This window comes from Cibotium barometz, chromosome 30 (assembly GCF_041138505.1).
Source record: "Cibotium barometz isolate CiBa-2024 chromosome 30, ASM4113850v1, whole genome shotgun sequence".
Classification (NCBI taxonomy): Eukaryota; Viridiplantae; Streptophyta; class Polypodiopsida; order Cyatheales; family Cibotiaceae; genus Cibotium; species Cibotium barometz.
The window spans coordinates 20,462,764-20,751,121 of record NC_141075.1 but is presented as its reverse complement, the minus strand read 5'-3'; the positions used below and the strand labels follow the sequence as shown (position 1 = coordinate 20,751,121).

Here is a 288,358-nt window from a genome sequence, read left to right as displayed (position 1 = left end):
GAAATAAGTGATGAGATAGAAAAAGATATGATTAGATGAGAATGGAAATGCTTATGAAATGAGGTGGATTGATGTGTGGATAATGTAGATTGATGTGCATGGATGTTTAGATGATGTGGATTGACGTGTGGATTGATGCGGATGGATGTATGGAAGATATGGATGGATGTCTGGATAATGTGGATTGATGTGGATTAGTGTGTGTATGATGAGTGAATGATGTGGATGATGTGGATGGATGTATGGATAAGGTGGATAATGTGGATTAACGTGCATGGATGTTTGAATGATGTGGATTGACGTGTGGATTGATGTGGATGGATGTATGGATGATGTGGATTGATGTGTGGATGATGCGATTGGATATGATTTGATGTAGGAATTGTGTGATGTGATAGGGATCGATGATGAAAAAAATTGTGGTAAGATGAAAAAAAGATGGGGTCTAATGTGAAAGGATGCGGAGTAATGAGAAAAGATGGAAATATTGTTGGAACTGTATTTGTTTGTGAAATCTGTTTTTAAATGATTGTTTTATGTCAAGAATGCTGGGGAAGCATTTTGACCGTCTTGTGAATGAGGTCGTGGAGACCTATCTGTTAAAGTCGCAAGTTAAAGTCGCAACTACTGACGGAGAGTCATCGGAGGACGTCTCGTGTAGCAAGGTCGGCCGAGGTCTTGACCAGCCTCGGTTTGATTAAATGGTGAGCTTTCGGTACATTGGATGAGGGACCAAGGAAGCGGCCTATGAGTGAAGCGCTAGGTGACCTACAAAGGATCCTAGAGGGTGCTGGACCATACGGTGCTCGGGCTCTGGGTCGCCGAAGATACCCACGAGTACGTCGGGGAAGATATTGGAACAAGGAGTAAGAGTTGTTTTCTGAATTCGGGCATGGATCTGGTTGATTGACCTTGCTGGTCCTCAACGGATGAGTCCATGGCTCTTTTATATGGATCTGTTGGTTGATCTTGCTGATCTTCAACGGAGATTCCATCTGGATATTTTTATGTGATTATATTGTCGGGTACTATAAGCTAGGAACTATTGAAAAAGGCCCCTGAGTGAATAGGTGGTGAGCGTTCTGGTTGCCAATGATGCCATAGGTACACCGATGAAGGAAGGAATTGGAAATTAGGATTCAACTGGATAATTAGAGGATTATGATCAGTAACACTATGGTTTCATTAAATGATTGTTTTAAAGATTATTGAATCTGTGAAAAAGGCAAGTTCATATTGGGTGTATAAGTGGTGTGACTAGTTTTATGTTTGCATGAATATCCGGTTAGGGGACCTGGGAACTTTTTTTTCCCTGGTACCTGGGACAAAACCTAACCAAATTCCTAATTGGATCCCATCACTATAGTGGTTGGGCGGTTAGCTAACCCATGGGACTGGATGGGGTTAGGCTGGACTGATGGATCCGTAAATCGAGACTCAATTTCTATATAGTACGATAGATGAGGTAAATCCTGGATAAAAATTGTTCTATGGAAAAGAATCAACTGTTGTGCCTCTCAATGAGGAAAAAAGCGTTGGTCTCTATGATCCAAGTACAATCTTTTCCCTGATCTGATTATGGGACTTACGAGTTCGGTCAGATCACTTCAGTTAGTTTAGGCCTTTGACTACATTAGAGAAAGGTTATCCTGGAGGAATCGCCCGTGCTTTCTAGGCAAGGGAAGTTTTTCCGAGTTCGGTTTTGGAAGAACCCATGGATTAGTCTCTTGTCTAGATATCCGTGGGCGAGGCCTCGAGTGTGAAACCCTACCCCGTGCAAGAAGTGCTACTTCCGCTGCTAGCACCTCCAAATTCATTGCATAGTGGGGTCAGGGATCTTACACTTGTGTTTAAAATACATTCTCAAAATATACCCTCTTACTTGAGTTTAAAATTGCAAGTTTGTTGAAAAGAATAGAGGATCTTAGGAAAGACATGAGAATATTTCTCAAGAACCCATCTGATATCTTCATGAGGACGATTTTTAAAAGTCAACAAATATTTAACATATTTATTGTTAGTACGGGTCGATGTAATCTACTAGTCAATGATAGCATGTGGAATCAAAACTTCTTCTGCTCTGCAGTCAATAAGAGGTGGATCCTCATATTATATAGAGAGGGTGAGTGGAAAGCGATCCACTGAAGAGTTTAAGTAGAGAAACATGAAATGAATTATGAATCTGCGAATGAGAAGTTAATTCTAATCTATATGCAACATCATTAATTTTGTGAATCACCTTAAAAGGTCCATAAAATCTTTGTACAAGTTTGATAGCTGGGAATTTCTTAACACTCTTAAGTCTCATGAATATCACATGATTTGGGCCAAGTAACAATGTGTTCGATCTTTTTAGGGTCCGCACAAATATCATCAGTATACTATTGGTGTTCTAAGTATTCAATTTCTTCTTGAAAGAAACTTCTCTTACCAAGATTGACATAGAGTTGATTCTCTCGAAGAAGTTAGAACACTTGTTCAGAATTTTGTTCGTGCTCTTGATGATTCTTATTGAAAATTAAGATATCATCGAAAAACACAACAAAATTTTGATACTTCAAGAATATTCTATTAATCATCTTGCTGAAAGTAGTCGGAGCATTAGTCAAACCAAATGACATAACTAAAAACTCTTAGTGACTGATTTTCAATAAGAATCACGCTCTTGAGTGACGATTCTTACTGAAAACTAAGATATCATCGAAAAACACAACAAAATTATGATACTTCAAGAATATTCTATTCATCATCCTATTGAAAGTAGCTAGAGCATTAGTCAAACCAAATGGCATAACTAAAAACTCATAGTGGACTAGTTTGGATTCTAAAGACAATCTTGAAAATATCTCTTTCATCCATACAGATTTGATAGTAACAATACTTGAGTTTTACTACTTCTCATACAAGGAGCCTTACGAAATAGAACACATCCGTCACCTACAACAACAACATGAGGATGGAGCATTGGGAAAATGCTTTTCCAATAGTAACATCTTTAACAATATTAATAAATTTTTTACTCATAATCACAAATCATGTGTTGAACATATCGTTTTGAGTTTTTATTCATCAAAGTAAACAATGCTCATGATAAACTTTTTAACTCCCTTTGAGGTTTTTACCACCCTTTACAATAGTTTGTTCATGAAATGTGAGACTAAACTTGATGTTAACTCTAAGGGCCTTAATATAGACAATATGGTTGACATGTGCATAAAAAATCCATGACACCCCACTTAGAATGTGCACATAAATAAGCTCGACAATGAACACACTTAGTGTAAGAGAATAATAAAAATATATCTCGTACACTTTGATGGTATTATAAATAATCTTCATAAAACAATATTCTCTTACTCATGCAATCCATATTGTACTATGTACACTTACAAGTAGTGCATGAAGCCAACTATTTTATGATAACTCAAGGCCACAAAAGTATTTAAATAGATTATAAACAATGTTGTTTTTCAAGTCAAAGGCAACAAGGTTTGCGCTACAGTCTGTCATACCATACTTGGACAACATGTCCAAGCCATACTGCCTCTGCAATAGCAAAATGTCATGAGGTGATCTCACCACCTCTATGCTCAAGAAATACTACAGCTAACCCAAATCCTTCATCGCAAAATTTTGCTTCAAAAGCATCCTGACATCATGGTCTGCATCACTATCACCAGTGATAGTGATATAATAAAGTCATCCACATAGATGACTACTAGCATGATCCCTCTATCTGTCTTTTTCACATATAGTGAAAAATATACATTGGATATCTGAAATCCAATGGTAACAAGATACTCCTCGATCTTGCTTGACCATGCTCTAGGTACCTGCTTCAAGCCATACAAGGCTATGCGTAACCTACACACAAAATCTAGATGTGCATCACTCTCATAACCTGGTGGCTGCATCATGTACACTTCTTCTTGCAAATCACCATGCAAGAAATCATTCTTTACATCCATTTGATTTAAATACCAACCCTTCACTGCAACCATAGCAATGACAGCTCTCACGATTGCCATTCTTGCAACCGAGCTGAATGTCTCCTCATAGTCTATGCCATAAGTCTACGCATAGCCCTTGGCAACCAATCTTGCCTTGTACCTACTCACTAAACCATCAGCATTGTGCTTGACTTTATAAACCCACTTACGTCCAATTGCCTTATTTTCCTTAGGCAAAGGCACTAAATCCCATGTTTCATTTGCATCCAATGCTACCATCTCCTCATCCATGGCATCTTCCCATTTCTTATTTTCAATTACCTGCTCAAAGCAAGTGGGCTCAACCTCCTGTATTGCTTTTACCATGTAAGCATAATGATGGGTTGTATATCCATCATATCTCAACCTATCTTAACCTGTCAATAGGATATCTAACCCTCGTAGACATGCGTACCCCTAGATCACTGCCAGGTGTCCTCAAAAACAGCCCTGGTTCTCCTTACACACCAAGAGTAACCACAGACGGAATGCCAAGCTCCTCATCATCAAGCTCTGCTTAGAGCCACTAGAGTCATCATCCACATATGAGTGACCTGCTAACAAATCAGGCACAAAAGGTTGATCTACCTTTTCCTTTCCTTTCTGTGATACATGTGTACCTACATCATTCCTCAACCTGCCTGACCATGGGCTGACCATGGGCTAACATTGGATCCACTCCTCGAGGACCCAGGTTCACTCAGCACCTGTGATTGCTGCTCTACATGTGATGCAACATCAGCACTTCTTACATCTACACCTTCTGTTGCCTTCACTACTGGTGCATACCAGCTACTCATCTCATCAACAAAGGCAACATCTATGCTTACTCACATCTCGTGAGTGGTAGGGTTATAGCATCTATAACCTTTTTGCTCCATAGCATAACCAATGAAGATGCATTTCTCTGCCTTTGGATCCAACTTTGTTCTCACTTCATCAGGAACATGTACATATGCAATACACCCAAACACTTTCAAGTGAGACACATCCGGTCTTATGCCTGTAAACTTATGTTCAGGAGTCATACCATGAACGGCTGTAGTGAGTGTCATGTTCATAATGTACACAGCAATTGCTACTACTACTTCTATCCAAAAGTAATGTGGCATATTCTTTTCAGCCATCAAGGCACGTGCCACTTTTGCAATGTGCCTATTTTTCCTTTCTGCAACACCATTCTATTGTGGAGTGCACCTGCACGTAAATGCCTCTTGATTCCCTACTTTCTTAGGAAGTCACTGAACTCATTGGAGAAATATTCTCCCTCACCATTTGATCTTAGGCATTTTATTTGCATGCCTTTTTCCTTCTCGACCAAGGCAATTTTAAATCTCTGAAAGTGAGCAAACACTTCACTTTTCTCCTTCATGAAATAAACCCACACTTTCCTAGTGTGGTCGCATCAATGAATGTAACATAGTACCTACAACCTACAATTGTTACAGTCTTGGTTGGTCCCCATACATCTGAATGTATGACATCCAATGGCCTTGCACTGACATGCTATGCTTTTCATATAGGAAAGCATGTTTGGCCTGTTTACCAAGTTGGCATGCTTCACATACCTTATACATACCGTCAACCTTAAACTTTGGCAAACCCAACAATATTTTGAGCCTGCATAGACTTCAGTCACTATACATTCACATGACCAATGCGTTTGTGCCATATGTCAATATCTGCAATGACACATGTTCCATATGCAAACATGGCTGCCTTTATCTCAGGCATGTTCCATGCACAAACATGGCTGCCTTTATCTCAGGCATGTTCACATCCAAAGTAAACATCCTGCCATTTCTGTTACCTTTGCAACCAAGCAACACTTATTTTTGAAGTCTTCCACAAAACACCCTTAAGGATTAAACCTCACTTGCAAACCCTGCTCAACCATCTACCCAACAGAAACCACGTTCTTTTTAATATTCGAAACATGAAGTACATCAGCCAAGTACTTCATTTTGTCATCCTGCATAGACAATGGAACTTTACCAACATGCACAATGGGATGCGCAGTATCTTCACCTATTTCTACATAACTTGGTTTTTCCATTTTTTGCATATCTCTAAACCACTCATGACTAGTCGTATGGTTAGAGGCGCCAGAATCCACATACCATATATCTTGAGATCCTAACACATCCCTTGTTATGGAACTAAGCATGTGCTACATCACAAACAACTACTCATCACAAACAACTACTCATCACCTCTATGTTTGCCAGATGATGCATAGTTGTCTTGCTGCAACTTCCCACTTTTAATGTCATTTTGTTTTTTGTAGCAGTCTTTTGCCTCTAGACTAGCCTCTTCCACCTGTGTATGATTGCTGTTTGTGAATCATTGGACTGTTGTTGTTTAGAGTTCTGATTTCCTTGTCGGCCACCACCTTGGTCTCAACCACGGCCTCTACCTCTACCTCTACTTGAATTATAGTACAAGGCCTATTCCGATGTGTTCTTGCTTTGTGAAAAAGAATCCTCACCTAAAGCATTTTCTTCTATGATCAGCATAGATATCAAGTCCCGAAAGTTGGGAATATTCTCCTTAACTGCAATGGAGGTCTTAAATGGCTTGTAAACTTCCATTCAAACAAACACTCACCAAATCATCATCATCCTCCACTGATACATTGATAGACCCAAGGGATTCAACAATGGCCCTTAATCTTTAAGGCATATTCATTGATGGACATGCTTTTCTTTTTCCACAGTATTATGCAACTCTTGCTTTAACTGCAACTTCCAACAAGACAGTATACCTGCCCTCCTGTAGCTCCGCTCCCGCGAAGACAGCTCCTCAATCAAAGATGTGTAGCTCCCAGAGATACTGAGGGGGGTGTTGTACCTAAACTAAGAAGGGGAAAGAGATGATGGTGCTCTTACCCCTGTAGTATCGCTTGCTTGTGCTTGCCTTCTTAGCTCTCACACGAACCAAGCTCTGATACCATAAAGAGAATGTGGGGGGAGAGGGAGAGCTTCAAAACCTAGCAAGCAAACACACACACACAAGAGAGAGCAACACACACAAGAGAGAGATGGATAGCTGAATTTTCTTCTATCTTCTTCTTCTCTAAACCAACATAACATAAAGATAAGAGTACACACTATATGGGTTAGTACTCAACTACTACAACATACAAGGGTCGGTCCATAATGTGAACCCGACTAAATGAGATGGCGCTATAACTATGCCAGTCTCTAGTAATCCAAAATGGCCATCATCCCACTGGCCACATATCACCCATAATCTCACTAACCATGCCGGTGGTGTAGATGCGGAAGCTATCACCCAGGCGGGTCATCAATGTCCGCCATAGCACCAGTTGCGCTCAATATCTCAATAAGATTACATCGACCCATACTAACAATAAATATGTTAAATAATTGTTGACTTTCAAAAATCATCCTTGAAGATATCAGATGGGTTCCTAAGAAATATTCTCATGCCTTCCCTAAGATCCTTTATTATTTTCAACAAACCCGTAATTTTAAACTCAAGTAAGAGGGAATTTTATGAGAATGTATTTTAAAGTCAAGCAAGAGGGAATGCTATGAAAATATAATATTATTCTACCCTCTTCGGATAATTTGGGGACACTTGAGCATGATGGTGTTAGTGCGTGCATGAAGCATGCTTTACAGCATCATTAGCTTTGATGTAGAGAGGTTTAGAGATTCACAATAGGTGGCGGAGTGGTGTACAGGGCACTTGAGTGTGGTAGTGCGACCTCTTCTTATCCCTCACGTGATGCGAGGGTGGTTAGAAGATATTTTTGATATGTGGATGGTAGCACTACTGATCACTCAATGTAATTCGATAGTTCGAGAGGCACTTTGGGCCATTAGCATTATTTTGGACTCAATTTTGGGTCTTTCTTCTCTAGAGAGAGAAAGGGCTTGAACCAATAGAAAGAAAGCCACTATATTACAAAACTTTTTCTACTTAGATATATTTCATATATTCTTTATAAGGATTTATTATTAATAAAGAAATATGAATTGCTTAATAAAATCCTTAGACCAAACTGTATATTGTTAGTTTGTTAATTCGTATGAAAGCTATGGTTACTGTTAGCTCATTTGTTTTTGCACGTTTTGGAGGTTATCTTTTTTCCTCTCCTTTTTTCATATCAGATTGGCTCTCCTCTTGGATTCTCTTATCCTTTTCCATGGCAACCACACGACCTAGGTGTCCAAGCTCCACTATTAGAGCTATTACAATATACAATAGTTTTGATGTGGATAATCAAAGGTGTATTCATACCACCATCTCTTATTGGCAGTTGGGTTATGTTATAGATGAGGAAGAGAAAAAGGATAAAAAAATGAGTTCATCGGGGCACATACAAAGGCTGAGTTAAAGATTTCAAGTTCTCCGACACACATAGAAGCATCAAAGAAGTCCTTATACAACATGCTTACATGCACTCAGAGTTACATTTGTAACGTTTACGTAATGGCATCCTACTCCATAGACCAAACTATAAGTGGGTGTTTTTTTGAATGATTTTACTTTATGTCTACGTAATGAGTTTATTTTATGTATTATCAATTGTCTTGTATTTGTATGTACATATGTATATCCTTTAAACCTGATAGATTGGCAACCAATAGATAGTATAGTAGGAATATTTGATGCGTTTCATGCTTCTATTGGTGAGCAATAATACAAAGGAAGATCAAGTAGGTGTTTAGCAAAGATAGTATTTTTCTCTTTATGACAATGATAGCATGTGGAATCAAAACTTCTCCGTAGTCTCAATAAGACGTGGATCCTCATACTGTTTAGAGAGGGTGAGTGGGATCCACTAAAGAGTTTAAGCATAGAAACATGAAATGAATTATAAATCTGCCACAGTGAGAAGGTAATTGTAATCCATATGCAACATCATTAATTTTGTGATACACCTTAAAAGGTCCATAAAATCTCTGTACAAGTTTGATAGCTGGGGATTTCTCAACACTCTGAAGTCTACATTTCTCAATTCTCAAAAATACATAATCACCTTTTTCAAAAGATATAGCTTTACATTTTTTTACTTTCTTAATATATTATTCTTGAGTTTTTACAATAGAGTGTTGTACCTCACTCAAAATACGAGTAAATTTTGCACTGAATTGATCAACAGCTTTAATTTTATGGGAAAGTCTCCTAGCTGGAATAGGCATAGCTTTGCAATACACAAGCTCAAAAAGTGCACGACTAGTAGACGAATGAGGGGTATTGTTGTAAAAAAACTAAAGTAAATAAATGTACATATCCTACAAACCAAGATGCTAGGGAGAACATAGGCTATAAGTAGATCCAAGATAGTGCTATTACTAACTTTAATTTTTTCATTTGTTTTCGGATATGGAAAGATATAGAAAAGTCTAACTTAGTGTGACTAAGTTTGAGAAAAGAGAAATCCAAAAATTTTTGCAGAATCTAGAATCTCTATATAAAACATTTGATATGTTGATCAAAAATCAAGGGTAGGGTCAACAAATGTCAAATTCTCTATTGGTCAGTTTTGATTAGAAATTTAGATCCCATTAAGTAATGTTTCCAAAGTCTCAGAGAACGTGTAGTAGTAGCAGCTAATTCCTTATCATATGTGTAAGATTCCTCCCTCCGGCTTTTGAGGTGTGTAGGTGTAAGAACCTCCCCTTCTGATCTTATAATTATTCCCCTCTCTGAAATAAAAGAAAGATCATGTTTTACCTTGTTTTGGCTGCCTAGAGAGAGAAAATGTTCTAAAGAGAGGTTATTCAATTTTTAGATATTTTTGGATGGAAAAATATTTTTATTTCAAAAGAGTTATTCTCATCAATTTTGATTTTATGCATAAAAAGATGCATAAAGAATTTATTTTTTATTTCAAAAGAGTTATTCTCATCAATTTTGATTTTATGCATAGAAAGATTCATAAAGAATTTATTTTTTTTATTTCAAAAGAGTTATTCTCATCAATTTTGATTTTATGCATAGAAAGATGCATAAGAATTTATTTTTATTTCAAAAGAGTTATTCTCATCAATTTTGATTTTATGCATAAAAAGATGCATAAAGAATTTATTTTTTATTTCAAAAGAGTTATTCTCATCAATTTTGATTTTATGCATAGAAAGATGTATAAAGAATTTATTTATTTTATTTCAAAAGATATATTCTTACAATTTTGATTTTATGCATAGAAAGGTGGATAAAGAATTTATTTTTATTTCATAAGAGTTATTCTCATCAATTTTGATTTTATGCATAAAAAGATGCATAAAGAATTTTTTTTTAATCTTAAAAGAGTTATTCTCATTAATTTTGATTTTATGCATAGAAAGATGCATAAAGGAATTTATTTTTATTTTATTTCGAAAGTGTTAGTTTCCTTAAAATTGAATTTATGCATAAATAGATGTATAAAGGGATTTTTATAAAAATGTTATTCCCACAGAAGTTGATTTTTATAAATGTGAATGAATGGATGGATAGATGTGATGTGAATCAGATCAATGTGAATGAATGGATGGATAGATGTGATGTGAATCAGATAAATGTGAATGAATCGATGGATAAATGTGATGTGAATCAGATAAATGTGAATGAAGGGATGGATGGATGTGGATGTATGTGAAGAATAGAAGTGGATGTATGTGAAGAGTAGAAGTGGATCTATATGAAGAGTAGAAGTGGATGTATGTGAAAGTATGGATGTGGATGTATGTGAAAGGATAGATGTGGATGTGTATGTGATAAGTATGAATGTGGATGTATGTGAAAGGATAGATGTGGATGTATATGTGATAGGTATGGATGTGGATGTATGTGGGAGAATACATGTGGATGTAAATGTGATGGGTACGAACGAGAATTGAGGCGATGAGATGTGATGTAAATTGGATAGATATGAATGATACGGGATGTGAATGAATGATATAGGATGTGAATGAATGTGTTAGCATGTGAATCGGGATGTGAATGAATGATATAGGATGTGAATGAATGTGTTAGTATGTGAATCGGGATGTGAATGATAAGGGATGTGAATGGATGTGATGTGATGTGAATCGAGATGTGAAGGAACGATAAGTGATGAAGTAATGAGATGTATGGGTAGATGCAAGTGGATGAGATTTGATGAGGATAAATGAGGAAATAAGTGATAAGATAGAAAAAGATGTGATTAGATGAGAATGGGAATGCTTATGAAATGAATGTGGATGGATGTGTGGATAATGTGGATTGATGTGGATTGATGTATATGCAATGTGTGGATTGATGTGGATGGATGTATGAAAAATGTGGATGGATGTTTGGATGATGTGGATTGATGTGGATGGATGTATGAAAGATGTGGATGGATGTTTAGAGAATGTGGATTGATGTGAATGGATGTATGGATGATGTGGATTGATGTGGGATGGATGTTTGGATGATGTGGATTAACGTGTGAATTGATGTGGATGGATGTATGGAAGATGTGGATGGATGTTTGGATAATGTGGAGTGATGTGGATGGATGTATGGATGACGTGGATTGATGTGGATGGATGTATGGATGATGTGGATTGATGTGGATGATCTAGATGGATGTATGGACGATGTGGATTGATGTGGATGATCTGGATGGATGTATGGACGATGTGGATTGATGTGTGGATGATGCGATTGGATGTGATTTGATGTGGGAATGATGTGATGTGATAGGGATCGATGAAGAAAATAAAATTGTGGTAAGATGAGAAATGATGGGGTCTAATGTGAAAGGATGCGGAGTAATGAGAAATGATGGGGTCTCATGTGAAAGGATGCGGAGTAATGAGAAAAGATGGAAATATTGTTGGAACTGTATTGTATGTGAAATCTGTTTTTAAATGACTGTTTTATGTCAAGAATGCTGGGAAAGCATTTTGACCGTCTTGTGAATGAGGTCATGGAGACCTATCTGTTAAAGTTGCAACAACTACTGACGAAGAGTCATCGGAGGCTGTCTCGCGTAGCTAGGTCAGCCGAGGTCTTGACCAACCTCGGTTTGATTTAAATGGTGAGCTTCCGGTACAGTGGATGAGGGACCAAGGAAGTGGCCTATGAGTGAAGCACTAGGTGACCTGCGAAGGATCCTAGAGGGTGCTAACCATACAGTGCTCGGGCTCTGGGTCGAAGATATCCACAAGTATGTCGGGGAAGATATTGGAGCAAGGAGTAAGAGTTGTTTTTTGAATTCGGGCATGGATCTAGTTGATTGACCTTGCTGGTCCTCAATGGATGAGGACCAGCACTAGGTGACCTGCGAAGGATCCTAGAGGGTGCTAACCATACAGTGCTCGGGCTCTGGGTCGAAGATATCCACAAGTATGTCGGGGAAGATATTGGAGCAAGGAGTAAGAGTTGTTTTTTGAATTCGGGCATGGATCTAGTTGATTGACCTTGCTGGTCCTCAATGGATGAGTCCATGGCTCTTTTATATGGATCTGTTGGTTGATATTGCTGATCTTTAACGGAGATTCCATCTGGTTATTTTTATGTGATTATATTGTCGGGTACTATGAGCTAGGAACTATTGAAAAGGTCCCTGAGGAGTGAACAGGTAGTGAGCGTTCTGGTTGCCAATGATGCCATAGGTACACCGATGAAGGAATGAATTGGAAATTAGGATTGAACTGGATAAATAGAGGATTATGATCAGTAACACTATGGTTTCATTAAATGATTGTTTTAAAGATTGTTGAATATGTGAAAAAGGCAAGTTCATATTGGGTGTGTAAGTGGTGTGACTAGTTTTATGTTTGCATGAATATCCGGCTAGGGGACCTAGTACCCGGGACAAAACCTAACCAAATTCCTAATTAGATCCCATCACTACAGTGGTTGGGCGGTTGGCTAACCCATGGGACTGGATGGGGTTAGGCTGGACTGATGGATGCGTAAATCGAGACTCAATTTCTGTTTAGTACAATAGATGAGGTAAATCCTGGCTAAAAATTGTTCTATGGAAACGAATCAATGGCTGTGTCTCTCAATGAGGAAAAAAGCGTTGGTCTCTATGATCCAAGTACAATCTTTTCCCTGATCTGACTATGGTACTTACGGGTTCGGTAAGATCAGTTCAGTTAGTTCAGGCTTTTGATTACGTTAGAGAAAAGTTATTTCAGAGGAATCGCCCATGCTTTCCGGGAAAGGGAAGTTTTTTTGAGTTCGGTTTTGGAAGAACCGATGGATTAGTCTCTTGTCTGGATATCCGTGGGGTGAGCCCCGAGCGTGGGACCCTACCCCACGCAAGAAGTGCTAGTTCCACTGCTAGCACCACAAATTTGTTGCGCAGTGGGGTCAAAGATCTTAGAGCTGGTATTAGAGCAAATTGGCTAATGAGGATCGATCGAGAAGCCAAAATATCAAAAATTTATGTAGAAGCAGTAAAGGGTTGTAATTGTGTGATGAAATTCATACAAATTGATATTCAAACTGAAATTCGTAAATTGGTAATAGGGTCTTCAGATGGAAGTACCGCCATTGTATGGAATCCCTGACTTGGTTGAGGCCTAGATATGATGGAATTTACCTTATAGTTCCAAGGACCGTATGACTACCCGTATATACCGAGGGTATAACTGCAGCTCTTTACTGGCAGTATATACGAGTAAATCTAAGACTTGAAATTATAAGCATAATACTATGTAGATGATGAATTCGAATGTGGTTGATATGATTTTAAATTCTGATTGAGAACTGATGAGTTGATTTGGATTCTGATTGAAAAATTAAGATTCCTAAATTTTGGTTGAAATGTAATAAACTAAGCAAAACAACAACAATGAGGATGAATGGGACGAGTCCCTATGATGATGTTCGTAGCTGGAATGACGTTAATGACATCAACAAATCACTATGAGATTAGTGGATTGTGCTCGTGGCAGATTGCTGCTGTTAACCCTTAACCCAGTGGATCAAGTTAAGGGGTGTCAAAGTAAAAATTTGTAAAATTAAAAATTTCCACGAAGGACTATTCAGATAGAAATTTCGGTCTCATGGACCATGAATGTTACGATCTGAGTGAATTATTATCTGATGATGAGTTTTATATAATAGATCTTTATCCCAGGATTCTGCTGGGTTCACCAGACTATAAGGAACCCCAGAATCAGTTGGATCTTAAGGAAATGAATTGTCCTCTAATGTTGTGAGATGAGGACATCTCGCGTTCTTTAAGTGGGGTAGGATGTAAGATTCCTCCCTCTGGCTTTTGAGGTGTGCAGGTGTAAGAACCTCCCCTTCTGACCTTATAATTATTCCCCTCTCTGAAATAAAAGAAAGATCCTGTTTTGGCCTAGAGAGAGAAAATATTCTAGAGAGAGATTATTCAATTTTTAGATATTTTTAGATGGAAAAATATCTCTTCTTAATAAATTCCCTCGAAACAGAAGTTCAAAAAGATTTTCAGAAGGTGCATTGGAAATCAATTATAATCTGTTCAAAAGGCCTTATCCTAAGGATCCATATTTTCGAAAAATTTTAGATTAAGGTTCTGAGAGGCCAATTAGATTAATTCAAATTTAGGGAGGAGATAAATTGAAGAAACAAAGAAAATCCCCCAAAAAATGAGTAAATACTCACATAAGATAAAGAGTTGACTAAGGACAAGGATATTAGTTAAAAAAGAAGAGATATTTAGAGAAATGATGAATTTTTGACACCTCAGTGTGGGGGAATTCCCATCATGAAGGAGGCGCTTATTTCACATGTGTGGTTGAATTTTAAACTCACAAACAATGAGATATTTTCATCTCTCTTGCTTCAACTAGATCCAAAAACTAAGCTAAACTAACCTACAAATGGTCAAAAATTGACCAAACTGATCTGGAAAATTCTAGAATCAGTTTGCTTGGTTAGAGGCTCACTTTTTCCGATAAATGAAGCCTCCCCCTTTGTAAATGGTTAATAGTATTTTATGCACTGTTACTCTACTCCTCCCCAGAGCTAAAAACTGTGAATTTCTTAATAATTCATTAGTTTTTGACCATTCCCTCTTCTAAAGAATTGGTGGCCACTCTTGTTGCAAACAAGAGTAGATCCCTCAAACCATCAAGCCAAAGGAAAGCTCCCAGAATTTCATGTAAGTTAGAAATCCTACTTTTTCTTATTCTTTTAATGGTTTTCTAATTTTTTGTTATCTTTAAAATGATAATCTGATGCTATGCCTTGTTGGAAAGGCTTTCCCCCTCTCTCATTATTAAATTCAGCCCTTCTTTATCCTAGTTAAGTAATCAAATTGTTTGAATTAAACTTTTCATATTGTTTCTCCTTTTAAAAGTGGAATTGGATTAGTTTAGAATGCTTTAAAAAAATTGGGGATAATTTTCAAGTAAATTCAGAAGAAAAATTAAAAAATATTCAACCATACAAAGGAGGTTATGGTGAAATTTTCTTAAATTTTATGAAATAAGTATTACCTTTTATTATTTAAAAAGAATAATCCCCATCGTTTGTATATTCTAAAAGTGTTGTTTTCATTCCATGCATAGGAAAATGCATAGTAGAAATATTTTTATTACAAAAGTGTTATTTCTATTAGATTTAAATTATATGCATAGAAAGATGCATATTGATTATTTTTTTATTATAAAAGAGTGATTTACATTAGATTTAAATTTTATACGTAGAAAGATGTATATTAGATAAAATTTTTATTATAAAAGCGTTACTTTCATCAATATTGATTTTATGCATAGAAAGATGCATAAAGAATTTATTTTTTATTTCAAAAGAGTTATTCTCATCAATTTTGATTTTATGCATAGAAAGATGCATAAAGAATTTATTTTTATTTCAAAAGAGTTACTCTCATCAATTTTGATTTTGGGCATAAAAAGATGTATAAATTTTTTTTTAAATTTCAAAAGAGTTATTCTCATCAATTTCGATTTTATGCATAGAAAGATGCATAAAGAATTTATTTTTTTATTTTCAAAAGAGTTATTCTTATCAATTTTGATTTTATGCATAGAAAGATGCATAAATAATTTATTTATTTTTATTTCAAAAGAGTTATTCTCATCAATTTTGATTTTATGCATAAAAAGATGCATAAAGAATTTATTTTTTATTTCAAAAGAGTAATTCTTATCAATTTGGATTTTATGCATAGAAAGATGCATAAAGAATTTATTTATTTTTATTTCAAAAGAGTTATTCTCATCAATTTTGATTTTATGCATAGAAAGATGCATAAAGAATTTACTTTTATTTCAAAAGAGTTATTCTCATCAATTTTGATTTTATGCATAAAAAGATGCATAAAGAATTTATTTTTTTATTTCAAAAGAGTTATTCTCATCAATTTTTATTTTATGCATAGAAAGATGCATAAAGAATTTATTTATTTTTATTTCAAAAGATTTATTCTTACAATTTTGATTTTATGCATAGAAAGATGCATAAAGAATTTATTTTTATTTCAAAAGAGTTATTCTCATCAATTTTGATTTTATGCATAAAGATTTTATTTTTTTATTTCAAAAGAATAATTCTCATCAATTTCGATTTTATCATAGAAAGATGCATAAAGAATTTATTTTTTATTTGAAAAGAGTTATTCTCATCAATTTTGATTTTATGCATAGAAAGATGCATAAAGGAATTTATTTTTATTTTATTTCAAAAGTGTTATTTTTCCTAAAATTGAATTTATGCATAAATAGATGTATAAAGGGATTTTTATAAAAGTGAAGTTGATTTTTATAAATATAAATGAATGGATGGATAGATGTGATGTGAATCAGATAAATGTAAATGAATGGATGGATAGATGTGATGTGAATCAGATCAATGTGAATGAATGGATGGATAGATGTGATGTGAATCAGATAAATGTGAATGAATGGATGGATAAATGTGATGTGAATCAGATAAATGTGAATGAAGGGATGGATGAATGTGGATGTATGTGAAGAATAGTAGTGGATGTATGTGAAGAGTAGAAGTGGATGTATATGAAGAGTAGAAGTGGATGTATGTGAGTATGGATGTGGATGTATGTGAAAGGATAGATGTGGATGTGTATGTGATAAGTATGGATGTGGCTGTATGTGAAAGGATAGATGTGGATGTATATGTGATAGGTATGGATGTGGATGTATGTGGGAGAATACATGTGGATGTAAATGTGATGGATACGAACGAGAATTGAGGCGATGAGATGTGATGTAAATTGGATAGATATGAATGATACGGGATGTGAATGAATGATATAGGATGTGAATGAATGTGTTAGCATGTGAATCGAGATGTGAATGAATGATATAGGATGTGAATGAATGTGTTAGTATGTGAATCGGGATGTGAATGAATGATAAGGGATGTGAATGGATGTGATGTGATGTGATGTGAATTGGGATGTGAAGGAACGATAAGTGATGAAGTGATGAGATGTATGGGCAGATGCAAGTGAATGAGATCTGAGGATAAATGAGAAAATAAGTGATGAGATAGAAAAAGATGTGATTAGATGAGAATGGGAATGCTTATGAAATGAATGTGGATGGATGTGTGGATAATGTGGATTGATGTATGAATGATGTGGATTGATGTGGATGATGTGGATTGATGAGAGTGGATGATATAAATTGATGTGGATTGATGTGGATGGATGTTTGGATGATGTGGATTAATGTGTGGATTGATGTGGATGGATGTATGGAAGATGTGGATAAATGTTTGGATGATGTGGATTGACGTGCGGATTGTGGATGTATGGAAGATGTGGATGGATGTTTGGATAATGTGGATTGATGTGGATGGATGTATGGATGATGTGGATTGATGTGGATGGATGTTTGGATGATGTGGATTGACGTGTGGATGGATGTGAATGGATGTATGGAAGATGTGGATGGATGTTTGGATAATGTGGAGTGATGTGGATGGATGTATGGATGATGTGGATTGATGTGGATGATATAGATGGATGTATGCATGATGTGGATTGATGTGTGGATGATGCGATTGGATGTGATTTGATGTGGGAATTATGTGATGTGATAGGGATCGATGAAGAAAATAAAATTGTGGTAAGATGGGAAATGATGGGGTCTAATGTGAAAGTATGCGGAGTAATGAGAAAAGATGGAAATATTGTTGGAACTGTATTATATGTGAAATCTATTTTTAAATGACTGTTTTATGTCAAGAATTTTGGGGAAGCAATTTGACTGTCTTGTGAATGAGGTCGTGGAGACCTATCTGTTAAAGTTGCAACTGTTGTGACGGAGAGTCATCGAAGGACATCTCGCGTAGCAAGGTCGACCGAGGTCTTGACTAGCCTCGGTTTGATTTAAATGGTGAGCTTCCGATACAGTGAATGAGAGACCAAGGAAGCAGCCTATGAGTGAAGCACACAGGTGACGTGCGAAGGATCCTAGAGGGTGTTGACCATACAGTGCTTGGGCATTGGGTCCGCCGAAGATACCCACAAGTACGTCGGGGAAGATATTGGAGCAAGGAGTAAGAGTTATTTTTTAAATTTGAGCATGGATCTGGTTGATTGACCTTGCTGGTCCTCAACGAATGAGTCCATGGCTTTTTTATATGGATCTGTTGGTTGATCTTGCTGATCTTCAACAGAGATTCCATCTGGTTATTTTTATGTGATTATATTGTCGGGTACTATGAGATAGGAACTATTGAAAAGGCCCCTGAGGAGTGAACAGGTGGTGAGCGTTCTGGTTGCCAATGATGCCATAGGTACACCGATGAAGGAATGAATTGGAAATTAGGATTCATCTGGATAAATAGAGGATTATGATCAGTAACACTATGGTTTCATTAAATGATTGTTTTAAAGATTGTTGAATTTGTGAAAAAGGCAAGTTCATATTGGGTGTGTAAGTGGTGTGACTAGTTTTATGTTTGCATGAATATCTGGCTAGGGGACTTGGGAACTCTTTTCCCTGGTACCCGGAACAAAACCTAACCAAATTCCTAATTGTATTCCATCACTACAGTGGTTGGGCGGTTGGCTAACTCATGGGACTGGATGGGGTTAGGTTGGACTGATGGATTCGTAAATCGAGACTCAATTTCTGTTTAGTACGATAGATGAGGTAAATCTTGGATAAAAATTGTTCTATGGAAACGAATCAACAGCTGTGTCTCTCAATGAGGAAAAAAGCATTGGTCTCTATGATCCAAGTACAATCTTTTCCCTGATCTGACTATGGGACTTACGGGTTCAGTCAGATCAGTTCTGTTAGTTCAGGCTTTTGATTACGTTAGAGAAAAGTTATTTCGGAGGAATCGCCCGTGTTTTTTGTACAAAGGAAGTTTTTTCGAGTTCGGTTTTGGAAGAACCGATGGATTAGTCTCTTGTCTGGATATCTGTGGGCGAGGCCCTGAGCGTGGGACCTTGGCCCGCGCAAGAAGTGCGACTTCCACTGCTAGCACCCCAAATTCATTGCGCAATGGGGTCAGGGATCTTACAATATGTACCATATTTTTTCTCTTCTGGTTTAAGCCTATGACTCTCGTAGACAATGGGATGACCATTAGGCATGAGAACAACACCAAAACCTTGCCTACTTACATCAATAACTACCACAAAGAATGGTCGTTGAAACTCATGCACTAGCCTAAGAATTGTTGCATGAGTTAAAGCCTTCTTGAGCTCATAAAATGAATGGTCTTGTCTACTAGTCTAATCAAAGCATCTAGCTTTCTCAAGAAGTTCGGTAAATGGATGAACAACGTATGCAAAGTTTCTAACAAACTTCTTATAGTAATACACAAACCAAGAAAGGATGAAAGTTCGTGAATATCACGTGGTTTGGACCAAGTAACAATGTGTTTGATCTTTTTAGGGTCCACATGAATACCATGAGCTCTTGTTCTTATTAAAAATTAAGATATTATCGAGAAACACAACAACAAAAATTTGATACTTCAAGAATATTCTATTAATCATCCCACTGAAAGTAGTTGGAGCATTAGTCAAACCAAATGACATAACTAAAAACTCTTAGTGACTGATTTTCAGTAAGAATCACGCTCTTGACTCAAAAAATACAACAAAATCATGATACTTCAAGAATATTATATTCATCATCCTGTTAAAAGTAGCTAGAGCATTAGTCAAGCCAAATGGCATAACTAAAAACTCATAGTGGGCTCGTTTGGATTCTAAAGGCAATCTTGAAAATGTCTCTTTTATCCATACGGATTTGATGGTAACCATACTTGAGTTTTGCTACTTCTCATATAAGGAGCCTTACAAAATAAAACACATCCATCACCTACAATAACAACATGAAGGTGGAGCATTGGAAAAATGCTTTTCCAATAGTAACTTCTTTAACACTATTAATAAATTTTTAGCTCATAATCACAAATCATGTGTTGAACATATCGATTTGAGTTTTTATTCATCAAAGTAAACAATGCTCATGATAAACTTTTTAACACCCTTTGAGGTTTTTACCACCCTTTATAATAGTTGGTCCATGAAATGTGAGACTAAGCTTGATGTTAACTCTAAGGGCCTTAATATAGACAATATGCTTGACATGTGCATAAAAAATCCATAACACCCCACTTAGAGTATGCACATATACAAGCTCGACAATTAACACACTTAGTGTAAGAGAATAATAAAAATATATCTCCTATACTTTGTCCATATTATAAATAATCCTCATAAAACAACACTCTCTTACTCATGCAATCCATATTGTACTGTGTACACTTACAACTAGTGCATGAAACCAACTATTTTATGATAACTCAAGGCCACAAAAAGTATTTAAATAGATTATAAACAATGTTGTTTGGAAGTCAAAGGCAACAAAGTTTGGGTTAGCTTGGGCAAAATGTACACGCTCTTTCCTTAGTATAACTTGCAAAAAATGCAATTTGCTATGTATAACTTTACTAGAGCAACACCAAAAGTTTATTAAATTGTATGGAACACATGTAACCATTGCGAATGAAGTGAGTGGATTTTTTTGCAAAATTTCCATAACTTGTTATGGGTAGGGACTAGCACCTTTGAAGCTCATAACTTATAATTTACAATCATACTCCTTCTAAGCTAAAAAATAAGTAGAGGGGGAAACTAGAGCTTTGAGGGAACAGGGTACATTAAGTTATCTTTATGTTGGACACTACCTTGTATGATAGGTCTATCCATGTATGGGTGAGGACCGCTGTAGTGAGACACGGGCGGCGAGTGTGAAAGCACCCTACCGCAAGTGGGATTTTTGGAAGCATGTCCAAAGGCCATCCCCGCACATGTATGATAGGTCTATCCATGTATGGGTGAGGACGCCCGTAGTGAGAACGGGCGATGAGTGTGAAAGCACCCTACCCGAAGGAGGTACGGAGTGAGCTACCTTGGTCCTGAGAGCTCAATATTTTCTTGGAATGAAGACGTATCAGATGGGCTTGAAGATGGCCTAGAAGTGAGTATGCCGCTTCTGTACACCTTGGTTGTAGGAACCTGCACATAAATGGCCATGGGCCTACACACAGGCAGCTCAGGCAACTCAACATCCCTCCTTAAGGTTTGCAGCACTTGTATTGTTGGGAGCCTTAACTTGGGGTCTGGATGAGTACATAGTAGCCCTACATGGATCATACATCTCATCTCATCCACATCAAACTGCCCTTGCAGACGCCCGTCTGCCACATGCATCAGCTGCCCCTCCTCATGCTTCCTGCACACATGGTCCACAAGCGACTCGCCGGCATTCAGGTTTGGGAATGGGCGTTGCCCACAGGCAATCTCCAATGCCAGAACCCCAAAACTGAAGATGTCTGACTCCATGGTAACCCTTCCTGACATGGCATATTCAGGTGCCATGTAACCCCATGTCCCTGCCACACCAGTGGCTGAAGACTCAGTGCAATATTGATCATGATCAAAATACCTTGCGAGGCCGAAATCACCAAGCCGTGCATTTAGGTTGGAGTCCAGCATCACATTGCTGGCTTTGATGTCTCTATGTATGATCCTCTTCTCCCAATCCACATGCAAATAGACCAGAGCAGCAGCCACTCCTCTGAGGATATTGAACCTCATGGACCAGCTCAAAACATCGGCACCACTAGGATATAGAAGCTTATCCAAGCTCCCATTTGGCATGAATTGATACACAAGCAGGAGCTCCCCCTTTTCAATGCACCAACCATACAAGTGTACTAGGTTCCTATGCCTCAGCCTCCCTATAGTCAAAACCTCTGTTTTGAACTCTTTCTCCCCATGCTTTGAAGCCTTTGAAATCTTCTTCACAGCCACATGCTCAACGCCTGCATTGCTGGTGTTAATCACTCCTTTGTACACTTTGCCAGACCCTCCCTGCCCCAGTATCTCCTTGAAGTCTCCTGTTGCCATTCTGAGCTCCCTGTATGTGAATCTTCGTGGAGCAGTCATCAGATCCACATCGAGGCGGAGACCTGTCGGCGTCAATCTCTTCTTTACAGTGAAGAGAATAGCAACAAGAAGAACTGAACCCAAACTTATGGTTAGAACCACCACAAGCAGTTTTTTCTTAGTGGCTGATGAAGAGGGTGAGGGTGAGGGTGAGGGTGGAATGGGGATGGACACCATTCTGCTTGAGAAATTCCAGGCATAGACTGTGTGTCTTTCTTGAAAAATTCCAGTGGATGCAGTGAAACCAACATAAGACCTGCTAAGCACATAATCCCATAGGCTCAGTTTGGAATAAGACAGAACCTTCCTTGCAGATGTCTTCTGTGCCGGGGCGAGCGCGAGATACACATCAAGCTGCTGTTGCAGGGCATCATAGTCTATCCAAGTGATGAGGCGGCGGCTGAAATTGGTGGTTTTCAGAACCAGCTCTGAAGGCAAGCTTTGAGCTTCAATGGAGGTAACTGAGTCAATGTCCAAGCCAACATGATGGTCATCAGGGTCATGATTCTCAAGGTTTAAGAATGTATCATATTCCACAGCCACAAAATGGAGAAGGGATGCATTGGATGTCTTGTAAAGGTCCTCATCATAGGTCCCCAAAACCCCTGCAGTGGCGGAGCGGGTATGCGGCATGAGGTTATTGGGGGCAATGATGAATGTTAAGCCATCGCCGGAGATGTCGGTTTCATTGGCAGCAATGGAGAAGGTGAAGGAGGTTGAGAAGGAGGCGGCAAGGCCATGGGTGAGGTTGTGCAGAAGGATGGGAGAGCTGTGGAGCACTCTGGATATGAAGTAAGGGCCAGTTGCTCCAGTGCTGTTGTAGGTCATGTCCAGGGAGCCATCTGTGCCCACCACTGTATTCCCAAGGACGAGCAGGTTATTGCTAGAAGAGAAGTTTGTGATGGCGAAGCTCACATTCTGGGTGTACACCATGCGAGCAAGGGTCAGAGTGGTGAGCACAAAGAGGGCTACTGGTTTGGCCATCTCTAGAGCATTCATTTTGCTTGCTGCTGCTTTCTGAACCCTCCTCTCTTCAGACTTCGACCTCGTTTCGCAAACAAAAGCTTCACATTCAAACGTCTAAAAGCCGCCACCACGTGCTACCACACAGTCTTTTGATGTTGTGCGTCACGTTATTATTATCACTAGTCCACGTTACATGCGAAGCTGCTCGAGCGTTTTTTTTTTTTTCGAGACTAGTCAACCGATTGCTCCAAATTCCAGTATTTCTCTTTCTTTTTTTTTCCCCTAAAGTTGTCCATCGTTAATATGTAATAAATAACTTCTATGAATTAACCTTCAATTTTTGTGAATCTTAAAACTTTGGGTATTGTTTTTTTAAGCGAAAGGAAAAAAATGGGAGTTTTTTTTTCACTATTTCTGCGTGCCAATTTTTAAAAAAAGGCATTCTTTAAGGCTTTTTAACTTCTTCAGTATGTGAAAAGAATTTATATTTTTTAAAAATTCTGTCAAAAAACTTGAAATTATTCATGTAGAAGGTTTTTGTTTTTGTTGTCAAAATTGTTTTTCACGAACATAGACATCTATTTTTATCAATATAAATTCTATTTTGGCTTTGTGTTTGTTCGATTTTTCTATGTGTTTGGTCAACAATTTTTTCAACTTTATCGGTGTCGTAAAAAAATGATTATCTCCATTACCCCGAATTTAAAGGGAAAACCCAAAATTTATTTTGAAGGACTCATATGAAATCTCCATTTCCATGTAAAGGAGTTGGAAAGATACACCAAAAACAATGTTTTTTTTTTTGTAAGGATAACTTTTTTGCCTTCTTCCTAATATCAACCTTCAAATTCTAGACCTTAGGGCCTCTCTCTCTCTCTCTCTCTCTCTCTCTCTCTCTCTCTCTCTCTCTCTCTCTCTCTCTCTCGTGTGTGTGTGTGTGTGTGTGTGTGTGTGAGAGAGAGAGAGAGAGAGAGAGAGAGCCACGAGTACTAGAGAAAAAAACCACACCTAACTTGTGACCCAAGCTTTTCAATGCCACTAACAAGTGCTAGAGAAAAAACCACACCTTTCCCAATCAATCATAATAAGAGAGGTCTTGACGTTTTTGTAGTTAAGGGGGAAAAACGGAGCTCCCTTTTTCATTTCACATTGAAAGGATGCAAAAAGTTTCTTTTGTTTTATATACAGTATTTGTACTTTTTAATTGTAAGTTCTCTGACTTAAATATAGGGCGCTAGGGAGTGGGCACGCCACATGACAATGAATGAGAATTTATTGTAATTGAGTACTATTGAGTTTCTTTTCTCTTTACCTTGAATGCTTAAATTTTTCTTATTTTTATGTGTTGAAAAGTTTTTAAAAGCACTCTTAAATTACAATTAAAGGTTTTTTAACTTCTTAGTATGTGGAAAGTGAATTATGTAGAAGGTTTTTGTATATGTTGTGAAATTTTGTTTTTAAGAACATAGACATCTATTTTTCTCAATTTAGATATTCTTGTCTTTTTCTGTGTAGAAGGTTTTTGGCGTGCTCTAGTCCAAGCTTTGTGTTTGTTCGATTTTTCTTTGTGGTAGCCAACACATTTATGCCCACTAAGTACATTGTGCAATCAATTATTTTATGTTGTCACGTATGAGAATAATTAAAAGAACAAGAAAGCTCCATTATGAGACATTTAAGAAAGATGAATATATAAAGAGCGGTAGATTTTTGAGATATTGAAAGGAATATAAATTAAACGAGAGAGATAAAGACAAGAAAGAACACAAAGCCTACACAATGTGTACTGTTTATGGGCATATCCGTACGATAGAATAGGCCAATGGCAACTTGATGAGTATTTCATTTATTTTGAGCTATTCATAGTTTAAGTGTTTGTATAAAAATCTCTAAAGTTTTTTTAAAATCTTGTAAAAACTCTAAACTAAAAGCTTAAAAAATAATCACTCGGCGATGGCCACCATCGATGTGAGATTCCTCTTCAAATAATCAATAAAGAGAATGTAGCCTTATTTATTCACATGTTTTTAGCATAGGTAAATTAATTATGTGATTTGCTTTTGCAAATGAAAAGATGTTTTAACTGCACATTCAATGCAAGTTTGAATTTGGTTGGTATCACCTTCTCTGTCTGCAGATACAAAAGCCATGGGTATGTTCTTTACTAAATTTTAATTTTTTGAGGTCTGGCTCTTTATTACATTGAGTAATTATTTTATGTATGTCCATGCTTTCATTTTTTGGGGTCTGGCTCTTTATTTGATTGAGTAATTGTTTTATGTATGCCCATGTTGTGTAGAACAATTGTCAAGCACAGAGGATGTCGAATACCAAATATATTAAATCTTAGATGAATTGGTAGGTGGAAAATGCTCAGAGACAAATCAAAGACATTTTTCTTTTGTCAATTATACGACATTTTAACCAGATGACGTGCAACCTTGACTTATCCACAAAGGCAATTGTTTTGGGTAAGATTTTGGCTCATCATCATAACATGAAACATATTTTGGAAGTATCTATAGTTCCCAAACAAGGGATATCGTTGCAATAGTTGAGAATCTACCATGTCTCTTAATGAAGTAAAAGGAGTGCACACTACCGAGCAATTGGCTGCAAAGCGGTGTTTGATGCAAATGATTATCCATACCGGAACTACTAACAATGCTATGGGAATTAGTGATAAGAAACTGGCAGATGCTCTCAGCATACACCCATGAAACTTCAAGCAGCACTATGTAGACATTCATCACAACATACAATTCAAGTGGGTGTTTGGTGGTAGAAAGTGTAGGAACAATTGCTTGAGTGCGGAGGTGATTGATTATGTGGTGCAATTTAGGAGCGATAATACTCAAGTGTCACCAAAAAAGAAGGACATTTGCAAGAAAAGGATTGGCAGGAAACAAAATGTTTACATAGTACAATACACATAATCCAGTTACTTCATGTCTCTTACACAAGTGTGGAATATCATGGCCAATAGTATACTACTATAAGTAAATATTACTGTACAGTATACCACTCATTGTAAAAAGTTTAAATAGTATAGTACACATTCTACCACATAGTACATCTTGCACACCATAAGTGGGTGTGTGTTATGAAAAGTAATTGTTGTACTTTGTGTGGAATATAGCATGGCTAATAGTATAGTATTATTAGTGCACAGTACTATACACATTAGTAATTACAACACACATTAGAAAATGTTTCATAGGTAATAAATTAATATAGTATTCAGAGTAGTACTGATAGTCATGCTGAGTAGTACTGACAGTACTCACAATAGTACTGAGTAGTTTTGATAGTAGTACTAATTAGTACTGACAGTAAACATGATTTTAGACAATACAAGACACATTAGATAATGTTTCATAGGAAATAGTATAATGGTTTCCCATGTCCAAATTGGATCTAATCTTATTTCTAACCTTGATTTACATGAATAATTCTTTTGGAGCTGTAAGGGCGTACAGTGACTGACTCAACCACTTGTCCAAGAGATAAAAATATAAAGAGAGAGAGGGGAGAGAGAAAAGGGAATGGGGATCTTGCACAGTACACCACATTGAGTGGGGAATAGGCCCTGCCCCCTTTTAGGAATTTATTCAAGAACAATCCACGGGCATGCTGACCAGGATCAATACAATCAATGAATACAAAACAAACAAATATGCCGATGTAGGATATCCAAGTCGATGTCGATGTCGACGCACAAGATCTTTGATGCGTGCCAAGCACACCATGGGGATGACCCACAAGTATCTCTCACCAGGCTAGTACTAGATCCAATATCCAAATCCAATGGATCCCAAGTCCAATGAATCCAAATCCAAGTCCCAGTCCAAGTCCAAGTCCAAATCCATGTCTAAGCTTTAAGTTCCATGTTCATGTCCAGGCTTCATGCCCAAACTCTATGTCCAAGTTCTTCATGTCTATGCTCAAGTTCAAGCTTCCATGTCCAAGCTCTATGCCCAAGTTCCATGTCCAATCTATAAATCCACTCGCTCATCCCATGAATAATCTCCACAATTCCTATAGCCTTGTCGATGATGAAAACCCTAGAGAAGCTCTTTTCGAGGCAAGAAAACTGATATTGTAAGATTCCTCCTCAGCCTGAATAATGAATAAGATTTTACCTCAATCCCTTGTAATCATTCCCTATTTCTGAATACAAGAAAATATTATTTTTCCTTGTTTTTGCCTAGAGAGAAGAAAAATTCTAGAGAGAGGTAATTTAATATTGAGATATTTTTAGATATAAAAATTCTCCTAATATTTAAAATATATTTCCTTGAAACAAAAGTTTAAAATAAATTCTCCAATGTGCATTAGGAATCAATTAAAAATGATATAAGGGACCTTAGTCTAAGGGTCTAGATTTTCAAAAATTTTCAGATTATGGTCCAATTAAGGTTCCTATGGGCCAATAGGATTAATCCAAGTGTTGGGATGAGATAAATCTAATGAATAAAAGAAAATATCCAAAAAATGAGTAAATGCTCACATAAGATGAAGGGTTGATTGAGTACAAGGTTTATTAGTTAAAAATTAAGAGATATTACTAAAAAAATGAGATATTTTGGAGAAATGATGAATTTTTGACACCTTGGTAAGGAGGGGGGACCTTTGAGGTAGGCGCCTCCTTCACATGTGTGGAAGGGTTTTTTAATTCAAAAAAAGTGTGATATTTTTATCTCTCCTCTCTCCTGGATCAAACTGGATCAAAAGGGGAGCCAAACTGGTCCAAATCTTGTCCAAATTCAGTCAAACTGAAGCTAGAAAATTCTAGAAACCATGTGATATTTTTATCTCTCCTCTCTCCTGGATCAAAAGGGGAGCCAAACTGGTCCAAATCTTGTCCAAATTCAGTAAAACTGAAGCTAGAAAATTCTAGAACCCAGTTGACCCTCATTCTTTTGTATTCTCATATGTGAGCTATACCATGCCAGTATTACATTAAAATAATCATATTTTCTATCATCCCTTAAAAATCCTCTACTTTTGGGGAGCTTGGATCTTCTCTCTCTCTTCAACAAATCTTGGAGCTCTCTTCTCCACTTGCTAAACCAATTGATTGGTTGGGGGCTTCACTTCTAGAAAAAGAAGCAAGCTAATGAGGTAAGAATGAATTTTCTGGTTTTTTGTTAATATTCTCAAATGACTTCTCTTCTCAACCCCTCTCAAGCTTGAGAAGTTTCTAATTGGTTGTTTTAAATTCAAATCAAGCTTTCCCTAAGAACTTTAATGTGTAATGAAGAAAAAGTTAATCTTTATGCTTAATTAGAATGCTTTCTTATGTATATCTCTCTCAAAAAGAATAGTCATCCCTATGGCTAATTCTTTAGCAAAAGAATGCTTCTCATTGATAAATTCTTAATTCAAAATCAAACTCTAAGCTTGTTTTCTCATTGATAAATTCTTAATTCAAAATCAAACTCTAAGCTAGAGAATAAGAAAATGGTATTTTTATGCTTTTATGTTAACAAAATAATGGATAATTATTTTAGATTATTTGTAAGTAGTTAAAAACTACTTTAATTGATTCTAAATGGGAAAGAGATAATCCTATCAATTTGGGAAAAGAGGAATAATGGAAATAGCTTAATCTAGTAGAATAATCATAATTAAGTTTATGATTATAGTTAAAATTATGATTTAAATTCATAGTTTGCATTTAAGAATTATGATTTAAATTCATAGTTTGCATTTAAGTTTAAGAATAGATCTTCTATCATATTTGCATTACAATGTTTTATTCTTTGAAGAAAAATTAAAAATTATCAGTAATAGCAGCGAATCTATGGCATAATTTTTAGAAAATAATACATATCTTATTTTATACATAATGCTAAAAGAGGACTTCCTACCATATTCTAGGATTGGACATCCTATGCAAAAAGAATGATTTTCATCATATTCATGGAAAATAAATTTTTAGTATTTGTGCATAAATATTTAATTAAAAGAAAAGAGAAATTTTTGGTAAAAATTTTTTATGCAAAAGTATAGTTGAATTCAGTTAAATGATGGGTAGATTACCCTAATAAGAGATCAATGATTCTCATTAAGAAAATCTGAATCAAGGGAAAAGGGTTTTGTGGAACCAATCTCGAACCGGGAATTCTACTCATTAAGAAAATCTGAATCAAGGGAAAAGGGTTTTGTGGAACCAATCTCGAACCGGGAATTCTACTTGCATAGAACCTCTATTTTCTTTTAAAGGACTATTTTACACCAGAATGCTGGAGGAAGCATTTGGTATGTGTTTAACTAAGGAGAGACTCGTTTTGAGGCCTTGACCAGCCTCGATATGGTTAAAATGGTGCGCTTCCAATACGATGGGCGAGGACAGACGAAGTGGTCCTTGAGTGAAGTGCTAGGACACCTATATAGGATCCTAAAGGGTTCTGACTAGGTGATGCATGGGCTCGCGGTTGCTAGGACACCCATGTGTATATCAAGGAAGATACAGATGAACTGAAAAGAATGACTTTTGCAAACTGAATTTTGATATTGGATCTCGTTGGTTGACCAGCTGGTCTTCAACGGAGAGTCCGGATGATATATTTTGTAAAACAATGGACTCAATATTTTGGAGGATTATGATCAGTAGTACTATGATTTCATTGAAAGACTATTTTAAAGATAGCCGAATCTGTTAAAATGGCAATTTCATATTGGGTGTGTAAGTGGTATGACTACCTTGAATTTTGCTTGAAGCGCCGGCTAGGGGGCCTAGGAACTCTTTTCCTCGGTACCCGGGCAAAACATAACCAAATTGTTATAAAGAAATCTCACCAATACAGTGGTTAACCCATGGGCCAGTTGAGATACAATTACTTATGATTAAGTTATGTTAGTTGAAGGCCCTTGTTCTGTGGGAGAGAATCAGCGGGGCTGTGCCTCGCTAAAGTAAGAAAAAAGCGATGATTCTATGGACCAAGTGCAAGTCTCTTCTTTGATCTGACCATGTGACTTTCGGGTTTGGTTGGATCAGTTTGGTTAGTTAAGACTTTGACTCGTTAGATCAATTCTCCTGTTAGATGATTTTCCTGGCAGAATTGCATGTGCCTTCCGGGCGAGGGAAGTTTTTTCGAGTTTGGTTTCTAAGGAACCACCAAGCTAGTCTCTTGTCCGGATATCCGTGGGTGAGGCCCCGAGTGTGGATCCCTGACCTGCGCGAGAGGCTAACACTGCTTCCACCATCAGGGCCCTCGAAGGGGGCATCGCGGAGGGGCGGGGGTCTCACAGATATAAAACTTGTTTTAATGGTTTTCGGGCGATAAAAACCTCCCAAAAATAGTTTTTGGATTTTTTAGGGTTTTTGAAAATTTCTGCCTGTGCAGTCCATACAGTTGTACGGATGCATATAGTCACACGAAAAGATGGTGACATGGCACTTCAGTTGCTGGAGACGCTCTGAAATCGGGTGGTCAGATGAAAAACTCCATGATTTGATTCATAGATGATGAAGAAGATAATCTCCACGCTTGAACAAAGATGGCAACGCGATGAAGAGGTTCTTCTTCAACTTGATGCTTAAGAGAGGCTCATGCTTCTTTTATACTTGGGGATGCCTTGCTTTTTGCCAAAAAGTAATGCTTTTGCTTTGCTTTTGTCTTTTTATAAAATATTATTAATAATAGCCAAAGTTCTTGATTTGCGCTTTTACAACTTCAGGGCCTTGCTTTTGGCCCTAGAGTTGCTTTTTGGGAAAGCGATTTTTAGCTTTTTGGTCCGGCTTAGTCTCCTCTTTCCAATGGTGCCCTTGACTTATGGTCAAGTATGTTTGACTTTTTGCTTTTTCTTGCTTTTTGACCAAGAATGGTGCTTTTTCTTAATCAATCCTTATGGACCCTGTCCCCATGTCTTCTCACCTATCTGGTGTTCGAGCATGGATTTCATTATGTGAAATAGAGCTAGGAGGGCCAAATAGTTACATTCCCTTTCTCTCACATCACAGTTGTCCTCAACTGCGGAGACTGCAAGTGTTCCAAGCACATCCATATGTTCCATGTATATCCGTGTGTTCCAAGTACATGAAGTACTTCCATATGTTTGAAGGTACTTGAAAGATCCCTGTCCCCACCGCGCAACGAATCCTAGGATGCTAGTAGTGGAAGTAGCACCTCTTACGCCGCAGGGCAGGGTCCTTCACTCGGGGCCTCGCCCACGAATATCCAGACAAGAGACTAATCCATCGGTTATCCAAAACCGAACCCAGAAAAACTTCTCTTGCTCGGAACGCACGAGCGATTCCTCTAGGATATTTTTACTCTAACGTAGTCAAGAGCCTTAACTAACTGAACTGATCTGACAACCGAACCCGTAAGTATCATAGTCAGATCAAGGAAAAGACTTGCACTTGGATCATAGAGACCAACGCTTTTTTTCTCATTGAGAGACACATCCGTTGATTCTTTTCCATAGAACAATTTTTATCCGGGATTTACTTCATCTATAGTACCATAACAAAATTGAGTCTCATTTTAGGGATCCATCACTCCAGCCTAGTCCCGTGGGTTAGCCAACCACCCAACCACTGTAGTGATGGGATCCATTTAAGAATTTAGTTAGATTTTGACTCGAGTACCAGGGAAAAGAGTCCCCAAGCCCCTTGGCCAGATATTCATGCAAACTTAAAACTAGTCACACCACTTACACACCTAATATGAAATTACCTTTTTCATAGATTCAGTTGTCTTTAAAATAATCATTTAATGAAACTATAGTATCACAGATCATAGTCCTCCAAAATTAATCCGATTGAATCCTAACTTCCAACAATTTTTCCATCGGTGTACTTATGGCATCATTGGCAACCAGAACGCTCACCACCTGTCCACTCACAGGGACCTTTTTGATAGTTCCTAGCTCATAGTACCTGATAATATATTCACTTATAAAAATCAGAATGGAAACTCCGTTGAAGATCAACAAGATCAACCAACAGATCCATATAAAAGAGCCATGGACTCATCTGTTGAGGAGAACTAGCAGGGTCAATCAATGAGATCCATGTTCGAATTTAGAAAACAACTCTTACTCCTTGTTCCAATATCTTCCACGACGTACGTGTGGGTACATTCGGTGACTCAGAGCCCGAGCACCGTATGGTCAGCACCCTCTAGGATCCTTCGTAGGTCACCTAGCGCTTCACTCATAGGCCGCTTCCTTAGTCCCTCATCCACCGTACACCGGAAGCTCACCATTTAAATAAACTGAGGCTGGTCAAGACCTCGACCAACCTTGCTACGTGAGTCGTCCTCCGTTGACTCTCCGTCAGCTGTTACAACTTTATCAGATAGGTCTCCACGACCTCAATCACAAGATGGTCAAAATGCTTCCCCAGCATTTTTGACATAAAACAGTCATTTAAAAACAAGTCATAAATACAGTTTCTATAACGAACTCTCATCTTTCCACATTGTTCCACATCAATCCTCATTTATTTCATATGTATTCCCATTCTCATCACATCATTTTCCATCTCATCACATCTTTCCTCACATCTTTCCTCATTTATCCGCATCAGATCTCATCCACTCGCATCTACCCATATCCACATCTCATCACATCATATTCATTCACATCACATATCACATCTATCCCAATTTACATCGTATCTCATTGACTCAAATCCCGATTCACATGACATCACATCTCATTCATTCACATCCCGATCACATCACATCTATTCACATCCATCACATCTATTCACATCCATCACATTCATTAACATCACATCCATTTACATCCATCACATCACATTCATTCATATCCATCACATTTATTCATTCATATCCACCACATTCATTCTCATAACCATCCCATCACATACATTCTATCCCCATCATATCACATCACTTCTATCCACATCATATCTCATTCATACACATCTCATCTCATTCATCCATATCCATCCAATCATATCATATCTCATTCATACACATCCATCCAATCATATCGTATCTCATTCATACACATCATATCTCATTCATCCACATCCATCCAATCGTTCACATGTACGACTACTCACATCTATCCATACATTCATATCTATCACTTCACATCCACATATATTCATGTCACATCACATCACATTCTTTCACATACACATCCACATCCATTCTTTCACATACATTCTTTCACATACATCCACATCCATTCTTTCACCTCCATTTCTCACATACACATCCACATCCATTTTCGTCACATACACATCTACATCCATCTGTTCATTCACATCTATTTGGTTCACATCACATCCCATCCATCCATTCATTCACATCTATCTGATTCACATGACATCTCATCACATCTATTCACATTACATCTCATCACATCTATTCACCTCACATCTCATTTCTATGCAAGTTTTCAGTTTGATTTTCTTTTGAATACAATAAGTATTTCTTGAATCTGTATCCCCAAAACTTCTTGATCGGAATTCTGAATTTCATACCAAAATTCCTCGAATTCTATAACCTTGATCCAAAGATCAATTTGAAGGGTCTCAAACTTAGTTTCAGATTTGGCAAGAGATTTGAGTGTATTTTTCTAAACTGGTCACACCTTCTTTCCTCGAAACTAACGAAAGAGTTTGGTCTTGGTCATAGTCTGATTCAAGGTTCGAGTCGGATAAGATTTTTTCCGATCTTTCTTTCTCGAAAAGGTTTGATAATTCAAATACTATTTTACTGACTTTCTTTCTTTGAATATTCACTTAACTGATTTCTAAATTAGTTACGAATTCCAATAAGGAATAGATTAATCATTTATCTCAATATTTTAATCTCGATAAATTTCCTAAACTCTCTTTTTACAATCCGTGGTGTGAATATAAAACGATAGAAATTTCTCTCTTAGAGTATTTAATTATTCATTTATCAATTACTCATAGAATTTAAACATAGAATTTAAGAGAATTCTAATTTTGATCTAAAAATTCTTGATGCATCTATTTATGCATAAAAATCAACTTTAGTGGGAATAACACTTTTATTAAAAAAATCATTTTATACATCTGTTTATGCATAAAAATCAAGTTCAATGGGAATAACAATTTTATAAAAAATATCCTTTTATGTATCTATTTATGCATAAAAATTAACTTTAATAGGAATAACACTTTTAAAATAAAAAGAATTTCTTTATGCATCTTTCTATCCATAAAAATCAATTTTTATAAGAAAAACTATTTTATAATAATAAAAAATTCCTTTATGCATCTTTCTAAAAATCAATTTTAATAAGAATAACACTTTTGTATTAAAAAATTTTCCTTTATGCATCTTTCTTTGCATAGAAATTAAATTTAATAAGAATAACACTTTTGTATAATAAAAAAAATATTCCTTTATGCATCTTTCTATGCATAGAAATCAAATTTAATAAGAATAACACTTTTGTAATAAAAAATTTCCTTTATGCATCTTTCTATGCATAGAAATCAAATTTAATAAGAATAACACTTTTGTAATAAAAAAATCCATTATGCATCTTTTGATGCATAAAAATTAAATTTAATAAGAATAAAAGTTTTATAATTAAAAAAATTCCATTATGCATCTTTCTATGCAGAGAAATCAAATTTAAAAAGAATAACACTTTTATAAAAATAAAAGAATTCCTTTATGCATCTTTCTATGCATGAAATCAAATTTAATAAGAACAACACTTTTGTAATTTAAAAAAATCCTTTATGCATCTTTCTATGCATAGAAAATAAATTTAATAAGAATAACACTTTTATAATAATAAAAATTCCATCCTACATCTTTCTATGCATAGAAATCAAATTTAATAAGATTAATAGTTTTATAATAAAAAAATCCATTATGCATCTTTCTATGCATAGAAATCAAATTTAATAAGAATAACACTTTTATAATAAAAGAAATTCCATTATACATCTTTCTATGCATAGAAATCAAATTTAATAAGAAGAACACTTTTGTAATTAAAATTTTTTTCCTTTTGGCATCTTTCTATGCATAAAATCAAATTTAATAAGAATATCAGTGATATCCATGCATATTCATAGGTGAATATGTACATGTAGTAATTAGAATATTTCTTTTAGATGCAAAAATGGTGAGAATTACTCTTTTGGAATAACAAAAAAATAAACTTTCTTTCTACAAAATTTTAGAAAATTTTGCCATAACCTCCTTTGTATGGCTGATCATTTCTTAATTTTTATCATTCTTTATTTAACTTAAATTAACCCAAATTAGATTTAACTTAAATTAACCTAAATTAGATTTATAGAACTCTAATCTACACAATTTTCTAAATTCAAGAGAGTAAACAATAAGAAGAGTTTAATTAATCCCTTAGTTAATCTTTCTAGGATTGAGAAAGGTTGGAATGTAAAGAGGAGAAGGGGGTGGCCTTTTTTATCAAAGGCATAGCATTTGAATTTAATTCAACATTTTCAAAACATAAAAATTAAGAAAACCATAGATTTTTCATTAAACAAGTAAGAAAATTAGGTTACATGGACCTTGTAAGCTCTCCTTTACCTTGAGGGATCGAGGGTTCTACTCTTTTTTGAAGCAAGAGTGGCCACCAATTCACTTTGGGAGAGGATTAGGCCAAAAACAATTGAATTATTAAAAAATTCAATGTAGATGGCTGAGGAAAGGAGCAGAGTAACAGTGCATAAACATCATTAAGCTTTTACAAACTGAGAGGCTTCTATTTATAGGAAAAAGTGAGTCTCTAACCAAGCAAACCAATTCTAGAATTTTCGAGATCAGTTTGGTCAATTTTGACCATTTTTGGGTCTGTTCAGCTTACTTTTTGGATCTAGTTTTGAAACAAGAGAGAGGATGTTAAATTTGCAGCAATGTAATGAGCTATGGTGGATAAAATGCTAGAATAAACATCATTAACAAAGAGATTAGATGATAATTAATGACCGAACCCGTAAGTATCATAGTTAGATCAAGGAAAAAACTTGCACTTGGATCATAGAGACCAGTGCTTTTTTCCTCATTGAGAGGCACATCTGTTGATTCTTTTCCATAGAATAATTTTTATCCGGGATTTACTTCATCTATCATACCATAACAGAATTGAGTCTCATTTTAGAGATCCATCAATCCAGTCTAACCCCATCCAGTCCCGTGGGTTAGCCAACCGCCCAACCACTGTAGTGATGGGATCCATTTAATGATTTGGTTGAGTTTTGTCCCGAGTACCAAGGAAAAGAGTTTCCAGGTCCCCTAGCCGGATATTCATGCAAACTTAAAACTAGTCACACCACTCACACACCCAATATGAAATTGCCTTTTTCATAGATTCAGCTTTCTTTAAGACAATCATTTAATGAAACTATAGTATCATTAATCATAATCCTCCACCGGTTGAATCCTAATTTCTAATTTTTCCTTCATCGGTGTACTTATGGCATCATTGGCAACCAGAATGCTCACCACCTGTCCACTCAGGGGCCTTTTCAATAGTTCCTAGCTCATAGTACCCGATAATATATTCACTTATAAAAATCAAAATGGAATCTCCATTGAAGATCAGCAAGATCAACCAACAGATCTATATAAAAGAGCCATGGACTCATCCGTTGAGGACCAGCAAGGTCAATCAACGAGATCCATGCCCAAATTCAGAAAACAACTCTTACTCCTTGTTCCAATATCTTCCACAATGTACGTGTGGGTATCTTTGGTGACTCAGAGCCCGAGCACCGTATGGTCAGCACCCTCTAGGATCCTTCGCAAGTCACTTAGCGCTTCACTCATAGGCCGCTTCCTTAGTCCGTCATCCACCGTATCGGAAGCTCACTATTTAAATCGAACCAAGGCTGGTCAAAACCTCGACCGACCTTGCTACACGAGACGTCCTCCGTTGACTCTCTATCAGATGTTGCAACTTTATCAGATAGATCTCCACAACCTCAATCACAAGATGGTCAAAATGCTTCCCTAGCACTTTTGACATAAAACAGTCATTTAAAAACAGGTCATAAATACAGTTTCTATAAAAAACTCTCGTCTTTCCACATTGTTCCACATCAATCCTCATTTATTTCATATGTATTCCCATTCTCATCACATCATTTTCCATCTCATCACATCTTTCCTCATTTATCCGCATCAGATCTCATCCACTCGTATCTACCCATATCCATATCTCATCACATCATATTCATTCACATCACATATCACATCTATCCCAATTTACATCGCATCTCATTCACTCGCATCTAGATTTACATGACATCACATCTAATTCATTCACATCACATCTATTCACGTCCATCATATTCATTTACATCACATCCATCACATTCATTTACATCACATCCATCACATATCACATCTATCCCAATTTACATTGCATCTCGATTCACATGACATCACATCTCATTCATTCACATCACATCTATTCACGTCCATCACATTCATTTACATCACATCACATCACATCACATCTATTCACGTCCATCACATTCATTTACATCACATCCATCACATCACATTCATTCATATCCATCACATTCATTCATTCATATCCACCGCATTCATTCTCATAACCATCCCATCACATACATTCTATCCACATTATATCACATCACTTCTATCCACATCATATCTCATTCATACACATCTCATCTCATTCATCACATCACATACATTCTATCCACATTATATTACATCACTTCTATCCACATCATATCTCATTCATACACATCTCATCTCATTCATCCACAACCATCCAATCGTTCACAGGTACGACTACTCCCATCTATCCATACATTCATATCTATCACTTCTTATCCACATATATTTATATCTATCCATACATTCACATCTATCCATACATTCATATCTATCACTTCTTATCCACATATATTCATGTCACATCACATCTCTTTACATCACATCACATTCTTTCACATACACATCCACATCCATTCTTTCACATACATCCACATCCATTGTTTCACATACATCCACATCCATTCTTCACATACACACCCACATCTATTCTTCACATACACATCGACATCCATTCTTCACATATACATCCATATCCATTCTTCACATACACATCCACATCCATTCTTCACATACACATCCACATCCATTCTTCACATACACATTCACATCCATTATTCACATATACATCCACATCCATTTTCATCACATACACATCCACATCCATCCATTCATTCACATCTATCTGATTCACATCACACCATCCATCCATTCATTCACATCTATCTAATTCACATGACATCTCATCACATCTATTCACATTACATCTCATCACATCTATTCACATTACATCTCATTTCTATGCAAGTTTTCAGTTTGATTTTCTTTTGAATACAATGAGTATTTCTTGAATCAGTATCCCCAAAACTTCTTGATCGAAATTTTGAATTTCATTCCAGAATTCCTCGAATTCTATAACCTTGATTCACAGATCAATTTGAAGGGTCTCAAACTTAGTTTCAGATTTGACGGGAGTTTTGAGTTTATTTTTCTAAACTGGTCACACCTTCTTCCTCGAAACTGACGAAAGAGTTTGGTCTTGGTCATAGTCTTATTCAAGGTTCGAGTCGGATAAGATTTTTCCTGATCTATCTTTCTCAAAAACGTTTGATAATTCAGTTACTATTTTACTGAATTTATTTCTTTGAATATTCACTTACCTGATTTCTAAATTAGTTTTTACGAATTCCAATAAGGAATAGATTTATCATTTATCTGAATATTTGGATCTCAATAAATTTCTTGAATTCTCTTTTTACAATCCGTGTGAATATAAAACGATAGAAATTTCTCTCTTAGAGTATTTTAACCATAGATATTAAGAGAATTCTAATTTTGATATAAAAATTGTTTATGCATCTATTTATGCATAAAAATCAACTTTAATAGAAATAACACTTTTAAAATAAAAAGAATTTCTTTATGCATCTATTTATGCATAAAAATCAATTTTATAGGAATAATGCTTTTATAATAAAAAAAATTCTTTATGCATCTTTCTATGCATAGAAATCAATTTTAATAAGAATAACACTTTTGTAATAAAAAATTTTCTTTATGCATCTTTCTATGCATAGAAATCAAATTTAATAAGAATAACACTTTTGTAATAAAAAAATTCCTTTATGCATCTTTCTGTGCCTAGAAATCAAATTTAATAAGAATAACACTTTGGTAATAAAAAAATTCCTTTATGCATCTTGCTATGCATAGAAATCAAATTCAATAAGAATAACACTTTTATATAATAAAAATTCCATTATGCATCTTTCTATGCATAGAAATCAAATTTAATCAGAATTACACTTTTACAATAAAAAAATTTCCATTATGCATCTTTCTATGCATAGAAATCAAATTTAAAAAGAATAACTTTTTTGTAATAAAAAAATTCCTTGATGCATCTTTCTATGCATAAAATCAAATTTAATAAGAATAACACTTTTGTAATTAAGAAAATTATTTATGCATCTTTCTATGCATAGAAATTAAATTTATTAAGAATAACACTTTTATAATTAAAAAATTCTATTATGCATCTTTCTATGCATAGAAATCAAATTTAATAAGAATAACACTTTTATAATAATAAAAAATCCATTATGCATCTTTCTATGTGCATAGAAATTAAAATTAATAAGAATAACACTTTTATAATTTAAAAAATTCCATTATACATCTTTCTATGCATAGAAATTAAATTTAATAAGAATAACACTTTTGTAATTTAAAAAAATTCCTTTATGCATCTTTCTATGCATAAAATCAAATTTAATAAGAATATAAGTGATATCCATGTATATTCATAGGTGAATATGTACATGGAGTAATTAGAATATTTTTTTTAGATGCAAAAATGGTGGGAATTACTCTTTTGGAATAATATAAAAACAAACTTTCTGTTCCATAAAATTCTGGAAAATTTTACCATAACCTCCTTTGTATGGCTGACCATTTCTTAATTTTTATCATTTTTTATTTAACTTAAATTAACCCAAATTAGATTTATAGAACTCTAATCTACACAATTTTCTAAATTCAAGAGAGTAAACAATAAGAATAGTTTAATTAATCCCTTAGTTAATCTTTCTAGGATTGAGAAAGGTTGGAATGTAAAGAGGAGAAGGGGGTAGTCTTTTTTATCAAAGGCATAGCATTTGAATTTAATTCAACATTTGCAAAACATAAAAATTAAGATAACCATAGATTTTTCATTAAACAAGTAAGAAAATTAGGTTACATGGACCTTGTAAGCTCTCCTTTGGCTTGAGGGATTGAGGGTTCTACTCTTGTTTGAAGCAAGAGTGGCCACCAACTCACTTTGGAGAGGATTAGGCCAAAAACAATTGAATTATTAAAAAATTCAATGTAGATGGCTCAGGACAGGAGCAGAGTAACAGTGCATAAACACCATTAAGCTTTTACAAAGAGGGAGGCTTCTATTTATAGGAAAAAGTGAGCCTCTAACCAAGCAAACTGATTCTAGAATTTTCCATATCAGTTTGGTCAATTTTTGACCATTTTTGGGTCAGTTCACCTTACTTTTTGGATCTATTTTTGAAACAGGAGAGAGGAGAGATGAAAATATCTCATTTTATTGATTAAAAATTAAGGGTAATGATGAGAAAAAGGTGCCTACTTCATGAGGGGAGATCCCCACACTGAGGTGTCAAAATTCAGTTTTTTATTTCTTTTCTTCGGTCCTTAGTCCACTCTTCATCTTATGTGAGCATTTACTCATTTTTTTGGGGGAAGGGTTTATTTTTCAATTTATCTCCTCCCTACACTTGGATTAATCTTATTGGTCCATAGAAACCTTAATTGCACCATAATCCAAAAATTTCTAAAAATCTAGACCCTTAGGCTAGGTCCTTTATACCTATTTTTAATTAATTCCAATTGCACATTGAAAAGTTCTTTTTGAATTTCTGTTTTAGGGAAAACCATTTTAGATTTAACTAAAATATCAATACTTATTTTTTTAATAAACTTGAAATCCTTCTTTTTCTCATTTCAATTAAATAAATGGGATTTCCTCTTTTCCATAAATTAAATCTATTAAAATTCTTCTTAAAATTATATAAAAATAACCATTAATTCCTTTAAGCTAAAAATTTCACTTTTTTTATCTAAACATTTGAATTCCAATATAGTGGAAATTCCTCTTTTATCATTTAAACTTATCTATGCAAAAAGATAAATTTAACTAAATTTTTCTCTTAAAATTTAAATAAAAATCTCCATTAATAACTCTTTTATCATTTAAACTTATCTATGCAAAAAGATAAATTTAACTAAATTTTTCTCTTAAAATTTAAATAAAAATCTCCATTAATTTCTTTGCACTAGGAATTACACTTTCTTCATTTAATTAATTGGATTCCAATATGGTGGGAATTCCTCTTTCATCATAAAAATTTATCTATACAAAAAGATAAATTTAATTATATTTTTTCTTAAAAATTAAATAAAAATCTTTATTAATTCCTTTACACTAGGAATTATACTTTCCTTATTTAAATATTTGAATTTCAATATGGTGAAAATTCCTCTTTCATCATAAAAATTTATCTATACAAAAAGATAAATTTAACTAAAATCTTTCATAAAATGTACATTATTTTAGCATTCTAATTTTTTTTCTCTAAATCATTGGAATACATGGATTTCCAATGTCATGGGGATTACTCTTTTAACATAAAAATAAATTACTAAAAACTTCTCTTTTTCTTAATTTACTAATTATGCATAAACATAAAAATCAATTTCTCCATGATTACAATGAGAATCATTCAATTAATCTAGGATGATAATTCCTATAATATGGTAGGAAGTCCTCTTTTCATATTATGAATGAAAATATTTTATGTGTTTATTTTACAAAAATTTTGCCATAGCTCCGCTGTTATACTGATAATTCTCAATTTAATTGAAAGAAAGAAGTTTAATATTATTGATATGATTAGAATGATCACTAATTGGATCATTATCCAATTATGGATTGATTCATAATTTCTCTACGAAATAAATATTATAAAAGCATTAAAAAGTCATTATTTTGACCTCTAATTAGACAAGCATGGAAATTACTTTTGGATTAGAGAATTGCTTCATGAGAAGCTTCATTTGGATTGAGAATAGGTCATAGGAATGACCTTTCTTTGGGAGGGGAAGAGAGAAATGCTTAAAAACTATTAAAATTAAGCATAAATAGAAATTTATGTGTTTTTTTATTACAATTCATAAAAGAACTTCAATAGGAATCAAAAAGCCATTCAAATTAAAGCTTCTCACGCTTGAGAGGAGCTGAGAAGAGAAACATTTGGAGTTTTAATAAGAAAAAGATAATAATCCACACTTTACCTTCTAATTTACTTGATTCTTTGATCACAGTAGAGGCCCCAAACCAATCAATTGGTTTGGTATGTTGTAGGAGTCACTAAGAAAGATTGAAGAGAGAGAGAGAAGCTCCAATCTCTTTAATTTTGTAGAGGTTTTTAGAGGATAATAGAAATTAAGCCTAGTTTAGAGTAATACTGATACAGTTTAGTTCACAGATAATAATACAAAGAAATGAGGGTCTATTTATAGGAGAGAGAGGCCACTAACTAAGTCCAACTGAGTTTTAGAATTTTTTAGCTTCAGTTTGACTGAATTTGGACAAGATTTGGACCAGTTTGGCTCCCTTTTTGATTTGGTTTGATTATTTAGGAGAGAGGAGAGATTTGGTTTTGATTATTTAGGAGAGAGGAGAGATAAAAATATCCTATTATTTTTGAGTTTTAAACTCATCCAAGCATGTGAAGTAGGTGCCTCCTTGAAGGTCTCCCTTTTCCTTACACGTGTCAAAAATGAATGATTACTCCAAAATATCTCATTTTTTTATTAATACTTCATAATTTTTAACTAATAAACCTAGTACTTGGTCAACTCTTCATCTTATGTGGAAATTTACTCATTTTTGGGTATTTTCTTTTATTCTTTGGACTTATCTTGTCCCAACACTTGGATTAATCTTATTGGTCCATAGGAACCTTAATTGGACCATAATAAAAAAAATTTCAAAAATCTGGACCCTTAGGCTAAGGTCTTCTAAATCAATTTTAATTAATTCCAATCACACCTTGGAAAATATATTTTGATTTTATGTTTCATGGAAATATTTTTTTGATATTTGTAGAATTTATTTATCCAAAAATATCCCAATTTTAATTTACCACTCTTTAGAAATTTTTATCTCACTAGGCAAAACAAGGAAAAATGATATTTTCTTGTATTCAGAAACATAGAATGATTACAAGGGATTGAAGTAGAGGCTTATTTGATATTCAGGCTGAGGAGGAATCTTACACTTCTCTTAGCAGAGGCTTATTTGATATTCAGGCTAAGGAAGAATCTTACACTTCTCTTAGTAGCAGGTACTTGGTGTATACTTGCTCTTGTGACTTCTCAGTCACGGTCTTGGATTGTTGATAGTGGTGCTACTGCTCATATGACACCCCATCGATTAGTTTGAAGACTTCACTGCCAGATCAGGCGAGATCACTCTGGGTGATTCTTCTTCTGTGCCAGTGCATGGTCATGGCACTATCCCCATCTTCCGTTCTGATGACGAGGACAAGAGGTACTTCTCTAACGTTCTGTATATTCCAGATTTGGCTTTTAACCATTTGTCAGTGAGTGCTCTTACAGCTCAAGGTGTGGAGGTGATCTTTTCTCATTATGAGATTACCATTCGTGATAAGGCGACTGGTAGCATCTTGGCTCAGGGAGTCCAAGATAGTGGTCTCTACAAGTTGACCTCTCTGCTTTCTTCTGGTGCTTCTTCTGCTCTTTGGCATGCTCGGTTTGGCCATTTGAGCTATCAGCTTCTGCAGAGCGAGCTTCGATGGATGGGTTGGTTGAGGGATTACTGACCATCAAGGCTCCATCTTCTGCCTGTTCCTCTTGTTTATAGGGGAAGCAGCACTGAGATGCCTTTTTGAAGGAGGCGACGCACAGATCTTTGACATCACTTGCTCTCATTCATGCAGTTGTACATGCTCGTGATGGTGGATGATTTTTCCAGATATACTTGGGTTTTCTTTCTGAAGACCAAGGATGAGACTTTTCACACTTCTGTGATTGGAAAGCTGAGGTGGAAAAAGAGACCGGTCACTTGGTCAAGGCTCTCACGACCGATGGAGGGGGTGAGTTCACATCCCAGGAGTTTCAACAATATTGCAAGACACATGGCATTCGGAGATAGCTTACTACATCATATACTCCATCACAGAATGGAGTTGCCGAGAGGAAGAATAGGACCATTATGGAGATGGCCCGTGCTATGCTTGAGCATTACCTCGACGTTTCTGGGCTGAGGCGGCTTCCACTGCTGTCTACATTCAGAATAGGTCTCCTACTGCTGCTCTTCCTATGACAAAACTCCATATGAGGCTTTCCATGGTTCATTTTTGGATATTTGGGTGTACGATGTATGTTCATGTGCCTAAGGAGCACCGCTCCAAGTTGGACTCAAAGTCTTAGCGCATGACTTTTCTCAGATACAGCACTGTGTCCAAGGCATATCGTCTTTATGATCCTCAGGCCGGTAAAGTTGTTGTGAGCCGTGATGTGGTGTTCGATGAGACTCCTACATCTTTAGAGGGGGGTGGTGAGCTTATTCTTCCTTCACCTTTGTCTCCACATCCTTCTCCTACTCTCGCTGTTTCTGTTACACCTCCAGCTGAGGATACTCAGTCAGATGATGATGACCTTGCTCCTCCTCCGGCGAGTTCCAGCACCTCGTTATATTTTCGTGTTCTGGGTTACGTGAGCTTCCTTCTGCTCCTCTGCCTGATTCTCTTCGGCGGTCTTCCAGAGTTGCAGGGAAACAAATTCATGGAGGGCAACATGTTTGTTAATTATGCTCTTATGTCTAGTATCATTAATGGTCCTTCTGATCGAGGCTCTTTCACATGAGCCTTGGCATCGTGCTATGCAGGCACAACTAGATGCTATCGAATGGAATGGCACTTGGATTTTGGTACCTTGGCCTCTGCAACGTAAGGTGATTGGTGTGCGTTGGATTTTCAAATCAAAGTTCCGAGCTGATGGCAGCTTGGACAAGCACAAGGCAAGGTTGGTTGCCAAGGGTTATGCTTAGCGCCCGTGTCAACTTCGATGAGACCTTTGCTCCGACGGCCCGGATGACTACCACTGTTCTTGCAAGACATTATAGATGGCCCGTTTTCCAGATGGACGTCAAGTTGGCTTTTCTGAATGGAGAGCTTACACAGGAGGTTTATATTGATCAACTGCCAGGATTTGTTGTTCCGAGCAAACATGATCATGTGTACCAGCTGAAGAAGGCTTTATATGGTCTAAAAAGCAGGCTCTGCGGGCTTGACCAGTGGATTGATGAGTTCTTTCAAAAGCTCGGCCTACGCCGTTCTCACGTAGATTCGAACCTTTATATCCTCCTTGAGAGGGGTTGATTATTATCATTGTGGTCTCATCTTTCCAGGTTCTTATTCTATGTTGATGACCTCATCTTTCCAGGTTCTTATTCTATGTGGATTTGTTTTGTTATGGATGCTTTGGAGACAGAGTTTGAGATGACGAATCTTGGCCTCTTGCATTATTTTCTTGGCTTTGAGATTTGGCAAACCTCTAAGGGCATTTTCTTCTCTCAGTAGAAGTACACTCGGGAGATTCTCGACAGATTTCAGATGACTGGGTGCAAACCAGTATCTTCTCCTATGGATATTGGTGAGAAGCTTTCTTCACTTGATGCTTCTCCAAGGACTGATCATGGACAGTATCGGGCTCTCGTCGGTTGTTTGGTATGGTTGACTGGACATATGCTTCGCAGTCAGTTTATTGAGTTCCTTCTCATCCAAACCCCGTTAACAGCATTGGCAGTGTGCTCTCAGAGTTCTTCGATACTTGCATGATGGCACTCTGGATTTTGGCATCTTTTATGGCCAAGGACGCACTTTTGTTGGATGGTCTGAGCTGGAGATCCAGATACATGGCATTCGACCACTGGTTGTGTTTTTTCACTTGGGTCTGGAGCCATTTCTTGGAGCAGTAAAAGCAGCCTACTGTGGTGCTTTCCTCTACTGAGGCGGAGTATCGTGCAGTTTGTTATGCTGCATGTGAGGCGATATGGTTGCAGAGATTATTAGAGGAGCTCAGCTGTCCTCCTACACCAGATCTACTCTTCTTTGGTATGACAATTAGATTTGCATTGCCATTGCCAAGAACCCTGTGTTTCATGCTCATACAAAACACATTGAGATTCAATATCACTATGTTCGTGAACGGGTTCTTGCTGGAGATTTGCATTTGGAGTATTGTCCTTCTGCGGAGAATGCTGCAGATTTGTTCACCAAGCCGGTTTCTCAAGCTTCCTTGGCTCCTCATCTTTGGATTCTCGGAGTTTGTTCAGCATCTGGTGCTAAGAGGGAGTGTTAGCATATTCATCCCAAGATTCTGCTCTTTTATGGTGCCCATTTGGTCCCTTTTGCAAGGCCCTTGTTTGTGGGCTGGCCACCCCTTTTTCTTCTATTTTTTGGGGATTTTTCCCAGCCTTTCTGGCATTTACCAGTCGGCCATGTCCAGTAGCTCCAGTCGGCCTATTTTGCAACTCCAGTCGGCCAGCATTCCCCTCAGGTATTGTAGCACCCTTGTCACCAGAGCTTGCACCACTCCGGACGGCAGCCCTCTCTACTCTTCATCACCATTCAGGTACCGTAGCACCCTTGTCACTTGAGTTTGCATCATCATCACTTCATTTTTTGTTGCCCACTACCACCTCGGAGTGCCTTTGCATCCACCGACCACCTCATGGAGTGCCTTTGCCTCACATCGACGTAAGCCTTCGTGATTGACCATGCTTCAACTCTGACATCATCTCTGCTTCTGCACTGGTCTTCTACTCAGAGTCTCCTCACATTAGAGGACCTCTTGTACATATTTTCACTCACCATCATATATACACTCACTCACCCATTTCATGTTGTGTTGTTTTGCTCTAATCTCTAGTACATCTGGTCCTTTCGTCCTTTTGCCCTCACATTGTCCTCTCTTGTAACTATCTTAGAGGTCCCATACCCCCAAAGTTGGGAAAGCTCACTAACCTCATAGATCTTCTTATGAATGACAACAATCTAATAGCCACCATTCCCCCCACACTTGGAAATTGCTCCAGTCTTTGTGCCCTCTACCTTGACAACAATCTAATAGCCACCATTCCCCCCACACTTGGAAATTGCTCCAGTCTCTGTGCCCTCTACCTTGATCAAAATAAGCTGGAAGGCCATATCCCCTTGGAAATTGGGAACTTGAAACTTCTCACCGATCTAAGGCTCTTCTTGAACTCTCTAATTGGCCCCATTCCCACCTCCTTGTAAACCCGACCTTGTGACACTACAGCTTCAAGTGAATTAGCTTTCTGGCACCTTGTTGCCGGAGATCAGAGTATTCAAGGGCCTGGATTATTTTTCTGCTTTCAAAAACCACCTAAGTGGAAGAATTCCCACTGAGATTGGAGCTTGCAAAAGCCTTCAATCCCTATACTTACAGCAAAACAACTTGACTGGCACTATACCAAGCACCTTGTTTGGGCTCATTGACCTTGTTGCAAGCGGCAGATCTAGGGGAAAATGCACTCAATGGGGCCTTGCCCGACACTGTAGCTAGGCTCAATAACCTGACTTGGCTATCTTTGCCACTCAACAACCTTGATGGTGATATTACATCCTAAATCACAACTTTGTCTAAGTTATAATACCTTAATCTAGGTCATAAAATCAATTCGTAGGTAGGATACCTGAAGGCATCAGCAACTGCAAGGCTCTAATATTTCTCCGCCTTAGTCAAAAACTTACCAAAACTGTACCTTTAGAGAGAAGATTTTGGCTGGTGACATCTTGCTAGTCTTTTGTTCGATGGAGGACAATGCGGTGGACCTCTTCACGAAGCCTCTACCTCAGCAAATGCTCCGTTCTCACTTAAACTCACTGGGATTGGTTCCACATCCAGGAGCTAAGAGGGGGTGTTAGCAGTCATCTCCTATCTGTACATATTACTCAATAGGGAGCGAGGGCCATTGTTATGAGTGTGCTCGCCTATGTCGGAGTTTCTCCATTTTTTCCTTATTGTCCATTTTTTTCCAATTTGGTTCCACGTGGGGGTGCTATAGTTTTTTCCTTGGTTGGCTATAGTAGCTTGCTAGCAAGAGGAGGGCCTAATTTTTTATGGCCGACCAGTAGTCATGGCGGTGCTGGTTGTGGGCCACCAACCGACTGGATATTATCCAGTCGTGGGCCATTCAAGGGCTGTCGACCCAATCCGTACTGGCTAACTAGTTGCTCCTACATGTATATATAGCATGCCATCCCCCCACACCTATTTTGTACTAGATATACAATGTATGTAGTAGTTTATACAACATTTCTCTCTCGTCACTTATGCATTTCATTTCTCTCAGGTGTTTCTCATTTTTTGCTGCCCATTTCAACACCTACAGGGTGCTTAAGGGCTACGCGATTAAGGTATGAAGACTTCCACTATGTCACGTTGGTATCAAAGCAGCAAGTGTGGCCACATGACAAGCATTGCATGTCCCTTAAAGCATGTATCAGAAAATGTGAAGTTCCCAGATACCTCGAACTAGTAGCCCTATAAGGACTAGTAGCCATAACATCCACCCTACTTCATCGCGTGTGAGGATCAACCTCCACCCTAGGGGAATCATACTTACACCACAAGGGAATTGAAGCAAGGTAAATACAAGAATTTAGGAAGCATTAGGAAGGTCAGGCATGCATTATGTGAATCCTCAGCATTTAGCCCATGGAAGTTAGGTCCTCAAAGGAATACCTTAGTGGCTTCTTAGGAGTAGGAGGTGCACCTTCGCGAGGTGCACCTTCAATCAGGTGCCTTGATCAACCTCAGTAAGAAGTCATCATTGTGTTAAGGGAGAGGGTATGCATCAAGGGGACAACATTTGAACAAGATGCTCATTTTCAATGCCACTCATGGAGAAGATGTAGAGCTATGACAAGGATTTCAGTTAAGTTGCTAAAGAAGTATGACAAGTTGGAGTCCATCACAGTCAAGGGATGATGACAATCATCCAAAGTCAAGAGACAATGAAAGTTGGATTCCCCTCATCAAGATTAGTAGGAGAGGATGTCTATATTTAGTAACAACATACTTGGATAGATGAAGCAGTTGGGGGTGTGAATGGGCAGAGAAGCGGTGGCAGCGGTGATGGCTTGGCGATCATCTGGACTTAATGGGGCAGAGGGAAGCGATGTAAACAAAGGAGATGGCTCCTGTGAATTTGCGAGAGCCACCTATTTAAGGTTTTTTTTAATAAAAATTCCCAAACTGTCGTCGTGTAAGTGACAACTCTATAAATGATGTCACTTACATGACGCAATGCAGTTTGCTAGCATCGCTTACGACATTGTTTATACCAAGCATTATTGTTGCTTATGCAACCCTTATTTTGCGAGATAGGCTTTGAGACACCGTTTTCTCACATTTAAATGCGTCGCTCAAGGGACATTTGTCATTGCTTGACACATTTGAAAAAATGTGTCATTTTGGGCCCGCTAAGGGGGGTTTTGCTGTAGTGTTTACCGGACTTTGAAGGTTATTCCTAAAGAATTTTGTGCATGAGGGAGCTTTGTAGAATGTGGCTTCATAGTTACACAAGGCTGAGAGAGAAGAAGATGATTGAATGAGAGATTTTATTAGTTGTCTCAAGTATTTGAACTCTCATTATTCTCTAAATGAGCATTTTTTTAACTACTTAATCGATTTATCCATGGGCATAATGGTTTGGTCATTAGAGGTATCACCACCTGGGAGGACATCACAACTAATGCTATCCAACTTTAGGATAACTTGATGATAAGGGGAGTTTGAGATTCAGACTCTAAGTCTATTATGGTAGTAGCCAGTGGTCGTAGCACCACCACTGTAAAACCTATATTTAAAGGTAATACCATAATGGAAATGAATTAGACTGACTTCTTAAAATCTCTCCATGAGGAAATGAAGGCTAATAAAGCTTCGGATAATGTGCACATGTACCCAAGGGGAGAGCTTCATTGGTGTTCCATTTTCCATCAAGGATATACCACTAGTGAATGTCTAATTTTAAGAGCTCATTATAATGGTAACTGTAGCTTTTGTGGGTGCTATGGTCAAGAAGCTCAAGATCGTTAAACATGCCTATAGGCTATTGCCAACACAACAAGACCACAAATAGCCTTGCTAGCATCGTAAAATAAACACTAGCCCTTGATCTTGTAATAAATGAAACAATGATTGACCATCCCACACAACAACTCATGTCAAAGGGCATACACAATGTACCCAATGTGCCATTACTTCCACTAGTCTTAGGACCCCAACAACCACCTCCACCTAGGGTGATACCTCTTAATCAAGTAAGCTTTGAGGTGCCTAATGATTACCAAAAATATGAGGTGGATGTTGAACCCACCCCACACCTCTTTAAGGACCCCACAGAGCTTCATCCGGACTTTTATGTAGTGGATGAGAGAGGGGGAGTCAAGCTAGTTTACCAACTTGTTGCAATGGAAAGGGGCTAGGACATTAATGCAATAGAAAGGATAATGTCTCTTTAGTGTTACCACTGTCAAGGTCCCTATCAAGTTTCGAAATTCCCTATAAACTTTCCTCAACTTAACCAAGTTGTTCCCTCAAACATACCACCAACTACTTGTAACTAATGTGGCATAGACCATTGGATTAAGGACTGCCCCAATAAGATTGTGGTGATGATGATAACTCCACAGACAGGACCCATCATCACCCCCTAGAAATGATTGGGGTGAGCAATCAAACCCAAAGGCAGATCTTGAAGAGTATAGATCCCACACCTTTGAATGCTATTACCTAGCTACAAGCCCATAACCAACATGTTCTCAAACACATTGATCTATGGCCTCGGTAGCAAAGTCTAAGAAGAAGAAGGGCCATAGGAGAAAAAAGTCGATTAAGAATGGGAAAACAAAGGAGACAAAAAAGACAAATCTAGGAATACCTCAAGAGCCAGTCTTCAATCGAGACATGGATGAGGACTTAGACTCCTTGGACATAAAGGCGATTCTAAACTTGGCATGGAGATACCACCCAAAACCAAGAGCATGGGGAAGGAGACCGACGGGAACCTGTAATTTCTGAAACTAAAGCACACATGATGAAACTTGGCTCTTATCCTAATCCTCAGAAAAGAGATTGAAAAAGTCCAAGAATTTAGTGATTTAGTAATAAAAACACTAGAGGAACTTGAACCAAAGCCCAAGCAAGTGAGAGTCTTAGATACTATACACCTTAGTACCTTAACATCTACTTCTAACATTCACAAACTTCTAAATGTGCTGAGTGTCTTCAAATGATGGAAGAGACTGAGGCCTCCACTATTCATAGTTTGATCCCTGATTGGTTCAAGGGATAAGCACCATATGGAAACCCTAAGTCCATCTCGAAGATGGATTTTTTCAGTCTCACCAACACTGTTTATGGGAAGGAGGTCATGAGTTTGCCATTTAACATCCCCAAATTGTTGGATTTCAAGGCCTCATAAATAAGTACAACTATAACCGCCTGATTGAGTGGAGATCCTAAATTGTTTGAAGCAATGAGAGCTCTCCTTAAGTACAACTATAACCGCCTGATTGAGTGGAGATCCTAAATTGTTTGAAGTAATGAGAGCTCTCCTTAAGTACAACTATAACCGCCTGATTGAGTGGAGATCCTAAATTGTTTGAAGCAATGAGAGCTCTCCTTAATGGAGAACACAATGTCAGATTACCACCATTTGATGACATGCATAAGGCATGTCCCCAATATACAATGGAGACACCTCAAGTTATGCCCAAATTAACAGTCCCAGTGGAAGAAGAAAATACCGAATCTATGGTTATAATTCCACTTAATAAACTGGGACAATACTTTGAAGGTGATGAGTCCAATGCATTACTACTAGTCATCACCATCAAGAAATGGGAGTCCTAGTAGATGGTGGTGTGGGAGTGAGCATAATTACTAAGAAATACTGAGAGAATATGGCCAAGTTGCATCTAGAAGTCTCGGACATTATTGTCAATATGGCTGACTAAACTGTCACCAAACCTATTGGGATGTTATAAGATCTAAAGATCAAGGTTTTTAAACATCAGGTTAAACATACCTTCCTTGTTATGTACTTTTCCAAACAACCCGAATCATATGAAATAATCTTAGGATGCTTGTTCATAAGAGAGGAAAAGATGGTACATAACTAGTCTAAGAACCATGTCTACCTCCAATTCGATGATTCCATCATCAGGGTTGATCTTGTGACTAGCCGCGTACATCCTATGGGTAGTGGAGGACTTTTTGAAAATCATTTAGAAACCACCACTCATTCAGTCCCATTGCAATACTGCTATACTTCTAGAGAAGAGAATGATGTAGGGAAGGACCCAACTTATAAGGATGTTGACAAACAAGCCATCAAGCCTGAAGATGATCTAAACTGGATACATATGATGGCTACAATTGATAGCTAGGGAACTAGAGGATCTACATGGGTTACACTTAATGGGGAGGAGCTCCCCAAGGTTGTGCCATTAAGAATGATTTGTGCTCTACCTTTTGATATTGAGGGAAATGGTTATAGTGAACTTAATTCCACATGGGATGACACAGACACAAGCACCAATGGTAATGATGAGTCATCTGAAATAGAGACCAAAAGCGACATCAACTCCTTAGTTACCACCACAAGAGAAACAGAGCTGACAAACATCAAAAGAAATTACAAGGAGTAGCTCTTAATTGGATACGAATTTCCAATCTAAAGAAAGGGATGAAGTTCTTTGAAACACTAAGTAGGGTCTTTGAAAATTACAAAGATGTAAATGCTATGCAACCGATCATTATAGAAGGCTACAAGAGAGAACAACTACCACCCACCACCAATAGCTGCAATATGTTGGTGCATTTGATGCACATCACAAGTTTATTGACAAATGGGGAGAGGAATTACAAAAAGTTATGTATTGTAACCCTCCTCCCACTGCGTTGATAGCCAAAATTGATGTCGTGGATGAACCAAAACTTAATCGTTCCATAAGGCATAAGAAGAATAAAGAATTGGCCCAGAAAGAGAGGGAAGTGGACAACACAGCTGAAGAAAATTAGGAGCCAACATCTAACTTGTGCCCTACCCCACAACATTATAAATCTTTTACAATTTGAGATCACAAGTTAGAGTTTGATAATGCCACACAAAAACCAACAAGTGAGGCAAGAGGAGTTTATGATGGTCCTGCTGAAGTAAAAGAAGTAGAATTGGCTATACCTGGGGGGAAAGACCCTAAGCGAGTCTTTATAGAAAAAGACCTCACTCCAATCACGAAGCTAAACTTATTGATTCCTCAAGGAATATAAGGATTGCTTCACATGGACTTACCATGATATGAAGGGAGTACCTGCTGAGGTTGTGCAACACACAATCCCCACAGTACCAAATGCTAACCTGTCCCCATCAGCGGCCTTATCCAATGAATCCAGAGTATGCTAACATTGTTAAAGAAGAGATAGATAAGCTCATCAAATGTGGATTCATCTATGAAATTAAACATTTATACTGGGTGTTACCCATTGCTAACATTGTTAAAGAAGAGATAGATAAGCTCATCGAATGTGGATTCATCTATGAAATTAAACATTTATAATGGGTGTTACCCATTGTGGTTGTGCTTAAAAAGAATGGAAAATTGCGAGTATGTGTCGATCTCAAAAAAAGTTAATGCAGTAACAAGATAAGTCATTAACCCTTTTCGTATTCAGAACATGTACTTGAACGAGTGGCTAGCAAGGAAACATATAGCTTCTTAGATGGGTATTCAGTATATAATCAAATTCCCACTGCTTCGGCGGAGGATCAAGCGAAAACTGCTTTTGTTATAGAACATGGGTTTATGCTTATAGAGTCCTGCCATTTGTCCTAACAAATGCACCAGTCACATTCTAATTCTGGTTTCTAAGGATGTTTCTTGAAGCTTTCTTAGATGATTTATGCATTTATTCATCATGGAAGGAGATTTTATCCTGTTTATTACAAAAGGTATTTGAATGATGCAAACTTTATCGCTTATCTCTAAGCCCATTCAAATGTAATTATGGGTTTAACATGAAGTCATCTTAGGATAGATAGTGTCTAAAAATTAGATTTCTACAAATGAAAGCAAAATCAAAATGATCTTAGAATTACCCCCACCAACAAATTACAAGGGAGTCCAAAGGCTTATGGGACATATCGGCTACTACAGGTGATTCATCCTCTTCTATGCTAAGATTGCATGCCCCTGGTCAAGCTTCTCATTATATTTGAGTGGACATAAGAATGCCAAGAAGCCTATGACACATTGAAGCAAGATTTGTACATCATAGCAGCATTGACATTAGAGAAATTGGAAAATATTGTAATAATTAATGCATAGCCTAGCCCCACGAGTAAACTTGAATTCATTGGAGCTTATTCGAAATTAGGGCTGCATTCGAAATTGGAATCAAAAAAGAAATCGAGACAAAAATTTAACATGCACATCACAAAATTGAAATTGGGCTAACTTACTCCTTCTCGGTGGCATGGAGAGCTGGAAGTTCCTGGTCTGCAGCAACAACTGTCCTTTATCTCCTCAATATTTGCATTTGCATGTTGATGTTGGCAGTTTAAGAGTGGAATGGTTGAGATTTGTTTGGTTCTTCTTCTTTTCTTTCTCTGTCTATATAAAAAAAAATCAATAATGCCTCACTGTGTCACAATATATGGACTACCTACCAGAGAACAAGACTTGTCCTTTCCTCTCATCATCGATATTGTAAGGTATCCATTTTCGAACCTGCAAGATCATTTTGAACTGGGAGAAATACAGACATTCTCAATGCATTAATTGACACAAGGTGGCGAGAAAGTAAAGATTGAGGTGAAAACTCTAAAGTCCTCATCAGAAGAAGGCTACGTTCTTGATACAGATATGCATTCTGTTTTTTGTGGATGATGATGTGGCGATGGAAGAACAAAAACCAATGAGCAATGAGGAGAGGAGAAAATTTACAAGTGTGTTTGCCTCTAGCTTCCCCATTAACACAAATCACATGTAACCTTGCTTATGATTGCCAAAAACAAAGTGATCAAATAACCCCCAAAAACACATGCTCACATAAATATAAAACTGTGATCATTCGTAAAAACCCCACAAACCCGCCCGTTAGGATTTTCCAAAAAACCAATAACCTTTTCATTTACTAACTAGCCCTTCTTATTCCTTTTCGGAGGAACAAAACACCATTGAACGTCAATCAACATCAAAGCCATCTACAAGCATGTCAATTCTCCCCACACAAAGGTCTTCAACATACGATCGCCATTAGGGAGGGGGGAATGTTAACCCATTTCTAGGGTTAACAAATGCTACTACCATTATCTTATATTAAGGAGTCAAGGTAGATACACCAAAAGGTCATACATTCAAGATTTGAAGCAATGGTGTCCAAATCTACAACTTGGATGAGTGCCTGTAATGGTTTGATGGAATACTTATGGCAATTCCTATTTCCAAAGCGTGTGGTAGTAAGTTAGGATGAAGTCCTAAGTGATGTACTTCATGGATATATTATGAGAGTAGTCATTGTAATAGCATTTAGGCCTCGTATGAGCCTAAAGTGCTTGGCTGGCCACAATTTAAGTAAGTGTGAACACTTATGGCCATGTATATAAGTGAATTTCTCTCATAATACAATATACTCTCACATTGTGCAATACAGTCTTGATCTTGCTAATCTCTCTCCCTAATGTGGGGCTAGTGAGTATGTGTGAGTGAAGTGAGGTGAGAGGAGGGACGAGTACCCGTAGTGCAACGTGGCGATGTGACAACGCTCGTGGGAGGCACGATGGAATTGTAGAGTTTAGAAACCTCAAGGGTTATGAGCTCGGCCATTGGAAAGATCCTTTAGGACAGTTGCAGTTCACAAGTAATCTCTTGTTGGGTTAGGGTGAGCCATTTAATAGCTGCATTTAAATGATCACAGCAAATTTATACGTCATATTTTACACAAATATTCAAATGAATCATATGGATTCAATTTAATATCAATGTACAAATTTCTCTACATCAATGTATTTACAAATGCTCGTTGGAGGTGTCTTAGCATGCATTAATACTGCTTGTGATGCTTAGATTGGTTTGAGTTGAAGTTGAATAAACTATTTTAAAAATCAATACTAAACCAAAACTATCATAAATTGACAAAACATGGAGGTTATGTCCTCTGGTTTCAGTGACTAATCTAGACGTAAAGAGTACATGTAGTGGGATATGAGTCTACCTAGCCTTAAAGTATTCCTATCCCTACAATCTCTTAGGCTCTGGTGAGTACGGGAGGCATTCCTATGAATAACCATAAATGGTCTTCACTTGTTGACTTGTTGAAAGTCGTATTTCAATAAGTCAACAAGTGATTGATTTCCAAGCTAGGGTTTCTCTTAGTGCCCAACAATGGACTACACCACAGGTATTGTCATCAACCTACATAAACACAACAATAAATGGTCATCATTAATCTAGGGGAGTTGAAAGTCCTCGTCCTTTTTCAATAAGTGCATGATGATTAGGGGAACAACAATGGAATACACCACATGTAGTGTCATAAACCTCGCTTATGTATTATTCGTTCACTCCAAAACTATATTCTAGGGAGAGGAAGGAAAGGAAGCTAGGGTATTTGAAAGCTTAGCTAAGCAAGGGGGACTCTCACACTACTATAATGTAGGATTCATAAGGAAAGGGAGCTATAGTTGATAAAGTATTTACAAGCTTAGCTAATCAAGTGTAGGGTTCTCACTCTACTAAAATCTAGTATTCATAAGAACATCAGTTAGCAATAGTCATGATATTTCTTAGAGGTTGAGCCTTTTCTTAAAGAAAAATATTGTGCTCCATAGGACCTAGGTAGTCTTTAAGGATTCATCCATGTGATGAGACTATAGAACTTCCACTATTTGCTAACTTTTTAGTTGGGGTGGACTATGGGGTGGGAGGATAACTAAGGCCTTTCGATTAAAATACTTACAACTAGCCTAGAATCAAGCATGTAATAGACTATTGATTACAAAAAAATATACTAGGAATTATGACTTATCATTACAAGACAATTGAGGCCTTTCGATTATAAGACTTACAACTAGCCTAGAATCAAGCATGGAATAGACTATTGATTCCAAAAAAAAAGTACTAGGAATTATGACTAATCATTACAAGACACTCCTTTAATATACATGCACATTTATGAAAAGATAAGGATAATCATAGGACTATGTAGAATGATGGAAATGTAAAGCGTAGGATGATTTATTGTTATTTCAATTGATTACAAATTATTAGACTTTTATAATTACCTTTAAATACTTGGGTTACTTTGTAAAATGTGGAATGATAATTATACACACTAATCATTTCATTGTTTATGGTTCTCCACATCTCATATGAATCAAAGTGTGTGCAATTGAAATATGGTCTACTTTGGCCAGTGGGAATCATGCCTTCTCAACACTTTTTGCCTAGATAAATAGTTGCGTGTTATACATGCCAAGGCTTCTTACAAAATATGACTTGGCTACTATAATATGACTTGCTTGTTTTGTCACTGTTATTTTACACCTTTATCACTTCAGGTTGATGTTGCTTCTTTTGACTAGCATTATCTAGACACAAGTTTGCTACTATGCCCTTGTTGCTTTGTCCTTACTATGACCATTGTGCTTTAGCACTTATTACTAGTATCATCTCTACTACTTTACACTTATTGCTTGTCCTTATAAATGTATTTGGTGCTTTAACAGTTACTATTGCTTTAGCTAGATTACATCTCTTAGGATTTTTTCCCACTGTTATGGACTACCACACCTCCAAGAAGGAACTCTGCTTTGGAAAGAGCGATAGAACACAACTGTCGTAGGGCACTTACCAATGTTTTGAGCTTGTGTCCCTTGAGGTCTCCAAGCTCACTTGAGAAGCTCCACCTCTACACTGTCACTGTAGAGTTGCTCACACCACCACACAAGGCAATCACTCTCTCTCACTCCTCCATACAAGCATACAACATACAAGTATAGAGAAGGCACATGTGCTAGAATACTCTCTCTCAATCTCTCTCTCAAGACAAAAGCAAGCTTGCTTTCATTGACGTAACCCTCCATTTATAAGCCCTCAATTGTTTCAATTCTAACCAACCCTTGAGGTGTGATCTCAGACACTCGGAAAGGTCCTAACCCTTTGTACTTGAGTTTCTTTTTTATGGTGCTCCCTACACCATAAATGAGGACAAGGCCCCCTGTTTCGAGTTCGTTTTGTTTTAATTTTTGTCAAATAAATGTTTTCTTCGTAATTTTTTGACCATAAGTCCATGTGATGCAATTAGTCTGGTTTCATCAAGTTTCTCTAGATCTATTAGCCTTTCAGGTAATGCATTCTTAGTCAAACATTCTTGCACTACAATTCTCAAGTTTGGAACTAGGTACTCTATAGGCATTACCACTTCAACACCATAAGCTAGACGGAAGGGAGTATATCCCACCGCTACCTGTACGATGTTTGATATGCCCATAAAGTTGCCATTAGCTTATTCCAATGCTTTTGTCAAGATAGTACACAAAATCTTGTTTGTACTTTCTACTTGACCATTAGCCTGTGGGTAATAAGGTGATGACTTCTGGTGGACTACAAGGAATCCATCAAGTAAGTGATCAATCACCTCATTAATGAAGTGTGAACCGCAATCACTGACTAATTCTAATGGGCAGCCGAATCTCAAAATGATTTGCTCATAGCTATTGTTCGTGCATCAGCTCGCTTAGAGGCTTTGGCTTCTGCCCATTTCATGAAATAGTCCGTGGCCCCACGATCACATACCGGGCTTGTGATGGATGTGCAACTAGACTAATAGGTCCAACAAAATCAATTCCCCATTTGTCTTACAATAACAGGGGTAAGTGGCATCCTGTCCCTATGTTGCGGGATAGCAAATCGCTGACACTCTTCACACCTTTTGACAAACTCTATGGCATCCCCGAACAATGTAGGCTACCATAGTCTTGCTTGAAGCACCTTGCGAGCTATAATCTCTCTAGCAAAATATCCCCCTCATCCAATATTGTGAACTTGTCTTCCCTCACGCATCTCCTTAAGACATTGTCCTTACCCAGCTTGTATAGTTCTCCAGTAATTAATTGATAAGGTGCAGCTAGCTTCACAAGCCACCCTGCAGTTTATCTTTGTTCAAGGGTCGTTCTTGCAGAAAACCATAAGCTAGATAATATGATATCTCTTCGCTCCATTCAGGCACCATGTCCAGTTTGAACAAACAAGCATCAGGGAGGTCATCATCAACACCCGTTGCCAGTTCCCCATTTGGAATCCTTGACATATGATCAGCCAACAAATGCTGTGTTTCCTTTCTCACTATAACCGTGAAGTTCAATTCTAATAGTAATAACAACCAGCGTGTGTGATTCTTCCCGTGGTGCAAGGCTTGTTCACCAAGTATAATAAAGCCTGATGGTCCACAAAGAATATAAATTTGTTGGCCAATAGGTAATGTCAATACTTCTTGATTGCATAAACCATGGCCAACCCTTCTCGTTCTATACTGGTATAATTCACCTCTACATCATTCAATTAGCGACTAGTGAAGACTGGGTAGTCCAATTTAAACTCACCAAGCTGTGCTAATACACATCCAATAGCAAATTTTGATACATCAATGTGCTAATACGCATCCAATAGCAAATTTCGATGCATCAATGTGCACATGAAATATAAGGTCCCAATTAGGTGGTCTTAGAATTAGCATGCTGGCCAGTGCTTGCTTCAATCTATCATATGCTTCCTGGCATTCTTCAGTCCATTCAAAGACAATGAGTAGCTTATATAATAGTCTGGCAATTTCAACATAAAATATTATGAAGCGGCGGTAATACCCAACATGGCCCATAAATCTTTGCACACTCTTCTAATTAGTGGGTGGGGGAAATTCCAAGATCAACCTAACCTTGTTGTCATTAATGGATATACCATTCTTAGAGACAATGTGTCTTAATATCACATCGTGTTTAACCTAAAATTGACATTTTAAAGGGTTTAAGGATATACGATACAATCGACATCGCTCAAACACATTTCTCAAGCAAGTCAAATGGTATGTCCATCGAGAGTATGCACACAGATCATCAATAAATACCTCCAACCACTTTTGCAAGTAATCTCTGAAGGCTATGCACATTAATCGTTTGAATGTTGCTGGGGCATTAATGAGACCGAAAGGCATGACTTTGTAGGCAAACATCCCCCATATTATATTAAAGGTTGTCACATGCTGGTCTTTGGGCGTAATAGACACCTGATTGTAGCCTGAAAATTCGTCTAAGAAGCTGTAAGCTTCTTCACCAGCTACTCTCTCCAAAACATGTTCCATATAACGTAATGGGTAATGGTCCTTCCTAGTAGCTGCATTGACCTTTTTGAGATCGACACATACCCTAAGTTTCCCATTCTTCTTTGGCACTATTACGATTGGTGATGACAAACAATCAGTATGTTCTATCTCGTAGATGAAATCCGCAGCAATGAGTTTATCAATTTCCTCCTTTACAATTACCGCATACTTAGGATTCATCTGGTATGGTTTTTGCCTAGTTGGTCTTGATCCATCCACGATTGGGATCATATGTTGCACCATTTTAGGTGGTACACCCTTCATCTCTTTTTGTAGTTCCAGGCAAAACAATCCTTAATCTCTTTAAGGAGAGCAACAAGTTCATTTTCTTCAATCGGAGTCAAGTCCTTTAGCGATATAAATAGGTTTGGTTTTCTTAACTTCAGTTGGGCCATCGTATGATGTGGATAACCCATCTTCCTTAACTCTTTTTTCCGTCAGTCAGACCACCTTGTCAATTGTGTAAGTTTTGAAATGGTCTGGTACTGAAAGCCGGTCTGGTTTATCCTCATTCTCAATTTTTGTTTTAGCCATAACTTTCTTAGCCTCTCACTTAGCTTCTACCAAAGCTTTGTTTCATTTCAGTGCCCAGCTTTCCTAAGCTTAGGCATTTTCAGTTCTCAAAGGATGACTTCCTCCCTCCGTTTCCCTTAAAGGGATATCTTACTCAATTCCTCACCCCAATCCTTAGAAAACTCATCATGTACCTTAGTAGCTTCGAGGTATCTCAGCCCCACTGGGCATCTGTGGGTTTTCTTTGTAGTAGGGCATTTCATCGAGCGATATATCGTTTCTGCTTTCGCCATCTTCTAAGTGTTGGGCACTAGTAAGGCCTTGTGATCCACTCCCTTCTATGCTAGAAACTTTCTCCTCTGATTTCTCATCAATGGTTTGCTAATTGACCATACAGACAGAGGTAGTGGGAACAGTCCCAAATTCTACATATTGGGTTCCTCGGGGTTGCATCACATCTATGGTAGCTAGCACATGCATCCAGTTTTCACTGAGATCTGGGGGAGGAAGTGATGCATACATTTTTGTTTCCTCTTCCTCTTTGGAAATTTCCACCGCGGGCTAGCATATTTGTATGGATGTGGTTTGCTTGGTTGTGACTAAATCATTACCAAACAGTTTCCCTTCCATGGGGTGTGCTCTCCATGTTCTCAAATCTATCTTTAGAATTTGTGAATCCCTGCGAACATACACATGGTCTAATGCCCAATCGTGCACCAATTTGGATTCCCTCATGAAGGGCCTCCCCAATATTATGTCATATGAGTTTGGTTGGCACGCAGAAAGTCCATTACTACAAATGTATGATGGTAGCAAAACGTAAAGATCTTGAGTCGCACATTCTCTAAAAGCCCAATGGGCCTTGAATATGTTCTGCCTGCCATTTTAACGATAAGAGCTGCTCTTTCTAGATCGGGTTTTCCCAACATCCTTTTGTAATGATACTAACCCCCGCCCCACCATCTAGGATAGCCAGTGCCTAGTATATCCGTTATGATGAATTGGGATCGTAGCATTAGTGTCGTCACTTTCGTAATAATGCCCCAATTGATTAACCAGTATCTTTACAACTCTGGTTGTTCTTTCCCTTGTGTGTTTTAAGGTTCTTTCAACTAGAGGTGACTGAACATCCTTTGTAGTATCAACTGGCCTTATTCCACCCTCTACCCATTCTTTTATGTCTACCCACAATGTTGGTAAACTGCGTAGCAGTTGCCCCAATGGCATTTGCACTGAAGTGGACAGTACAGCTGTGAGACTGCCTATGTCTCTGGGTTCACTGGCAATTGAGAGTTCCTTCCATGTGTGCGTCTCGTATCCATCCCTAGGGAATGAATGGATGGACTCATCCTGCGAATCTTCCTCAAACATTCTTGACATCATGTTTCCTTGAGATCCCTCTTCTGACTCCTTTGGAATTGGAGTAGGTACATCTAATTCCCTTTCCCTTGTTGGTTCGTTTCTTGGATATATTGTACCCCTGACTTGATTAGCTCGTAACTTGGCTTTGTGAAGTCGTTGACACTCTTCTACTAGGGTCCTAGCGTCTTTAAGCTTCCTTATCTCCTCTTCAGCATTTGGGTATTCATCGACTCCTTTAGGAGTTGATGGTCTTTCCCCTTGCATTTCTTGGTCAAGCTCATTTGGTTTGAGTACTTGATCCCTCTCTTCTCTTGATTGAGTGGATCCGATGCCGATCATATCTTCTTCATATCCATCTGGAATTATGACTCTGGTGTCACCCTTACCCACTTTTTTCACCCTCCTCCTCCTGCCAATTCTAGAAGTGGTTGTATCTGTTGGGTTCTTCCCTTTGTCCCCTAAGTGGGCTTGGGCTCACGTCAGGACATTGAGTGGCATGATGTTTCTAGGTTGCACACATGGTCCGGACGGAGGCCTGGTTAGGAGTGAAAGTCGAACAACTTTGTGCAGTATGGACAATATTTGATCAAATGATCAATCCCACATTTAGTACAAGTGAGTACTAGTATGTCATTGGGTACAAGTGAGTACTAGTATGTCATTGGGTGGCACAATCAATTGTTGAGGTTGATGCATATAAACCACATTCTTGTTCAGACATTCTCAACGATTTGATGAGGTCCATTGCAACCAAAACATTGTAGTGGTCCTCTCCTCATATTTGCGTTTATGTCCTTACCCTTCCACTGTGCTGTGGTTTGTGTACTGGCGTGTTATTCTATAAGACATAAAATTCTGGTGCAATCTCTGCAACTTCCTCATAGTATTCACCACTGATTTCTACTTCATGCACCATATCCATATCCTCTGATGGCTCTTTGATTTCAATACTTGTTTGATTTTAGCCTGTGGTGGTAGAATAGGTGGCGATAGAGGTGAAGTGTCATGTACCCGAAACATCCCCCTATGTCAATAGGAAGGGTTTTGTTGTCCTGCAGCTACAGTGATTTGCACAGGTGGTGCTAGTAAGGGCAGTGGAGCTCTAGGTGCTAGCAGCTGTGCTACGGTTTGGAACCTTGGATATCTGCACATGGAGGTGTCATGATTTCTAATTTTACACATTGCACACAATATAGTTATGGCCTTGATCTTAACTATGGGCATTCAGTGGTAGTGTGATTCAATCTACATATAGAACACCATCCCAATTCTCTACGAGGGTAAATATGGGTATGCCCTTGCCTAGATGTTTCTCTTCCATCCTTTACCTTCAATTTTTCCAGTATTGTATTACTGAGTTCATCGACAATCGTGTTCCCAATACAACCGGAATCTTATTCTAGGATAAATTGTGGAAGAGTAGAGAATTCACAAGAATTAATCCAACCATAAAAACCATTGCTTTGCAAGCTTCAACTAAATCAAACCAATTGAAATTTAAACACTTAACAAAATTAAAATACTTAGCTCAATAGACCATATTAGGTGCAATCTTCCCCCCTCTTGTGCGTGGCCTCTCCCCACACAAGAGTATTTCTTTATTAGCTTTCTCTTCCACCAAAATTAGGCCATAGCCCCCAAAATATACAAGATGTGCTTTTTTTGAGAGCACGGCACTTTTCTTTAACAAAAATAGAGTGTCAAATATTGGGACTAGGGTAAAGCCATAGGCTTTAATAAATTCCACATAATAAATGTATCTTTCCTAAAGTTCAAAAATGGAAAAATCATTTGCTAAGGTTGCAAGCTACTATGCTTGCCAAAAATGAAATGTGATGAACCAAGACATTTCTTCCAAAGTAAACTCTTAATTCCCATAGTCTTCATCACCTGAAAATATAAGCCCAATTAATTATTAAATTAATCCCACAAATATTAAACAGGCACAAATCATCACCAACTCATGACTACCAGGCGTAAGTACCCCAGGAATCACCCTGCCATACAAACCTAACTGAAATAATCATTCTTGGCCTCAAACATACGTCATATACCGCACGTATTAATATTTATAGTGGTATCACCCACGATATTAACCTAGCCAGCATGACGCAAGAGTAATCTAGGCATCTCCAAATTACTCAAGAGGGGATAAATAATATTTTTCTAGAGGACTTAAAATATATTCTCATGACATCCCTCTTACTTGAGTTTGCAATTGTCCTCAATTGCGGATTTGCTGGGTTTGAAAAGAATGAAGAATTTCAGGGTAAACTCGGAAAAATTTCTCAGGCATCCATTTAGCATCTTCTTGTGGATGATTCTTGAAAGTCAAAAGATACTTGAAGTATTGATTACCTGTTCTTGTTGTTGTTATCTCTTGGTCAATGATAGCATCAGGAACTAGTACTTCTTCCTCTCCTTCAATAAGAGGTGGTTCCTCATATGTTGGGTGAGTAGGAAGTGTTCCTCGAAAAGGTTTCAAGAGATGGATATGAAAAGAATTGTGGATATTCCAATTAGATGGAAGCTCTAGTCTATAGGCTACATCATTAATCTTTTGAAGTATTTTAAAGGGCCCATAATATCTAGGCACTAGCTTCACTGTAGGGAATTTTTCCACACTCTTTAATCGCCGTTTTTCAATTCTCAAAAGTACATAATCACCTTCTTGAAATGAAAAATCTTTACGCTTCCTATTTGCTTGAGATGTATACTTCTCTTGAGCTCTTGCAATACAATCACGCACTTCAGATAAAATGCGATCAAAGTCTCTAACATATTGGTCGGCAGCTTCAATCTTATGAGAGAGTCTAGTAGCCGGAATAGGCAAAGCCCCCAAAAGTGACTATAAAATTTAGAATCTCTATCAGAAACTATCACTTTGGGTAGTCCATGATGAACAAAAATTTGCTTAACAAATATGTTCGCGGCTTGCTGAGAAGTTAGTGTCTTTTTACATGGAATGAAATAGGCTTGCTTACTAAATCTGTCCACTATTGTCCAAATCATGTCATGGTGACTGGAAGTAGTAGGAAAGCCAGTAATGAAATCCATAGACACTTGTTCCCATGGTCTATTAGGAATAGGTAGAGGCATAAGCAATCCCAAAGCTTTACCTTTGTAGCTTTTAATTGTTTGGCAAATGTTACATTCACCTACAAATTTAGCTACATCATTCTTCAAATGAGGCCAAAAGAATTCTCGAGAAACTACTTGAAGTGTTGCGGAAACTCCTCTATGTCCCACAAATGGTGGTTGGTGCATCTCTTCCAAGATAAGCTGTCTATAAGGTTGAGTAACACACAATCTTTTCTCAAAGAAAAGATAGCCATCATTATAAGAATAACTTCCTTGAGGTATCCAATTGTTTTCACGTAATTCGATCCATATTTCAGAAAAATCTGGATCAACTTCATAAGTTTCTTTCATAAGTACAAATGGTTCACTTTTAATAATGGAAATGTTGTTGATATTTGGTCTTCTACTCAAAGCATCGGCAACAACATTTTTTTTTCCAGGTTGGTATTGAGTCATAGGTTGGAAACTTTGAATGAAAGATGCCCATTTGATGTGCCTATCTGAAATAAGAGGTTGCGTAAGCAAATGCCTAATGTTTTGTTGATCCGTCTTGATAAGAAATTCAGAGCCCATTAGGTAATGCTTCCAGATTTTCAAAGCATGCACTACTGCTGCTAATTCCTTGTCATATGTGCTATAATTTTGCTCTGCAAGCTTAAGCTTTCTACTTTGATAAGCAATAGGATGGTTGTCTTGCATAAGAACAGCTCCAAATCCTTTGCCACTAGCATCAGTCACTACTATAAAGAATGGTCTTTGAAAATCAAGTAGTGTAAGAACTGGTGCTTGTGTTAAAGCATTCTTAAGTGTTGCAAAAGATTTATCTTGCTTTTCAGTCCAATTGAAATGTGTAGGTTTCTTAAGGAGTTCAGTCAAAGGATGAGCAATACAAGCAAAATTCTTGACGAACTTCCTATAATAACTACATAGGCCAAGAAAAGATCTAAGATCATGTATGTTTCTAGGCGTAGGCCAAGAAGCTATACACTCAATTTTCTTAGGATCTACACGAATCCCTTCAGCCGACACTATATGACCTAAGTATTCAATCTCTTCTTGAAAGAAATAACTCTTTTCAGGATTAACATACAGTTCATTTTCTCTCAAAAGGTTGAACACTTGTTCCAAGTGTTGTTCATGCTCTTGTCGATCCTTGCTGAAAACAAGAATGTCATCAAAGAACACTATAACAAAACTTTGATACTTAAGGAATATGCGATTCATCATACGGCTGAAAGTAGCTGGAGCATTGGTCAAACCAAATGGCATAACCAAAAACTCATAGTGACCAGTTTGGGTTCTAAAAGCTGTCTTGAAAATGTCAGATTGAGTCATACGAACTTGATGATACCCAGACTTTAGGTCAATCTTGCTAAAGATCTTTGATCCTCTAAGCTTGTCAAGAAGATCATCTACCCTAGGAATAGGATATCTGTTCTTGACAGTAATCTTATTCAATGCACGGTAGTCTACACGCATAATAGTCTACCACCTCTAGTCATGCATAATAGTTCCACGTGCTACTAATGAGAAATATGCATGCCTTGTCCACTAGCATGGCTGATGATGTAGGCCTTGTTTCTTCTTAACAATTTTGGAGATTTGGACCCATCACATGGAAACATGCAAATCAACGCATGCAAATCAATGTGTCAATGAGCTTATTTATTTGAAGCATGCCCACACTTAAATCTCTTGGTGGATAATCTTGCCACATACCTTAGCTCTTATGGCTTGGCCTCCTCCTAAACAAGTGGAAAAATGGAGGTGAACCATCTTGACATGTGCCTTAGCTCTCATAGCTTGGCCTCTCCCAACAAGAGGAAAAATGGATCCAAGAAAGTTTGAATTTATGAAGACGCAAGTTATTAAGAAGAAGCAATCACATCGTGGTGGTTACAGGGTCCAATGAAAGGTTGTCGCACATCACCTCCATGGACATAAAAAAGAAAGGCGAAAGCGAGTTCTTTGAGGCTAAGAAGGAGGAGGGGAAAGCTAAGAAAGACAAGGGGAAGTTTCGAGAGCCAAAAAGGTAGTGCCAACTCTTGTGAAGATAGGCCAGGGGGAAAATATCACTACCCCTTATCCCATTATTCATAGAGTAGCCTCTAGGGAGCTGGTCATTTCTTTTTCTATGGAACAAAAGTTATAAAGACTTCACCTTATACTATGTTGCTTATACTTTTAGGAAAAGCTTCTTTTGATAAGGAGTATAAATATACAAAACTTTAAGACTTCTTATTGTCTTTGGTTTTCAAAGTATAATTTTTAGCATGTGGTGCTTACTTTCAGTAACATAATGCTTTTGACCTTATTTTGAAGCTTTAAATCTTAGCTTTTGGACTTTTTGTTGGCATTGAAACCTTGTTCATTACTCGACAACAATGGAAGCTTCTTGTGGATGACTCCGTCTCGGTCCTAGTGAACTCGAAGACAACCGCCACCACATACACTATGGTTGGGGGAGAAGGGAGCGTGGATCCTCTCTCAGGGAAGTATACCCACCAAGGATGAGTCGACCTCACTGGCTAGACATGCAAGACCTAGGCTCTCACTGTCTACCGTGCTCTCCGACCACCACCTAGCACTGTAGTACCCCTACAGGCCTCTCACTCACCTAGCTCACACAAAGAGATAGACAAAACACAAATAGAGCACAACACTACCATCACAATACCAAAAAGGAGTGATACAAGGGAGACTCCGCTTTGATAGAAGGACTGTGCTAGAACTCCAAGTGATACATGAGAGAGTGTCCTCTTCTATGAGAGTATGTCTCACACTGTCTGTATGTTGCCGAGAGAGTGCTCCCCTTAACTCCTCCTTGGGTGTCCTCCTCCTCGGGTGTCCTCCTCCTCGGGTGGTGCTCAAGAGGATCTCTCCCTGCCTTGGGAAAGGGAGAGGGGTGTTGCATGAGTGCCATCGGAGTTGGCCATGCACATATGAGATGTCGAAGGGGACCAGCGGGGTCGAAGAGCACTAGTGGTCAGAGGGCACCGGCGGTCAGCGATTGGAGTCATCGGAGGGCACCGACGGTCAGAGCCATCGGGGGTCGGAGTGGTCAGAGCACACCGGCGGTCGGAGTGGTCGGAGCAGTCAGAGGGCACCGACAGTCAGAGTGGTTGGAGCACACCGACAGTGGTGGCGGTCCAAGCGGTCGGAGTAGTCGGAGGTTACCGGCGGTCGGAGCGATCGGAGTGGTCGGAGCACACCGGCGATGACGATGGTTAGAGTCATCGTGCAGGGCATCGGCGGTGACGGCGGTTAAAGTCATTGGAGGGCACCGGCGGTGATGGCGGTCGGTGGAGTGTGGAGGAACTGGTTTCCCATCCACAGGTCACCCACTACTACTCAATTCATCGTCCCGATGAATGCTAAGAAAACACAGGTGAGTCTCCGGGAAAAACATCCATAGGTCACCCACTACTACTCAATTCATCGTCTCGATGAATGCTAAGAAAACACAGGTGAGTCTCCGGGAAAAACATCCGGCAAGCAGGCTGCCAGGCATACCTCATACAATGATCCTTCTAGGCAAACCTTCTGGAGAGATACAAAATAAATAAAAATGAATCAACTAGGCTCCTGGGCAACTTCATCCAACGAGTTGTTAAAAAAAATGATTGAACAAGGAGCTCCTAGGCACTTCATCGAGGAAGCTATTTCTTAGAGCTCTTGGGCACTTCATCCAGCAAGCTATCACTAATTGTATTACCATTATCCCTTGGGCAAAGCATCCGGCAGAAGGTTACCTCAACAAAAGCACAAAAACCAATCTAAACAATAATAATCACTAGCCACTTTGTCTGGGCAAAACTTTCGGCATGAAGTCCAGGCATACAAGATACAAAATGAAATTTGGCCATGGCCAGTACATAAAATATTCCACCTCATTAACATAGAAATATTCACTTCTCCCAAGCATAAGTAGCATGTGCCAAGGTAGCCTCCCACAGAACTTTTGCTTCAGTGTCAAGACTGCTCATAAACTACCACACGGAGATAACCATACCAAGGGCTTTGCAGTCCAAGGGTGGCTGTGAGAAGAGCTGCACATGCACTTGTTGTGTTATGGTATTGTAGAGCGATGAAGAAGGGGTGTGCCCTTCAGAGTTTCTCTGCAACCTAGCTGCACCCCATGCCAAGAGCTCTGTAACACATTTAGATGGTCCTCTATGTGCTGCAAAATGTTGTAGAATGGCTGGACTGGGCTACCAAGTGTAGAGGTGTAACCCTCTATGTGCTATAAAATGTTGTAGAATGGCTGGACTAGGCTACCAAGTGTAGAGGTGTAGCTCCACATGTTTGTGCCACTATGGGCATCTGGACAACATCCAAAACTTGTTGGACATAATCAAAGTGGCCACTCTTTACTGCATAATGGAGGCATGTCCTCCCATTGGGAGCATCAAACATAAGGATATAACTCCCCATGCCACAAGCCACTCACTCAGATTGGCCATGTGACGTAGCATAATGCAAAGGTGAGAGGTGGCGATTGCGAGAGAGGGTGCCGATGGGGTGAGTGACGGGAGGGGGGTGGTAATGCATGGAGGGAAGTGAGGGCAGCGAGAGAGGGGGAGGGGGGTCAGGTGAGTTGACGAAACGGGTGAGGTGAGAGAGGGGGAGGGGGTGGGGGTGGGTCGGTGAGGGGCAAGGGGTGGGCACCGTTGGTAAGTGTTTTGGTCGGTGGGGTTGGGAGGAAAAGGGGGGGAGGGGGGAAGGGGGGTGGTTGGTCGGTGAGGGGTGAAGTAAGAGGGGGAGCAACCTTTTGGTTTGTTTGTTTTTTATATATAAATATTATTATTATACTTGGTTTTTTTTTGAGGTGGGGAATGGGGTAGTGGGGCATGGCAGGAAGGTCTGCAATGCCACGAGCTCCATCAATGGTGCACAGCCGCGAAAGAGAGGAGGACGGAGGGCATGATTGCTGCGCAAGAGGGGACGCTGGTGGGGGGGGGTCGACGCACAAGAGAGGGGGTGGGTGAGGCGGAGAAGGAGACGAGGGAGTAGGGAACGGTGAGTGCCGCGAAGGGCTGGGGTTTGCACCCGAGAGAGAGAGGACGGGTGAGGGGGCTAGCACACCAACAGAGGGAGGGGGAGGTGAGGGAGTGAGGGTCCGAGGGGGGCGGTGAGTGAGAAAGGGGGCTGGTCCGCTGCGTAGGGTGAGAGGGTGGGGTCGAGTGAGGTAATGGGGGGGGTTGGTGGTGAGAGAGTTGCGGGCGAGAAGGGAGAGGGTTGGGTGGTGAGAGAGGGGGGTTGGTGGTGAGGGGAGAGAGGGGCACACAAGGGAAAACAAAGGGGGGGGGGCCTGCTGTGCACCCAAAAACAAGTGAGGGGGGTGGCTGGTTGTGAGGTGAGAGAGGGGGGGTTGGTCGATGCGAGAGGGGGGGGATGAGTGAGAGGGGGATTGGGGCCGGGGAGTTGCGGGTGAGGGTGATGCGAGGGGGGGTGAGGAGCGGGATGGTGGTCGCCGGTGAGGGGGGTTGGGTCGAGAAGAGAGGGGGAGAATGGGTGAAAGGAGGAGTGGGGCCAGGGAGCTGCGAGTGAGGGTGAGGGTGATGCGAGTGGGGGGTGAGGAGAGGGATGGTGGTCGGTGAGGGGGGTTGGGTCGCGGACTGGGGGTTGGTCAGTGAGAGGGGGAGAACGGATGAAAGGAGGAGTGGGGCCGGGGATCTGAGGGTGAGGGTGAGGGTGATGTAAGGGGGGGTGAGGAGAGGGATGGTGGTCGGTGAGGTGTGAAGGGAGAGGGAGAGGAGGTTGGTCGGCGGGTTGAGGGAGTGTCGGTGGGGTGAGCAAGAGGGAGAGACCGAGGGGGTGTGATGGTTGCTGGGTTGAGGGAGTGTCGGTGGGGTGAGGGAGAGGAAGAGACCAAGAGAGGGGGATGGTCGGTGGGTTGAGGGAGTGTCGGTGGGTTGAGGGAGTGTCTGTCGGTGGGGTGAGCGAGAGGGAGAGTCCGAGAGGGTGTGATGGTCGGTGGGTTGAGGGAGTGTCGATGGGGTGAGTGAGAGGGGAGACCCGGTGGGGTGAGCGAGAGGGAGAGTCCGAGGGGGGGTGATGATCGGTGGGGTGAGCGAGAGGGGAGACCGAGAGAGGGGGATGGTCGGTGGGTGAGAGTGATGAAGAGACCGAGAGAGGGGGATGGTTGGTGGGTTGAGGGAGTGTCTGTCGGTGGGGTGAGCGAGAGGGAGAGACCGAGGGGGTGTGATGGTTGGTGGGTTGAGGGAGTGTCAGTGGGGTGAGCAAGAGGGGAGACCGAGAGAGGGGGATGGTCGGGGTGGGTGAGGGAGAGGAAGAGACCGAGAGAGGGGGATGGTCGGTGGGGTGAGGGAGTGTATGTCGGTGGGGTGAGCGAGAGAGGGGAATGGTCGGTGGGTGGAAGAGACCGAGAGAGGGGGATGGTTGATGGGTTGAGGGAGTGTTGGTGGGGTGAGCGAGAGGGAGAGAAAGAGAGAGGGGGATGGTCGGTGGGTGCAAAGGGAGAGGGAGATGAGGTTGGTCGGTGGGGTGAGCAAGAGGGAGAGAAAGAGACAAAAGGGGGATGGTCAGTCGGTGGGGTGAGGTGGGGAGATTTATTTATTTTTATTTTTTTGAAAGGGTCGACGAGAGGGGGAGCATGGGTGAGCAACCAAAAAAGGGGGGTGAGGTGGTGAAGGTCGGTGGGGTGAGGAAAGGGGGGGGTCGGGCTGGGCACGAGGGAGGTGGGTCGGGTGAGAGGGAGCCGAGAGAGAGAGAGTGAGAGAGGGGCTAGGGGGGTGAGAAAACGAGAGAGAGGGGGGTGACGGGGTGGGGTTTTTTTGAAGGGTCGACGAGAGGGGGAGCACGGGTGAGCAACCAAAAAAGGGGGGTGAGGTGGTGAAGGTCGGTGGGGTGAGGAAAGGGGGGGTCGGGCTGGGCACGAGGGAGGTGGGTCGGGTGAGAGGGAGCCGAGAGAGAGAGAGTGAGAGAGGGGCTAGGGGGGTGAGAAAACGAGAGAGAGGGGGGTGACAGGGTGGGGTTCTTTGGGTTTTTTTTTTAAAGAGAGAGAGAGTGAGGGGGCAGGGGGTGAGAGAGTGGCGAGGGTGCGGGGTCATGGAACACCCCTTGAATGGGGTCTAGGTCTAACTCCATTATGTCCATCCTATTGCACTGGAACCCCTCATAGGACTTTAACTAATTCCATAGAGGTTATGCCACCTCTCCCTCTGAACTGAATGGATCCCAGGCCTCATCCACTCGTAAGCCTTGCCATTCCTCCTGTTCTTCCTCGTCATTGGGTCCTTCCTCTCGAATGGGAATCATGTCATGTAGGGCAGTACCCCGAGCACTCTCATCGGGGCCTTTTTCCAAGGGCAAGGTCACTCCCCTCTGGGTTGGGGATATGCAAGTTGTCCCGATCCCAATCATAGATCACTTGAGCTGCAAGGCCTTCCAATGAGTAGGCAGTAGGACCCTTGAGATGGTGGGAGGTCTAACACCACAAAAGTCATTTCACATACTAATCCTTCAAAACTGATCGAAACTTGCCTGACTAGTCCCACGGGCATCACTTCTCTCTGGTTTGCCACTCGGACGGCGAAGGGAGCTGGCTCAGTAATTCGGAGACCCAAGACTTTCCTAGTAGCTTCGGGCATGATGTTAACACCATAACCACCATCCACAATGGCTCCTGTAATTTGAGTTCCTCCCACGGAGACTGTCACCCTTGGGCTTCGGTGATCGGCCACTCCTGGGACAGTGAGGCATGCCCTTGCTTGCTGCCTCCTGGTGGGTAGTCGCCCACTACTACTAGATGTGGCTTCACCCCAAGTTACCTTCGGATCCATCCAATATTGGACCAAGCCTAACAGTTGCTCTCCTATTTCCTGGCTCAAACCACATAACTGAGGAAGGGTGATTTCCACCTTTACTCCTGCCAACTTTTCCTCCCAACTTAAATTACTAACCTTGGGTTGGGTAGACTTTGAAGGTGTGGTGGTTGGGGGAATGACCAAGGTAGGTGCCGCTTCCTTCTCCATGGGTGGTGTTTGAATGAATTCCTCCACGGCCTCCTTATAAGCTTGGTTCATAATGGATGGGTAGATTGCACCATCAAGGAGAGGAGTTGGTGTCTTTGGGGCTCCTTGGGACCAGGTGACAGCCGCCCCACTATTGGAGTGCCAGCAGTGGGAGTTGGCACCACTTCCACTATTGGAGTGTCAACCTTGGGAGATGGCACCACAGCTTCCACCATGTTAACCAATGGGGATCTAGGACAATCTCGGGTGTAGTGGTCTCGGCTCTCCGGGAAATGGAGGCATGGGGGCGAGCCCTTTGGGGTACAATGCATTGAGGTTGCATGTGGCCGCTCCCCCCACAACGGTAGCATATGAGGTCGGGTGGGGTTGTTGGGAGGACGGTGATTGGGGAACCTTTGGTTAGGCCGAGCCCCATAAGTGTTGTTAGCGGCGGCCAGAGGTACTGGAGGGGTTGCCGCATAGACCACCAGAGGTGGGTTTTGATAGACTTGAGGTGTTTGTGGGACCGGGAGGACGGGTGGGAGGTACTGCTGATAGGTTGGGAGAGTGCTTGCTTGATATGGAATTCGCTAGGCAGGGGGTTTTATGTTAGGATTGCTCCGGAATGAGGGGTATTGGTGTATGCTACCATGGCTACTTGAGCTCCTTGCTGATATGAAGTGGCCTGGGGCGGGGGAGGGGTTTGTACAAAAGTAGCCATGGGGGAGGGAAGGGTATGTGGGGTAGCTAAGTAGGAGGGACCAGTGGGGGCACGGTTAATATAAGCTTGGGATTGGGGGACTGATTGAGGGTTCAAGAAGGGTGTTGGTTTTGGTTGGTGGTTGGGAGCCTGGGAAGAAGTTGAAGCACTACTGGTTAGGGTCACCATGTAGTCTTCCGCAAAGGGATTAAGCGAGGAGGCACCTTGCTTAAGTTGTTGTTGCGTAAGGTGAAGTCCCTTGAGGTAGTAACACTCCTTGTCCTCATGGCCTGCGCCTTTGAGAAAAATGAGCAATATTTCTTGGAGGGACAATCATTTGGAAGATGGCCTTGCGAGCTACAGACTGGGCACCATGGACTCGTCTTGGGATCTTTGAGCTTGAGCTGCTTGATCTCCTTCCTGATGAGCTTTGCCACGGCCGCGTCCTCTTGTTGTTTGTGACCTTTTGAAATCTTCAAGCTCCTTCTTGAGCTTGGCTAACTCATCCATGGAAGCGGATGTAGAAGCTACCGTTGGGGCTAGAGGAATGATTGGAGGAGCTAAAGACATGCCGAGGATAACTGGGGACCAAGAGGTACTGCGCTCCGCCATGAGGCGAGCATTCTCCAGTTGTGTAGCTCTGTCTTGGAAGTCTTGCAGGGTGCCTTGGGGTGGAAAAGTCTCTCTCATCTTCATTGCTGTTTGTTGTCGGGAACAAGACCAAGCATGCATCATCTCGGTTGAGACCTCTTGAGTCACACATAGTGAGGAACCGCCGCCCATGGTCTTTCGCATCTTCAGTGATGGTACCTTTGAAGGTTGGTAGCTTAACTTGCACGCGATTAAGGAAAGTAGCCAACGGCTTTGGCCCTAGAGCTGCCATAGGGTTAGAAGAGGAAGATGCTGAGGGAAGAGTAAGGGAACGAGGAAGAACCCTACAATTAGTTCAAAGAGGAGAATGAAGGGGTGAATCACCTCCAGAAGCTCTAGTCTTCGGGGGCATGCACAATACTCCTCTAACCACCACGATCAAAAATCACCAAAAAAGAAAAAAGAAAAAAAAGAGACTATAATTGACCTCTAGGAGAGCCCCATCGTGATCGCCAAATTTTGTCTAAGCTATAGATGACTCCGCCGGTCCTTGCTAGCTAGGGAACTCGAAGACAACTACCATAAACACTATGGTTGGGGGAGAAGGGAGCGTGGATCCTCTCTCAGGGAAGTATACCCGCCAAGGATGAGTCGACCTCAGTGGCTAGACATGCAAGACCTAGGCTCTACATTGTCTACCGTGCTCTTTGACCACCACCTAACACCACAGTATCCCTACAGGCCTCTCACACACCACACACACCACTCACACCTCACTCACCTTGCTCACACAAAGAGAAAGACAAAACACCAAACAGAGCACAAGAGTACCATCACAATACCAAAAAGGATTGATACAAGGGAGACTCCGCTTCAATAGAAGGACTGTGCTAGAACTCCAGGTGATACACGAGAGAGTGTCCTCTTCTATGAGAGTATGTCCCAGAATGTCTGTATGCTGCCGAGAGAGTGCTCCCCTTAACTCCTCCTTGGGTGTCCTCCTCCTCGCGTGGTGCTCAAGAGGATCTCTCCTTGCCTTGGGAAAGGGAGAGGGGAAAGGAAGATGGTGCTCAAGATCTCGAACAGGATCTCTCCCTGCCTTGCTTGGGATGAGCGCCATCGGAGTTAGCCATTCACGTATGAGATCTCGAAGGGGACCAGTGGTCATAGGGGACCAGTGGTCATAGGGGACGAGTGGTCATAGGGGTCGAAGAGCACTGGCGGTCAGAGGGCACCAGCGGTGACGGTGATCGGAGGCATCGGAGGGCACCGACGGTCGAAGCCATCGGAGGGCACGACAGTCGGAGTGGCGGAGCACACTGGCAGTCGGAGTGGTCAAAGCTGTCGGAGGGCACCGACGGTCGGAGTGGTCGGAGACACCGGCGGTGATGGTGGTCGGAGCGGTCGGAGTAGTCAAAGGGCACCGGTGGTCGGAGTGGTCGGAGCACACCAGCGGTGACGGCGGATAGAGTCATCGGAGGGCACCGGTGGTGACGGCGGTCAGAGTCATTGGAGGGCACTGGCGGTGACGGTGGTGGAGCGGACGATGGAGTGTGGAGGAACTAGGTTCCCGTCCACACTCCTCTACTTGGGAAATGTGCTCAATTCCTGAAACATTGAGGTATTTGAACCTACACATGCTCACATTAACACCTATCTTCATTTGATATTGAGATATTTAGGATCCACATAGTTAATTACTTTAAGTCATGCTTTAAGCTAAGTAATTATAGTTGTATTGTTCAAGGTGAGAAATACATTTGCATTTTTGAATCATATAGCTTCTATTCTCTGATTTAATAGAATGAAAGGCTTGGCTTATATTGGTTATTTCAAATATTCATAGGCTTTTGCAACAATTAATATTATTGGAAGTAATGTTAGAATGAATGTTGCTACCATGTCACATGTTACACATGTGTTGTTTGGAATGGGTAGTAGGAGTTAATCTTCTCTAAATCATCTTCCAACCAAGATAAGAACCAACACAAGTTTACCTTGAGCTACAAAGGAATAGATTACATAGCTAAGGTCACCATGTGGGACAATTGATGTAGTACTTGCTCTCATTTGTCTTTTGGAATGGGTAGGAGTCAATCTCTAAATCATTTTCCAACCAAGACAAGAACCAACACGAGCTCCCTTGAGCAATAAGAATAGATGGCATAGCTAAGGTCACCATGTGAGACAATTAATGTATTACTTTTCATACCACACTAAATCCCCTTGAAGGGTCTTGCTTGCATGGCCCATTAATAGTAAACCTTTCCAAACATTATGTTGTACTACTAAGAGTATTGAAAGTGACTTGTTAAATGTGCACCCTGTTTTATGTGTAGTATTAAATGGTCCATTGATAGGAGTAAACTTTCCTAAACATCATGTTGTTGTACTTAGAGTATTGAAAGCAGCTTGTTAAATGCACACCCTTGAATTTACTCATTCTTTATTTCATTGAAGACTCGATCACAATCAAGTTAATTTGATTGTTCACCCTATCAAAAACATTCAAAATGGAAGAATGCTAGTACTTGTGGGGGAAACTTAAAAAGAGTATTCTCTTGTTATGCTTAGCAACATGAAAAGTGAGTGATGAGAGAGATTTATTAACAATTTCTAAAGTATGCCAATTAATTTTGACCCTGGTGTTCAAAGGTCTGACCACCCTCATTTTTCGATGCCGCTGCCTCCTCCTGCTCCTTCTCTATCTCACCCATCGTCTTCCCCTCTCGTGCCCCTCCTTGCCCTTTCTAGCCCCTCATGCAACCCCCTATTTTACTCTCTCTCCCTCCTGCTTCAAGCTCCATAGGATTTACACCCTTCTTCTAGCCTTTCTCCCCTCTCAACCCCCTCCTCTAGCATGTGAGACATGACAAATGTGCCCCCTTGTTGTTGCTCGCATAATGAGAGAGAGAGAGAGAGAGAGAGAGAGAGAGAGAGAGAGAGAGAGAATTATGGATGCTTTGTTGCCACATAGAGGCTGCTTATTGTCTTTTTTTAAAAATCCATCAATATTTTTGGGTTCCACGTGGATATGTATAGTTATGGGAGAAGGTGAGGACAGGACTTACATCGTTTGGTGATATTCCTCAGTTGGAGGATCATCAACCTGGTTAGTTGGGCATTTCGAAAGCCTCAGGACATTGTCCAACGTACAATAAATCAAGTGTAACATATGATGGTGGAAGATAAGCGCTCGATCACTGAGAAGGCTAATAGAGGATGGAACATCAAGAAAAGTAGGGCCTGGTGAAAGGAAGTAATCTTACAAGGCTGGTGTTCTAAGATTTGATATCAAGGGAATGGCGCATGCTACTTGGAGGCCCACCATTGGGGGACCAGTTACAAAAGTGATAGATTACTTATGGTAATTGTGTGTTTTGTACTACATGCTTGGAAACATGCCCGCATCTTTTCATTTCATGTCCGGTGGCAAAGAAGGTGTGGGATTTCCTTTCTCGCGTATGGATTCCATTGTGACAGATAGGCATGTAAAGGTTAAAGACTGGATTTTTAGCAAAATTCCGAATGGGCCTAATAACCTAGAACATTCAGTTTTCTTTCATTTTTTTCAAGTTTGTGGCATATCTAGTTAACTAGGAATGCCTTCATATTTGATGCAAAAGTTGGTATTACAGCTCACATAGGTTATATAAAAGGGCTACTATTGTGGCAAGTCTCTTCCTTGCGATTAGCTCATTTGGTGGAGAATGACATGGCTATATATTGGATGAGGGTACTCCGAGCTACACCTGTGGTTCAGAGTAATTAGTGAGGGAAAGCTAGTACATCACCTGGCGACCATGTGGCCATTTGTAAAGTAATTTTGGTAATATATTTTTTATTACGAAAAGAGAGAGAGAGAGAGAGAGAGAGAGAGAGAGAGAGAGAGAGAGAGAGAGAGGTATTAACGTCGGTAGAATGCAACACAAGAGAGAGAAAGAGAGAGAGAGAGAGAGAGAGGATTGCACCATGTACGTGGAAACATGCATGACATGAATTCTTCATTTGTCCAAGTTACTAAATAAAGAGATTGTATTTGATCTTAAGCTATAAACAATTTTTGATTAAACCCAAGGAAAAACCATAGTTTGTAGTCCACACCAACGATTGATGTGCACCCCTCAAGTCCGTATGTGAGGCGGCTTCAGTGTAGTTGCCACGTCACCAAGGCAAATGGCGTGTTGCAAAAAACACCGATCGAGCTGAGCACAGGCATTGGTTTTTCCTCCTGGCTGGGGACGCTCCCCTTTACAGTTTTTCTTCGCCATGGCCGCTGCGCCAAGCGCCAGCACTCCAGCTTCTCCCAGAGCAGGTCGGGTTTTTGGAGTTTTTCGTTTTTTGTTTTGTTTTGTTTTGTTTTTTTCCTTGCTTTTGGATTTTTCATGTATCATTTCCTTTGTCACAAAGAGATCGAATTTAATTGAATTTGCACCCATCGCAGGCGTGATACGTGTGCTTGTGGGAGCTCTAGCCGATGATTCTGTTGATGTCCGAGAAGCTGCATCTTCCGCATTGCAGGAAAATGCACGCTGGTACATTGTTGTCCTCTGTTTATTTTATCATGTAAAGACTATGGTAGAGAGACCGCAAATGGGTTTTGATAAAGAGTAGAACTGGGAAGGCAAGTAACGTGGACGTGAACGCTACATCAATGTGGCAGTATGTCAAGATTTGCATCACAACAAGATGATAGTGCGTCATGGAACCGCACGGAACAACAAATTTAAGAGTCTGGTGGGCACAAGCGGTCCGTGGCACATACTGATACATCCAAACGATTGCATCAGGTGTGGTGTGTCAGATCTTTGGTGTCTATCTTAGTGATGGCAACATTCTCCGGGGTCAGTGGATGTGGTGTAGTGGTGGAAATGATTCCAAGGGGCGCACTTGTAGACTATCATGGGATACCTTAGGACTCATCCATTGCTCAAAGCTAGAAGGTTCCACAATCCGATTCTTTGTAGCCAAGTAGAAAGAGGTAAGGAGGCTATGTGACTGTCCGGTTGTCTCTTTAGCGCTTTCTAGACTGTCCCTGTGTTTTCTCATCTAGAAAGAGGCCCAGGCAATGCTGATTAGTGTATCGAATAAAACTTAAGAGAAGCTCAGAACCCTCTCAAAGAAGGCAATGGAACATACTATGGGTCTCGTAACAGATAGGACATCTGAAAAGTTAGGGCTCCTCCGTCTCAATCTCCTTGATGTCATACAAGGGACAAATGCTGTGAGCCTCTCTTGACTGAATCTCCCCAGAAAGCCCCATCTCACGTGGCAAGTAATGTGATCTAAGTGTGACCAATGGCTGTAGGTACCTTGGCCTTTGCAGGAATATGCAAGAAATGATCCCGATAGAAACCCATCTTTGGGGAGATTTGGCGGCAAAGATATGCAGCTGGAGGATGTTCGTCTCAATGGTCTGGTTGAGCTTATGTCTAGTAAGGTTGAGGTTGAGTGCATGAAGACTATATTGAAAAGGGTGTTAGTCCCTAGAGAGTTGCCAACTAGTAGTTGTGTAAAACCATCCAGTCTCATTGCTAGCTGTATTTATGAAGTCAAGGCAGTCTTTGGAAGGTGGTTAGGTGCAAGACGACCATGATTGGATCTTCTCTCTCTTGGTTGCTAACAAAAAGGCTTGTAGAAGATGTGTAGAAAAAGGGAGAGGGATCTTATCTATACAAAAAATAGGCCAACTAAATCTGTCAATCCTAGTTTATGAACTTTGTGTTAGTTTGTATATTGCATTAATTGCATTCACACTTGATTTGGAGCTCACAACATCGAGTGATACTATACAAACCCTAACTCCAACCCTAACCTTTGATAAAGTTACACAATGAGGAAGCAAAACATAGGAGAGAGGGAGAGTGGCAAAGAGAGAGAGACATCGTCCTAGGATTGAGAGGAGGTACTACAGACCGTAGTGCTTCAACCTCTTGCCATAAGCATCTGGCTGGGTGTAGAGTTGGTTCAAGCACGTCCTCGAGGAGGGTTTTCAAAGTTTCGGTTATGGAATGATAAAGCCAAGTCCCTTTCGTCTAGTGGTTAGGACATTGTCTTCTCATGTCGAAGAAACGGGTTCGATTCCGGAGACAATGAACATCATATTATCTAGCAAGAGGCTTTTACAATGGCAATACCAGCGAGCAAAGGGTGTAGAACAAGTGCGTGTGAATAGGTTAGATGATGAACAAGTGAGAAGCGAAGGGGACCATATAGGGAGGCCTACGGTGGCTGGCCGACAGCAGCCCACGACCAACATAAATCCATGACCAGCATAAATGTGAGAAATACACGAGTGCCAATAAAAGGTCCGGTCCCTCACAACACACTGAGATGCACAATTTCTGACACCCCCTATGCAGCTCATAGTGTGCAGAAGTCTGAAGAAGATAAGCTGATGAAGGTGCAACCATGGACACTCCAATATTACGCAATACCGGATACACCTTGGAAAGAGCCCTTGCCAGCCTGACTCCTCGAAATAAAATGCCACCCTAAACAACAAAGAAATCTGCCTGGCTCCGAATTCCCACACCAGTGTGCAGTGAACTCCAAGAATAGAATGATGATATGCTGGACACACCGCGTCCATTATGCCCCAACAATGGACTGTGAACCCATCACGTCCCAAAACCTTGAACAATGAACTTGGAACTCATCCAGTCCATAATCTCTGCCACACCAAGCTATAGACGTGGAACACATCTAGTCCATAGCTCCAAAAAAAATGATATTGTCTCGTCAGATATTTTACCTACTTGGAACTCCGACACACTGGTCCCATGCACCAAAATTTAGGGCTTGTGACAGTTCCCTGTCCCGCCCACGAGCCTCCTCTGGCTGGAAGCACATGGGGGAAAGCTATCTTTATGACTATAGAAGTTGACCATCCAGGTCCTCATTGGCTTTTGCAGCCTTGGGGACACTAGAAGTATTAGAGTCAATGACAATGTCGTGTTTGCACTGTAGCAAGTGGTTGATCCTGTCCACTAGGAGGGAACCTTACCTGCTCCGTAGAAACAAGGATAGATTCCTCCTCCGAGAGGGAACCCATATCCACGGCAATAGCACACCTCTGCAAGCAAGCCTTTGTGCCACCGATGATCTCAGTACTCCACCACCAATCTCCAGCACTTCTCCAATGGAACAAGTCACGAGGATCAAGCAGCCTCCATTCAAAACTGTGAGAGAAAGGGGCTGGACAGCAGCAAACAGTCCACCAAAGCGCACCGGCAAGCATCCTCCGGAAGGGGAAAGAAGCCTCGGAAGGAGAGGATGTGTCCAAGCCACTTATCTGGATGCACCATATGCAAACACACCACCTCCAGTTGCTGACCTGACTGTAAAACAGCCCACACTCCTTGCAAAAGCTGTTGCAAATGCAAAAAATGCAGCACCTCCAACACAGCACCTTTGCACCCAGCAGGAGAAAACGCAAGGGCTAGGAGCATGGCAGGAAGAAGACACGGATGAAAGAGAGGCACAGAAGAAAAAACACAGGTTTAGCAAAAAATGCATCCCACCAATCACCAATGAAGCCCCTCCAGATTGTACCTGGATTTCGTGAGGAAACGTAGGGCAGGAGTAGTTGGAGATGAAAATGCTTATCAAGAAGGGAGAGTAAGAGAAGAAAACGCAGCCACTATAGAAAAATGGAGCAATGTCTTCGTCTGCCAAAAAAAACGTAGAAGAGGGAGCAAAACGCAGAAGTGGGCAGCAGGGACCTGGTCGTCCGATATCATGATAAAGTTGCACAATGCGGAAGCAAAACATAGGAGAAAGGGAGAGTGGCAAAGAGAGAGACATTAGACAATGAACATCATATTATGTAGCAAGAGGCTTTTACAATGGTAATACCAGCCAACAGATGGTGTAGAACAAGTGCCTGTGAATAGGTTAGATGATGAACAAGTGAGAAGCGAAGGAAACCTTACATAGGGAGGCATGTGGCTGGCCGACTGCCCCCATGGAGCTGGCTGACAGCAGCCCACAACCAACATAAATCCATGACCAGCATAAATGTGAGAAATACATATGAGTGCCAATAAAAGGTCCGGTCCCTCACAACACATTGAGATGCACAATTTCTAACAACCCTAACTAGTAGATCAACCCTAGCCTATGATGTGCATGCACATGTACATGCTGATCCCGGGGCTATTTCCTGAAAGGTAGTAGATAAAGAACCAGTGAAACCGGCCTTCAAAAATCTGACGAGCGGTGGAACAAACACTCGCACACAAAACACTTCATCACCCATGAGAATGTGAGAAAGGAAAACAAACGGGGGAGCTAGAATGCTCCTGCAAATAGTACAAGGACACCGATTGGCCCCAAAATGCAGTGGCGCCCCTTGCGGTATTTCTTTACTTGATCAAATATGAGTACAAAGTACAACTTGTCGAATCCTTTACCAATAGGATCCCTTTTAGCTTTTCACCCAGGACTTTCCAAATAAGAACTCTTGTTACTACAGCAAGGCATTCCATAGAGAAGGCACACCTGTACAACACCTCCCTGCTTGAAAAGGTCTTCTCCATCTCAACCATGGATCTCACGAACCCTTTCCCAGACAGCAGTAGGGCTGCACCAAACCATGTCCTTCCTATAGTCACAGCTTGCGTGTAACCTCGAGAAAACTATAACCTGTTCACATGAATCCAAAGACATGCTTTCCACACGAAACCAGAGACCTGTATCTGATAAACCTTAGACCTGTAGCCATAAACCATAGGCCTGTATCCTCGATACCAAAGTCCTGTTTCTTCTCAAAAGACCAATGTCCTGTTTCCATGACAGATAAATCCACATGTGCACCATCAATCACGATGCCAAAAACCCATAGACCCGCTTCTATCATGCTGGTCTAAGCTTGTCCAGTCTGGCTGTGGAGATGCCTCAGCGATGCGGTCTGCTCCATGATGCAAGAAAACCCGCCTGGCTGTCACATACAAGTAACCTGCTCCACGTCCACCAGTACTTGGCCAGATTCACTACTGTGTGTCCATCCTCTGCATCGCTTTCCCACACTTGGCGTCCACCTGACTGTCCAATTGACTGTTCGACTGGCTGATGTTTGCCTGGCTGTCCATCTGTCTGGTTGATGGTTGCTGGCAGCCTGTTTGGTGTCCTGTTGCGCTGGCAGCAACCCATCTGGCGCCTAGAGCTACTCACAGCCTGCCGACAGCGCCCAGCAGCAACCGACGGCAGTAGCAGCAACATCACCCTGTGGTGGCAGCAGCAGCAGGAGGCAGCAGCGGCCAACTGCAGTGACAGCAGCGGCAATAGCGGCGACAGCAGCATACCTGGCGGTCAGCAGCAGCATATGGCGGCAGCGGCAGCGGCAGCGGCAGCGGCAGCAGCAGCTCCTGCTGGCGGCGGCAACAGCAGCAGTCGCCTGTGGCTCCTACGCAACAGCTTCACCCGCCACCTGGTGGCCATATGTGCAGCAACGGCAGCGCCCATGCGTAGCAGCGCTCAGTGGCAGCTGCACTCCAGGGATGCGCCCATGAAGACCATCCGGTGACCAACACACGACCACCTCCCCTTCAACTCGCCACCCTTCGATTTAAATAGAAGCGATGCGGTTTTTTTTCTCAAAAACGCCAAAAGCAAGGGTTAAAAAGAAAAACGCATGCTTTTCAAGAAATAAATAATAATACTGTTAAATCATCAAAGGTTTAAAAACCTTATAACTTAAAAAATCCTTTTTCTCTCCTTTTACACTTGGGCTGGCCACCACTTATGAGTTTCCTTTTCATATCCAAACTTGATTCATGTTCACACTTGTCCATCCTGTGCTCGTGCCCGTGCTCACCTGCTTGTTGTCCAGAGGGAAAAACACAGGGTCGTAACATACCCCCCTCTTGAAAAATAGCAAGCGTCCTCGATTGCACTCAATAACACAGTAAGCATCCAATGAAGAAAGAGTCCCCATATGACCAAAGAAATGCCCCTCCAGTGCATCTGGGTGATGAAACAATCATCCTGAACAATAAGGTCAAACCGTCACATCAAATTGACAAACAACTCTTGCTTGTTCTTTCAGAACCTGCAACAAAAGTCTAAAACCAAGTGGAAACACGTAATCCTGTGCTAGCCAAAAATAAAACCATGCATCATTCTACATATGACAAACATATGCATGATAGATATATGCATTCGCAAACAATATGCTCCTCAAGATCCGTACCAGTAAGGTCGAGTCTAGTGGTCTGAATCGAAGTCACTTGTCCCTTTAAAGCATCGGCCACTGGATTGGCCTTTCTTGGAAGGTACTCAATCATACCACCAAATTGCTGGAATATCGGGCTCCAACGGTGTTGTCAGTCGCTCCACTGTGCACTTGGCATTGTCTGAATCCAGCGTAATGCCTGATGGTCAGTGCGAACCTCAAAGTCACGGCCATAAAGAAAATGTTTTCAATGTTTCAAGGCCTATATAACTGCAAGGAGTTCACGATCGTAGACTGAGTAATTCTTCTTTGCGGGCAGTAACCTACGAGACAGGTAAGCTATTGGATGACCATTCTGTTGTAATACACCGCCAATTGCGATGTTACTCGTATCGGTGATCACGTGAAATGGCTCGTCTCACGAGGCAAGTGCTAAACGAGGCGCTTTTGATAAAGCCACCTTGAGGTTCTTGAATGCCTCCAACGCTCGTGGAGTCATTCGAATCTGTTGCCTTCTTATCTTGACACCCTTTAGCAGATTGGTGAGATCCGCCGAGAGGTCATAAAACTTGTCTATGTGGGTGGAGTATGCCTGGCATATACCCACAAAGGATCTAATGTCATAAGCTATCTGAGGTACTTCCCAATTGACAATCTTGGCCACCTTAGCTGGATCAAGTCGAATGCCTTTTGCACTAATTATGTATCCAAGGTAATGAACCTGGAACAAATAAAATTCCGACTTCTTCTCATTGACGTAGAGCTTGTTGCTTTCCAGCAACTTAAAGACTTTCTCCACATCAATGTCATGCTGCTCAATCGTAGCTGAAAATACCAGAATGTCGTCTAGAAATATGAACACACACTTTTCAATTAATTTCCAAAAAACACGCATCATCATGCGGTTGAATGTAGCTGGGGCGTTCGTCAAGCCAAAAGTTATGACCACAAATTCATAGTGGGCCTGTTCCGTACGGAAGGCTGTCTTGGGGATGTCCCCCCTCCACAATCCGCACTTGGTGGTACCCACTCTTTAAATCGAGTTTCGAGAACACCTTAGCTCCATTCAGCCTCTTGAGAATGTAATCTATTGGAGGCATCGGGAATCTACTCTTGATAGTCAGCTTATTGAGTGCACAATAATCGACACACAAATGAGAAGACCCATCTTTTTTCTTGACAAACAGGATTGGTGTTGCAAATGGCGACACACTGGGGCGGATGAAGCCAGATTGCAACAATTCTTGAATTGGCGGTCCAACTCCAATTCCATTTCCTTGGAAAGGCGATATGGAAACTTGCTCGGGGGTTCCGAGCATGGGAGGAGATCAATCTTGTGGTCCTCCGGTTTGGACGGGGGGTGCTGGGGAGGGAGATTGTCCTGAAGAAAAATCTTCTGGAACTTTTCATGGAGAGCCAAATACTTCTCAGAAGCATTGGCCACCGTCTAGGCAGTGTGGATGCATCTCCGAAGGCTTGACAGAAACTCCGTACGAAGGGCTTTTTGTGAATATATGCTCTTATGTGTGTGTGTGTGTGTGTGTGTGTGTGAGTGCGTGTGTGAGAGCATATCTTGATACAGAGCTCTACACCCACTATTGGACATTGATGACGTTAGTGGGGATGTCGTAGTATCTAGTCCATACTATGCATAATGGAATTGATAGTTATATAGTCTTGTGGGTTGACTACCATGAGTATATAACATGCACGTTCCTAAAAGGTGAATTTGGGCATGTTCTTAGATTCATCTAGGTATATGTATATCATCGCACAATGTGCGCCTTTCCTGATTGCTCGCTTAGCTTGCAAGTGGCTTATGAGCGGAAAGTTCGGAATTCCTGGCTCACACTTAATGGTCATTGGGGCGTTTGACACATTCCGATTAATCTGGAAAGTGTGCTTGTCCCACTTGACATCAGGAAGGAACTTGTGAAACCACTGAATGCCCAATATTATGTCTGCTCCTACGAGAGGGGCAACCATAAAATCACCCGCAAACTCTATGTCCTGAATAACTAATTTAGCACCTAGAGCTTCATACTTGACGCTCGTTGTCATGCCTGTGCTAAACCCCTCAACTTGCTTGTCCACCGAAGTCAAGATGAAACGGGCATGCCGAGCGGCCTGTTCTGTGACCACGTCCTTCGTGCTGCCGTTGAATTTCTGACACCATTTCCTTAAAAAACTCACTGTTTGCCACCTTTTTTTTTTTTCTAGAAAGAGACTTCTATCAAGTATGAGAAAAACATACAACAATCACAGCTATAAGCCGGAAAAGAATAGAATCACCCCAATATGTAAGGTGATTTCAACCACTGAGGAGCATCATGATGCCATGTAAGACCTGTGGTACTAAAGGAAAAGAAGACCTGTGGTACTAAAGGTGATTTCAACCACTGAGGAGCATCATGATGCCATGGTCCCATTCCCGCATAAATATCACACGCTTCGCCTGCGCAGAACGAGAGGGCCCCTGAATGCGAGCCCAAGTAGCCATAAGAGTATGGATGATATCACCCCATATAGTACTAATGCACTGAGACCCAAAAATCTGGACACCCTCAATAGCCTCCGTGCATCTAGCTTTCCAGATCTGCCATGCTGTAATGTTAAATTTGCAGCAATGTGATGAGCTATGGTGGATCAAATGCTAGAATCAACATCATTAACAAAGAGATTAGACGATAATTAAGACGTGATTAGTGAGCAATTAACTGATAGCTTAATGTAGGCATGGATAATCAAAAACCAGCAAATTCTCATTAGGCCAATGCCTCAATTTATAGAGTTTACATCCAAGCATCCAATCCCACTGATTTCTTCTTGATTCACTCCACCTCTCCCAGAATATCTCCACACCTCCTAAATCTCCTCATTCTACCCTTTATTCTCTCCTAGTAGATACTTCTCACCTTTTCACAGGTTCTCTTATATTTGCAGATTCTCTTTTACAGCCTCTTGCCAAGGGCTTGTTCCCGCACACCCCCTATTCACTTGTATATTTCAACCTCTCCCCTCAAGTGAATACTCCTAGCACACCTGGACCCTATACCAAGTTTCCCTCTTACTTGATAGTCCGCGACCAGTGCCTCAAGTCCCTAAACTCATAGTCCTTGACACTCTCTCTCTCTATGTGTCCAAGGCTACTACAAGTGTCTGTGACCTTGACTAAAGTGCTCACACATACATCTACCACATGGCCTACATCATCGGTGGCTTAGAGGTGGTTTTACTCTGTTGGGGCAGGTTACATTGGGTTGTGGGGTTTCTCTCTCTCTCTCTCTCTCTCTCTCTCTCTCTCTCTCTCTCTCTCAGAAAAGATGATCTGACTCCACTTCCTTAGGAGTCTCCATGAAGTTTGCCGATGTCGTTCCTTCTCCACTGGGTTTGCTGTAGCAGTCTCTTGCCATGTATCTTGGCTTTCCACAGTTGTGGCAAGTGAAGGTCCTTCCTCCTACTCTGCCTCTTTCTCGTCCTCGTCCTCGTCCTCGAGAGAATCCTCCTCGGGTGAAGAATGCTTTTTCTTCTCTTGCTGTTGAGTCCAGTCATTTCTTCTCTTTGCCTCTAGTCTCTTGCTCTAGTAGAGCTCCTTCTATCTCGTGTAGCGTCAATTCAGGTACATTCTTTAGTGTTGCTACAATGTTTTCATATTCACCTTTGTCCACACTCTTCAGAAGCACTGCTAGTGCCTCATCATCTTCTACCTTTTTGCCAATAGCTGCCAGTTGTTGCTTAATGCTTTTATATTTGTTCAAGTGTGTGATTAAAAGTTCACTTTCCTTCATATCTAATTTGTAGAATTGCATTAACAGATTTATCTTTGAATTTTTTACTTGTGTGCCAAATAATTTATTGAGTTTATCCCATGCATCTTTTGCCCACTGTAGCCCTGTGATGTGATGAATGATTTCATCATTTAATTGAGTGCGATAAGTCCCAATGCTTTCTCATTTCTGCTCTTCCACTCATTTTCCCCTCTCACCTCTGGGCATTCATCTCTTCCCTCAACTAGCCCCCACAGATTTTTCCTCATGAGCAGATACATGGTTTTTGTCTGCCATGTGTAAAACTGCTCCCCATTAAATTTGGCTATCTCTTGTGTCGTACTCATAATGATGTGAAGGGGGTCTTACCTTTTGATCCAATTTCAAGATTCAAGGGCAGTGTCTACTCTTTTACAAGTCAATCTGGTGTTTAGGTGATGATTACAACAGATTTATCAGCACAATTTTACCAGAAATTACATTAAACCAAGGGCAACAAATCTGTACGGAATGGTTGGAGTATCAAACCATCTCCGAATTGCAATATGAAGTTATAGGGATCTGTATCAGATACCTAATGGTTAATTTGAACTCTCAATTGCACCAAAATACAGTGATTAGTATTGAATAATCACTGATTAGCAAATTAATCCTCTGTTTTGTGTGTAGAAAACAGAGTATGCGGGGAGTCCAGATCTGAGGCCTTAGAGTTCAAATGAGCTTAAATCCTTTCAAGGCCATCAATAGCAATTAGTCTAGTAGAGGATTAAGCCAAGAAACACAAGATTTGACCAAACATTGAATGCTTAATCTGTGTTTTACCAAAGTTACCTGCAGATTGGATGAAGAGCTTGGATCTCACTATAGACTTGATCAAATCAAAATCTGTCTTCACCAGCTTGTAGAGCACCCTTGAAAACCCCTAGGGCCAAGAGGAATTAGACCCATTGTATTTGTGGAAGACAAGATCTCCATTTTCTTCAGAAAAAGAGGCATTGGAAAAAATGCAAAATTCTGCTGCTTGCGTTGGCGGTTTGATGTTTTATTTGAATGGACTGAAGCACAATGGTTATGGCTATGTGTGGCTAAGAGCTTGAAGACTATTGTTACTGGAGGGAGATCAAGCCCCTCCACTAGCTGGGGGTGCAGAGAACTTGTTGAAAAAGAGGTAAAAAACTTAATTATCTACTAATCCTAATTAGCTAGGTGATTAGCAAGATAATGGGCTCATAAATTGATGGATTCTAGGCTAGGTTTTGATACCATGTTAAATTTATAGCAATGTGATGAGCTATGGTGGATCAAATGCTAGAATCAACATCATTAACAAAGAGATTAGACGATAATTAAGACGTGATTAGTGAGCAATTAACTGATAGCTTAATGTAGGCATGGATAATAAAAAACCAGCAAATTCTCATTAGGCCAATGCCTCAATTTATAGAGTTTACATCCAAGCATCCAATCCCACTGATTTCTCCTTGATTCACTCCACCTCTTTTGCATGATTCTCTCTACCTCTCCCATAATATCTCCACACCTCCTAAATCTCCTCATGCTACCCTTTATTCTCTCCCAGTAGATACTTCTCACCTTTTCACAGGTTCTCTCACATTTACAGATTCTCTTTTACAGCCTCTTGCCAAGGGCTTGTTCCCGCACACACCCTATTCACTTGTATATTTCAACATGTAATACTGGCAATAATCTCCCAATTGGTGTCAATCCTCTGTCTAGGGGGTGTATAATTAGAGTGAGGAACATCCTGCAATAAACCATGCTGGGCAATACCTCTACGAATGAAAATAGCAGAATCTATATCACTGTCCTCATAAAAAAGCTGCGGACCGGACTAGGAGAGCTAAGTAAGTGCCCCCCAAGTCACATGCATGGCTCGGCCACTCAATTTGCCCATAAGTTGGGCTACAAGACCCCAAATCTGCTGTGCAGTGCTGCATCTCCATAAACAATGTTGTACGGTCTCAGAATCTGCCGCACACCTAGGACAGGAAGGTGCTACACCGAAAACTGATCTCCATTGATTGGTGGGGAGACCACCATGTAAGAATAACCAAAAGAAATGCGAGATCCGGCTCCTTCTGTATAAGTGCCAAAGTCTATGCCAATATCTGCGCTGTATCATTGGAGAAATATCATAGCTCTCCCAATGAGGCCTGAGAGTAGGGATCCTATGCATCTGTCGAGTGAGGAGAAGCCTGGCATTCCGGACAGTGAAACTGAAAAAAGGAAGGCTTTTCAAAGGATCGAAGGCATCAATCCACTCCCACTCTCTTGGATCCCACTGAAGATATCTGATAGGACTACCACCGTATAACCACAAACACCAAGAGACATGAGTCACTATCTGAGGAGAAGGGTCAATGAACCAGTGCTTCCTCGAGCGACCAACAATCCTCACTGGACTAAGCTTAGGATGATCTCCTCCATACTACATCTCCTCAATCTCCCACCAGGCATGATAGAATAAATGAGGCAATGTGTATCCTCCTGGCTAGGGAGAGCAATGACCTGCAAAGGTATGCCTATCCTCGAAAAAACTCCCAGCCAACTCAGATGATAGTCTCTGTGAAAGGTCCCAGAAAGCCACTCATGCGGAATAGCTGCATCAATCTGATCAATACGAATGCGAGAGCCCCTAAGATGCTGAATGGATGCAACTCTCTCATCCTCCGGAAGACTGTTAAAGGTCTTCCAAGCAAGAACTGTGTATGCGCATCTCTCCCATATTGTCGGTCAGCCTCGTCCAAAGACCTGGAAAGCCTTTGTCGCAAAAAATATCTCATGCTTCTCCATGCTCTGACAATGGCTGCAATACGAGGGGAAGATGGTGTCCTAATATCAGCTTCTGTGAACAAAAAACGTGTGCCGGGCATCCAGTCTCTTCCGACCCCGGGTGTACATCCGCTGGAAATCTGAGACAAGAAAAAATCCTTCCAAGGCTCAGTGCCTGGTAGGAAACCTTTGACCACAAGTTTGCAAAGCAACGCCCTGCATTGAACATCCGGATCGATAATATTCAAGCCCCCCTCTCTTTTGGGTTGAAGAACTGTGAGCCAAGCTACCCTGGCACGAGTGTATGAGGTGCCATCCAAACCCGACCAGAGAAAATTGCGGATCAATCTCTGCAATTGGCCAATGCACGCACGAGAGAAGCACCAACAAGAGGCAATAAACCAAGCTGAGGCAAGCAAAACCTGATTAGCCACCAAAGCTCTGGAGGCTAAATCTAATCTCCTGGAACTCCAGTGGAGGAGCTTCTTCCGGATACTCATAAGTACCGGAGCAAACTGATGTGCAGTAGAAATATCAATCCCAACTTGGCATCCCAAATATCTAGCAGTGCATCCTCTGCTGATCCAAGTAAAACCAAGCTCTGTACCCCAATCAACTCTCGGTGAATCACTAACCCAAAAACCAACAGATTTGTGCCAATTAATGAGTGCCCCTGCTGCCAAACAGAAATCCTCTAGTGCTACCCGGAAGGAACATAAGCATATATGTGAAGCCTCCAAAAACAGGGCTGTGTCATCAGCTAACTCAGAGTCAACCAATTCCTCTTGACTACGAAGAGGCAACCTCAATCCCGAAATACCAGTAGTGGAGCGAAGAAAGATGCTCATGGCCTCTGTAACTATGATATATAATAATGGGGCTAAAGGGCAGCCCTGTCGTACTGAGTGAGAAATCTGAAACCGCTCTCCTCTATCACCACAAGCAAGAACTCTACTGTGGGCATCACGATACATGCATGAAACTCCCTTGATCCATCTCTGAGAGAAGCCCATATGGCTGAAGAGTACCCTCAAGGAAGTCCCAATCCACTCTATCATAGGCCTTCTCAAAATCCAAGAGCAGTATGGCTAAGGGCTGATTGCTCGCTTTAGCCCATTCGACGGCCTCCCAAAACGAGAAAATGTTATCAAAGATCCTCCTGCCGTGTAAGAATCCATTCTGAGTATCATGAATAACATCCTGCAAAATTGGCTGCAATCTGATGCTCATTGCCTTAGCAAGAATTATGGGCAGTCCCAAGTAAGGTGATAGGTCTCCACTGGCCAATCAATGTCTTATCCCGCTCTTAGGAATAAGATAAATAAGCCCCTCAATGAGAGAAGAAGGCATAGAACCTGTGTCCCACATCTCCTGCAAAGCCGATGTGATCTCAGCCCCGATCTCATCCCAAAAAGTAATGAAAAAAACAGGGGAGAGGCCATCCTCCCCTGGACACTTACCATGAGGTAAGGCATGAAGAGCATGACTGAACTCTTGCATAGAAAAAGGGGCATCCAGAGCGGCACACATCTCCTCAGTGATCAAATGTGGCAATGCATTCCAAACCTTCCTTTGTGCCCTGTGTCTCAAATCAGAATGCGGCTCAGCACTAAGAAGCTGGCAATAGAAATCAGTGGCAATCTGTCTAACCATAAGAGGATCTGAGTGAAGAGTGCGATGTGAATCTTGCAACTGCCTGACACTATCTCTGGCATGAGATGGGCCGTAAGAAGCAAAAAAATGTTTGTTATATCTACCACCCATCTGCGTCCAAAAGGATTCTTGGGCATGGAAACGGTACTCCGCGCGCTGCTCAAGAGAGTGATGAAGTTCTGCCCTAACAGTACATAAAGAATTTGCAACCCATTGAGCATGAGGATGTTTCTTGTGCTCTTTCAGCAAGGCAGCCAATCTACGTCTAATAGCCCTTTCTAAGTCCAAGGCCTCTTGCCTCTTAGACAGGGCACATGTGTTATAAAAGTCACTAATATCATAGAGAGCAGAGGCCAGGCTTTGAGAGGCCTATAAGAAGTCATGAGATCTCCAAATATCAAGCATACGACGCGATAGCTCTGCATCTGAAGACAAATGATCAGGGATGCGTACATGGGGTGCTGATCCATGGCAATTCGGATCTCTAATACATAAAACCACTGGGCAATGATCCGATTTGGAGGTGCCTGTAGCAATAAAAGTATGTCCACCTCTGTCAAGCACCCAATCATCCACATAAAATTTGTCTAACCGTGCATAGATACATCCTGCATCTCTTCTCCTGTTAGACCATGAATAAAGAAGAGTGGATGGACTCCTCAAAATGTCATCCTCATGCCAACAATCTCTACCATGAATGGAGAGTATAAACCTCTCCCAAGACGCTCTTTCAAGAGGATGCACCAAGCCCTCATGTCCACCTCTTTTATCTGTTGGCATCTCAACCAGGTTAAAATCCCCACCAGTGAGAGATTTCCAAAAGGCAATCCTCTCACCTCTATGGTTAGGGGCATAGAGGTTGAGAATACCAATGCGTGTAGTACCCTACATAAGAAGGATGCACTGCGCTCTCGCAGGCAAAATGACACCATGTCCAATGATGCAGTCGAAGCTGAAACAGAGATACAAACACCACCCTTGGTACCAACAGCCGGTGACCTAAAGGTGTCCCGAGAGAAGCTTGCCTGATCTCCCACACTGACTAGCATCTAGTTTATGCTCTTGCAAGAGCAATATATCCATAGGTCCACCTGTGACTGCACAATGAAGCTGGGTTTTTACAATTTGTTTTCGTCGACGCGGAAAAAAACCCCCAAGACCCTGAATGTTCCAAGAGACAATCCTCATAAGGACTCAGAGTAGGAATGACCAGATCTCGTGGTCGACGAAGGACCCCCTTTAGAGGCGAAAGTACGTCTCGCATAGGTAAGGGAGGGAAAATCTGACGATGTAAACCTTACCTCTCTCTCCCACTCTGGGGAAAAGCCAGGGCTAGTCCTCAGAACTGGAGAGGTACCATGACAATGCGAATGCGCACGTCATCCTCAAGGGTACAATCATCCGGTAACTGTGATGCAGCATCCTCCTGTGAGGGATCCAGATCATGTGCCTGCAAGGTCTCATCCTCCAAAGAAGGATCAACATCCTGTGAGGCAAGAGCTGCATAGGGGTTGGGATGCTCCACAAGAGGTGTGGGTGAAGGGGCAGGTACGCGGGTCCAACCCTGTGTGGTCTATTGTGGCAAAGGAGCAGCTGGAGTCTCGTCATCTGCAGAAGGCCTCAGATGGGCAGGACCACGCCGCCTCCTAGCATGGCCCCTCAATCTGGGACAATCTCTAGCAATGTGACCTTGTCGATGACAAATCCAACACTGGTCAGGTCTACCTGCATTCTCCATCCTCTGGCGGAAATGAGATCCGTTACGTCTCTGAACCATAACATGATCATCAGTAATCGATGGATCAGGAACAAGCACAAGGACCCAGGGTACACCATCAAGAGTGGCGGTAACGGCCACGGAAGTTGAGGCGGGAGAGCTCGGGAGGATTGGTACCTCTAGAACCTGGCCAAAGGATGCCCCTATGGAATCTAAAAGCTTCCAATAGGACCGAGGAAGAGCAGGGAACCGTAGTGAGACTGGGGTAAGGCGCTGATCCTCCACCATTGGATCAAAGCCCAGCAGCTGGTACTGAAAGAAAAAAATCTTCCTAGGACCAAGAGGAAAGGGGCTGCCAGCCAAAGCCTGAGAAGTAGCTTCTGAAGAATGAAAGTCCACCTGGAAGAAGCCTTGACCAAGCAAACGAGTATCTTGAAAGTGCACAATCAGCTCCGAAGGGAGAGCTGCTAGAAGCCATTCACGGGCCTGCGAACTAGAGGGGTGGGAACCATAAACTCTCGCAACAAGGGTGGTCTGGACCTCAAGGTCAATGTCGTGTTGAAGAGAGGTGAGCTCGTCTTGTGAAAAATTGATGATTCTCCCGGCTAGTGGGGGTGACGAGAGATTGGCTGCGGCAAAAGAAGCCATAAGACCAATCAAGAAAAGTGGGCGGCCGACTTGAATCCAGATAAAATTGCTGCTGAAAAAAGGTGGGAGCAGAGGAAGGGGGGCAGAGGCGGGAGCTGGAGGGCGGGAGCAGCTGGGGAAGCAAGGGCAATGGGGTAGGCGGGGGCAGCAGAGGGGCAGGCGGGGCCTGTAGATGGGCAGGGGGGCAGGCAGCAGGGGGCAGCAGATGGGGAGGCGGGGCAGCAAAAGGGGCTGGGGGGGCTGAAGAGAGGCAGGTGAAGGCAGGTGGGGGGCAGCAGAGGGGCTGGCGGGGGCTGAAGAAAGGCAGGCGGGGGGATGCAGATGGGCAGGCGAGGGCAGCAAATGGGCAGGCGGAGGCAACAGAGGGCAGGCGGGAGCAGCAGAGGAGCAGGCGGGAGCAGAAGAGGGACAGGCAGGGCCAGCAGCGCAAGTTCACCTTCAGCACGCTCAGTCTGACACATTGAAAGATATGCTGCAGGAGTAAAAGAATTGAGCGAATGCTGCATCGACCTGAGCCTTTCTTTGTGGATGCCAAGATGTGTGCAATGTCTGCTGCTTTCCCTTTGCTGAATGCTGAGAGAGTAGAAATGGCGGGGGGAAGACGTTGCACTAACTCCACTTCCTGCAGATGAAGTTCTTGGCATAGAAAATAGAGAGCGAGTTGCACTAGTGGGAGGAGTACCTGCTGCAGCACTAATAGAAGAGCCACAACTTATGGTTTTTCGCTTAGAAGGAAGAGGTAAACCAGCAGCCTCCCGCTCCATCCTAGGAATCTTAGGGCACTTGACAATACCGAACCTTCTAACCCAAGAAGGTGAGCTTTGACATGATCAGGGGCTCCACCTCTTTCAACTCCACAATAGCAACACTTGAACTTTCTCGCACCACCTCTTTTGCTGTTGTAACACGCGGAAGCTCTGGGGGTCTTCTTTCAGCCCTAAACACCACTGGAAACATGCTGATGCAAAACGCAGACAGAAGAGAGAGTAGAGAGGGAGAGATATGGCTGGAAGTTCAGTATATTCATATGGTACAAAAAGGTACCTCTACTACAGCCATAGGCTACCTTATACAAAAGGTGATAAACACCAAGATCTGTCCCTAACTAGGACCCATTCCCTAAAGGAATGAATGAATCATTGAGGAGCACCCCTTGTCTATTTATAGTCTTCTTGAATATTGGAGGAGCTGGCCGACTGCTGTCGGACCAGCCGACTTGGCCTGAACTCCATAAATGCTGTCCGACTGCCCGCAGCCCGACTTTGATCTGGTACAGCCGACAGCTTCTGGTCTCTGCCGACTGTCCTTCCTTGCATCTAACGCAGCTGGCAGGACATCCTTCCACGCCTTCCATCTATTTCCAAGTCCACACTGCCAATAGCACTTTGTGCTCCATGTCCTGGCTCTAATGATGTTTTTCTTGGCTGCCCCTTTTGGATTAGCCCTGAGAATGTACATGGGAAAGCATGCACATGACATCCCCCTCTGCTAAACTTGATGACGGGATTCCAACCTTTTCCTTGGATGACTGTCATCATCCCAATCTTTTCCCGAAGTCCCTCTATCATCCATCCATCCATGGCAACCCTTTTCTCTGAAAGCCCGGCCCCGTCTCCAAAACCACTCTGACTCTGAATAAGATCTATGCATCTGTTCCCTCCAGTCCCCAATCCATTCTTGCCCTGACTCTGAACAGTGTCTTGGTCTTCATTCCTGAGAAATGAGTCTAGCACTCTCACATCACCCCTTGGAGGATAATCCTCCCTAGGGACCGTTGCCCGAGAACCTATCTGGCTCACAGGACTGCCATCCCTTTTGGCTTTGTGGAACACCACCAACAAACCTCCTGGGAGCTCTTTCTGATTTAGTGTTCCTCGCCTTGGGCTTCATATCTGTGTACTTTCCTGTACCTTGGACCTGTACACCATCATATGGGGTTGAATCAGTGTTTAGCTTTGCTGAGCTTGATGCTCTGATACCAATGTAACACGCGGAAGCTCTAGGGGTCTTCTTTCAGCCCTAAACACCACTGGATACATGCTGATGCAAAACGCAGACTGAAGAGAGAGTAGAGAGGGAGAGAGATGGCTGGAAGTTCAGTATATTCATATGGTACAAAAAGGTACCTCTACTACAGCCATAGGCTGCCTTATACAAAAGGTGATAAACACCAAGATCTTTCCCTAACTAGGACCCATTCCCTAAAGGAATGAATGAATCATTGAGGAGCACCCCTTGTCTATTTATAGTCTTCTTGAATATTGGAGGAGCTGGCCGACTGCTGTCAGACCAGCCGACTTGGCCTGAACTCCATAAATGCTGTCTGACTAAATCTGACATGAGGCGCCTACACCCCGACTGTGATCTGGTACAGCCGATAGCTTCTGGTCTCAGCCGACTGTCCTTCCTTGCATCTAACGCAGGTGGCAGGACATCCTTCCACGCCTTCCATCTATTTCCAAGTCCACATTGCCAATAGCACTCTGTGGTCCATGTCCTGGCTCTAATGATGTTTTTCTTGGCTGCCCCTTCTGGATTAGCCCTGAGAATGTACATGGGCAAGCATGCACATGACATCCCCCTCTGCGAAACTTGATGACGGGATTCCAACCTTTTCCTTGGATGATTGTCATCATCCCAATCTTTTCCCGAAGTCCCTCTGTCATCGATCCATCCCTGGCAACCCTTTTCTCTGAAAGCCCGACCCCGTCTCCAAAACCACTGTGACTCTGAATAAGATCTATGCATTTGTTCCCTCCAGTCCCCAATCCATTCCTGCCCTGACTTTGAACACTGTCTTGGTTTTCATTCCTGAGAAATGAGTCTGGCACTCTCACATCACCCCTTGGGGGATAATCCTCCCTAGGGACCGTTGCCCGAGAACCTATCTGGCTCACAGGACTGCCATCCCTTTTGGCTTTGTGGAACACCACCAACAAACCTCCTGGGAGCTCTTCCCGATTCTGTGTTCCTTGCCTTGGGTTTCGTATCCGTGTACTTTCCTGTACCTTGGACCTATACACCATCATATGGGACTGAATCAGTGTTTAGCGTTGCTGAGCCTGATGCTCTGATACCAATGTAACATGCGGAAGCTTTGGGGATTCTTTCAGCCCTAAACACCACTGGAAACATGCTGATGCAAAACGCAGACAGAAGAGAGAGTAGAGAGGGAGAGATATGGCTGGAAGTTCCATATATTCATATGGTACAAAAAGGTACCTCCACTACAGCCATAGGCTGCCTTATACAAAAGGTGATAAACACATAGATCTGTCCCTAACTAGGACCCATTCCCTAAAGGAATGAATGAATCATTGAGGAGCATCCCTTGCCTATTTATAGTCTTCTTGAATATTGGAGGAGCTGGCCGACCGCTGTCGGACCAACCGACTTGGTCTGAACTCCATAAATGCTGTCCGATTGAATCTGACATGAGGCGCCTGCAGCCCGACTCTGATCTGGTACAGCCGACAGCTTTTGGTCTTAGCCGATTGTCCTTCCTTGCATCTAACGCAGCTGGCAGGACATCCTTCCATGCCTTCCATCTATTTCCAAGTCCACATGGCCAATAGCACACTGTGCTCCATGTCCTGGCTCTAATGATGTTTTTCTTGGCTGCCCCTTCTGGATTAGCCTTGAGAATGTACATGGGCAAGCATGCACATGACATTGTACTTGCTGCCACCAGTAGTCGGTCTAAGTAAACTCCTTTTCTTTCTCTGGCTCAAGTACAACTGAGGAGCTTGCCATAGCTGAAAATCAATTCTAGTATTAGTTTAATTCATTAGAAGTTATGGAAATTGTACCTGTGTGTGTGTGTGTGAGAGAGAGAGAGAGAGAGAGAGAGAGAGAGAAATGAAACGATATATTAACGTCTCTAAGAGGCCGTAGTGGTGTCTCATCAAAGAGAACAACTAAATGAGACTAAAAAGTACAATAAACCGATTGTCCTACAGTTATAAGAACGCTAGGTGGGTGATAAAATCATCCGGTGAGACGTGTAGAAAATGGCTGTTGTAATGAGCCATTTTCGTGCCCAAGGGCTCAAGCGGGCTAGTCCATGTCCTCTCTGTGTCCACTCTAATGATATCCATCCTGATCACGCGGTTTTGCTCTGAGCGGGTGAGTTCCAAAAATGGACAATCCAGACTGTACTGAAAGGGTGGTAGTGCCTCTATCCGCAAACCATGTAGGTCAAACCATGATCTCATCTGAGCGTACCAACAATGAGTATCTCCATCCTTTGCCAACTGTATGGATGAGGTCAATGCCAATCGGGAGTACCTCTGCTGAGGGAGCTCCCATAGCCGCTGTAAAAAGGTAACTGCTTGGAATAGGGCCTCGGTTACTACTGGTGGGGCACCCAGCTCAGCCCGAATAATCTCATGTGGTACTGATGATTTGCTCTGAATCATGCGGGCAATCATCATAATCAGTGGTCTCTCCATTTGCCTCCATCCCTCATCTGTCCCTCTCTGAGATCTGTGATGTATACTGGGCCCCCAAATTGGAGCTCCGTACAGGAGGGTCGGTGTGACAAGCGTATCAAATAGCCACAATTTGGTGCGTGGCTCCTGAAACTGTATGTGTGCACACTACCTCTCAAGTGCCCCCATCGAGCTAATCTAGCTGTTGCTGCCTCCTTCAGGGAGAAACGCGGTCCTGTGAAAGTAACTCCCAAGTAGACACATGACCTGACGTACTCTACCGGCTCCCCTCAGAAAGTGAACTAAGGCTCTGATCTCGTCACCCATGCCTGTGGTGTTAAACACCATAACCTTGGTTTTCCCAAGGTTCACTGTCAGATCTCTATCCGCACAGAAAGCCTGTAATGCATCCAAGTGTCTCTGTAATCCCTCCGGAGAGTCTGAGATTAGAACAATATCATCAGCATATAACAAGATGGGTATCAACACCCTTGCTAGGCATGCCCCTGGGCCTCCCAATCTGTCTACATAATCAGAGACCGCATCAATGTACAGTCCAAAGAGGGTGGGCGATAGCGGGCATCCCTGCTTCACCCCTATCGTGTTGGTCACCCTATCAGATAGTCCGCCTGGAGCTTGGACTTAGCCTGTCGCAGACTCATACAAAGCGTATATCCCCCACTGCATATCCTCGGGTACCTCAATGTCATGCAATCTATGCATAAGCCTGGCACGTGGTACGGTATCGAAGGCTTTGCGGAAGTCCACAAAGCAGCAATATATCCTTCTCTTTTGTGCCTTGCCCTCTTCAATAAGTGCCCGAAGTGTCAGTATGTGATCCAAGGTAGTAAATCCTCTCCTGAAGCCAGCCTGTCCGTGTGCTCGATGACCATGCCTCTCTGCCCATCGGCTTAGCTCCGACTCCAATATAGAGCCATATAATTTGGCCAAGTAATGACCAATCATGATCGTCCTGTAGTTGCCTGGTACCATGGGGTCCCCGCTCTTAAAGAGTGGTACAATGATATGCTCTGTCCAGCTTGTCGGGAAACCCTCACAAATGGCACGATTAAACACATGTACGATGAGCGGACCCGCCTAAAGAGTGGTACAATGATATGCTCTGTCCAGCTTGTCGGGAAACCCTCACAAATGGCACGATTAAACACATGTACGATGAGCGGACCCGCCTAAAGAGTGGTACAATGATATGCTCTGTCCAGCTTGTTGGGAAACCCTCACAAATGGCACGATTAAACACATGTACGATGAGCGGAGCCAAAGTGTCTCTTGCATATGAGAAGTGCTCTCCAACTAGCCCATCATGATCTTGTGCCTTTCCATTCTGTAACCTGTCTATCGCATCTAGCACCATCCGCATAGTAAAAAAGGTGCTACTAGCCGGTCTAGCTCCCAGTGGAGGGGGGGTGGGGGGCAGTCCTGGTGCATCATATAGCTCTCTAGCATAAGTATGCCATGCCTCAGGTGCAGTAATCGGAGTACCAGGCTGTCTCTCCTAAAACATCTTCCATGCCCTCTTGTTGTCCTTTCCCAGGAAGAGTTGGTAGATCTCCTTCTCTAGCTTAGCCAGATAGGCTCGTTTCTTCCTCCGCACAAGGCACCGAAAGATCATCCTGGCCTGTCTATGCGTGTGAGACCCAATGGCAATCTCACGCTGTAGCTGTGCTCGTGTCTCACGACACTCATCATCATACCAAGTGTTCTGTGGGGCAGTGCTGCGGGGGTGGGTGGAAGGGATCATAGTGTAGGGAAACGCATATGAGGCGGATGCATGTAGTACACCTGCCAATCCTCTCGTGATCTCGTCCAGAGGGCTATGCGGGTCTAAAGCGAACAAGCCATCAGATACTGCATCTCGATAAACCCCGACTATCTCACGTGTAAACTGATATCTCGGGTACCTAGGTAATGAGTGGCTGGCCCATCTCTCGGGGATCTACCTACTAGTGTGAAACTCAGGTATGCATCGGCTGCTATGCCAATGGGCCTACTGGAAATCGTGAAACCCCGCACATCAGGTATCAATGAAGGAGATCCCATCAAGTAGTCCACTGTGCTCGCTCCCCCTTTAGAGTTCCAGTGTGTGAGATCATCTGATCCTTGCCATCTCGATAAGCTTTTTTATATGACCAACCCATGTGCACTCCCGAGTGTGAGAAAATGCTTGCCATAATCTGTAATCTCCCCCTCATCCTGTGCTGATCTCTGCAACCCTACATCTTCTGCTGTGATCTCCTGGGACATAGCCTCTTGAGTATCGTACAACTGTGTCTGTGTTGGGGTAAAGGCATTATGCCCACCCTTGTAGTGTGTACAAGCCCATAAGTTTTATAGTACATAGTACACTTAGTACTTTTAATGTACTAAGTGCACTATGTGTACTAGAGCAAATATACATGTGTGATAGGGGAGTCACACACTCATACTGTGAGTTGACTTATCCCCACATGTCTCTCTCTCTCTCTCCCTTCTTCGCTGTGTGTGTCTCCCACATGAAACCCTAACACTCTACAGCTGAGCTCTTCAGAGCTCCTTCAACTTGTATCAGAGCTCTGGTTTTAGGGTTACATTTTTTTAAAGGGTTTTTATCTCAGCAGTACAGCTGCTTTACTAGGGCGGCCTGCTTCTGGTTGGGAGAGCTTGCTGTCGTATAGCTGTGGGTGAAGTGAAGGCTTTTACGACTTGCAGATCACACGAGCCGGCAAGGATGGTGCGGTGAGCGTGGATGGAGAACCAAAGGCGTCCGCTGAAAAAGCTTTCCGAGGGCGCCTTCGACACGGCTGAGGGCGCCGCCCTCCTTCGCCGCCTCCTCTGCTGCTCCTTTTTCTGGGATGCAGGCGAGCACCCGTGGGTGACATTGGTCACATTCCGGGTCAATTGGCAGAAAATTGGATGTTAACATTTGGGGCTTTTGATGTAATTGTGCCATTGGGCATTCATACATGCTGTATGATGTGAGCAATCTCACATTCGGGGCAAAATTGCAGGAAATTGGAGTGCAAATCAAAGGGCTTTTGTGCCAATTGGGTTGATTTGCATGCAGGCACTGGCATTTGATGCTTTGGGCAATGTGTTTGTCAAGCACTCAATGTGCCAGTAAATCAAGGGGCTTTTATGTATTAGATGTATATGTGGCCAGGGGGGAAGCATTGTGAAGACTCTGGATGCCTTCATGTGCATTAATGTACCATTCATGATCAGAAATTGATCTTGAATCAAGGGGCTTTTGCTCAAGTTCTGTCCGGGACTGTTGTATGCAGTGGTGAGGACTGTCAAGGTCTGATTTTCACTCATTTGGACAGCCAGGAGAGCATTTATTGCTACTGTACTTGCTGGTACAGATTTGGTACAACTTTGTACAAGTTTTGGCATGGCTGTACATTGATTTGAGTGAGGAAAAGGCTCATTTTCAGCTGCTGTACTTGCCGGTACAGGTTTGGTACATCATTGGTGAGCACTTAAAACTGTTGTACAGTATTTTGGAAGGGGAACAGAGCACATCTAAGGTGCTGTCATAAATCTGCAGCAACCAGATTTTGGTGATTTTATCACATTCAGTGAGAGGAGAGTTGCATTTGTGCTTCCGCAGTGGGAGATAAATTTTGGGAGAACAACTGTGAGCACTTTGTGTGCTTTGGTGCAGTGTTTGCACATCTTGCAGGGAGTCAGGCATTGACTGTGTCAAAGGTTGCATATTGCTATGGCAACCACAGGTGAGAGCTCTTCATTGCTTCACATCAAAAAGCTTGAAGGCTCACATAATTATGACATTTGGCAAACCCAGTGCTATAATGTGTTGCTCCAGAAGAAGTAGCACAAGCCCATCAAAGAAAGGGGTGTAATGCCCGCTTCTCTTACTGCTGAAGAATGGGGAGATATGGATGAGCTAGCAAGATCCACTATCATGTTGTCTGTGTTAGACACTTCACTTTTCAGCATACGTGAAGAGAAGACAGCTTGGGGAATGTGGCAAAGATTGCAGGACTTGTATGCCCAGCAAAGTGCCTCAAGCAAAGTGTATTGGTTGAAGAAACTCATAGGTCTTCAAATGAAGGAAGGGGCGTCTATGACAGCCCATCTAAATGAGTTTAATGGTGTTGTCAGCCAGGTCATCAATCAAAAGTTGGCAATGGACAGGTCATCAATCAAAAGTTGGCAATGGACGATGAGTTCAAAGCCACCTTTCTCTTATGCACTTTGCCAGAGAGTTGGGACACATTCAGGACAGCCACTAGCAATTCAAATGCTATGCTGTCATATGCAGATGTGGAGGGAGTCCAATGCAATGAATGCACGTGGGAGATCCCAGCAAAGGGGTAAAAGCCAAGAAAGGGGAAGGAGCAAGTCCCGCTCCAAAAAGGACTTGGAATGCCATTATTGTGGCAAGAAGGGACATCTCAAAAAGCAATGCTACAAATGGAAGAATGATCAAAAGGAAAAGGGCAAAGGCAAAGACAAAGACAAAGATGAAGCCAAAGATACAAAGCCAAAGGGCAAAAGTGGAGTCAAGATTGAAGAAGTCAATGTGTCACATGCAGGTGACAGTGAGGATGAAGTCCTATTCACGTCTTCACTTGATGCCCATTCACTCCTTGCAGGAGATGGTCATGGTATGCACTCATGGATCATTGATTCAGGTGCCTCCTTTCATGTCACAGGTTGCAGAGACTTGTTTGTCAGGTATACTGCTGGCAATGAAGGAGTAGTTTATTTGGGTGACAACCATGCATGCCAGATTCTTGGCAGAGGTGATGTGAGGCTTGTGTTTTCAGATGGCTCACAGCTTATGCTCCATGATGTCAGGCATGTGCCTGAGATCAAGAAGAACCTGTTTTCTACTGGACAACTTGATGATGCTGGTTATGTTACCACATTTGGTGGTGGAAAGTGGAAGATTAGTAAGGACTCACTGGTTGTTGCCAGAGGCTCTAAGGTGGACACTCTTTACTTCATGCATGCTGGTGTTTGTCACCATGTTAATGTAAATGCAACCGAGCTGCCGGAAATCTCTATGTGGCATAGCCGGTTGGGACACATGAGTGTCAAAGGAATGGAGCAATTGTCTCGTTTTGGTTACTTGCCTTCTCTAAAGTTCTCAAGTTTTTAGTTTTGTGAGCATTGTATATATGGCAGGCAACTCCAGTGCCCCCACAAGAAAGCTCTTGGACAGAAAGATGCTCAGTTAGAGCTTGTGCATACAGATGAATGTGAGATGCCTCAGCTTTCTTTGGGAGGGGCAAAATATTTTGTCTTTTATTGATGATGCCACACGCAAGGTGTGGGTTTATCCTCTTCGTTTGAAGAGTGATACATTCTTAGTGTTTGAGAAGTTTGTTGCTCATGTTGAGAATCAAACTGGCAAAACACTGAAAGGCTTTGCGTTCCGACAATGGTGGAGAGTATATGTCCAAACAGTTTCACGACTTTTGTGATGCTAAAGGCATCAAGAGGGAGCTCTCTACTCCTTATGATCCTCCACAAAACGGGACAGCAGAGAGGATGAACAGGACCATTCAGGAGAAGGTCCGTTCTATGTTGTCACATGCTGCGTTACCTCATGGTTTTTGGGCTGAAGCTGTTATGACAGCCGTTCATCTTATAAACAGGGACCATTCAGGAGAAGGTCCGTTCTATGTTGTCACATGCTGCGTTACCTCATGGTTTTTGGGCTGAAGCTGTTATGACAACCGTTCATCTTATAAACAGGTCACCTAACACAAGGCTTGGTGGGAAAGTGCCAGAGGAAGTATGGACAGGGAAGCCTCCGTCCTACAAGCACTTGAGAGTGTTTGGTTGTGTTGCGTACGTGCACATACGTAGGGAAATACGCACCAAACTTGATCCTAAGTCTCACAAATGCATATTCCTAGGATATGGTGACAGAGGTGAAATGGGGTATAGACTTTGGGATCCAGTGAATAGAAAGATTATACGCAGCAATGATGTCATTTTTGATGAAACATGCATGTATAAGGAGCTTGCAAGGCAACAGGAGCCTGGCAGAGTCATCTTTGATGATGATGGACATCATGGACAACAACCAAGGGCTGTAAATCAGCCATTACAGCAACAAAACCAGCCCTTAAATGGTGCTGAAAACGGTCCAAATGGACAGCCAGAGATGGCAGAAGATATCCCTATGGATATCCCACAGTTAGAGGAGATACCGGGCATGATCTTTCAACCTTATGGCATGGAACAGGAGCCACCAATAGGTGATATGCAGGCTGGACAGCAACCTGCAAATGATGGTCATTGGGTACGGAGGTCCACAAGACCCTCCAGACCCCCTGACAGGTTTGTTCCAGGGGTTGACTACTTGATGCTCACTGACTGTGGGGAGCCCTCATGTTATAAGGAGGCTTTACAGAGGGCAGACAAGGCTCTTTTGGAGCGTGCTATGAAGTCAGAGATGGATTCTCTGCACAAAAATGGAACATGGAAGTTGGTGCATTTGCCTACAGGCAAGAAGGTTTTGCCATGCAAGTGGGTTTACAGGCTCAAAGTTGCACCTGATGCAAAGCCAAGATACAAAGCCAGGTTAGTGGCTAAGGGCTTCAAGCAGGAATATGGTGTGGACTTTGATGAGATCTTCTCTCCAGTGGTCAAAATGACCACACTTAGAGCTGTATTAGCTTTGGTTGCTCATGATGATCTGGATTTGATTCAGATGGATGTGAAGATTGCCTTTCTTCACGGTGATCTCCATGAGGAGATATATATGCAACAGCCAGAGGGTTATGCAGTGAATGGAAAGGAGAAGCTTGTATGCAAGCTGAAAAAGAGTCTTTATGGGCTCAAACAGGCACCAAGGGAATGGTATCATAAATTTGATACATTCATGAAATCCCAGGATTTCAAGAGGAGTGACATAGATCACTGCTTATACACCAAGAAAGCTTTGGATGGCAGTCTATTGATCCTCATCTTGTATGTTGATGATATGTTGATTGCCGAGAAATCTCGTAAAGAGATGGATGCCTTGAAGAAGAGGCTGCATCAGACCTTTGATATGAAGGATTTGGGTGATGCAAATCACATTTTGGGTATGCGGATACTTCGGGACAGAAATCAGCATGTGTTGTATTTGTCTCAAAAGGAATACATTGGCAAAGTTTTGCAGAGGTTCAATATGGATGGGGGGAAGAAGACTAGTACTCCTTTGCCTCCATATGTGAAACTCAGTGCTAGGGACAGCCCACAGTCGGATAGTGACAGGGCTGATATGGCCAAGATTCCGTATGCTTCAGCTTGTGGCAGTCTCATGTATGCCATGGTTGCTACCAGGCCGGACATTGCATTTGCAGTGGGAGTGGTTACTAGATACATGGCCAAACCTGGCAAGAAGCATTGGGAAGCAGTGAAAGGTGTCATGAGATACCTGAAGGGCACACAGCATATGTGCATCTGCTTTGGCAAACAGGATGCATTAGCGCATGGTTACACGGATTCGGATTATGCCAGTCATCCAGATAACCGGAAGTCTACTACAGGTTATGTGTTTACATTCACAGGAGGTGTTGTGTCATGGATATCCAGGATGCAGAAGTGCACTGCCTTATCTACTACAGAGACCGAGTATATTGTAGCCACAGAGGCTTGCAAGGAGGCATTATGGCTATCTCGGTTAGTGGTTGATTTGGGTTATACAGGGGATATTCCATTGTTGCATTGTGACAGTCAGAGTGCCATCCAGTTGGCAAAGAACCCTGTCTTTCACTCAAAGATGAAGCATGTGGATGTAAAGTATCACTTCATCAGAGAGGTGATAGAGAACAAGCTGATTCAGCTTGTCAAGATTCATACGGATGACAACCCGGCTGATCTGTTGACAAAGAGTTTGCCTCCAGAGCGGTTTGCTCATTGTAGACACTTGATGGGCATTGGATGAGGCCAGTTTCAGCCTTGATATGGCCTTGTATATTATCATGTACATGCTGATTTTTCTTTTCCTTCATTTAAGGGCACTTTGCCTTTAAGTGGGAGGTTGTTGGGGTAAAGGCATTATGCCCACCCTTGTAGTGTGTACAAGCCCATAAGTTTTATAGTACATAGTACACTTAGTACTTTTAATGTACTAAGTGCACTATGTGTACTAGAGCAAATATACATGTGTGATAGGGGAGTCACACACTCATACTGTGAGTTGACTTATCCCCACATGTCTCTCTCTCTCTCTCCCTTCTTCTCTGTGTATATGTCTCCCACATGAAACCCTAACTCTCTCCCTTCAGTCTGCTCTGTGCCTGTACGTGCATTAAAGTCTCCCAATAGTAATATGTCTCCCATGCTGGCAAACCTCATGATATCATCATATAGTGGTATATAGGGCGACTCTCCTGATGGTGCAAACCTGGAGTGGGCTGGGGGAAAGTAGCATACCGCCACATATAGCTCGCGGAGCCCCTCTCTGCATATTCGGACCCACATGTACCTCGCATCTGCATCTCTATGAACCACATGTATTTTGTCACGAAGCTCCTCCTTGTAAAGTATTGCCACTCCTCCAGATCCTCTGGTACCTCCCACTGTGCGTGGCTGAGGGCCGTGGCTGAGGGCAAAAAACCGATTCCCATCTATAACCCCGGACATCAGGAAGCCTCTTGTTTGTGCACTGATGGGTCTCCGTATACATAGCAATATCACTGTGTCTGAAAGTATCCTCAAAGTATCCTGCATCTGTTCTAAGGGCTCTGTTGCAATTCCACACCATGAATCGCAAGGTCCCATAGGCCGCGCACCGTCAAGCGGGCCTCCTTTCCGTAATGATGACTCGGCCATCTCTGTATACCGCCCATTTCCCCTCTTTCCTTGCCTCAAGCACACGCGGCATGTGTTCCTTCTGGTGTGCTATCTGTGCCGGTGTAAGGTCCTCATCCAAATAAATCTTTTCCCCCTTAAGGGCCATCCTTTTGGAGAGGAAGGCCTTCTTCTTCTCCAAGTCACCAAACCTGATGATCAATATCTTCGCCCTGGTTTCATCTCTGCCTACTCGCCATGCTCCGGTAATGGGTACATCAGGGGCTCCAATTTTTGTTGCAAGAGCTTTTGCATCCTCTTGGGGATTTCCCTTATCTTCCCACCCAACTACACGTACATGTAATGCACGTGCCCGTCTCTTGGCTTCCTCTTCCAATGTAGCATTCATCACCTCTACTTTATTGACTGGTGTATCCTTCTGTTTTTTTACTGCTTCAATCCATGGGTTGACTTCCTCAAGTTGTTTCTTTGTGGCACTGGCAATTTCAGCCCATGAATGCATTTCCTTCTCACTTGCAGCCACTTTTGCCTTACATGATTCCAAAGTGTTTCGCATTTCTGTGATGTCTTTTTCGTGGTTAGCATACATGTCTTGAAAGTGCCTTCGTACTATGCAACTGTTGTGCCAATCTCTCGGAGCATGTCATCCTTCCATTTCTGCATCTCTTTTTTCATTTCCGTGTGCATCAAGGCTTGGGCTAATTCCATCTCAACCTGTACTTGGGCTTGCATTTCTCCCTTCAATTGGACATATATCTCTTCCTTCAACGTTTCGTATATCACTTTCCTTTGGGCATGCATCTGCTCGGTCCATTCCTTTTCAAGCTCCTGTCGCATGGTGTTCATCTCTGTCCTTATGTGAAGCTGTAGCTCCTCATAAAGGGCCTCATCTCGTTGGGCCATCTTCGTAATCTTTCGTGAGCCAGGGGACATGATTCCTTCCCTTAGTCTTCTGCGGTAGGCATTTGGTGCCTTCGTGGGGGTGTGAAAGGTTGTCTCACCATCCTGTTCCCCCTCCAGGGGTTAAGACATGTTTTCCCCTACTAGTTGCTGCCTTGGGGGCCTGAGCAAGGGTGGATGGGAAAAGGAGGCAGAGAGAGAGAGGCTCGTCGTTGGATCCTGTGCGTGGAACCTCTTCATCCCTGCTCGCGAAGGCATTTTTAGGGTTTCTGACCCCATCTGTTCGCCCGCGAGCAAAGAGAGAAAGAAAGAAAGAAAGAAAGAAAGCAAGCTGTATTAACGTTTGCTAGAGGCCGAACTCGACCTATGAGACAAATGAATGTACAACTGTCAATGTCTTTTGGATGTCGAGAAAAAAAAAGGACAAAATGAACATGAAATAAACTATGAAAGTACTGAGCTAGTGGGTGGGTGTGATGGATGGAGCACTACTGCTAGAGGCTCAGTATGCAACCTATATGCGCAGGGTATACAAGAATGCAATGCAGATCTGTCTAGCTCCAACCAGTACCATAATGGGGGTGTAATCTGTGATACATAGCGATGGCGAGGCAAAAATACCTCGAAGCATGATCTCCGGATGTGAGCGTAAGTGAGCTAGCCACTCCTGGATATGGTGTTGATGTCGAGCCCGTATCTCTGTGATCTCCCTCTGATGTAGTCTGGGAGTCTTGTAGCCTGGTGCTCTCGGTCTTCATCTGGCTCGGAGGTCCGTAGCGCGCTGAAGTGTAGCCCCCTCCTGTGTCAGAATAGGCACTGGGATAGATCTCTGGAAGAAATCAGTGAGCTGGAGCTGTCGCCCACATCTCCCTGTGGTATGAGTCCGTAGCAGTGTCTCTCTGTGGCGCTGTGTCTCTAGCAAGAACGGGCCAAATCTGCACTGGTCTACAGACTCCATGATCTGGCGGAGTGAGGGATGTCCACCGAAGATGGTGGTGTATCTCTCTCTAATGACACTATATGCTCTGCACCTGCATACATAATGTTCCTCACTCTCAACCTCCTCTTGGCATAGTCTGCATATCCTCTCTGCTCTGGGGATTCGTGCTGCCCTACCTGCCTCAATCTCAAGCTGGTGTGATGACACTCTGAGCTGGCCAATCACCATCCAAGTATCTTGAGTGTATCGCTGCCATATATATATATACATATATATATATATACATACATATATATATATATATATATATATATATATATATATATAGAGAGAGAGAGAGAGAGAGAGAGAGAGAGAGAGAGAGAGGGGCTCGTTGTTGGATCCTGTGCGTGGAACCTCTTCATCTCTGCTTGCGAAGGCATTTTTAGGGTTTGTGGACCCCATCTGCTGGACCGCGATCAGTCTGATTCCTCTCTTGGTCCCTTCTCGTGGGTTCTTGATCTGCACCCTCTACGCTTATCTCCCGTTGTCCGCTCGACCAGCTTGACTGCCTTTTTTCCATGTCCTCTGCGTGCGTGCGTGCGTGGTGCGCGCGCGCGTGTGTGAGGCGTCCTGTGACCTGCTCGTCTCTGCTTGCCTGCGACTTGCTCGACTACTTGCTTGCGACCTGCTCAATACTGCTCGTCTGCTCGCCTGCGACCTGCTTGACTCTGTTCGCCCCCTCCTAAGACCTGCATGTCTTGCTTCTTGCGACCTACACGTCTTCTTCTTCAGACCTGTGATTTCTGTCCTGCACGTCTACTTCTTGCAAACCCTTTGATTTTTGCCTTTCCTTTCTCTTCTCTGTACATCCCCTTCTGAGTGTGTGAGTGTGTGTGTGTGTGTGTGTGTGTGTGAGGGAGAGAGGGTCTGTGTAGCCAGCCTGTGTATAGCTGTGTGTGTGTGTTTGCTGGTTAGGGCTTTCTTCATGGAGCCTGTAAAGACTTTTCAAAGAGGCGACCTTAAGCGTGGCCAGGTTTTGGTTGATGATGCGCTTGCTCGCTGCGTGAATGCGGAATTACAGCCTTTTGCTGACACCTTACAAGAAGGCTTTTGTAAAATTAAGCAAGCTTGGGATGAGCCATAGCCGGCTTCTCGTGTTTCTATCCCGGGACAGGTCTTGTATGGTCCAGTAATGAGTTTGGCACAGAAAGCGGTTGTGCTGTTCTTTCCAAGCCACATGCCTGATGTGGGGGATGTTGCAGAGTGGATTAAGTCTTTGCTTAAAGGATGCTTTGTTGCAGGCTGTTACAAAGCTGCCCGTGGTTTTTATGAGGTTATTTTTATTGGGCCACGGAATAAGCAAATGCTTTTGGAGAAATCTCCCTTGTTTTATGGTCGCTAGTTGGTGCATGTTTTTCCTTGGATGCCAGCGAAGGATTATCAAAATCTTATCAAGAACAAATGCCCGGTTTGGGTGGAGGTGTTGGACTTGCCTTTGTATTGCAGACCTGCATTAGCGTTCTTAGCTGAAGCACTGGGGAAAGTTGTATGTCCACCTCGTTCGAATGGCAATGTCAATTGTTTTTGCGTGCTGTGGGACACAGATAAACCCACTCCTCCCCATGTGGCATTTCAGATTGATATGGCTAGTATGCCCTCTCAGGAGGTCTTTTGAAACTCAAATGGGGAAATTTTGCAGGCTCCTACTTTGAGTGTGGAAAGTTTGGTCACATGCAATCTGATTGTACCCAAGTTTTGTTAAAGCCTCCACCCGCTAACGTCTAGCCGGTAGACCGTCCTCTTTTTGGGCCTTCTCCTACACCTAAGTCTCGTCCCTCGGGTTCCTCGCCACCCACAACAACTGAGAAAGGGAAAGCTAAAGTGTCTACCTCGCTAGTCAAGACTTGGGACAAGGGGAATGGTGCAGTTAATGCTGCTGCTTCGTTGGATTGGCAACTGCCAAAGAAACCACTTAAAGCCAGGCTAGTGGTCAACAGGAATTGGACCGAAACTACTTCTACTTCCTCGGAGTCTATGCTTGATGATGGATTTGGGGTACTTCCGACCTTCCGGAGCTTGCTAATTTTGATGAGCAGTCAGTCATGGCCCAGCCTAGTGCAGCCATGCAGGTTGAGAGTTGAGTGGTGGGACTTTCTTGCAGTTTGTACATATGTATATCCCGCTCAAATGCATTACGTACAATGCTTAGGGCCTCTGCCATGTAAATAAATGGAGGCTAGTGTGGGACTACATTAATAGCAGTAAGCCGCATATAGTGTGTTTGCAGGAGCACAATCAACACTCCTTGGTGGGCGGTGAAGGATATTTTGCTGGGTTTCAGATTTTCTATGCTAGTTCTTCTGCTTTCTCAAGTGTTGCTATGCTTGTACATCATGAGTTGCAGCCACATGTTGCGTACAATGATCCGCAGGGCCGTTTCCTTGTCGTTCAATGTATGCTTAATGGGAGATTTATGAGTTTGCCTCAGTTTATGCCTCGCAAGCTTCTGCTACGCGAGCTGAAATGTGGCACCATTTGACAGCCTACCCTTGGATGGGACGTGCTTTTCTTTGCGGGGATTTTAATAATGCACCGATCCGGGGGACAATAGTACATATCGGTCTCATATGCTCTAAAGGGAACGTCACGCTTGGGGTCGTATGCTTGGTTCCTTGCACCTTGTGATTTATGGCTGTATCTTATGTCGGGTCGTACTGGCTATACTTTCCATCACAAGAGAAGAAGTTTACTAGCAAGAAACCTGATTTGTCTCACTTGAAAGTTTTTGGATGTATTGCATATGTGCATGTGCCAGATGAGTTACGTACCAAGCTAGATCCAAAAGCAGAAAAATGTGTGTTTATTGGGTATTCCCTTGAGCAAAAGGGATATAGATGTTATAATCCTGTTAAATGTGAATTGAGAGTAAGCAGTGATGTTGTATTTGATGAGATGAGTAGCTAGTATGCTGCTGAAAAAGATGTTGTTGGGGCTGATGTAAGTGGAAATGTGGTTGCACAGAATGTAAGTCACCAACAATCACAATCATTGAGTGGACCTGGAGAGTCCTCATCCAACGGTCCTATTGATAGACCATGGAGTGGCAGGTTGCGTCATAATACCAGTCTTGAAAATGTAGTTGGTACATCACATAAAGGCAAAAAGAGAAAGTGGTTGAGCCCCTTGGTATGCCTGATATTTCTATAGGGCATTCTCTTGTTGGACAATCCAAAGGCGAACATGAAGTGGCCAAGTGGAAAGTTTCCAGTAGTCCAGCTTATAGTAAAGCTTTTGAAGCACCCATTGTCTCTCCGTCTCTCCTGTGCCAAGGAAATGTGCCAACCAATAGGGTACCCCAAATGCCGCACCACATGATCAAGAGGGAGCAAGAGGCCCGGCCACAAGAAACGATGCCAGTCACGCTCATGCAAAGGCACGAGTTTTGATTTTGCAAAGTCAGCTTTTAACCCCGCTGCCAAACCATATAGATCAAGGGCTTGCATAAGCTGCTGAAGATCTAACTCAAAATTGCGCAAGAAGAAAAAGGAGTCATCAAAATAAGCCTGGCTAACAAAAGGCGTCCCCCCATGAATAGCAATGCCATGCAAGCATTGCTCCAAAACCAAAGCATCTATATATAGCAGTAACGGATGAGTGGCGATAGCATATAGCAAGGCACTGAGAGGACAGCCTTGCTGGACAGAGCAGCCCAATGACCAAGACGAAGAGAGAGCATCAACCAACACGCAACGGCATCAAGCTATTGCTTATTGTCAATCCAAGTCCCATCATGGCGTTGCACTCCATGAAGGAAATGCATACGTCGGGAAGTGCGGAGGCTTTTGAAAAAAGCCTTAGAGGAGCAGCCCTTATCCTGCAATGCTTTAGAACGGACTTGCCATTTGTGGAGTTTACGTTTATCATTGTCTGCCAGGCAATGATGTGCGGATTGAAGGCGGGATTGTTCAGCAGGCAGAAAGGGCACGTTGCTAACTAAGATCTGTAAGCTGCTATAGTTGAGACTTAGCATTGGCCACCTGAGTTCGTAAGCCTCCCATGTAGCATTTTCCATAGTCTCGGATAATATCCTACATGCCATGGGAAAACGATCCCATGCCTAGTCGGCATCAGCAGAAACATGCAAAACAAGGCGATCAATGAGTCCATGTACCATGAACTGGAAGCACTGATGCTTGAGATAACTATTATTAACCAACAAGAGCCTGTTGCAAGGCAGTGGCACATCTTGCGGTGGGAGACCAAAATGCAACTTCATACAGACTAGGAAATGATGCGACAAGCGCATCGAGAAATCCAAGCTAATTGCGCAAGTAAAAGCATCAAATTGCATTGCATTCAACATGTACCATCGGTCCAATCGAGCCCAATAGCTAGTGAGGCTTATGTGCAATTTCATATGCCGCTCATTTCTTGGTCCTCTTCGGACATTCAGCAGTTTATGTCCAGACTCCAGAGTGATAGAATGTCTTTGGCATACCAAAACTGACCGTAAGGCGGTGTGTCTTCTCAAATGCAGTTATGTTTGCACGCCAAAGATGCATGGGGGCTTGAACATCCTCAACATACATGTTCATGTGCTTGCTCACAAGGCCATGCTCTTGCCTGCTTTCTTGGAACAACGTGAGCCCTTGACACTCATGCTTTCTCACTTGTTTGCCTCTCTTAGGACAACAACATTTGGGCACTGGACACCAGCTATCCCGGATGTTATTTTCGGGCATTTTCAAGGCCGCATTCTTGGCTGTCCCTTTTCTACCCGTTTGATTTCCGATTGTCAGCTGCTTTTGGCACATTTATCTTGGTCTGGTCGCCCTCCGGATCCATGCAACTCGCTTTGTCAGTAGAGTCTACGCTGGAGTCGGGTCTTCGATTCCCATTTGGCACTTTTTCAGCAAAGAAAGGCTTATTTTCTGCATTGCTTGGGCATTTCTATGGTGGAGGATGTAGTGGATGACAGTGGCTGCACACACTCTTTTCCACAAGCTGGACACGGATTCATCTGGGATGCATCACCGGCCTATATGGCATGCTATCGTTGAATTGCTACAGCCTTTCCAGCCGGTGCCTCGCGTGTTTTCTTCTCTTCCGCTGCTTGATTGGAAGTTTGATTGGGGTTTACTAGGTTATTCCACTTTCTCTTTTGTCGATTTGTTTGCCAAAAAAGCCTACCGTCTTCTTCTTTCGCAACCATGGATTCAGGAGCATGGCAATCGTTTCTGGCATTTGGATAGGCCGCTTGGGCGGTGGAAAACATGTCTTCATCGTATATGGAAAAGTAAGCTTCTCCTCAAGCGGCGGGTCTTTCTGTGGCGATGTCTGGTGGGGGCCCTTCCAGTGGGAAAAGACAAGGTGCAGCAGGATGGGTGGCAAACGGCAAACAAATTGGCACATGCTTCCATGAGGCCTCAATTATCGAGAGCATGGGATGAGTGTGAGGTTGCTTCGGGTCAATTTGTAGCGCTCTGTGATGTAAATGTTGTTGGTGCCCTATGGACGGACATTGTAAAAAGGAAGTCAAATGTAGATGTTTCTAGTCACCCTGGCTCTAATATGATGGTGGATAGCATGGATTATCTGGCTGTCATGTGCATCCCGCACTTGGATGCCACGTGGACATATCTGAACAAGAAGGTGCAGGACCTGGAGTGGAAAACTGGTCCCATGTGAGCCTAGTCGGGACGAGTCAGCCAGGGTTCCACTCCATGCGTCCGAGGTCAGGTGTGCATTGTCCTGCACATGCGTCCAAGGTCAGGTGTGCATTGTCGTGCACATGAAGCAATGCCAGTCCGCGCTGTGAGTCTCCCTCTGGAATGATGTCAGTTGCTCTGTGTTTGGTTTGCAACCATATGCCAGACAGCTGTGTAGATCATGTAGGTTTTGCATGTAGTAAAAGGGGCCAGCCCAAAGAGGCTACCCCAGGTCAGAACTTAGAGCTCTAGATGGTGGGCAAGGGGCAGCTTAGAGCCACCCCAAGGGGCCAGGAAGGCCCCATGCTGAGCCCACCAGCCCTAGTGTGGGCTGGGCAGGCTGTCGGCCAGCCCTAGGGGGCCTGGCCATACAGCTGACAGGCCTCTGGGCCCCGCCCAGTCAAGCAGCCAAGCTATAGTGGCTGTCCCACAGCCAAGCACAGGCTGGACAGCAGTGGCCGGGCTGGTCCAGTGTTAAGCGAATTAAATATTCAAGATATTTTGGCTATTTGCTAGTTGTGAGCATGTTTTATGCTGGCTGACTTCAGTAAACTGGCCGACCAGCAACCCTAGGGGGTATATAAAGCCCAGCCATAAATTCAGGTCATTCATCTCATATCTCACAAAGTGCTGCAGCTACTCCAGGGCCCGGACAGCCAAGGGAGAAGCTAACGCAAGGGTGAAGGTTGAAAGTCAAGGGCAGAGATTCATCTCAGCCAAAACAGGTCAAGTCAGTCTTTTATTTTCAGATTTTGCATCATTCTAATAAAAGCAAATACATCATTCGTGGTGGGGGCCCTACATAGGGCATTCGGGACCCAACACTGTGTCCTCTTCTCCCAATACCGAGATTGATGCAGATGACTACATCCCTGATACGGACATTTGGAAGAGGAGAATCAGCAGGGTTCTCTCCTCCATCGACATAGGCAATCCATATCTCATTACCCCAAAAGGGGGACAGGCCATCCTATGCTATTAAACCAAGAAGGACAAGATCAAGGTTTTGCGACAATCCAAGAACTTGCTAAAGTTCGAGAAGCCTGCCAAGTTGGAAAGTGGGCTGTCTACTGCGAAGGAAGAGCAATAATTGAAGACTTCCGGAAGCCTAAACCCCACTAACTAGCTCTCTCCTACGTACCACAAGCATTCATATTACACATGGTAGTTGACCCTTAGCTTTTTATTTTTATTTTCAATGCTCGCGCTTATGCACACTTGCGCCCTAAGTGCACCCCGAAGTGGATTGTAATGATTGTGATGTCATGTCTTTTGGTCCCATATGCCTTCAAGGCATTCCGCGGACGTTAATATGACTATCTTTCTTTCTTTCTCTCTCTCTCTATTTTTCTGCACATCTACTTTCAGTTTTGTGCGTTCACGATTGCTGATTTCTGAGGATTGAAGTTACCGATTTATCTCGAAGCTTCTGCATGTCACAGTGGTATCAAAGCCTACTTCAAGTGTAAAGATTTAGCAAGAAACTAGAAAGAATTTATTTTCTCGCTCGTGTGGTTGGTTTTCAGACTCCGGTGGACCACCCCTTTCGGAATGACTCCCGTCCCTCGAAGGACGGTTGGTTTCAGCCTCCGTAAGTCTCCCACACACATAGTGGATGGTCAAATTGCGCCCCGGAAAGGTAGTGCATTTTCTTGCTATGGCGAGCTACAACGACGAGAGAGAACAAGAATCTTGGGACCGAAGTGCACAAGGTAGTCCATATAGGGCATTAGCCATGAGTGTACAAGAGATGTTCCAAAAGATGACGCGAGCAATCGCAGAACAGAGTACCAAATTGGAAGAGCAGAAGGCGTAGATACTGGCTCTGGAAGAGCCCACCCGTTCTCTAGCTCCGCGTTTTCCGTCTCCTCCTCCCTCTTCTTCCGTTTCCCAGATTCCAAATCCTCTACAAAGGGACCCTTTCAAAGGGTCACGACTGCAGCCGAGTTTGATGCTTGAGTTGTAGATGCGTGCAATGGAGATTCGACAACGTGAAGACGGCGCCATGCGACGTGTGGAACATGAACGATACCTTCTGGCTTTGGATGCAAGACTGACACCAGCGGCTTCCTCAAGTCATTTTCTCAAGAAAATGAACTTCAGTAAAGTATAATGGTAAACTCGACCCCACAACTCTTTATTCATGGTTGCATCAATTTGAAGCTTACTTTGCTACGGTTCGAAAAAGTGTTGTGTGTTGATTATCGTGCACTCAATAAGCTGACTGTCAAAAGTAGATTCCCGATGCCTCAAATAGACTATATTCTTGAGAGGCTGAATGGGCCCCAATACTGTGTCATCTTCTACGTTCTCATTCTCTTCTCCCTCTCTCTATTCTCTGAATTGGATTCTAAAGATTCTCACCACATAAAGGTATAAAGAAGGTCGTGTTGTGGGTTATCACGATCAAGCTTAGTGCATGAAACATGTATTGCGGATTTGCACTAAGTCATCAGAAATGTTATTTTTTTGTAAAGTAAGCAAGGAGGCTATTCTAGGGTTATCAACGAGACTGAAAGAGGACTGAAGCTTGAGCAAGGAGGGATCTGATTTAGGATTTCAATTTTCAAATAAATTCAAAAGCTTGGGCAAACAAGGGGCTTGATTTAGGGTTTCAAATCAGCTCAAGGTTAGAGTTGAAGCTTGGGGGTTGAGCAAGGAAGTGGTTGGGCTAACTATGGCTAGGAATGTCCATGAGAATAAGGATTCCACTCGTTTATAGTAAGATGGAGAATTGTTTCTTTACAATGATTGATTTATGGAAAAACCCTAGCCCATTGGCTGGACTGTCATGAATCTAGCCAATATGATTGCTTGAAATTTTTAGTTCTTTTGATACTTGACCGCCCTTACTACATTTTTACGACAAGATAGGACTACAACTTAAATTAATATACAAGCAAGGGGTTTTTCCTCATTTGGGGTGGTTCCTAGTAAATCAATTGCTCTCTTGACAAACATGACTCTTCGGGCACACCATCTCGAGAGTTGAGCACCTCTTGGGTGCTCTCTTGTGATGTGTAGATGATGTGGGAAATTGTTTCGCCGGTGCACCACATTGTTCTTGGGTATAAATTAATATCCCATGGTCATGAATGACGCTTGGTTGCATCCATAAGCTTGTATCCTGCCATGGCAACATAGGAAACTTGCAAGTACACGTGTTGCTTGATATAAACATTAAGGATATGTGTCCAACTTAAGGGGCTACTGATGTTGAGCAAATTGCTCAATGTACAAACGTGCAAAAGTGAGTGCAGGTGGAAATTTGGAAAGAACTAAAGAAAATTGCTGATGAACCAACCCCACTTCAATTTCTAAACTTGTCTCAGCGCTGAACTCTGGCTGGACTGGAGAGAAGGTTTAGCTCTTGATGCGCTATTGTTTGCTGCATTTCCAAGCTGCCCAATAAGGGGGAAAAGTTGTGGGCTGTAAGTGGTCGGGCAGGTTTCTTACAGGCGCATGATTGCATAGACGGTCAAGCTGCTCACGACATGCTTTTGCTCAGCAGGTTCGGCAGCAGATTCTCCCGATTATCACGATGGACAGGACCTCGACCTGTATCATTTCATGGGGCACTGTCCCTTGGGCCATAGAGGTTATCATGGCTTATGAGGAGGAAGGTTGGGGGCTAGCCTTTCAGGTCTCTCACCTTCGCATTTCGGCAGTACAAGTCCCAGTCCCATCTACTGATCATTGGAGTCCGGGCTCGTGCTAGAGATGGGAGATTTGTAGTACCATTGCAGCTTTGCACATATGGAGATCTAGATGCATCGAAGCCATCGAGGTACCCACACTCTGCCTGCGGAGTCCATCAAGAGCATTTGGCTCGACATCATTCATACCCTCCGCGGATAGTGGGGGAAGTCGCAGGGTGGCTGTGACTGCATGTGGAAGCGGCGGGAAGCTTTCTTGAGGCTTTGGCGGCCTGCCCCCTTTCTCACAGATAGAGGTGGTGATCCCACTTGGCATTACAGACCATGTGTGTGGTTATATCCCCCTCCCCCTCCCTTTCCTTTGTATGAGATAGGCTTCTCCTCATAGAATGGCCAGCCGGAGGAGAAGTGCGTCTTTCTCCACCTTTGATTTCTTTGATCACCGCCCCGCACATGGAGGCGAGATTGTATGTAGCCCTTCGTGGCTGTTTTTTCATTAACTAATAGAAGGATCTTTTTCCCGGAAAAAAAAGGGGCTACTGATGTTGAGCAAATTGCTCAATGTACAAACGTGCAAAAGTGAGTACAGGTGGAAATTTGGAAAGAACTAAAGAAAATTGCTGATGAACCAACCCCACTTCAATTTCTAAACCTCTGTCTCAGTGCTGAACTCTGGCTGGACTGGAGAGAAGGTTTAGCTCCTGATGTGCTATTGTTTGCTGCATTTCCAAGCTGCCCAATAAGGGGGAGAAGGTGTGGGCTGTAGCACAAAGTACTAGGATGGGGGGAGCCTTTCCTCAGTGGAGGCTTGCCCTTTGTATGGGACCAAATGCATGCACTTCATTGAATCGAACCATCTGTGAGAGTTATGTCACAATTCTTAACCTCATTAACAAACTAAGTTAGGCATATAACGCTTTAGCCCATCTAAGTTGTGTTGCTGACTTAAAAGTCGCTCAATAATCAAAGTGTGATGAATAATAACACACCTTACATATTCACACAGCACATCAAACGAAAGTACAGAATGCTATGCACAATCTGTGACTTGTGAATGCGCTGTAGCTTCCCTTTTCTTGATCAGAAACATCTGCAAGTCTTGTCATCCTTACACTTACCCTGTACATAGTATTCTTGGCTCTGCCATGGAGGCTCTATTCTCTTTCTACACAATGCCCTTGCAGTTGAAGGTTCTACAAATGGACAAGTAAAGCTGATATAGATGCCATTGGCAACTCTCAGCTAGCTTCAGCGTAGATCCTAATTACTTCTCACAGGCATACAATATGGCTTGAGTTGCGCTGCACAATTTATGATTTGGATGTTGATTTCAATGTGAGAGAAGTGATATGGCAGGCTATTGTGCATATCGGATGTGTTATTTTGTGCCTGTTGTGTGCATGCCTGATTTTCACGCTATTGCACGTGTTGTGTGCATGCCTGATTTGTATCTGTGCAGTTGTGGAAAAACTTTGTTGTACTTAAAGTTGTTTCAAAAAGTGATAGTATTTAAGAAATCAACCTCATTTCTTTCAGGCAGTTCTATGCAATCGAATAGACATTGAAGGCATTTCAATTGTTTGTTTGGAATTTCAGGAACTCAAGAACAGTTTTGGACTGCTGTATGACAAGCCTACGTACAGTTAGGAGGGTAAAGAAAACCATTTTTTTTTCTTGTTTTATTGACTTGCTTATGCAGCATTGTTTAGTTTTTACATGAAGGAGAACACACCCACTTCAGAGTCTTTTGTGGAATCAATACTCACAGTGTTTTGTGCTGCCTTTGTTTGATGTATAAAGCGAGCTGGCCAACAATTCAGCCATCATGCCTGCGTGTTTCGCGTGATGGCCCACACTGTGCGAGTGATGGATGAACAAGAGCTGGATGTTGGTGTCATGAGGAAAATCGCAAAGCTTGCATTGATGGAAATGACAAGTAACAAGGTGCAAATAATCTCATGAAGCAACTTTGTGACCATCCTGCGAAACGTTTCTACCGCAAAACGTCCGCAAAACGTTTTTGAGACCTTATGAAACTTCCAAAATAAACTCACCCAAAATTTTTTGGGTCATTTTTTTTTTGGCCTTGTTTGGCTTATCACCCTGTCTTTTTTCACGTTGTTTTAGCCTGTTTCAGCTCCTTGTTTCAGCCTGTGACCTGCCATAGCCCATCTCCTGTCTCCTCCCTTCTTCTTACTCTTTTCTCTTGTTCCTCTTCTCCTCCTTTCTTCTTACTCTTTTCTCTTGTTCCTCTTCTCCTCCTTTCTTCTAGCTCCGACTCGTTTCTTCTTCTTCCTTTTTTCCCTTTTCTTTCTGTTTCTCTTCCTTTTCTTCATCATTCTTCAATTTTCTCAAATTTTCCCCTCTCCCTTGTCGCATCTCTCCAATCTCTCTCTAATGTTCCCAATTTCTTATAGTGTTTTGGAAAAAGCCAAATAATTCTATCGGCATCTTAGAGTCTAGAACTTTTTGCTTCAAAGTTCCTTTTTTTCAAGCTTCAAAGTTTAATATCTTTTTCTTTGTTTCTTGGTCATTTATGTATATAATGGTTTCTAAATTCTTTATATTGAATTTGAAAATTATTTTTTGAAACGTGTTGGTCTTTTTTCGAAGGGGCAAAGACGTTGCTATTGTGTGACTGCATCATAAGGTGCAACAACATGCATGGTTAATAAGGAAAATGCCAACTATGCATCACACATTTTTTAAAAGAACATAATTTTCCACATGGGCCAAAAAGACTGGCACATGATTGAATCCTGGACAATGTTCCTTTGTGTTATTAACATAGTAAATGTACATTTGTGCTGTAATCAATTCAAAGGAATCTTCATTTTGCAAGCAGGATGTCAATGCTTTCTGGCAGAGGGCTGCCTCTGGACTTCTTGTTGCAATAGGGTCACGTTTGCCAGATTTGGTACTCCCAGTGTTATGTTCTGCTTTTGTATTCCATGCTCTGTAATATTTTGTTTGTAGAGCATCTATCTCACTCTAATGCGAGTTGCAATCATCTGATTTGCAGATGATGGATGAGATATTTCTACAGCTGACAGGAAGTGTTGTTTCCGCTTCAGCTGTAGTTCAAACTCTTGCTGAATTTGCTTCTTCAGAAGGTATATGCCCATCTGAAAGGACCTTAAATTGGCATCAAAGTGTGTGTTGGTTTTAAAAATGAAAAGTTGTATCGGAAATTTGTTTGCACCAAAGTAGGAGTCACATGCTTGCATGCATGCACACTGTTACCTTCCATCACCACGCTTGATTTTACATTTTTTATTGAAAAGATTTATTTTTGTATGAAGTTAATTTTATACTAAGAGAATTTACTACAATATACTACTTTATTATAATAGTTTCGATATTCATACATTGATAGTTTTACGTACAGAAATATTCAATTAATTTGTAATATAAGCAAACAACAGAAAATTCTGTGTGCAATGAAGGAAATGATTCCAAACTTTTTCTTCACTCCATCTTCCTCACTTGAAATGTCGTACTTGAATCGGCAAATACAGTAAAATATCATATCTCAAGCGTTCACCATAGGCTTATATTAAAACAAGGCTATGGTGATACTTTCATTTGCTCTGACTGTTGTTGGCGCATTAGCTGAGTTAAGCTATCTTATATGCACAATGGCACCCTCAGTTTGGAGAATCATGTAACCTTACATGCCACCACATGATCAAGTAAGTTTTTTAATTGTATTGTTATACCACTGACATTGATTTTTTCTGCTTCTGGATTGAGCAAAGCTTCTCAGTTCACTCCGCGAGTCAAAGGGGTTTTCTCCCGTGTGCTACCTCTCCTTGGTTGCGTGAAGGATAGCCAGAGAGTAGTTTTTGCGACTGGTATGCTTTTTATAATTATAGCTGCTGTGTTACTTCTTTTTCCGGTGGTGTTTTAGTTCATTTCTTTGTTTTAGTTTGAGGCCGCCGGAGGGCGCGCACGGGGGGTGGGGGGTGTGTGGTGGGGTTTATATGTCTCAGACTCTCATGTGCAAGCAATTGATGTTTTTGATCTGATGATGGGATTTCAGCATTTAAGCACTGGTGTTGGGCAATATCGCAGTATTATGATGATTTTCCAACAGCACCGCCTCTCGATGGTGATACAATGTGAGTGCACAGCTTTTTGTGCACAACATGCACCCATGCCAAGTTTGAAAACTACGATCTATGCTCACTTCTTTATCTGCACGCACGTACGCACAATTTGAAAACTACGATCTATGCTCACTTCTTTGTCTGTTTTTATTCAGAGCTTTTCTTCATTCCGCATTTGAGTTGTTTCTTGGATCTTGGGTTACGGCACGCGAAACCAAGGTGTGCACGTACTCTCGCAACTGGAATGGGTTCCTTATTGAAGGATACTTTGGTATCCCTATAAAGGGTTAATCATGTGTTCTGATGGTATAGAAGTTTTTTTTTTGGTATGACGCTTCCATATTTGGCTCATGTTAGAAAAAAAAGATTTAAAACCTTCTATGTTTTTGTTGACTAGGTTCGTCTTGCAACAGTTGAGGCATTAGGAGAGCTGGTACCCCTTGTCAGTGAGTTACAACGTAAAGCAGCATTGCCAAGATTGCTTCCTGTTATTCTCAGCATGTAAGAAACTTTTTTGGTGTGTTTATGACTGATTGTTTTAACATTTTCTATTTTCTGTTCTGAAAATTCCAAACCTCTGTTCCTGTGTGTTTGGCAGGTACAAGAAGGAAAAGGATAATCATCTGCCAGTGACCAGAAGTCTACATGTATTGCTTGATGCAGTTTTAAAGCCTCATGCTGGCATACTGTTCCTAGATTTTCAGGTATGTATAATCATGGGGTTCTTTTGCAATGACTTAGCCTACACCTTCTGAACGCCCATAACTAAATATATACTCTCGCACACACTCTCTCTAAAAAGTACAATTTTTTTCCATCTAATGTTATTATTGGAATTCAATCATATTGTTAATAATGAGATGATTCATAATATTACTATTTGTGTAATTGCACACTGAAAGTTTGGGCTGCTCACAGGGTTCATACATAAAGGATTGGGCTTTGTACTTAATATAGACATAAGATGAGTTTATGCTCTTTTTTGTAGTTGGGGTATTCACACAGTATGTAGACATAGACTCTTTTGAAATCTTTGTATAAATGTTGACATGATGATTGGTCTATGCAGGGCCTTGTTGTGGTGTTGAATACTTTGCTTCCAATGGCTTCGGCGTATTCAAAATCCAAGGCGTGTGGTGAGAGTAGTATGGTTCTCAGGGTAAACTTCAACTAGCTCTTTCTCTGTTCAAGTATATAACATGATGTATTTATGCTTAAGTGCCTACTCTTGACACATCTGGTTTACGTGTAGCTAGGGGGATGAGGTCAATGGGCTGTGACGACTGTGGCAGAGGGCTGTTATACAGCCTGCATACAGTATGTTAGGCTGATCTGTGGGCGGTAGAGGGTTTCGAAGCGTGGAAAGCAGAGATGCTGGCCTCCTACAAGACACCAATAGTCTTGGCGATGTGCATCAGAGAAGTGGGGAGGCTAGTACCAGGGCGGCCAGCATGTAGGGCTTTTGGATCATCCACAAGAGTGCACATGTACATGAGCACGTGGGTTGAAGATCGCTGTCTGAACAGGCCGCCAAAAGAGAGGAAAGCATGCATATCGCTATTGTAGGTGGGATTTCTAAAAAAAATCCGGGTCTATGTATTTTTGGGGTCTAAGTAAAGGGGCGGCTGTTTTTTTAAAAAAGAAAAGCAGTGAGCATTTTTTAAAAACAAAAAAAGCATGGACCATATTATAAGCTCACATCTTATACGTTGAAGACCATAAAACAAAGACTCTTCTCAATGTTCAATGTGGGACAAAACAGTGGGGAACAGATTTCGAACCTCTCTTCTTGTACACACAGGGCACGAGGAAGATTTAGGGAAGTGGTTTACGCGATGATCTCAGATTTTTCCTACAGTTTATATAGTTTTCCCCTTGCTTTTCTGAAAGTTCCGAATCAGCACATATCAATCCTTTTCTTTTTGCAGCAACAGAGTTAAAACCCTTGCTTCTTTTTTCTCTTTTCCATCTCTCTTACCATGGTGACACCCTAGCCCCTCTCCTTCACCGATGATTTGTGAGGTCATGAGCAAGAACGGATAGAAACAGGGGAATCTGCTCATGCTCATGCTCATGCTTATGGGCAGCATACAAAAGTGGTGGAAGAGGAGATAGATGGGGTTGAGAAAACTTCTTTGATGGTGAGATTGAGAAGTTCCGAGCAGAGATTTCTACCCCAAAGAAGCAGGGCAGTGAGATGGCCAATCTCCGGAAGGAGAATACTCTCTTGTATCAATAGATCACTATACTACAGAAGGTGGTTGCGACTACTCCCACACCTGCAGGGAAAATTTTAATAGCTCCTTTCTTCACCCTGGAGGTTTTTGCAGGGGAAAGGAAGGAGAGAACACAGGAAGTAGTTGATGCATAGCTTAACATGTGGAATGTTCACTTCGAATTCCATCCTCTCTAGGATGCTTGCAAGATTCAGATGGTGCAGGGCCTCTTGAAAGAGAGAGCCTTGTTATGGTGGAGAGCTTCAGAACAAGTCTACAGCTTGGTTGGTTTTTCTTATAACCGTCAAGTCTTCATGAGAGGCCATTGATACAACAACATATGTCCTTCTTGAAAGTGCATCGGTAACTAAGTTTTTCTTTCCAGGTGTATGCACAATTTGAAAATGAAACATGGATAAGGAATTTGGGAAAGCTTGGGTTGTGATAGAAAATATCTTCAACTTTGATGATTAGTTTTAACAGTGAATTCAGCCCCTAAAGGTAGTGTTTCACATTGTAAGGGCATGAATCACGGCTAGAAGCTCTTTCTCATAGATGCCCAAGAGTCTTTGTGCATCATGCAACTTGCAGCTTTCAAATGCAACCACATGTTTCTCTTGATTTGGGACAGCCCCTATGCAGTCCCCACTTACATCGCATTCCACGGAGAAAGGCCTCTCCAAGTCGGGCACTATAAGTACGGGCCCAAAAATGATAACACTCTTCAAACTATGAAAAGCATCATTTTCAGGTATGCTTCATTTATACGCAACCTTCTTCTTGGTCAAAGCATGTAATGGAAGTGCAACATGAGCAAAGTGCCATAAAAGTGTCAATAATACGAGCACAGGCCCAAGCACCTCCATATTTTTGGCCAATCCTTGATTGCTTGCACTTTGGTGAAATCCATCTCAACCCCTTCCTTGGAAACAATGACCCAAGTATTGGATTTTTGATAAGATAAATTCACTTTTCTTGCCATCGATGTAGAGCTTATGCTTGCGTAGCTCATAAAAAACAATGGCTAAGTGCTTCTTATGCTCCTCCTCATCCTTGGAGAAGACAGAATATCATCAAAGAAAGTCCGTGCAAACTTTCTACACTCTCGGAAAATCATGTCCATCATCTTGATAAAAGTAGTGGGTGCATTTGAAAGACCAAATGGCATCACAAGATACTCATAAAGCCCAAAACCGAATGCCGTCTTATGGACATCTTGTGGTGCCATCCGCACTTGGTGATAGCCACTTTTCAAATCAATCTTGCTAAAAATTGCTGCCCCATGTAGCTTACTAATGATATCATCTATACGAGGGATGTGAAATTCACTACTTGGACCAAATAGTGTCCAAGGAAGGGGTCAAGATGGATCCAGACAAGGTCAAGGGCCAAATCTATTATGGAATGGTCAAAGTTGACTAGTGTGCATGCAGTTCGAAGTCTCCTTGGCTTATGCTCTTATTACAGGAAGTTCATCAAGTGGTTTGAACTTTGCAGTGATAGCCAGTCCATTGCATGACTCGACAAAGAAAGCCGTGGGATTTCGGTGGACCAAAGCTGAAAAAGAATCCTTTGAAGCATTGAAATTTTATGCTAGCAAAGGACCGGTGTTGATTATTCCAGATTTGTCAAAGCTTTTATGGTTGAATGTGATGCCTCAAGAGATTGCATTGGAGCAGTCTTGAACCAAGAGGGCCATGCTGTGGCCTATGAAAGTCGGAGACTTCAAGGAGCCGAAAAGACTGCACCCATGTATGAGAAAGAGTTGATGGCTATCATTCATGGGTGTTGAGTTTGTTATCAAGACGGATCATGGAAGTCTTAGGTACTTCATGTCTCAACCTAAGATATCCGAAAAGCATATAAGATGGGCTAGTTATTTGGTCCAATTTCATTTCCAAATTATGCATACTCATGGAAAAGACAACAAGGTAGCAGATGCATTATCTAGGAGACCCATGAGCCATGCAGTTTCTATTGGATATCACATGGATTTTACTTTGATGAAAGATCTTTATGCTACCGATGAGGATTTCAAGGATATTTGAAACCAATTGCATAATTGAGATTTGGTCACTTCTTATGTCATCAAGGAGGGTTTTCTTATGATGCAAACCCTATTATGTGTGACAAAGGATTTGAGGCCAAAAGTGATGGAGGAATGCCATGCTCCACTCAAGCTTTGGAGAGCTACTTCTATTGGCCTAGCATGAGAAAGGACATTGAGTTATATGTTCGAGAATGTTTGGTTTGTCAGAAGGTCAAGTTTGATCGACAAAAGCCTGCAAGATTATTGCAACCATTGTTGATTCCGAATGTTTCATGGGAGAGTATTGCTATGGATTTTATCTTTAGATTGCCAAAGTCAGGATATGGGAATGATGGTATATGGACTATTATTGATAGATTTAGTAAGCAAGCCTACTTCATTCTAGTAAAGAAGACCATTCGCACATAGCATATGGCGAGATTGTTTATTCAACAGATTTTCAAGCACCATGGATTGCCTAAGTCCATTGTGGGGGATAGAGATCCTCGAACTGCTAGTTTCTTTTCGAGAGCTCTTTTCGACAATATGGAGACAAAGCTGAATTTCTCTTCGGCTTATCATCTTGAAACCGATGGACAAAGTGAGATTGGAGACCTCACTATCTTGGATATACTAAAGTGTTATGCTCTCGAAAAAGCGAAGGATCAATGGGAGAAGTATTTGCCTTTGGTTGAGTATGCTTATAATAATACCGTTGATTCATCGATAGACAAAGCTCCTTTTGAGATTATTTGTGGCAAACCATTGTTGTTGCCCGTGCTTAGAACCAAGGAAGAGATCTTCCATGCGGATGAGTTTGTTCGAGACTTGGATACAGCTTTTGCACAGGTTCGAAAGGCTATTGAGACATTTGAAGCCAAGCAAAAGAAAGCTGCAGATAAGCATTGAAGGAAGGTTTGATTTGAAGAAGGGAATTGGGTCTTGTTGAGATTTGAGAAAGCAAGACTTTGGAAGTCTAAAGCCAAGGAGCACAAGGACCCAAAGCTTGGTTCTACGTATTATGGACCTTTTCAGGTTACCAAGAAGATTAACGATGGTTGGACCTTCCAAAATATTGAAGGATACATAATGCCTTCCATGTCACTTTATTGAAACCATATACGGGACCTCTCCCATAGGACCCTATGTAGGATGATCCACCAGATGTGGAAGAGCAAGAACAAATTTTGCAACCAGAATAGACTGTGTTTCATTTTGTGAGGAAAAGAGGAAAGACAGTGGTCATAAAATTCCTCTTGAAATTCAAGAATTATTCGCCATTGGATGCGAAATGAATGCCAGAAGAGTACTTCAAGGACTATCTAGAGATACTTCGAGCTTATGAGGAACTGGTTGGTCCAGATGTATTTGAAGTACAGACATAGGCGTCTTGTGAACAAGACAGATTCAAAAGGGAGGGATTGTACCTCTAGCCCTCTTCATTGTATAAATATTGGAATGTAATTGATTATTATTTTTCTTATGTAATGGTTAATTGGACATGCTCTAGTTTGGGTCGGTTGCATACTAGATGATCCAAGGAGCGAGATTTGTATTTGGGTGGCAACAATGCTAGATGACCCATTGGGTGGCCTTTGTGCTAGATGCCTTGGATTTCATAGTTGGATGGTCAATGCGACCAGATAGCCTAGATGACTATTGATGAACAGTCGGGCGGTCATAAGTGATGAGATGGTCGAGATGACTGTATCGGATTTCATAGTCGCGCGGTCTGTGCGACGAGATGGCCCAAATGACTATTGATGAACACTCGGGCGGTCATAGTGTCCAGATGGCCCTGATGATTTACCGAATGGTTTTCGTTAAGAGCCAGATAGCTCAGAACCGGTTTCCGATGAGACCAGACAGGACAATCGATGAACAAGAGAATCTTTACATGTGCATTGCATATTGATGTATGTTTGAATTTCTTTGACTTTGTGTGCTGTTTTTGATGTGTGGATAATGCTTGGATTTATGGCATGTGATAGTCCACTGGGCTCCAAACTACCTGGCCAAGACTTGAAATACCTAGAAGACGCGAATGATGCATACCTGTTTGTTGACTAGATTTTGTCTAGTTTTTGCAAGAGGTAAGTATGGATTTCTTTTATCTAATAGATGTCTTAGGTCATGAAGAAGAACCATCAAAGACAAAGCCATTGGTCAAAGATAAGGAATTGAGATTAAATGACACCACAGCTATGGGGATGACTAAATCCACAAGCTCACCAGATAGGGCTAGTACTTGGAACATATGGATATGCTTGGAACACTTGTATCCCGCAGTTGAGGACAAATACGATACAAGAGGGAGGGAATGTAACTATTTCGCCCTCCTAGCTCTATTCACACGATGGAACCCTTGCTCGGACATTGGACAGGTAGAAGAAGGCATGGGGACAAGGACCATAAGGTTTGCTCATTAATAAAGCACTAGATTTGGTTAAAAAGCAGAGAAAAGCAAAAATTCAAATTGAGTTGACTGTAAACCAAGAGCACAACGGGCAAGAGGGGATTGAGCAAGATAGAAAAGCAAAAAGCTGCTTTTTCAAAAAGCAGCTCTAGGGCCAAAAAGCAAGGTCTTAAAGCCAGAAAAGCACAACACAAGAACTTGGATAAAAGCTGGACTTTTTTGAGTAATATTTTATTATTAAAAGTAAAAGAGGAAAGCAAAGTGAAAAAGACAAAGCAAAAGCTTGGCTAGCTTTTTTGGCAAAAAGCAGACCCCCCCTCTAGTATAAAACTAGGAGGAGCCTCTCTTGATCATCATCATTGAAGAGTGAAGTTCATCATCGCCTTCATCAACATTGAGGCGTGGGCATCATCAATCAAAGGTTGGAGTTTACCGTTGCCGTGCTGTTGTATGGAATTGCTGCTGTTGTATGGAATTGCTGCTGTTGTTGATTGTCGCATGCCGCCGTTGCCGCCTCTATAGAGAGCCGCTTGCAGTACACCTACCGCCACGTGTTGTTGCTGCCCGTGCGCCTTGTTGCTTGCACCAGCCAGCGTTGCAGCCGGCGTTGTGACCTACGTTAGCCAGTGCCGTTGTCTGCCGTGTGAACTGCCAAGACATGCTACCGTTGCCTGTTGACTAGCGCCTGAACTGCCGCCGCCGCCACTAGCACCTGAACAACGCCACTTGTCCATCACCTATTTACTGCTGTTTCTGAATGCTGGCACAGATTGAACTGGGTGCCGCCTACTGATCTGTACAGTACAGCTTCCGTTCTGCCACGTGTAACTGCTCCGGTTCATACTCATATGTGCGGCCTCTTCGTGTGGATTGTTTTCTACTTTGGTGTGGGCACTAAACCTACATCTGAACATTATAAGCTTCATCATCTACACCTCTCTCTTGTGAACCTCGTGTACAAGCTAAGGGAACATTGGATTTGGTACTAGCCTGGTGAGAGATCTTGTGGGCCATCCCGTGGTGTGCTCGGCATTAGGATCTCGTGCCTCGACATCGACTTCGACTTGGGTTTCTACATCGGCATATTTGTTTGCTTTTGTATTCATTGATGTATTGATCCTGGCTTGCGAGCTCGTGGATTGTTCCTGAATAAATTCCTGACAGGGAGCGGGGCCTGTTCCCCGCTTAGTGTGACTACTGGTCTACCTCTTATGGCTAGCCAAGTGCCAACCGCGAGGCTTCGATGTGCCTAAAAATCTGTTGCCTCTGGCTCCCTGGAAGAGAACCTGGCTGTGTTGTGAAGTCGAGTAGAGCCCAGAAACACCTCGGATCACTCCTTAGGGAATCCCATCCGGCACATCGCCCCTCCAAAAAGCGCTAGTCTAGCCCGTTATAGGCTCTTTCAAAATCCCGAAGGAGAACAATAAGATCCTGTTGCCTGAACTCGGCCGAAGCGGTCACCTCCCAAAAAGTAAAGATGTTGTCCAGGATGCTCCGATCCTGGAGGAAACGCGTCTGCGTGCCATGGATCAAATTAGGGAGGAAAAGTTGGCTGATGGCCTTGGCTAGAATTTTGTAGGCTGTCCCTAGGAGGGCGATGGGCCTCCACTGTACAATCTCTAATCTGTCACCACTCTCCTTGGGAATCAAATGGATCAATCCCTTTGACAACCTCTCCGGCATGGCTTCCGTGATCATAATCTCATTGAAGGCAGCTTTGAAGCCGCCTTCCATGAGATCACAGTGTTGGAAAAATAAGAAACCAGAAGCCCGTCTTCTCCTGGGCATATGCCCCTATGGAGTTTCATTAGACTCTGCAAGCTCTTGTGTAGTAAAGGGTGTCAACAGGAAAGTCCGAGAGTGGGAGCAACCACATCTCTTGTTTGCCACCAGAACCGGTCACACTTATCAATCACATGAGAGGATAAGGGGGCACACGTGAGGAGAGTGGAAGAAATTTGTGGCAATGGCTCGCACATGGGGGGGGGGGGGGATCTGCAACTGTGGATCCATCCCGGCCTCGCAACATGCGGATACCATCCCTTCGGCTTGTGTGGGCATGCTATCTCAAAGATATCTCCAATGGCCCTGTCTCCTGCTTGGGTCCAAAAGGAGGCTCTGGCATGGTATCTATACTCCACCCTCCGCTTCTCAATGGAATTGGGCTGTAGCCAACTGGGCCTTAATCCACGGGATGTCAGGGGTACTCTCCTGAAGCCGCTGCAAGGGAGCTAGGCTCTGACGGATTCTCCTTTCCTGCTCTCGGAAGCCAACCAATCTGCTTTGTGTTGCCTCTTGTAATAAACTTCTGATCTCTCGAAGGCTTGCGTCCAAGGCTCTTGCGGCTGAAGCAGAGCGAAAAATCCAAACTCTCTCGGATCTCTGTCCTGTTGCATATGTTGGGGTCCTGAATGAGGCTATCTCGGATCTGGGTGCGCAAGTGTCTGTACTGCCAGAATGACAGGTGCATGATCAGAGAAAGTATTGCCTGCCAGAATACCATTCATGCTAGCATGTCCAAAGAAGGCCCTAGGGATGTGGATATAAGGTTAGCTGAGGTCGGCTAAAGGGTTTACAAAGGAAGATTAGGTATTCTGTCAACATCTGATCATTCTTTGGCAGCGAAGAGTATTTCTGGTCAGTTAGTAGTCAGCTGAGGTCGGCTAAAAGGGTTACAAGGGAAGATCAGGGCCATTAGAAATCAGAGCTGACCTGGGAGGATGTCTAGAAGAGGCAGCTATACAGTTTGAGGAGTTTAGAGTGTGCTCAAGTGTCCTCCTGTATCAGCAAGAGTCTAGGGGACGTCAGCTGAGTGTACTGGTGCCTTGATTTGGTGTTGTGGTGTTGGTGGTAGTTCGCTCCTCACAGTGGTGTGTTTCGGATGGGCTATAGAGGCAGGTCTCCTTGACACATCATTGTTTTGGTGCTCCCACTGAGGAGGGCTTTGAAGCACACTTTAGGTTGTTTGTAGGTCTGAGAGTTGTTAGTAGAGCAGATGGCAGCCATGATGACATATCCGGTGTTCCATGAGCATGCTGGAGAGGATCCATAGGGATTTTTGGCGGGGATGGAGTTGGCAGCATTTACCTTTGGGAAGGATAGAGATGAGGATAAGTTAACATTGTTGTCAATGTAATTAAAGGGAGATGCCAAAAGGTGGTTGTAGACATGGAGAGTTCAGCTGAATCAGGGTCAGGCTTATGAAGAACCCATCATGAGTCTCTGGTTTTGGATCTTAAAAAGAACCCATCATGCACTAGAAGTTTGCTGGAATGCTTGCAATCAGACAGAACATGGCTTTCTTTCGAGGAAACATAATGTAAAACAACTTACAAAACAACGTAAGGGTTGTAGGCTGTGGAGAACCTTGATGATTGTTTTGTGTTCAGCACTGCACATTTTGGCTTTTTGTGAACATACCTGCTGCCTGTGCTGACTCAAATTATTCTAGGTTTTGGCACCAAAAGGCACTCATTCAACACACCCTTTACAGATACATCTAACTGTTTTGTTGTTTATGTGGCAACACCAGAGGTCAAATAAGGTACTGCACTGCTTCTTGACAATCGGGACTGCCTTCAGTGATGAACTTTTTACATTTTTAATATCAGTAAGTACATTTTGTCAATTCAAGACATGTTCCGCCCTAGTCAGCTAGGAGAAAGTTCAAACGTTAATGCTTGATGATCTGTTTTGTTTTTTGACATAAGCGAGTGAGTAACAAAGATGACTCAGTTCGTCTCGGAACAGTTTCAGTTTTTCAGCATCTCTTACCCCGGTAATGCTTGCTTCATTTTCCTGCTGGAAAGTCCGTTAAAATGTCACAAAATCTTTGTTTAGGGGGTTTACACAAATATGATTGCGTATGCTCCTTGGCTAGGGAGCTCCCTGTCGAAATCGTGCCTCGTGGGTGGGCGGGGCTTTGTTTGTAATGAGCCTTATTTCTGTTTTGATTATTACTAGGCTTCATGAAGCTTGGGATGGCCGACGGTCTCAACTTCTTGATGTTGTTAAACCGGCACTTTCCGAGCAGGATCTCTATCTTCGCAAGGCTCTAGTAGAGGTAATGAATACTCGGGAGACTCTGTGTTGATCAGTAGTGGGTCTTTAAGTTGTGCTATTTTTTCATGCATTGATATAAGAGTAAAGTTTTTTGACTGCAGTTGATTGTGTCCATGGCTTCAAGTGGATGGGTGGAAAAAGGCTCTGGGGAGCTGTTTGTTGAGTTCCTTGCTAGACAATGTGCTTTAAGTGAAGATGCAGGCAAGTACAAAGTTGAAGCAGCATCTTCCAAGAAAGAAATTGGCACGAAACCTGGTGACTTATTCAAAACAGAGGTTAGGTTTTATATTCAAAGTTATGTGTTGCAAAACTGGCATCCATTCACTACTCTTAACACCATTTTTTGTATCAGCTGAAGGTGGGTTCAGTATCTCCTTCAGAATTGCGGACTATATGTGATAAGGCCATGCTCCTGCTAGCAGGGACCATGCCTGAGATGGAGGTGTGTAAGTGATCATCAATAATATATATCACCTGATTTTAGATGTTCTTTCTTTAGTACATTTATCTTGGCTTCTGAAAAGCACCACTGTCAATTGGCTCTCTGGGAGGTATTTCACGATGCAAAGCAGAACAGTGTTTTGAGGGGGTTTCTTAAACAATGTCTAAAGGATATGCACTCCTTGCATGAAGGCACAATTCTAATTTGAATTTACGCACCAGATTCAGCTGAAATCATGAAGAGGCACAGGTAGTTATCTTGTCAGGAGGCTGTCGCTGATTTTAGAACATCTACTATGTTGGGCATGCATTTGGATACAGTATACAACCTCTTATTGGTGCTTTTTAGTTCGTTTTATCCATTGACGCCTTTTCAGGGAATTTAACATTTGAAATGCTTAAAAAAAATTTTGTGAAATGGGCAAGTGGAAGTTCTATTTGTGCTGATTTTGTATCCATTTTATGTGCTCTATGTAGTATGATGACACATCTCCTCTTTACAGCTTGTACTGTGGCCATATCTTCTGAAGTTGATAATTGCAGCAGACTACACAGGTGCTGTGTCAACGGTAAGGATGGAGCAATACTCATGTTCTTTTGTGTTATGGTGTAATAAGAATATGATGAAATGTATGCAGATTAAGTGCTTTAATGAAACTTTCCATCCACAGCTTGGAGGAGCTCTTGGACGAGCATGTGGACATTATAGGAGTTTACCTCTCTGATCCATAGGGAAACCTACAGTGCTCTGCGGCTGCGATCTAGGATTTTGTCTCATCTCTGGGCAAAGAATCAATTGGCACAAATCTTGCGGCATATGGGTGGGATCCTCAGCTGCCCCTTCTTGGAGACCAATGGAGGCCTTTCAATGAATCCCCAAGGGCACCTTAGTGCACTACTGAGGGGGCCAGGTTGGCATTATTATGATCCCACAGGAGCCGATAGCCCCCCTCATGAGCATGCGTTGGTAGCTTTTGCAGCAGAGCACAGCTTGACTTTTCCTGGCAAGACCAGTTGTGGTGGCCAACCAGGTTCTTCTGGCCACCATGTGGAACATCATGCCATGCTGGTCCTCACGTTCTTGCATAGGGCATATATTTGCTCCTAAACCAAATTCCTATGGGTAGGGAGCAATGACCACATAGCTTGGCCAAGGTGGCCTCGAATGAGATCATTCAGGCTGCCCAATAAGGGCAGGCTAGGCATCAGTAATCCAGCAATTTGCAGGGCGATTTTGAGCAAACTCATGGTCTGCGGCCTCCCACCCAAGGAGAGCCATGGAAGGATTTTGTGCATTGTCAATTGCACTTTCACCTGTGGCGGTGCTTGGCTCCCCAGTATTCACTGGATCTGAACTGAGGACCCTCTTTGCAAGCCCGACGTAACTTTCAAGAACGAATTTGCAACCAGCCTTTTTTTTTTTTTGCTTGGGCTATGCTTTAGATGGTGTTCCACAAGCGCCCCCCCCCAGTGGATGATGAGCGCATGTGGCAATCTTAAGTCTTGAACGCCGTGATGACATCCTTTTGGTTCCAACATCCACATTATCTGGGGCTGCCCACGATATGGACTGGCATAGTCCCTAGGCACTTCGCTTCACTTCTCAAAGCAGCCAGGTATGGTTGTTTGCTAGTCAAAAATGCAGAAACTCCATTTTTGTTTTCGTCTTGATTTCCCTGTTTCCTTATCTCCTCAATCCCGACATAACTTTCAAGAACGAATTTGCAACCAGCCTTTTTTTTTGCTTGGGCTATGCTTCAGATGGTGTTCCCCCCCCCCCTCTCCCGGTGGATGAAGAGCGCATGTGGCAATCTTAAGTCTTGAACGCCGTGATGACACCCTTTTGGTTCCAACATCCACATTATCTGGGGCTGCCCACGATCTGGACTGGCATAGTCCTTAGGCACTTGGCTTCACTTCTCAAAGCAGCCAGGTATGGTTGTTTGCTAGTCAAAAATGCAGAAACTCCATTTTTGTTTTCGTCTTGATTTCCCTGTTTCCTCATCTCCTCTTAAGATTTCCCTCACAAATTTTTCCTTTTCAGTTTTGATTCCTCCCAAATTTTCTTGCTATCTCCTCCAAATTATGATTCACCCCACATTTCTCCTCTATTTCTCTCAACCTCTTCCCACATTTTTATTAACTTTTGAAAAATTTACCTTTGTATTTATGTAATGTTTTAGACTCGCCATTTCCTAGCTGTTTCGGCTTCCTAGCCTCAAGCTGTTTCCATTGCATAGACATCAGCTGTGTCTATTTCCATTTCATGCAACTATGTCTCTCTCTCTCTCTCTCTCTCCCCCCCCCCCACCCCGGCTGCTGCAACTCCACATGGTTAGATTGCTGTATTTTTGGTTTCGTGAGGGGGATGGTGTGGGGAGAACATCATCTTTGATATGCACTCGACCAATTTCCCAAAGTGGTGGACTCTGATTGATTCACCCTTATCTTCAGTATAGGCTGAGAGGATTTCACCAGCTCTTGTAACTTCTCCACTATACAGAGTTCTTGGGCATGCGCATGTGTACTGATGGATCCTTTCCGAACCAGATGACTGGAAAGATTGTCTCCGAGGGATACGGATGATGGGTTTACTTGTCTCTGAGGATACAGATGACAGGAATGCTTATCTCTGAAGGTGCAAATGACGGAATGCTGTCTTGAATGCATATACTTATGATATCATTAAGGGTTAGCGTATTTTGTGCACATGGAACTCATCTGATGGATCATGGTTAGCGTATTTTGTGCACTTGGAACTCATCTGATGGATCATGGTTTTTGAGCTAGATGACGGGTGCAGGGTTTAGCTACCCCTGGCACATTTAAATACTGTGCCAGGTGTAGTAGGAATTGGAATAGATGATTTATCATTTGGAACATGCATTCATTCATGCTTGGCTGAATTTCTTTTATTTGCGCGCACACGTTTTTAATGCTTGCATGTATGTGCTTTTATGGCTTGTTTGTATCTGAGTGTGGGGGACACCCGGGAAAGCCCAAGGACACGAGTGCTGCATTAATTTAACGTTAATGGGGGACTTTTATGAGTTTTGTAGGCTTTGAATCACATGGCTTAAAGCCATAAGTGTTTGTATGTATTTATAAGTGGAGCCACACAGGGACAGACAAAAGGGGCCAACCTTTATTAGAAAGGGCGGGACATCATTCATAAAGTGGGTGGAAGGGAAAGCAGGATATCAAATTCTTATAAGAGTTTTTATCAAAAAGCACATTAAAGAAAAGCAACTTGACCGAGATAAATAAGCGGTATGGGTTATTGTGGAATCGTCAAGAGCAAGGAGCTCTCCACACGCGGTTGTTGTACGGATCGCTTCATCCACCTACATCATCATCTGTACGACCATCTGTGCCATTGTTGTTTGGATGCTGGTTGTGTGACGTCATCGTTATATTGTATGGCTGCCTGCATCATCATCGTCGGATGACAGCAGGTCGTCTATATTGTATTAAAGTTCCCTGATCTATTTGGACCAGTACTTAGGCCACTTCCACTCTTACTTCATTGGGCAAGGATACTTTTGCCAGTTGGTGCTCACGGAAATCTTGTTGCGTTGAGAAGACCTATGAGACACATAGTTGGATAGTTGCTGGGGAATGGTTGATTGGATAGGATCCTTGATGACAGGCCTTTGGGTGAGTCAAAGTAGGCAAGAGACCGCAAGGGCTTTTGGATCCTACGGGTCACGAGATCATTTACTATCTTTGGAAAGCTTTGGGGAAAATTGGAATCTTCTACTCAGAAAGGAATCACTCCTCCTTGATTGTATTTGGTATTAATAAATCCTTGAGGGGGGGGGGGGGGGGTTTCGGGGGGTCAGCCCATAACATTATTTCAGCCCCTAGTATTGTGTCTTGTCTGTTTGTGTTGGTATTTGTTTGTTAATTCCTGTGTTAAGTGAGTTTGGTTAAATACATGCCTCCCGTTGTAGAGTGGTATCAGAGCGTGGCTCATCTTTTTTTCTAGAGAAAGGGTGGTATGAGGCATGAAACAGGGATTGACAACATGGGCAACCATGGAGGAACAAAGTGGTGACATGGGGGAGAGACCATCAGGAATTTGCTTGTCCATAAAAGGATTTTCAATCCCTTCAAAGGTGACTCGAGAAGATGCCCAGAATCAAAGCGATCCTTGAGGAGGAAGAGACCATGGAAAAGATTCCTTTCCATGACTATGAGAGGCACATGAAGGATATTGTCATCAAGGATCCACTTTCTCATTGTCAACGCTATTTGAAAGAATTTGGTTTCTCTATCAAAGAAACTTTGGGCACTCATATCCCTCATGGAGAGTCCCATGCTACTCATCCTACCCGTTATGATCCCCGTTCACCCTCGGTTGACATAGCCTCACACTGAACTCGCCCAATCATTCAATGGGAATTTGAGTATAGCTCCCATGAGAGGAAAGGAAACGTTCTTCATCCCAAGATCGGGATAGGGAACAAGTGAAGGATGGAATCTGTGAGATGAACGAGACAAAGAGGGCATCCATTTCAAGGAGGGTGCAAAGAATGTGAAGTTTGCCAACTTCATTGGCAAGATGGGAGACACTGACAAAGCTTTGGCGTTCATTTGTCAGTTTGAGATTTCCCTTGGGTCTGAGAACGTTAGCATGTATCTTACTGACATTGCTAATGCTTGGTGGAGTGCACAGATGTTGCAGGGGATCCAAGCAAGGACTTGGGATGCTTTTAAGAAACAGTCCTACGAGCAATTCGTACCGAAGCACTTTGAAGACAATTTTGTTATAGTATCGGAGCAGCTTTCCCAAAAGGAAAATGAGTCGCTTTACTTCCTTATATCCGGGATTATTTGCAGGTGTGCCCTACAGAGACTATACAGGATGTTATGACTTCTGCTTTTGTGGGAGAACATATGAACATGAAGAATGCCGCATTATCTTCAAAGTTTACACCAAACATATTTGCAGGTGTGCCCTACTGAGCCTATACAGGATGCTATGACTTCCGCTTTTGTGGGAGAACAAAAGCGGGAGAACATATGAACATGAAGAATGCCCCATGATCTTCAAAGTTTACACCAAACTCGAAGAAGGATAGATCTATGCATAAAATCAAATTTAAAAAGAATAACACTTTTGTAATAAAAAAATTCCTTTATGCATCTTTCTATGCATAAAATCAATTTTAATAAGAATAACACTTTTGTAATAAAAAAAATTCCTTTATGCATCTTTCTATGCATAAAATCAATTTTAATAAGAATAACACTTTTGTAATAAAAAAATTCCTTTTCCATCACCCTCACCCTTTGTATGGTGCAGCCAGGGACGTCATCCAGAGGGGGCTCTGATCTCTCTAATTTTGCCATGGGGTCCAATAGAAAAAGTGAGCAAAGCATAGCTCTCATCCACGCCATGGACTGCCAAGAGAATATCATGCCTAATAAACATGCCTAGCCACTGTGGGGGGGTCGGGTCTGGGATAGGGGGTCAGCCACTCCTTGGGAATAGCAAAGTCGATGTCGAGGCTGAGTCTGTCTCTACCCTAGATCCTACCTAGGCCTCTCTCTTGAGCCTCCGAGGGAAGCGGACTAAATGCAATTCAATCTCCAAGGAACCTTGCAGGTCCTATGATCAACACTCCCCATGATACATGAGGTCGGCCCCCAACATGTGGCCATTGGGTAAATGGACCAAGGGCGCCAAAGACGCTCCTCCGAGGCTACTGCAAATGACTGCTGAAGGGCGGATCTGAGGTGATCCAAGCTTGGAGTAGGCTGGCTGCAAATCTCTCCTGAAAAGCTGGGCTAAAGCTGCGGGCCCTCATCTCTTGGAAGATCTATTTGGTGCTTTGCGGCCAGCAGCTCCCTAGACTTGGAGTACAGGCTGAAATCCGGGCCAAGAGGAAGCCCTTCCAAGCTCACCACATGGAAGAAGTCCTCTTAACAATCAACTTGCCCAGCAGGGCGTGACTCTGAATGGTGGGATCAAAGACGCCTAGGCCTCCTCTGCGTTGCGGCTGAATGATCACTCTCCAGGCCACCTTGGCCCAGGTAGGCCTCCCATCACAACTGGCCCACAAGAAGTTCCGGATCAACCACTGTACCTGACCAATGCATGCTCGGGAGAAGCCCCAACCAGAAGTAATGTACCACATGATGGCAACAAGGACCTGGTTAGCCACCACCACTCGGCCGGCTAAGGAGAGCGTCGCAAAAACCTAGTACAAAAGCTTCTTCCGAATGCTTAGAAGAAGAGGGGCGAGTTGCTGCTCTGGGGAGATATTGATGCCCACTGGCATCCTAGATAGCAGACTGGAGTGCCCATGGGGATCCACCGGAAAGCCTCAACTGGATGCCAAGTTGGGGTGGGTGTGGAGCCAACCCAAAAACCACACGACTTGTGCCAGTTGGTCTACGCTCTTGATGCACAACAAAAGATCTCAATCGCCTCTTTGAATCTCTGGAGATTCACCACATCTCCAGATAAGTATGTTGTTGTGTCATCTGCAAACTCTGAGTCCAACAGCTCCTCGTGAGTACGGATGGGGAGACAATTCCTGGAGCCTTGTCTTCTGAGCTGAGAGAAAACTGCTCATGGCCTCGGTAACAAATAGGAAGAGGTATGGTGCCAGTGTACAGTCCTTCCGGATTGAGTGAGAAAGGGGAAATTTGTCACCTTGGGCTCTCTGAATGAGAACTTGATTATGAGAGGCTGAGTAGAGGCGTGAAACACTGCGGATCCACTCCACTGGAACCCCATCCAATACATCGTGCCCTCCAGAAAGCTCTAGTCAACTCTATCATAAGGCTTCTCAAAGTCTAGGAGCACAATGAGGTCCTTCTGCCGCATCTTGGCCGAAGTTGTCGCCTCCCAGAAAGTGAAGATGTCCAGAATGCTCTGATCTTGAACAAAACCTTCATGAGTGTCATGGATCAAGTCAGAGAGGAAAGGCTGAAGCCTCCGGTTGATGGCCTTGGCCAATATCTTTTAGGCGCTCCCAAGGAGGGTGATGGGTCCGTTGTCAAATCTCCAATCCGTCACCACCCTCCTTAGGAATCAAGTGAATCAAACCCTCTGAAAGCCTCTCTAGCATGGCACCTGTAGTCATAATCTCATTGAAGGTTGCTCGAAGGTCGCCTTCCATGAGATGCCAGTGGTGAAGAAAGAAGGAAACTGGAAGCCCGTCGGCCCCCGAGCATTTTTCCCTAGGAAGAGTCGTCAATGCCTTTGCTAGCTCCTCTACCGTGCAGGGAGTCAATAAGAACGTCCGAAGAGAGCAGGGGGAACTACCTCTCTTCTGTGTCGCGGCCCGCCAGACCCTCTCATGCATCCATCACCTGTAAGGATATTGGGGCACTCGTGAGGAGGTATTTGTTGAAAAAATCGGTGGCAATGGCTCTCACATGGGGGGGTCTAAAACGATAGCTCCATCCTGGCTACGCAACCTGCGAATACCATCTCTTCGCCTATGGGGGCTTGCAATCTCAAAGAAGTCCCCAGTGACTCCATCTCCAGCCTAGGTCCAAGAGGAAGCTCTCCCATGGTTTTTGTACTCCACCCTCCTCTCCTCGATGGATCTGATCTCTGTACTGGTGACAACTGACTTCTCAATCCACGGGCTGCACCAAAAGTTAGCTTGGGGAAGGGACTGACAGATTGTACTCTTGAAGGTGGCTCTTCCTATTGCGACATTCGCGGATCCTGTCCTCCATGTGTCGCCACTCTGTTTGAGCGTAGGAGCAGGCGTACTCTGAACTCCATCGATCACAATGAAGTTATCTGTAAGAGGGGGGGAGGGGTACTGCAACTGAGATATGAAGAAACACAAAAAGCAACACCTCTAGGCTGGAGGACACCACCTCCCTGTCCTGATCTCTGTGGCGTGAGCCTCCTAGCTGTATCCGAGCCAGGGGCCAGAGATGGGTGAGCACGTCGGTGATGCGCGGATCATGAAGATGGTGTGAGAGCTCTATTGCTTGCCCCTTGATGGCAGTAGTCATTGACTTCGAATCCCACTCCATTCCTGGAGTTGCACTCAAGGGAAAGGAGAAGATCATCGTGCCCCTTTCTAGTGTGGATGGCTTGGAATGATGAAACACCACACAGATCTGAATGGGAGCCACTATCTCCTCAAAAGTATCAGGTCCTTCCATCGGAAGACATCGGTAGAAACTGTAATCCATTGGCAGCCCGAGGATCCTAGGGGAGCCACGTGGCGACTATGGCGGGAGAGCCCTGACTGGGGAGGTAGTGATGGTCATCTCTACTGGCTCCGAGAATCGATGAATCAAATGGTGGACGAAGCTCACCGGCTGCCTCATTTTGGAATCGGGGGCTGCTAGAGGGTGGTAGGAATGCTCGAGAGAGGTGGAGGGAGGGGGGACTGCAGGTTCAGAAGAATAGGACGGGGCAGGGGGGGGCTGTTGCGGGAAGAGTCGGAGGTGAGGATGGAGAGGGGGGGGGGGCAGGGGATGGAAGAGGGAGATGGAAGCTGCTGGGAGTGATCCACCGGAGAGGGAGGGTGCAAGAAGGGGCTCACCGGCGGCTCAATGGGGCCAGTTGGCATCACTGGAATCTGAGAACCCGAGGAGTCGTCTCGGCGGGGTAATGGCTGCCAGTCCGGAGGGGCCGGAGGTGGGACCCTTGTAGTGACTTGGGGGGGGGGGGGATCGCTGATGGGTGGGTGCTCCGATAAATGCTTGAAACGATTCTCTAATAGAACCGAATCCTCTTGTACTCTACCAGCTTGGCGCGCACGACGACGTTGCTCAGCTCTGGAAGTCGGTTGGCGGCCCTGGCGCAAGCCAACGGTTTGCCACTCTTAGACAACAGAGTCGTCGGTGGTCGGGTCCTGGTGCTCGGCTGCCTGAGGGCCTGCATCTCTCCCTACCCCTTGATGAGCTGTGATCGGGGGGGGGGGGGGGGGGGGGGGGGTCCATTGGAGGCGGTCTCCTAAACTGGCACCAATGGCAGGCTTTGGTTAGGTGTCCCGTCTGCCTGCAAATGAAGCATTGGCTTGGGAGGCTTGAGTACTCCACTCTCTGCAAGATGGGGTCTCCTCGGAGGCAAGGAAGGGATATGATGTAGGGCACTATCTCCGGTGACACAATACAGATGTGAAGGGATGGAATCCCGGCTGCCCATGCGAGAGATGAAGCGACAGTGCGGGGGGGGGGGGGGGGGGGGGTGGTTCCATCACTCTCCCGATGGCTCCACCAATCACCGGGAGAAGAGGAAGGTATTCCTTCTTGAGGCTTGGGAAGTAGGTTGTCACGAGAATGCTTGAAATGCTAGCCAGCGGGTCAGATGTGGGGTCCAAGCCTCATTGCCACCTCGCAAAGAAGGCCTGGGCCGTACGCAATGTGTCGGGGCACAACCGGATGACTGTATTTGACGCCGCTGGCGAGTCGAACTCAACCTGGTAGGAGGTGGGTCCCTTGCTCATGCCGGACAACAGCGGGCATTACAGTCCTCTAGTGTGGCTTTTGCCCCCTGTAGTCTTTCTGCTACAGCGGCCAGTCTTGGCCGCCACCACCCCCCTCCCCCCCTTTCTTCCTCTTTCCCCCCTTTTCTGGTTCCCCCTGCCTAAGCATTACATCATGGTATGGTTCACTTGGGTAGGTGATCAATTATTTCTCTACCCCCACCTCCAGGTTATGTGTGATGCCTTTACCTGCAGGTTGTGTCTGCAAGAAACTCTCCTTTCCTGTATTCAGCCAATTGACGATACCTGTTAGGTTGGTTGTATATCCTAGGGATTTCCACATCTGTTTCTATCCTGGAAGAAGAGTGAGGGGTGTGGGGGTTGTGGGATCCATTGATACATGGCTGCTTGTGGTATCTTCTCCTTTGTCCTGGTCAGTTCTCATGAGGGAGCTGAGGTTAATCTCATCATCCCCACCCACCCTAGCATTTCTACTTCCTTGGAGGATTCTAATCTGCTTCGAGGAAGAAGTCTCTTTTTACTAATTGGAGGATCTTTTCTTGGAAATAAAACGAACGCCATTAGTTCCATAATAGCTATTTGCTAAACTAAGTGTTTAAGCGCTATGCATGGCTGACAAGTCAAAAAATCTGGCCTTTTAGCAATCTTTAAAGGCAACCAGCCCAAATAGTGTAGATTAAGTTGGCGTCAGATCAAGTATCTTTCTTTTGCATTTTAATAAAGCACTGCAAAAGGAAAAGTACGTGATTTTTGTTGAAATGACGATCTAGGGAGGATCAAAGATAAACACAACCATTATGATGTAATTAATTTAATTACAAGTTAATTAAAATCACTATAAAGAGGACATAAGATAGACACAAAACCGCCTTCATTCTCATTATCTTGAGGCTCTTAAATAGCCATGAAATGATACATCAAATGTGACTAGGTTCATCCCATAATCATCTCCTTCATTCACTCCACCTTTTCCATGAATATCTCCACATTCCTTGATTCTCTCAATCATCCCGTGTGGCTTATCTTGCCTACATCATCACTTACATCAAGATGGGAATCTACCCTTTGACTTTGGCATTCATCCTTTTACGCCTTCTTACATTTACGCTCACAATAACCTTTGAGATTGAACTCGACCAAGAGGATGTTCATGTGTGCATGTGATGGAGCATATCCAACAATTTTGCAGTGAGTGTTTTTATAACTTTAGCCTTTCTGTTGTATAGATTTGCAAGTGTATTTCTGACATTGCAAGAAGAAAATTGGCAAGTGGATCCAGCCTGGAAGCTTATCCCTCATTTCCTAATGATATACCTAAGCCCGAGGTTGGTTTTCTAACAAGTTCTAATGCTTTAAAGGTGTGCTGTAAAAGAACATAAAAAACAACTGTTTTTTTATGTCTGAGCAATTGAAATTGTCAGTTTTTCCAAACGGCTTTTTCTCTCTGATGTCAAGTATGTTTTTGTGTTCTGCAGGAGATTTTAGCACGCTTGCTAGTACTTTTGCAAAATCCTCTGGGAAGAGAGCAGCTTGCTTTTCAAATTTTGACGGTTTGTTTACTTCTCTATCCGTTTTGGAAGACAAGCATGTAATTGTGTTATTGTTTTTTTTGTGAGTCTCTATGACATGTTCAGCAAATGAATGCTGCTTTCTGTGACATGTTGAGCTAATATTAACCGCTGCAATTTTTTGAAATATAGACTAAAATTTCTATTAGTGATTGAATGCTGAGAAGATATATAGTTATATTTAGGAGGTAATATCTACGAGGTACCCCTTACTCATACACACACCCTCAATCTCTAGTGGCCCTATGCTTATCTGTAACGGTGTTTTCACACCCTATCCTCGACACACCTGATGACATAGTTTGCTTTGTTTTTATGTATGATGTAACAGCAGTTCTGTTTTTTCTTTCATGTTACACACCATTGCACATGACCATTATGTACAGTGTGGGACTACCATTGTCTCATAGATTCTTGTGGTCTTTTTTTTTTCCTGGAGAAAAGATCCTTCTATTAGTTACGACAAACAGGCTCTGTAGTGCCAAATGATCCCTGATCGGAAAGAAAGGGTCCCTGGTGCCATATGTGTAAGAAAGCCTCTCGTCGCCTACACATGTGAGATGAACCTCCCTGGAGCTTTCCCCACTGGCCGCGGAGGGTTTGAATGATAATCCGTCCTAACTGGACTCAGCTTGGGGGGGGGGGGGGGGTGTGCGCGGGGCGCACTGGAATGGGCCCTCCACATATGCCATGCAGCGGTGCTGGTGATGATCTCCCACCTCTGATGCGTGCCTGGGGGCCATGCTTCAGACGACAGGTCAGGAGTGTGAACAGTGTAAATCCTGCAGTGCGATAGTGGAGAGCCTGGACTCTGCCCTCCTGTTGCCTCCTCATTGTGGAGGGTGGGACCGGTAATTGTCACCGAGGGAACAATTCCATGTGATGATACTCGGTGAGGAACTCATAGTGGAGGGCAGGATCGGTCACTGTCACCCAGGCAATAGCTCCCCATGTGATGATATTCGGTGAGGAACTCCTGGTCCTGTAGAGACGAAGAATCCTCTGCCATATTTGTGCTGCTTTGGGGCAATCCCAAAGGCAGTGCCGCCTGCAACTCTAGGGGGTGGCTGCACCGCACACAATGTGCTGGCCAACCGCCAATAGCCAACCAAGTGCTGACAACGAGGCTATGGTGGGCTAACTGCCAGAGGAAGAGTGTGAACTTTCTTGGCCGAAAGCTCTCGCACAATCGCTTCCAAAAATCTCCTAGGAAATAGGGTGAAGTGAGGCCCAATGGTCTATTGCTGCCGGGGTGCCATCTGTCTCATGCATCTGGATCATGTGACCCATGGTCACTGTGTAACGGAAGAAAGGGGTGGCTGGGCTCTCCAGGCTGAAGGGGTCCTGCCACTCGCACTCGCCTGGGTCCTACTAAACACACATCAATGGTTGGCTTTCCCAAAGCCAACGCCGTCAAGAACTCATTTGGGCCATCTTGGTGAGGTGTGGGTTGATGTGCCATTGATGAGCATGGAAACTAAGAATCCTCACCTACCGAAGCGAGCCATGGCTGAAATCCTCTATGGGGTGAAAGGGTCAACCAGCCCTGAGGTGACCCCAAGCTTGGAGTACACTGGCTACAAATCTGTCCTCAAAGATAGGGCAAAATCCGCGGGCTCGCATCTCTGTGAAGATCCATCGGGTACTCAGCGGCCAAGGGCCCCCTAGACTCGGGGTGCGGGCTGAAATCTGGGCCAAGAGGAAGTCCTTCCAAGGCTCATCATTGGGAAGGAGTCCTCTAACAATGATCGGGTGCGGCTCTGAACAGCAGGGTCAATGCTGCCTAGGCCCCCTCTACGTCATGGCTGAATGATCACTCTCCATGCCACCTTGGCCTTGGCGGGCCTCCCATCACTGCCAGCCTATAAGAAGTTCCGGATTAACCGGTGTACCCGGCCAATACATGCTCGGGAGAAGGCCCAACAAGAAGTAATGTACCACATGGTGGCAAGAAGGACTTGGTTCGCCACCACCACTCTACCAGCTAGGGGAGAGCCTTGTAGAACTATAGTACAAAATCTTCTTCCGAATGCTCAGAAGAAGAGGGGCGAGCTGCTCCTATGGAGAAATAGGCCCACTTGAGATCCAAGATAGCGAACCCGATGCCCCTCGAGTTCCATTGGAAAGCCTCAATTGGGCGCCAAATTCGGGTGGGTGCAGAGCCCACCCAGAAACCACATGACTTGTGTCAGTTGAACTGCGTTCTTGATGCGCAACAAAAGATCTCGACCGCCTCAGTGAATCTCTAGAGATTCCCCACATCTCTTGATAGGTAAGATGTTGTGTTATCTGCAAACTCTGAGTCCAGTAACTCCTTCTGAGTACGGAGGGGGAGACGCAATCCTTGGAGCCTGGTCTCCTGAGCTGAGAGAAAACTGCTCATGGCCTTGACGACGAATAAGAAAAGTTAAGGTGCCAAAGGAAAACCTTGCCGGACCGAGCGGGAGAAGGGGAATTTGTCTCCACGGGCTCCCTGAATGAGAACCTGATTGTGAGAGGTTGAGTAAAGTCCTAAAACACCATGGATCCACTCCATGGGGAACCCCATGTGGCTCATCGTGCCCTCTAGAAAGCTCCAATCATCCCTATCATAAGCTTTCTCAAAGTCTAGGAGTAGCACTATGAGGTCATGTTGCTGCATCCTACCCGAAGGTGTCGTCTCCCAGAAGGTGAAGATGTTGTCCAGAATGCTCCGATCCTAAACAAAACCTGCCTGAGTGTCATGGATCAAGTCAGGGAGCAAAGGCTGAAGTATCCTACTGATGGCATTGGCCAAAATCTTGTAGGCGGTCCCAAGAAGGGTGATGGGTTTCCACTGCCGGATCTCCAATCTGTCACCACCCTCCTTAGGAATCAAGTGTGTCAAACCCTCTCTAAAAGCCTCTCTGGCATGGCACCTATGATCATAATCTCATTTAAGGTAGCTCGAAGGCTGCCTTCCATGAGGCCCCAGTGTCAAAGAAAGAAAGAAACCGAAAGCCCGGCCGCCCTTGGGCATTTTCCCCTAGGAAGAGCTGTCAATGCCTGCCCCACCTCCTCTGCAGTGAATCACTTGTGGGGATAATAGGACACCCATGAGGAGAGATCTGAAAAAATCCGTGGCGATGGCTCTCACATGGGGGGGGATCAAAAACAATAGCTCCATCCTGGCCACGCAACCTACGAATACCATCTCTCCCACCTGCGCATCTCCTGATAGAGAAAGCTCTCCTGAAGCCTGCCTGCCCTGATGAGCGTAAACCTGCTCGCTCAACATATAAGCTAAGCTCTTGCTCCAACACTGCACCATAGAGTTTGGCCAACACGTGGCCAACCATAATTATGGTTGGCCAACACGTGGCCAACCATAATTATCTTGTAGTTGCTCGGATCGAGCATATCCCCTGCTTTGTGGATCGGCACAATGGTGTGCATCGTCCACTCCGCAGGCAAACCCTCTGCTAGTGCCCTATTAAACAGGTGTGCAAGAAAAGGAGCCAAAGAATCTACTGCATATATGAGATGCTCACCCTGTAGGACCATATGGTCGGTGGCCCGTCCATGCTGTAGGCGGCAGATAGCTTCCTTTACCATGAAGTGGGTAAAGAAGCTAGCTGTGGCAGGTTGAGGCTCCCGTGGCTGAGGTATAGGTGGCTGCTGTGGGGCGTGGTATAGGCCCTCTGCATATATGTGCCATGTCTGTGGGTCTGCAATGGGTGCCGGTGTCCGGGGCTTTCTGAAGTGCCGCCATGAGATAGGGCTATCTCTACTCATGATGAAGAAATGGAAGATCTCTAGCTCCTGTATCTCTGCGAAGGCCCGCCTTTTGCGGCGAGTAAGTCTCCTCATCTCTCTCCTCGACTCCTGCTCTATGATGGCTCCCGAGGCTCTCTGTATGCAGAGCCGTGAGTATAGGGCTCTGCACTCGTTATCATACCATCTGTTCTGGGGCATAGTCCCAGATCTCGCAGGCTCTCGTGAGTGGACACGATGTGGGAAGCTCTGTAATGCAGCCGTGTGTAGGAGTGATGCCAGCTGGGCTGTAATGGTATCCATAGGTGCCAGGGGATCCATGAGTAGGAGCCCATCCTCTACTCTGCCACTTGCCACTGTATATGTCTGCCATGTCATGTGTGAAGTAGATGGTAGTGTGTGGCGTCGGTATGTGGGGGGCCGGTGATACTGGTGATCCGGCTAGTGAAAATGCCAAGTATGTATGATCTGCCCCAATAGGACGAGGTGGGATGGAGAATGAGGTGACAAGCTGTGATGCCTCCAAAGACCCCATAATGTAGTCTACCACCGTGCCTCCGGTCCGTGTATGACCCCCATGTGGGAAGCATGTTAGCCCTCCTGATCCCGGCCATTGTAGCATCCCGTTATAAATAACGAGACGATGTCTGGCTCCCAACTCTAGTAAGTGGTCCCCATAATGTCCTCTGTCTGGTCCAGTGTCCTCTGATGCCCGACTAGCCCCTATCTCCTCTGGATCCACAAGGTGGAGGATCTCCATGTCATCATAGTCATACATCTCACACTGTCTGCTCTGTGTGTGGGCATTGAAGTCACCTGTAAGAAATACCTCACCTAGTGTAGAATAATGCATAACATGCTCCAGTCGTCCAGGCTGCACCCATAGTGAACCATTACAGTTCCATACTGCCATGTGTAGCTCTGTTAGTGGCCTGGTCTGTGTCCCATAGGCCCCAAACCGCTAATCCATGGGCCGGCCATCAATGATGACCCGACCATCTCGATAGAAGGCCTTCTTGCCTTCTCTCCTCGCGTGTAAGACTCGTGGCATGCAAGCTCTCCTATGCTCTAGCTGCATCCTCGTGAGATCATCATCCAAGAAAATAGGAGCTCCCTCTAAGCCTTGTAGTATGACCCTCTTCCTCAATCATGAAGATGGTGCGTGCCTTCACATCCCGAAACTGTATGATGAGAGCTCTCTTCATTGTCATGTCTTTCCCGGCCCTCCAAGCTTTGAGGGGGGGGGGGGGGGGGGGGGGCGGCGGGGGTCCCTCATGTGAGTATCCATTGTCCAAGTTGTGTGCATAGTGTCCGCCCATCCCCCTCGGGGGTAGAGTCGGCTACCTCGGGAATCCCCGTGACTCTCACATTGAGTCTACGAGCATGTCGCATCCGCTCCTCCTCAAAGGTGGTGTTGACGATTTGGAGCCCTTCTTTTTGGGCATCCTCTTTCACTTCCTTTTTGATGTTCCTCTTCACCACTTCTACCCAACCCTCCCTTGTTGCCTCCATCTTACCTTCTTGCCTTGGTGAGTTCCTCTTTGATGGCCTCTTTGTCAACTTCCACAATCTCCTCCTCCTCCCGTGGTGGTCGGTCCCGTAGAGAGATCACCTCCGCTTTGAGGATGTCGATTTCCTCCTTCATAGTGTCCCATTCCTTCTTCCATCCCTCTTTCTCCTCTTTCCATACTTCTTTCTCCTTCTTCCCTCCTTCCTTCTCTTTCTCCCTCTGCTTCTCCCAAGTCTCCTTCTCCCTTTTCCAAGCTTCCTTCTCTTTTTGTAAAGCTTCGATCTCCTTCTCGACTTTGGAAAGTCGGTTGATGATGTTGTTGATGGCGGAGTCCCCCGTCTTCTTGTTTTCTCTGATGGAGATGTTTAGCTTATCTTCCATTTTGACTATCTCCTCTTTGCTTGCACCCTTGGCCATGTCGATGTACCTCGGAGAGATAGAACCCTAACACTTATGTTGCTGCCTTGGAGGCTTGGGCAAGGGTGGATGAGGAAAGGGTAGCGAACATAACCTGGATTGGGCTGGGGCTTCACATGGCGGCAGCAGCAGCAGCACAGGCGGTGACCAAAACGAAGCGGCGAGGAGAGAGAAAGCACAGGCGACGGGGAGAGAAAGAGAGGTGACGGGGAGAGAGAGAGGCGACGGGGAGAGAGATGCGAAGGCGATGGGAGAGAGAGAGAGAGAAAGAGAGGTGGGCAGCGGGGAGAGAGAGAGGTGGGAGGGGATGCGTAGGTGGGAGAGAGAGAGAGAGAGAGAGAAATGAAATGAAATGTTCATCCCCTCCCACCTCTCTCTCTTACGCTCATCAGGGCAGGCAAGCTTCAGGAGAGCTTTCTCTACCACTGACCATGTATTCACTTTGAGATGTATGATTGATCAGGCTAGAGTGAGGAAGAGAAAGCTCTATTGGTGCTTTGTGGATCTCCGCAAGGCATTTGACACAGTACCACGAGAGAGGCTCTTTCAGCGCCTGCAGTCTCTTGGCATACCATGAGCAGGTTTTTGGGCGAGTTAGATGCCCGGGAGGTATGTCCAAGACTATTGCTAGCACCATTGGTGTGAAGCAAGGATGCCCACTTTCCCCCACGCTATTTGGGTATACATTGATGAGGTGGTTGACTTCATTACACGAGGAGGCAGAGATGGAGTTGATCTAGCAGGTACCTCAGTACATATTATGCTTTATGCTGATGATATTGTATTAGTGTCTGAGTCTCCAGGAGGTCTACAGCAGCATCTACATGCACTCGATGATTTCTGCACACAGAGGGGTCTTACTGTGAACCTTGGGAAAACCAAGGTTATGGTCTTTCAGACATCGAGACAGGGCAGGAGTCAACTGACATTCACTCTAGCTGGACGCTAGGTGGAGGTGGTGACATCATACGTGTACCTAGGGGTTACCTTCTCTGCAGCAGCCACGCGCTTCACCATGGGTTCAGCAACTAGAGCTAGATTGACACGGGGATATGCAGTATTGGCTATGCTAGAGAGAGAGTGCCACCAGGTGCATTTTCAGGAGCCTCGGACGAAGGGGTGGCTATTTGACACATTAGTCACACCGGCACTGATGTATGGAGCAGCGGTATGGGCACCAGGCCTTGCTACCCATTGGTGGACACAGCTAGAGAGACCACAGGTCCTCATGATGGCATGCATGATACGCAGCAAGCGGTCAGTACCTCATGACATTATCCGAGCAGAGTTTGCTGCGCCTCCTATGATGGTAGAGGCCATATTCCAGACTATATGCTTGCTAGACAGATTCTGAGAGATGCCGTAGGACAGATTGTCATACAGAGCTTTTGAGGCATCTAGACAACTGGCTGAGGCAGGAGACAGAGGATCATGGTATGCACAGGTCACACATTGGTTCTCACAGCATGGCCTAGACATGGATCATCTACCACCATTCCAGTATGACAGGGATGCACCACATATCCGTCTCTCTCATTGTGAGAGGAATAGAGTATTGAGATAGGACCTATGGCAGCTCTATACATGAGAGACATGGATATCGCCTACACAGCCTCTTCCACCGAAGATGCTGTACTACAGAGATCACTTCATGAGTATCACTGATGATGGATTTATAGAGAGGCCTAGATACATGGAGGGTTTTTTACCACACGGCTTCCGAGTAGCTATTGGTCAGCTTAGAGTCTCATCACATCGATTGGAGATCAAGGCTGGCAGGGCTGCACGGATCCCCTGAGAGGAGAGGGTATGCAGATTGTGCACAGAGGAGGTGGAGAGTGAGGAGCATTATGTATGCAGATGTAGAGCATATACAGCCATCAAGGAGAGATATCCCATTTTATTCAGAGAGCCACATTCCCTACACCAGCTCTTTGAGGCAGCAGACCAGCGCATACTGGGGAGATTCATTCTAGACATACAGTGTCACAGAGAGACATCATTACAAGCTGAGACAGCTCCAGAGGGGGGATGACAGACATAGATTACTACATTTTTTCAGAGATCCACCCCACTCCCAGCCCCTACACAGTAGGGAATTACTCTCCAGAGAGCAGAGACACTAAGAGCCCGCAAGAGACAGAGGACACCTGGCTTTCGGACACCACGCCTCTACCAGAGAGATATGACAGAGAACAGAGCTCAGTTTCATAGAGAGGGTGCGGAGTGATTGGCTTGCTTCAGAGCAGACCCTGGCATGCTCTTTAGGGAGCTGTGGACACCCCCTTCATTGATGTATACCATTTTATACCCCCAGTATGGTACAAGATGGAGCTAGCTAGGTTGCATATCATGATTGTATACTCCATGCATATAGCTTTGCATTCTCCTAGTAGTAGAGCTCCATCCCCTCCCCCACTCATTGTACTTATTGCACACCCAGATTCAGCTTTTTAGTTCAGTATTTTTTCATTTTGTTGGGATGACAGAGGATACCCCACACAGGTACACTGATTTGTTTCATAGGCCGAGTTCGGTCTTTTGGAAGACGTTAGTAAAATCTTTCTTTCTTTCTTTCCTTCTGTGGGGGCCGGCTATCTCAAAGAAGTCCCCCGTGACTCTATCACCGACTTGGGTCCAAAAGGAAGCTCTGGCATGGTACCTGTACTCCACTCTCCTCTCCTCGATGGATTTGATCTCCGTGCGGGCGGCATCAAGTTGACTCTCAATCCAAGGGCTATTGGGGGAACTCCCTTTAAGCCGCTAAAGAGAAGCAAGACCCCTCCTTAGACGCCTCTCCTGCTCACGAAATCCCTCCAATCTGCTTTGGGCTGCCTCTTGCAAAAAGCTACTGATCTCACCAAGGCCTGTATCCAAGGTGCATGCGGCAGAGCCTGAAATAAAATCCAGTCCCGCCCATATCTGCTCTATCCTGTTGCAAATCTAGGGGGTCCTGTATCAGGCTGTTTGGAATCCTAGAGCTCGTGTGCCTGTCCTGCCTCTAGGGGTACTCCAAGGACATAATAGCCGGAGCGTGATATGAAAAAGTAGTACCCGCCAAGATACCAATCATGCTGCCACGGTCGCAAGCCCACTCATCCACATATAACCTGTCAAGTCTAGAGAGGTTCGGGCCGGTGCGCCTCCTATCAAACCGCGGGAAGCACATGCTCCCAGTGCTAAGCCCAAACTCTGCAAGATGCCAAGGATCCTGTCCCTCGAGTGCTAGAGAAATTGACGTGATTGAAGCTTGCAACAGCCGGAAAAATTAGTGCTTTTTGTAGAAATCAGCCGTGAGCGTCGACATTGAAGCCCCTACAACAACATTATGGCTCTATCAACCACGTCAATCGATAGGTTCTCTAGTGGTGGGTCTCCTACCTGGCAGACCGAGATGGAGCTTCTCTTGATGAGGGAGGGTGTTTGGAGCATAATCTCTGGAGTTGACGAATACCCAGGAGCCAACAAGCCAGAAAAGCAAACGAAACAACATAGCTATTGCACTAATTGGCCTCAGTTTGGCAGACACTCTTGTTCATCACATAGACTTCACGCAAACTACCAAGCAAATTTGGGACAAATTGGACTCTTTTTGGTAACAAAATCACTAATTCTAAGGTTTTCTTGAAGTTGAAGTTCTATGATTCAAAAATGCTAGATAATGAAGAATTAAGTGATTACCTTGCCAAGTTCTACTCACTAGTTCAAAAGCTGACTAGCCTTAAATTTGATCTTGATGATGAGGACAAGGTGGCAGTTCTCACCAAAAGTATGCAAGATGTTACTTGGTTCCAACAAACCATCAAAGTCATGCACATAGCTTCAAGATCATAACTGTAATGAGGGCTGGAAGAAAATCTGGGAGAAACGCCCACCCACACCAATCACATCTCCATCCATATGGCACACATGTGCACGATCCCTATACGCAGTACCAGATCAGCCCCCCATCCCACCACCATCACTATTATGATTGGCCACACATTGGCCAAACTTTATGGGTCAGTACTTGAGATGAAACTCATCATACTAGCAAAGAGACATGGGCACAGAGCATCAAGGCATGCAGGCTTCCACAGGTCATTCTCCACTTTGGAGCACATCTTCACCCTCCGAGCCATCATAGAAGAGGCCAGAGCGTGACACCGATGGGTTTACTGTTGCTTTGTGGATTTCCGCAAAGCATTTGATACGGTGCCTCGAGCCAGACTACTGCAGAGACTCAAGGATTTGGGGGTACCATCAGACATGATTTGGGGGATCATGGCATTATATGAGTCGGTCATAGGGTGGGTGAGATGACTAGGAGGATTATCAGAGGAGATCTCTAGTACCATTGGAGTGAAGCAAGGATGCCCATTGTCTCCCACTTTCTTTGAGCTCTACATCGACGAGATTTTGACCTTCACTGATTGAGGAGGGGGAGGAGTTGTATCATTAGCAAGCATCCTTGTTTCCATACTACTTTATGCTGATGACATTGTGCTTAATAGTAGATTCTCCAAAGACTCTCCAAAGGCATCTTGACACATTACAAGACTTCTGCGCATAGCGGGATCTCAGAGTAAACCTTGGGAAAATACAGGATATGGTCTTCAACACATCCCCTCTTTTCACATCTCGACTGAGTTTCACCTACATGGGCAGCCCAGTGGAGATTGCACACTCATATGTGTACTTGGGAGCCACTGTTTCTGGACCGGTCTTCTTGATGAGCCATGCTGCAGAGGCTAGACTGATGTGAGTGTATGCTTCTCTCCCTCTCATGGAGAGACAGTGCTTCTAGGAGGAGCGGGGGACCAAGATGTGGCTATTTGACACCTTGGTCACTCTGGCATTGATGTATGGAGCACCCTTTTGGGCACTTGATCTTACAGTGGCGAAATGGCCGAAGATAGAGAGGCCTTTGGTCATGATGCTCTCCTGTATGATATGCAGCAAACCATCGGTCCCACATGATATTATGCTCGCAAAGTTTGCTGCAGAACCCAGTAGAGGCACTCTTCTAGATAGTCACGTACATTCACATGATCAGTGCCATGGCGCCTTGGAGACTCCTGAGGCTTGCCTTACAGTATGCACCTGGTTCATGAGGCAAGGACTGAGGATGGATTGTCTCCCCCCTCTCCAATATGACCTGGATTCCCCATTCATCAAGCTCTCTCAGGATGACAGGAACCGGACTATCATATATGATTTATTGGGACTATACATACAGGATACTTGGATGACAACACATGAGCCACTCTCACACAAACGGCAATACTACATGGATACTTTCATGAGGCTTACAGTGGATGGTTTCATACTCAGGGCCAGATAGCTTGACATGTACATGTCATATGCCATGCGGATTGCAGTGGGCCAGTTGCAAAGACATGCCTGAGGATAGAGACAGGGAGAGCTATGTAGATACCTCAGGAGGAGAGGATATGCACTATGTGCTAGCGTGAGGTTCAGTTAGAGGAGCACTTCATATGCAGGTGTACTGTATATTATGAGATTCGAGGGAGGCTCTACGGTCTCTTCATGGATTACCCAAGATCATGGATTACCCAGATCAACGGTTCCTAGGCGCTCTTCCTACTAGAGCTTCATCGCCATAGAGACTCACTAACTAGGGTGTCGAGACCCCGTGGGAGACATCCACCTTGGCCCGAGGTGATTGTCACTTAGTTCTTCCAAGCACGAGAGAATGCCACACCGGCCATGGATGACATACCCACATCTTCATCGAGCCACACATTCTGGAGTGCCCGACCCCCCACCAGACCCCACCTGGTGTGACTCTAGACTGGGCCATGACACCACTACGAGTCCAACGTTCCAGTCTCCCTGGACGTGGCTACCAACACAGACATCAGCCCCAGCTTTAGGAGATCTTGGAGAGGTAGAAAGAAAGAAAGAAAGAAAGAAAGTTATATAAACGTCCACGGGAGGCCGAATCTGACCTATGGGACAGATCAGGTACATCCATTTACATTCCACTCTGGGTATCGATGCCAAAGACGCATAAAACTGAAAAAAAATAACTCAAAATGAACTCTTAAGACTCTTAAGAGTTTAAGTTACAATGGGTTCTATTGCATCTAGTTCAAAATTGAGGTTCAAAATAAAAATAGCTATATTTCATCCATGGATGGATTTGCTCTTGAGGGGGGTGGGGTACGGAATTCTTTAATGATTGCTTGTCCTCCTCTGTATATTGCCCATTTGCCATTCTTTCTTGCTTCTTTAACTTTATTCAGCTCTGCCGATTTGTTCTTGAGTTGTAGCGGGGTGAGTTCATCAGCTATCCATACCTTTGTCCCTTGGAGAGACCTTGTTTGCTTCATCATTGCTATTTTCTCATTGTTGTCCATATAGGAGACTTTTGCCTGTGTACCCTTTACTATAATAGAGATAGGGTCTCCTAAGTCCACGAAGGGGACTTCTTTGCTCAATTGTGCTGTAAGTACATCTGTATCTAATATGTAGTCTTCTCGAAGCTCTTGAGCTATGTCTGCCCTATCCCAGCCTCGAGGAAGATCACCGACTCTGATTACCTTTTTGTTACTTTCCATTCGTTCCTTTTCTTTGACCGTTGATATGACTTCTTTAACAAAATCTTGTGAGTTAACTGAATTTACCTTTGCAACATGGTTTCTCGTTTCTGTTTGTAGTGTTGTAGGTATGGGTCCTTCTTGTGCTTCCTCTTGCTTCGTTCGTCTTCATGGTTTGCACTTGCACTTTCAGTTCGTTGATTTGTTCATCGTAGAGAGCCACCTTCAGATGCCCGACGGATTTGCAGAGCCTTCTACAGGCTAACCGCATGCTTGATATCCTTGATGGCCCCCTGCCCCTGAGGGGGGGGGGGGTGGGGCTCCATAGGTTGTAATAATATGTATGATGATGATGGTATCATATGGCTCGGACTTGACATTCCCAATTCATAGCTGTAGTCTTTATTTTCTTTGTACCATGATGAGATTACATGATGTACACTTTTGTATCGCTTTTGGTCTCATAGACCCACTGGGTCTTTTGAAGACGTCTACTATAACTTCCTTTCTTTCTTCTTTCTTTCTCTCTCTCAGATCTGTTCCGCCTTATTGTTTGCACAACACCACTAGTTGTGACCAGCATGCATAACAAACATGGTATCAAAGCTATGACGTGGCGCACTTTGAACAGGCTTTAGCCTACCATCGCCGCTCTGCCCAACTGGCGCTACTAGTGCCCAGACGACCGCCTCTACGTGATCCGCTCCGCCTCTAGTGGACAGTCTCCTGTGCTGTGTGGTTTGCTCTCTACCCAGTCCGCGTCTCTAGTGGGTAGCCTCTTGTCTCCACTTGGTTTGCTCCACCTAGCCGACGTCTCTAGTGGGTAGCCTCTTGTCTCCACCTGGTTTGCTCCACCTAGCCAGCGTCTCTAGTGGGCAGGTACCACCACCCAACTGTTGGCATTTGCCTACCTAGCCTATCCTCTACAAGTCGTGTGGTGTTGGGTTGGCTCATGGCCCGCCTCAACTGGGCGTTCAATTGAGACTTTTCAAACGAGGGGCACTCTAGTTCATTATCTAGGATGCTAGGTTGGCATTGATATCTCCCCTAACAGTTAGCCCCTTTTCTTCTGAGCATTTGGAAGAAGGTGCTATATTGGAGCTTTGCCAAGCTTTCCTTAGCGGGCCGGGTTGTGGTGGCGAACCAGGTTCTTCTCGTCACCATGTGGTACATCACCTCGCTTGTCTTTCTACGGAGTTTGTATTGGTCAGGTGCAACGTTTGATCTGCAACTTTCTGTGGGTTGGCAGTGACGAGAGGTCCGCCTGGGCCAAGGTGGCCTGCAAAGTGATCATTCGTAGGGGGGGCCTAGGCATCACCGACCCCTCTATTCAGAGCCGCGCCCTTTTGGGCAAATTGATTGCTCAAGGTCTTCTTCTGGGTGGTGAGTCTTGGAAGGACTTCCTCCTGGTTAGGATCTCCGCTTGCACTCCAGCCCTATGAGGCCCTTGGCCTCAGAGCACGAGATGGATTTTCACAGAGATGTGGGCATGTGGCTTTAGCGTAGCATTTGAGGATAGTTTTGCAGCCAGTCTCATGCGTGCAGGGGGGGTACACACACACACACACACACACATGCTGGGACACATACAACGGTTAGTTTACATATATGAGGCTCCAAATACCCAACAAACTCTCCCTTGGAGCAAATAGGGAGTGATGGCTTTCGGACTGCACTGCCAACACCCGGACTTGAAGTCAACAAGGCATGATAAAGGAGCTCCACTGCAACCATAGTCACAAGGAATGGGCATTTTTAGGCTTGGGAATGTTGGGGATGGCAACATCTTCCCGTTCCCATTCCCGTCCCATGTCACTCTATAGTCACAGGGAATGGCCATTCTCAATCTTTTCCGTCCCCGTTCCCCGTCCCCATTTCGCGTCCCATGTGACTATTTTATGACTGCAACTACAAGCTCTAAAAACTCCCCCCATCCTCGGAACTTGCCAGGTGCAATAGTTTGCACTCATGCAAGAGGTGAGGGAAATGTCATGGGAATGAAACCGTTTATATGATCAAGGCCCCTGTTAGAGAGGTCGGAAAACTAACACACGTGACACAATTATTACATCTCATGTTGGGGGACAACCCAGGCAGAGAACCCTTGACCCATACATAAATGTTTAGAAAGCCTAGTCATAGTCTCTCTCATCAAGAGAGAGACCATATACCTTTGTGGTGGTGGCTACTATCTCCTGCTTCACCTGTCCTTATTCTTCATTTTCTTCAGGTGCCAGGTGTGCATGATGCTTCTCCTATTCCTGTTCCGTCTTCTTGAACCATTGAGGTTTCCTTGTACCCAAGTCCTTTGCAGTAATGGCACATGATCTTGCTTCTTTTCTTGTGTTTCCATTTACTTAGCATAGCTCTGTCAAGATCAATGCTGGTGTCCCTCTACTCTTCTTCAATGAGCATTGCCACTATGTCTTCATAAGATGTATCTTTGGCTTACTGGAGAACCGTTAAGATTTGGGAAAAGTGTGACATCTTTTGTATGCTCTTGGGGAGCAGCACAACTTTGTCATCATCTTCAACCACAACCCCGAAACTGGAGAGTTGTTGAGTGACATACCCAATCTTGCCTAAATGTTCACCGAGGTCATCACTTTCATTCATCTTTAAACCAAATAATTCTTGCTTTAAGAATACTTTTGAATTCACAATTTGATTTCCAAATAAGCTTTTCATTTTTTCCCATACCTCATATGTAGACTATTTTAGATCAAGATGATGTATAAGACTGTCGGCAAGGCTCAGCCCAATGAGAGTAGTTGCCCGGTCATTTCGTTCCTCCGAGAGACGAATCTTTTCAGCACCTTCCTTGGGTCTGGGGCTTCTTGTCCACTCCCTTGACGATGTTCCATAGCTGGTGCCTAATAGGCGGTAGTTGCATCTTTGTCGGCCATGTTTGGAAGCAAGTGCTGCTGAATTTGGCCATATTGTAGGGACTGGATGAACCAGGTTGGTCCATTTTAAGAACTGTGTATCAAAGGCTTTGTAGATCAGTTGAGTATCAATGAAACGGCGGCGCAGTGAGAAAGAGAGCCATGCTAAAAAAGGGGGGATGGTGGCTGCAGTGGATGGTGGCAATGGGCATCACCTAACGGCACCATGGTAGAAACTAGAGGCCGAGGCAGCAAGGAGATGCACTAGAGGCAGAGGAGGCGAGGAGACACCCCAGTAAAAGAACGCGTGAGTACAGGGTGGAGCCATTTCCGCCTGGTGGCTTAGGTGGGCTCTTTGCGCCCCCCCCCCCCCCCCCCCCCCCCCCCCCGCGGCGGTTTGCCCGCCCGGCTGAATGACCCACTCAGCTCAGCTATGCCGGTGGGGCTATCATGAGCACTGCCACTAAAGGTGCCAGAATGGTGGCAAGTTGGCAGACCAATGGGCGGCGGCGTCGCTGTGAGAGTTGCAAACATGAGGTAGAGAAACAGAATAGTTGTCAAAACTAGCTGGCACGACGTTGGCAAGCAAAGGCAAGATTGTGGCTCTGAAACTAATTGTGGCAAGATCTGGGGGATCTAAGGAGGATGGAAGACGCCCATTGTGCCAAACTGAGTGTGTACAGTCAATGAGAGAGAAAGAAAGAAAGAAAGAAAGCTGTAGTCACGTCTACTAGAGGCCCAACTCGACCTATGAGACAAATCAATGTACAACTGTCAATGTCTTCTGGATGGAGAGAGAGAGAGAGAGAGAGAGAGAGAGAGAGAGAGAGAGAGAGATGAAATGTTATATTAACGTCTTCAAAAGGCCAAAGTGACCTATGAGGCCAAAGTTACAACCATGTGACATCTGATACATTGTCTGGAAAAGAAAAGAAAGAACTGAAGGTAAGTATCTAGCCCCACAATACATCAGTAGGGGGCATCCGGAAGCAGCAACTAGGGAGAGTGGGAAGCTAATGCTACTAGTCAAAATGGGGTACATGAGTACATGGATACATGAATACATGAATATGGGGGAGTACAAAAGTGACAGTGAGTACAACAGTATATGGCTGGAGTCGTAATCATCCTAGGAGCTCTAGCATGGGTCTCTGCCGGATGGCCTAGATATTTGCCATAGTGAGATGCCTGGTCGGACGAGCCCGATGCCTCGCAATGATGCTATGAATCCTCCGGTGTAGGCACTGTCTCTGATGTGAGGATCCGCGAACCCTCGGGCGTCTAGATCTGCCCAACTGGATAGCTCTCTCAACTAGAGTCCCACGGGGTGCCCACTGCTGGGCTGTCGGCTGTGTCCCCTCCCGGGTAGTCCCTCTAGAGAAGTCAGTAATCTGTCTCGGTGTGGACTCCCTGCCAGTCGGGCTTCTGCTCCTGATAATGGACTCTCTGAGCCTGCGGATCTCCAGGAGATAAAAACCCAAGCATCGCTGATCACACAAGTCCACGACTCTAGCCAGTGGTCCAAATCCCTCTCTGAAAAGGCAATGGTAGTGCCCTCGAATCTCATAATATGCTGTGCAGCGACAGATGTAGTGCTCCTCCGTCTCTGGCTCTATCCAACAAATCTGACAAATCCTGTCCCTTGGAGGTATGCCTCTAAATCTGCCTGTCTCTATCTCTAACTGATGTGAAGAGGTGCGGATCTGCCCAATGGCGCACCTCAATCCATGAGACAGATGGGTATCCATGTAGCTCGGTCTAAGTATAAAGCCATCCTCAGTGGTGCGGAGAAGATGGTCTCTATAGAAAGCCATCTTCGTCCCCAACTCCTGTGAGGGCTCTAGCCATGTCCTCCTAGTGTCCAACTGAATGAGTTCTTGTTTGATGACTCTACTAATCTCAGAATGTGTCAAGGTGAGAGAGGGTGCCTCCAGAGAGTACTGGAAGGGTGGAAGTCTGTCTAAACTGAACCCGTGGAGCTCAAACCAGGATGCTATCCGCGCATACTAACATGAAGTGTCTCCCTCCATGGCTAGTTGATGAGAGGACTCTAAAGCAAGTCGTGCATACCGGTGTCGGGGAAGCTCCCAGGTGCTATGAATGAAGAACACTGATTTGGCAAGAGCCTCGACTACGATCGGTGGTGCTCCCATCTCGGCTCTAATAATCTCATGGGATAACGAGGCCTTAGCCCGAATCATCCTGGAGATCATGGACACAAGTGGTCTCTCCATCGATCTCCATCCATCGTATGTGCATCCTGATCAACTGTGACGATCTAGGCTAGGCCCCCAGATCTGTACTCCATATAGCATAGCCGATGTGACGAGCGTGTCAAAAAGCCACAGCTTAGTGCGTGGCTCCTGAAACTGTACCTGTGAGCACATCCTCTCTAGACCTCCTAGTGCTGCATATCCTCTAGTCAATTTGGCCTCTGCTGCCCCCCTCATGGAAAATGTGGGCCCAGTGAACACCACTCCAAGATATGTGTATTAGTCAACATACTCCACTGTCTCCTGCCCATATGTGAAAATAGGCGCTGATCTGCAAACCCACTGAGCTGTAGTGTTACCATAACCTTGGTCAAGGTTAACTGAGAGCCCACTGTCCTGTGCATAAGCATGTAAAGTATCCAAGTGCCTCTGCATACCCTCTTGTGAGTCTGCTATAAGCACAATATCATCAGCATATAAGAGCAGAGGTATCCAAGTGCCAGCCAACTGGGCTCCTCTGTCCCCTCGTGTCCCAATATAATCAGAGATCTCATCAATGTATAGTCCAAATAGAGTCGGAGAGAGCGGGCAGCCCTGTTTCACCCCTATAGTGGAGTGTACTGGCTGGGAGAGACCCTCTGAAGTCCGCACCTGCCCAACTACTGTCTCATAAAGTGCCATAATACCCCAAATGAGCTCACATGGAACTCCCAAGTCTTGCAGCTTGCGCATCAGTCTAGCTCTGGGCACTGTGTCAAAGGCCTTGCGGAAATCCACAAAGCCACAGTAGATCCTCCTCCCATGTGCTCTGCCCTCCTCAATGATAGCCCTGAGGGTAAAGATATGATCCAAAGTAGAGAATCTCCTCCTGAAACCGGCCTGTCCCTGAGGTTGGACCCCTTGTCTCTGTGCCCATCTGCTCAACTCCTGCTCAAGAATAGAGGCATATAGCTTGGCCAACGAGTGACCAATCATAATTGTGCGGTAGTTAGTCGGCAGGCTCGGATCTCCAAACTTGAGTACCGGCACAATCGTGGAAGTACTCCAAGTCCCAGGAAACCCCTCACACATGGCTCTATTAAACATGAGAGCTAGCAAGTCTACAATCATATCTCTAGCATGTATGAAATGCTCGGCTACAATGCCCTCATGATCCTGTGCCCTCCCTGTATGCAATCTGTTGATGGCCCTCCTCACCATCTCTGCTGTGAAGAAGGTAGAAGTGGGTGGACAAGGCTCTGGAGGGTTCAGTAGTGGTGGCTGCTTTGGTATTGTGTAGAGGGAGGCTGCATACTCGCCCCATGTATCTGGAGAGGTAATGGCCGGAGGTGGGGGGTGCTCTCTAAGCAATCTCCAGGCCTCCCCAGAATCGTGACTCAAAAACAACTGATAGATGTCTCTCTCCAGCCGAGCTAAGAATGCTCTCTTCTTTCGCCGAATGAGGGATCGGAAGATGATGCGTGACTGTCTATATGTAGTAACACCTGTGGCCACCTCTCTCTGTAGCCGGGCTCTGAGTGTTGGGGTAAAGGCGTTATGCCCACCCTTATAGTGTGTACAAGCCCATAAGTTATAGTACATAGTACACTTAGTACTTTTAATGTACTAAGTGCACTATGTGTACTAGTGCAATATACATGTGTGATAGGGGAGTCACACACTCATGCTATTGATGAGTTGACTCATCCCCACAACTCTCTCTCTCTCTCTCTCCCTTGTTTCTCTATGTATGTCTCCCACATGAATTAACCGAACCCTAATTCCATCTCTCCCACACAACTGGTATCAGAGCCCTGGTTTAGGGTTTGTTCTCGAGTGCTGAAACACTGGCTCGTAGGGGTTTCTTCTTCTATCAGCATCTGTAATTAATTAAGAGCAGCTTGCATCAGGGTTGCAGCAGCCAAGCGAACCACAAGGCAGCAGCTCCGCAGGCAGGTGGGCGAAAGGAGAATGTGGCGGGCAGCCACTTCTGGGCGTTCAATCATTCGCAGCCAGGCGAAAGCGAAGAAGTAGCGAACACAAGCGCACAGCAAGCGGGACACCCAAGAACACGCGTAAGGCTGTAAGTGCGCTAGGCGAAGGCAGGCGGTCGTAGGCTGACTGCTGGACGTGAGCGAAGGCGAGCTTTGGTCGACGGCTGGCTATGTGATCGAGTACCCGTAGCGAACCGTTAGTGCGAAAGGAAGGGCAGCATTAAGTACGCGCTATCCATCCGCCGGGCAGCCCCAGCTCTGTATCGCTTCACGCGCTCTTTCGCCTCCGTGGGAACCCAAGTCGACATGGATGCCACCATTCACATCCAGAAGGCCCGCACGTGGGAGAAAAGCTCCACCACTCCTCTGCGTGAGATTTTTTGAGAGCTTTTCAGCAAAATTCTGCATTTGCCCATTGCCAACCCCACAGTGAGAAACAAGGCGAAAGAGGGATTCAGGTCTTCCTTCCTCTTCCACCATCAACACACGTGCAGCACCCTTTCTACAGCAGCAGCATCATCACCCCTTTTTCCTGCAACAACAAAATTCAGCCTGCAAATCAGAGAAAAATCAAAAAATTACAAGGTATTTTCCTCAATTTTTTTTTTGGGATTTGCAATTGAGCAAGTACAATCAACAATTGAGCTGATACAGGTGTCGAATTGCTCAATTTTGAGCAAAATTGGGTGACATTGGTCACAATCAGGATCAATTTGCAGGACATTGGTCACAATCAGGATCAATTGGCAGGAAATTGGATGTCGAAATTTGGGCTTTTGATGTAATTGTGCAATTAAGCACTCATACATGCTGTATGATGTGAAAAATCGCACATTTGGACAAATTGTAGCAAATTGCAGCAAATTGCAGTGCAAATCAAGGGGCTTTTGTGCCGATTTGGTTGATTTGCATGTAGGGAATCGCATTTGATGCTGTGGATAATGTGTTGATGCCTTACAAGCACTCAATGTGCCTGTAAATCAAGGGGGTTTCATGTATTTGATGTATATGTGGCCAGGGGAAGCATCGTGAACACTCTGGATGCCTTCATGTGCGTCAATGTACCATGTATGATCAGAAATTGATCTTAAATCAAGGGGCTTTTCAAGTTTGTATGCTTGTTGAGCTTGGCAAAGCAGCAGGCAAGACATTTATGCCTTGAATCCTCAAAAATCAGCTTGCAGTCAAGGGGCTTTTGCCCAATTTTTGTTCGGGACTGTTGTATGCAATGTACGGGACTGTAAAAGTCTGATTTTCACTCATTTGGACAGCCAGGAGAGCATTTATTGCTACTGTACTTGCTGGTACAGATTTGGCACAGCTTTGTGCAAGTTTTGGCATGGCTGTACACTGTTTTGAGTGACCAAAAGGTTCAATTTCAGCTGCTGTACTTGCCGGTACAGGTTTGGTACATCATTGGTGAGCACTTGGTACTGCTGTACAGTACTTTGGAAGGGCAACAGAGCACATTTAAGGTGCTGTCCAAAATCTGCAGCAACCAGATTTTGGTGATTTCATGACATAAAGTGGGAGAAAAGTTGCATTTGTGCTTCCGCAGTGGGAGATAAAGCTTGGGAGAAAAACTGTGAGCACTTTGTGTGCTTTTGGTGCAGTGATTGCACATTTTGCAGGGAGTCAGGCATTGACAGGTTGCATTTTGCTATGGCAACCACAGGTGAGAGCTCTTCATTGCTTCACATCAAGAAGCTTGAAGGCTCGCATAATTATGATATTTGGCAAACCCAGTGCTACAATGTGTTGCTCCAGAAAAAGCAGCACAAGCCTATCAAAGAAAGGGGTGTGATACCCGCTTCTCTTACTGCTGAAGAGTGGGAAGATATGGATGAGCTGGCAAGATCTACTATCATGTTGTCTGTGTCAGACTCATTACTTTTCAGCATTCGTGAAGAGAAGACAGCTTGGGGAATGTGGCAGAGATTGCAGGACTTGTATGCCCAGCAAAGTGCCTCAAGCAAAGTGTATTGGTTGAAGAAACTCATAGATCTTCAGATGAAGGAAGGGACGTCTATGACAGCCCATCTAAATGAGTTTAATGGTATTGTCAGCCAGGTCATCAATCAAAAGTTGGCAATGGACGATGAGTTCAAAGCCACTTTTTTGTTATGCACTTTGCCAGAGAGTTGGGACACATTCAGGACAGCCACTAGCAATTCGCATGCTATGCTGTCATATGCAGATGTTGAGGGTGCTCTTCTTCAAGAAGAGATGAACAGGAAAAACAACTCTATTGGAAAGTCCAATGCAATGAATGCACGTGGGAGATCCCAGCAAAGGGGAAAAAGCCAAGAACGGGGAAGGAGCAAGTCTCGCTCCAAAAAGGATTTGGAATGCCATTATTGTGGCAAGAAGGGACACATTAAAAAGCAATGCTACAAATGGAAAAATGATCAAAAGGAAAAGGGAAAAGGCAAAGACAAAGAGAAAGATGAAGTCAAAGATGTAAAGCCAAAGGGCAAAAGTGGAGTCAAAATCGAAGAAATCAATGTGTCACATGCAGGTGGCAGTGAGGATGAGGTCCTATTTACGTCTTCACTTGATGCCCATTCACTTCTTACAGGTGGTCATGGTATGCACTCATGGATCATTGATTGAGGTGCCTCCTTTCATGTCACAGGTTGCAGAGACTTGTTTGTCAGGTATACTGCTGGCAATGAAGGAGTGGTTTATTTGGGTGATAACCATGCATGCAAGATTCTTGGCAGAGGTGATGTGAGGCTTGTGTTTTCAGATGGCTCACAGCTTATGCTCCATGATGTCAGGCATGTGCCTGAAATCAAGAAGAATCTGCTTTCTACTGGACAGCTTGATGATGGTGATTATGTTACCACATTTGGTCGTGGAAAGTGGAAGATTTGTAAGGGCTCACTGGTTGTTGCCAGAGGCTCTAAGGTGGACACTCTTTACTTTATGCATGCAGGAGTTTGTCACCATGCTAATGTAAATGCAACCGAGCTGCCGGAAATCTCTATGTGGCATAGCCGGTTGGGACACATGAGTGTCAAAGGAATGGAGCAATTGTCTCGTTTGGGTTACTTGCCTTCTCTAAAGTTTTCAAGTTTTCAGTTTTGTGAGCATTGTATATATGGCAGGCAACTGTAGTGCCCTCACAAGAAAGCTCTTGGACAGAAAGATGCTCATTTAGAGCTTGTGCATACAGATGTATGTGAGATGCCTCAGCTTTCTTTGGGAGGGGCAAAATATTGTGTGTCTTTTATAGATGATGCCACACGCAAGGTGTGGGTTTATCCTCTTCGTTTGAAGAGTGATACATTCTCAGTGTTTGAGAAGTTTGTTGCTCTTGTTGAGAATCAAACTGGCAAAACATTGAAAGTTTTGCGTTCCGACAATGGTGGAGAGTACATGTCCAAACAGTTTCAGGACTCTTGTGATGCTAAAGGCATCAAGAGGGAGCTCTCTACGCCTTATGATCCTCCACAAAACGGGACAGCAGAGAGGATGAACAGGACTATTCAGGAGAAGGTCCGTTCTATGTTGTCACATGCTGCATTACCTCATGGTTTTTGGGCTGAAGCTGTTATGACAGCCGTTCACCTTATAAACAGGTCACCTAACACGAGGCTTGGTGGAAAAGTGCCAGAGGAAGTATGGACAGGGAAGCCTCCGTCATACAAGCACTTGAGAGTGTTTGGTTGCGTTGCGTACGTGCACATACGCAGGGAAATGCGCACCAAACTTGATCCTAAGTCTCACAAATGCATATTCCTAGGATATGGTGACAGAGGTGAAATGGGGTATAGACTTTGGGATCCCGTGAATAGAAAGATTATACGCAGCAATGATGTCATTTCTGATGAAACATGCATGTATAAAGAGCCTGCAAGGCAACAGGAGCCTGGCAGAGTCATCTTTGATGATGATGGACATCATGGACAACAACCAAGTGCTGTAAATCAGCCATTACAGCAGCAAAACCAGCCCTTAAATGGTGCTGAAAATGGTCCAAATGGAGAGCCAGAGATGGCAGAAGATATCCCTATGGATATACCACAGTTAGAGGAGATACCGGGCATGAATTTTCAGCCTTATGGCATGGAACAGGAGCCACCAATGGGTGATATGCAGGCTGGACAGCAACCTGCAAATGATGGTCATTGGGTACGGAGGTCCACTAGACCCTCCAGAGCCCCTGACAGGTTTGTTCCAGGGGTTGACTACTTGATGCTCACTGACTGTGGGGAGCCCTCATGCTATAAGGAGGCTTTACAGAGGGCAGACAAGGCTCTTTGGGAGCGTGCCATGAAGTCAGAGATGGATTCTCTGCATAAAAATGGAACTTGGAAGTTGGTGCATTTGCCTGCAGGCAAGAAGGTTTTGCCATGAGTTTACAGGCTCAAAGTTGCACCAGATGCAAAGCCAAGATACAAAGCCAGGTTAGTGGCTAAGGGCTTCAAGCAGGAATATGGTGTGGACTTTGAGATCTTCTCTCAGTGGTCAAAATGACCACACTTAGAGGTGTGTTGGCTTTGGTTGCGCATGATGATCTGGACTTGATTCAGATGGATTTGAAGACTGCTTTTCTTCACGGTGATCTCCATGAGGAGATATATATGCAGTAGCCAGAGGGTTATGCAGTGAGTGGAAAGGAGAAGCTTGTATGCAAGCTGAAAAAGAGTCTTTATGGGCTCAAACAGGCACCAAGGGAATGGTATCATAAATTTGATACATTCATGAAATCCCAGAAAATCAGGAGAAGTGACATAGATCAATGCTTGTACACCAAGAAAGCTTTGGATGGCAGTCTATTGATCCTCATCTTGTATGTTGATGATATGTTGATTGCCGGAAAATCTCGTAAGGAGATGGATACTTTGAAGCAGAGGCTGCATCAAACCTTTGATATGAAGGATTTGGGTGATGCAAATCACATTTTGGGTATGCGGGTACTTCGGGACAGAAATCAGCATGTGTTGTATTTGTCTCAGAAGGAATACATTGGCAAAGTCTTGCAGAGGTTCAATATGGACGGGGGGAAGAAGACTAGTACTCCTTTGCCTCCATATGTGAAACTCAGTGCTATGGACAGCCCACAGTCAGATAGAGACAGGGCTGATATGGTCAAGATTCCGTATGCTTCAGCTTGTGGCAGTCTCATGTATGCCATGGTTGCTACTAGGCCGGACATTGCATTTGCAGTGGGAGTGGTTTCTAGATACATGGCCAACCCTGGCAAGAAGCATTGGGAAGCAGTGAAAGGTGTCATGAGATACCTGAAGGGCACACAGGATATGTGCATATGTTTTGGCAAACAGGATGCATTAGTGCATGGTTACACGGATTCGGATTATGCCGGTCATCCAGATAACCGGAAGTCTACTACCGGTTATGTGTTTACATTCACAGGAGGTGTTGTGTCATGGATATCCAGGATGCAGAAGTGCACAGCCTTATCTACTACAGAGGCCGAGTATATTGCAGCCACAGAGGCTTGCAAGGAGGCATTATGGCTATCTCGGTTAGTGGTTGATTTGGGCTATACAGGGGATATTCCATTGTTGCATTGTGACAGTCAGAGTGCCATCCAGTTGGCAAAGAACCCTGTCTTTCATGCAAAGACGAAGCATGTGGATGTGAAGTATCACTTCATGAGAGAGGTGATAGAGAACAAGCAAATTCAGCTTGTTAAGATTCATACGGATGACAACCCGGCTGATCTGTTGACAAAGAGTTTGCCTCCGGAGCGGTTTGCTCATTGCAGACAGTTGATGGGCATTGGATGAGGCCAGTTTCAGCCTTGATATGGCCTTGTATATTATCATGTACATGCTGATTTTTCTTTTCCTTTACTTAAGGGCACTTTGCCTTTAAGTGGGAGGTTGTTGGGGTAAAGGCGTTACGCCCACCCTTATAGTGTGTACAAGCCCATAAGTTATAGTACATAGTACACTTAGTACTTTTAATGTACTAAGTGCACTATGTGTACTAGTGCAATATACATGTGTGATAGGGGAGTCACACACTCATGCTATCGATGAGTTGACTTATCCCCACAACTCTCTCTCTCTCTCTCCCTTGTTTGTCTGTGTATGTCTCCCACATGAATTAACCTAACCCTAATTCCATCTCTCCCACACACTGAGCTCCCTACAGTCATCATCATACCAACTATTCTGGGGCATGCTCCCAGGACGTGGTCGTTCTGTGGGCTGCGTGTGTGGGAAGGCCGTCGCTGCAGCTGTATGTAAAGCCTCTGTCAGGATCTATGTGAGCTGTGCTAATGGCCTCTGTGGATCCTTTGCACTCAACAAGCTGTAGATCTCTGCGGTGTATACTCCATCAGTCTCTCTACAGAAGGTATATCTCGGGTGATAGGACTGCCCAACCTGGCGGATACTGTAGTGGAAATCCACCGTAAAGGAGAGAAGAGCATGATCCACCGTAACTCTGATGGGCCTGGGGCCAATCGCAAAATCCTGGATACTCGGGATGAAGGTTGGCGAGGCTAGAACATAATCCACTGTGCTGGCCCCATGTCTGTGTGGAAAGCAAGTAAAGCCAGTGGCAAGTGGATACCTCTCTAGGCCATTTAAAATGGTCAGCCCATGTGCAGTCCCCATCTCCAAGAGGTATCTCCCATACTCAGTACACTCCACCTCATCCTGTGATCTCTGGGTCAAACACATCTCCTCCACATCTATCTCTCTCAACATCTCCTCCGAAGTGTCAAAGAAGGAGGTCTGGTACTGAGCCGTTCGAGCATTAAAGTCCCCAAGTATGATAACATCTCCCTCCCTGGAGAACTCCCATATGTCCTCATCTAGAATCATATATGGAGATTTCCCCTTGGGCGCTGCATAATGAGATGTGTTGGGTGGAAAGTAACATATAGCAATGTATAGGGGTCTACCCTCATCTGCCCTCACTGTGACCCACATGTACCTCGTGCTCTCATCACGGCGCATAACATGGATGAGTGGCTAAAGCTCCTCTCTAAAAAGAACTGCAACTCCTCCAGATCCGCGACCACCATGCTTCGAACGGGCCTCCTGTCTACAAGTCGTCTCCCATCTGTATCCCGCCACTCTCGGTAATGTGCTGCCTGGGGCCTGATGTGTCTTTGAGTAGAAGATGATGTCCCTATCTCTGAAGCTGTCCTCGAAGGCCCCTACATCCAATCTCAATGCTCCGCTGCAGTTCCATACTGCGAGTCTCAGACTGGTCCCATAGGTCTCGCACCGTTAGGTGGTGCGTCTCTCTAGTATCACCACTCTGCCTCCTCTGTAAAATGCTAGCTTCCCTTTTTCTCTGGCTGCCCTAATCTCCGGCATGCACTCCCTCATATGTGCTAGCTGTGCCAAGGTGAGGTCATCTCCTAAAAAGATGCCCGTTTTCTTAAGGGCGGAGCGCTTGGCCAAGAAATCCTTCTTGGCCTCCAAGGTGGGAAAGCGTAAAATGAGAGCTCTCTCCTCCATTCTTCTCTTTCTTGCCCACTCTCCAAATCCCGTGTGTGTAGGCCTCGAAATGCCCATGCGTGTGTATAAATCTTTGGCTTCCTCCTCTACATTGTCACCGTCCTTAAGCCCCGTGATCCGCACATGAAGTTCCCTTGTCTTTCTTCTTTGTTCCTCCTCAATGGCTAGGTTGATAATCTTCGAGGTAGATGTGCTTTCGGCCTCCTTGTTCTTACCTTTCTTGACCACTTCTATCCATTTCTCTGTTTCATCTACTTGCTTTTGCGTCTTCGTGAGCACCTCCACCCACGAGGAGGTCTCCCGGGCCTTCTTTTCTTCTCCCTCTTGAAGTGTTCTCACTTGGGCCTTGATGGTGTTCAGCTCCTCCATCATGACGGGCTGAATTTCACGTTCCTCGAGCTTATGTTGAGCACGTGCTTCTTCTATCTCTATCTTGAGATTTGCGATCTCTGCATCTTGGGCTGCTATCCACGCTTCAAGTTTCTTGACTTTGTCAAGAAGGCTCCGGTGGACCGGTTGACCATATTAATTGCATTGTCCGTCTCTTTCTTATGTCGTTGGATGGCTGCCTTGATCAAGTCTTCAATGTCGATCCTCTCCATCTTGTCTTGGGCTGAAAAAGTCTGGTTTCGGGTTAAAAATTAACTAACCCTTGGCCATAGGAAGAGCTCTGTGCGTGTCTGCAGCACTTCCCACAGAGAGAGAGAGAGGTATCCACTTGAAATACCTCATAGGCCTATTGGGTCTTTAGTAGAAGCTTAATCTCTCTCTCTCTCTCTCTCTCTCTCTCTCTCTCTCTCTCTTCTCCTGGGGGACTTCAATGCCAGGACCGCCCATAACCAGACAGTATTTTATGATACTCTGGGCGGTCCTGGCATTGAAGTCCCCCAGGAGAAGAGAGAGAGAGAGAGAGAGAGAGAGAGAGAGAGAGAGAGAGAGATTAAGCTTCTACTAAAGACCCAATAGGCCTATGACACCAAAGTGATACAATAATGTCCACGGCATATCTCGAAAGAAAGTTGTATTAACGTCTTCAAAAGGCCAAAATGATCTATGAGACCAAAAGGTTACATCATATCCATGAGGTACATCATCCTGGGTACAAAATAGTAATAAAGAAAGATAACAAAAATCTAGAGCTATAAAATCTGATCTAGGTACATGAGCAGAGAGCTCTCATATCACCCTAACACATTCCTCATGGGCCGCTGTGACATGGTGCTCAAGGTGGTAAAATTGAGCTGGCACGAGTAGGTCCTGCTGCAATGATGGCCCGGATCCTCCTGTGGTGGCGTGGCCATGGGTGAGGGCCATGGGGTCTGGGGCGTCGAGCTCTGCATAACTCAGTGGCTCTGTCGAGTATCACACCTCTCGGCTGAGCTCTTGCACTAGCCTGTGGTCCGGGTATGATGGGTGGATCGGTGTGCTGGCATGGAAGAAGTCGGTGAGAGGTCCTCGAGCACGTACAACTGATCTGGATCTCACTCAGGACTCCTTGTGCCTGCGGAGCTTTAGAAGAAAAAGTCCCAGGCATCTCTGATCCGGGAAGTCCATGATCATGGAAAGTGGTTGGAACCCAGCTCGGAAGAGGCAGTGGACCCATCCCCCCCCCCGAATCTCATAGTATAAAGGGCGTCGGCATATGTAATGATCCTCTGTCTCGGGCTCTGTGTGACAGACCTGGCATATCCTGTCCTCTGGTGCAGCCGTCGTGGGTCCATATCTGGTAGTCTCCACTCTCAGCTAGTGGGATGAGATGCGGATCTGGCTGATCGCACATCTCACCCCAAAAGATAGGTGTGTGTCTATGTAGCGTGGGCGGACGATGAAACCATCCTCTGTCAGGCACAGGAGGTGATCTCTGTAGAAGGCCATCTTCGTCCCCAGTGGACGACTAGGTGAACTCCATGTCCTTTGAGTATCCAGTCTGACAATGTCCTTCCTGATAACCCTGTTCCGCTCTGTGCTACTGAGAGCAAATGACGGGGTCTCTATGCTGTACTGGAACGGGGGGAGCGCCTCCATCTGCATACCGTGCATGCCAAACCAAGTGCCTACCTGTGCATGCCAGGACTATGTATCTTCCTCGAGTGTCAGGTGTCTTGAGAACTCTAGGGCTAGCCGGGGGTATCTATCTAGTGGAATCTCCCATAGCTTGTGCCAGTATGTCTATGTCTGGAATAGAGCCTCTGTCACTATCGGTGCAGCCCCCATCTCTGCGTGTACAATCTCATGAACATGGCCGAACACACTCCATAGCTGCTCAATCGGAGAGGAGCTTGCACCTTGAGACAAGATCCTTATTGCCAATGATTGAAGCTGTGGTGTATGAGCCCCATAATCCTCCCACCATAAAGCAGCCCCTATCTTAAACCTCTCTCTCTGAGCATCAGCCGATCCAAACCTTCCCAACTTGCTGCGATAAAATCCAAGTTGGTCTTTCACCAACCTTCGTTTATCTGCATCACGAACCTGCCTAGAAAGCACAGTCTCCCAACCATCCATCACCTCATCATCGGCCTCTTGTCCACATCCTTGGAACTTGGGATCCAAGACATACGCTGCAGCATGCATAGGAGAATGATAACCATTCCATCGTGCTTCACATAATTCTCGAACCTCTGCATATTTCTCATCAGACAAGCCCATTTCTCCTATTTTCTCGATCATTCGGTCAGCCCCCTCATAAACCTTGCCAATGCATGGCTCCCGTCCATCTGCAATCCGCATCAAGCGCATGATCGGCTTCATCATAGCATTGATAGTATTGACTTCATCCCAAAATGTGAAGTCTTGTATGGTTCTTGCAACCTCTATGCCGGCTCTTGAGCGAGAAAGTGCCCATCCCATCCACTCATTGCATACAACCAACTGCTTCAAAGGCAATTGCACTTTGGATAACCTCTTCATCATGAGAAAGTTATAACCAAAGCGTGTCTCTGAGTACTTCAAGAGATCCTTTTTGGCCGATCTCTTGCGGAATTCATTCAAAATAAACTGATGGTTTTGAATGAAGCTTATTATCTCCTTGCCTTTTTGAATGTGTGGATCAACCCATGGCAAGCTGCCAACATCCTTCAATAAGTTGCTCAAACAATGAGCAAAGCATGGACTGAATGCGATATGCGGATACCTGTCTTCAAGATTAAGACCAGCTGCTCTATTTGTTGCCTCACCATCAGCTAAGAACTGAATAACATTCTCTGGTCCAACCTTCTCAATACCTTCGGCCCACTCTTCCACAAGCTGATCTGCAGTTTTTCTAGTCCCAGAAGCATCATGTGAGGAAATGAATTGCATTCTTCCTCGAGAATAAGCAACCATGCCATGAATGGACCTTTTTCGAGTGTCACTCCAACCATCTGCAATAAGTGACACACCATTCTTTGCCCAACTTTCATGCATAGACTCTAAAGCACATTCAATCGCAGCTTTCTCCTTTTGCAACAAGGTGGTGCGTATGGTCTCATATGAAGGAGGCTTGTATGTTGGGCCATACCGTGCAATCTCCTGGACCATTTCAATGAAATATGGAGACCTGGCAACATTGAATGCTACATGATCATGATAAAAGAACCTTGCAACAGCTGCATCTACCCTCTCTTTCTTGCGGGGATCCCAAGCTGCTCCCAAGGTTTGCTGCTTGCCGGAACTTGCACCCATAGACTGCGAATCTTGGGAAATGCAAAGCTCCCAAGTCCTCCATACTGTTGTCCATCTCCCAAGTGTACATCTTCCCCTTGTCTACTGAAGTAAGATGCATCAATTGCCGGTTTCTTTCGTGCACATGCTTTCTCCTCTTCACTTGGGTACTTTGCCAAAAGCTCTCTACGCATTTCAGGTGTTGTCCCTGGGCATTTGTTCACTTGTGCTTTTTCATTGTTCACATGGCATAGATGTGCTCTCACACGGTTTGCTCCTCCTGACTTCTCTTTGTTACATTGCTTGCATTTCCATCGTGTTGCACCTCCCTTAGATGAATACCTTTCTAGCCTTTCAACCTCGTCCCACCAAGTAGCATTCGAAGCTGATCGCTTTGAACCCGAGTAAGCCATGATGTCTGCAAATTCGGGCAAAAAGTTGAATAGGCTTTCAAAGTTAACCATTCCAGAGAAATGAGTCCTTTTTTTTCTTCTGTTTAATGGGGAGAGACTGTGCACTGTCCAGTGTGCAGTCCAGATTGTGATTCACCATAGGTAATTTTTAAAACACCAAAAGTTCAAAGTTCAAACAAAAAAAGAGAGAGAGAAGAAAGAGAAAAGCTTCTTGCTGCCTTGCCTTTTAGATGAATGTAGTCTGCACAGTGCAAGGGCTGGGGGCCTGGCTGCCAGTGGCTGGGGCGACTGTACTATGCAGTACAGAATGTCAGGACTCAGAACAGCTGCTGTACGGGCAGGACAGTACGGGCGCTGTACTCGTGGAGTCGTGGACAGCAACGGCGGGTACAGGCGTGAACTCCGAAAAGCGACGGGCGGCGAAAGGCGTACGGACTGGTGCGAATTTCCGAAAAGCGCCTCGCGCAAGGCTTACGGGCTTCATTTTTTTTAAAAAAAATCCACGTCATCTGCACGTTCCCACGTGGGGGAACGGCAGGCTAGCGTTCCCTGGCCCGTTCCACCTACCGTTCGACCAACGTTCCCTGTCGTTCCACCTTTTTTCGACCACCTCCACGTTCCACCATTCGTTTCCGGCGTTCCACTGGTCCACGCGATGGGGGAACGCGTTCCACCGTTCCCAATGGGGGGAAACGGGGTTCCCCTACTACTATGGAGCCAAGGGCTGCATATCCCCTCATCAATCTAGCTTCGGCCGCCTTCCGCATCAAGAACTGAGGTCCAACAAAAGTGATCCCAAGGTATACATATGAGGTAACATACTCCACAGGCTCTCCACTGTTTGTAAACTGTACTGCAAATTTACTTATCCACTGTGAGGAGGTATTAAAGATCATGACCTTGGTGTTTCCAAGGTTCACACTGAGGTCCCGGTCCTCGCAAAAGGCCCGTAATGCATCCAAATGCCTCTGCAGCCCCTCTTGTGAATCAGAAATAAGAACAATATCATCTACATACAAGAAGATCGGTATGAGGACTCTTGCTAAATGTGCTCCGGGTCCTCCTTGTCTGTCAATGTAATTCGAGATCTCTTCAATGTATAGACCAAATAGAGTAGGAGACAAGGGGCAGCCCTGCTTCACCCCGACAGTGATGTGTATGATCTCTGAGTTACCTCGTGGAGCCCGTACTCTTCCTGTGACTGACTCATAGAGTGTAATGATCCCCCAAAGCATCTCTGCTGGCACTGTCATATCCTGCAGTTTCCTCATCAGTCTGGCCCGCGGGACGGTATCAAAAGCTTTGTAGAAATCCACAAAGCAGCAGTATATCCAATGCCTGTAGTGTAAAGATATGATCTAGTGTGGAGTGTCCTCTCCTGAAGCGTGCCTGCCCCAGTGCTCTGAGTCTCTTCTCCTCGGACCATCTACTAAGCTCATGCTCCAAAATGGAACCATAAATCTTGGCCAAGGTGTGACCAACCATGAGTCCTGTAGTTGTTGGGGTCCATATGGTCACTTGTTTTCAAGGTAGGTACAATAGTATTCGATGACCAGCTGGTGGGGAAGTCCTCACATAGAGCCCTGTTAAACATGCGAACTAGTTAAGGGGCTAGCATGTCCGTAGCATGAGAGAAATGCTCGGTGAGGAGTCCATCATGATGTTGTGCTCTCCCAGTCTGCATCCTGTCAATAGCATCTCTCACCATGCTCAGGTGAAAGAAGGAAGAATGTGGTGGACGAGGTTTGGGTGGATGGGGGAGAGGTGGCTGCTCGGGGGCATGGTAGAGAGAGGTGGCATAGGTGTGCTAGGTACTGAGTGAAGTAATCGGAGTCGGCAGGCGATGATCCTAGAAGATCCTCCAGGCCTCCTTGCAGTTCCTCCCAAGAAATAGCATGTATAGCTCTTGCTCAAGCGTGGCTAGGTAGGCTCTCTTCTTCCTCCGTGTAAGACGTCGGAAGATCACTCGCGCCTGTTGCTGAGTGGTGGATCCTAGCGCCACCTCCCGCTATAGACGGGCTTGGGTTTCACGACATTCCTCGTCATACTAGCTATTATGTGGGACAATCCCTCCTGGTGATGTAGGGTAGGCTTTGGACCGCGGGAAGGCGGCTGCAGCGCACGTATGGATGGTGGCTGCGAGTTGTGTGGTAAGCTCATCAAGTGGGATGTGGGGGTCGAGGTCGGAGTGGATGCAGTATACATGATTAGAATAGATGGAAGAGGTCTTTCTGGTGAAGTGGTATCTCTAGCGGTGATGGGGCAAAGCAGGTCTCTCTTGTGAAGTGGTATCTCGGACGTGATCAGAATAGATGGAAGAGGTCTCTCTTGTGAAGTGGTATCTCGGACGTTGATGGGGCAAAGCAAGTGGTTGGCTAGTGTATGGACATGGGAGGGAGAACGCCAGGTATGCATGGTCGGCCCCAACATCGATGGGACGAGGTGAGATTGTAAACTCCGGAATGAGTGGGATCAGAGAGATTGATTCCATTAGATAGTCCACTGTACTCGCTCCATGTCCGAAGGGGTAGGAGGTCAAGGAGTTGGATCCAAGCCATCTGGCTAGGCCATTATAAATGGCTAGCCTATGAGCCCTGCCGGAGGGTAAGAGATACTCTCCATATTCTGTGTGGGCTGTTGTATCCTGTGATGTCTGCTCCAGATTCGTACCCACTGTGGCAATCTCCTGGTACATAGGATCATCTGTCTCAAAGAAGGGTACGTGTGCACATGGGGTGCGGGCATTGAAGTCTCCAACCAGGAGGATGTCCCCTAGACTGCAAAACTTCATAATGTCATCATAAAGGGGCAGGTATGGGGACTCTCCATGGGTGGCATATTTAGAAGTGGAGGGTGGAAAGTAGCACACTTCTAGGTAGATGGCCCGGGCCCTCTCTGTTTGGATCCTCACCCACATAAACCATGCAGCCTCATCCCGCCCGACCACCTGTATCAGATGCTGAAGCTCCTCCATGTATAGTAAAGCCACCCCTCCTGATCCCCGGGTACCCCCTGCTAAGCGTGGGCGGTGAACCGCCTCCCATTTGTATCCTCTCACCTCTGGAAGCCGACTCCCCTGGCACTGATGTGTCTTTGTGTATAAGACCAAGTCTCTCCCTCTAAATGTCTACTCGAACAGACTTGCATCTGTCCTCAAGGTGCCATTGGAGTTCCAAACTGCAATCTCTAGCTTGGTTTCATCGGTCTCGCACCTTCATTGGGCACATCGCTCGGTAATGATCACGTTCCCATCTTTGTACACTGCCCATTTCCCTGCCTTCCGTGCAACCAAGATGCGTGGCATGCACTTCCTCGTGTGTGCCACCTGTGCTAGTGTGAGATTGTCTTCGAGGTAAGTCTTTTCTCCTTTTAGTGGAGAGAGAGAGAGAGAGAGAGAGAGAGAGAGATGATAAAGCTCTGAATGTTGCACGACTCAATGATGCGATGTTGTATCTCTTCAATCAAGTACAATATCTTTATAGGTATAAAGCTCATGACATCATTGCTTATTGCTTATGTCAAACACACATAAAATATCTAGATATTATGCTTACCACTCTTAAGAGTGGGTTCACACACATGCACACATAACCACATAAGTGAGTGTTCGCACCCCTTTAGGAGCTGTTCACACACACACACACACACACACACACACACACATGCATCCATGCACACACGCGTACACACACACACACACACACACACACACACACACACAAAGACACATTAACAGGGGTACACACACAATACGGGACATGTACAAGGGCTGGTTCACATACATGAGGCTCCGAATACCCAACAATATTTTTGTGCAGTGTGTATGTGCACATACTCAAGTTGTTGCATGTGGAAGCCTTGCTGTACTTAATCCAGCCCTGAGCCTACTGATTAGGAACATGCAATGAATAGATAGAGAGAGAATATAGAGGTTAACTGTATTTTCAGTATATTGATATGGTACAATACGATGTCTTTATCTGTACAACTATTGTGGCCTTTGGTCTTTCCAAAAGGACTGACCAAAAGACTGCCAAATGTCTGACAATGATGAGCCCCCAACTGGGGATTTGATGGTCTAATGATCGATTATGACTTGGTATTTTAGGCTCCTAGGAAAAACCTGTTACCCTGCAGCAAACAGTCTGGTGTTGGTCAGCAGAAACAAGCACAAAAATTATATGATATCATTTAGATGTTGCCGACTTTGTTTGTTTGGTGCTTATGACCTGGCCGACTGGTGGGCTGCCTCTGGGACTTCTTCCTTAACTTCTCTTTGAGCAGAGCTGCAAAGCTGTGGTCATATGGGAATGAGGAGGCCTTGGTAGAAAAGATCCCAAGGCACTCATCCATCCTCAATTTGCACGCCTTCTCTAAGTTGTGCAAGAACCACAGAGCTTAGTGGGCTAAGCTCAAACTCGGGCAAGCGGGCTTCTCCAGCCTCTGCAATGTCTAGGGCTTGTGATGGCCCCGCACGGTCGTGCCTCAAAGAGGATACCACATCCTCAGCACCCTCAAGTCTGGTTTGAAAACTGTGTATCTGTTCCACTCTGTCCCCATGCTTGCAGTGCCTTTCCCTGAACGTAGCTATGATTTCCTGCTGAGAATGATCATGTGTGATGCTTCACCTTTGGAACCAATCTAAGAGCCACTGGTATGCTCCTTTGAGCACACAACTTCCAGGGATTTCTTTTCTCTGGCTTCGACCACCTCATGAATGCTACCCTGACTGTATTCTTCCATGGATTTGTGCACCTTTCTTGGGACAACTTAATGCTTAGATGGCTGAGCCTGAATGCTCTACCAATGTTGCATGCGGAAGCCTTGCTGTACTTGATCCAGCCCTAGGTCTATTTATTAGAAACATGCAATGAATAGATAGAGAGAGAAGAGGGAGATGAACTGTATTTTCAGTATATTGACATGGTACAAAAAGATGTCTTTATCTGTAAAACTGTTGTGGCCTTTGGCCTTCCCAAAAGGACTGAATTCTTGACCAACAGACTGCCTAATGATTGACTATGGCCTGCCTCCAACTGGGAATCAGATGGTCTAGCGACTGACTATGACTTGCTATTTATAAGATCCTAGAAAAAACTCTCTAGCAAATCGACCGCTGTTGGCCAGCAGAAACAATCACAAAAAATCATATAGTACCATTTAAATTTTGCTGACTTTGTCTGTTTGCTGGTTATGACCTGTCACCTGTCCGACTGGTGGGCTGCCTTTGGGACTTCTTCTTTATCTGCCAGAGCCTGTTATTTACCCTAAAACTGCTGCCTAATCAGGGATTACATATCAGACTAACAATGCCCATGTGACACAAGTATAGTTGATGCTTTCAAGATTAAATGATGTACTTTTAACTAATCAGGGCCCAGGCTGAGTCAAGGAGATAATATAATATTCATAGCTGGCAGATTTTTGTGTTTTGAACCAGTGCACCTTCTATTTAATCTGACCGACTATTTATTATGGTCTCTAATTCACTCATCTCCTCTAGGAGTGCAACAAGCTGTTTTTGGTTGAAAGCCTGTCAGTTCTGCCTTTGTGTTGGTGGAGACTTGCTGGTAAATAGGGTGATCTTGTTGCGGTCTTGACTTAGCTCCAAGTTTTTTTATATCTGTTGCAGGTTTTGTATTATCTGGGAAATCTCTTCCCCAAATCAGTGGCTTTGTTGTGGGAGGATGAGGTATGCTCATAACACTTCAAGGCAATGTGTTGGATCTTTTGAGTTGACAAAATGGATTATAGAATTATAGACTCCGACATGGCATTACGATTGTCCTCTTTTGTTCTTGTTAATATGCAATAACACAGCTCTGGGAGAAGATGCATACCAGATATACGATTTATATGCAATTCGCCTTCTTTGCAGTTCATAGAAAGGGAATGGTTCAACTGAAGCTATAACAATAAGTAAAAGGAGCTGCAACAATTTGTCTCTTTAGCTACTAGATGCTTGTGTCTCATATTCTAGTCCAGGCGATATTAATGTAGAGACAATTCTATCTCTCTTCAGCCAGCACCCTATGCAAGCCTTGCTACCTTCTCTTAGGGAAGACGTAGGTGATATGAAACATAATCTTACTGCGATCCATGTTTGTGTAGACTGTCTGGTTTGTCTACAGATGATGCTGTGTTTTGCATGCTCCATTGGATGGTTGAGTTTGGTTGCAATTCGTTTAAAATTTGAAACCTGAGCAAACCCATGTACCAAAGCCGCATAAATTAGTTGCTCGCTACTTTTTAATTGCTGCACATCTCGAGTATTGCATGTCTTTAAAACCAGTGAGATAAATAATAAGGTATTTACTTGAAATTGAAAAATGGGCTATGATATACTGGATAGAAGTATTGGATATTATCTTTTCTGAGCTGTGGATTCCCATATGATTAATGTCTTTGTGAAAGCTCTAGATTCCGAAGCTAAAAACCTACATTGATGATCCTGAGGACCTCAAAACAGAGTCATGGCAACAAACTACTTGGGACGACATGATAATACATGTAAACCAGCTGTCTCTGTTATGTGTCAGTATGCACAACATTTGATTTTGTCTTGAAATCTGAAACCAATATTCATCCAAATAGGACTTTTATTTCTGCCAATTTACTCTGCAGTTGTTAGCAGAATCACTTGATGTCATTCAGAGCACGGAGTGGACATTGTCCCTTGGGAATGCATTCTCTGACCAGTATGATCTTTATGCTGGGGATCATGCTCACTCTGCATTGTTACACAGGTATATCATTATAGCAAGACTCCGTTTGAATGAAGTGGGGTTTTACTTTGCTTATAGATGTAATGCACATATTGTGCACCACCAGGCTCTGCCCCAAATCTCCCCTTCCCATTCTTGCCAAGGATTATGTCTATGTTGCTGTCAGGTTTTTTAAGAACTGTTATGTCTAAAGATTTAGTGGTTTTCCATGTCAATAGATGTCTTGGTGTGCTACTCCAAAGGGTTGATAATCGATATTATGTTCGAGAAAAACTGGAGGTCATGTTTAAGAATGCGGTTGTTAGTGATGTTTCAAACAGATTGGGGCTTGCCATGGGATTTGGTCTGGTGCGTTGAATCTATGTTATAAATTCAGAGGCACGTTGATAAGGTTAGTTGTAAAATTCCCTTATTAGAGAATAGCATTTTAACAAGCCAGTTCATTTTGAAGGTGGCAGCAGCACACCTTGACACAGTCTTAGAGAAATTGAAGAGAATACTTGAGACACAAAGTCGGAACACGTTCCAGAGGTTTGTAGTTTGCTTTGCAAAAAAAACTTCATCCCATCTCCAAATGCGTGACAAAATTGATATATTGAGGCTGCAGTCGTTTTAATGAAAAATTGTACGGTAGTTTTGCAAAATAATGACTAGGTATATTGAGCCATGTTTTCTGCAACTGATATATATTAGCAATAGATTTCATTGTACGGAAGGTTTTCCCTGAGAAGATTAAGCTGATAAAGAATGTGTGCAGATTTTTCTTGTTTTTTACGGATCAGAAAAACAAGACAACTGTGGACGATGTGTATGCTGCTTTAGCTTTGATGTATGGATATGCGGCATCTTATGCACCTTCATCTGTCATAGAAGCGAGGATCGATGCACTAGTGGTACATAATTGGCTCTCTTTATGCTCTTTGATATACTTTCAAGGTCAATCTGTGTTGTGCTGCTATGAGACACTTTTTGTATTTCATAATGGGAATTGCCAAAATCATGGATTATGAACCTTGATGATTTCATGCTAGCATTGGTTTGGCTTGAGGTCTGCTTGCAAATAATCTGCGAAACTCTATCTTTGACACCACCTCGGTTTTGTTTTTCCCTCTATTGCTAGGTGAGGCCGCCTGAGGGCGGTATTGGAACAACTGCACCACCCCCCCCCCCCCCCCCCTCGGCAAAAAAAAAAAAAAAGGGCGGTGTGTTCCCTCACTCCAAGGCATCTTTTGGGTGCGCCAGTTAGGTCATGATCTTGTGAACTCCGTCCAGAGTCATGCACCACCACTGCTGGGATACAATGCCATCGGCTTGACACTACCTCCTTTATCAAATACATGCTGAAATCTTTGTGAAGGTTGATCAAGACATTTCACCAATTGTGCCACATGAGCTAGCTGATTTATCTGAGGATCGTTTTCGGTGGCAGATTTGAAAGCTGATCTTGTACTTAGTTTCAACCATTTACTTTTCTGCCTTTTGTATGCTGCATGCTGCCCTCTTGTTCTGTGCACCTCCTGGCACATTATCCTTCTTTAGTATTCTAATCTTAGTTTCCTGCTGTTTTTACTATTATCCACTTGTGCTTGGGAGAGAGGAGCATGGATGGCTGCCAGAGGCAGATGCTGGAGACAGAAATGGGTAATCTATATTGGCAAGTGTGGTACGATCTTGTTGTCTCGTTTGAAATGAGCGTATGGAATGTTGTGAGTCATGTCCGTAAGTGCAGTGTTGACCTGTAATATGCAGTTCCATAATCCGCTTGGGACAGCATTTTAGCCAATTGTTGTCATGCATGTCTTGTGGAATGATGCTTGTGGGATTTTGAGGACACCCCAATTTTTTTTAAAGGCAATGAGACACGTATGGTGGGGTATAGTGTGAAACATGTAGGTAGTAGGACAGCAGGCTTTAGCATGAGGAAGAGCTGGGTTTGGGGGGGGAGGGGGTGTGGTGCTAAAACAGTGCAGCAGCTGAGTGGGCAGGCAACATGCAGCAGCAAAGAGGCAATAAATAGGGGTGTGGCAGCTGAATGGGCAGGTAGCATGCAGAAGCACAAAGGAGGAACTGAATTTGGGAGAAGGGGGAGGATAGGAATGTGCACAGTTTGTATGTGTAGCTGGCCAGTGCGTAGGGAGGAGGTACAGGCATAATGTGATTGTAAATGTTTAGGTGCCATCAGTAGATGCCCACACTTAAATATCACAAATAATCCCCTGGGGGCTGATCCTCTCAAGGCAAGTCATTTTTCACTTGTTCTTGAGCAAAGGAAATAGTAAGGGCTCACGTTATCAATGTGTATAAGGGATATCTACATGCTATGTTGTTTAAATAAACAACTCTAAACGTACATGGGCATGACATGTCCTTTTAGTAGATACCTTGGAGAGACAGCTATCTTTTGCAACTTTACTTCCTCCTACACGAGTGAGAAATGGTGGGTTAAGAGGGCATAATTTGCATGATTGTTGGCACCACCAGATTAAACTGTCTTTCTATTTTAGAGCAAAGATCTGGTTTTCTTTTTTGTATGACTGATTTGTATCATAGCCATTGCATTCTAGGCCTTGTGATAAATTTTCCTTGTTGAAAGATATTTAATACTCAAGAAGATGCATATATAAGTATTATTCCTAACCCTCTCATTCCTTTGTGCAGGGAACAAATATGCTCTCTGGTTTGTTGGATGTCCGAACAGCCACAGCCAGGCAGGCCGTCATCACTGCAATAGACTTATTAGGTGTGACTTAAATTAAAATCCTTTAAATGATGTATTTAAATTGTGATAAAGGAGGCTTACATCGAATGGGATTCTCCTTCAATCCAATACTGTAGACTTGGACGTGAAAAACCTTCCATTAAGAACATCTGGTTTAGAAAGTGTTTTTTCAACTATCTGTAGATTAGCCATCGTATGTATGTAAATTGGTTGCATCCAGGCCATAAGGTTTGCTGTTATGTAACATCTGACTTTGTTGATAAATTAGACATAGAATCAAAGAGTCGTCGTGTCTTTTCCACTGAGCTGCTTCCTATAATCTGCAACTTGTGCCTCCTCACAAGTCACCAAGCAGTAGGAAGGAGCCCTCAAGGTCTGGCAACTTATATTTCAGGCTGTGCTTAAGCACATGAGATTTATAGGCTTGCCATGTTTTGGATTCCTAAAATTATTTCACAACAATGCCCAAGGGTGTTAATTGCTGTGAGTATTTGAGGATAGAGATATTATGCATGGGTGTATGCAGCAAGGATCGGGAGTGCTCGACCAAAGTAACAATTCGCAAGGATATGGAGGTCCTATGGCAATTGCATAGACAGGCTGTAAGGAGGTGTTTTGATGCAGGGATAACGTTGGAGATAGGACGAAACATGACATGACTCTCTCTGATAGGTTGTAGCCACACGTTTCCATGAAGTATATCCCTCCTATTATGAGAATCTATTCAAAGAGTGAGAACTCCAACATTAATATGGCCAATAAAAGTTAATTACTATGCACACTTTATCTATGTGTACTTTAACTGATATATCGAAACATTTTGTTCATTTTCAAAATGCTTTAAGAGACCGTGAACTTCTTGAACATTTAATAACCTTGGGGATGCCTTTGGGGTTCTTTTCATCATGAAGAAGCTTTAACGAATAAGACAATATCAATCACCAGGCATATGCCCATGGCTAGGCGGTAGAACCTGCTAATTGACATACTTTGCTTACAAACCATTTCCTGCTAGATGACATGCTTTGTTCACAAAACGTCTCCTACTAGTTGACATACTTTGTTTACAAAATGTTTCGTTTGGACAGAACTACCTCTCCACAAGACGAAATCTCCTTCTCCCTGAAAGTTTTCTAGACCCTTTAAACTGTGGACATTGCTGTTCCCAATAGCCTCTGCTCTTTGAAATAAATTGTATATATAGTCATGCATAACCTTTTTAATGGCGATAGGAACATTCGAGACTTGTTCCGCATGTGTCTGTCCGATGTTTTCTGTATGCACAGAATCACATGCAATAGACATAGCAACACATAAGAGCCACGAGTAATTGATGCTGCCAATCAGCTCCCCAAACTGTCTGAACTAGAAATGTGTGTGTATTGTGATGCGGGAGCTGAGGCGAAAGGGAACAGGTGGAATTTCACCCCTTTCAGAACTGTGTCCCAATTGTGCCACACAAGTGATTTCTCCCCAAGTGATGTTATATCTGAAATTCAGCACATGCCTGAGAGCATTCAAAAATAGTGTTAACCTCCCTGTGGCATCATACGCAAAAGGGCAAGATCCCTGTGACTCCTCGCCGACCTCTGCCGCCCAGGTGGTCACTGCCTCGGTGGACGTGGTTCCAAGGGTTATGGTGCGTGCTTGTGACAATGAGCTTTTTGAGGACTTTGTGCTGGTTCCGGGACCTAATGGTCTATTGAAGCAACGTATGGAGATTGCAGGTAGGCGTGACCAATGCGGGGTTTGTCACCAGATGGGCCACTTCGCTAGGAATTGCCCTAGGGCTAGGGGTTGTAGGAGACGGCGCAAATGCATCTCTCGGGTGACACAGCCTAAGGCTCCGTCTTGACTAGCATCCCGCCAGGAGTGGCGTGTTCTCTCACGGCCACCCTTGTGGTTAGAATCTTGGGACAGAGGCTCATGCTTCACTCACACATAATGTATTGCAGGATGATGATGTTGTCATGAGAATATATTTTAAGTCCTCTAGAAAAATATTATTTATCCCCTCTTGAGTAATTTGGGGACGCCTAGATTACTCTTGCGTCATGCCGGCTAGGTTAATATCGTGGGTGACACCACTATAAATATTAATACGTGCGGTATATGACGTATGTTTGAGGCCACCTATGATTATTTCAGTTAGGTTTGTATGGCAGGGTGATTCCTGGGGTACTTACGCCTGGTAGTCATGAGTTGGTGATGATTTGTGCTTGTTTAATATTTGTGGGATTAATTTAATAATTAATTGGGCTTATATTTTCAGGTGATGAAGACTATGGGAATTGAAGAGTTTACTTTGGAAGAAATGTCTTGGATCATCACATTTCATTTTTGGCAAGCATAGTAGCTTGTAATCTTATTAAATGATTTTTCCATTTTGAACTTTAGGAAAGATACATTTATTTTTGTGGAATTTATTAAAGCTTATGGCTTTACCCTAGTCCCAATTTGACACTCTATTTTTGTTAAAGAAGAGTGCCGTGCTCTCTAAAAAGCACATCTTGTATTTTGGGGGCTATGGCCTAATTTTGGTGAAAAGGAAAGCTAATAAAGAAATACTCTTGTGTGGGGAGAGGCCACGCACAAGAGGGGGGAAGATTGCACCCAATATGGTCTTTTTGGAGCTAAGTATTTTTGTTTAAGTGTTTAATTTTTCAATTGCTTTGATTTAGTTGAAGCTTACAAGCAATGGTTTTTATGATTGAATTAATTCTCTATCTTTCCACAATCAATTCCTAGAATAAGATTCCGGTTGCAGTGGTATCAGAGCTTGGGCTAGGAGATTTGTGGAGAAGGTAGGAAAGGGCTTCAACTTCTCAAAAATCAAGAAAGTGCAGGAATTTATCCAGTGGACAGAAGGGTGTTTTGCAGGTCTTTATCCAAAGGTCAAAGATTCAAAACTAGATCTACTCTCAAACCCACTCACCACCCTGCAAAACCATCCCTCTTTATCAAAAAGCGGTTTTCCCAAATTCTCAGTGAAATCAGAATCTGACCGTATGGATGAAATCCTCATAGCCAAAAACCTCACGGGTAACTCTCAGAAATCAGAAAGCTTCAAGGTTGAGCAAATCTATAGTGGACGGGGGAGATAAATCCATGCAAAAGCCATCTCAAAACTCTCCATAAACTTTTGGAACAAGAGGCGTAAGTGTTTAATTTTTCAATTGCTTTGATTTAGTTGAAGCTTACAAGCAATGGTTTTTATGATTGAATTAATTCTCTATCTTTCCACAATCAATTCCTAGAATAAGATTCCGGTTGCAATGGTATCAGAGCTTGGGCTAGGAGATTTGTGGAGAAGGTAGGAAAGGGCTTCAACTTCTCAAAAATCAAGAAAGTGCAGGAATTTATCCAGTGGACAGAAGGGTGTTTTGCAGGTCTTTATCCAAAGGTCAAAGATTCAAAACTAGATCTACTCTCAAACCCACTCACCACCCTGCAAAACCATCCCTCTTTATCAAAAAGCGGTTTTCCCAAATTCTCAGTGAAATCAGAATCTGACCGTATGGATGAAATCCTCATAGCCAAAAACCTCACGGGTAACTCTCAGAAATCAGAAAGCTTCAAGGTTGAGCAAATCTATAGTGGACGGGGGAGATAAATCCATGCAAAAGCCATCTCAAAACTCTCCATAAACTTTTGGAATAAGAGGCGCCCGGCGGCAGCCTGCCGGCGCAAAACGCGTGGAGAAGAAGAAATTTAAAAAAAAAACTTCATAAGCTAATCAAGCTTAAACCCATAATCTAATCTCTCTCTAATCTACTCTTACTTTTCCCAATCCCCATGCAAGTCACATCACTCCTTTTTCAACCTCTACTTTTCTCAATTTCCAAATTTGAGGAGAAATTCAAAGGTTTTACAATTCTGAAAATTTCTGGGTGCAGAAAAGTCATTTACAGGTTTTAAAAAGCTTGGAAATTGCCTAGAAAAGGCTAGAAAATTCCGGAATCGCTTCTGAAAAATTCTGAAAATTTCAGAAAAATATTACAGAGTTTGGGCAAGGTTTACAGGACTGTTTCAGCAGGTTTCAAAGTGCAGAAAAATTATTTCATCAACAATTCGACTAGCCCAAGACTCTTGAATCACGCGGAATCGTTCGGGATTTGTTTGAGGCGACGAGAATTCAATTCAGCCATTGAACAACGTCTTGTTCAGCTTCAACCAAGATCGAATTGCGGGAGAAAAATAAGATAAGTACTCATTTTTTTGCTTTATTTATTTACATCAAATAAAGTAAAATTTTATTTATCTACATCATTTGCACAAGCACTATGGCCGATTTGCCTATCTCGCCATCAATTCAAGAGCAACTCCTTTCTTTACAACATCAAATTGTAGAAGAAAGAGAGAAGCGTATTGAATTGGAGAGACAGCTCTCAAATCGTAGACGCAAGCGTGACTCTTCGCTATCTTTTGATGACGAAGATGACACTATTCAAAGGGCTGTAAATGCTACATTGCAAGCACAAAGGTCACAAAAAGAATCCAAGATTAGTCGGAAAGCTTTCACATTTCAAAATTATGATGGAAAGAAGGATGCTAGAGTCATTTTAGCTTGGCTTAGTCAACTAGATGACTATTTTTCTGGAGAAAGATTTTTAGAGAAAGATAAGATTAAATGTGCACTTCTTTGCTTAAAATAAAAGGAACGATAAATGGACATGAAGTTCTTATTTTGCATGATGATGGTAGTACACATGATTTCATTTCTGAAAAGGTACTTAGAGCATTAAATCTTCATTCTTCACCTACGCACTATAAAGTCAAAGCAGCATTTACTGGAACAAAGTACAATTGCATGCAAGTAGTGAAAGATTTGGATTTATGCATCAAACCTTTAACAGAAAAGAGGGATTTCTTAGTTGCACCTTTACAAGGGGTAGATATAATTTTGGGTATGCCTTGGAGACACAAATACAATCCTATTATAGACTATGACACTCATAGTATTTCTCTAAGGAAGGACAATGAAAATATTATCCTTCAGTGTCAAGTCAAAGGAGAAATGAGTCCTTTGTTGAGTCACACTCAAGCAAAGAGAGCTCTAAGAAAAAGAGACAAGACTTATATGGTATGGGTTAACCAGCTTGATGCTAAGTTGGACACATCCAAAAGACCAAAGTTTGATTCTTTTATCTCCAAATTTAGTGACTGTTTCATGAAGATTTACCTCCAGGATTACCTAAGTCTAGGCCTGAGGATCATAGCATTGATTTATTGCCTGGAAATTCCCCGCCTTGTAAAGCTCCCTATAGAGTCAACAATGTAGAGCAAAGAGAAATCCAAAGCCAAATAGAAGACTTGCTAGAGAGAGGCCTTATTCGACCTAGTAGTTCACCTTTTGGAGCTCCAGTACTTCTTGTTAAGAAGAAGAACGGAACTTACCGAATGTGTGTAGACTATCGTGCATTGAATAAGATTACTGTCAAGAACAGATATCCTATTCCTAGGGTAGATGATCTTCTTGATAAGCTTAGAGGATCAAAGGTTTTTAGCAAGATTGATCTAAAGTCTGGGTATCATCAAGTCCGTATGACTCAATCTGACATTTTCAAGACAGCTTTTAGAACCCAAACTGGTCATTATGAGTTTTTGGTTATGCCATTTGGTTTGACCAATGCTCCAGCTACTTTCAGCCGTATGATGAATCGTATATTCCTTAAGTTTCAAAGTTTTGTTATAGTGTTCTTTGATGATATTCTTGTTTTCAGCAAGGATCGACAAGAACATGAACAACACTTGGAACAAGTGTTCAATCTTTTGAGAGAAAATGAATTGTATGTCAATCCTGAAAAGAGTTCTTTCTTTCAAGAGGAGATTGAATACTTAGGACATATAGTATCGGCCGAAGGAATTCGTGTAGATCCTAAGAAAATTAAGTGTATTGCTTCTTGGCCTACGCCTAGAAACATACATGATCTTAGATCTTTTCTTGGCTTATGTAGTTATTATAGGAAGTTCGTCAAGAATTTTGCTTGTATTGCCAATCCTTTGACTGAACTCCTTAAGAAAGCTACAAATTTCAATTGGACTGATAAGCAAGATAAATCTTTTGCAACACTCAAGAATGCTTTAACACAAGCACCAGTTCTTACACTACCTGATTTTCAAAGACCATTCTTTATAGTAGTGACTGATGCTAGTGGCAAAGGATTTGGAGCTGTTCTTATGCAAGACAACCATCCTATTGCATATCAAAGTAGAAAGCTTAAGCCTGCAGAGCAAAATTATAGCACTTATGATAAGGAATTAGCAGCAGTAGTGCATGCTTTGAAAATTTGGAAGCATTATCTAATGGGCTCTGAATTTCTTATCAAGACAGACCAACAAAGCATTAGGCATTTGCTTACGCAACCTCTTATTTCAGATAGACATATCAAATGGGCAGCTTTCATTCAAAGTTTCCAACCTATGATTCAATATCAACCTGGAAAAGAAAATGTTGTTGCCGATGCTTTGAGTCGAAGACCAAATATCAACAACATTTCTATAATTGAAAGTGAACCATTCGTTCTCATGAAAGAAACTTATGAAGTTGATCCAGATTTTTCTCAAATATGGATTAAATTACGTGAAAACAATTGGACACCTCAAGGAAGTTATTCACATAATGATGGTTATCTTTTCTTTGAGAAAAGATTGTGTGTTACTCAACCTTACAGACAGCTTGTCTTGGAAGAGATGCACCAACCACCATTTGTGGGACATAGAGGAGTTTCCGCAACACTTCAAGTAGTTTCTCGAGAATTTTATTGGCCCCATTTGAAGAATGATGTAGCTAAGTTTGTAGCTGAATGTAACATTTGCCAAACAATCAAAAGCTACAAAGGCAAAGCTTTAGGATTGCTTATGCCTCTACCTATTCCTGATAGACCATGGGAACAAGTGTCTATGGACTTTATTACTGGCTTCCCTACTACTTCCAGTCACCATGATATGATTTGGACAATAGTGGACAGATTTAGTAAGCAAGCCTATTTCATTCCATGCAAAAAGACACTAACTTCTCAGCAAGCCGCGAACATATTTGTTAAGCAAATTTTTGTTCATCATGGTCTATCCAAAGTGATAGTTTCTGATAGAGATTCTAAATTTTGTAGTCACTTTTGGGTTGCTCTTTTCTCAAACTTGGGCACTAAGTTAGATTTTTCTACGGCTTTCCATCCGGAATCGAATGGACAAACCGAAGTTACAAATAGCACTATCTTAGATATGCTTAGAGCCTATGTTTCCCAGCAACCTAGTGCATGGGATAAGTACATACACCTACTCCAATTTGCTTATAATAATACTCCTCATACTGCTACTGGTCGAGCACCATTTGAGATCATCTATGGAAGAGCATTGCCTATTCCGGCTACTAGACTCTCTCATAAGATTGAAGCAGCCGACCAATATGTTAGAGACTTTGATCGCATTCTATCTGAAGTGCGTGATTGTATTCAAAGAGCTCAAGAGAAGTATACATCTCAAGCAAATAGGAAGCGCAAAGATTTTTCATTTCAAGAAGGTGATTATGTACTCTTGAGAATTGAAAAGCGTCGATTAAAGAGTGTGGAAAAATTCCCTGCAGTGAAGCTAGCGCCTAGATATTATGGGCCATTTAAAATCCTTCAAAAGATTAATGATGTGGCCTATAGACTAGAGCTTCCATCTAATTGGAATATCCACAATTCTTTTCATATCCATCTCTTGAAACCTTTTCGAGGAACACTTCCTACTCACCCAACATATGAGGAACCACCTCTTATTGAAGGAGAGGAAGAAGTACTAGTTCCTGATGCGATCATTGACCAAGAGATAACAACAACAAGGACAGGTAATCAATACTTCAAGTATCTTTTGACTTTTAAGAATCATCCACAAGAAGATGCTAAATGGATGCCTGAGAAATTTTTTCGAGTTTACCCTGAAATTCTTCATTCTTTTCAAACCCAGCAAATCCGCAATTGAGGACAATTGCAAACTCAAGCAAGAGGGATGTCATGAGAATATATTTTAAGTCCTCTAGAAAAATATTATTTATCCCCTCTTGAGTAATTTGGGGACGCCTAGATTACTCTTGCGTCATGCCGGCTAGGTTAATATCGTGGGTGACACCACTATAAATATTAATACGTGCGGTATATGACGTATGTTTGAGGCCACCTATGATTATTTCAGTTAGGTTTGTATGGCAGGGTGATTCCTGGGGTACTTACGCCTGGTAGTCATGAGTTGGTGATGATTTGTGCCTGTTTAATATTTGTGGGATTAATTTAATAATTAATTGGGCTTATATTTTCAGGTGATGAAGACTATGGGAATTGAAGAGTTTACTTTGGAAGAAATGTCTTGGATCATCACATTTCATTTTTGGCAAGCATAGTAGCTTGTAATCTTATTAAATGATTTTTCCATTTTGAACTTTAGGAAAGATACATTTATTTTTGTGGAATTTATTAAAGCTTATGGCTTTACCCTAGTCTCAATTTGACACTCTATTTTTGTTAAAGAAGAGTGCCGTGCTCTCTAAAAAGCACATCTTGTATTTTGGGGGCTATGGCCTAATTTTGGTGAAAAGGAAAGCTAATAAAGAAATACTCTTGTGTGGGGAGAGGCCACGCACAAGAGGGGGGAAGATTGCACCCAATATGGTCTTTTTGGAGCTAAGTATTTTTGTTTAAGTGTTTAATTTTTCAATTGCTTTGATTTAGTTGAAGCTTACAAGCAATGGTTTTTATGATTGAATTAATTCTCTATCTTTCCACAATCAATTCCTAGAATAAGATTCCGGTTGCAGATGTATTGTAAGGTTCCTCCTCCTAAAATAGGAGAAACACTTAAGATAGTCCACTAAGTCTTAACTTGGAGAAAATTTCCTATTTATCGACACCTTGACCATGTAGAGATTCAAGGATACGATTCATAGGGTAAGACCTAGTCCTATCCCACAGGGGAAGCGTGATCTTTTGGACGTCGACTTGTAGGGCTCGCTGTGCTGCGGTCGAAACGCTTCAGTCGGATCTCAATCCTGAGATCGTTTGCTCACCGTATGAGCAAAAGACTATAGCGTATGAACTCTATCTAAAGGCAAAAATCCCTTATTAAAGTCTACGCAAATGGGGGGGGGGATTGTGAGATGTCCTTAAGACTAAAAACGTGGAGGAGGGCCGTGAGGGCTGCTGTAAGTCTATTCATACGGGGGGGAGGGGGGAGAAGAGGTAAGGACACTGCCTCTAAGCAAGAGGGGGATGGAGGAAAATTAGCTTATCTGAAAAGAGGCAAATGAGGGGGTGTGAGAGGGGCGGGTGTACTGCAGCAAGTACGCTACACAGGGACGGACGGCGGTACGGACGACGGCATAGGGCATACGTTGCACAGAAATGCGTGTAGCCTGTGGAGTACCCGGGGGGGTTATATAGCTGAGGGGTACGGGTACGGGCGCTGCGCAAAGCAAGGACGAAAGGACGGTGTACCGTCAAAGGCTATGGATCAGTGGCCTGCATGGGTCTAGGGGAAAGGTACGGTGTCAGTTGTCCGGGAAAGGAGTGGTACGCATGTACCTTATTTGGTCTGGGGCAGCATGGGTGTCCACGTAGGGGTACGTGTGGACCATACAGTGGGCGGCCGTCCTTTGGTTCTTGGGCGGCCATCGTACGGGCACCCTAGTAAGTGTGTACGGCCCAAATTTTGGGGCGGGGTATCCAAATCTGGGGCGTCCGCCTCGATTTGCGTACCGGACCGCCCCGGGGGGCATTTTTTTTTTGGTCCGGGAGGTTCTCCTGGTCGTTGGGGTTCAGACCGTTCGTCAATCGGACGCCCGATCGTGCATTTATTAAGGTTTAAAGGTCGTCGCTTGTTAACTAAAATGACTGAAATTTGCGTATAAGTTTGATCCGGTGTCCGTTTTGGATGCTGTAAAATCCTATATTAGGGTAAAATCGCGCGGAGATTCCAAATTTGGGCTCAGAATTTGAAGATTCTAAGTAGAAATGACTCAAATAATAAAATCATTGATTTTTATACCATAAAAACTCATAAATTTATCTATTACATGAACATTTCTTTATTAGTGAAGATGGGTATGTTGCGTGTATTGGGTCATAGTGATGAAGCTGCTGAGTCATCTTCGCAGAAGGATGATGCATGAGGCAATAATGACTTTGTTGAGTCCTTCCTGTTGGGGTCGGATAGTACGCAGGATGTACATGGCATGGGGGATCAAGAAGATGCACACCAGGGCATGTCGCCATCTCAAGAGGCTTTTTAGGATGTATCGTGTACACTATGATATATATGATCATGATGCCTTGCAAGGCACTCATGTATTGCGCACGCATGCAGAGACTATGCATAGTGACTTCCCCCTCCTTCACCATTATGAGAGGGGGACATACACAACGAGGATTGTCTCGTGGAATGTGCAGGGCATCGGTGGGCTTTCCACCACCGGTAGTAGGAAGGGCCTCATGAAGGACCAGCTCCATCCTGCTGTTATCGGTGGAACTGTGGATGTGCTCTTGTTGCAGGAGCACAAATTGGATAGGCACCATCGTGGTAAAACTGGTAAGATCCTTTCTTGCTACACTTATTGGTCCTGGGAAGATGGGACCAAATGGGGGGCTATGCATTTCTCTTGCGGCGTCACTTATGCCTCATGTTATTGGACATGGTGTTATCGTACCTGCTAGGACATAATGCATTGTGGTCTTGCATGAGGGTCAAAAATTGGGCATCTTGAATATTTATGCACCTAATCTGAGAGGTGAGAGGGTGGCCTTTTGGGACACCATTACAAACCTCCTCCCCCGGACAGATCATTGGATAGTTGGAGGGATTTCAACATGGTTGAGCAGCCCTTTGACAAAAAGGGTGGCCATGAGTGTAGAACACACCCCTTGGAGAGAGCGTCATGGGAAAGATTTACGCTCTCTTTCTATGGGAGGGATTGTTGACACAGGATGACTTCTAGAGGCGGCCTAACTCTTTATCTTACTCTTGGCATAACCGCAAAAGCAGGGATGGATATGTCTTGGCACCATTGGATAGGTTTATGTGGATGATTGGAGTCTGGATAGGGGAGGCACCATTTCTATCATGCCTGGAACCACCAAGTCAAATCATTGCCTAGTTGTTTTGTGCCGTAAGGAGCTGGGGACTAAGATGGCATCCCCCCGTGTCTGTATCCTGGATTCTCTCTATCTGGGTGCAGGGATTTCACAGGAGGTCGGAGAGATTTAGATATCATGTGACGATTCTAACCCTTGATAGAGAGTTGCTTTGGTCCTTCTAGCAGATGATATCGTTATCTTTTTGATCGGGAGGAGACTATGGATGCCCCCCTTTTTGCATACACAGCGCGGCTAGGCCGTTGGATTCGGATGCCAGAGATTGATGGCACCTCAGCAACAGCAACAGTACATTGGCAGTCACAGAGTCTTTCCCAACATTTCCTCATAGATTTTTGGAAGAGGCTCAAGGACAGTTTTCGTCAGTTTTGGTGAAGATGGATAAATATTGAAGAGGTGACCAACATATAACACATCAGTTTTTGTGAAGTTGGATAAATATTGAAGTGGTAACCAAAGTCTAAATGTGCTTCTTTATGGTAGGAACTGAAAGGGGACCAAAAATCCAACTTGTGACGTTTTGTACTTCTAGACATTTACAAGACATGCATCCCATTGTTCCATCATCCAAATTTATAGCTTGCTTTATTGAACTTTTTTTTTTTGTTTTCACACAATAAGATACTCTTTATACAAGTGGACAACAAATATGCAAAGTAATCTATTATCAGTAAATGAGTTGTCACTTGGTTCATATGTAATCAAGGGAAAAATAGGGGATATTTTATGCTAGACTATATTATATGAGATATTTCTAATCATTTTATTTTTAAAGAAAAATCACATAAACTTACTAGCTTGAAGTGAATTATGAAGACACGATTATAAAAAAATAAATGTTATGCCAACATATAAGAAAAAGAATTTAAATGATTCTCCCAAGGTTTCTATACTTTCGTATATCTAAAAATTTGTATTTGCCAACCTATTTACATCAATACCATGATATTGACTTCTCTATTTTTCCAATGATGGTGATCAACCTCTTTCTTTGGCTGATGGCACATAGGAGCTTGGGGGTTGGCACGTGGTTGGCCATTGGAGGTCGACCAACAACTTGCCCGAGGTGCGGCCACCCTCAGGAGTCTTACCGACATTGTCTTTGGGATTGTCTGAAGGCTTAGCAGGTTTGGCAGCGGATTCTCCGCATTTTCACGATGGAGAGGGCTTCGACTCGAATCATTACATGGGGCACTATCGCTTGGGCCACAGAGGCTGAGGTTGTTAGGTCTTATGAGGAGGATGGTGGGGGGCTAGCCCTTAAAGTCTCGCACCTCCGCATTTTGGCAGTACCAGTCACAGTCCCTCCCATCTATTGACCACTGGAGACTAGGCTCATGCCAGAGATGGGAGATTTGCGGGAGCATTGCAACTTGGCACATATGGCGAGCTAGATCATCGAGGGTACCCACACTCCGCCTACGGAGTCCATCAAGAGCATTTGGCTCGACATCATTTATACCGTCCGTAGTTAGTGAGGGAAGTTGCAGGGTGGCTCTAACCGCATGCGGAAGCGGCGGGAAGCTTTCTTGAGGCTCTGGCGGGAACCTTTTCTCCCTGATAGAGGTGGTGATCCCACTTGGCATTATAGACCATCTGTGTGGTTATCCCCCCCCCCCCCCCCCCCCCCCCCCCCCCCCCCTTGTATGAGATGGCCTTCTCCTCATAGAGCGGCTAGCCAGGGGGGAAGTGCATCTTTCTCCACCTTTTGATTATTTTATCCCCGCCCCGTACATGGAGGCGAGTTTGTATCTAGCCCTTCGTGGCTGTTTTTCATTAACTAATGGATCTTCTTCCCCCCCAAAAAAAAGATGATTGTTAGAGGATTTCTTCTTGGCACTGAGCCATGGAAATAATTTCTCATATAGCAGGTTACGAGGTGTACTTCGGTTAGGGGAGGTGACTGGATATACAGCCCTTGTTTTATCTTTTCGGAGGCAGAGCATCGCCCCCATCCTCCCCCTTGGTTAGATCCCTTCTTCGGGCTTGGGATTGCATGAGGAGGTTCTTGGTTCACATACCTCTGTGGTCATCTGAAGAGGCTAAGAGACAACCCATTATGTGGAAGGACTTGTTCTTGGATGAGAACAGTAGACCTATTGGGGAAGCTACGCATATTCAGTGGGCTGGCTGGGAGACTCTTCCCCACAATGCTGGATTGGAAGAGGCTTAAAAGCCTCACGGAGGATCGGAAAGGTGTGCTTACAGAGCAGTTGTTGTCGTATGCTGTACGACACAATCGTATGGTATGGCACCGTACGATATCGTGTGTTGCGAAACATGCCCCCCCCCCCCCCCAAAAAAAAAAAAAAACAGTTTCTGATCATTTGTTTTTTCAAAAAATGGCCGTTTTTGGCCATTAAAGGCTGATTGTGACTGTTATGGGGCTTGCTTGTGTTGGGTCTCGCCCTTGGGTGGGTGCCTTGGCCTCCCTTTAAAAAGCTATCCACCCACTTTCTCTCCATCACAAATCAAGCTCTCGAGCTCAAGCTCTCATAGATGTAGCCTCTCAAGTTCAAGCTCTCATTGCTCTCAAGCTCTCCTCTCTTGGGCCTTTGTACTTGCAAGGTGCCCAATTCCAAGTCTCCAAGCATTCTCTCTTCCTCTCTCTCTCACATGGCATTCACAGTGCCATTTGTCAAAATCCCAAGATCTCTCCGTGAGGGAAACCTGCAAAACAGCCATGTGAAAAGCAAGACAAAGCAGTGAACCCTAACCCTAGAAGGCAAAGTGGAAGAAACATATCTGGGTGCAGGCATACTCGCCACCCAACCATGACAGCCGTGGCCAAGCCCACAAGACTTGGCTGTCCCCACCGAGCCACGAGCTAGAGCGTCATGCTCTCGTGAGTGCCATGCCATCGTTCTTATCCGGTGTCCTCTACCACCTGGGGTTGTTCCCCAAGGACGTCGGCCTCTTGCGCGATGGTGCTCTTGCTCCACGCGCTTTGCACTACTGTGCTCCATCCGTCGGTGTGTGCCCAACTGGTACCCCTCTCCCCAATAAATAGGGAAGGAACGCCCAAAAAACACACGCTATCAATAGCGGACCAAAAAGCACATGTCCGCCCACAACATATCATACTCTAGCTCGCCAATCTGTCTGTCCCTAGCGTGCACATGACATACTCCCCTTCCTCAAAAGAGCTCACTCTTGAGCTCAAGAAAAAGAACTCAAGGAGAAGTTGTCACACTCGCAAGCAACACTAGAGAAACACCCTCTATTGGTCGAAACCAGTAGTCTCAAGGACAAGCTGACTAAGAGATTGACCTGCTCAAGTAACATCACATGAGCGTCAATTCCTAGTCACAAAAGCCTAATCCGGAGAAAATGGATCATTTGAGTAACTCTAAGCTGACAATGCTACCAATACCAAAGGTAAGCAACCAGTGTCCTAAAGAATTATCCCGAAACCAAAAGTATCTTCCATTTGACTACCATGCTTTCATCTTGATGTCCTCTATAAATCTAGTCTGGAAAACATTTCCAACACCCTCCTTAAGTGGACACTAGGAGGACCATCAGAATAAGCTCGACTGCGCTGCGCGATCTGCTCTTGCGCCTACCCTCCCCCTGCTGCCCCTCGCCGTCGCGCGCCCTCCCTGCCCCCCGCCTCTCCTCCGCCTCTCCCCCCCGCCGCCCGCCGTCCACGCTTCCTCCCCCCCCTCCTTCTCCCCCCCGCCTTCTACTCTCCTCGCTTCCTCCCCCGCCATCTCCCCCCCCCCCCCCCCCCCCGCCTCCTTCCTCGCTTCCTCCCCCCCCGCCATCTCTCCCCCGCCTTTTTTCCCCCGCCATTCTCTTCCCCGCCAGTTCCTCCTCCCGCCATCTCTCCCCCGCCATTTCTCCCCCCCTCCCCGCCTTCTCCTCCGCTTCGAGGCTCTTCCCTCCGCCTTCTCCCTCTCCTCCCCCTTTGTCTCCGTTTCGCCCTTCCCCCCACCGCCCGCTCCCCCCCCCCCCCCCCCCAACCCCTCCCCCCTCCCCCCGCTCCGCCCCCGCTATCCTCTCACCGTCCGCCTCTCCGTTTCCTCGCAGGGCTGTGTCCCTCCCGTTAGTGACCCCGGTCTCTGGCTTTTTCCCTCTGGAGGACTCCATGGAAGCCGCTCTGACTACCCCTGCCGATTCCGGTCTCCGTCTGGAGTTCACAGCTGCAGATCAGCAGTTGTTTGTTTCTAGAGTATCTGCTCTTGAGGCCTCCTCCTTGGTCTGCAAGATAGTGGGTAGCCGCCCGATGCGGAGAGAGCTTCGCGACCTTCTGCAAGGCAGCCTCGTTGGCGTGCTTGCCAAGATCGTCAGCGTTGATTTTTTGGGACGTGCCCCCCAGGCAGCTCAGACGGTGCTGGCTCGGAGCCCCATTGCCCTCCGCTCATCCCGGGCGTTCCTGGCGCGATGGACCCACGGTTTCGACCCCGCTTCTGACCCGCTAGCAGGCGCGACAGGTTTCCCCATCACTATCTACTTTCCTGGACTCCGCAGGGAGTACTTGCCCCTCTTGTCATCCATTGGCAAGGCGTTCGGGCAGGTGGTGGAGACGCCTCATACAGTGGCCTCAGTGATAGCTCGGGCAGCAGGACTTCCGGCCATTCGTGTTGTGGTTCCTTCACCGGAGTCCCTCCCGAAGACGATCCTCCTCCCTTGTCTTTCTGGAGGACATTTGATACAGCGCGTGGAGTATTCGGGCCTCCCCGGCTAGTGCTACAACTGTCGGGAGATGGGCCACCTCGCACGCGCTTATCCCCGCAAGGGGGTTCATCCTTCACGCTCTGCCGCCTCTGGACCCCCTTCAGGAGGCCCGAGGGGTGGCCATCCACCTCAGAGACCGGACATCCCTGGCTCGTCTCAGCAGGCGCCATCATCTGACGAGCAGGCTCCGGCGGAGGATGCCGCGCAGTCCCAGGAGGCTGGCGGATGGCAGGAGGTTCGCCGGCGGAAACGCCAGGCCCGTAGGGAACGTCCTCGCAGACGCCAGCAGGCAGCACAGGCTGGCGGACAGGCGACCCCGGCTGGCGTCCATGCACCTACCCGCACTTATGCTCCAGTCAGGGATAGGCGGTCAGCAGGTCCCACCCCGATGGACGAGGATTCAGTCTTAGTGCCCGTTGAGGCCGCTGGTGGAGCCCCCCACGTGGAGACCCCGCTCCCGCCCCCCTCCCGCGGGGGGCCTCGTCCCCTCCATGGAGCAGATTCCTGAGGATCCCAGGCCGCACTCTACGACACCCGGCCCCTCTTCCCTTCACTCGGAGAGCACTCCTTCCTCCCCCCCTCTCCCCCCCCAGCCCCCCCCTCCCGCCTCCCCCGGCGGCCCCCCCTGACTCCTCTCCTCTGGCAGATGCCTCTCCATCCTCTCCGCGCTCTCCCCCCTCCTCTCCGCGAGCGACCATCCCTCCCTCGGCCTCTCCAGGATACTCCTCCAGACCACCCACTGCCCTGGGGCAGCGCAGCTGGGTAGGCCAGAGTTCTGTTCAGCGGCTGTTCCACCGCCACTCCGGGCCGGTGGAGATGGCGATCATAGCTTCGCCCGCCACTGAGTTCTCTCCAGCCTCCCCTGGGGGGCCCCCGCGAGTGATAGGGCTCCCAGTGGATTATGGTTTTTTCAGGTGTCTCCAGTTGGATGCTGGCCCGTTTGAGACACTGGTCGCGCCCTTGCGAGTTTGCGTGGTGTGCCATCCCTCTCGTTCTCCTTCAGTGGTGAGCAGCATGGTAGCCTTCTCCTTTCCTCTCAGTGTTGCCCCAGACACAGCATGGGATTGCAACTCTGTAGAGGAAGTTCTGCGTGATCAGATACTGGAGTTTTCTCACCACTTCAGTGACCTGGGGCTCACGGACCTATTGTAGACCCGATTACACTCAGCCCGCATGAGCTTGTTTGGCATAGGAGATTGGCGTGCGGATCCGGTCCACACCTCCGTTGAGGCGGTGCTACTGATTCTCCTCCACGCCGCCCCGAGGGTGCAGCCTACCTTTAGATACATATATGCAGAGGACTGGTCTCACGCCTATGCCCTGGACAGGGCGAAGGCGGAGTGGGGCTGGACACAGAGACAGGTCACCCTTTTTTTGGAGAGACTCCGCACCCGGACTGACAGTGACTATTCTCCCTCCAAGCCGGCGCCCAAGACTCACAGAGTGGAGGGCAGCTCATCCGGGCCGGCTGAGAGGGGTGAGCCAGTGGGGCGGCTGCTTCACTTGCCATAGCTCATCCATGAGGATCCTCTCATGGAACATCCAGGGTCTTGGTGGACCTCGCTGCTACATTGGTAGGGGCAGACTTCGCCAGGAGATCCAGAGGGCTCTCGTTGGAGGACCCATAGATATCCTTTTCATCCAGGAGCACCACCTTTCTGCCGGGCGTACCCGCACCTGCGGGAAGATCTTGCCAGGCAGGAGTCACACTTTTTGGTCACCGGCATATGGCTCCCAGGGGAACCAGGGTGGAGTATGCATCTCAGTCAGCGAGCAGCTTCTATCCGAGGTTGTGGATTCTGGCACTCTGGTCCAGGGTCGAGCGTAGTGGATCATCCTTCGGGTTGGGGAAGACCGCATTGGCTTCCTCAACTTCCACGCCTCTAATGGGGCGACCGGGAGAGCTGAGTTCTGGAGCACCATTAGGCAGTCCCTAGCAATGGCAGACCATTGGTGCCTAGGGGGGGATTGCAACATGCTGGAGGATGCAGAGGACAGGATGGGGGGCAGCCAGGAGACCATTCATGGGCCGGAGCTCGCTGCCTGGGAGGAACTAGTGCTGCAGGTGAGAGGCCAGGATCCGTGGACTCTCTCGGAGTTTGGCAGGTTGCAGGGGAGTTTATCTTTTTCGCGCTCAGATAGACGGGCCACAGGAGTTAACCTTTCCTTTTTTACATTGATGAGTGGGCTTGCGATAGAGGTGGCACTGTGTGTATACTTGCAGGCTCCTCGTTTTCAGACCACTTTTCAGTGCTTCTCCAGATCGATGACCCCACGAGAGGAGAGCGAGGCCAGAGCGTCCGGATTCCAGATTGTCTTATAGAGGAGCCCGAGATTGCGACCAGAGTTGAGCAGGTCTGGCAGGAGCTTCAGTTCAGGAGAGGATCGGCAGCCAGCGATCTTGACAGGGGTTGGCAGGAGATCAGCAGGATGCTCAGACAGGCTGCCCTGGACCGTCTGGAGGCTTTCAGAGAGTAGGAGAGGAGCCTGCGGAGGAGTCTAGCTTCCCTCCAGAGACTTCAGGAGAGGGAGCCTACGAGCCCTTGGATTTCAGAGCAGATGGAGTCAGCTCGCACAGAGATCAGATCCATCGAGGAGAGGAGGGTGGAGTTCCGATTCCATGCTCGGGCTTCTTTTTGGACACAGGCTGGAGACAGAGTGACTCGAGACTTCTTTGAGGCGACAGGACCCCGTTTCAGACGAGAGGGTCTCAGGCGTCTTCGGCAGGCTGATGGCCAGGTGGTGGTGGACCCCCCCAGGGTTCGGGCGATCGCCACAGATTTTTACAGGGATCTGCTCTCTGCTGAGCCAGCAGATGACAGGGTGAGAGAGGCTCGGGAGGCAGTCTGGAGCTTCACGAGACCGGTTGTGCCGGCCCATTTGCAGCACTCCCTTCTCTCCCCCTTCTCGGATATGGAACTGGAGGAGGCTCTTCAGGCACTCCCTCGGGGCAAATGCCCTGGTGAGGACGGTCTCTCAGTGGCTTTCTTCCAGAGGTACTGGGGTCTCTTGCATAGGGGCTTCAGATTGGCATTCCAGGAGATCATGGAGTCGGGAGACATGCCGGACAGCATGGCAGAGGGGTTGATTCACCTGATCCCCAAAGAGGGAGGAGACAGACTGGAGATTAGACAGTGGAGACCGATCACCTTGCTAGGCACGGCCTACAAGGTCCTAGCTAAGGCGATCAGCAGGCGGCTTCAGCCTCACCTCCCGGACATCATCCACTCCACGAAGACAGGCTTCATCCAGGATAGGAGCATCCTGGATAACATCTTCTCTTTCTGGGAGGCTACGGCTTTGGCTAGATTTCGGCAGGAGGATCTGGCTGTGCTCCTTCTCGACTTCGAGAAGGCATATGATCGGGTGGACTGGGCCTTCTTGGAAGGCACTATGGAGAGGATGGGCTTCCCCCCTCAGTGGATCCGTGGGGTCTCTGCACTCTACACATCGGCCCATAGCCAGGTGCTGATACAGGGCGTGCGCGGAGAGAGGTTCCAGCTCTCGCGCTCGGTGCGGCAGGGGTGCCCCTTGGCGCCCTTTCTTTTTCTTTTTGTGGCGGAGGCCATGAGCACTTTCTTGACGGCACAGGATACAGGTTTGCGGGGCCTCCAGCTCCCCATCCGCACCTCGGAGGAGCTCCTAGACTCGGAGTTTGCGGATGACACTGCTGTCTATCTTCAGGGAGGGGAGGAGAACCTCCGCCGCTTCGCCTCAGCCATGGACAGGTTTTGCAGAGCTTCGGGCGCTTTGATCAACTGGCACAAGTCGTGTGGGTTGTGGGTCAGTTCCGTGCCCCCCCCCGACTTGGAGGCCAGTTGATGGGTTTCAGTGGCTGCCCCCCGGCACTACAGTGCGCTATTTGGGATGCTATGTGGGCATTGACATATCTCCGGAGCAGCAGATAGCCCCCCTTCTTCTAAGCATTCGGAAGAAGCTTCTGTATTGGAGTACTGCTCGTTTATCTCTGGCTGGCCGAGTGGTTGTGGCCAACCAGGTCCTGCTTGCTACCATGTGGTATATCACTTCTTGCTGGGCCTTCTCGCGGGCGTGTATTGGCCAGGTGCAGAGGCTCATCAGGAACTTTCTTTGGTCCGGTGGCGACGGGCGGCCCGCCAGGGCCAAGGTGGCATGGGCTGTGATCACCCAGGCGAGGGAGAGAGGCGGCCTGGGCATAGTTGATCCTATTTGTCAGAGCCGAGCTTTGCTTGGCAAGTTGGTGGTTCGTGGCCTCCTACCAGGCGCTGAGCCGTGGAAGGAGTTTCTTGTTGCCAGGATTCTCAGCCGCACTCCTCCTCTTAGCGGCCCCTGGACCCCCAGTATCAGGTGGATCTTTACAGAGCAGCGATCCAGAGGAGTGGGCCTTGGCTTCGAGGAGCGCTTTGCAGCTAGCCTTCTGAGGGCTTGGGAGCATTTGAGGCCGTCACTCTTCCAGACGCCCCCGAGCACCGATGAGGAGCGCCTGAGGTAGCCATTGATGTGGAACCCCTTGATCCGACTTCCCAGTGGTCATATGGTTGGATCGCGATCTCACGTGTCATGGGGCCCTTTGAGCTCCGGCCCAGCCCAGTCCCTAGACGACTGGATATGTTTTCAGCAGCTGCCTCTAGAGGCTCAGGAGAGGAGACTCAGCGGGATGAGGGGCAGAGAGTTGATGAGGCAGGACATTGAGGCGGCCATCCCCCGAGAGTGGCGGACTCCAGTACAGGACCCTCCACCTCCACAGTGGATGGGCGTCTTTACTCGGCATGAGATCCTTCTAGCGGTCTGCGGCTCAGCAGAGAAAGTTGCCCCACTCACCTTCGAGGTGGGAGAGGGAGGCCAGCTTCAGAGGACCCGACTAGTTTTGGAGGAGTTCCAGGGTTGTATCTTTCAAAGGGTGCGGGTGGTCGGCTTTCATCAGAGACAGTGGCATGTAGACCCCTCACCGGCCTCGATAGGGAAGGACTATTCTTGGAGATTATGGGCTTGGGACAGCAGGCCTCTTATTCGCCTTTAGTGGGATCCAGGCGAGTGGCTTTGGCGAGATCCCTACTCGGCCCCTACCAGCCCAGGCACCCCCTTCTTTCAGTACACAGCGAGGCTGGGACGGCGGATCCAGAGGCACAGGACAGCGGGCACCCCGGTGGCGGCCGAGCATTGGCGGCGACAGGGACTCTCCCATGCCTTCCTTAGGGACTTCTGGCAGTGCCTCTGGGCCAGCTTCCGGCCCCGGAAGGTGACGCTTTTTATCTGGCTTACAGCGCATAGAGGACTGGCTGTGGGGGCTTGGCTAGCTTTTGGCAGACACCCAGCGTCCTGCCCTCGGTGCGGCCATGCACAGGAGTCGCAGCGGCACTGCTTATGGGATTGCCCACAGGCACAGCAGGTCTGGCAGCGCGCTCTCAGGATGGTTTTTGCAGGCTCACCAGGTGAGATGATGGCGACGTGGGGTGCGGTGGCTTGGGCCACGGATAGCGGCCCGGCCCTTGGATACGAGGACGTCCCTGGCAGTGTGACCATCCAGGTCTCTGACAGGGCGATGGCGGTGGTTTCGACGCCAGACTTCTCTTCGGCAGTCTCCCAGGAGGGGGACGGCACGAGATGATCAGCAGCATGACGGCTTGGCACATATGGAGAGCCCGATGCAGGGAGGCCATAGACCGCCAGGCGACTCCACCGGCGGAGGTCATACAGGCCCTCTGGGTGGACATCATTCACACCTTGAGAGGACACTGGTGAGAGGACACTGGGGGAAACTTCAGGGCGACTCGGATCGCATGAGAGGTCGCCGCAAGGCGTTCCTCCGCACTTGGCAGCCTGGCCCTTTCCTCATCGCGAGGGGCGAGGATGTCACTTGGCACTACAAGCCTCCAGTTTGGCTCTTCTCACCTCCAGCATGTACTACTAGGTAGCCCTCCCCAGAGAGCGGCTAGCCACGGGGGTGGAGCTCCGGTGTTCACTGTGTTTATTATCCCTCCTTGTGAGGTGAGCTTTGTAGCCTTATGGCGTTTTCTCATTAACTAATAGAAGGATCGTTTTTCCAAAAAAAAAAAAAGTCTAGTCTGGAAAAAACCACAAAACTGGGAAAACCCAACACCTACTACCGAAGCCTGAACCAAGTGGAACACAACAGTAGTCTCTTCCCAAACAAGAGAAGAACCAATCTTCTAGAAAAGATCATCAATCTGTCCCCCGTCACCAAACAGAGCTCAGAAAGTCTATGAGTACCTTGGACATGAAAGGAACAACTGTTCCAACAGACCTGGTTATGACTCAAGCTAGCATCTATCATAACTGTCTGTATCAAAAGTAAAGCATCTATCCCTCAAAAATATTGAGATAGCCTTGTGTTTGTAGGCGCAGAGTCTGAATAAAGTCTTGACAATTTGGCGTAGCCCCGTAACATGCTATGGATCATGGCGTCCCATACCACCATGATACACCCCATACACGTGCTACGATTACTACAAAACACCAGTTTGTGTATCTGTCGGGATCTATCAAAAACAATAAATGCCAATGGCTGACCATGTGCCACAAACTGAAACAAGTTCTCGAAAGGAAGAACTCCAAACGAGACTAGTGATCATAACTCGGTCCAGGGATTAGACAACATCTGTGTACACAAAGAAGAACAACCTTGACCAGCGTCCTAGTCAAAGCATCTGTCTAAACCTAGAAAATCTTGGAAACCAAAACTTACTTCCAAAAACTTATGCGCATCACGCAAATTCTTGAATAACCATGATTCAATAGTCTTGGTATAAGAATAGTCGGGTATTCTTGGAATAGCGTGAATATGTGTACACACTCCTGCTATGTAGAGGACCATCAAAACCTTAAGGGTTGTAAGGCTGAAAACGTACATATTGGGTATTGTCGCATAACCATCCTTTCATGCAATCTGACAATGAATCCCAACACGTAAATTTAATCTAGATGCCCTCTATCAAATATCTGTGTAGCCACAGTGTCAATGTGTGGTTAACTACTCCTCAATCTTACATATGTAGATAAGTCTTGCCTATCGAAGCCCAACAATGAAAACAATGGTCATTCCAATATCTGTAGGGTATTAGGTCTATGTCTTGCATGGTACAAGTCCATGACTAACTCGTGTGTGTATGTCCACAAAATTCTTGGAGTAGAAAGTCCTATGTGTACCAAGAACAACTTCGTATACGAGCAAAACAAGATACAGTACTATGCTTCTACTATCGTTCCATATATAGCATGTGTCTGGAACGAACGCATACCTCTTAACATGGAGGTTCAAATCAAGGATACGACAAAGCATGTGCATCGAGTCGTGCAAGTACACCTTTTATTCCGTACACGAGCTTGTCTTGTTTCACCTTGAGATGAAAGTCAAAACTTAACCCCCAAATCTGTGAAGAACAGTCCAAACTTTTGCAAGACAAGGGAAAGAAAAAATTCGAGAGAAGAAAGGGTTTGTGGGAACCCACTTGCTGCTGGACTGATCAGGAAAAAACCCCCTTGCTTAAAAAATAAAATAAAAATCCTTCTTCTTAATGGCGAGGTGAGTTAAAAAAAAAACCCTTGCTAAAAAGAAAAAAGAAAAACTGCTGCCTGAGAAAGCAACTCGCCTGCTTTCCTGACTGCCTACCTGCGCCATCGAGAGAGGGGAATCCCCTCCAGATCTGGCTGCACCCATCACCTCGGCCTGCTTGCGCCGCCTGGCTGCCTGCTGGCCTGTTGCTCGCTGGCTAACTGCCCTGTGCGCCTTGGGCTGGCCACCCACAGGCCTAAACATGGCCGCCTTGTGGGCTGGCCTTTGTCCGCCTTGCAGCCCAGCCACACAGCCGTGGGCTGGCTGCTGGCCACAACTAGGCTGGCCACCATGCCACCAACCCGCCCACAGTCACACAAGCAAAAGCAACGCAGCAGCAAATCGAGGACAGTTCATGTCACACGAATCCCGAGAAGCTCTACACGCAGCCATCACGGGCAAACATGGCGTAAAATAAAAAATAAAAAAATAACAGCAACCACGGCATAGAAACCACGTGCATCCATGGTGCTTTTTCTTGCACACCCGCTAGCTCTCTCTCTCTCTCTCTCTCTCTCTCTCTCTCTTTCTTTATCTTGTAATAAACCTACACATGTACGCTACAGGAAACATAGAAAGAACTCACCCGAAGGTGTCCCGCTCACATCTTCCTCCCGGAGAGGCTTTGATACCACTGTCAAATCCCGAGATCTCTCCGTGAGGGAAATTTGCAAAACAGCCATGAAAAGCAAGACAAAGCAACGAACCCTAACCCTAGAAGGCAAAGCGGAAGAAACATATCTGGGTGCACGCATACTCGCCACCCAACCATGACAGCCGTGGGCAAGCCCACTAGACTTGGCTGTCCCCATCGAGCCACAAGCTAGAGCGTCATGCTCTCGTGAGTGCCATGCCATCGTCCTCGTCCGGTGTCCTCCACCACCTGGGGTTGTCCCCCAAGGACGTCGGCCTCTTGCGCGATGGTGCTCCTACTCCACGCGCTTTGCACTACTGTGCTCCATCCGTCGGTGTGTGCCCAACTGGTACCCCTCCCCCCAATAAATAGGGAAGGAACGCCCAAAAAGCACACGCTATCAATAGCGGACCAAAAAGCACATGTCCGCCCACAACATATCATACTCCTTTGCTCGCCAGTCTGCCTGCCCCTAGCGTGCACATGACACCATTGGACAGATTGGTACTTCATCACATCAGCTAAGGGTAGAGAGTGGCAGATACGAGGGGATGAAGCCAGAAGACCGCATTTGTCAGCTATGTCACCAAGAAGTGGAGTCACAGGAGAACTACATGTGTACCGTGTACTATGAGATACGAGGGAGATACTGGTGTCTCATCTGAGAGGGTTTTGGACCATTACGACACGTGATGGAGTTTGAGGATCAGAGGTGTTTGGGGCTTTTCTTATTGGAGCTTAGACGCCATCGAGAGGCTCTCCTACGAGCCAGGACAGCACACGAGGATCCACCCTGCCAGCGAGCCATGACAGCTTTTTTCAGGGCCAGGACAACCCGGCAGATACGACCAGGACTTCCACTACCCCCTCGACGAGCCAAACGTCCTTCAGGAGGAGTCACCCTCGACAGACCCATAGCACTTTGTTGAGCGATACGCCCATGCTTACTAGGACCTCGTCCACGGCCACTTCATCACCGGTGGATTAGAGCCATCATAACCCGCCACAGGAGACGACTGTCCCGCCACTTTAGTTTCTCTATCTTACAGCACCCCATGAGAGAAATACTGAGATGAGCAGATTACACCAGTCTTTTGCTAGTTGTAGATATTATACACTTTTGTACCTCACTAGGAGTATTTTCCTTTCATAGCTGCTTAGGATTGTTTTAGGACTTTTTTAGTCCTTTTTCTCTTCCTTTTGATGAGACACCATCAAGTGTGTACTACGTTTTGGTCTCATAGGCCACTTTGGCCTTTCGCCAGACGTTAATATATCTATCTTTCTTTCTTTCTTTCTTTCTTTCTTTCTCTCTCTCTCTCTCTCTCTCTCTCTCACCGAGCATTTCTCCCATGCAGACTAGGAGAGCACAGGATCATGATGGACTCCTCACCGAGCATTTCTCCCATGCTAGGGACATGCTAGCCCCTTTACTAGTTCACATGTTTAACAGGGCTTTATGTGAGGGCTTCCCCGTCAGCTGGTCATTGAATACTATTGTACCTATCTTGAAAGTAGGTGACCCCATGGACCCCAACAACTACAGGATTATCATGATTGGTCACACCTTGGCCAAGATTTATGGTTCGATTTTGGAGCATGAGCTTAGTAGATGGTCCGAGGAGCAAAGACTCAGAGCACCGGGGTAGGCAGGCTTTAGGACAGGGCAGTCCACACTATATCATATCTTTACACTACGGGGGATTATTGAGGAGGGGAGAGCTCACGGGCATCGGATATACTGCTGCTTTGTGGGTTTCCACAAAGCTTTTGATATTGTCCCACGGGCAAGACTGATGAGGAGATTGCAAGATATGGGAGTGCCAGCAGAGATGCTTTGGGGGATCATTACACTCTATGAGTCAAGTCACAGGCAGAGTACCGGCTCCAAGAGGTGACTCAGAGATCATACACAGCACTATCGGGGTGAAGCAGGGCTGCCCCTTGTCTCCTACTCTATTTAGTCTATACATTGACGAGGTCTCGGATTACATAGACAGACAGGGAGGACTAGGAGCACATTTGGTAGGAGTCGTGATACCGATCCTCTTGTATGTAGATGATATTGTTCTTATTTCTGATTCACAAGAGGGGCTGCAGAGGCATTTGGATGTATAACGGGCCTTTTGCGAGGACCGGGACCTCACTGTGAACCTTGGAAAGACCAAGGTCATGATCTTTAACACCTCCTCACAATGGATAAGTAGATTTGCAGTACAGTTTACAAACAGTGGAGAGCCTGTGGAGTATGTTACCTCATATTTATACCTTGGGATCACTTTTGCTCGACCTCAGTTCTCGATGTCGAAAGCGGCCGAAGCTAGAGATTGATGAGGGGATATGCAACCCTTGGCGTGCTAGAGAGGCAATGCTCACAGATAGAGTTTTAGGAGCCGAGGACAAAGCTTTGGCTATTTGTTACTCTAGTTACACTTGCACTACTGTATGGTGCCCCCATCTGGGGTCCTAGCTTATACCACAAGAGGAGACAAAGGAGAGAGCCGTCCGAGACAAATACAAAGGAGGTATATGATGGGTGGAAGCCGATGGAGAGGCCACTAGTGGCGATGATCTCATGCATGATTAGGAGTTGCCCATCAGTGCCACATGAGATTGTGCGGGTAGAGATGGGGGCTGCACCGATAGTGACGGAGGCGCTATTCTAGACAGTGACATACTGGCACAGGCTATGGGAACTTCCACTTGATAGATACCCCCGACTATGCATTGAGTCCTTGAGATAGTTGACACTTGAGGGAGATATAGAGTGTTGGTAAGCACAGGTAGGCACTTGGTTTGGCATGCAGGGTATGGAGATGGAGGCACTCCCCCGTTCCAGTAGAGCATAGAGGCCGCATCATTTGCTCTCGGTAGCACAGAGTGGAACAGGGTTATCAGGAAGGACTTTGTCAGATTGGATACTCAAGGACACGGAGTTCACCTAGTCGTCCACTTGGACGAAGATGGCCTTCTACAGAGATCACATGTTATGCCTGACACAGGATGGGTTCATCATCCGCCCACGCTACATGGACACACACCTATCCTTTGGGGTGAGATGTGCGATTGGCCAGATCCGCACCTCGTCCCACCAGCTGAGAGTGGAGACTGCCAGATATGGGCCTAGGGCGGCCGCACCAAAGGAGAGGATATGCTAGCTCTGCCACACAGAGCTCCTGATAGAGGATCATTACATATGCCGATGCCCTGCATACTATGAGATTCGGGGGAGGTTCCATTGCCTCCTTTGAGCTGGGTTCGGACCACTTTCCAGGATCATGGACTTCCCGGATCAGAGATGCCTTGGACTTTTTCTGCTAGTGCTCCGTAGACTCAGGGAGTCCTTAGTGAGATCCAGATGAGCTATACTTACTCGAGGACGAGCACAGACAGCTGTCACCAACTTCTTCCATACCAGCACTTCGAGGGCCGATCCACCCATCACACCTAGACCACAGGCTAGTGCAGGAGCTCGGTCGCCGAGAGGTGTGACACTCGATAGAGCCACTGAGTTATGCAGAGCTCGACGCCCCAAACCCCATTGCCCTCGCCCACGGCCACGCCACCATAGGAGGATCCGGGCCATCATCTCCCATCATCGCAGGACCTTCTTGTGCTTGCCAGCTCAATTTTACCACCTTGAGCACCATGTCATAGCGGCCATGAGGGATGTATTAGTGTGATATGAGAGCTCTGTGCTCATGTACTTGGATCAGATTTTAGAGTTCTAGATTTTTGTTATGTTTCTTTATTACTATTTTGTACCCAGGATGATGTACCTCATGGATATGATGTAACCTTTTGGCTCATAGGTCATTTTGGCCTTTTGAAGACGTTAATACAACTCTCTCTCTCTCTTTTCCAGATAGTGTATTAGATGTCATATGGTTGTAACTTTGGTCTCATAGGTCACTTTGGCCTTTTGAAGACGTTAATATAACATTTCATTTCATTTCATTTCTCTCTCTCCAAGTCGCAAAACTGAAAATTACTGTGAACTGTCCACAAGGCAGTAGCCTACTTTGGACTTTCTACGGGAGGTCTTGGGTTGAAATCCTGTTAGGGACATCTTATACTAAGGGTGTGTTCACGTGCAGGTGGGCACGTAGGGAGCCATCCGCACACCTTAGTCCGTCATCATTCGATCGTCATGGTGCTTGCTTCCACCTTCTTCATCTTTGGCGATTATGCGGTGACAACAGTGTGCAATGCTTGCCCTTCAAGCTCACGCTCTGGATCAAGGGCGATGGTTGCCATGGACTTCAAAGATCGTGATTCAACTTGCGACGCCCAGTTCTGCCAAAATTGTGCAGGGTGTTCACTCCAATCAGTTGAGCGTCTAACTTGTGGGGTTCGTTCTACGGCCTGTCCATTGCCTACAAAGTGGCCGATATTTGGAAGGGTGGTACCCCCTTGTGGTACTTGCGTGTGTGTGTGTGTGTGTGTGTGTGTGTGTGTGTGTGTGTGTGTAGCCAGGTGAAATTCCCGTGCGCAACTAGGAATGGAATAAGACCTCATGATTTAAAAAAAAAAACTGTGAACTAAGATGCAGATCAAAGCATGAAGTGTGACACCGTTCGAAGGGGTAAAGACGAAGGGGACCCTCTCTTTAGTACTTGCTAGCTAAATAACCAAGGAATCTGCAGAGACTTGGATAGGTTAAGCTAGCTATACATTACAATATAGCTAGTTGATGGGCATTTTTAGAACTTAGCAGCTAGGAATGCATCAACATGTGGCCAAGTAATTACGGAGCACAATGCACTGCCTAGTTGTCTCTGGGATGCATCCCGCTCATCAGGTACGTGAAGGCCGAAACAAAACGAAACTGCTTGTAACAAATAGGAGCGAAACAAATTTTTTTCAAAATGACGACCCATAGTTGGCGCACAAAACGGTATGTTCCATACCGTTTTGGTACGAAACGATGTGAAAAAGTAGCCTTTTTTTCAACCGTGTTTTTGGCGGTTTTTCCTAGCCATTTATGGCTTTTGTGGGTGCTTGCTTGCATGCATTTTCCATTGAGTAATGACTCCTATAGCCTATATAACCTAATCTAAGTGCTCAAGCTCTCTCTCTCTCTCAAGCGGCAAGCCCTCTCTCAAGCAGCAAGGCCTCTCTCTCTCTCTCAAACTCTCTAAACCTTTGAAGGTATGCCTTCAAGGCATTCCGTGGACGTTAATATGACTTTCTTTCTTTTTTTCTTTCTCCCTCTCTCAAGCTCTCAACTTTCTCTTTCTTTCTCTTTCTCAACTTGGATCTCTTCCTCCCTCTCTCCCTCTCAAGCTCTCAAGCTCTCAACTTGGATCACTTCTTCTCTCTCTCCCTCTCTCAAGCCCTAAACTTTCAAGACTCACGCTCTCAAGACTCAAATTTCAAGCTCTGATGAGTCTGATCATGATGACTGCGCCTCTAGCGAGGGCATTCCTTCCCCTAGAGATTCCTCTGAGGACGACTAGAGAATATTGTTCTCTAGTCTCTACACACTTTTTTGCATTTACTATTGCGGGGAAGTCTCCTATTTATGGCATGGCGCATATGTTTACCATTCATGACTCGTAGTGTTTTTCACTTGTTTCTAGTTTATGACAACTTCTCTCAGCTTTGCATCTCTAAATGTGTACAAATATCTATTTTTCAAGTGTTTTTTAAAGTGGACAGTACCTCTATCCAACTTATTTTTCTGAAATAAAAAGTCCCATATGGGTACCATTTTCGTACCATTTGTTTTGTACCCTTCGTTTTGACCTGACAACTATGACCCACTGGCAACTCAAATACAATACAGCCTCGAGAATCGATAGAATTTGATAAATGCAAGTGGCAAAAGCCACAATTGCAAGTTGGCCAACTGGAAAGTTCAAAAAGCCCATCTCTAGAATGCAGTACAGATCTGGGATTTCACAGTACATGGTCATTGATAAATTTGTGGTGTACAAGGCTGAAGCCATGAGGTTGGTTTGTACAAATAAGAAAAACAAGGCATTCTAGGGCTGTATCAGGTCACGTGTGGGAGGTCTCTGGGTGGTGTGGAGTCTTGCAAGTTGGCCAACTGGAAAGTTCAAAAAACCCATCTTTAGAATGTGGTACAGATTTGGGATTTCACAGTCCATGGTCATTGATAAATTTGCGGTGTACAAGGCTGAATCCATGAGGTTAGTTTGTACAAATAAGAAAAACAAGGCATTCTAGGGCTGTATCAGGCCACGTGTGGGAGCTCTCTGGTGGTGTGGATTCTATGTTCTATGGTTGTGATGTTTAGCTAAGCAAGGAGTATTCCAACCGACTATGTAATGCCATAAAGCAGTGTTTAAGAAGTAAAACACACTTCTTTGTTTTATTTTAGAGGAAAAAAGCTAGGACCTATCTTAAAAGCAACCTTCTATTTGATGCACAGGCCAGTCAGTGATAAAAGCTTCAACTCATGGAGCACCCTTTCCTTTGAAAAAAAGAGACCAATTGCTCAATTACACCTTGACATTAATGGCAGGGCAAGATAGCAATATCGATCCAGAACTCCTTCACACACAGGCATGCTAAATGCTTCAATGCTTTTCTCTGCGTAATTTTTCTGTTGGTTGAAGCTTAATGGTGAGCTGCAGTGTAAAGAACACTTGCAGATTGCTATGCAGAAGGATACTCACTGCATTTGTATTGCAGATTCTAGCCCTGAACGCATGCACCACTTTGGTCTCAGTTGAGCCCAAATTGACAGTTGCGACGAGAGATGTAATACTACAGGTAGTGGTGGGATGGGTTTTCTTTGTGAAATATTGAAACTTTTGTCAGATCAGAAATCCCTTTGTAAGAAAGTATCTATGGAAGCGCATGTGACGATAACCCCATCTATTGTAGAGTAATGTCCATGCACTTGAATGTTGTTTTGATAGGCAACATTGGATTTTTTTGCACTCCCTATTGAGCCTAGGCTAGTGATCGAACCTCTTCTTTCTAAGCTGATTCGATTACTCAGATCAATATTGCTTACAAGGTAGAGTTTATAAATTATAAAACTTCAATGCTCTTTTTGTTGTGAAGGATATTATGTTTTTGCAATGTAAAGGTTTTATATACTGATGCCTGAGCTTTTTGCAATCACATGTGCTTATTTCTATGGTGTGGCTTATAATGATTTTAGTGGAGAAGATGGCAAAAGCAGGGCAGATCAGTTACAATATTTACTGAAAAGCCTTGACCAATATGTATCCTCTTCAGTTGGATACCAGAGATCAAGAGCTTGCTCTGCTGTACTAGATTTGCTTTCAGAGTTTCGGGCCCTTTGTGCTACAGGCACTTGCGCCTTGGGATGCATTGGACCTTGCATGCACCTTCGTTCCTCTACAAATCGATTACAAAGGAGCACAGGAAGTAAGCAAAAGCTTATCTAGCTTACTTGACTGTAGGTTTGCGGCCGTAAGGCTCCAATTGAATCGTGTGGCATGCAAGGTCATTGAATTTAACAAAATGCTCGTAAGAAAATTATACATATTAAGCCGATAGTACATTTTTGTCAATCTTTTGGCAGGTCCAGAAACCACAGGTGTTCTTCTTTTACCTCCTAGAGAGTCATTAAATCTTGGAGAAAGGTTAATGGCATACCTACCTCGCTGTGCGGATATAGTGCCATGGGTACAAAAGTGTTCTGCTCAGGTTGTGCTTTTTCCCTGTAAAAGGCACCTGTCAGTGTCGTGAAAGCTGATTTATAGGCTATAGCAAATTGCATGATTATATTTTCCAAATCATCTGATTCTAGTGAATGTTTACCACAGATAATTGATCTACTTTTCAGCATTGCCTTGCTGTTGCCAAATCCAGTGGGTTCAATAACTGGTGGAGATAAACAATCTTCGTATGCTGCTCTATCGAAACTAGAGGAGCTCATTGCAATCTCAAAATGGGTACTTTTTCTTGTACTATTTGATGTACACTTGTGCATCTTTTGTGGTAAGAAACTGACTTGCTATCTCACAGGAGCCAGAAAATCTCAGCCATGACACATTTTTTCAAATTGTGGAATATGTGGGCAACCTTTTGACATCACAAGAGGTAGTTGAGCTGTGTGGGGCCAATCTAATTAAATGCTATTTTTTTTCTGATTTCTGTATAGCAGCCAGTTATTTACATAGGGATGTTACTCTTTGCAGCTGGTAGTTGCACTACGTGGTTGTGTGGCAGCCATCTGCGATAAAACACATTCATCTGCAAAAGCCACTGTTGGGGCTGTGGCAAAGCTTATCCAAAGCAGGGGCCGAGACTTGCATGAAGGAGATATTGAAAGGTAATTTTTCATAAGTTTTGTCAATACTATGAAAGTTGTGCACATGCCCTGGTTATAGCGTTTCTTTTTGGTCTTTGTCTACTCTTTTGAGTAAAGAAAACTTCTTCTTGTAGCAGAGGGTACAATTCCACGAGAACCTAAAGAATTTTAAAATAGGCCAACTTAAAGGCTAGCTGTAGTTTGTCGACAGGGCCACAATGCTAGAGATTGTCCTAGATTGAGAGGCCATGCTAGGAGGCGGCGTGGTCCTACCCATCAGATGCCTTCTGCAGTTGCCCCTATGCCACAACAGACCACACAGCGTTGGTTTGTGGTTAGAGATGGCAGGCGCCCTCGGACTCCCGTACCTGCCCCTTGACCCGCACTCTTAGTGGAGCATCCCAACCCTTATGCAGCTCTTGCTTCACAGGATGTTGATCCTTCTTTGGAGGATGAGGCTCTGTAGGCACATGATTTAGATCCCTCAGAGGAGGATGTTGCATTACAGTTATAGGATGATTGCACTCCTGAGGATAGGATGATTGCACTCCTGAGGATGATGTCGTGTAGTTACGTTGTCATGGTACCTCCATTTTTGCGGACCAGCCCTAGGTTTTCCCCGGAGTGGGAACGAGAGGTAAGGTTTACATTATCAGATTTTCCCTCCCTTACCTATGCGAGACGTACCTCCGTCTCTAAAGAGGGTCCTTCGTCGACGATGAGATCTGGTCGTTTCTACTCTGAGTCGTTATGAGGATTGTCTCATAAAACATTCAGTGTCTTGGGGGCTTTTTTTTCGCGTCGGCAGAAACAAATAGTCAAAACTCAACTTAATTGTGTAGGTAGGTGGACCTATGGATGTATTGCTCTTACAAGAGCATAAACTGGATGCTAGCCAATGTGGGAGATCAGGCAACCTTCTCTCAAGACACCTTTTGGTCACGAGCTATTGGTACCAAAGGTGGTGTCTGTATCTTTGTTTCAGCTTTGGTCTTGCCTTCCATCATTAGACATGGTGTCATTTTGCGTGCGAGAGCATAGTGGATCCTTCTTATGTAGGGTACCACGTGCATTGGTATTCTAAACCTCTATGCTCCTAACCGTAGAGGTGAGAGGATTGTCTTTTGGAAATCTCTCACCACGTTGATGCCTTTTGCTGACCATTGGATTATTGGTGGGGATTTTAACATGGTTGAGATGCTAATGGATAAAAGAGGTGGACATGAGGGCTTGGTGCATCCTCTTGAAAGAGCGTCTTGGGAGAGGTTTATACTCTCCATTCTCGGTAGGATTGTTGGCATGAGGATGACATTTTGAGGAGTCCATCCACTCTTCTTTATTCATGGTCTAACAGGAGAAGGGATGCATGATGTATTTATTGCACGGTTAGACCGGATTTATGTGGATGATTGGGTGCTCGACAGAGGGGGGCATACTTTTATTTATTACTGTAGGCACCTCTAAATCAGATCATTGCCCAGTGGTTTTATGCATTAGAGATCTGAGTCGCCATGGATCAGCACCCATGTACGCATCCTTGATCATTTGTTTTCAGATGCAGAGATATCACGTCGTATGCTTGATATTTTGAGATCTCATGATTTCTCATGGGCCTCGCAAAGCCTGGTCTCTGCTCTCTGTGATATTAGTGACTTTTGTCACACATGTGTCCTTTCTAAGAGGCAAAAGGCCTTGGATTTAGAAAGGGAAATGAGACGTAGACTGACTGCCTTACAGAAAGAGCATGAGAAACATCCTCATGCTCAAAGGGTTGCAGATTCTTTATGTACTGTTAGGGTAGGACTCTCTTGAGCAGCGTGTGGAGTATTGTTACCATGCCCATGAATCCTTTTGGACCCAAATGGGTGGCAGATGCAACAAACATTTCTTTGCTTCTCACGGCCCATCTCATGCTAGAGATAGTGTTGGGCAGTTGCAGGATTCACATGGCACTCTTCATTCAGATCCTCTTATGGTTAGACAGATTGCCACTAATTTCTATCGTTAGCTTCATAGTGCCGAGGTGCACTCTGATTTGAGACACACGGCACAGAGGAAGGTTTGGAAGGCATTGTCACATTTGATCATTAAGGAGATGTGTGCCATTCTAGATGCCCCTTTTTCTGTGCAGGAGTTCCGTTGTGCTCTTCATGCCTTACCTCATGGTAAGTGTCCAGGGGAGGATGGCCTCTCCCCTAATTTTTTCATTACTTTTTGGATGAGATTGGGGTTGAGATCACATCGGCTCTCTAGGAGATGTGGGACACAGATTCTATGCCTTAGTCTCTCACTGAGGGGCTTATATATCTTATCCCTAAGAGTGGGGATAAGACATTGATTGGCCAGTGGAGACCTATGACCTTACTTGGGACTGCATATAAGATTCTTGCTAAGGCAGTGAGCATTAGATTGCAGCCAATTTTGCAGGATGTCATTCATGATACTCAAAATGGATTCTTACACGGAAGGAGCATCGTTAATAACATTTTCTCGTTTTGGGAGGCCGTGGAATGAGCCAAAGCGAGTAATCAGCCCTTAGCCATTCTGCTCTTGGATTTTGAGAAGGCCTATGATAGTCTGGATTGGGACTTCCTTGAGGGTACTCTTAGCCATATGGGTTTCTCTCAGAGATGGATCGAGTGAGTTTCATGCATGTATCACGATGCCTACAGTAGTGTGCTTGCTTGTGGTGATAGAGGAGAGCGGTTTCAGATTCTCGCTCAATACGCACGGCAGGATTGCCCTTTAGCCCCATTATTGTATATCATAGTTGCAGATGCCATGAGCATCTTCCTCCGCTCCACTGCTGGTATTTTTTGATTGAGGTTTCCTCTTCATAGTCAAGAGGAGCTGGTTGACTCTGAGAGTTAGATGACACAGCCATTTTCTTGGAGGCCTCACACATATGCTTATGTTCCTTCCAGGTAGCACCGGAAGAGTTTTGTTTGGCAGTAGGGGCACTCATTAATTGGCACAAATCTGTTGGTTTTTGGATTAGTGACTCATCGAGAGTTCCTTGGGGTGCAGAGCTTGGTTTTACTTGGATCAACAGAGTATGCACTGCTAGATATTTGGGATGCCAGGTTGGGGTTGATATTTCTCCTGCGCAATAGTTTTCTTTGGTACTTGTGAGTATCGAGAAGAAGCTTTTTGATTGGAGCTCCAAGAGATTAGATTTAGCCTCCAAAGCTTTGGTGGCTAATCAGGTATTGCTTGCCTCGGCTTGGTTTACTGCCTCTTGTTGGTGCTAGAGGCTATGTGAAAATTAAGGTTTCATGCAAAGAGAGAGAAGTGCAGTTTTTGTGGTTTAATACCCAAATTTCAATCGGTAATTACTCATCACTCGGGTATTGGTTTCTAAAATTGATCATATTGTTAGGAAGCTCTTTATATGCTCTTTCCACTCATATAACAAATTTCCTAATCCTTTATTTCATTGATGATTAGAATTTCTCCCAAAGTTGTTAACTTTTAGGCGAATTTTGACAGTTTTATAGTCTTGTAATAAAATGCTCACAACTTTTTGCTCGGTTGCCCATTTTCGAAAGTTTTTATATAGGCATGAAGCTCTCTTCAAGCTCTACGTAGCTATGTAATCCTCTTTTGTACAGTCAATATGGATTTGAAACTGTAATTCTCTGTGTATCTCTGTTTTTATAGACTTTTGGCCATTATGTCTTCTTAATAATGATTAATTCCTCTTAATCTCTTATCAAAAAGTAAATTCCATGTATCTTATACTCTTATAAGTGATTGCTATATTCTTTTACTTTAAGATGTTCCGTTCGAATTGGGATGTAATCCTCTTTTATACAGTCTATATGGATTTAAAACTGCAATTCTCTGTGTATCTCTATTATTATAGACTTTTGGCCATTATTTCTTCTTAATAATGATTAATTCCTCTTAATCTCTTATCAAAAAGCAAATCCCATGTATCTTATACTCTTGTAAGTGATTTCTATATTCTTTTACTTTAAGATGTTCCGTCCAAATCGCCCAATTCGAACGGATGAACCTTACCAACATTCCCCGTATGTTTCCGTTCACATAATCCTGAGTCGGAAGATTTTCTTCCAACAAAGAATTGTCCTCTTGTTTGGAGCTGTAAGATTGGCAGAAATTCTTGCTTCTCCCAAGCTTTTCCTCTTTCCTTCCATGAATTATGATCTCAGCTTTGATGTGCTTATCTTTATCTTAAACTAGGCAGAGAAAGGGAGGTGAGGAGACTGTGAGGTTTCGTACAAGTGTGTTTTGATTCTAAGAAGTGACCGAAGTCAAAACTCCAACCTTGTGTCACATCTTTTGGTGGAGTTGACGGGCAGGTTTTACTTAGAATTACTCATCTTTTGGCATGGTTGTCACGGTACGAAAATACGATACCCTACGATACGATACCGTACGAGAATTTTTGGTACGATATGAAATTTTCGGATACCGTACGATAAAATACGGTTTTTATTTTTTACACTTACAAGCTATGGAGCTTCAAGCTTGAATGTGAGGGAAGGTTGGGAGGGGAGGAGTCTACAGTGCTTGAGAAACCAATACATGGATATGTGTCTCTCCCGATTGTCTCCAAAAAAGAACCTGGATGGGTAATGCAATACCAAAGGTCTCCCAGTGTAGCGTTTATGATTAATGGACCGTCCTTGCACAAATACGAGGAGTGCATCTAGGGTAATAAGTTTAGGGACTCCTCTCTAGATCAAAATGGCCATGTCCAAATGTTCTCCCTCGTGCATAACTTGAGAATCTAATTGTCTAGCCTACCTATACCAGGGATCCCGAAGTGATATAGCAAGATTCTCTCATCCTACCAATCAAGTGTACACTACCAGTCTACCTCGCCAGATTTTTTAGGTCTCTCCACAACCCCATATGGAATACTGAGTGGACACGAAAGTTGCGAAGTATTGCGAGCATTTGGGATCTTTGGAAAAAAAAACCAACTCGTACCGTACGATACCGTACGAATTCGTACGGTATCGTACCGTACGACTCGTACGTACGAACCTGTTCGTACGCGTACGAGAAACAACTATGTCTTTTGGTGCAAGATGTTCAACATTCTGGTGTTCCAAGGATCGGAAAGAGAAGACCCGGGGAGTTATCTCCGAGAGTTTAACCGAGCATGCCGCTTGACGGGTTAGTCTATGAAAGAGAGGGTAGAAATACTTCCAGATTTCTTGGAGGGTGTGGCCTTAGCTTGGCATGAGGCTTTGCGAGAGGAGTCTAAGAATGATTGGGAAAGGTTGACCAAAGCAATGAAGGAGAGATTTGGGACAATGGAGTCACCAAATGCTTTACTATTGCAATTGGATCAGATTTTCCAAAAGGAAGGAGAGTCAGTTTCTGCCTTTTCAGTGAGGAATGAAGCCTTATTCATCAACTATCATCAAGCTGCTTTACATGTTGTTGCTTCTTCTTTTTCACCTTCTATGGGAGATTTAAAGAGTTCTTTAGCAATGGAGCACCTTAAGATGAGCAAGTTTATCATGGCTCTGGATCCCCGCTTGCATGGAAAAGTTCTTAGCAAAGATCCCACTAATTTTAAAGAGGCTCTTCGTGTTGATTTGAAGAAGGAGGCCACTCTTCATATTAAGTCCACATTCCAATCTTCTCCGAGTGTGCCGACCCTACCACGAGTAGAGATAGCCTCAACATCTCAGGTACAAGCTCCATCCTTGGATCATAACATTGCACAACTTATGGCAGAATTTACTGATTTGAAGTTATACTTAGTCAACGCAAGGCCACCTAGGGTTCCACGAGTTGAGGATAAACCTAGGGATAGAAGTAGTATCACATGCTATGAATGTCAAGAGAAGGAGCACTATCGCACTGAGTGTCCAAAATTGAGGAAAAGAGAGGATAAAAGTTTAGCACTTTTAGAGGAAACATACTCAGAAGAAGAAGAGGAAACATTGATGCCGTTAATGGCAAAAAGGGGTCGTAAAACTAGGAGCCAAGAAGAAGAAGATCAAGAAGATAAATCTGAAGAAGAGGAGAAAAATAAGAAGAAGAAGAAGTTGTCTAGGAGAAAAATTGGACAATCTGACTTTCCTCTTGGACAAGGATCTCTTAGTTATGACCTCTTAACAGATCTCAGGGAGAAAACGGCACAAATCACATCTGGGCGGCTTTTGACACTCTCCAAAGCTCAGAAAGGAATGGGGTAAGCTGGCTAGCACAAGGGAATCTAAGAAAAAGAAGAGGGATAATGAGACTCATGTGGCTCAAAAGGTGGATATTGATGTAGGAGATGATGTACGTGTGATTGATGTCATAATTGAGGGGCAAACAATTTCTAATGTATACATTGATGGAGGTGCGTCAATCAATGTCATGAGTGAAAAAACAATGAAAGATGCTGATTTAAAGTTGTCTTCTACTAACTCTTCCTATCGCATCAAACTTTGTGATAATACTAGGGTGAAAGCCTTAGGAATTGTCAGGAATTTGGGAGTGGATGTATGTGATATTTCTGTGGCTACAACTTTCCAGGTCATTGCTACAAAGCCTGATGCTAGGGCTTACCCATTGATATTGGGTAGGCCATGGCTTTGCCAAGTGAAGACAATTCAAAAGTGAGAGACAGGTGATCTTATTCTACAAGCTGAGAATAAGAAGGTCGACTATAACATCAAGAGTCGTCGCAAGAAAGTAGTGAGAGGTGAACCTTCAACTTTCGAAAGTTCAGAAGAGGAGACAAGTGGTAGCTCCGAGGATTCCATCTCAGAAGGGAAGGTGGAGGGAGTTGCATTTGGTCTTTCCCTGGGAAGGGATCGAGGAGATGCTGAAGACAATGGAGCCTTGGAAGGAGAAGCTTCTTCAATCATGTTCAAGAAAGGAGATGTGGACCTCACTAGTCTTCACCAACAGAATGAACTTCTTCTTGATGAGTCCATAGCAGGTATTGAAAGGGAGAATTACTTAAAAATGTTGGATGGATTTCCTAACCTTTTTGCAAATAGCTACTCACAAGTACGCCAAGTTACCCTCGAATGTACCAGCAACTTTTCAACGCTTCATGAGTCAAGTATTTGCACCTTACTTGGGAAAGTTTATAAGGGTCTTTTTGGATGATTTTTGCATTTATTCAAGCCGCATGGATCAATTGGAAAAGTTGAGGTTGGCCTTGCAAAGTATTGATGATGCAAAAGGGTATCTTAATCTTGGAAAATACCGCTTGGCAGGAAGGAAGGTGGTTCTCTTGGGACATGTTATCTCAGAAGAAGCAGATGGATCCTGAGAAGGTGCAGGCAAATGTGGGGCCACTTCCTCGTTCCGCACAAGGGAAGTATTACATATGGGTGGCCACAGACTATGCAACAAGGTGGGCAGAAGCAAAGACCATGGTCAATAATAAAGCAGTGGCTGTGGCATCCTTTCTCAGGGAATACATATGTGCCCGATTTGGGTATCCATTAGAAATCCTTACGGATGGAGAGAGGTTTTTCAGGAATGACTTGATTGAAGCTTTGGTGCAGAAATTAAAAATAAAGCATGCTATGTCAACTCCCTATTATCCCCAATGTAATGGTTTAGTAGAAAAAACTAATGGACTGCTTTGTGGATCTTTGTCTAAGCTAGTGGATACTATGAAGAGAAAGTGGGATGTGCATTTGCCAGAAGTCCTATGGGTCTATAGGACAACTCACAAACTCTCTCTTGGTTTCACACCTTTTCAGTTAGTTTATGAAATGGAGGCTATTTTGCCAATAGAATTGGAAATCACAAGCCTTCGCACATCTTTTGCACGCTTGAATAATGAAGAAGAAATACATGTCCAACGCCTAGTACAACTGGAGACCTTGGATGAGAGGTGACTTCAGCCACTTCAAAATTTGGAGGCTACAGAACAACGGCGCAAGGCAAGGTATGACACTTTGACGAAGAAGAAGAAGAAGCCAGAACTCAAGCGAGAAAGCTTAGTAATGAGGTATGATGGCCGTGTGGAGAAACGGCTAGATAAGAAGCTTCTTCGACGTTGGGAAGGCCCCTTCAGGATAAAGCAAAAGTTCAACACCTATCTTCTAGAGGATGCAAGTAGCCAGGAGGTTCTCGGACGTGCCAATGAGTACCGGCTAAAGATATTTTACCCTCAAGCATCATGGCCAGCAGACCCCCAAGACAAGCATGGAGGATCTGTTGGGGGGGGGGAGGGTGGGAAGATGTGACATGAAAAATTGATATCTTTCATTTTTAATTTTGTACATATTTTGATGGTTTCTCAATGGTAATAAGATGGAAGCTTGTCCAAGAAGATTGCGGCGCCCAGAATGGAATAACGGCGTGGTGATGCGGCGGCTTGGCGGCTACCCTGATAACAGCATTCTATCTTCAAATATAGTGATTTTACTTGACTTAGGGTGCACACGTTGTAAATGCCACAAGTATGCTTGATAAATACTTTGGTATGGTAGATAGACTAGTGATGTGGAAAATAAAAGTGGGCCTTCATGCTCACATGGATTTTAATCGTATTATTAATATAGTATTCACCATAAGGCTATAGCCTATAAGTTGGGGAGTGTGGAAGGCATGTGGAGGAGTGTGTGTAGGTGCATAATTGGAAAAGATTCTTGTAGAATGCCTACATGGAAGAGGAGAATTCCGCCATGTGTAAGTGGAATCTCCACCTACATGCCACTTAGACTTGGCTATTATCTCATCACACTTTCAAAGTCAAAAAGTCTTCAATTTAATAATCAATAGAAGACTTAGCCTAAGAGGACAATTGATGGTGACATCTACCCTTATGTCACTACCCTGATAACAGCATTCTATCTTCAAATATAGTGATTTTACTTGACTTAGAGTGCACACGTTGTAAATGCCACAAGTATGCTTGATAAATACTTTGGTATGGTAGATAGGCTAGTGATGTGGAAAATAAAAGTGGGCCTTCATGCTCACATGGATTTTAATTGTATTATTAATATAGTTTTCACCATAAGGCTATAAGTTGGGGAGTGTGGAAGGCATGTGGAGGAGTGTGTGTAGGTGCATAATTGGAAAAGATTCTTGTAGAATGCCTACATGGAAGAGGAGAATTCCGCCATGTGTAAGTGGAATCTCCACCTACATGCCACTTAGACTTGGCTATTATCTCATCACACTTTCAAAGTCAAAAAGTCTTCAATTTAATAATCAATAGAAGACTTAGCCTAAGAGGATAATTGATGGTGACATCTACCCTTATGTCACTGAAGGGTTGAAGATTTCTATGTTGTAATTTGTAACAATGGAAGAGAGGGTGATTCTCCACCTATAAAAGGAGCCCTCCTCACCCTTTCAAATGAAGGAATGAAGCCTCCTCAATTGAGCATTTTGTGTCATTGCCATTCTCTGATCTTCAAACCCTTATTCAAACACTCTCTTTACATGTGAATGTCTCATTTAGCATTAGCTTCTCATGCTTAACCCAATTTTGGACCTCTTTGATGATTCATGATAAGTGGGATAAGGAGTTATTATCTTGGTGGGCCTGTGACTTCTCAAGGTAGCCCTTGCCTTATTGCCGCCCTCCTTTGGAGGTACCAATGGTTTTAGCGGTAATGAGCATGTGGAAAGACTTTGGGGACCATAGGTAAATCTTTACGATTGTCCGCTGAGCAATGTTAATCGTTACTCTCTAGCTTGAATCACGAAGGAGATGAAAGGCAAGAGGCTATGTGAAAATTGAGGTTTCATGTAAAGAGAGAGAAGTGCAGTTTTTGTGGTCTAATACCCAAATTTCAACCGGTAATTACTCATCACTCGAGTATTGGTTTCTAAAATTGATCATATGGCTAGGAAACTCTTTATATGCTTTTTCCACTCATGTAACTAATTTCTTAATCCTTTACTTTATTGATGATCAGAATTTCTCTCAAAGTTGCTAACTTTTAGGCGAATTTGGACAGTTTTATAGTCTTGTAGTAAAATGCTCATAACTTTTCGCTCGGTTTGCCCGTTTTTGAAAGTTTTTATATAGGTGCGAAGCTCTCTTCAAGCTCTACGTACCTATGTAATCTTCTTTTGTACAGTCTATATGGATTAAAATCTGCAATTCTCTCTGTATCTCTGTTTTTATAGACTTTTGGCCATTATTTCTTCTTAATAATGATTAATTCCTCTTAATCTCTTATCAAAAAGCAAATCCCATGTATCTTATCCTCTTGTAAGTGATTGCTATATTCTTTTACTTTAAGATGTTCCGTTCAAATCGCCCAATTTGAACGGATGAACCTTACCAACATTCCCCGTATGTTTCCGTTTACATAATCCTGAGTCGGAAGATTTTCTTCCAACGAAGAATTGCCCTCTTGTTGGAGTTGCAAGACTGGCAGAAATTTTTGCTTCTCCTAAGCCTTTCCTCTTTCCTTCTATGAATTATAATCTCACCTTTGATGTGTTTATTTTTATCTTAACCTAGGGAGAGAAAGGGAGGTGAGGAGGCTGTGAGGTTTCATACAAGTGTGCTTTGATTCTAAGAAGTGACCGAAGTCGAAACTCCAATTTTGTGTCACAGTACCATGACAATGCAAATGTGCAACATCATCCTCAAGAGTGCAATCATCCTGTAACTGTAATGTAAGATCCTCCTGTGTGAGGGATCCGGATCATGTGCTTGCAAGGCCTCATCCTCCAAAAAAGGATCAACAGCGTGTGAGGCAAGAGCTGCATTATGGTTAGGGTGCTCCACAGGGGGTGTGGGTGAAGGGGCAGGTACGGGGATCCGAGGGTGCCTGCCATCCCTAACCACAACCCAACGGTGTGTCGTCTGCTGTGGCAAAGGAGCAGCTGGAGTCTCGGCATCTACAGAAGGCCTCTGATGGGTAGAACGACGCTGCCTCCTAGCATGGCCCGTCGATCTGGGACAATCTCTAGCAATGTGACCCTGTCGATGACAAATTCGACACTGGTTAGGTCTGCCTGCAATCTCCATCCTCTGGCGGAAATGAGATCCGTCAAGTCTCTGAACCATAACATGATTATCAGTAATCGATGGATCAGGAACAAGCACAAGGACCCGGGGTACACCATCAAGAGTGGCGGTAACGGCCACGGAAGCTGAGGCGGGAGAGCTCGAGAGGATTGGTACCTCTAAAACCTGGCCAAAGGATGCCCCTATGGAAGCTAAAAGCTTCCAATAGGACCGAGGAAGAGTAGGGAACCGTAGTGACACTGGGGTTAGGCGCTGATCCTCCACCACTAGATCAAAGCCCACCTGGTACTGAAAGAAGAAAATCTTCCTAGGACCAAGACGAAAGGGGCTGCTAGCCAAAGCCTGAGAAGTAGCTTCTGAAGAATGAAAGTCCACCTGGAAGAAGCTTGACCAAGTAAACGAGTATCTTGAAAGTGCACAATCAGCTCTGAAGGGAGAGCTGCTAGAAGCCATTCACGGGCCTGTGAACGAGAGGGGTGGGAACCATAAACTCTCGCAACAAGGGTAGTTTAGACCTCAAGGTCAATGTCATGCTGAAGAGAGGTGAGCTCGTCCTTTGAAAAATTGATGATTTTCCCGGCCAGTGGGGGTGATGAGAGATTGGCTGCGGCAGAAAAAGCCATAAGACCAATCAAGAAAAGTGGGCGGCCGACTTGAATCCAGATAAAATAGCTGCTGGGAAAACGGGAGCAGAGGAAGGGGGGCAAAGGCGGGGAGCAGCTGGGGAAGCAAGGGCAAAGGGGCAGGCGGGGGCAGCAGAGGGGCAGGCGGGTACTGAAGAAGGCAGGGGGCGGGTAGCAAAGGGGGAGGTGGGGCAGTAAAAGGGGGATTGGCGGGGGTAGCAGGCGAAGGCAGGCGGGGGGCAACAGAGGGGCTGACGGGGGCAGTTGAAGGGCAGGCGGGGCAGCAAAAGGGGGGCTGGCGGGGGCAGCAAAAGGGATAGGCGAGAGCAGGCGGGGGGGCAGCAGAGGAGCTAGCGGGGGCAGCTGAAGGGCAGGCGGGGACTGAAAGGGTAGCGAAGGGCAGAAGTTGGGCAGGCGAAGGGGGGTTGCGAAGGTAGCAGTTGGGCAGGCGAAGGTAGCAGGCGGGAGCAGCAAAGAAGTAGGCGGAATCAACAGAGGGCAGGCGGGGGCAGCAGCGCCGGTTCACGTCACTTCTGCAGCGCAGGTCTCCAATTTTCCCTCGTGGACCTGCTTTGCAAGTCCACGCTTCATTAAAGTACGGCCGGACAACGTATAAGTGAGTTTGGGCATCCACACTTTATCAAAGACTGGGTGGACATGTTATAAGTGAGTTTGGGCACTTATTGGATGGCAGCCCAACCAAATTCTCATAAATCAGGCACACTTTTAAATAAAAGAGTGTGGATAGCTTATTGGGCACCCTCTTCACTTATGGGAAAGGTGTGGCTCTTGTTGAGGTGGCTCAGTATGGAAAGGCGTATCCTCTCCCTAGCATGGGAAAAGGGAAGGACAAAGCCGGTTTTAGCATGCAAGGGACTTTAAGGATGCCAAAGAGCTCCGAAAGCTGAAAATGAATAGGAGAAGAAGCCTTGGAACAAGAGGAGCACTTATGGGTTATCTCAACAGCACAGGGCACAATACATGCCAGAGGGAAAATGCTTTAAATGTGGTAGTAAAGATTACATATCGTGTCAACGTACAAGAAAAGACAAGAAAGCAGATGAGCCTAAAGTATGGTACCCGATGTGCAAGGCAATATAGGACATGGAAGCAAGGATAGAGTGGTATGCAAAGCATGGGGGCAACCTAAAGATCAGCCCGCCTTATTCATGTTTGATGATTGCTCTATGGACAACTTCATCTTTAGTATCTACCCAAATGGCTGTCGCTTTGGGGATTAAAGTGAGAGACGTGGGACCTGAAATGTATGCATGTTCAACTTTTGTTGAGAAGGATGCGAAGGTCACTCCTCTCATTGGAATGCTACAAATTCACATCTAGGGTTACCTCGACCGTGAGAACTTCCTTATTGCACCTCTTAATGGATCTGATGTATTGCTTGGTAAACCATGGCATGCTCGTCTTGAACCCCACAAGAATTACAAGGCAAACAAACTCTCTTTTATGTACAAAGGCTGAGAGCATTTTGTAGATGTAGGCGAATCGGGTGATACTATCCCCGTTGTATCTCATATACAAGTCAATAAAGCAACGAAAAAGTGTGTTTCTTCGTACTTGTTTTTTGTACGTGATGATGTGGAACATAGCAATGTGCATGTAGATTCTCTTACTCGTGATAGGCTGAATTTTCTGAGTGAGTATAGAGATTGTTTTGCCAATGCATTGCCGAGTGGAATGCCTTCTTTACGGCTAGAGGATCACCGTGGTACTAGGTAGTTCACCTCCTAATAGGCCGGCATAACGTGTGAGTGCTTGCCAACAAGAGGAGATTATGAAGCAAGTTGGTGAACTCTTAGAGAAGGTTTTAGTATGACCAAGTTCTTTGCCATTTTGTTCACCCGTTCTTCTTGTGGAGAAGAAGGATAGTACATTTCACATGTGCATGGATTACAGGGCACTTAATAAGATAACCATCAAGAACTGGTTTCCTATCCCGAGAATTGATGATATCTTGTACAAATTGGATGATTCGTCATGTTTTAGTCGCATTGTGTGTTTCCTCAATTCATCAAAGACTTTTTTTAAGTGCATCTTACGCTATTCCTCATTCTTCGAAAACACCAAAATGTCATTGAAAAAAATACCTATAAATGATCTATGATTTCTGAGAATTCGGTCCATCATTCGGTTGAAAGTAGCCAAAGCATTTGTGAGACCGAATGGCATAACCAAATAAATACTCAGAGCACCCAAAAGATGTGCGAAAGGATGTCTTGTGTACATCTTGAGACATCACTCTCACTGGATGGCAACCACTCTTGAGATAGCTTATGATTAATGGCAAAAAGAGTGATTTTTTTCTTCGGAGATTCACTATATTTGACACATATTGTCCAAAATATGGATCTTGCAAAGATCGAAGTCATTAAGGTTTGGTTTGAACTTAAATCCATACAGGAGGATCATATTACAGGAGGTTCACATCTCATTTTGCAATGATTGCCTCCCCATTGCATGAACTTACCAAGAAAAGTGCTATGTTTAAATGGTCAAAATCTGAAATTGATGCTTTTCTTAAGCTGAGAAGTGCCATTACATCGGGACTAGTTTTGATAATTCTTGATTTACAAAAGCCATTCAATGTTGAATGTGATGCATGTGGCAGTTGCATAGGAGCTGTCCTAAATCAAGAAGGACATGTCGTTGCATATGATAGCAGAAAATTGCATGATGCGGAGCTTTCTCTTGGCATCTATGAGAAAGAGCTATTAGCTGTAATTCATGCTCTTACATTATGAAAACACTACTTATTGGGAGCTGAATTGACAGTCAAGACCGATCACCAAAGTTTGCGGTATTTTCTAACGCAAACCAAGCTTTCAAAGAAGCATATGAGGATGGCCAATTTCCTCTCTATGTTTCATTTTAAGATTTTGCACACCCCTAGCGAAAAGAATGCAGTTGCAAATGCGCTATCAAGAAAACCATATGTTGCTGCAATTTCAGTCGTCTCACATCAGGACTTATCTAAAGATTGGGATGTTAGACATGTAATGATTTGGATTCCAAATTTACAGATATATGGGCTGATTTGTTGGCTGGTCATGCATGTGCCTCGTGAGTCGTATGTAATGAATGCACATGCCTCGTATGTAGTGAAAGATTGCTATCTTATCAAAGATAACTGCCTATGTGTAGAGGAATTTTGCCTACCACTCAAATGATTGAGAGATATTTCTATTGGCCAAGGATGAGAAGAGACCGAGAGTTGTGAAGTTTTCGTTCGAGTTGCGGCCAGTTGATATTGTGCTAATTCTTTCTATCTTTAGCGGTGCATTTGCCCTATCAACTACTTATTTGCTGCACTAATTCTTTCTATTTGCTACTTCCCTTAGTGCTAGGCTTCATTATGGCTGAGTCTGCCCTGCATCTCTAGAGGTTTGACAGAAACTCAGTACGAAGGGCTTTGTGTGAATATATGCTCTCATGTGTGTGTGTGTGTGTGTGTGTGTGTGTGTGTGTGTGCCAGGTTGGGCTGGCTAGTCTGGCTCTGCTGGACCTGGCGGGCACCTGCCTGTGTGGCTTAGGAGAGGGATGGGTCTAACCTCTGGTCTCCTCTGCTCCAACTGAGGGGTCTCCTCTACTCCAACCAAGTACCGGGAAGGGGGGGGAGGGAGAGAGGGGGCTGGTAGTAGGTGAAGAGGGGGAAGGTTGGGGGCATCCATGCAACAATAAATGGGACCTTCTGGGGGTGCGTGGAGCCACCTCGCCCCTAGAATCCTTAGTTTGTGCTAAATGCTCATGATGGTTACCAGTAGGTACCGTTGCCTCAAGCGTCCCACCTGCCTGACTCTTTGGCTATTGACGCCCTTGCACAGGAGGGCAGTTCCGCTGACAAGGTCGTGAGACTGGCTGCCAACGGTCTGCGTCCTTGCTGTGGTGAGTACACGGGCTGCCAGGTCGGGCTAGCCAATCTGCTGGCTGTTGAGCTTAGGAGAGGGATGGATCTGACATACGGTCTCCTCTGCTCCAGCTGAAGGGTCTCGGGGAAGGTCCGGTGGAGGATCTGAGGGGCATCCTCTGCGGGTCAAGCGCGGCCTACCAAGCGGGCACCTATGCCCATCTTTGATCAGGAGAGGGATGGGTCTCACCTCCGGTCTCCTCTGCTCCAACCGAGGCATCTCGGGGTGGGTTTGGGGGAGGGGCGTGCCCTGTGTGTATGATGACGAGGATAGGCTCTGGCCTTGTGCCCCACTTGCCTGCATATCCGAGGAGACCTGAATACTGCACTCGCTGCAGAATCAGCCCCTTCTGGAGCCTGGGGAGTGCAATGAGCTGAGGAAGAGCCTCCGGTGAGGCTATGCATACACAAATGGATGGATCCCTGCTACCCTAGCTACAACAAAAGAGGCTTTCTTGGGGGATTCCAAACCCTAGCCAATTGATCGACCAATCAACTGAATGAGTGGGATATACTCCTTTCAGAGGCATGGGAATCAGACTGGGACAGGGAAGTGAGATAATCATGCAAGGGGGTCGGATAAAGGGGCTCGAGCTGTGATGCCATCGAGCAAAGAATGCCTAAGCACTCAATGGGGCTTTGCTGTAGCACGCGGTCAGCCACTGCAGGAGAAGCAAAGTCCACCTGTGAGTAGCCGTGCCCAAGAAAATGAATTTTGGAAATTTTTCGAGGCTTGCCACTGTGGGTTGCCTGGAGCAAATCTGGAATCTGACCGCATGCTGGGCGGCTCCCAACAATGGCCACAAGGGAGGAGACTGTTGATGCCAAGAGAGGGAGGTCCACTTTGGAGAATAAGCAAGGGGCAGCGGCCTTGGTCGGGGATGACAGAGTGGCTGCCATGGAGTTCTCCTGAGGGGGTGAAGAAGACCAGAGTAAGTTGACACTCCCCAAAAGAACAGCAACTCAAACACTGGAACCTGAAGAGGAAGGGGTGGGAGAGGATAGGGCACAGGAGCAAGGCAGTGAGGGACGGAGAAAGGGTGGAGAGGCGAAGGCTGGGGGAGCGGGGCACAGGCAGAAGGGCAACGGGGAGAAGAAGCAGAGAGGGGCAACAGAGGGTCTCTGAGGAGAAGGCGGCAGGGACACAAAGGAGGGCAGACGGGCGGGAAGATGGGGGCTGGGCTGGGGCTCAGGAGAAGATTGGCAGGAGGTGGAAGGGCAGGTGAACGAGGGTGTGGGGAGCAAGGGGGGAGCTCCATTTCTCGAATTTCCTAAGAAAAAATTTACTCAATCCTGTCAATTTAACAGATTTAAAACCACAATCTGTGGCAATAACAGTTTTCAAAAGGGTTCAGTTGCTTTTAGTCATATTAACTGCATGCAAGTGACTGTCAATTGAGCAACTCTTTAAACAACGAGTTTTTCTGTTTGGAAGACACGTGAGTATGGTGGGGAGGTTTTTTTCTCAATTTTACAGTGAGCTGCTCTCTTCAACACCAATGCATTAATTTTTACTTTTCGCTTGCCAGAATTACTCATTCATTGCTTGCTGCTGCTAGCATGGTTGGAGACAATGTTATAAGATCTGAGGCACTTAATGCAGTATGTTTCTCCCCTTTCAATGCCCCTTACCAAGATCTTGAATTTTAGTTCTTTCTCGAACTTTCTTGGTTGCAATCATGAAATAGATACTATGCCCAATTCGCTACTTACCAAACATGTGTGTTCTACTAGGTTTGTTCTCTTGCTGAGCATACACAAGAGAAGCTGGTATTTGAAGAGCTTTTAGCTGCTGCCGAAAGGGATATCACGACAAAGGACGTGAGCAGGCTCAGAGGCTGGCCAGTCCAGGATGCTTTTCTTGTGAGTGCAAACTAAGTGCCATATTTGTGTGAACCAGGCAGAGAACGGCTTCAATTGAATCTGTCTCTGGTACAGGCCTTAGCTCAGCACGAACTTCTTTCTGTGCCCTTTTTGGACTATGTTGTGGCAATACTCAATCAGTCACCAGTGTTCAAAGATGAGGGCGAAAGGACTGATGGTAGTGATCATTCCTCGCATACACATCATCTCAATCAGTTGCCTCAAGCAGCTCTTGTTGCCATTGCCACTTTTCTGAGGTATTATGATGTTGCAGTGTACATTTGGCATCAGATGGTGAAAGAACTATAGATTCTCAATTTGTCTTTCTGTTTGCAGGAAAGGAGCAATTAGTAGACGAGCAATTGAGCAGAGATATGCATCAGTCCTTTGTGCTTTTTTCTTACAGTTTGGGACCTACCATGGCATCTCCCTTGTTGACGTGCAACCTCTAAGGTAGACAAATTCTTTTTGACTACCAAAAATATGCCGGTTACTTACAAACCTAACATATAGTTGGTCAATGGGACTTGTAGGAATGCCATCAAAACATTTCAAGACTTCTGTGAGTGTCTGGGTGACAAGGCAATGAAGAAGGCAAGGTTTTCCTGCACTTGATTGTTGTATGCACTTTTTTTAAAAAGGATCTCATCATACTGTACTATCATAGTTTACATGTTTATTTATATTGAAGTCTTATACTCGTGGAAGATGAGCAATTTAAGTTTTCTCTAACTAAACACACAATGTTGGATCAGGTTCTGGCACAAGATGGAGAGCAAATGCTTGCTGGAGAACACTGGACAGCTGCAATTTGCCGTATTGCAAGTTGTGTTTGTGAAACCAGACCCAAAGAGGTGGATCATCTTGCTGTGTCAACTCGAGAGTGGCCCATTCACGTGATCAGGTCTGCATACATAGTGCATTAAACTTTATTGACAGGTTTTGTTTTTTTTCCCCAGGTTGAGAACATCTGTGCACATCTGTGGATGGTTCTTAAAAGGACATATGATTCCCATAGAGCAGTTGCAGCTGCTGTTTTGTCAGAATATGTACATCATTGGTAAGAGATTTGGCAATGCATATATTGCACATGTGTGCCTTGTGACCGATGAGGCGCTACATGGATTGAATCTGCAATTTAAATTACAATGTTGGTTACCTTGCGATGTTATTCCAAAGGGTACATGATTCTAAGAGAGATGTTATGATATGGTCAAAATCAGTATTCACCTGTATGCTTGTTGGTGATGGGTCTGGCTCTGAAGCCAGTAGTATGAACTCTAGCTAATCAGTCTATTAGCTGGTCTCAATGTGAATCACTACTTAGGTTAAGAGATCATGCTGTGCAGCTCTCAGTCAGTGCTGCCTCCCTTCATTGCTCACTACCTCCGTCTCCCATTTGCATCATCTCTTTTCTTGCAGCCTGCATCTCCATTGCCTCCATCTCTACCTCTCCTCCCTGCTTTGCAGGCTCTACTTGAAATAGCAGCTTGCTAGGGCCTCTTCGGCGGGGGGCTATTCGTAACCGATCAGCACAGCTAGTGCCTGCTTTCCCCTCCTCTTTCATGGTCCTTCCTCAGCTAGCCTGTGATTTCTGCCGTCCATCAATCCCCTCAAGCGGTGTTCCCTCTTTGATCCTCTCTTTCATCAATAGCTTCACATCCTCATTGGAGATTCTCTCCCTTTGTTCCGCCTTGGTCGTAGGAACTTTTTTGGTCTGTATTGAGGTCTTTCTATGGAAAGATCTGCTTTGCCTCAATTGATAGCACGGTGATACATGGATATTCTCAGTGTGGTGTGGGTTTTGGTTAAACACTAGTGTGGTAACAAGACATAAAAGTGTTCCGAGACACTTTTATGTCCTATTAAGTGGATATCTTTAAAAAGTTTTTCCAACTTATCTATGATGAATTTTCACATGCTATCTTTTGCATCCTATTTCTGATGCCTTGAAATCCATCACAAATATATAATATAGTTAGATTTGATTTTTAGAATGATAATTATACCATAGTAGCAATGAAACGCGTTTCAGCTTCACTGAAAGTACGAATCGTTTTGGTATTTTTGAAACGAGTTTTTTATCTGCTGTTTAAAAAAAAAAAGATTTTGGGGGATTTTCACGTTTAGAAAACGTACGGCTGAAATCTTGGGCCCTTTTTATGCCAGACTGTTGGTTGCCTTGGCCAATGGCCATGGCCCATGTCACATTTCTGATTTATAGATTGCTACTCTTGAGTCTTTAGACAATCTTTTTGGTTACTTGTAAGTTGTGCTGTGTGGGCTGGTGAAACTTGAGTGTTAAGTTTTAACACGTCTCAGACTTCAAAGTTCAGTTTGACATATGCAAATTGCAATGTCTTGCTTTTATTTACAAGTTTGTAAGTTCAAGTTGACATGTTGTTTGTTGAAAGTCTTATAAAGTTGTGTAAAACTTGTTGAAGGTCCTTGTTTTTGGGTACCATTTACACCCCCCCCCCCCCCCCCCCCCCCCCCCCCCCCCGCGCGGCCCCCTCTGTCATGAAACCTTTTTTATACTTTTGGGCCTAGCATTGAAACGTTTCGAAACGCATTTCAGAAACCTTTTTGATACTTTTGGGCCTAGCAATGAAACGTTTCGAAACGCATTTCAGAAACCTTTTTTATGAAACTCTTGGCTACTATGAATTATACAAACCTTTGTAACCTACATTCTTGATTACAAAAACAAGACCCGAAATAGTCTCGGAGTAAAGGAGAGGTATGGAGGTCCTATTTCATATTTTTTAAGGCTCTTCAAGTAAAATCTTTCTTACATGATTCAAGGCCTCTCATTGGAGAATTGTTGTGGTGAGTTCAATAACCTAAAATTTTCTCTGTCCTGCTCTTTGATGGCATAATAGTGACTTCCATTCCAAGAATTTTGCCCAGCTACCAACACCCTTACTCTACCTTCTATTTGCATCAACAGATTCATCTCTTCATGTTGAACGTGGTAGTAGTTTTTTTAGATCCTTAATGGACTAAAATATGAAGGTTCTGGTTATTGCTACATGGTGGTCTCCCTGTTAACCACAGTGGAGCTATCTTTGGTGCAGATCCAGCTTGCCCTAGATGTTTGATAGCCTTTGAGGCTGCACAAGATTGTCTCTAGGGTCAGAGAGTTGCCTAGAGTATATGGAGCTCCATAGCTCAACTCTTAGGCACATTGAGGAGAGGTACTATCTATGTCACTTGGGGCTCTATTGCCCTCCATGCATTACGTCAGCGTAAGTGTCCAGGGGATGATGACCTCTACCCATCTTTTTTGTGACATTTTGGGATGACTTTGGAGAGGATATCACTATGGCCCTTCAAGAAATGTGGAACACAGGGATTATGCCTTCTTCTCTTATTGAGGGTCTTATTCACATTATCCCAAAAGGTGGTGACAAGACGAATATTGGTCAATGGGAGCCTATCACATAACTTGGGACTGCCTATAAAATACTTGCCAAGGCAGTAAGCATGAGGTAGCAGCCGGTTTTGCAGGATGTGATTCATGATACGCAGAGTATGAAGAAGCATTTTATATATATATATCTTCTCTTTTTGGGAGGCGGTTGAATGGGCCAAGGAAAGCAACTAGTCCCTAGCCATCTTATTGCTAGATTTTGAGAAGGCATACGATACCTTGATTGGGGTTTTCTCAAAATTGGATTAGGGATGTCTCATGCTTGAATCAGGATGCTCACAGTAGTGTGCTTGCATATGGTGATACAGGTGATCTCTCGCTCTTTACGACGACGATGCCCCTTAGCCCCCCTGTTATATCTCATTGTTGCCAATTCTATGTTTCACATTTCCGGTTGTACACCTCGTGGTGGTGGAGATTGGATGCTCAGTTCATGTTTCATTTTCACCGAGGCAGAGTATAGGCCACCTTCTTCTCTACTTATAGGTGCCATTATCAAAGCGTGGAGCAGTATGAGACCTTTTTTGAGATAGAGGCTTCCTACCTCAGTGGATGAGGCTGATTGAATGCCCATTATGTGGAATGACCTCATTACAGATGAAGTTGGATGACCTTTGGGTGCGTCTAGATATATGCAGTGGCCTGGCTTGGAGAGATGTGCATCGACATTTATTGCCTTGAAAACTTTTACAAGTCTCCTTACGGATTGGAGACTTGTATCTATCCAGCAAGTGGCTTGGAGTTTTCTCCAAGACAGGAGTGCCATTATAGGTGTTAGCCTTGCTAGATGAGGATGAGGAGGGAGATTGTGTAGTTTATTCTATCTAGCTAGGATGGAGATTGTTGAAATGTGACGTGCTCGAGATTATTCTTGGCATTGCCCTTCATCCAGTGAGAGTAGTTAGGTGCTTAGGAAAACAGTGGCATGCTGACCCTTCGCCTGATATTGTGACCCACAAGTCTTGGTGCTTGGATGTCCTATCAAATATCTTCATTGGGATCGTTGTGAGTGGGAGTAGATTGATGTTGTCAATTTTATGAAGAGTAAGCCTTTTTTCAGCTACATTGTCCGTGATGCTAGGCTCCTTCTACTTGGGCAGGTTCAGAGGACTCCTACTCTCAAGCATCTCTCACTTCTTTTGGTTATTCTTACATGGTGGCCTTCCCACTAATCAGTGGAGGGCTATTTTTGAAGTAGACCCTGCCTGCCCCAGATGCCAAGGCAATGCAACATTGTATATGGGGGTGTAGAGTTGCTCAGAGGATGTAGCTTATGTGTGGATTGAGGAGAGAAATCATTTATGTTAATTGGGGCTCTATTGCTTGGCTCACTCCGTCTGGTCCACAATTATTTTTTGAGGGCAGGAATCAGGATACTGCCAAAATGATATGCAAAGGTGTGGCCCGACGCTGCATGCTTTATAAAAATATGTAGGCCATATTTTTATAAAGTTTACTACTAAATCTATGAAAATGTAGATTTGAAAGGTCTTTAACGTTGGCTAGGCATATTGCATATATTTACATTTACACATTTATTGATTTTCATTGGGACTCAAATGATTATAAGTACCTCCAAGTCCACCAACTTTTGTTTACTATGATAGTAATGACTTGAAAAAAATATTAGTGTAGCATCTAGATTTTTTCGTGGGCACGAGGAATTAGGTGTTTATAGAAAATACAAGATAAAAGTGGTATGGGACCCCTTTATTTTTTGAAAGGAACTAGGATGCCTTATTGAGCCTTCTTTTTTCTTCCAATATTTTTTCTCTGTTACACACCTCAAAGGAAATTAGCATTGGTGCATAGAAAAAAAAATGTTTTTTTATGTCATGTTAGGTTACCAAACTAGTGTTAAGGGTCTTGTTTTTGTGTATGGATTACACATTTTTACAGAAACCCAAGAGCCTTGCCTTTCTTGAATTGATGATAATACTATAGGAGCTAATAAATTTTGCCAAATTCAAGTTAGATAAGTGTGGATATTTTAATTTATGATGATTCCCACGGGTGGATGGCTCTTCCTCTCACATGCATGGTGCTAGTGGTGGCTTAGTGCTTATGCTAAGAATCCAATACCACGTAAGTAGCTTTTTTTTTACAAAAATCCGGGAAAAAGATCCTTATATTAGTTACCAAGAAAAACAACCATAATGGCTAAGTACAAACTCGGCTCCACATGGGGAGCGATAGTCAAGAAACATAAAACGGGGGAGGATGCTCTTCTCCTCTGGCTTGCCACTATAGGAGGAGAGGGCTATCTCATACAATGGGGGGAGGGGGAAACAAGCACACAGGTGTTCTATAGTGCCAAGTGGACTCACCACCACTGTTAGTGAGAAAGGGACCATGACGCCAGATCCTCAGGAAGGCCTCTCGGTGCTTCCACATGCGGTTTGCACCACCCTGAAGCTTCTTTCATGGCCATGGAGGGTATAAATGATATTAAGCCAAATGCTCCCGATGGACTCTGCTAGCAAAGTGAGGGTGCCTTCGATGGCTTCACTGCATCAAGCTCTCTAGATGTGCCATGTGGCAATACTGCTGCAAATCTCCCATCTCTGTCCAGAACACCTAGAGTCCTGTGACTAGTAGATGGGGTTGGGACTGGCACTACAAAAAATACGAAGGTGAGAGACCTAAAGGGCTAGTCTCGTCCCCCACTCTCCTCCTCATATGCCACGACGGCCTCGGCCTCAGTGGCCCAAACAATTGTGCCCCACGTAATACTGTGGGAAGGGGCCTTGTTATAGTGAAGATGCGGGGATCCGTTGCCAAACCTACTAAGCCTTTCCCTCCCGAGTGGCTTGGAATGTTCACAAGGCATCATATACCCTTGGCAATTCATGGTGCGGATGTGAGCTCCGCCTTACTCACCTTCTCTATTGGACCTCATGGCAGACTGGAGAGAGTAGAGCCCCCCTTCGAGGATTTTAGGCAATGCACCTTACAGAGGGTGAGGGTGATTGGTTTCCATGCACTTGAGTTGCACATTGACCCTCCACTGCCAGAGAGAGACTCTGGCATTTGTGGATTTGGGAGAGTTGCCCTCTCACGTGCCTCCAGTGGGACCCAGGGGGAGTGGACATGGCATGATATAGAGGACAAGGAGGAGACTTTTAGTACCCCCTTTTTTGCATACACTGCATGGCTCGGCTGTAGGATTTAGATGCCAGAGGTTGAGGGCACTCCAGCAAAAGCAGGACACTGGCAATCCCAGGGCCTCTCGCCACACTTTCTCTTTGATTTCTAGAAGAGGCTGTGGCATAGTTTTTGGCCGTGGAAAATCACTCTATTTATGTGGCGGCTGGCACACATAGAAGTTTGGCGGTTGGCACTTGGTTGGCCATTGGAGGTAGGCCAACATTATGTCCAAGTTGTGGCTATCCCCAAAGTCCCAATGTCATTGTCTTTGGGATTGCCTGTGGAAGAGTCAATGTCAAGGTTGAGTCTATCTGTGCCCCGAATCCTAGTAAGGCCTCTCTCCTGGGCCTCTAGGAGCATCTATCTGAATGTTAGCCAATCGCCAAGTGACCTAGCGGGACCTATGCTCAAGGCTCCCCACAATACGTGCGGGTGAGCCCCAAGCATGTGACCACTAGGCAAACAGACCAGGGGGTTCCGAATGAGAGGTTGTTGGAGACGCTCCTCAAGGGCTATTGGATCGGATTGCTAAAGGGCCGGCTTGAGATGATCCCAAGCATGCAAAAGACTGGCTGCAAATTTGTCTTCAAATGATGGGCTAAAGCCACAAGCATGCATCTCCATGAAAATCCACCAAGGGCCTCCTAGAATCGGGGTCGGGGCAAAGATCCTAGCCAAGAGGAAGTCCTTTTAGGGCTTGTCGCCCAAAAGGCGGCCTCAGACAATCAACTTGTTCAAAAGGGCACGGCTTTGGATGGAGGGGTCAATGATGCCAAGGCCCCCTGTGGGTTGTGGCTGAATGATCACTCTCTAGGCCACCTTGGCCCAGGCAGGCCTCCCGTTCGTTGCCAACCCACAAAAAGTTGCGGATCAATTGGTAAACTTGACCAATCCAAGCCCTAGGAGAAGGCCTAGTAGGAGGTCATGTACCGCATGGTGGCTCACCACCACAACCCGGCCGGCTAAAGAAAGCCTAGGTGAACTCTAGTATAGCAGGTTCTTCCGAATGCTCAGAAGAAGAGGGGCTAGCTGCTCCTTAGGGGAGATATTGATGCCCACCTGGCATCCAAGATAATGAATTGGAGTGCCCCTCGGCACCCACGAGAAAGCCTCAATTGGAAGCCAAATCGAGGCAGGTGATGAGCCAAAATCAAAATCGGCATTACTTGTGCTAGTTGATATGCACTCCGGATGCAAGACAAAAGATCTCTATCTTTTTGATGAATCTCTGGAGATTCCCCTCGTCCCCAAACAAAGCAGCTCCTCTTGCGCACAGATGGGAAGACGCAGTGCCTGAAGCATGGTCTCTTAGGCTAAGAGAAAACTACTCATGGCCTTGGCTACAAACAGAAAGAGATAAGGTGCTAGTGGGCAGCCCTGCTGAACGAGAGAATGGAAATCTATCACCCTTGAGAATGTGGGTCGGTGAAGCCGAGTAGAGTCGAGAAACACCTTGGACCCACTCCTCTGGAAATCCCATCATGCCCATATTCCCTCCTGAAAGCCCCAATCTACTCTGATAGACTTTCTCGAAATCAAGAAGGAGAACAATAAGATCTTGCTAATGCATTCTGGATGAAGCGGTCATGCTCCGATCTTGAACAAAACCTGTCTATGTACCATGTATCAAGTCAGGGAGGAAGGGCTGCAGTCGCGGGTTGATGGCCTTGGCCGGAATATTGTAGACGGAGGGTGATGGGTCTCCGCTGCCGAATCTCCAATCTATCCCCATCCTCCTCGGGAATCAAATGGATCAATCCCTTTGACCACCCTCTCTGGCATGGCACCCGTAACTATTATCTCATTGAAGGCAGTTTTGATCCCAATGTCGGAGAAAATAAGAGACTGGAAGCCCGCCCTCGCTCGGACATTTACCCCTCCGTAGTGCCGTCATAGCCTCCGCCAGCTCCTCCTGTGTTGTGAAGGGGGTCAATAGGAAGCACCTCTCTCTCGTATGTCCCCAAACCCACTCACGCGCATCCAGCACCTGTGAAGATATGGGGGCATGTGTGAGAAGAGAGCTGGGAAAATCTGTGGCAATGGCTCTCACATGGGGGAGGGGGGGGGTGTTTCTATGAAAGTCACAAGAAACATTTTGAGGTTTTTTTCGTTTTGAGGTTTTTCGAGTTTTTTTTCAAAAGGTTTTGTTCCTTGGCTAAGAAACTGCAAGGTTTCAAAAAATCAATAATTTCATAAAGTATAAATACTTAAAGAACTTTTAGTAGCTATCTTAAACATAGTGTAATGATGAAAAAATGGTGTCTTCTTGCGTATCGCAGGGAACCATCCTTATTTTTGGTGAGGCATTATGGCAGTTTTGCTTGATTGGATGCTCCTTATTTTTGGTGAGGCATTATGGCAGTTTTGCTTGATTGGATGCGACAAGTGGTTCAATCAAGGACTCTTAAGAAATTGAAGAAGAGAAGGTAGAAATTGGGAAAGATTTAAGACCTTGAATGTCACATGCATGCCCGTGCCATGGCTAAACCTTAGCATGAACATTCTTACTCCCTGAATTAGTGCAGCAGATAGGACAGCAATTAAGTGAGCATCAGAATCATCATTAGTAGCGTCATTATCAACATCAGCACCAGAAGCATCATCATCATCATCACTCAGCATCATCATGAGGGAGTCTGGCACCCTGTTGGGAGCCAGCACTGTTGTTGAGACTATCGGTAGCAAGGGTCTAACAGCCTGGCATAAGGTGTGGGCAGTATCAGAGAAAAGCGCAGCATTAAAAGGGGTTTTCAGCATATATTTGTCCACCAAGCAAGCTGACTAGCCGACTTGGTCCTCCAACATATATAAGCATAGGTCATAATTCAGTCAATGCATCAAGTCATCTTTAGCAGTACATTCAGTCGCATTCATCAGTAGAAGATATGTAGAGGGGCAAGAGGTCAATCCGTTGGGGCTGACCTAGGCCCACACATGTACAAGCATTTATGCAACCTTTCTGTACCATATGAATAAAAGAAAACCTTGACACCAATCTCTCTCTTCTTCTCTTTTCTTTGTCTTAATTATCTCATTAATTTGCATGAATGCTCTTAATCAAGCTTAGGGTTGTGGATCAGAACAACAAGGCTTCCACGCATGCAACATTGGTATCAAAGCATTCAGGCTCAGCCCACTAAGCAATGTCCCAAGGAAGGTGCACACTTTCAGTAGAAAGGATGCAACAGGGTAGTAGATGGAGTGGTCTGCAAACAGGCGAAGCCAGAGGAAGCATTCCCTGAGGGTAAGTACACATCATACCCAGTATCTCATTAAGCATTCCGTGAGGGTAGGCATGATCAGGTCCGGTAGGTGACCCACCACTGTGTCAAGGTCAAGGGAAAGCAGGCATGGGGACGGACAACAATGAACAGATGCTTAGTTCTTCATCAAGACTTGGAAGTGGAGATCAAGAGTGAAGGTGTTCAGACAAAAATATTAGTCAGTAGCAGTTCAAAGTTAGTAGAAGTCGAGGGAGGAAGGATGATTCGACATTTGGTGGTTCGCATAGTGGCAGACTTAGCACGCGACCTTGGATATGTATGCATACACCAGACTTAGCACGCGACCCTGGATATGTATGCATACACGAGGTTGCTTTGTCTAAGCGGGAGGCAGTCGCCATGGGACACAGCCACTCCGGCTGATCCGAGATTCTTGCAACACACCGGTGGGCAGATTCGTAGCCGCTCGGATGGGGACTATTCTCCATCCAAGCCGCTTGTGAAGGCCCGCCGTACGGCTGAGACAGCCTCCACCTCAGCAGGTCATCCATGAGGATCATCTCATGGAATGTACAGGGCCTTGGCGGCGCACACTATATACGTTATCGTGGTTGCTTGAGGCAGGAGATTCAGAGATGCCTGGTTGGGGGCAGTATTGATATTTTGATGATGCAGGAGCACCATTTGGGTGAGAGCAGGATCCGGAGATACGGTTCGGTGATGCCTGGTAGATGGGAAACCTTTTGGTCTGCAGGGTTTGGCCCCTTGGGTGGGCAGGGAGGAGTATGTATGGTCATTGCGGATGTATGGAGGCAGGCCATTGTGGATCGCGGGATCATTGTGCCTGGTAGAGCACAGTATGTCATTCTGAGGATGCATGATGAGCTCTTTGCTTGTGCTCAATGTCTATGCGCCCAACCATGCTAGTGCCAGGGCAGAGTTCTGGACCCAGGTTACGGATGCATTGCCAGAGGCCGCACATTGGTGTGTCGGGGGAGACTTCAACATGCTTGAGGACCCGGCCGATAGGGTGGGAGGCAGTCATGTTACAGTGCACTGCACGGAGCTTGCAGCTTGGGAGTGACTTTGCATGACACTGAGGATCACTGATGCATGGCAGCATGAGGCTTTCTCCTGCTCTCAGGACAGTCTTAGTTTCTCTCGGTCGGATCGCCGGCAGGGAGGGCCTAATCTATCACGGATTGATCGCTTCTATGTGGGCGACATGTTAGGGGAGCGAGGGAGCTCCGTTGGCATTCTCGCTGGCACCTCTTTTTCAGACCATGCGCCAGCTATTTTGACACTTGAGGAGAGGACACGGGAGACCAGCTTGCAGTTGAGGATCCCAGAGAGGGTACTTACAGATCCTAGTCTCGCTGAGGACATTGAAAGGATATGACATGATAGCCAGAGCTCTGACCAGGATGCAGTAGGCCAGTGTGCCCAGGGACTCATCGAGCTCAGCTCTTTTTTGCACGCTGCAGCCTTAACACGGCTGAGAGAGACACGCGAGCGGGAGCGTCGGTTGAGACGTAGCCTTGCTTCGCTTCAGCGGCTTCACGAGCAGCAGCCTACATGTGAGTGGGTGGCGTCCCAGCTGAGCCAGGCACGCCAGGAGGTTAGAGAGGCAGAGGAGCAGAGACATGAGTTCTACTATCGTCGCCAGGCCTCTCAGTGGACGCAGCTTGGTGATAGAGTGACTGGGGAGTTTTTTGAGATTACTGGACCTTGCCATGCTCGAGCAGGAGTCCGCCAGCTCAGGAGGCAGGACGGATCGGTAGCCACTGAGCCCGGGGAGATCAGAGCCATTGCCACTGAGTTCTATAGAGACCTACTTTTAGCGGAGCCAGCCACTGAGGCTCGGGATGCTTGCAGACAGACTGTGTGGGCCCATGTGCAGAGGAGGGTCACAGATCGTATGCGTACAATTCTGGGTGAGCCTCTTTCAGAGGTTGAGCTTGCTGAGGCCTTGAGAGTCCTTCCGCGCCATAGTTGCCCTGGGGAGGATGGATTGACGCCTGCCTTTTTTATGCGCTTTTGTGACATTTTGGGGTCAGGCCTCCGCAGGGGCTTTCAGTATGTTTTGGACACTGGGGTGATGCCATAGAGCTTTTCAAAGGGCTTGATCTTTCTTATCCCCAAGGGGGAGGGAGTATCAGATGATATTCGGCATTGGAGACCTATTACGATCCTCAATACTGTCTACAAGGTCTTAGCAAAGGCCTTGAGTTTGACGATCCAGCCCTTCCTGGGGGAGTTGATTCATGCTACCCAGACAGGATTCATCAAGGAGCGTAGTATCCTTGACAACATTTTCACCTTCTGGGAGGCGACGGCCCGAGCTAGATTTCTCGATGAGGACCTAATTGTGATGCTTCTCGATTTTGAGAAGGCATACGATCGAGTCGATTGGAGTTTCTTAGAGGGCACGATGCTTCGCCTGGGCTTTGAGCCAGTTTGGATTCGAGGAGTGGCGGCTCTATATTCCACAGCTCGTAGCCAGGTGCTGATGGCAGGAGGACGGGGGCCGAGTTTTGAGTTGACTAGATCAGTTCGTCAGGGGTGTCCTCTCGCCCCGTTTCTTTTTCTCTTCTTTGCTGAGGCTATGAGCATGTATCTGACGGCAGAGGAGGTTGGTTTGAGAGGACTCCAGCTCCCAGTCCGGGGGAAGGACCTGCTCAATGCTGAGTTTGCTGATGGCACGGGTTTATTTTTGCATGGCCAGGAGGCCAATCTTCAGAGGGCAGAGCAGTCGCTTCAGGTTTTTAGTGCAACTTCGGGAGCATTGATCAATTGGCGCAAGACAGTGGCCTTTTGGATGAGTAGCGCTCCCACTCCGGCATGGAGCCCAGACCGGGTTTTAGATGGATTCCTCCTCGCACAGCAGTGCGGTATTTGGGATCCCAGATTGGACTAGATTTGTCACCTGAGCAGCAAATTGCCCCGCTTCTTCTGAGCATTCGGAAGAAGCTTTTGTATTGGAGTACAGCTCGGCTATCCTTGGCTGGAAGGGTGGTGGTAGCAAATCAGGTGCTTTTAGCGACCATGTGGTACATCACGTCTTGCTGGATCTTCTCGAGCTCTTGCATCTTGTAGCCCTACGGGCGTTTTTATATAACTAATGAAAGGATCTTTTCTCAAAAAAAAAAAAACCTCGAAACCTCTCCAACTTCCGCCCAAATCCCCCCCCCCCCCGCCCGCACGATTTTTCTGGGATTTTTTAATTTTGTTTTTCTTCCATATCCTCCCCATCACCTTCTTTCCCTCTTCTTCTGCTGCCTCCCTCCTTTCCTTTTCTATCTTTTGCTACTTGTTTCACCTCTACTCCTTCCTTTATTCTCTTCTTCTCCTTTTCTCTTCTTCTCCTCTCCTTTCCCGTTTTTCTTCATACGCCATCCTTCAATGTTACATGTGTGGAAGCCTTGCTATACTGATCCACAACCCTAGCCTGATTAAGAACATTGATGCTAATTAATGAGATAATTCGGATAGAGGAGAGAGAAGAAGAGAGATTGGTATCAAGGTTTTCTTTTATTCATATGGTACAAAAAGGTTGCATAAATGCTAGTACATGTGTGGGCCTTGGTCAGCCCCAAGGGATTGACCCCTGGCCCTTCTACATATATCTTCTATTGATGAATGCGACTGAATGAACTCCTGAATATGACTTGATGCATTGACTGAATTATGACCTATGCTTATATACATGTTGGAGGACCAGGTCGGTCGGTGCCAACAGTAGTAGGCCTGCTTGGTGGACAAATATATGCTGAAAAAACCTTTTAATGCTGTGCTTTTCTTTGATGCTGCGCACACCTTACGCCAAGCTGTTAGACCCTTGCTACCTATAGTCTGGACTCTGAACAACAAGGCTGGCTCCCGACAGGGTGCCAGACTCCCTCATGATAATGATGTGTTGAAGATGATGCTGTTGTTGATGATGATGATGCTTTTGATGCTGATGCTGATGTTGACAATGATGCTACTAATGATGATTTTGATGCTGACTTAAATGCTGTCCTAATTGCTGCACTAATTCAAGGATTAAACCTGTTCATGCTAAGGTTTAGCTATGGCATGGGCATGCACGTGACATTCCCTTCTGCTAAACTTGATGACGAGGTGGACACTGTGCTGGAGGCATCCACACTCCCGGGATCAAAGAAAAAATGAGCCAACTCCCATAGTCGGCCTATCACGTCTGTCACCTCCAGATCGCTCACATGGTGAGAAAACTCAACTGCCTGAGTCTTCAAAGTGCTAAGAGCGAGATCCATAGTCCACTCTCGATCGCTAGGGCCACAGACAGGGAATGAGAAGGCCACCGCTGAATCAAGTGCCTCCTTCCCTCGGGCCGGAGGTATCACTGCATGAACTCTGATGGGTGCTGGCTCATGGGGGTCCTCCGCTCCAAAAAGCCGTGTGAAGGAATAATCAAAAGCCTCCGAGCGTTGTCTAGTGTCGAGACGACTCAGCCGATTGCGGATAGAGGATATCCGTGAAGCCCGAATCGGCATGGTAAGTCTCCTCTGCGGTGCTCGAGCAAGGTCGGTGCTCAGTGTTCGCTGGACTGCAGGTGAGCGCCAGGGAACTGCCAGGGTCTCCCGGGGAGCTGAGGCGAGCGGGGGGGGGAGAAGGGGGTGGAGAAGGAGCCGCTGCCAAAACTGGAGCGGGGACGGGAGGAGGCGAAGGTGGAAGCGAGGCGGGAGGGGGGGGTGGGGGCGAAGGAGGGGGTGGTGGCATCTCCTGGTCCTCAGTCGGCACTGGGGTCTCCTCCTGTAGGGGAGCAAAGCTGTTCCTCACGGGAACCCAGTGATGCTGAGACTATGGCTATTGCTGCATCGGTCTCTGGGCGTGCTGCTGGGGCTGTCTCCCTCGACGGCACCCCTGTCCAGGCTGCCACTCCGAGCTCTCTGTGGGCTGAGCAGGTGTCCCGGAGGCTGCCTGTCGAGCCGCATCTGTGGGCGGGCCATTGGGGGCCTGCTGCTGCAGTGAAGGTCGGGGTCTCCGTCGAGGGCAGGCCTTGGCCAGTTGGCCGACCTCCCTGCACATAAAGCACTGGTTCGGGAGCCCCGAAAACTCCACTCTCTGATCAATCCATCCCCCCCCCCCCCCCCCCCCCCACCAACCTAGGTAGCTGGATGACCTTCGGAAGGGAGGAGATGTCCGGAACCAAAACTGTGACCGAAGGTAGCCCAGCTGCTCTGGCCACCACTGAAGCTGCTGTGGGGCCAGTCTCAAGCACCGAACCCACCAATGCTCCTAGCCTAGAGAGGAGCGGAAGGTACTCACGGCGGAGTCTAGGGAAGCAAACTGTAACATGGAAAAGGCGCTCTCCCTGCTCGGCCGCTGCTAGGTCAAAGCCATGCTGCCAAGGTCTGAAGAATGCCCGAGTGCCCCTGATGTCAAGGGGACTCATGGCTAGGACCTTGGCCACGCTCTGGGCTGTCTCGAACTCGATCTGGTAGTGTCCACGGCCCAGTAGCTGAACGTCCAGGATCTTGCCCACATGTGCAAGAAGGCGGGCCTGGAGAAGATCCCGGATCTCCCCTCTGCTGGGGCGAGTGCCGACTATACGGTAGATGGTGGAATGTGCCTGGAGGCGTTCCACCTGATGGGGGTATCCTCAGGGGCGGGCGAGGGGGCTGCGGGAGAGTCCCTCTGAGGTGGGGCGGGAGGAGCCTCCATCAGAGTCTGAAGCTATGTCGAAGGCGGAGCGAATGCGGAGAGTCCCTCTGAGGTGGGGCGGGAGGAGCCTCCATCAGAGTGTGAAGCTATGTCGAAGGCGGAGCGAATGCGGAGAGTCCTGCAAGAACCGAGCTGCACACAAAGGGAGGAGGGGGAAGGCGGAAGGCAAAAAAAAAAAAACCCTAGGGGACGAAAAAAAACAGAAAGAAGGGGAGGGGGGGGTAAGGCGGTGAAGACAAAAAAAAACCCCCGGGGGGGGGGGGGGGGGCGGAAGCAGCGTGAAAAAGGGGGGGGGGAGGAGGGCGACGGCTGGCGGAGGGGGAGCGGGGCGCTGAAGAAGGGAGGGGGGGCGTGAAGGAGAGGAGAGGGGGGGCGGCGGGCGCTACAGCGCTGGGGCGCGCAAGAAAACCAGGCGGGGGAGGGGGAGCATACGCGAGGGCAGGGGTGGGGGGGGGGGCGAGAGCTTCAGCGAGACTCTCTTGATTTCTACTGTGAGGTTTCGAGGTTTTTAAAAACCATTTTGAAGTTTCGAGGTTTCGAAAGCTAGAAACAAGTTTTTTCGTTACTATGGTCTGCAACAATGGATTCATCCAAAAGGACGCTCTAGCATGGTATCTGTACTCCACCCTCCGCTCCTCTATGGATCTAGGCTCTAAGCGGGTGGTAGCAAACTGCCTCTCAATCCATAAGCTGTCTAGTGCACTCTCCTAAAGCCGTTGTAAGGAAGCTAGGCCTCGACAAATGATCCTGTCTTGCTCTCAAAAGGCAGCCAATCTACTCTGCGCTGCCTCTTGTAATAAACTACTAATCTCTCCAAGGCCTGCATCCAAGGTGCCTACGGCTGATCCGGAGTGAAAATCTAGCCTCTCCCAAATCTCCTCTATCGTGCTGCAAATCTCAAGGTCCTCGATGAGGCTATCAGGGATCCAAGTGCTCAAATGTTTGTCCTACTTGCAAGGGTTCTCTAGGTGCATGATCGGAAAAAGTAGTGCATGCTAAAATATCAATCATTCCATAATGACCACAAGCCCACTCATCTACATAGAACCGATCTAATTTGGATAGATTAGGGTGGTACGTCTTCTATCAGATCTCGAAAAACACTAACTCCCGGGGCTGCGATCAAACTCTGGTAAATGCTAAGGATCCTACCCCTTATGAGCCAAAATCAACTCCTCCCAAGCCGAGTAATATGTACCAGAAATTGTAGCCATGCCACCTGCGAGTCTGTCCTCTCTCAACTCTAGCATGTTAAAATCCCCACCCATACACTAGAAATCCGCTTGTGGAAGGGACTGATGAATTGTACTCAAGAAGGTGGCTGTGCCTGCTATGGCGTTCGACGCATATACGTTCATGTATCTCACATAGTCCTCTCCAATCCTGATGGTCACCCACCGAGCTTGTCCAGTGATGATGGTGGCTGAGTCAGCCACTGTTAGCAATAGCTTCTCACTGACAGAAATGCATACTCCACCCTGTATCCTAGAGGGGCCAAAAGAATGGGACCAAAGTGGTCATATTTACAGGTATGTGTTGCTTCTTCAATGGACAATCACGCCTTTGATGCTTGCCCATACAACAATAGCATAAATCTTCACTCTTTGCGTTCTCAAACTGCTCAGGAGTGAGAGAAGATCTGTGATCATTTTTCATTGACACCTTTCTCTGATTCTTGCCTTGGGGGATCTTCTCGCAGCGGTGGCTACTCCCCTCTGAAAGATGGTGCTCTTGAATGAAGAGAATGTCAATGGGTCCACCAATTGCTGCTCTGTGAAGCTCCTCTCTACCCCCAAACCCTGAATGTTCCATGAGACAATCTACATAACTAAGATCTGTGGGAGGCAGAACTATCCGGGGGGGCATCATCGATGGGGTGCTATTGAAATAAATGCTTAATGGGTTTGACACTCCTGTGTCTTGCCAACCTGGCGGTGCCGCTCTGCTCTCAAAGTTTGTTGGTAGTTCCACTTCTGGCCCCGACGGTCTACCACTATCGTGCACCAGGATCGACTCGACCGAGGCCAAGTGCTAGTGCTCTGGTGCCTAGGGGGCGGAATCCCTTCCTCCCCCATGAGGAGGATCTGAATGCGGGACGCGGGGGGGGGGGGGGGGGGGGGACCACTAACGGCGCCTTCTTGGACTAATGGGCGAGGACAAGCTCTAGCAAAGTGTCCCATTTGTCAACAGATGAAACATTGGCTTGGGAGGCCAAAGTAGTCAACTCTCTGCAAAATTGGGTCCCCCCGAAGCAAGGAAGCGATATGGCATGAGGCACTGACTCCAGAGAGGCTATGCAAATGCGAAGGGATGGAATCTCAGCCGCTCGAGCAAGAACCGAAGTAGCGGTGGGGGGGATTCCATCACCCTCCCGATAGCTCCACCAATCACTCGGAGGAGAGGAAGGTATTCCTTCCTGAGGCCAAGAAAACAAAGTGTCACGGGAGAGCCTAAGATGCTAGCCAAAGGGTCAGACGTTGGGTCAAAGCTATGCTGCCACCTTGCAATTGGTTTCGGGTCAAATAGAAACAACGCCGAAGATTCAACCTCGTTGTGCCTACACCTAATGGCTTAAGCCGCTGTTTCCATTCACTCGCTGACCCATTATGCAAAAGGTATGCCGTTAAAGTGGAAAGTGCGCCAAGCGAGAGCCGACAACGCGAAGCTTCGCTCAAGAGTTCTATCGAACATTAGTGGCTTTGCCTCTGAAAGCTATCGAACGTTAGTGGCTTTGCCTCTGAAAGCGTTTTCTTAGCTTTGCTCTTCCGACTTTTGGTTTGCATCAGATTTCAGGTTTTCTATTGCACTCCCGGCATACGGCGGGGTCTTTTCACTCTTCCCTCACGGTACTTGTGGTACGCTATCGGTCATTGAGGAATACTTAGGCCGCGGGGATGGTTCCCCTTTGTCACGTAAAAGCGATCATTATTCAAACACGGTATCCGTGTTTTGCAATGGTAATCAAACTTGCCAGGAAAGATCTACGGGGCTATCACCTTCTCTGGCCAGATCTTCCAACCTTTTCAGAATTCCTTGAGGGGGGGTTCCCACCCTTCCCCCTACTGCAAGTCTCCCCCTCAAGGGGCCGGGAAAAGCGGGGGTCCCCCCCTCGGGGCCCCTTCCCCTTTCTTTGCCTCATCCACTTTCGCTTGCCACTACTAACAGAGTCTCGGTTGATTTCCTTTCCTTTAGCTACAATGATGTTTCAGTTCGCTAAGTCTCTCAAGTCCGAGGCGGAGCCGCAACACACGGCATGCCCAGCAAGCTTGGATACGGTTTCCCGATTGGAAACCCATGGATCACAGACGGTATCTCCCCATGGCCTTTCGCCTTAGGAAGCGTCCTTCCCTCTCAATGCCCAGGCATCCACCCAATGCATTCTTTTCGATGCAGTAGGAATTCGACCTACCAAACACCGTACAAAATCTTAATGAGTGTTCGATTTGCGATCGCGCAACACTCAACCTGTGACTGCGTCTTCATTAGTAAACTGAAAACGACTTAAGCCTTGGGGACTCAATCGGTGAACCTTAGGATTCATTCTTGCCCAAGCCAAGACATTCCAATAACCTTTTTTTTTGGTTCGGTTCAGTTGTTAGTTTCACTTGTTGACATGAGTCGAGCATTTCGGCTCTATTTCTACTTACTAAATCGCCGAACCGTAAACCAATGCGGAAAATCAATGATCTTTCCAAGCGCACCAAGAAGGCTTGCTTGTAACAAATCCCTGAGCTGTCCGCGCGCCGGGCGGCTAGCCACAATCTTGCATACCAAGGTGGAGGCTTCCAAAGATGTGATTGTCGAAGTGAGGAGCTGGAGGTCTACTTTTGAAAAAGATAGGCAAGGGACGGCAGCCTCGGTTGGGGATGATGGAACGGTTGCCATGGAGTTCTCCTGGGGGTTCAAAGACCAGAAGTTGCCGAAAATTGCCGAAACTGCCTGAATGCTAAAAACATGTGTTGAAGAAGCACTAAAGGGGAGGAAGCGAGGAGCAAGGCAAGGCAAAGGGAAGCTCTCACAATGGAAAGGGAGGCAAAACAGAGGCAGAAGGTGGAGAGGAAGACCTGCAAGAGGGACTCGAAGGAGGAGGAGGGATGAAATGGAGGCAAGGGAGTATAGGAGCTTGGGCAGAAGCCCGGGGGGGCGGGGCGGGGGATGAAACAGGAAAATTAGGGGCGCAGTGGTGGCGGGAAAGCAGGCTGAAATTGGTGGTGCACTGGCAGGAGGCGGACAGAAAGAAGCCCGGGGGGGCAGCGCACAGGAGAAAGGGAGGTAGGGAGAGGGTGACGTTGGGCGGAAGGGAGAAGGAGAGAGGCGGGGGCAGCTCGAGGGGGAGCACACAGGGAGATGGGGCGCAGGCTCGCAAACCCGGGTTTTTTTTTTTTGGGGGGGGGGGGGGGGGGGTTCCTTCTCCGAGCTCCAAGGGCAGCCCGGAAAGAGCTAGATTTGGCCAACTTTAAGCTAGACAAGTGCGGATATTTGCATTTATGATGATTCTCACCCCTGAATGGCTCTTCCTCTCGCATGCATGGTTCTAGTGGTGGCTCTGTGCTTATGCTCCAGAAACTTTTTTGTGGGGGGAAAATACGAAACTTGAATGCAAAAATTGCCCTGTTTTTTTTTTTATATAGAAGGGTTGGAGCCAGCATTTCGAGTCATGATTTGCCTTGAATATCATAACTAGCTTTATCATGCTTTGTCCTTAAACATCCTAACTTAGTCTTGAAGTCTGTTGATATAACTCAGCATGGTGATACACCTTTTGAGTTGAAATGTCCTTATCGAAACCTGCACCTATTTTTGGGTGCTGTTTGCATTCCATAGCATATACTCTATATTATGTTTTATGAAGTTGTTAAGCATTGTGTGCAGCTTTCAAGATTACACTCTAAACTTCAAAACCTTGAATTTTCCATTGCTACATATCTAGCTTTGAAGAATAAAAAAGTTTAACTCTGGCTCAGCAGTAAGGACAATTCTATTCTTCTGAGTCAACTTGTTGGTGCGCTAAGTGCTCAAATTGGCGACGAATCATGGGTTGTGCGGCAGCTATGTGTCAAGGGCCTTGTGGAGGTAATTAAAGCATAAATGTCCTCTCTGAGTAACCTGAATTATTTTAACAAGTTGGGTATTGCATCCTAAATTGTTCTCTTAAAGCTGTCAGATTCCAAAGGAGGAGATGCCAAACTACACGTCACAAGTTCTAAGTGTAATCATTGCCTTGATAGACGACAGTGAAGAGGAAGTGGCTGCAACAGTTGTCCAGGGATTGATTGTGGTAAGAAGATACACACTTGGAGAATTTCGAATATTCATGATAGTAGTCATTCAAGGTTTAGGCTTAGCATTGGGAGGGGTAAATTGCTAAGCCTTTGTAGCAAGTTCAGATAACCAAGAAATCTATCAGGTCCTTGATGATGCAATAGAAGAGACAGTGGCTCCTGTTCTGCTCAATTTGTGTGGACGTCTACGAACACTTCAGGTTGGGAACCTGACTTTATTTCTAGTCTTTAAAATTTTCAAGAATCTTGTAGCAATTTATTACCATTGAAGTGTCTTTGCGTTCCCTCCTGAGAGTTATTGTTGAGGATGAAGATCTTGGTATTATGAAGGTGAACTCCTATTAATCACAGAAAGCCTCTCTGGTGAATTTAAGAGTTGGGTGATTAAAGAGTGGATAGCAAGGCCCTTTTGATCTCTCAATAAATCTTCCACTGGATCAATATATAGCCGGAAAAGAATCTCTGATAAAGGACACTTGCTTTGCCCCAGTACTTCTCCTGAGCTTGTATATCATGTTCTGAAAAAGTAGTTTTGTAAAGCCAGGCTATCCTGCTTTCTCCGTAAAATCCACTACCTGCAGGTCGCAAGGGTCCCCAGGACATGCATATATAAAGCTATGGGTTCCCAAAGATGGAGAGGGTGCCTATTTAGTAGCATCTCAAGTGGGTCTTTAAAAGGTGTGGAAAATGGGGTAATCTCTAAAAGTGTCATCGATAAGCTCCATCTACATTCAAATGTAAACAAATGTGTAGATTAATGTTAAAGAACCCAATGCCAGTCCTCACAACAGCGCTGTTTAAGATGGGAAAGGTGTGTTGATGAATAGTTTAAGAAGAGCTCTTCATGTGGTCGTCTACTATCAGGTTGAATGCCTGATTGATTGAGTCTAGATGCAAGCGTTGACTTGTTTGTCTGGCATGGACATTTCTTGTAATCCCCCCTGATGCGTGAGATTTGCAGGTAGCTAACATATATCTTTACTTGTGATCTTAAGTAGTAAAGCTTATGGGTTTTGCAGGCAAAGATGATTTTTCTGGGTGGTTTTGTGTGTGTGTGTGTGTGTGCTTGTTTGGTGGGGGAGGGTGGGGTTCATATTGCACCCCCTTGCAATGACTACGTGGGCTCCCTCTCTCTGCCGTGTGCAAGATTGGGCAGAGGAGGAACCTCTGCAAGAAGTAACAGTTTGGAATGGGCTACTGAATCAGAGTGCAATGCTTGAAAAAATTCAGGTAGGTGGGAACGTGGGCATCATAGCATGATAATTGGTTAGGACTGCAGGTTCCATAGTCAATGTGTGCTTAGCATGTGAACTTGGGTCCGATCAAGAGAGAGCCTCATTATTAGCAACCAAATTCCCAGTTTTTGGTATTGCTTTTGTGTGTTTCCAAAGTTTTGCACATAGTCTTGGGTTAGGTGAGACTTGCAAGATACTCTAACTAACAGGGGACCAGCTCATCGTTGGTCTATAATACAGTGTACAGGGCACTGACAGGCAAAACATTCACAGGTTTTGCATGGCATAACAGCGTGTTTGCTTTTCTTTTTTTTTTCGAGAAAAGATCCTTTCATTAGTTATATAAAAACGCTCGTAGGGCTACAAGAGATCTCTCCTGCTCCTAAGAGAGACAGAGCAGCGAATACAGCATGGCAGCCCGGGAGACTCTCCCTAGGTGCTGCAAAATACAAGCATCAGTACAAAGAACTGAGCGGCTAAATCATACAATAGGGGGGGGGAAGAGCCAAACAGGTGCCCTGTAGTGCCAACGGGGGGATCCCGTGTGTAAGGTGTAGAAAGGGCCACAGCGCCAAGTGGTGTGAAAGGCCTGGCGCCGTAAGATCGCCTCATCCGAGTCTCCCCGAATGCGGTCGTACTGTCCTCGCAGGGTGTGGATCAACTCCTGCCAAATCCCCCGTACAGTCTCTGCTGGTGGCTCCAATCTCCCCTCAAAGGCCGTAAAGCACCGGGCCCTCCAAGTGAACCAGATGGTGAGGCTGCTGAGGAGCTCCCATCGTAAATCCCTCTCCTGTGTCCAGCTGGCGGACGAGAAATCCGGTGCCGGAACCAGGCGAGGCTGGCCCCTAATAAATCTGATGGCCTGACTGCCCTGCTCCATCTCATAGCCCATAGCAGGCCCTGACGAAGTCGACCAAGCAGCGGCACCCCACGTAAACATACCCTCTGGAGAGAGGGGGGCCAGAATACGCAGCATCCGCAGCCAAATCTGCTGTGCCTGAGGGCAATCCCAAAGGCAATGTCTCTGTGTCTCCATAGGGTGGCCGCATCGGACGCAGGCCGCCGGAAGACCGCTGTAAACAAGCCAAGTGCCAACTGCTGAGCCCCTGTGGGCGACCAGCCACCACTGAAAAGTCGAGATCCTGCGGGCCTGTCGACTAGCCCAGAGCCGAGCCCAGAAATCCTCCAGGAACTCCTGTGAGAGTCCCTGTAGTCGCCAGTGCTCCGCTGCCGCTGGAGAAACCGTCCTCCTCGCCGTCAAAATATGCCGCCCCAGCCGAACAGTATACTGGAAAAAGGTGATCTCTGTGGCCTCAAGGGATGCATAAGGATCATGCCACTCGTACTCCCCGGGGTCCCACTGTAGCCGGGCCAAGGGGCGCGCTGCATATGCCCATATGCGCCAATCCGGGAGCACATCAGCAGGGTCGGGGTCAATATGCCACTTCCGAGAAGCGGCGGCCACTACCCGAATCCTCTGAAAGGTGCACTCTGCAACCAAAGGCGACTCCACCTCCACTCTCTGGAGTCTGCCCTCATCCTGAATCTCATAGTAGAGGCATCTGCCATCCTCAGTGCAAGCTCTGACAGCAATCAGGATCTCCAACTGTGTAAAGGCTCCCATCCACCGTGGGGCCACTGGCTCGAGAGGCGTGAACCACTCCTCTGTGAGTGCCTCCTGAATATCATCCCTCATAATCAACCCCCCTCTGTAGTGACTCAGCCTCTCCACCTGGATCTCCTCTGGTAGACTGCAGAAAGCCTGCCAGTCTCCAAAACTACGAGCTGGGCCTGCCGCTAAAGGTCCCCAGGCTAGACGAGGCCGAGAACCCAGCATATGACCCTGCTCCGTGCGAACCGCTGGGCTCCAGATGAGCGGCTGTCTGGCCCGCTCCTCAACACAAGAAGGAGGTCGCTGAGAGAGCCCCGGTCTCAGCAGCTCCCAAGCTCTCAAGATACTCAAAGCAAATCTGTCCTCCCATCCTCTACTGAGGCCTGTCCTCCTCATCTCTATGAAGATCCAGCGAATCTCTAGTGCCCAAGTACCCCCTGCTGGGGGCGCCCGAGCCTGTAGCCGCTGCAAGAGGAGCTCTTTCCAAGGCTCAGCGCCTAGAAGCAACCCCCAAACAATAAGCTTCCCCAATAAGGCTCTACTCTGATCGACTGGATCTATAATGCCCAAACCTCCCTGAGCCAGCGGAAGTGTAATAACTGCCCATGCAACCTTTGCCCGAGCTGGCTGACCGCCCCGCCCAGACCACAGAAAGTTCCTGATGAGCCTCTGTACCTGGCTGATGCAAGAGCTCGAGAAAATACAGCAAGACGTAATGTACCACATGGTCGCTAACAGCACCTGATTTGCCACCACCACCCTCCCAGCCAAGGATAGTCGAGCTGTACTCCAATACAATAGCTTCTTCCGAATGCTCAGAAGAAGCGGGGCAATCTGCTGCTCAGGTGACAAATCAAGGCCAATCTGGCATCCCAAATACCGCACAGTTGTGCCTGGAGGAATCCATCTAAAACCGGGGTCCGGGCTCCATGCCGGAGTGGGAGCACTACTGATCCAAAAGGCCACTGTCTTGCGCCAATTGATCAATGCTCCCGAAGCTGCACTAAAAACCTGGAGCGACTGCTCAGCCCGAATAAGATTGGCCTCATGGCCATGCAAAAATAAGCCCGTGTCGTCTGCAAACTCAGCATGAAGCAGGTCCTCCCCCCGGACTGGGAGCTGGAGTCCTCTCAAACCAACCTCTTCTACCGTCAAATACATACTCATAGCCTCCGCAAAGAAGAGAAAAAGGAAAGGGGCGAGAGGACACCCCTGACGGACTGATCTGGTCAGCTCAAAACTCGGCCCCCGTCCTCCTGAACAACGTGTTTGCTTTTATCTGGTGGCAATGTAAATAATAAGATCTACAGTGGAACCAAACCCTCTTAGAGTGATCACATTGTCTTCGGGCAAGTTTGCCTACAGTAAGTTGGATAAAATTTTAGACGGATAAGTTCTCTGTCTCCCCCTTGGGTGGCTATCAAATCAAATGGACACCTTGATGTATTCCTACTGTAGTTAAATAATTGCAAAGAATGATCCCCTCCATACCACATGAAGCAAATTCTAAAACCCTATTGCTATTTTACTTTCACTAGCATCAGTCAATCAAAACCCAAGAAAAGATAAATTATAACTTATTGAGGTCTTTTATCCAGCTTCAAAAGAACGTGAATATACGAGCTGCAGCTTTTGGAGCCTTGGGAGTTCTGACCCATTTTGGGTCAGTGCAACGTGAAGCATTTATTGAACAGGTATGCCTTGAGATTTAGTGCCCAACAATAAAAAGATTTTATTTGGCTATTTTGTTCTATCTGAGCCTGTTGTTCTACCGAACCACGTAGGCTCAGCTTTTCAACAGTCTGTAAAGCATACCAATCAGTTGATCTGATTCTCTTTCTTGCAGATTCAGGCTGCTTTACCCAGGGTAGTTTTCCATGTTCATGATGAGGCATTGATAGTACGTCAAACCTGTAAGGTAAAACACACCATGAAAATTCTTTCTTGCTTTCTTTTCAAAATAGATGTGGTTTACACACTTCTGATGATTTACAGGATGGTAACTTGTTTGCTTTTTGTATTAATATTTATGTGTAAGATGACATTCGTTTTTTCTTTTTTTTTTCTGATTGGTCTTAAGCCCAAGATCCTCCCGTAGTTACCGTTTTTCACTGCCCGTAGGGGCTTTTTATCCGCCCGTAGGCGATGCTGCTGAGGAAGCACCATGTGGGGTTTTGAACCCAAGAGCTCCTGGTCCTAGACAAACATCTCTACCACCAGAGCTATCACCTCATTGTGTGTAAGAGGACATTCTGTGACTAAAGCAGTCTGAAATTTCATTTTGAACTGCAGACTACCTTAAAAAGTTTACTCCGTTACTTGGACATGGAAGCAGCAGTATTACTGACTGATTCACGAGCTTTTAACTCAGATCATAGGTACTGCATGTGAATGCTAAAAGTACAAATAAACTCAATATGTTTTCATTCATTCTTAATCATGTCATATCCAATGCTTCTCAATTCTTGTTACTATATAAATCTCTTTAATTTTGATACCGTTCATGTCAGCTTTTTGAAATGTATTCAGTCGCGTTTTCACATGTAGATCCGACTACGAGATTTTCTTGAAGGATTTTGCAAGACAGCTTGTAGACTGTCAGGTGGACAGGATGGACAGCTACATCACAATTGCCATCCAGGTAATGCAAAATACACTAAATGTGGACTTACTAGCTACCAAATATTTTGTGAATATTGGGAACAAGGTGCAGAATATGTTGGCCTTGATTGGGTTCCTCTCAGTGTTCAATTGAGTGATATTGAGTAAAAGCTTATATAAGGAGAGAAAAGCTACAAGTAGTGTTTTCTTCTACATGACAGAACTTTGACAGCTCCTGGCCAGAAATTCAATCGAATGCAGCATTCTTTACTGGATGCTTACTCTCTCAACTGGTCGACCACAAAATTCTGGCAATACATCTACCTCAAGTAAGGGACTTTTAAATTAGTTTGTATTCGGGGTATGATTAGTGTATTTTTCAAGGGGATCTTGCAGAGATGAAAGGGGAGCATTAATATTTTCTTTTTAATGGGTCTCAATGTCTAAGGTCCATTGTGTGTCTTGATCAAAGGTTTGCAACTAAGTTTACTGGTAGAAGTACACGCTCATTTAGCAGTGAAAATGACCACAGAGAAAGTTGAGATGATTGAGAAAAATTAGGTATCTTGATGGAGATGATTGAGGAGTCGAGATGCTCTCTTTGAGAATCTATGAAAATGTGTAATCATTTATTCTACAGCTGATTTGATTATTTATGAACATCTTGTGATTAGCATTCTCTTAAGCTTGTTTCAGTGTGTTTACTTTATTATCATGGACTCTATGCTAATTTTCAACCCTTCAAGGTGTGGAAATTTTATTTACTACTTCATCCATAGACACATCAATACTATAGGAAAGGGGTACAAACATTTTCTGGGGACAAACCAAATTGAGGTCTTGTGGACAACTTCAACCTGGATCCATCAGAGAATTTTATCACAATAGCTTTGAGGCCACTTAATGGAGTTCGGATGGATGATGCAGCTCAAATAATGAAACGGTCTCGAATCTAACCATATCTTAATCGTGCAATTTCTACCTAGCAATACAATCAAATCAACCTTCTCAAATAGCAAACAAGCATACATATGCCATATCCAAGATTCTTATCACATAAGTAAAGAATCATGTAATCTCAAACAAACATTCACAATCTCTATCAAATCAAGCATAGCATCTCAATAATTACCATGTATGTGTCTTATCTCAAAGACTGTCATCATCACCATGCTCGACAACATGGTTAGTCATAATGACCAAAATCTAGCCAATCTAGGGCTTTCTCCTATGCCTGTCTACCCAACCTCCACACTAGACATTGCGGCTATCTCGGGTATGCCTTTTTCTGAATCTCGTCCTCTCTGGGTTCTACCACATGGCTCCCAGAGAACATAAATCTCATTCTCTATTAGGCGTTCCCTGTCAAGGAGGGCCGGCCCAAATCTCGAAATCTCATGTTGAGTCTCATCATACATATGCATATTAATCATTCATTCCAAAACAAAACAATCACAAGTCATACATATCATCCTCACACTCATCTCTAGTTCATTATCTTTCAACTCATGCATATTCAAATCAATCAAAATCAACTTCAAGTATAAAACAAGCTTTTAATTCAAACAGTCTTTAACTTCTCTTAGTCTTTTAAGTCACATGCGAATCTTTGTTTTTAACGTAATCAATTATCATGTTCTAACCAGCGAGATCATCTCTAGTCACTGTAGGTAAGTCTTAACTATGCTTATACGTTAGTCCATCCGGTCTATATAGATAGGATAGTCAATCTTGATAGCAATTTCTAAGGCAAAGCCTAACAACTGGTCTCTTTAGGACAGTAATATCTTCCAATCTATGTGGAATTAGAGAAAAGTCAAAACTATAAAGTTTTAGGACTTCTAATGCTGTATAAAACATATCTCAGTGATGGGTCTCTAAAATGAGTTCTAAGGTCTTTTTGAGAGCGTTCAAAATGGCCAAAGTTGTGTTTTCAACATGAAACTATCAAAAACAGCCAAGTGCCTCACTTTGCACTCGAATAACTCAAAAATGAAAGGAATTTGGCTTTCTAGTGTCTCATACACTCTTGTAGAGATTCTTGTCCTCTAAAACTTTCGTTTTTACCTCAAAATCTGATTCTAATCATAAGGAAAGATAAACTCTTCGCAAAATATTTCTAATTAAGGTTACACCTAAAATCTAGTCACAAACTAGTCAAATATTCTATCTTCTAATTCTTTACCTCTAAAGTGTTTGTTCTATGAGTCACATGGACCAAGGTGATCATGTATAATTAAGAAGTTCAAGAGTCACTCATCGTTAAGCATACGATATATCGACTCGGATTCTCTCGTATACTCGCTTATCGATTTATCGATTTATTTATTTAATCTCCAAAGAATTTAAAGCAAAATAATAAAAAGAGTGTTTGTGTACTTTCTTATATATTTCTTGATGCCTTGATTAATTGGGAATCCATGTCTACTCTTCGGAAGTTATGAAAGAGTTGTTTGTAGATTTGGCAAGCCTCTTAAATTTGTTGTCAAGGCTGCAACCTGGTATAGGTATAACTTCGTGCACAATTATCAGAAACTAGTCATGTGGGTACTTAAAATTTACCAAAATGTGTACGGTCTACAACCCAATGTGGGAGGAATCGCCAAAATTAGTTGTATGTGAAAGTCAACTCCAAGAATAGGTCACGTTTTACTTTTTTATCAAATATCAATTGTCTATATACACACTTAAAGGCTTCCTTTGAGCACACACACTAATTGAAAACTCAATCTTGAATTTTCACTTAATTTTAACACTTAGAATTTTTGCCTGCTCTGAAAAACTGCTAAAAACCTGTTGGAATTCATTACAGAAATTTGTAACATCCAAAACTTAGGATTATCTTTAATCATAACTTGATTAATCTCAGAGGTATGTTGAAAATAAGTTGTCCACTATAAGGCAGAGATAGTAACTCCTGAACCATAGTCAACATTCTGTTGTTCCCTAGACCTAAATGTTCCCTAGACTAAGTTTGATCGGGAGAACTTCATTGTTTTTTTTCCCAAGAATAGATACTTCTATTAGTCACAAGAAATCTCCCTTCGCTCCAAAAAGATCTATCCGAGCAGTGATCTACAGTGTTGAAGATGCGATTCACACTTCTAGAGAGAACCAGCTCACGTGATGAGACTGGGTTTGAATCTTACAAGTTGAGGTTTCTACAAATTGGATTACCGGAGGTCACCTAACACCTTAAGGTTTTGGGGTCTGGATGGCTAGACCAATTTGTGGAACACCTTAGTTAAGCGCGCTTGCGTAGGAACACAATTGGGATGGGTGACCTCCCGGGAAGTGGGAGGATTCATGTTTCCAACATGGTATCAGAGTCCAGCTTGTGATGTTGGAAGCTATAAGACCTCAACCAAAGTGCGACTTGAGGAGGGGTGTTGGAGATGCAATCCACACTTCTAGAGAGAATCATCTTACGTGGTGAGACTAGGTTTGAATCTTGCAAGTTGAGGTTTCTACAAAATGGATTACCGGAGGTCACCTAACACCTTAAGGTTTTGGGGTCAGGATGGCTAGACCAATTTTTGGAACACCTCAGTTAAGCGCGCTTGCATAGGAACACAATTGGGATGGGTGACCTCCCGGGAAGTGAGAGGATCCATGTTTCCAACACTCACCCCTTTGCAGGTGGAGTAGCAAAACATTGGAGTGGTCAAAGTCATGGAGTCAAGGAAGGCCGATAAATGGGCCATATACCACGATAGCAATGTGAGGTCTATAAAACCACAAATGCACTTCACATGGCCACGTGAACTAACAATGGGACTTGTGGTCCGATCAAAGAGGTGTTGACGAGACCTATACAAGGAGGGGCAGTCTTGTCCTTATCATGCTTTGGCCATGGCTTGCCCTCCCTTGTCATTGCCCTTGTGAGGGTGCTATTGTCTTCTTGGCTTGAGATCTTTCCGAATCAATTAGGGTGTTAGGGCTGAAAATTAGGGTTTGCAGGTTTTGACAGCATTTTCATCTATTTGAAGCAGCCCTACAGTGCCCAAGACAAGGAAAACAAGCTGTTTTTGCTATTACAAGGCTGAACCAGTGGTTTTGCATTGGAAACCCTAATTAGGGTTTTTGAGTCATTTAGGATTCCATTGGAGGTGGCTCCATCAGGGGGCTTTTGGCTGAAAGACCTTCTGATAGCCCCCAAGGTACACTTTGGGGTAATGTGAAACACCTAAAACTTTGGAGTTCTCCCCGAGTGCTGTCACCTAGGGGTTGGATAGTCTGTTGTTCATTTGATGTTATTTGAACAAGAGGTTTGACTCCTCTCTAACTTCCTGTGTAGCATTAGAGAGGAGTTTTCTCCCCATTTGATGTCATTTGGATGGAGATTGTCTCTTGCGATGTCGCGGGGATGGACTTTGACCAGCTACCTTGCATAGTTGCCTAGACGGTCAAGGCAATTCTTGTTTACTTTGTATTCATTTTTGCAATTCGAGATCTGGTGCTTGGCACCCCATACTCGTTCACATTACTCTATTGGAATAGAACAATCTTGGGGGAGGTCAGCCCATTCCGGCCCTAGTGTGGCCTCTTGTGCATTTTGAACAAGTGCTAGAGGAGTGAGTGTGTTGCGGAATTCTCTTTTCAATCATTTTCATGGTTTAATGTTTAGGTGTATTTAAGTGGCATTTTTAAAGTAAACCCGGTTTCATATACCAACTCTTTCTTAGTGCGGACACCAGAAATGCATGGAGCCTCTTGTGGAGAAAAATAAGACACCCACACCATCATAGACTCTCTCATTTGGGAGACCTAAACGACATCTCCTCTTGGCCTATCCCACATCCCTCAGCTTGCCTGAGCTAGCCTATTCACCATTGCCAATGTCACCAAAGCCCTATTGAAGCTGCTCAATGGTAGAGCCAAGGATCACAAGGACCTCTGCTCGGAGCACTTCACACATGGATCCACCACTTTGGCGCCTATCCTGGCGCAGATCTTCGATAGGCTTTGTCTGAAGACTTCCCTCCCTCTTGGACCACAAACACCATTGTTCCCATCCATAAGGGGGGAGACCCAATGGACCTTGATAACTACCAGACCACCATGATTGGCCACACTTTGGCCAAGATCTATGAGGTGGTATTGGAGGCAGAATTGGCACTTTGGTGGAGAGACAAGGACAGCATTAGAATAGACAGTGGTCAGGAGACTATTGGGCACTACATCATGCGTTTAGTCTTCAGGAAACTCTCGTCATTCATAGAGCACTTCTCAAGGGTCACAGAGGCCCAGTTAGCTCCATAGATACATATCCCATGCCCTGAGGATTGCTATTGGTCAGTTGAGGGTGTCGTCACATTGCCTTTGGATTGAGACAGTGAGGGCAAAGGGATTCCTGCAGGACAGTCAGATATGCAGGCTATGTAGTATTGGGGACACAGAGAAGGGGAGCATCACATACTGAGACACCAAGTTAACTATAAATACAGGGACGCTATCACTGCCTCTTCAGAGAGGGGTTTGGGCCTTTGTTGCAGATGATGTATAATAGAGAGTTGAGACCAGAGATGTATTGGACTATACCTACTAGAGCTGAGGCATCACAGCAGAGACTGACTTCTGAGGCAGCAGTCTTAGCGGCAGGATACTGTACAAATATCTATTGCGAACTTCTTCGGCTCTCCCACCGGAGTCCTGGCTAATACACGTGAGACTTACAGGGACATAGCCCATGACAGAACCACACGACCCAACCGAGTGAGCACCTCTAGGCCTGCGGCAGGCTGGCACCACGCACTTTCGGGGTAGTACATGAGAGAGCACAAGTCCTCCAGAGATCCAAATGCCCCAAGTCTAGGAGACCCAGACTCTCTACCTGATAGTTTTAGATCTGGGACCTACTTAAACAACGTAAAGAGGCTCTACTACACATGGTGGATATTGAGGCCAGGTATACCATTCATGATGATGATGACACATTATGAGTCTGGACAGTTGAGGTTCTTCTACTGCATACCTTATTGGACCGAAAGGGTCATAAAATATCCTCCCCCCACCCCTATGAGTGAAAATTGTGTGCTTGTCTTCCTTTTTGTGCTCCATTCTTTCTTTCAACCGGACTAAAGTTTTTTAAGACTGAACTGAGAAAGGCAGACTTCTTACCAGTTGAGTTTTTTTCGTACATAGGTGGTTGGTTCACTAGTGCGAATGACAGCAAACTCTCCAAGCTCTGTTGTGCGATCAACATCAGCCAAATCATTAAGTATTCTATTAAACAGTATACATTGATTCTTTTTGTATGAGAGTTCTTTTGGTAGAGTGTACAGCATTCGGCTCTTTTGTATGGTTGGATTACATGCAGTAAGTATTTTTACTGGCAATGTATCATAAGTGGTCTTGAAAAAACAAACTCGTCGTGTAAAAAAACTGCTTGATTGATTGTCATTTTGAGGCTTGCTATGCAAGGTGCAGCAATATTCGTGCGTGATTCTCAATCTACTCAAATGTACAAAACGATTCTTTTGGCAAGTAGACCATTGACAATTCAATGGCCAGTACACGGAAGTCTAACCTGTGAAAGTGGTCATGCTTTATGCCTTACTGCTTGTAGACCATTGTTTTCTTTACATATGATATGGTGTTCAGTTTGGAAGCTGCTTTCTTGTACTATCAAAATCCTCGGTTTGGTGAAGCAGTTACTGTTCTCAAGAAGTTTTCCAGGCCAGCACACTGAGAAGCTATACAACATTTTATCGACTGGAGATTCTTTGAATGTGTAATTCACATTTTTGGTTGGGAGTAAATGTGTGCTGATCATAAGGCATGCTGTCCAGACATAGTTTTTAAGTCTATAGAAATGTTTGTTTCTACTGGTTTGTACCACCACCATTTTGTAATAACTGTGAAAACTAAGACCATAGTCCCCCCTCAAACCTACCAACCCCAACATTAATGAAAATGAGATTGATTGGTAACTCCATGATGATGACAAATTGTCAATGCCTCATTGGGGCTTTGCAATAAGATAATCTTCATTCTTTTTATTAACTTTAGACAAAACCATTGTCAATGGATGCATTTTCTGAATAGTTCGTGTTCTACTGTGCTATTACCTTTCTTCAACTCTATGCTCTTTGAGGTTGATCCTCCTCGGAAGAGTTGATGTTCTTGTATGTGAGCCTAACCTTGCAATGGACAGGATACTTCAAGCTGACTTTGTTTGTGCAAAATTCTCATTGTAAGCATAAGGACGTTGCTTGGAAGGCTTTGCATCCTCTCGCAATGGTAAATTTCTCCTTAGACATACTAATATTCATAAGTAGGAAGCTGTAGATGGTTCACCTACAGTATGTTTTTTTTCCTATTTTGGACAGAACCATTTCAAGGAATCTCCGCACGGCCTCCCCCTTCAGCGCTCAGTGGGAATACCACGATGGCTGTTTCCTAAATATTCGACATGGCATTCTCGATAGGTCAGATTAGTGTGCCTGCCCTGCAAAGTTACTAGCTTGGTCTCCATAATAACAATGTTCTTCAAGAGCCCATACCAAGCATACAAGGTCACGCGTCACAGGGTGGCCACTATAGCCACATTCCAGCTCCAACTACCTCAACCTCGTTAACAAACATTTGCTTTTCTGGCAGAAGCCCCTCCGACAATCTAGTCTTCTAGTATCTTTGGGAGCCATGGAGGGATCCAAGCAACCCTCTCCTCGTTCACACCCCTCTCTGCAGCTAGAGCTTCCATAGGCTCTCCCCTTATTATCCATGTTCCGGTGGACCCTTGAATCTTCTCCCAGTAGACTGAAACTACAAAAATCCCAGCTTTGATTCAGTTCCCTGACCTCCCCCTTCATCTGCATCCCTTACTCAAACTAATTGTGGAAACAATGGGAAAACTCTTGGGGCAAAGACCCCATCTGGGTTTAAAACCCATGTGGCACCCTCAAGCCCCCATAGAAATGGATCTAAACCCTAACGAACAATATGGGAAGAGAAGACTTATTCATCAACCTATCCGTCATTGCCCAATGCCTACTTTTACTATAACAAGCAAGGGCACTATATAAGGAATTGTCAAGTGAAAATCCCTCCATCTACCCTTGATTAGAGCAACCAGCCCTCTCCAACTGTGAAACCTAGGGAATAATGATGGCTTTCAACAGATCAACATGCAAGGGTAGTAAAAACCCTAACAAGTTCGCTCCCCTACTAGTCAATTTGATAGACCTAACCCAATAGTAGGAAGCCTAGGTACAAGTTCAATCAAAGAAAGAGTATGTTCAAAGTATTGAAATGGTAAATTTGAATTTCGACACTAGAGAGAGAGAGAGAGAGAGAGAGAGAGAGAGAGCATGAACTTTTGGATGATCACCCGTTGGTGTTTCCTACGTGAGAAGAAGAGAGACTTCCACACTTATCCTCCTTAGCAAGGAAGCCTGTCCTATTGAAAAAGAGATCTCAAACTAACAATAGCTCTTCAAAGCCCAACTATTCAACCCCGCATTAGGAGCTCTGATATCTTGATTTCAAAAAGGAGAATTTTCAAAGTAGGTGAAATCATAGAGTCTTATATACACTTAGAAAAAGCTCCCTTAAGTAGAAGTAATCCCATCCCCAAAAATCAAAAGAAATGATGTTTAGAAAAAATTTGTCATTTAATCCTAAGGGTCTCACAGACCCTCCCAAAGCCAGTATGATAAAAAATTGTCTTTAAGTAAAAGAGAAGTGAAGGATACAAGGCAACATCTAAAGTCTAACTTGGGGAAGATCTCTGAGGACCATATTTGGTATGTCATTGATCGTCCCCATGGTAGTAGAGGCACAACCTTGGGGATCCATAGCAGATGGTCAATGCACTTGATCCATCCAATAGATGGATAGCAATGAAAATGCACACTAAGTTTCAATAGAATATAGTGTTAAGAATGTGATCTACATACATTATTTGTAAGGTCACGTAATTCCTTTGTGGTAGGTTGCATCAAAATATAGGCTAAGAGCTAAGGTTTGCATTACTCTTTGTAGTATATCCGTATTATTTGCATAGTGTATCTATGTCATCTCAAACCAACTAAATCTAACTCTTGTGTGAGTTTCCTCGTCACTTATTTTGGAAGAAACAAGGTTGGAAGAAGAAACAAAGTCTTCCACTCTTCCAACACCACCACCTTAACCTCTTAGTGAGCAAGCACTTGTGATGGAGGAGCAGAAGAAGAAGAAGAACAAGACCAAGACCAAGGTCTTGCTATTATTGTAAGAAGGGCCACTATCACTGTAAAAAGAAGGGCCACTACATCAAAGACTGCTTCAAGCGGAAGAAGGATGAAGAAGAGAATGGAAAATCCAACAAAGATGAATCTTCTTCAAAACATGAAGCAAATATAGTTGAAAGGTTGTTTTAGTAATAACCTTAAGCCTTTTTGGCTCATTGTAACTTTGTGGTTTCTAGCGAGTGGGAATTTTTTACTTTGTGAAAATACTCTAATCTACACACCATGTTGGTATGTATGTAGATCAAGAGGGTGTTGAAAATGTGATCTACATGGATCAGTTGTATGGTCACATAAATCCTTTGTGGTAGTTTACATCAAAAAGGACTAAGGTAGTTTACATCAGCATACTCCTATCACTTCCACTCAGTAATGGGCCTTTCTTATATCGGTGCGTGTTAGGGTTTTCATAAATTTTAGGAAGCTAATTCAAGGAACGGTAGAGCATGATCACAGGGAGCAATTATAGGTGTCTAAGGATTTATGGAGAACAAACATAGCTCAAAAGGTGCTCCACCTTGACCTATATGAGCATATACTTGAGATCATTTGATTAATAGAAGATTTCTCTTGATTAGAATAGAAATTAAGCTATATTAAACATGTGATTCTATTAATAGCCAACCATGATAATGCAATAGTTTTCAATTCTTCTCGGCTCTCTTGTTTTCAATTCTTCTTAGTTCTCTTGTTTTCTTCTACCAGCACTTGAGAATACTTTTTTAGCATTGCTATGTTACAAGTAATTTGACTTCTCATTTCTTTATTGTGATAGCCCGAGGATTGAGTGTGATTAAGCTTCATAAATATGAAATTCTATTAGTAATCAATCATGGTTTTTGCAATAGTTTTCAATCCTTAGTTGTCTAATTTCCTTCTACTAGTATGCTTTCCCAGCATTTGCTATGTTATAGGCCATTTGACTTCTCATTTCTTCGCATAAAGAGTGCTCTCCAAAAGTATTTAAAATGTTAGTGGGCACTTGCCCGAGTGGCTCAGCTCACAACACACCCTAACCACGAGGTCATGGGTTCCTGACACCGTAGGGTTGTGTGTGTGAGCGGTGTAGCTTCTAGCTTGACTACATCCCCTCGAAATCCCCCTAGAAAGGGGGCTTTCAAAAAAATAAATTAAAATTTACAATGTACATTTACTACATTTTAATAGATCAATCACTCTCTCTCTCTCTCTCTCTCTCATTAGGAGAATATAGGACTCAACTTTGGGCCCTCTAAGAAGTCAGCTTACAGAGAGATTATCCAAAGAGTCTAAAAAATAAGATGAAATGAATTTTTGTGTATTTTCTCTCCACTTTCTAAGATATAAAAGATATATTCTATTCTTAAATGTAGATAAAGAATGATAGAATACCGTTAGTTTTCAAAGTTTTTAATCACACTTTCATGTAGTACAAACTACACGAAAAGTGAAGTACAGTTATGGTATGGCCAGTTTTTGAAGTCTAATGGCTCATATCTCAAAAAATTTTCTTGGACACTGAAATAACATATTTCTCAAAATTTAAACAAAGCTCATTCAAAAGTACTTCGCTTGAAGTTCTTGTTTTGGTGCCTTTTTATTTCCATTTTGATTTTGGTATCAAGGGGGATTTCTTTATAGATGCATAGAAAAAATCTATAACATGTAAGACCGTGGCATTGCTTTTTAGACCCTAGGACATCAAGGAACAGATTAAGAGGATGGCAGAGAGATCAAGAGCAAGGAGAAATACATAGAGAAGCAACATTTACAACCTACACATCGATCTTGAACGAGCTTGAACGTGAATATAAGCCTTTAAGTAAGGGAAATAAACGCAATACTTTGTCTATTGCTTCTAAAGAAAAGTCAAGGTTGTAGGGGAAGAAAAATATAGATTTATGGATTGATAGGAGGCTATATCCAAAAGACCCTTTTACAAACTCCACACCCCCATTTAAGAATATGACATCTTTACTTAACTATGTTGAAGACGTCTATAATGGGCTCCTAGGATATACATATCATTTGGAAGCAACAAAAAATGTTCTTAAATTAGAAAGAGATCTATTTGAGAAGGACAACTTCCATTTGAAGCAAACCATGAAGCAGTGTGTAAATAAGCTATTAAACAATAAGGAAACCATGATAGGGCTTGAAAAACAAAGGGATGAATTAATACTTAAGATCTTATTAGTTTTATGTAGACGATAAAAAAAAGCTTAGGGATATTGAGAAAATGATGTTAGGAGTTGCGTAGCTGGGGACTTGTCGAACACCCTATGCGAGCCACGAATGGCTGCAAGCATACAACCAGGAAAGCAAGCTCAAACAAAATATAAAGGTGTGTCACTCACCGCTCTAACCGTCGCTGTGAAGGATTCCCGCGTCGCAGCAGTGAAGGAGGAGCCGCCGTCGCCGCCGTGCCGCTACACAGTGCTCGATCGCTCTCTCTCGCTCTCTCTCACACGCAGGAGAAGGAAACTAAGGAGATAAGGCAAGAGCACTCTTGTATTCAACACATGAGAATGAGGGTTTTAGGGTTACATTTGACTCTTATAGGTGACTTGACCGTTCACACATGGGCGCCCATACATGACCGGCCGATCCTAACCCTTACCCTGCTGATATTCAAGGTGCGCCTCTCATCGGCGATCACCCAATCCCTTTATCCTTAACATATGGTGCCGACAAGCCCGGTCCATGACTCAGAATATTTAAATTAATGACGTAAAACATAGTACGTCTCAATGTCCGTCATAGGTTAACATGCCCCCCTTCCTGATGTAGATTCCGTCCTCTCGGAAGCTATGGTATGGTAAGCTCGATAGGGTTGTTGTGGTAGACCGTCTGCAAAACAGGGAAGTAGAGTGAAAGTATGCTGGAATTCAAAAGATATAAAGTGTATAAATTCAAGCATGTTAGACCACAATGGATGTTGCTATGAGACTTAGTTTAAGGGGTCACATGAAGGAACTAGTGTAGCAAATTAACAGGAGTTTAAAATTATTGAAAGTAAATCAAGAGTTAGCAAGGTGTCAAAGGTTAATCAAGGTTTATAAGTGGCCTAAGTCAAGGAAAATAACCAAGCTTAATAAATAAATTCTAAGCGAAAATTCATAAATGTGAAAAGCTAGTACTCTATAAAGTAAGAAAACAAGTATGAGGATTTTCTAACATATGTAACTATGCAACTATATTTCTGACATAAGTATAACATGAAATTATAAGATGTTGATTGGAAATTGTAGCATTTTTTAAAAGAACTCGAATATATCTTGAAGCGAACTTAGTATTTTGAAAAATTCTTTTTTTCAATACAATTAAACACTTAAGTTCTATTCTAGTGCATTTTCATGGAGTTATGGTGGTTGTCATTTGGGCAAGTTTTCCTAATTCTATAGTCACTCTTCTCCATTTGAATTTCCCTCCATTCAAATCTTTAATCTCTCAAGGAAGACTCTAAGCTTTCACCTGAATCTCCTCTTTCCTCATATACTATTTATGCATGGATAACAATGAAAAGAGATTTATCTTTCTGGTGCCTTCAAGTAGAACCAAAAAGTCATCTTTGCCTTCATTGATTTTCTATACTCGATTATTTTTCTACCAAGAAGTATTATTGCATCAAGAAAGGGCATCAAGAAGTGTTGCTACATTGCTCAATGGAGGAATGGCATTAATTTTTCTATACTCAATTATTTTTCTACCAAGAAGTATTATTGCATCAAGAAAGGGCATCAAGAAGTGTTGCTACATTGCTCAATGGAGGAATGGCATTAATTTTTATGTTATTTGAAATAGAAGTGTCTGAAATTAATGATAATGTTTTACTGCACTATATATTTTTGCAAAGAAAGGAGTTAGTTATAATTTCAGTATTGTTTTGCTGTAGAACATCAGAGATAATTCTAAGAAGCGATGTAGACATGTGGACTTGGATAATGAGTATACTCCTCTCTCTATAAGAGAACAGAGGCTTCTAAGGTCAACCCTTATGTAATGCAACAAGCCAAGGAATTAGGGAGAAAGCATGTTGATATATGGGTGGAAGGATCAATTTACCCATCTAATCCCCTAACCCAAAAACCACCTAAATTTTCATGCCTAACTTCTTCGATCAAATATGTTTATGAGAGCAAATGCTGGCTTGTTTGGTTACACAACAAAGCTTGCTAGCCAGGTGCAAAAGTGTTTGGATATCATCACAAAGGATGCTGATGATGAAGGAAGCTCAAATTATGCAGTTAAATGCTCGACTATCTAACAAGGAGAATGAATACAATGAGTTGGTAGAAGTTATTCATGCTCAACCATGAATTGGAACAGAAAGAAAAGGATCTAGAGGCCAAGAACAACAAATTAGAAGGGGTATTAGAGAAGACAATCAAACATGGGTCCACGAATGCACGTGAATGAGTAAGAGAACAAAGACCACTTACTACATTGTCAAAAAATAGTGGAAACTACAAATGCCATATACATGCCGAGACTAATAAGCTGAAGAACCTTAAACAACACATTGGAGCACTCTCAAAAGTCTTCTCAAGATAGATGGTGAAGTCTACACTTTCTCATTCAAAGTTCAGAACAATTAGTGATGATCTCGTGCATGCCAATTGCAAGATGTGAACAATGCATTTACTACAATTGAACCGCTCAAGGTATTTGTGACAAAGTTGGTTTAAGTAAAGAATCCTATGCAATGATCTACAAACAAATGGATGCAGGTTTTAAGTCCATGTTGCGAAACAAAAGGGTAACTCCACTGATGTGCCCTTTTAGTGTCAGAAAAGTAAGGCAATAATTGAATAACAATGTCCTTGAACTCATTGGTGAGCCCAAACACATAGTTCACTCACATGTATTCAAGCATTTTGCTAAAGAAGTGACCTTTGATGTGAATCCGAACAACAATTTTGTCTTGGATGTGTGCGAATTACAAGTTGCAATGGTGAAGTTCTATGATATGTATGTTCAAAAATGTGGTGGCACACTGAAATTTGTACTAAAAATTAATGAGAGTGAAATTGTAAAGAATCAAAAGAAAGAAAGAGTAAGTTTTACATTGATAAACAGCACATTCCATAAAGCTAGGTGATACTCAATACTTTAGTGTTCAATCAGAAAACGAATTTTGGTCGCTTGCAACATTTGAGCTTCCAAAAGAGGACCATGAGATCCTAAAGATGTTTTTCAATCTAATAGAGATTCCTATTATGGTTTAACGTCAAAAATTAGGTGAAATTCTACATGTGGATGGTTTCAGAGAGACTACTCAATGGAATGGCATCCTACAGGTGATCTAAAGACACTAAAGTGCATGTTTGGTGTCTCAAATGCTGCAAATGCAAATTTCGCTTGCTTGTATTGCATACGCTCAAGAAAAAAGGGTAAGAATGAAAAAAAGGCATGAAATATGAATACTCGGAAGGATGGTGCACCAACTCATGAGATGATCAGTTCAAATGGAATGGCAGAACAATAGTTAGGGTGGATCCAAAGTGGGACCCTATACTTGACATTCCTTTAAAAACAAGTCTATCCTTGTACACTACATGCTATATATAGAATTGTAGAAATTTTGATTTATGAATATATATGTTTTGCATATAAGATGCAACCGATGCCAGAGTACCAAGCAGTATGTAAGAGAGTGGAGGAGGTTCTTTCATGCGTGGGTCTACACAAAGGGAAAGTGGAAATCAAGAAAGATAAGAAGAGGTTAGGTGCAAGTGGAAATGTGCCATGCAAACCAAGTATTGGTGGAGCCAAGGCTAGAAAATTTTTGTCACCACCAAGGAACCATGAAGGCCATTTATTAGTTCTTCAACCATGGAAGTATGAGGCATGGAGTGTAAGATTCCTCCCCCCCAGCTTTTGAGGTATACAGGAGTAAGAATCTCCCTTTTTCCTCTTTGAAATAAAAGAAAGATTCTATTTTACCCTGTTTTGACCTAGAGAGAGAAAATATCTAGAGGGAGAAAATTGAGATATTTTTGGATATAAAAATCCTCCTAGTGTCTAAAATGGGTTCCCCTGAAACAAAAATTCAAAAAGAACTTTCCAATGTGCAATTGGAATTAATTGGAAATAGGTATAAAGGACCTTAGCCTAAGGGTCTAGATTTTCAGAAATTTTTGGATTATGGTCCAATTAAGGTTCCTATGGGCCAATAGGATCAATCCATGTGTGGGGAGGAGATAAATCCAATTTGTAAAAGAAGATACCCAAAAATGAGTGAATGCCCACATAAGATAAAGAGTTGACTATGTAATTTCTCTCTCTCACCCAAAGAATGGTCATTTCCATGTCCTATTCTCAATCCAAATGAAACTTCTCGTGAAACTTTTCCCTAATCCAAGAATAAATTCTATGGAGGCCAAATTATAGCTTTTTTATGCTTTTAAGTTAGTTATTTCATGAAAATTTATGATTCAATCCATAATGGGTTAATGATCCAATTAGGGATCATTCTAATCATATCCATAATGTTAAAGTTCATTCTTTTAGAATAAATTGAGATTTATCAGTAATAGCAGCGGAGCTATGGCGAAATTTATGTAAAAATTACACAAAACATTTTCATTCAAAGTATGAAAAGAGGACTTCCTACCATATTCTAGGAATTATCATCCTAGATAAACTGATTGATTCTCATTGTAATCATAGAAATATTAATTTTTAGGTTTATGCATAATTAATAAATTTTTAAATAAATTTATTTATCTATGAGAAATATTTAAATGTTAAAAGAGGAATTCCCATTACATTTGGAATTCCATGATTGGATGGGAAAAGAGAATTTCCTATCATATTGGAATAATGGAATAATTCATTTAATTTCAAAAATGAATTTTTAGATAAATTTATTTATCTATGAGAAATAATTAAATGTTAAAAGAGGAATTCCCATTACATTTGGAATCCCATCATTGAATGGGAAAAAGATAATTTCCTATCATATTGGAATTATGGAGTAATTCATTTAATTTTAAAAATAAATTTTTAGATAAATTTATTTATCTATGAGAAATAATTAAATGTTAAAAGAGGAATTCCCATTACATTTGGAATTCCATCATTGGATGGGAAAAAGATAATTTCCTATCATATTGAAATTATGGGGTAATTCATTTATTTTAAAAAATAAATTTTTAGATAAATTTATTTATTTATGAGAAATAATTAAATGTTAAAAAAGGAATTCCCATTACATTTGGAATTCCATCATTGGATGGGAAAAAGATAATTTCCTATCATATTGAAATTATGGGGTAATTCATTTAATTTCAAAAAAAATTAGATAAATTTGCTTATCTATGAGAAATAATTAAATGTTAAAAGAGGAATTCCCATAACATTTGGAATTCCATCATTGGATGGGAAAAAGATAATTTTCTATCATATTGGAATTATGGGGTAATTCATTACATTTGGAATTCCATCATTGGATGGGAAAAAGATAATTTTCTATCATATTGAAATTATGGGGTAATTCATTTAAATTCAAAAATAAATTTTTGGATAAATTTATTTATCTATGAGAAATAATTAAATGTTAAAAGAGAAATTCCCATTACATTTAGAATTCCATCATTGGATGGGAAAAAGATAATTTCCTATCATATTGGAATTATGGGGTAATTCATTACATTTGGAATTCCATCATTGTATGGAAAAAAGATAATTTCCTATCATATTGAAATTATGGGGTAATTCATTTAATTTCAAAAATGAATTTTTAGATAAATTTATTTATCTATGAGAAATAATTAAATGTTAAAAGAGGAATTCCCATTACATTTGGAATTCCATCATTGGATGGGAAAAAGAGAATTTCCTATCATATTGGAATTATGGGATAATTTATTTAATTTTAAAAATAAATTTTTAGATAAATTTATTTATCTATGAGAAATATCTAAATGTTAAAAGAGGAATTTCCATTACATTTGGAATTCCATCATTGGCTGGGAAAAAAAAATTTCCTATCATATTGGAACTATGCCGTAATTCATTTAAACTTAAAGATGAATTTCCTATCATATTGGAACTATGCCGTAATTCATTTAAACTTAAAGATGAATTTTTAGATAAATTTATTTATCTATGAGAAATAATTAAATGTTAAAATAGGAATTCCCATTACATTTGAATTCCATCATTAGATGGGAAAAAGAGAATTTTCTATCATATTGGAATTATGGGGTAATTCATTTAAACTCAAAGATGAATTTTTAGATAAATTTATTTATCTATGAGAAATAATTAAATGTTAAAAGAGGAATTCCTATTGCACTGGGAATTCCATCATTTAGATGAACAAAGAGAAATTTCTAGCATATTGAAATAATGGATATTTTTAATGAATTTATTTTATAAGAAATATTTGATGGAAAAAGAGGAATTCCCATGGTAATTGGGATCCTAGAAATTAAATGGGAAGAAGAGAAATTTTTTAGTATAAATTCGATTTATGATTATTTTACTATAAGAGAAAATATGGGTAGAATTGATTTCTACAAATCTCATAAATTCTTTTATTCAAAAGAAGAATATTGAATATAATTCAATTGAGAAATTAAGAAGGAATGAGGAACAAGCTGTGAGAAAAAGAATCTTTAATTAGGCCAAGCAATTGGCTGAAATTTAGAAAAAGTCCTATTATGGTTATCAATCTAGAAAAAGATATTAAATGGTAATAGCATGTGAGTGGATGTGATAAGAAGAAAATAGGATGTGATAAGATGTGTATGGGCTGTGATAGGATGAGAATGGATGTGTGTATGGGATGCGATAGGATGTGAATGAGTGTGATAAGATGAAAATAGGATGTGATAAGATATGATGTAATGGAAATAGATGTAAATGTGAATAATGAGATGAAAAAAGGGTTGAGACGATATGTGAAAGGGTGAGATGGGAAGTACACGGATGTGAATATGGATGTATATATGAAAGAAGGGATATGCATGTGTATGTGGATGTATAAATGTGGATGTGTTTGTAAAAGAATAGATGTGAAGGTGGATGTGGATGTATGAATGTAGATGTGTTTGTAAAAGAATAGATGTGAAGGTGGATGTGGATGTATGAATGTAGATGTGGATATGGATGTATGGATGTAGATGTGGATGTGGATGTGGATGTGGATGTATGGATGTGGATGTGGATGTGGATATATGAATGTGGATGTGGATATGAATGTATGGATGTGGATGTGGATGTGGATGTGGATGTGGATGTATGAATGTGGATGTGAAAATGGATGTATGGATGTAGATATGGATGTGGATGTATGAATGTGGATGTGGAAATGGATGTATGGATGTAGATATAGATGTGGATGTATGAATGTGGATGTGAAAATAGATGTATGGATGTGGATGTGGATATGGATATATGAATGTGGATGTGGATGTATGGATGTGGATATGGATGTGGATGTATGAATGTGGATGTGGATGTGGATGTATAAATGTGGATGTGAAAATGGATGTATGGATGTAGATATGGATGTGGATGTATGAATGTGGATGTGGAAATGGATGTATGGATGTAGATATAGATGTGGATGTATGAATGTGGATGTGGAAATGGATGTATGGATGTGGATGTGGATATGGATGTATAAATGTGGATGTGGATGTATGGATGTGGATGTATGAATGTGGATGTGGATATATGGATGTGGATATGGATATGGATGTGGATGTATGAATTCGGATGTGGATGTGGATGTATGGATGTGGATATGGATGTGGATGTACGAATGTGGATGTGTAGGTGGAATAATGAATGCGAATGTGGATGTGAAAGGATGTGACGTCGATGGGGAATAAGAATCAACGGTTGTGCCTCTCGATGGAGAAAAAAGCGTTAAATAGGATGTGATAAGATGTGATGTAATGGAAAGAGATGTAAATGTGAATAATGAGATGAAAAAAGGGTTGAGAGGATATGTGAAAGGGTGAGATGGGAAGTACACGGATGTGAATATGGATGTATATATGAAAGAAGGGATATGCATGTATATGTGGATGTATAAATGTGGATGTGTTTGTAAAAGAATAGATGTGAAGGTGGATGTATGAATGTAGATGTGGATGTGGATGTATGGATGTGGATGTGGATGTAGATGTGGATGTGAATGTATGAATGTGGATGTATGGATGTGGATGTGGATGTGGATGTATGAATGTGGATGTGGAAATAGATGTATGGATGTAGATATGGATATGGATGTATGAATGTGGATGTGAAAATGGATGTATGGATATAGATATAGATGTGGATGTATGAATGTGGATGTGAAAATGGATGTATGGATGTGGATGTGGATGTGGATGTATGGATGTGGATATGGATGTGGATGTATGAATGTGGATGTGGATGTATGGATGTGGATATGGATGTGGATGTATGGATATAGATGTGGATGTGGATGTACGGATGTGGATGTGGATGTATGAATGTGGATGTGGAAATGGATGTATGGATGTAGATATGGATGTGGATGTATGAATGTGGATGTGGAAATGGATGTATGGATGTAGATATAGATGTGGATGTATGAATGTGGATGTGGAAATGGATGTATGGATGTGGATGTGGATATGGATGTATGAATGTGGATGTGCATGTATGGATGTGGATATGGATGTGGATATATGAATGCGAATGTGGATGTGGATATGGATGTGAATGTACGAATGTGGATGTGTAGGTGGAATAATGAATGCGAATGTGGATGTGAAAGGATGTGACGTCGATATGAGTGAATGGATAAGATGTGATAACATGTGAATCAGGACGTGAATGAATGATATGGGATGTGAATGAATGATATGTGTTGTGAATGAATCTAATGTGATGAGATGAAAAATGATGGGATTGGATGAGAATGGGTACACATATGAATTAAATGTGGAATAAGTAATGTGGACTGATGAGGGATAATGTGGAAAGACGAGAGTTCATTATAGAAATTGAATTTGTGACCTGTTTGTAAATGACTGTTTTATGTCAAGAATGCTAGGGAAGCATTTTGACCGTCTTGTGAATAAGGTCGTGGAGACCTAACTGATAAAGTTGCAACAGCTGTGAGACGGAGAGTCAACGGAGGACATCTCGTGTAGCAAGGTCGGCCGAGGTCTTGACTAGCCTTGGTTCAATTTAAATCGGGAGCTTCCGATACGGTGGATGAGGGACCAAGGAAGCGGCCTATGAGTGAAGTGCTAGGTGACCTGCGAAGGATCCTAGAGGGTGCTGACCATACGGTGCTCGGGCTCTGGGTCACCGAAAATACCCACACGTGCGGCGTGGAAGATATTGGAACAAGGAGTAAGAGTTGTTTTCTGAAACCGGGCATGGATCTGGTTGACTGTCCTTGCTGGTCCTCAACAGATGAGTCCATGGATTTTTTTTAAATAGATCTGTTGGTTGATCTTGCTGATCTTCAACGGAGATTCTATCTTGATTTTTATAAGTGAATATATTGCCAGGTACTATGAGGCCCCTGAGTGGACAGATGGTGAGCGTTCTGGTTGCCAATGATGCCATAGATACTCCGATGAAGGAATGATTGGAAATTAAGATTCAACCGGATATTTTGGAGGATTGTGATAAGTGATACTATGGTTTCATTAAATGATTGTTTTTAAAGATGGTTGAATCTGTGAAAAAGGCAATTTCATATTGGGTGTGTAAGTGGCATGATTGGTGTTAAATTTGCATGAATATCCGGCAAGGGGGCCTAGGAACTCTTTTCCCTGGTACCCGAGACAAAACCTAACCAAATTCTAAATTGGATCCCATCACTACAGTGGTTGGGCGGTTGGCTAACCCATGGGGTTAGGCTGGACTGATGGATCCGTAAAATGAGACTCAATTCTGTTATAATACGATAGATGAAGTAAATCCCAGATAGTAATTGTTCTATGGATAAGAATCAACGGCTGTGCCTCTCGATGGGGAAAAAAGCATTGATATCTATGATCCAAGTTCAAGTTTCTTCCTTGATCTGACTGAGTGTCTTTATAGGATCGATCGGATCAGTTTGGTTAGTAATGACCTTGACTACGTTAGAGTAAAAATATCCTGGAGGAATCGCCTGTGCTTTCTGGGTGCAAGGGAAGTTTTTTTTCGGGTTCGGTTTTGGAAGAAGCGAGGGATTAGTCTCCTGTCCAGATATCTGTGGGCGAGGCCCCGAGTGAGAGGACCCTGCACTGTGCAAGGAGTGCTACTTCCGCTGCTAGTACCCCTGAATCCGTTGCACGGAGGGGGCAGGGATCTTTCAGCAGAGCGAATTGGCTAATGAGGATCAACTAAGAAGCCAAAAATGTCAAAAATTTATGAAGTAACAGTAAAAGGTTGAAATTGTGTGATGAAATTCATACAAATTGGTATTCATGCTGAAATTCATAAATTGGTAATTGGGTCTTCAGATGGAAGTATCGCAATTGTATGGAATCCCTGACTTGCTTGAGGCCTAAACATGATGGTATTTACCTTATAGTTCCAAGGACCGTGACTACCCGTATATACCGAGGGTATAACTGCAGCTCTTTACTGGCAGTATATATGAGTAAATCTAAGACCTTGAAATTATAAGCAAAAATGCTATCCAGATGATGAATTCGAATGTGGTCGATATGATTTTAAAATTCTGGTTGAGAATTGATGAGTTGATTTGGATTTTGATTGGAAAAAGATGATTCCTGAATTTTGGTTAAAAAGCGTTAAGCTGAGCAAAAACCACAATGAGGATGAATAGGACAAATCCCTGTGATAATGTTCGTAACTGGAATGATGATAATGACTTTAGCAAATCACTATGAGATTAGTGGATTGTGCTGTCAGATTACTACTGTTAACACTTGACCCGGTGGATCAAGTTAAGGGATGACAAATTGAGAACTTGCTTGACTGAAATTCCCGTGGAGGAATGTTCAGAAAGAAATTTTTCGGTCTAATGGACCATTATTGTGTTAAAGATATGAATGATATGACTTGAATGAATTGTTATTTAATGATGAGTTCTATATAAGAGATATTTATCCCAGGATTCTGTTGGGTTGACCTGAATATAAGGAACCCGAGAATATGTTGGATCTTAAGGGAAAGAGTTATCCTCTACTTTGCGAGATGAGGACATCTCACGTTTTTTAAGTAGGGTAGGATGTAAGATTCCTCCCTCCCAGCTTTTGAGGTATACAGGAGTAAGAATCTCCCTTTCTGATCTTATAATTATTCCCCTCTCTGAAATAAAAGAAAGATTCTGTTTTACCCTATTTTGACCTAGAGAGAGAAAATGACTAGAGAGAGGTAGTCCAAAATTGAGATATTTTTTGATATAAAAATCCTCCTATGTCTAAAATGGGTTCCCCTTAAACAAAAATTCAAAAAGAACTTTCCAATGTGCAATTGGAATAGGTATAAAGGACCTTAGCCTAAGGGTCTAGATTTTCAGAAATTTTTGGATTATAGTCCAATTAAGGTTCCTATGGGCCAATAGGATCAATCCATGTGTGGGGAGGAGATAAATCCAATTTGTAAAAGAAGATACCCAAAAATAAGTGAATGCCCACATAAGATGAAGAGTTGACTATGTACAAGGTTTATTAGTAAAAGACTATGAGTATTACAAAAAAAATGAGATATTTTTTTTGACACATGTGTAAGGAAGGGGAGTCCCTTCAAGGAGGCACCTACTTCACATGCTTGAATGATTTTTAAGCTAAAAAATAATGTGATATTTTTATCTCTCCTCTCTCTTAGATCAAACCAAATCAAAAGGGAACCAAAATAGGTCCAAATTCAACCAAACTGAACCTTAAAAATTCTAGAAATTAGTTGGACTTGGTTAGAAGCCTCCCTCTCCTATAAATAGATCATTAGCCCTTTGTAAAAAAATATGAGAAATATACTATGCCAGTATCATGCTGAAATAATGATAATTTTTACTATTCTCTCCAAATTGAAGAAATTGGAGCTTCCCTCTTTCTTCAATCTCCATTGGTGGCTCCATCAACATACCAAATCAATTGATTGGTTTGGGGCCTCTACCGTGATAAAAAAATCAAGCAATTTGTAAGGTAAAGGGTGAATTTTGATCTTTTTCTATAATTTCTCAATGTTTCTCTCTTCTCAACCCCTCTCAAGCTTGAGAAGCTTAATTGGAATAGCTTTTTAATGCTATTAAAGTTAAATGGTAGTAAGGAAATACATAAATTTCCATTTATGCTTAATTTTAATGGTTTTTATGTAATTTCTCTCTCTAACTCAAATAATGGTCATTCCCATGACCTATTCTCAATCCAAATGAAGCTTCTCGTGAACCTTTTCCCTAATCCAAGAATAAATTCTATGCTTGTTAATTGGAGGCCAAATTAATGGCTTTTTTATGCTTTTAAGTTAGTTATTTCATGAAAATTTATGATTCAATCCATAATGGGTTAACGAGAAATTGTTCGATTTCCTTCACAAAGTCAACCAACACCATCTCCAACCTCATATTTCACGAATGTTTTCTTGCAATATCTCCTTGAGAGTATGATCTTGTCTCAATGCACATATCTCCAAGTGAAAGAGCAGCAATACCAGGGGACAACTTTGAATGATGCAGTCATCCTAGACAATGTTCAATATGTACATGTGGACGATCTTGTTTCTTCCACATTCTCAAAAGATAATGTAAATAGGGATATTCAAAGGTGCAAGGGGATAGGAAGAAGACACACAGTATGTGCCCAGTACACATGTGTAAATGTCATCTTGTTAACTACCATTACGGGTTTATTTGCTATTTGCATCTGTTGCTTTGAGGATGAGAAAGATTTAATAGAAGGAGATGAGGAAAGGTCAAAGAAACCTTTAAGACCAGAAGATGATGAGGTTCACCAGGTTGCAGAGGAGGTAAACTTGGCCACGGAGAGGAAACTTAGTGAACAATTTGATATTGATGTCCTCATAAGATAAGGCACCCAAGTTGTTTTACAGCTTTGCTGACGAGGAGCCCGCTGTGTAGAGGAAACAAAGCACATTCTGACCTCAGTCCTCCTTGTGTTTCCAATAGGTGACCACCAGTATGTCCTCTTAACAGATATTCAAGCGTTGTTTGACATCAGTGAGAGGACTACTCTCTCACCATCATTGCACAGAATCTTGAAGAAGATAATGATTTTGTTGATCTAAGTGTGGATAAGTATCTTCTACTAGATTCAAATGTCAAGGATAGTGAGTATCATACTCCTGCTCAGATATTATCAGTGATGTATAAGGATGCTCATCACTATAAAGCCAACATTCCCACTATGATATTATCAGCAAAGACTCAATAGTCCGTAAAGGGAAGAGGAGTCTTCAACTATCCAAGATGCCAAGTCATCAATCAACTTATGGAAAAACGATTTACTTGTTAATGATGAGAATTAGAAGGTATGATTATAATAATTTTGAATATCGTTGATGAAGCTTCATATTGCATTAAATTCTTTTCTGGCTTATGGACAACTTTGTTTTGTAGCTGGTGGTATATGACAATGACTTTCTCATGTGCATGTCAGGATCACGAGTGGGAGGACTCAGCGCCCTAGGAGAGTACATTAACCGGCTTAAATTTCTAGAGGTCATTATATTTCACTAAAAGTTTTCAAAGAATAAAGCTGAATTCCCATTGTTTGCAATAAAAACATTATCTAGATGTCTTGGGGGATACCCCATCAGGTGGAATGCAAACAAAATCATGCTTCTAGAGAAGTAGGTAGTGGTGCAAACCTTCGGGTAGGGCCTCGGAGTGTATGCTCTAAGGAGAAAATATTGCTTAGCCTACACCGTATATGGATTAACATGTGGGATTAGGGATCCCAAGATGTTAAGTGAATATGGCAAAAGGGAGCTTCTCAGATTCAAAAGACCAAGAGTTCCGCTAGTTTTATGATTGTAGGATGATGCTAAGCCATCTGCAAAAGAGGGTAAAGCTTTGCGCACCAGAGGATGCTAGTCGGCAGGATTAGGAGTAGCACTAGACTCTCATCCATTTTAAAAAAATGGTTTTTTAATGTAATACAATGACACTTCTGAATTATGGCCTTTTTGATTTGGCTCTATTATATCCATGTTTTTAATGTCTAAAAGTTTGAAAGTATCCACTAGGAGGTGGTGAATATAGAGAAGCATAAATTGAAATGAATCAAAATTTTATTCACTAATTTATAATTTTCAATATCCAAAGCATGAAGCTCCGTGAATTCAATGTGTTCCATCAGCTTTGGCTTCTTTCTCTTCTATCCTAACTGCAATCCTTCCTATACCACCACATGAGTAATTGCCTCAATGCACTAACTTCATGGATTCCACCACCATGTCAGCAGCAGGTGGCCTTCTGAAACCCACAAAATGAGCTTGCCAATGTGAGTGCTCCATCCATGCCTTGGGTCGACTAGATAGCTAAGCTTCCTTGATTTGAAAACTAGGAACCATGAGCCTCCAAAATGTGCTAGAATAAAAGTG

At 43.8% G+C, this 288,358-nt stretch overlaps 2 protein-coding genes and 1 pseudogene across 4 annotated transcripts; 1 reads left to right on the top strand and 2 right to left on the bottom strand.

Annotated features, from left to right (window-relative positions):
* Positions 1-20,977: 20,977 nt before the first annotated feature.
* Positions 20,978-23,509, bottom strand: LOC147621258 (L-type lectin-domain containing receptor kinase SIT1-like). The gene has a single exon (XM_086823967.1). It carries the CDS (start codon positions 23,383-23,385, stop codon positions 21,343-21,345), a length of 2,043 nt encoding a protein of 680 aa, XP_086680093.1. The 5' UTR covers positions 23,386-23,509; the 3' UTR covers positions 20,978-21,342.
* A 55,784-nt stretch (positions 23,510-79,293) lies between these two features.
* LOC147621256 (ARM repeat superfamily protein) lies at positions 79,294-269,160 on the top strand. Of its 3 annotated transcripts, none has more exons than XM_086823966.1 (51): positions 79,294-79,491; positions 79,621-79,711; positions 121,922-121,976; positions 122,126-122,269; positions 123,171-123,242; positions 123,348-123,438; positions 124,084-124,179; positions 124,368-124,446; positions 124,590-124,653; positions 124,832-124,935; positions 125,033-125,138; positions 125,504-125,593; positions 134,628-134,705; positions 134,806-134,873; positions 135,059-135,158; positions 135,259-135,432; positions 135,510-135,599; positions 136,102-136,167; positions 146,259-146,357; positions 146,508-146,582; positions 183,011-183,070; positions 183,799-183,888; positions 184,003-184,124; positions 184,322-184,451; positions 184,555-184,634; positions 184,861-184,996; positions 186,762-186,843; positions 217,209-217,342; positions 217,472-217,552; positions 217,702-217,802; positions 217,950-218,179; positions 218,337-218,461; positions 218,581-218,709; positions 218,783-218,857; positions 218,956-219,089; positions 236,079-236,151; positions 236,284-236,412; positions 236,488-236,669; positions 236,749-236,865; positions 236,946-237,006; positions 237,168-237,266; positions 237,372-237,472; positions 256,872-256,977; positions 257,069-257,182; positions 257,312-257,386; positions 261,632-261,727; positions 261,880-261,951; positions 262,326-262,411; positions 262,581-262,674; positions 262,856-262,963; positions 268,779-269,160. In XM_086823966.1, exons 1-51 carry the CDS (start codon positions 79,446-79,448, stop codon positions 268,878-268,880), a joined length of 5,112 nt encoding a protein of 1,703 aa, XP_086680092.1. In that variant the 5' UTR covers positions 79,294-79,445; the 3' UTR covers positions 268,881-269,160. The 3 variants fall into 3 exon arrangements, 2 of the variants coding, with proteins under 2 accessions (XP_086680092.1, XP_086680091.1); XM_086823965.1 differs by having other exon boundaries at positions 256,869-256,977; XR_015269782.1 differs by lacking the exons at positions 256,872-256,977; positions 257,069-257,182; positions 257,312-257,386.
* LOC147621257 (uncharacterized) lies at positions 171,965-175,044 on the bottom strand (annotated as a pseudogene).
* Positions 269,161-288,358: the final 19,198 nt, after the last annotated feature.

Coding starts and splice junctions, on each gene's coding strand:
- LOC147621258 (XM_086823967.1), bottom strand. CDS start 23,385: ATGAATGCTCTAGAGATGGCCAAACCAGTAGCCCTCTTTGTGCTCACC.
- LOC147621256 (XM_086823965.1), top strand. CDS start 79,446: ATGGCCGCTGCGCCAAGCGCCAGCACTCCAGCTTCTCCCAGAGCAG. Junction 236,866..236,945: donor GTTGACGTGCAACCTCTAAG/GTAGACAAATTC, acceptor TGGGACTTGTAG/GAATGCCATCAAAACATTTC. Junction 257,183..257,311: donor TTGTCCAGGGATTGATTGTG/GTAAGAAGATAC, acceptor GAAATCTATCAG/GTCCTTGATGATGCAATAGA.